Source organism: Lonchura striata, chromosome 2, assembly GCF_050655825.1.
Source record: "Lonchura striata isolate lonStrDom1 chromosome 2, ASM5065582v1, whole genome shotgun sequence".
NCBI lineage: Eukaryota > Metazoa > Chordata > Aves > Passeriformes > Estrildidae > Lonchura > Lonchura striata.
In genome coordinates, this window is record NC_140704.1 from 127,574,298 (window position 1) to 127,862,655 (window position 288,358).

The window sequence follows — 288,358 nt, forward strand, 5'->3', positions numbered from 1 at the left end:
ATTTCTAATGATGTCTGTCAATCAACTTGAACTCCAAATATCTAATTTTGTCCTGACTGCACTAAAGTCAGGAAGAATTACACTTGTACAAGAAAAGACAGGAGGAGGGACCTAACAAAAGTTTCAAAAGATGGTACCTAAAGAATCAACTGAGATCTATGAATGCCTTGAAAACCAGGAGACCTGGATATGTTTAAATGCCACCTACTCACCAACATTTGAAAAACTACAAGCAACCCACAAGCTTCTCTTATTTAGCAAACTAAGATTAGTTACCATCCAAAATGGTTGGGTTTTTTATTTAATTCTGAACTGATTTTTTTTTTTGGCCAAGAATATTTAACAGAAAGGGATAGAGAAAGGAAAATGGGAAGCAAACCTAATACACAGAATGAAAACAGGCATTAAGTTTTAGAAACTGCTTTAGGAAAAGTTTATGTGTGATGAGACATTACTGAGAAATGAGTTGTTCTAGAACTGCTATTAGGAAAATACATCTTTTTTCAGGTCAGATGGACAGGCTTCTCATGTTTCTTGGCTGATTTTTATTGGTTTTGCAGTGAATAATCAAAGATATACAGAAACATTGTGACACATTTTTGCTGTCAAATTTTCTGCATCTGCAAAGGCACTGAGTTTTGGCAGCTCTCATGGTCCTTGTTTCTCTCTTCCTTTTTGTTGCACTGCAAATTTTGGTAGCAATATTTTTCTTATTTTCTTTTCTTTTTTTTTTTTTATTTAATTAAAGATTAAAAAAATCATAGTAAATGAAGAAAAGACAGTATTTTGGACAAATCTCTTTTTAAAGACTTTTACATAACAAGAAGCACCTGGACTCACTAACTCATCTTAAAAGGGTTCCTTCACTAAAACAGGTGGAAGAGAAGAAATCTGAAATCAGGATTAAAACTTTACAGAATTTAAAATTTTTATTAATATCAGAGAAATAGGCTGATACAAGAAACCTGCAGATGGAAATTAGGTTGAAGATCCAGCAAGATGCAAAGACAGAGTTAGAAGAGGGTATGAACAAAAAATGTCAGAATTCTTCCATTTTTGGTTTTGTACTGTTGACAAACAGCAATGGAAGCAAAAGGTAAAGTTCTACACCTTACTTTCATATCATAGAATCATAGAATTTTTTCGGTTGGCATGGACCTTTATAGATCACCTAATCCATACCACTTGCCCGTGGCAGGTCATTAGATATACATTCACTTACATAAACATAGTGAAGACCTATGTAGGTATCAGAATTGCCATGACAGTATTTTTTTCCTTTAAAAAAATAACAGATTTCACATCCTGCTTTGAAAAATGTGAGAAAACAGAAGCTGACTACTCAAGAAACAGAAAACATTGTGGCTAATGCCAGAATTGACATTGCTTAATGTCTTAATTTCTCCCCTTATGGCATATGCATTATAACAACATTATATTGTTAAAATTTATTTTTCCCAATTGGAGGGATGCTTTAGATTACAATTCTAGTAATGTATTTTTAAGCAGTAGAAAATGCTATGATGTGACTACTATTCCTACCAACTTTAGAAAATATATAAGTGGAAAATGAGAAAACCCAAGCAGGTTTCAATTTAGAGCATTAAGAAATTCAGACTCCTTTGTAATAAGACAATGCTGGAAGCCCCAAGAGAAAAGAAAGGAGAACACATCTGTCCTACTGATGTCAAGGAGGTTAAGGGCCAGGCTCTGCCCCAGTGCACACACAACTACCATTACTGTCAGCTGAAGTAACCTGTAACTTAGGGTTCAGCTGAGTCCTGTGCAGTGAAGCCAAATGTTCACGGTCTTGTTAAGTGTCATAAATTATTATTAATGCATTTTACTCATGCCTAACAATGTTGAACAAGCTGAATCTTTGACAGTCCCTGCCTTGAAAATTTAAGACTAAGAAAATAAGCAATGAGCATTAAGAGGAGGGAGGATACACTGGCAGAGACTGTGTGCATTCAGTTTGGTTATTCTCAACTATGTACAAACAGATCATATTACTTGAAATGTCTATTGCTGAAGATTAGAAAATCATATAGTGAATGCTTTTTAATTCATATTCTTTAGTTGTTAAATGATCAACCAGAATTTACTTTAAAAATTATTCCCTTACAAATGGTTTCGAAAATATTGGAGAAATATATCACTACTTTAAAAATGTTTTCTTGATAGCAGTTCAGTTATAAAGAAGTCTATTTGAGTATCACTGATATTGTAGCTCATCTTGCAATATTCTTCATCATAGTACTTTTGATTCACTGGTTTTGGCATATATATATTACACCTCAACCACTTGAACAAAATGTGTTCATTTACCTAATTTGCTTAACAGCTTATAAAGCCATAATGGAAAGAAAGAGTAAAGAAAGAAAAGAAGAGTAAGGAAGTGAAACAATGGTCATGGAAAAACAGCTTAATATACTTGCTTTTAAAAAAATATCTGCAGATACATACTTCAAATAACAAGACTTTTAAATATTGTCTTTTCTCAGTAGAAAGCCTATAGCAATTTTTATTTAGTGTATAATTTTATTTGTGGGATCTCAAATTATTTAAAATAGATGGATCAGCTAAATATTAATTATTAAGGGGTGTAACTAAGGGTTGTTATGGTGCACTCCTACATTGCATTTCAACATGAGTAAGATTGTTTTGATATCCAGTAGGAATATTACTGTACTTTACTATACTCTACTATATTCTCCATGGGAACCATAAAATAATGCTCAGTATCTTAAACTGCACTGCTCTTCACATGTGACAATTGGTTTTTTCAGTCATTTTTTTAATATTTATGTAAAATTTTTGCCCATATCTGTTAAAAAATTGGCAAAAATTCATAAGAACTGTTTATTCATTGTCTCGCTTTCATTTAAATGCAGTCTGAGGATATCCAGAAAAACCCTGTTATTAAAGTGTACATTAGGGTCCTCAGTTTAATATTAAAAGGAAAAAAAAGCTTATGACACACTGACAAATAAAATGGTTATAACAGTTAAAATAACTGTTTATAACAGTTGCAATATAATCTATTGCTCTTCAGGAAGCAGCATACGGGCTTGCACTGCAGAGACTCACAAAGAATCTGAATCTGAATTTTGGAAAGCATGAAAATAACCATAAATAATTGCCACATAAGCAGGTCCATAACAAGTAGGCTATTTAGGCAGAAAAAAAGTGGGTGAGAGATTGGAGTTCTTTTTTATACTCAGTACAACCAATTTGCTCTAGTTTCAGGAATATAAACTTTAAAGAAGCCTGTGTGCAGTGGTCCTTGTCTCTTCTTATGTTCTTGTACTACTGGCTGTGGTGTTGCATGCTATCACCAACTAGGCCATGTAACTGTAAATTCCCAGGTCTCTTTTTATTTCATTAATACTGGTACTACCTGACAATCTCTAAGAATGGGGCAGCACCTCTGACTTCATAAATTTAGATGAAGATTTACTCCTCTGAAAACACTCCTGATTTTAATCTCCCTGCGAAAACAGCAACATCCATTTCTATAGATTCATTTATTCCCCTTCATTATTCTTCTTTTGCTTCACCTTTTACTCCAGTCAGCAATTATCAGGAAAGCCAGTACTCAATTTGAGGAAGAGAGGCTTGATTTTTCACCCCTTCCTCACTAAAAAAAAGAACTCAACTTCTTAATTTCAGGATTTGTTTACATTTTTACAAGTGATGCACCTTTTGCTGCTTATTAATTATTTTAACAATCTAATTTAATTTGAATGTTGGCAAATCTCACCTCATCCTTGCTGTTTCCAACCTCTAAGACACAACTTTCTGCTCCTACTACTTAAGTAATCCTGCTTGAAGTCAGTCACTTTGCAAATAAGCAGTCTTCCTTATACAATATTCTCACTTAAAGACATTTCCAGACTTTCCCTATATTTAGATATTCAATGGATCTATTTCCTTTTATTTTCCCTACAGCATACTTTTTAAAGCTGAAATGCTTAGATTTCAATCAATTTATATTGACATTCATTTTAAACTGATTGAACTCATGATTGCTAAATCAAAGATTATATCCTCCGACTAAAACAGGCTTTTTGAACATTTCAAAATGATTAATATCTATATGTTTTTTCTACTAAAATAAAATCCTATGTGTCTCACTCATTGACTTGTCTTTGCAGTCGTGTATATTGAATAATATTAATTAAAACTCTTGGGCCAAGAGCATTTGCTTCTCTTGACTCTGGAATTTACTGCTACCAAAGCAATAATAAAAATTAAATACTAATAAGTCCTGCTTTTGGACAGATCTAGGATTTCCTAGTATGCTAATCATTTAGTGAATTGTGTTATGAGTTGCTGAACCATATAACCCAATAGAAGAGAGGCTGCCATAGCAACATTTCCCTAGGCCTAGTCAGTAGCAAGCCTGAACACATATTCCTAATAGGCATACACACACAGAAAGTATGTACACACAAATATATATATATATATATATATATATATATATATATGTATATGTATATATATGTATATGTATGTATGTATAAATAAATAAGCACAAGGCCAACCACACAGACAGAAACATTCAATCAAACACAGATGGCATGAATGGTGAAATCCTGTCCTCCTCTCTGGCATGAGTCCCTGTAACCTGAGGTGTGACTTGCTGCTGGCACTTACACCCATGCAGAGGCACACATATAGCACCTCTCACTCAGTAAAGTTTAGAAATAGAGTCCAGTCTAGGAGACTAGTCTAGGAAAGACTGTGCTCATCAGGTGCAGGGCATAACCAGACAAGCAGGCTGACCAGCAGTTTGTTTACATCAGACCAGCCCTATTTACCTCCTCATCCCACTATTTTCTCTCACATGCTCATTCCCATATCACCTTGATTACTTCCTTTCCCCGTCTTTGGTACTTGCCCTAAACACCTCATAAATCTTAATCCCAAAATGCTCCATTATCCATTCCTCAACTCATCGCATAGCCCTAGGCAGTAACACCCACACAGAAATTTGTGGTTAACTGCTGGGTGTGTCCCCACCTCCATGGGATCTGAGGCTTTCCTGGGAGGGGCTGGCTCCCTTTGCAGGACCTGGCTCCTCCACCTGCCCCTGAACTCCTCTGTGCATGTGGAGATGAGTGTTCAATCACCTAACCTAACACACTGACAACTGAGATTAAATAACATTATACATTAACATCTCAGCATTAAATAAATGTTGAGATGCTGCCAGTGCTGCACATTCAGGTCTGCAATGCCAATCAACAGAAGAGGTTCAAGGCAGGGAGTAAACAGGAGCAGCCCAAAATAGAGGAACTGTAGAACTGCACAGGTGAAAAGCCGTACCATAACCACCATAAAAATAAACACAATGAATTTCCAAAAGGGAACTTAGATTCAGAGTTATGTTTTATCTGAGAAACTACGAACTTTTACCCTAATGAGATTTTTCTTTGCTGTTTTCCTTTACCACTGCATACAATCTTCCTACCTATACCCAGGCCACTGAAGCAGCTCTTCATGCTCCTTACCACAATGGCAATTGTCAACATTTCCAGCACGAGTCTACTCAAAAACCTTACTGAGGCACCATTTGACCACCAGGTCAACTGAGAGGGCACAGCACCTGGGAAACTCCCATATGTGTTTTTCCTGGGAGTTCATCCAGCACAGCTTCTCTTGACCACTCACATCCCTGCCTTCCTCGTAACATGTGAAGAGCTTTCAACTACAATGATTTGGCATGCACCAGTGACATGCCTTATCAATTCAAACTAGACTGCTTGGTGTCATTTATGCACCAACATAGCTGTGCTTGATGTATACATCGGATGGATCATGTTTGTAAACTGTGATGGGAATCCGGCCTTCTTTACAAGACTGTTGGTCATTTAGTATGTGCACAGCACTCTGTAAGTAACAAAAATAGACATGCTGCATATTGCTGGGTCTCAGAAATATCAGTTCATGCTTGGTAAGGGGGAAGTTTGCCCAGGTGACCTTGAGCACACAACAGTGCCTGTCCTCTGCTCTCCCCTTCCAGGCACAGAGCAGGAACCACTGCCAGAGGAGCTGTCCTGCATTGCTGCATTTTTTTAGGGGCACAAGCTCAGGAGCCCTTGAGCGTCCTGAGGCCGGGAGGTGAGAGTGGAAACAGGGAGCCCACCCATGAACATGAGGGAATACAGCAAATTTTCCTTCAAACTTCGAGACCCAGGCACACGGCTCTCCCCGGGGCCGCTCTCCCTTGGCTCCGGCCCTGCAGCGCGGCGGGAGCTGCCCTCCCGCGCTCCCCGGGCGGCGCCGGGCACCGGGCCCCGGAGCGGGGCGCGCAGCCCCGCGGGCCCCGGAGCGGGGCGCGCAGCCCCGCGGGCCCCGGAGCGGGGCGCGCAGCCCCGCGGGCCCCGGAGCGGGGCGCGCAGCCCCGCGGGCCCCGGAGCGGGGCGCGCAGCCCCGCGGGCCCCGGAGCGGGGCGCGCAGCCCCGCGGGCCCCGGAGCGGGGCGCGCAGCCCCACCGGCAGCGCGCTGCTGCCCGCGGCCGCGCAGTCCCGGGAGGGCACGGCCGGCGCGGGGCGGAGCGGCCCATCCCGCCGCCGTGCCTGGGGAGGGTCCCCCGGACCGCCACCGCACCCGGGAGGCGGTGCCGCCCCTCGCAGGCTCCCGGGCGATCGGGCACGGGCGTTCTTGCGGGAGCGGCGGCTCCCCCGGGGCGGGCGGAGCGCCGGGGCCCCGCGGGGCTCGGGCCGCCGGGCGGCGGGGCCGTCTCCCCCTCCGCGGCGGGAGCGGAGTGCGGCGGCCCGCGGAGGGGGCGGGGAGGATGACTTCATGCCGCCGGAGCGCCGTGAATTTAGGAGCAGCAGCTGCCGCCGCCGGCGGCGGGATGTGGGGGTGAAGTGACAGCGGGAGCTGCCGCCGGCTGAGGGAGGAACAGCGCCGGGCACCCGCCGCGCCCGCGGGCTCCGGGCCGCCACCAGCAGCCGCTGCGGGAGAGAAGGAAGGAGGGAGGGAAGAAGATGCGCTGAGCCGGTCGCTGAAAGGTGAGCGGGAGCTGCCGGGCGCGGGGGCGGCGAGCGCTGCGGCGCTGCCCGGCCGGAGGAGCGCGGCGCTGCCGCTGCGAGCCCCTCGCTCCGGCTCTGCCGGCTGCCCGGCCCGGGCAGCGTCTGCACCCGTGCTGGGGCTCCCAGCTCCCTTCTGCTTCCCTCTCCTCCCTTCTGCCGCGGTTCCCTCCAAAAGCGGCGAGGCTGCGCTCTCTGAAGCGCCACAGTGTTGCGTTTTATCTTGCATGGCCAGGATGTGCGGTGGCTCGGTGCCAGCTCCCGCTCGGGCTGCTCTGCGTGCCCGTGTCGCGGCACCCTGTCAGTGGCGTAGCACAGGACGGGGGCGAGAGCGGGAGGGCTGCGACAGGTGCGGGACTGCGCCCACGCTGCCCGCGCTCTCCCCAGTCCGATGCGCGTTCCTCAAGTGACGGGGAAGACATCTTAGGGCAGAAGGGCTTCAGGGCAACAGAAGCAAAAAAAGATGTTATCTCATACACATTCCTGGATTTGGAAGTCGCTTTGCAGGAAACCAAATAGTGTAGAAGTTGGGGAACCGGCCCTTACACCAAAATGGATTCTGTCGTCTTCTTCCAAGACTTGTGTGATTTTTTTTCTCTTTATTAATTTTTATAATCTAGCCTAGTTCGCAACAACCAAAATAGCAGCAAAATTCAAATGCATTTGTTTGTTAATGGAAGAATTAGTGAGTTGCTGTTTTATCATATCACCTGTAGAAGCGGAAAAAACAGGAATGTATGTATGTTGTAGCTTAGCTGATAACACTGCACATTATGGTACGTATATAGGTCTTAACATCAAACGAATGATGTTTTGGAATTGAGAAGGGAAAGAAATTTGTCTGACCTATTTCTGTGCCTGATACACTGGTGGTTTTTGTTGGGTTGCTTTGTTTTTGTTTTGGGTTGTTTTTTATTTTTGTTTTGTTTTTTGTTGATTGGTTTGATTTTATTTTTTTTACTTTGTATTGCTTTAAAAAAGAAAACTTGCCTTAAAGCAGGTATACCAATACAGGAGGTTGGCATGGAGAGGCAGCTCATTAGAATAGATGTTATCTGCATACGTAACAGTTAATGGCTCTGTGTGGTTTGGAAATGGAAGAAATTACTATGTCTGGGAAGTAAAGAATTGGAAATTAATCTGTTCTTAATGAAAAAGAAAGCAGGATACTGGAAGCTGGTTATTTTATTAAATGTCTATTTACCTATATGTTCATATTCAAGAATGCTGTTACCCAAGGGTTCACAGGGGCTCACACAGTTGTGGTTGAAACCTCTCGTCATGGTGCTAGAGTGACACAAGTAATCCTTAGGGAGGTAACAGGGAGGAGTTGCTTTATTTGTTGTCATTATTTCTGGGCAGATATTTAAATGCAGTCAGAACTGTTGCTGGGTACGCAGAAGGCAAATGACAGCTACAGAGAGAGAAAATGTGTATAAAAAAGCAATTGAGGCTTCACAAGGCGAAACAAAGAGCGAGTGATGAACTGCAGAGTCAGAAATCAGTCCAAGAGACAAATCTTTTCTCCAAAGTGCAGTCATTACCTGTGATCCTGTACAGGCTTTTTGCTTTAAGTATGTCATGGCACATGCAATGTATGTATTTCAAACTAGGGGAAAAAAAAAGTTTTGTCAAACCTGTGTCTTTTATCTACCATACATTTGTTTTATTCGTGTAAACTTTGAAGCATTGGTTAGGGCATTTCTATAGGTTTTTCCTTTCTAGAATTAAGCATGGCTGACTGTTTCAGAGTTGCAATGTGTGGCTCATTGCTTCTCTAGTTGCATTTGGTTGGAAAAAGAAATCACGTAGGTGAGTTCAGATACTTCACATATTAGCCCATCCATCCTACATAAAGACAATTTCTTCACTGGAGTGAAGAAATCAAGTGATGGTCCCCAGTCAGTTGCTGCAAACACTGGGTAGCATGGCTACTCACTAATGTTGACACAATGTTATCACAGCATATTTAGCTCATCATGCTTCCTGGCAAACTTAATTTTTCAAGACTCTTAATTAATATTTTTTAAAACACTATTGTAGCAGAGATGAAACAGTGGTTGACCAAGAACCCCACTTCAAGCTTGAATTGCTTTTGTTTTTATCTTGTGTACTCTAAAGGCAAGTGGTGCAATGTGCACGTGTCCATAGAAGAAAAAGTATATCTAATTATCAATGTGAGTTTAGTTCAATGGTATAACTGGTGTAAATCCACTTCCTACGGATTTCTTTCCCAGAACTCTTCTTGCTCCTTCTGTTACTGTAACTTCCATACTTCTGCCAGCCAAAGGAAAGCATCTTTATTGTGGTTGATCTGGGGCAACAGCACTGCTGACTGGAAGAACAGCCTAGTTGGCCAGCTGGTTGGTGCCAGACAGACTGGGTAGCAGCTGAGATTTAGTTGTCTTTTCCTTGGAGGTTCTGCTATTTTGGAATACTTCATCTGGGTTTGTTCTGCAGATATGTAAGAGCTTAATTATCTTTGAGGTTTCTAGGCTGCCGTCAGCCTTTGAACCGGCAGGTTCATTTACCCAGTTTTATTAGTGGGGACCAGATGGGGTATGTTTGCAAAAGGCTTGCTTCCTTAGTAGAACAAACTGGAAAACCCAGTGACCTTGAATGCACTTGAACTTACAGAGGTTTGATTTTACTTCTGGTCCTTTCCAAGGGCTGAGATGAAACACTTCAGTTCAATATTTTTTCTATTATTATGAAATAATAATATTTTATGTTGTTACTAGGCTTTCAGTTGGATTATTTTTTCCAATTTAAGAATTCAATTTTAAAAGATTTGAGTAGGGTAAAAGGGGACAGGTATTACACAATGAATTTAAAACTTTAGCATGTGTAAACAAGAGTATTTCAACAGTAGTGATACCATTTTTAATTTGAAGAAGAAATATATTCACACTTTCCAAATACATGTCCTTCATGTGCAAGAGTTTGTGTTTCTGGGAGAGAAAAACAGTGATCTCTGAAAATAAATGCCAGGCAAAAACTGAAACTTTCTCCTACTATGCAAATAGATTCCATGTTGGACTAACTGCCAATAGAGGATCTTTATGTGAGTGCCCAGTAAACTGCAAAGGCAGCAATCATTAAAGAGAACTAAGAGTTTTATCCATTTATAGTTTATTTGTGGTGGCAACAAGACAGGCATTGATAATCTTATTTTGAGTTTTACAGTCAAGTGTGCTTCACAACCTGGATAATGAGCCCCTGAGTTTAATATTAAATGGAGATAGAAATGCAGAGTTCATGTATGCTTCTTGGAAAAGAAAGCTGGTTGAAGCCTCTCCCTTGAAGGGGACTGCATGTAAACAGCAGCAGAAGCATGGATCTATTTATATGTGTTGCTTTCATGATGCGTCGAGAGACTATCTGTGGGAGAACCTATATTGTCTACTCTTAGAAAATTACTTTATTGAGACAACATTATAAAAGAAAGGATCTGATTGTACAAGAACTGTATGTTTCTAGGATTTATCCCAGTCTCGAAATAGAATCATAGCAAAGGAGAGTAACACAAAATGGACTCTTATAGGACAGTTGGTACAAATGTCCCAGCCAAATGCCAGATCAAAAAATTTATTTTATCTTTCCTTTAATTCTTATGGTAGATCCAATAAGATCTGATAGTGGGTTTTGTTTTCCCTAAAATACTGAAGGCACACTGCATTTCTGAGCTGGTCACATTTTTGTGACTGTAAAGTGATTCCAGGGTATCTCTACTCTTCTTTCCTGGTTGAACTAAGTATAAAACATGAACTATGAGGAGCTACAATAGAAGAATTTCCATGTCAGCTGGGGCGTAGTTCTCTCTAGCAGAATTTGGTTTGTTTTCTAACCTATATTAAAATGAAATTTGAAATTGGCTACATTGCTGTTCCTTGGCTTTACAGGACTCATGAGGAATTTAACCTGCCTTTATGGCAACTGTCTGGTCTCTGCACAGTTCTGTATCCCTTTCTGCACTCATGTCCCAATGGTTCATCAGATGTTAGAGGCAACTAGGTCTATGCCAACAGAAAGTCTTGGTTTCTCGTACTCTGACTGCTTCTTTTTGTCACATTTTTGTTCTAGTGACTATTTCAAAAGGTTCAAAGGTATATCGAAGTTATTTTGGCAGCTGTTAGCTAGCCCATGAAATGTGCTGCAGCTTTAATGAGATCATATAGATCTTAATATATCCATATAATTATATATATTATATAATATATATATATTTGCTAACTATTCACTCATTTGCCTTCTACCTCCTACAGTATTTCCATTTACACATATGGTAAGCACATAACTTTGGTGAAACGATCTCACCACCTGTTGTTTTAAAATAGCACAGATGCTTATTAATGGTCCTTCCATGATGCTGTTTATAGTACATGTGGAACCTCACTTAAAATACTGTGGATCATATTGGTAAAGGATATTATTACTTCAGCAGCAGCCTTAAATTGATTCCTGTTCAGCATCTTGATTTAACTTGTCAGTCATTAGTAGGTAGGAGAGAGGTAAACTCCACAGAAGAGTCAAAATTGTGATGCTCATCAAGTGAGCTGTCACTGAATCCTTCACAAGGTGTTCTGAGGAAATGCCTGCTGCCTTTTGGATAACTAGTCAACCCCAAGAGCTGCAAGAATCGTGAGCACGCAGATTATATATACACCTGTAAGTCTTGCACTCAGCTGAAGTGAATTCCTTGAGACCAAGCTCAACAGCACTTTCACCCTTCAAGGCAAGGAAAAATAAATAAGAAGAACTTTGACCTTGACCAAGACTTTTGCCATCGGAAAGTAATCTCTAACTCAGTAAATTAAGTTTAGGTACATAAATGTTTCATCAATTCCTGTTTTCTTTGTTCAATCTCATGAGTCATTTGGATTCTCAGTTTGAATTTCAAAGAATTTATAGAGTTCTGCCTAATCTCATCTGCAGCTCTCTACGTTTCTACGTTTGTGTTGGATTCTTGGATTTTTTTTTTTGTTTGTTTGTTTTGTTTTGTTTTGTCTAACACCATTAAAGTGGGAGTTAAAAATTTATTTCTTCTTTGAAATCATCTATCTTCAGGTAGACCAAGAAAAATTCTTGATGTTAAGAGTCAGTTTGCTGAGGTGTAAATGTGAAAGAGCAGTCAGGCTGAACAGACTCAGCTTCTTTCAAGCTTCCCAAGGTGCCCACTTGAGGCACAGAAAGTTCGTGATATCTGTATGATGCTAGTGAATTCCATGACAACACCATTATACACTGAAAAAAATATATAACAAAAAAGAGAAACAAAAGATATTTCAATCAAGTTTAATGAGAACTCATCATAACTAGGTTTTTTTTGTGGTTTTTTTTCATGAAATGTGAATACTTCTTTCCTGTGGTACATGACAGATTGCATTGATTGTTTTAGTTTAGTGTTGCTAATAAATTAAAGAAATAATTGCTTACACTAAAACGGTGACTGTCAGATGCCAGTTCCATTTGTATAGGATGGGCAAAAAGCTCTTCTTTTTTCAATAAAAAAAAATAAAACTCTATGGCATATTACAATGTAGCTTTTAAGAATATAAGTCTCTTATGCTTAGGGAAGTAATGACTAAATTAGGTGGAGTAATCATCTTTTGATACAGGCTCCCCGTGTTTGGTGCTCTGCATTGATTAGGAGTTCTCTGGGCACAAAGCAATGTTTGCACTATTATGTTTAATTGCAGGAGACATCATGTCCTTGCTGCATATGTTTGGTTGGTTCACAGGCTCCACAGTGTCCTTTGGCATGATTCAGAGCATGTGGAGTGTAAGGAAGAAAGTGTCTTTGTTTTCCCTCAGAATTTGTTGCCTAGTGGTTTAATTGGGCACCTTTTTAATTGACGTGATGTGCGTAATGTTAAACAATTGCTTCCTTTTCAGTTTCTCACAAGTCAAGATTTTCTGTCACATTCTTTTTCCTCAAAAACAGAGTTGTCTTCCTGTATGCACTCTGTCTGTACACATGGACTCTATTTCATATTTGATTTATTCTTTGACACTGCTTTTATACTTCCTGAAAATTTATTTCGAACGTGCAGGATTTAGAAATTCTATTTAATAGTGAAATAATTTCATATTTATGTCCCTTTTCTTTCCCATTTTTTTCACTCTGCATATTTTTTCCAGTTACTCATTGTGCTTCAGTTGGGCTGATCTCTTGTGTCCCTGTGAGGTTCCTTTTTATTGAAGGATCAATACAACAATATGTTTGCATGACATAAGGTGCTGGTGCCATTAGCAGGAGACATAAAACTTGATAGCTGGATATCAAAAATGCATTTTAAATGTAGGAAAGAACAAACTGTAGTGTGTAGTGTTACAGAGAAACTCAGTCATAAACCCTTCCTTTTTTTTTGTGTTACTCCTGTTTTAAAATAGTTGGATGATGGCAGCTTTACTGGATTGGGCTAATGTTCTTGAGTTCAGGCATGGGAAACAGAAAAGTGAATAGGATTTGTTAATGCATATAAGAATTGGAGCATGTGAAAATAATTCAGACTCTAAAAGGCAGGCATAATGTGAAACACTTTATATAAAAAAACTCCAAAAACAAACCACACAAAACCAAAAATAGACTGCTGCATTTTAAGTAACTGTTATTTGTAAGGTCTCGTGGAGTCAAAGCGTGATAAGAGATGTGAATGGAGTCTGCATAAATATAGAAGCTGTATGACTTGAGAAAGAGGCATAACTTATCAAAATGATTACAGTAAGCCTTTAAAGCCTAAGGGAAGTACAGCTTTTTGTCAGTCAAATAAGCCTATTTTATCATATACTTGTTTATATACAAGCTAATAATGTTTACAATCACCAAAACCTTTTCCAAGCAAAGTATTTTGCATGAATAGGGAGTTCTCTTAAATTATTCTGAATAGCTTTAGGCTTTATGGAACACCTTTTTTTTTTTTTTTTTTTTTTCTCACCTTTTCCTATGTGTTTATTTGCCTCAGGGAGTACAGGTGCTGATTTATTAAGTGGCAGCTATAATATTATATGATAGTAAGCATTTTATTGATGCTAGTGTCATTCACTCTAAGTGACAATATGCAAAAATAATGCCACCACTGCTACGTGTCCTTTTAAAGTCTAATTTTTCTGTCTATACCTAATGTGGTACTACTTGACTGGGCCTGACTGGGGAAATGGCAATATTCTCTTCAGTTTTACAAAAGCAAAAAACCCTGCTGCATGGTGAAAAACAGGTGCAAAGCCTTCAGTCATCCCCAACTTGTGCACAAAGCATCCTCACAACAGATAATGTTTGAATGGATATTTATAGAAGATGAATATGATAGCCTGAATATGATAGCCAGAGGAACACGGATACTGTATAAGAAATTTAAGCATGTAATATCACTTCCTCACTGATACTTTAGGATTTGTTACATGTTCATGTAACAGTAGGATTTTCATATTAGCTAATAATGGGGAATGACTTCATTAGCATTTAAGGATGGAATTTAAAGTGCTTTGAATGGTATAATTCATTAGCTAATTGTCACTCTAGAAGATACTTTTCAGCTGTACACTCTGCATACTTAGGGAATTGCTGTACAGACCAAATAGCAAGGAGAAACATATTTTTGTTATCCTCTTTTTCTCAGATACTGGAGAAATGTATTATTTATGTGACCCTTTTCATCATGAACGATCTCAAAATGCTTTTCAGCACTTCCATTTTCATTGACAATATTTGGAAATAAGGGATGAAAGCTGTTACTGCTGTTATTTAAATGCTGTTTTCTCACAGTTGTATAGCCAATAAGGCTGCAGATCAAGGAGTTGCTTATACAAGTCTCCAGAAAAAGGTACTGATTTCTGGTGACTGCTGCAGCACGCTGACCTGTGCTGTTTCCTTCCAGGCAGAAAATTATCTTCCCTTTCACTTTTGTGCCTCATAGAAGCAATTTTCAAAGACCATTCATCCATTACAGACTGCTGCTCTGCTTGTTAAGTGGTGTTTCTAGTGGGATAACACACCATGCAAATATATTTTGTGTAAGTTTTCTAGGTCTTCCAAGTCCACTCTTAATTTGCATTTCTGTTTCTCCATCACCTTCTAGTATTCTTAGATTGCCTAAGGCAGGAACAGGTACTCATTTTGCAAGTATATTTTTCTACTGAATTATTAATGTAAAATTTTTGAGTTTAAAGTTCTGTCCCTCTTGGTAGCACCATATTTCTTAACTACTGTCTTGAACATTTATTTGGAGACTAACAGTTTGCATGCCTTAAATAATTGTATATGATTTCTTAAGACAACTACAAGGCAAAATAGAAAGAAAACTTTAACTTCTGAGGTCAGTGTCCAAACAAATGCCTATCTTCCTGTGGTGGTTTGTTGCTTTAATTTTCTACTGCAATGGGAGAAAAAGAAGTGCCAGAAACATCCTAAATTTCTTCTGCTTTCCAGATTGTGTAATCTGAACGTTGTGTATTTTTTTGAGCCTAAGGCAGCACCTGAGCACTTCATTTTGGTGTCCAAGCATAGTTCTGGCAAGTGAGCTCTTTTATGCAGCTTCTCTTGAGAGAAGCAGTTGCCTGTGTCTGTGCTGGATAGTGATTCATTACACTCTCAGGACTGCTCTTCAGTGTCATATTTCATAATTCTATTCTTGTATGAATTTTGGTGGCAAGTATGGAGTTTCTGAGTTTGGTTGTTTTTTTGAGGTTTTTTTGTATTGCATGGCTATCAGCAAGATCAGAGTGGCACTCTTTGTTCTAAGATAAACAATGTCTCTGAATTCTGCTGAGGACTAGGACAGTTTTGTGACGGTTAAACTGTTGTCAAGGCTTTTTGTGCATTTTTGACTTATGTCAACTTGTTCTTCTGAACAAGGCAAAACTTGTTCTTGGAGTTGTTGTGGGTTAGATGCCATTTCCCAGTAGGTGATTTGAATGTTGTTTAGAAAATAAATTCTCCTTTTAGAAGCCTCTTAATTTACCTGTCTCTCCTTTGATGTGGCTGCTGTTGAAGCAGGCCAGATTTTTAGCTAATTTGTCTGGCTTTTCTCTCTTCAAATTGCTGAAAATGGTAGAAGCTTTCTATGCATCCTGTGATAACTGTCTTTTGGCTAATGTTGTTTCTGTGACATTATTCTTGAACACGTAATCGTATCTGCTGCTTGTTCTGTTGAAGAAATTTCACCTTCCCATCCCCCTTTCTGAAGTATTCCTCCTCTGCTCATGGAGTAGTAATTTCAGTAAAATTTCTACCTTGTCTCTATTTTTGAGCATATTTGAAAGAATTGTTCAGAAAAGATAGTTTGCAGTATCATAGTTTTCATAGTAACAGTAACAGTAGATACTTTCAGTAGTTTTACTTTCTACATGTGGGTTTTTTTGTAAGTGATGTGAAAATCCAAGATAAGTCATAATTTAGCACAAGTTTCTGGATTGTCCCTATCTAGTGGTAATTTATAGTGTAATTACCATTCTGATAACCATGGCCAAAATACTAGACTTTTGTTTTGTCACAAGACTCCATTGTTGTAAAAAATACTTTTCTAAGTAAGAACAAGATGTGGAAATGTTGGAAAATTCCTAAATGTCACCAGAAGACTGGGAGGGTGGATCTAGCGCATGTCCTTCCGGATAAGTCAAAAGCATAAGAGCTAAAAACTTAATTGTATACACATAGTAATGTTGACATGTCAGTTGTTTGTTCAGTGGCTGACTTTTTCTCTCTTCTTCCATATGAAGTCCCATCTCTGTGGAACTGTGAGCTGTGAGCCCAGTATGAGTGAAAAAGGAGTAGTTCCTTTCACAAAGATTATTAATAGCAAAATTTGAATAACCTGAAGTAAAGGTAGCCATGATCTCCACTCTGAACTTTTCCTCTCCTGTTTTTCTTTTCTGTATATATATATGTATTTGGGTATTAGGTACTTCTATCTTACAGTTTGGGCATAAAGTCCTCTTACAAGCTGAGGAACAAAGGTTTGTGTTGGGTTTTCTTACAGGTTTCTACTATTCTTTCCAACTAGCCAGCTCACTGAAAGTCAAAATCTTTTATTTGGCTTGGAGGCTGTTTATATCTAACCCAGCTGATATATCACTAAAGGAAAAAGTATTCAAAGAAGCATGAAAAGATTCAGTAGGATTAAATAGCAAAGCATAAGGATTTATTCCATGCACGAGCAGCCTTTGAAAATGAAAAGCAAGATAAAGAAAGGGGCATTAATTGTGGGAAGTTAATGTAAAATGGGAATCAGAAAAGATGATTTTTCATATCCTTTCAGCTACTGAAAGCATTGAATCAGGGTCTTAAGTTTACAACTGATCAAGTATAAAGAAGGCTATTGGGGATAAAGTAAAATTGTTCAAGTGGCTGTTACATACCTGCTCGCAATCGGCTGAGTGTAAAAAAGAGTCTCTTCTCTCTAACCCTTGAGCTTGGTTTTAGACACATTTGATCAGAATTATTGGTTATTTAAGGTGGCATGAACGACATATGAGAGTGAGCCAGTGTTGAAGTCAGTATCCATGTGGTTCTATAAATAAAGAAGGTTGTATGCAAGGCCTTGCTGAATACTGGCATGTCTGTTAACTGAAAGGGCTAACTCTCCCTGGTTTAATTCAAGTTTTATTCCTTCAAGTGCTTGGATTGTTCAAAACCTAGCCAAAGCAGAACACCTGCTACTTTCTTTTTGTGTTTCTTCTTCTGTATTTACTGATTGCTTACAGAGCTTCGTGTCAAACTTGATGAAAACATAATTCTTCCTTTTGTAGTTATTTGCTTGATGACACTTGGGAAATCTGCACACAACTCTGACAATGACGAGTTACTCCTGAAGGATCCTTTATGGTCCTCTGAAAATTCTTTTGTCTCTGAAAACCAGAGGAATAAATAAAGACTGGAATAAGCTCTAAAAGTGCCAACTGAGTGCCTCACCATGTGCAGCTGGGTAATCCACAGCATACTTACTTGGACTGTGCACACTTGCATGTCCTTTCCATGGAAACTGGAATGAGGGTGCAGAGAATTGGAATGCTTAGGTCTCATCCTGGCATTTAATCATGACAAATCTGCAAAGTAATTGTGAAACATGCAACTTTATTGTTTGGTCTTACTGACTGTCACATTTTGCTGCTTTATCTACAGGCAGACTTTTTTTCTTTGCAATTTCTTATACTTTTTAAAATTACAGGAGCCAGTCTGCTATTTGCACTGTGTAATACTTCAAACCTTTCATTTGCTGGAGCAGATCTAGAAGGATATATCAGAAAGTGTGGTTTAGCCCTGGTTTTCTGCTGAAAATACCTGCTTTGGCAAGTATTTTCTATTTCCACAATTCCTTGGAAAAGGATGTACTTGATGCTTTCCCATCTATCTGAAGCTGAATAAAAAGTACATATTTACAGTTACAAGACTTACCTCAACATGCAAACTTTCTGCCAGGTGCTTTGAGGGAGGTAAAATTGTGTTCCTTCAAGTAACCCATTTTAAAAAGAAAGTAGTTAACCAAATTATTATTTGTAGTTTTCACTACTCAAAGGGTCTTTTTTCAAAGATACTTCAGCTAATAACTGAAATAATTTTGACTCCTTCCTCATGCTTCTTGTGAGAAAACATAGGCAAGAGAGTTTTTGTATTCAAGGGAGATTTTTCTACAAGCCTTTTATGACACCCACTTATTTCTATGGAACTTTTATGGTATTCTTCTCATCTTCAGATGGCATCTGTGACCAATTTTATAGCCTTTTTCTCTTACTGTGTGTATATAAGCTACCAAAAAGAGTGGAATTTATTTGTCCCACATTGTTAGATAAACTTGCTTTAAAAAACCCAACAGTGTCACTCAAATTTAAATTAAACTGTTCACCATTCCTTCTTCCATGCTTATGTACTCTTCACTTATTTTTTTTTTTTTTGAATAGTAGGGAAATTACAGAAGTCAAAAGAAAGCTAATCTAAGATCTTTGACAAAAAAAAAAAGGTGAATATAATGACTTAGTTACCACGGTCTGTTGACCTAATAAATCCCAGGCAAAACAGTAGGAAAAGCAAAGCTGTAAGTGTAAAGTATATTGAAAGACAGGATTATCATTAATACAAATAACTTATGGTTAATGAAAAAAGATTCTGTCAAAGAGACCCTGACATGCTGGCTTTGTGTATTTTGGAGGTTACAAGAAATACACTATTAAACCTATGTTACTTAATGAAAATGGTAGTTGATGTTATTTCCCCTATGCCAGGCAAATACAGTGCTAGTTTCAGCACTGTTCAGCATTCAGATATGTTCAGTTCATACCTATGAATTACCCACTGCAGCTTTTTTTGGACCTGTCCTATATCCTATATGTGTGATAATTTCCCAAAAAGTACTTCGCAGCGCTGTTTAGATTGGTACTGGCCCAGAGGTGTAAGCAGCTCCTTCTGTGTCCACTGTGTAAACATTCTTAAGAGATGGAGTGAAGAGTCTTGCCTACTCAGAAAATACCTGTGACTATCTATTTGAAGGCAGATGCCTGGTTTTCCCTTTTTTGCTCTGTCTCTGCAATGGTTTGCAGTATTTGTGAGTATTCTTTAACCTTTCTGTCTCTTCCCTGACTACTACCCCCTCCCTCACCTGGCCCACCAAGAAACAAAAGCAAGAGGGAAGTTTTTCGTACAGCAGAGAGTAGAAACAGAATTCAGAGCTGTGAATGTCTGGAGAGATGCATGATGTTCATATAGCTTCTGTTTTGTACCAGTTAGAAAGAATTGTTTTCCTACTGGTAACTTACCTTGACACAAATCTTTCTTTTGAAGTAAAACTCTGAAACCAAAGAAATGCATACTAAGTTTACTTGTTTAAAAGTGTCAGTACTCAGAATATGTAAGTATAGCAAATTTCTCAACAGTATCTAAAAAATATCTCTCCCTAAGACTCACTGAGTATGTTTGTTAGATTAATTCAAAGGCATTACAAAGTAGATTAAGAGATCTCCCAGACCATCTAAAAAACCTGCATGACTAGTGCAATTTTGTCTGTTTACATGTAATGCATCTGTGATCTGTTCATTGCAAACTTACATATTAAATCCACTAAAATGGTCCCTTTCTTGCTGTAAAACTGACAAACTATTGAAACACTGAAACTGGACATCTCTGTTTCTTTCCATATGGCTCATCACTTTGTTTGCCTCATTTAAATGTTTTGCACCTCATTAGTTTGTTGTCATTATTTTGTGTGTCTTGGTTCTTTCTACTTGGTTTGTACTGGACAATAAGAACTTTATTTGTCTTTTTACATTTTAAACTTTGGTACAGGCTGTTCTCCATTACAGCTCCTTTTTCCATCTACAACAGGGAAAGATTCTTCCAGACATCAGCATGTTGTCTAAAAATCAAGGGAGTGATTTTAATGTCCCATTATCTTTGCTACTCCTCTTATAGGAGATACAATGAAATCTTGACTGCTGTGAAAACAGGAAGACTGCCAGCTGTGTCTTATGCATGTTATGTAGTAGCATGAAGAGAACCTCTTGTGTCTGCTGCAGTCAGAGCATGTTGACAGGGTCTTTCAAATCAGTTATTGAAATTGGCATATGAAACACAAGATGAAGAAATACAAAGAAAAAGCTCACCAATTACAATGAACAAGATCTTTCAAGATGTCTGATAAGCATCTTAAAAAAAAACCCAACAAAACACTAAAAAATATCCAAACACCAAAGAAAAAGTCCCCAAGCCCTCTCAATTTAGAAAATACGTATTTTGCAGTGCTGTGTCCAGAACACCATATGAGAGTTGCTTTTGTAGAATCCTTTGTTTTCAGCCTCTAGCAGTTCCAGATCACACTGTGTTTGTATTCCTCCCCTTTCTTCTTGTTTTCTCTCGAAGAGCAAATATGAAGGTCATCTCAGCTCAATCCGTATCTCTGAGTGATTGTTTCATACTATATAGCTACTGCTTTTTTTCTGAGCTTCTTTCACAAATTCCTAGTTTTAAAAAAAAGGCTTTGAAAGTTCATAATTGCAATATCCTAATGAGGAAGCCTCTCTACAAAACTGCATAATTAAGTCATTTTTTTTCCAGCTGTTAACAGATACAATTTCTTACTACTTTTTTTAAATTTTACTACTTCAAAAATTATTTTAAAAAGACAACCTTATTTCAGTGCCTGCTTGCCCAGTATGTTCCAAAGGCTTGCTTGTGGGCCAGTTGATAAAGGAGATCATTGTTCTGCCTCTTGTACTATGCTACTGAGCTTGTAGGTATAGTATATATGTAAGACTTTAATAGATAGAATAGTATATGTATTAAAAGAAAAATGCACAACAGCCTTGAAGCTATCATCAAGCTGAAGGTCAGAGAATTTGTATTCTTGCAAGTTGAGGAGTTAAGTATGCAAAAACTCATCTTCTCTTGAGAAATTATATATTTTTGACTGTATTGGTAGAATCTGATGAGAATTCAGCCAGTGAAAATTCTTCAGCAAAGTTAATTAAGGGTGGTATCCTGAGAACGCTTTGCATTAATTTTGTATCAGATTATACTTCTACTTTTTGCAACCTTAATTAATAAATTTTAATGGTTACTCAATCTATGGCACAGTTTGGGGCTTAAAAATATCAAGGGATATGTTCCTAATTGAATACTGTTATGTGGGAGGGGAGGGATAGGTAGATATTGGTTCTCTTTTCTAAAGGGGAAATAGATTCTGAGCAGAAGGCAGAGAAAGACGAAAAGGGCAGCTGGTCCTTCAGGACAAGAAATGGCAGCAGAAGAGAGGCAGCAAAGTAATTAACAGGTCTTTCTCCACATGAGAAGGTGGCCTTTACTGAGCCTAATTACACAGACAGTAATTTAAAGCATGCTGTCTTGCCTCACAGTTGCATCTTTCAGAGCCTGGTTCATGCAGGCAGCCTCCTGGAGTCTCAAGCCTTAAGCAGAAACCCAGGTAGTCTTTGCATGAGACCACAAGCTGAGAGGACAGGTTTCTTGTGTAGAGTTAGAGCTCTCATCCTTTGTGGATTATTGTTGTAGTTTAATCCTTTGTAGATTAATGGCCTGTAATGTTACGGTGTTGCATTGTACCAGGATTCAAACGAGTATCAACTTCAGTGTAAACCTGGGCTCCAGTAAGCAGAAAGCTAAAATCTGATTTTACAAATGCATGCAGTTGTGTGATTAAACAGAAAATAGTTAGTTACTTTTATTGTATGATAGGAACAAGCAAGTCTGGAGCAGGCTGTACTAATGTGAGGGAATCATCTTGCTAAGACACAGTTGTGTGTCTAAGCTGAGGGCTGTATTTCACCTACGACATGGTGATAACTTTTTTAATTCACTAATCATGGATTAACCAATCTACCCGTCACTTCTCTAGTGCTTTTAATGAGACTGGACTCGTGAGCCAAGAAAATATATGGAAGTTGCATAAAGTCTTTAGGAAACTGAATTCAAGACTCTAATCTTTCCTACTTTACTTAAAACCAGTATCTGGAACTGCTGGTCAGACTCTTTGTATTTGCATGCCTTTGTATTTGTGTCACCTAAGATCTGGTAACGAGGACTCTCTGATCTTGAACTTGCTAAGAGTCACCAGTGTGCCATCACAGTCATTTGGACAGCTGCTGCAACATTGACATGCCTACTCAAGTTTAGTAGAGGCTTTAGAAAGCACGAGGCTGGAGCACACGACGTACGAGCAGGGGCTGTGGGAGTTGGGTTTGGCCAACATGAAAAGGACACTACAAGATGTAACAGCACTACCCAAGGAGGCACTGCAGAGATGTTACAGACTTTTCTTGGAGTTCAGCAACAAAAGGGTAAGTGGCAATGGCCACAAGTTGGAATAAGAAATTCCAGCTTCATGGAAGATTTGAAAATATTTCACCTAGAAAATGGCTTAGCACTGGTACAGCTTGGCATAATGCCTGGGGAACCTCCAGCCTTGGAGATACTTGAAATTCTTCTGAGTCCCTGAGCAGCCACACTGAAGTTTGAGGTTAGCCTGCCTAACCTCAAGTGGTTATTGGACTTGATGGCCTCCAGATATCCCTTCCAAGGTTTTCCTGTGACACAAAGAGTGGTGGTTTACTTTGTGTGCCCATACAGACCTATCAATCCTGACTCAGGGCTCAAGTTTATCTCAGAAACCTGTGTGGAGGTGGGGAAGAAGTGAATCTCACTGCTCATCTTCCACATAATATCTTCATTCTATAGAAGGAGAAAACTTGGAATGCAGACTGTCCTCAGTCTCAAGGAACCCATGGACAGAACCATCAGTATAAAAGGTATGTTGAAACTGGTGTATCAGTTAAAAGTTCAATTGTTTTCCTTCAGGTCCTGTGCCTTTTTGCAGATGAGGTTGCTTAACTCTGTAGTCTTATAATTTGTGTGCTGAAGACCAGGAAACCTCCAGTTCTGGATCATGCTCCTTAGATTAAGTGCATTGATTTTAGTGGTCTCTGGGGTAAAATATATGAAACATTCCGGAAGTCTTCTTAGCATTTGTTGTTATGCTTAAGACAAGCTTTTCCATCATGCAGTGGTTATTTGACAGGAATAAGCTGATCAAGGCTCCTGCAAGAGGCAGAGCTTCAGTTACACCTGAGAGTGTCCAAATGCAGCAGGGCAATGCTCAAGTGCTGAGATCAAATGGGTCTCAAACTCCTGTGTGTAGAAGAGAGTAGTGACAAGCAGCTTTTCTCCTGAACCTGCAAGACATGACCACAGTTTTTTGTGAAGGGATGACTTCTGTTTTCCATATGAAGTTCTTACTAAGACAATGGCATATGAACAAAATAAGCAATTCCATATTTAGGTATTAATGACTTTGTCATTGTTTAATGTACCTTACTCTGGTGCAGAAAAACACAGATATGTGACAACAGGCCTTGCAAACTAAATTTATCCTTCTATAAAATCCACCCACATAGAAGATATTCAAGAAAAGCTCCATCACATGCTGCAATCTGTGAAACATAAAAGAACCCTGGGAAGTAAATTAATTTAAATTAATAACAGTATATTGTTCATATTGTACTGGGAGGGAATGACACAAGAAACCACCGAAATACATTAAAGAACATGAAATTTCAAAACTATTTGGTGTTCTTTTTGGTGTTTTGGTTTTTGGTTTGATATTTTAATTGTGAATATTGTCAACATTATTCTAGGACACCCTGTAGCTTCTTCTCCTGAAGTGTATTCAACTGCTGGATTCTTTCTGCACAGATCTGTTAAGAAAAGCTAGTAAGAAATATTAATTCTGTATAAAGAAAATACTTTTTTCCCCTATTCTCAGGAAAAAAAAAAGTATTTGGTAGTAACATTGCTAGTGGTATAATATGAAATAAAACACTTTGTGTAGAGCAATAGGTTGGTTTTTTTTTTATTTATGCATGCTGCACTCCTATAGTTTATACTTTGTTTTTTCTTATTTGTAATTTTTGGTTTCTTATAACAAAACCATCATTGGATTTTATCTTCTAAATTGTGTCCTGATCTATTTGGTTTTAACCACAATCAGCACAGTATTTTTCAGTCTTCTTCAAAGCAAACAGAAATACCCTTGTGATACAGATGTTTCTGGCTGTGTGTGTTTTAAGAAAAAAGATATTCAGCCTCATTATGGCATAATGAGAGTAATTTTCTTAATTAAGCATGTGAGCTGACTTGAAGTACTTATTCTTCTAGATGTATCTCATCATAATTTGTTATTAAGACCCTTCTTACCTAGTATCAGGCATGGTTCTGTCTCTGGACCTCCTCTCCTCTATTACTGTTGTTTTAGAGTTCCCAAGATTAGTAGGAAGAATGAAAAAAGAGAATGTAATATGAAGATGAACAGAGCAAAAATTACCTGAGTCTCATATGGTTTTGCTTTAGAAGGCCTGATTGTTGCTATTGGCTGTTGTAACATCTAAAAGACATGATACTGTGCTGCTTCATTAAAACTTCATGCAGTAACATTAGTGCTCAGTGGAATCTTTGATTACCTGCTTAATATTCAGACTAAACCAGTTTGCCTTTGTTGGCAGTGTAACCATAATATGTGTTTCATGGAATTATAGAGGGTTGGTTTGATTTTTAACAATAAAACATCCCCCCTTCTTTCGGCTCATATTCTTAGAGCGAATATGGTGAATGCCTTTTCCTGTTCTACTGTTTTTATTGAGGCTGGCATAGCAATTTATTTTTGTCTTCATATAATACCCTGTTTTGATTGTAAGATTCAGAGAATCTGTGCATGTTTACATGTTCTCAGCAGTCCAGTTGTATCTTTTTTAAGAAAAGGAAAATAATCCTTCAGTATTTCTTTTTTGTGGGGAAATTTTGATTAAGTTTTATATTACTTTCTGTTGAACCTGTTAACTTTTGAAGTCCCTTAACTGGCATACTGAAGTAGGCCAAACAAGAGGAGAACATATGAAAAATAGCTTTAGTGAACCTAAAAATCAGCATGTTCTGTAGTGTGATAGATGTGGAGTTTCAGCCAATAACCAAATTTGACTTTGCAGATAAGTTTGCTTCATTTGGCATGCAAGTCAATTGGATAAAATACTTGTAGTGATTCCCAAAAAACATCTTGTCACACGTAGATCATTACTGTCTGGTTCCAAACATGTTAATCCTGTAATGGCATCATGAAAAATAGCTCTGTGGAAAGGAGGAGACACATGTCAAGACATGTGGATTCAGCACAGGAATGTAGTGCCCTGAGTTTGCAAGTCTTCGTCCAAAAGTCACCTTGAGGGAAATCGTTTTCTATTGCAGTTAGCCTTCCAGATTCTTGATATATTTTTTTCCCTTTCAGTGCTTTGCATGTTGAAATTTTTATATTTCATAATTCACAACATAAATGTTTTTTTAATTTAATTGATTTTAATATTTGAGTGCTAACATTTGAGTTTGAATAATCCTTACAAGGGATTGAGCAAAGTGGCAAAATACAAATGGGAGAAAATATTGCTTGATTCTGAAAATCCTGTTTAAAGGTACTCCCCACAAAGGGTTAACAAGCAAATTACTTAGGGAGGTTAGAAGCATTTTGTGCAGAAAGTTTTAAAAGACTTTGAGGCTGAGCATGATATAGTTGTGTCTTATCAGAATGTAATTTCATTCAGACTGCTGAAAAGCTTTTCAGAACTGAAGATACATCGCCTTTCCATTTTTAGCTTTGGCTCTGAATTCATTGGAGTCTGATGAAAACAAATATGGAATATTATCTGTTGTGCAAATATCAGTGGTATTTGTTTGGAAATACTGGCAGTGTTTCTACTGGATTATGAAGAGGCTGTAGGTATAAGGTATGTAGTAGCAATGGAAGATTTTGTTAAAGAGGAAGGTAGAAAAGATGATTCCTGGTAGTTGAGATAGCAAATTACAAATGTATTGCACTAAAAGTTAAAATTTGACCTAAAGGATGCCTGTGGAGTACGTATTCAGTGAAGCTTTTAATCCAGTTGTAAATGGGCAGGTTAGAAAATGTGGGCATTAATTGGATAGGAGTAGAAAAAAAAATCTTTGCCTTCTCTCTCCTGCCCCCTCCCCATGTATTTCTTCCCTAAATGTTTTTTTGCAGCCTGGATGAACTTCTGACTGAGCTGAAATCTAAGTGGGGTTTTTCTTCAACATTTGGTCTTGAAATTTGCATTTTATCTTCAAATTTCATTGCTGGTCTTCTGCATTTCAATGTTACATTAAGTCAGAATTTCAGAAGTGATAAAAGGCCTTGCATTTGATAGTTTATTTCACTACTTAACCCTAAATACTTTTACAAAAGTTAGTTCATACTAATTTCTGAAGCATAAGGTTCTTTGTATCCCATGTTGGTCATCTGAAACTGAGAATATGAGTCTCTATATACTCTAATTATTCACACAAACTTGGCATATTGGCAAGTGTTGTCTTTTCACCTATTGCTCTTTTGGAATGTTTACTTTATGAACAAGCTAATCAATGCTTAGAGTAGACCCAAAAACAAACATATTGTCTCTTGCATGTGTATTTGCATTCCTGTCACTTCTGACTCTTTCTGAGAGGCATTAGTTCAATTGAATAATATGGTGTGATTTTGAAAAAAAACTTGTAATTTAGTTTCTGTAGTGAATGCTTTCTTCAAAGTAGCCATTAAGTTTAAAAAGCTGTTACATACTCCTTTTTTGCCTTTCTCGATACAGAAACTTAAAAATGTCAAAGATAATCTTGAATTAATAATATTTAAAATAACCGAAAAATTATTTGTCCTCTCGTGTAAAACAGGGCTACAGTTTTGGGGAAAAACACATTGATTCTGATGCTATAAAAGTCACAGCTACAGCGATCTTGAGCACTGAGATTTTCTTGGTCTGTGATGGTAGAAGCTGGTGAGTAGAGAACGGTGCCTTACTGCCTATCTCTGGTGGTGCTAACATGCTGATCCACATGGCCTTTGCTTGGAATGAGGCTGCCTCCTGTCAGCTGTGAGATACCAAGGATGAGATCCACACATGGTTGTGATTTCTGAGTCTTGAGTGAAGGAAAGTGAAAGAGGAGTTAGTGGAGTTTAAGGAAGACACTGGAAAGTAAAGTAAGTACTTAGGATCATTTATAGCCACTGAATGTCTTCTGACAGAGAGAAATTTTGTTGTTGGGTAGGTGTTGTGGTGAGGTGCCTTAGGGGCAGCCTCTGTGAAGAAAGGCCCGGGCTGCGCCATGCTGGACACAGATCAAGTCAGCTCCATGGATTTACTACAGGATGAAGCTGAGCCCCTCGGCCAGGACAGTGGTGTCTCTGGGAAAACATATTTAAGCAAAGGAATTTAAAAACCCTAAACACACAGGTAGAAGAGAAACAAAGATAGTGAGACACAGCACAGGGAGCACAAAGGTTGAAGGAAAAGGAGGAAGTGGATGTGTTTCTCCAGGCCACTGGAGGAGACTACAGTGTAGCAGTGACACTGTTGAGGCAGGACGGGAATGAAGAGACTCTGCTCTGAAGGCTGCGGAGAGTAAAACTGATTTATTTCAAAATGCATTGCTCTTTATACAGAGCTTCATCCAGGCCAAACCCATTGATCCTGAAGTGAAAACAACCACACCCACACCGTTGGTGCAGAGTGCTTGATGCACAGTGATAGAACTTAACTGTAAACAATGTGAACAATAAGGAGATAAAACCTCTTCTTTACATTCTTTTCTAACAGATTCCCAGGCGTCTGCCTGTGTGCCACACCAGAGCTCCCTTGGTGTTTCCTGAAAGAGCTCCAGCCCACACTGGAGCCTGTGGGAGCAGCCCATGGGAAGAACCATGCTGGAGCAGAGGAAAAGGATGAGGAGGAAGGAGCAGCAGGGCCATCAGCTGTTAGGGAGTGATGTGATTGCACATTCTGTTCCCCATCCCCATGGCTGCTGCTGGGTGCTGGGGAAGGGCTAGAGGAGTAAGAAACTAGACAAGTAAAGCTGAGCCTTGGCAGAGTGGGCATGAGGGAGGGTAGGGGGCTGGTGTGGAGGGAGGGTGTTTGTTTAACTTTGTCTTTGTTTCTCACTACCCAAACCTGTTTTAATTGGCAGTAAGTTAGTTTTCCCCAAGTTCGAGTCTGTTTTGCTAGTGCTCATAATTACTACAATAGCTCCCTGTTTTCATCTCAACCCACTGATTCTTTACTCTTTCATCTTACCATTGTCTCCCTTGTATCCCTGTTGAGGTGGAGTGAGAGAGCAGGGTGAACATCAGCCAAGGTCAACCCACAAGTGGTTCTTTAAAGCTAATTATTTCACAAGCAAATAGACAAAGGTTTGGGATGTAAGGCAGTTCTCTTACAGCTTATGGGAAATCTACTAAGCTTACAGACTCTACTACTAAATATGTCTAGATAAAAGTAGTTATACAGATGGAATGCATATTTAATGATATCCATCTTAGCAGGTATACATACATATATTTATGGGTAGATAAAATCATATTCAAAGTTCTCTAACCCTGAACACTCAAACTGTTGCATAGGAACATTACTGGTTTCTACCAGTTTTCTCAGGTGTTATGGTCCTTCATATTTTTCTAGGTATAAAGGTGGAGAGTTGTACTTGGGATGGGATAGAGGCTTACAGATCGCTGTCAGCATCCCAAGATTTTTGCCAGGAGGAATGACAACTATAAAATAAATAAAAATCAAATAAGTCCCATCTCTGTCAGGAGACACTTCAAGTTGATTTTCTTCCCTCTCAATTTGAGAGTCCATTTGGATTTGTTTTCTTGCACCTTTTTACTGTGCTCTGCCCATATGTCTTTTTACTGTCTCCCAATTACTTAATTATTTTTTTCTCTTCATTGCTAAAGTTTAGGTTTTACTCAAATAAGACACTTCCTTAGTGACTATGAGATGGCCTCAGATATTGAGAAACTTATTTTCTATTTTTACATTCTTCCTCTGGATTTATACCTGCAGCTTGCCTTTTATGGGGAATATGGTATCCAGGAATTGACATCTGTGGGTGCTTCTTGCTCTTGAAAGGTTCTTCCCTGTGCCAGGATTTAAGAATTGGAAGTCTTAAGAAGTATTCTGCCCACATACGCATTCTTACTGTAAGCAGACAGCTGGTACTTCCTTTCATTATCCACAAGCAGGTAGTAGAAAGGAGGAAATCTGCAATTTGTATAGCCCTGAAGCCCAAGTAAGCTGTTCAGATACAGATGGATTTGTGTAGTCTGACAACATTAATTCCTCCCAGGAAGGGTTTCTGTAAGTTCTCCTGTTTCTGCTTATACCTGTGTGTTTATGTTCATAACAAGAAACTATGGCTTGCTCTTTATTTTATTTTATTGAGTTAATGCATATGGCAGGAATTGCATGTTCAGATCCTTCTTAGGCTTTTCTAACATTTTTTAGTGGCCAGCAGCTTCTGTAAAAGGGAGAATTGCAAGGTAGAATTAAGAACTTGAGCCGCAGGAAATAAGTGTTTGTTGGATAACTTTTCTTGGCATGAATATAAAATGTCTACTGTATGTGGTTTTTAATAGGCCATCTTTTAAAGTTATTGAGCAATTTGTTAGGGTTGGCTGAAATCAGTGAGCTTTGTGAGTCCAGAAAATTCTACTTGTTTATATGCTCCCATCAATGGCTTGTAAATTGCCCTAATTGGCATTTTCTTTGTGTAGATGAAGAATTGGGACGTTAAACAAATATAAGTATTTGAGCTTTAATTTCACTTGAAACTGGGGCAAAGAGAAATATTTGACTATCAGGTTCAAAGCTATAACAGTGATTTTAAGTAGCTGTGTTTTGCAGAACTTGTATGTTCCTTGACTGTGGCTGGGTATTGTGTTTGTCAGGGTACCTGGGTTTGCATCAAGAAATGCATCTTTGAGTATCATGGACAGATTGTGTAATGCAGCTCAATTGCTAATTAAATATTAATCTATGCAAGACATTTTTTTTTTTAGTTACTTTCTAGTTCTAGCACATGGAAACTTACCAGAAAAGTACTCTATAGCGCATAGGTTTCAATACAAAGTGAACAAAATGATCCTAGGTGACAAAGGATTATTTAACAAGAGACTTGTAGTTTGTTTCACTTTTTTTCCTCTTTGTTTAATTAAATTCTTTTTTAAACATGGACATGCAAAAAGGTTGTTAAGGTTCCTATCTTCAAGCATTTTGTGGTAAATATAAGGGATTTCTTTTGGCTAGGTTAGAAATTACTTGGCCTGTCATTGAAATGCCCATAAATACTATAAAATACAAAGTATAAAATACAAACTGCACATAATTCACCATTACAGAGTAGTTTATTAATGTTGTCTTCCCTTCCACCTGATTCTGGGTCATTTTTTAAGTTTCAAATTGGTTATTTGCCACAAAGGAGATCCTTCCAAGTGTTGCTGCTCTTCAGGTCTTGATATCTTTGCTTTAAAACAGTATTGTTACAGATTTGAATCTGAGCTGTACTACTTACGTGGATTTAAAGAATAGAGACTTGAAGTCTGGGAGAGTCCCACTCACTAAACCTTGCTGACTCATATTCTTGGATAGCTTGGCTATTATGCATGTATGTGGTTATGCATATGAATATGGAAAATTACCCCTTTACGCCACCTCCTGCATTTGGTTTTGAGAAGCCTAGCACCGTCCACTCTGTTTAAGAAAAAGTCATCTTTAAGACTTAGGATCTTGCAAACACTTTGAAATTGCTGCTCTCTTCCCCCGCTTCCTTTAAAAGACTGCAGGTGGACTTGCCTCTGCAGGGACCTTAATTTAAACCTTGCTCTTATTTTCTCTGACCCTGACAAACATCTTTCTCTTTATCACAATTCTGGACTGACACGCTGCTCTCTGTAGATGCAACTGCTGCTGAACATGCTAAGGTGAACAAGAGAGAAAAAAGAATAAGAGGTAAAATATTTCCTTTCATTAAAATATTCTGTGCTGTTAGACCTCTGTGCTTTGATCCCTCAGCCTGGTGTATTCTAAGATGTTTGGCTCTCTGGAATTAATCATTTTTTTTTTAAGAGACTTGTATTTTTTTTGTTCTATGTATTTTTACAGAGATAAATTAACTTAAGATTCCCAATTACACCAGCTGTAAAAAAACAGAACATATTTTTCCACTCCTGAAGCAGGAGCACTAGAATGTTGTAAAAAGAAAAATTCTGTTTTAGGCTAGAAAAATTGAAGGTTTCATGGGACAGTTTCTCAGGGGCTGCTTGAAGATACCTCAAAAAGCAAATACAGGTCCAGTTTGTGGCATCCATAGTGTGATTTAAAAATTTGGAACCTTTTCATAAAAGAATTCTAACATCAACTTATTTGATAAAGAATTACAATAAAGAATATTTGCATATGTGTTCATTCTGTTGATATTATTAAATTTTTAATAGACTTTATATAAAGAGGGTTAATTTTTCTGAGTGGTGGGTGGCATATTGTAAATAAAGGACTTTTCCCTTGAATGAAATAGTGAAACAAAGAACAATTAATTTTTTCCTCTGATAAATGTGTGGCTCTCATACACAGGAATAACATATGGAAAAAAATATAGAAATATTTGTGATATTTACCTCCATGAGAAAATGCAGCAGGTATGTCCAGAATTTTGCAAGAAGTAACATTCTTTTTTTTTAAATCTTAAGTAGCTACCAATACTTCCCAGGTGACCACTATCTAACATTGTGGTAATATCAGTGGTCCATTATAAAGAATCTGTAAAGTATTCCTGCTGGAAACAAGTCTAAAAAAAGCACATTTGAGACAATTATTTCAGGAAGCCCTAAGTAGGCTATGTGGTTGCATAGCAACAGAGCCAGGCAGTCCTTAGTCTCTAAAGTAGTCAGTGTACACATGGGAACAGAATGCAAAAATGATGGAAACCTTGAAAAATGTAAGGCTGAGAACAGGAGAAACCGAAGTGAAATTATATACAATATAAAATGTGAATCTATTTATTGAGGTATAATAAATTGAACTGCTTTTAAGTTAAAAAAACTGAAATGCTGTTAGCCAAATTGTTCGCTTTTTTTTTTTTTTTTTGCAGCTTCTAGATAGTAATTAAAAGGCAGAACGTCTTGATGCCTGAGAAAATTAATTCAAATGTAAACTAGGTTTTAAATGCCACCCACAGGACAAAAAAAAAAGAAAGGAAAAGGCAATTGGTTATTAACAAATCAAAAAGATGACCAGATAAACCAGGAATGTGAATGTCTTTGTGCCACAATTCATCAATCATTATTTTATAAATTGCCTTTTTTTTTCCTGTGCCTGGAATTGAAAATATATTTTAGATGTCTCATGTTCACAGGTCTTCAGGCTAGCCCAGTGGTATTTATCTTTGCAAATACTGAAAAATGTGATGTCATTAGTTGTATTATTGGAAACTCCAGGCTTGCACATGAAATGTGAGATGTTCACAGAAGCAAATTATCCTATAGCAGTTTTATTTTTTGTGAGGGGTAATTAATTTTATTAAAAGAAAATATAGGAACCAATATTTAGTATTTAGAAATACATGGTTGTGGTTGATCTTGCTATCAAAAAAAAGGCAAATCCTTTCCTTTAAGTACAGTGTTTGCCACTGCCCAAGCTTTTCTGTTCTGGATGCTGCAACACATATTTTCTTGATGAGTCATGACTGCATGATTTTAAAAGGTAATCACATGCAAACAGTTGAGCTATTTCACTAGAAATTGCTGAGAAGATATGTAATACAACAAATGCTACTTCTGTTTAGTAGCTTACATTACCCTAAAGATTTGAGTGAAAGTGTCTTGGAGGGGGGACAGCTGTTTGTTTTAATAATAAGGAAGACTTTAAAGACAACTTAACTGTAGAGCATTTAGATATCTTGAATATTTGGTAGGCAGACTGCACATTATACTGAAACATTGAAGAAGCATAGCAAATAGGTGTGGAAGAAACCTTATTAAAATGCTGGAGCACCCTCCTGTTAGAAATGCTAAGTTATAAATGCTGTCATGACTCTGTTATCTAGACATTTTCTTCTTGCTGTTCTAACTGTATGCTTTCCCTTCCAAAGGCTTTGTTACCTGCAAACAGCTGTTGTAGATGTTGTAAATATATCAGTCAAATTGACAGAATGCTGAACATAACAAAACTCAAACTTCAGCTAAATTGGGAATGGGAGTGACCCACTGCAATGGGGGAGCCAAGCCCTGCATTCAAATCAGTGGCCCTGTGTCAAGTCCTTGAGTCAAGTTATCCCACTGGGAGCTTTTTGGTAGTGCAGCTGGAAGGTTCCACAACAGTCTTCTTTTTTGGTTATAATCTGGTTTCTCTAACTGAACTCTTGAATTATCTAAGGCGATTGCTGCTTCCTCCTCATCTCCATATGCCTTTTTCTTCATTTCTGGCCCTGTTCTGAAGACAGACTACCCTTTCTGGATGCTACCACCCCACCTGAAATCTGATTCTTCACATCTATATTGTGTTTTCACATCCATATTGTGGTTTAAAATGCCATCATATTCCCCTAGCCCATCATATGCATAGATAAGTCCTGGCAATGCTAGTTAATATCTTCTTGCTAGCCATTACCTCTACTGATATTTTAAAACAATAAAGAGCAAGCTCTTACCCTTTGCATAACAAAGCTGTATTGTGCATAACAAAGTATTTCACCAGATTGGGCATAAGTTAATACAGAAAAGATGGGCTACATTTCTTGGCTTGTAACAAAAGAGCATGAATCTTCATGTTAGTTTCATGCTTTGCTGTTAGGAATTGCAACAACTGTAGTGAATTACTTAGGAATGTTTAGCCATTCAAATCTATAGTTCAGCTGAGTATTTGAGCTTTTATAAAGAAATGGAGGATGCCTTGTGCTATGGAGCTATTTTTTGGAAAACGCAGCTGGTTCCCATTTAAATGGAAAAGACCACAATGCACTGCATAGAGCCTTTATGCCATTTATTGTTTGTTGGATTTTTTTGTTGGTATCATTTTCAGTTTGGTTGGGGAGGTTGGTTTTTTTTTATGAGAATGAAGGCATTTTCTTTTGTTTGTTTGGGTTTTGTGTTGTTTGTTTTTTGTTTCTTTTGGTTTTTTTTTTTTGGGGGGGGGCTATTGTTTTGACCTCAAAAGCCATAGTACTAGTAAAATCATACCTAACAAAATGCGTAACTGCAAAGTAAAAAAAAAAAAAAAAAAACAAAAAACAAAAAAAGAGACAGTGAGGGAAATAGATCTTATGAATAAGCATTTTATGGATGCTGACTTAGAAAATTCAATGGACAAAAATCCTTTTAGAGCATCTAGAGTTAGGATTCATAGAATCATATGATACCAGGTTAGAAGGGACTTCAAGGATCTTCTAGTCCAACCTCTCTTGGCAAAAGCATCTCTAGACAAGATGGCCCAGCACCCTATTCAGCTGAATCTTATAGGTGTCCAATACTAGGGAATCCACCACTGCACTGGAGAAATTATTCCAATGGATAAGGGTTCTGACTGTGAATAATATTCCTCTTGTGTCCAACTGGAGTCTCTTCAGTAGTAACTTGTGCTCAATACCCCTCATTTTTTCCATGTGACTTGTAAAAAGGGAGTCTCCATTTTATTTTTAGCTACCCTTTACATACTGACAGATGGTGATAAGGTGTCCCCTAAAACCTTATTTCCTCAAGACTAAACAAATGTAGTTCTCATGGTCTAAAGTTCTCATTCTTAGCCCCTTCCACAACATTAAACTTCTGCCAAAAGTTGGAAATCTGTTTCATAGGAAACCCTTTACTTGAGTGGCTTCTACATCACTGCCTATGTACCTTTCATTGAAAGGCTCATCATACCTGTCTGTGGGTAATTCACAGAACCATCTTGCTATCAGAGCTTCAGTTAAAAGTTTGATAAACCTGTATTTTTAGTTTTTTCAGTAGAAAGTTGTCTGTAAGAAAGACAATGGCTTACAGCAGTCTGGCCCAAAATATTTGCAGGCTACTGATCACGACTGTTCAATATTTTGGAGTTTTTCTCCCCCGTGAAGCCATATACAGTCTGTTGTATGTAGCAGTGACTAAAGGAGACAAAAATAGCCACTACAGTGCTTATATCAAGTTCTGTAAGGAACGGAGTCTCACCTAATAGGACCTGCCTTGATCAATACCTTTAAATCACAGGCTGTGAATGCTGGCACTACTGACAGAAGTATCTGAACAAACTTGATTACAGCATGAATCCTGAATTAAGGGCAAGGTTAGGAGCTTCATGAGCAAAGCCCACGCAAATTTCCCTCCCCCCTAATCCCCATCCCTCTGCTAAACATCCTGATCCTAAGCAGACATCAACTTCACATTTCTACAGCAATTCTTGTCTTTTCTGCACAGAGTGTTTCCAAGCTGCCAATCAGTTATGAATTCTCAACAGACTGGTCTTTTCCAGTAACCCAGCAGTTGAGGAAGAGCCTGTTGTTGTTGTTGAGGGGTGATTTTTGTGTTGTAGTTTTCATGAGCATATTTTATCTCACTGTTCTTTAAGAAGTGCTTCTGAATTGCCGTATAAAGGCCCCAGTAGACAGGCTTTCTGCAAAGACTGAAACCAGTCCTTTTGAGAAAACACTGTATTTATTCAGTGTACTGTTCTGCCTGTGTTCCTTGGTTCAGAGCATCACAGCATTCTAAGGTGCTGCATACCTGGCCTCATCCTCCTAGACCCTTAAAACATGGACCTCCTTTCAGCTAAGATAGATGTGTGAATGCTCAGCAGGGCTGCCAGGTGTGTGTCACATGAGGAGCTAAAATGTTCTCACCTGACTTGAGGCCTTTATCCATCTCTGTGATTATAAGGTGCTTGTAATGGATTTAGTTGTTCATAGAGGGTATCAGAACATCCTGAAAAGTAGTGCTTTAACTTGCTCCTTCCTTTCACAAACCAAGAGGTTCACTCACAAACTGCAAGTAAAAAGTCACACAGCAGTAGATGCTTTTTCTCACAAACACATGTTGCCTTCTATTAGTATTCCTTAGGTTAGGCAGTGAACAGTGATGGTAGATTCTAGGTCACCCTCTCTGCTCCTTAACATAGTGTTCATATGTAGATATTTAAATGTTGTGATTAGTTTCTTCCATAGGGTGTTAATTTCAAAATATCAAAACATTTATTGTAATGTTAAAATTACTCCACAAACCATCAATGATATCTGCTCTGTATTCTTCCAAAGAACCAAGGTCTCTGTAGTATTTCTTCATTGTGTTTTTTGTAGTTTTTTTTTTTTTATTTGTTACTGCTATTTCTCTGCCCAGTTTTATGGAACAGTGGAAGTTAAAGCTAGATTTGTGAACTCAGATTAAGTGGTGAATGAAAGACCAAATTCTTATGGTCATGGGCATAATGAAATTTACCTAAGCAAGGACATGGTAAGAATTGTAACTATTTGGCTTTTAGTTCTGTAGATCTCTTTAGGAAGACTTCAACTTGGTTAACGTAGAAGGAAAACCTATTAACTGTCTTTGTGAATGATCTCCCTGTGTAGGTTGTGAGCTGAAGGATATCTAATTTCTTAGTGCTTTTTTTATTCAGGTTTAAACAAGCTTATTTTTTTTATGAAAAAAAATTCAGGTGATGATTTTCTTTGTTCTGTTTTATTTAACCAGTTGAATTGCCTGTTAATTTCTATTGAGATCTTAGTAGTACTAGGATTGCTATGTATAGAATGTACACCCTAAAAGTATGCTAATTGTCAAATGGAAATGATGTGTTCTGCATTACTATTTCAAGGAGCTGGTCACTTCAGAAACATCAGACAGACACAAACTACATTAATTGGATTTTCAAAATGCAGATTAAAATACTGCCCAGCTTAGTATCTTGCATTGTTATTAATATTTTTCTTAATTTGCTTTCAAGATTTAATGCTATTTTCCTGTTCATCTGTGTCTGTGCAAAAGCACATTGTTGTATAACACAATAAATACAATCTCTGTGGAAGAAAAATGCTTTTGTTAAATTGTTCCTCTGATTTTGCTTTCAGCTTAGTAGACAATGCATAAGGTAGAAATCTAGGTACAGATTGCTGTGGAATTGATCTGTATCCTCACTGGAAAGAGCCCTGTAGCCCTGTCTCTTAGGCTAGATTTGGAACCAAAATTTATTTTAAAAGCATAATTATGCACCTTCTCTAAATCAGACATGCTATTAAATGACAAATTCTCCTTTTTTTTTTTTTTTGTTCCCTTTTGTTCCCCAGAAAGCTGAATATAGATAATCACATTTAAATAATGTGCTGATCGTGATACAACATTTAGCAGCCAAAGCCTGTGAGATTTTTACTTGAAAATCTTTTTTTTTGATGCTGCCCTTAAGCATAGACGGAGAAAGAGCGGGAGCATTCATTGAAGGATTTTACCTCTTAGCCTTACACTGCAGGTTTGCCAAGCAAATGGCAGCTCTCTGGTGCTTGCCCACAGTATGTGCCAAATTCATAGACAAGCTGTATGTATGTCAAGTGCCCGCTCTTGTTCTGTCTTCCTTTTGAAATAATAATAAATATCAATTAGCACAGGTACTTCAGATTCCCTTGGGCTTCTTTTAGTCCCTTAAATAGATTTATTTAAGTTCAACAACCCTAGGCACCTCTAGTCCATAAGCAGTAAAGACACTGATTTTTAATTCATGCTGGTACACCACATAATTAATGTACTTTTCCTCCCAAACCCTTGAGAGCAGTGTCACTGTGTAATACTGGGTTTCACTGAATGATTATGGAACACAGTCAAATTTGGATTACATTTGTGAACTCATCAGTAAATTTTTAGGATTATTTTTGCAACTGCAGAGATTTGAAAGTTTCCTTCAGAGACTTGTGGGATAACATTTGCTATATATAGCGTGGAAAGGAAAATTTAACATAAATTAGATTGTGGAGTTAAAGGAGTATTCTGGTAAATTTCTGAAAACACAAATACTGATTCTTTCTGTACCTTTTAAATTATAGTGTTCTCATCATAGAATCATTAAAGTTGGAACATCAAATCCAAACCATAACCAAACATCACTATAACATGGCCCTAAGTGACACATTGCACATCTTTCAAACATTTCCAGGGATGGTGATTGACCACTTCCCTGACAGCCTGTTCCAATGCCTGACCACCCTTTCAGTGAAAAAACGATTCCCAATATCCTATCTAAACTGTCCCTGGTGCAAGTTGAGACCATTTCCTCTCATCCTGTCACTTGTTCCTTGGGAGAAGAGACCAACCTCTGCCTGGCTACATTCTCCTTTTAGGCAGTTTAGAGCGATAACCCTATCCCTAAACCCTAACCCCTGAGCCTCCTTTTCTCCAGGCTAAACAGCATCAGCTCCCTCAGCCACTCCTCGTAGGACTTGTGCTCCAGACTCTGCCCCAGCCCCACTGCCCTTCTCTGGACACTCTCCAGCACCTCAGTGCCTTGATGTGAGGGGCCCAGAACTGAACACAGGATTCAGGTGCAGCTCCACCAGTGCCAGGTACTGCCCTGGTCCTGCTGGCCACAATATTGCTGATACAGGCGAGGATGCCATTGGCCTTCTTGGCCACCTGGGCACTCTCTGGATCATGTTCAACAGATATTGACCAGCATCTCCTGGTGCTTTTCCACTGAGCAGCTTTCCAGCCACTTTTCCTCCAGCCTGTAGCATTGCATGGAGCTGTTCTGATGCAAACTAAGGACCCAGCACTTGGCCTTGTTGAACCTATCCTTGGCATCCTTCTTTTCTCCTTCTGTATTCCTTGGATACTTACTCTACCCCTTATGTTCAGTACGAAATATTCATTAACAATACAGGCATGTCTTGATAGACTGTCTAAAATCCAAGGTAACAATTTTACCATTCTCATCCTCTGTAATTTCTTAAGTAAATAATTTTCAGCACAACTTTTTGTGAGGAAGGAGTTGGGAAGGAAAAAAGAAGGAAAAAAAACTGAGAGACCCACATTTCTAGATGTTTATGAAATTAAGAATCTGAAAAAATAAAAGATGCTGTATGAAAATCCCCTGAGCTGTGATGCAAACTCTAACCTTAAATTATCAGACATAGTGACTCTACATGGGAGGAAAGGTAAAGCACAGCTGGGGGGGATTTCTGATAGGATAGTATCTTATCAGTTACCAAGGAATCCAGTCTTCCAACAGCAGGTTTCATTAATCCTTACTTTCTCAGAGCCTCTTTCTTCAGTTTGTTGGTTCAGTTGGCAGAAACAGTGAGTTTTGCAACCCTCGTTTCCTTTAATTTCACATAGCAGAGTACTGGTTTTGCAACTTTTTGAAAAATTCAAATTTGTAGAACTGGCAGGACTGCCACAATCTTTAATGCAGGAGTACCTGTTAACGCAATTATTTAGGAAATTCAAATTATATTTCACAGAGTTATTAGCAAATCCACTCCTTCCACAGAGACTGAAGGGGGAAAAAAAGATTTTTTTGAAGTGAATGTTAATTCTTTAACGACTGGTTCAGTGAATAAGTACAAACTGCTGGGCACTGAGCCATTCATTGGAAGGGGAGCTCTTGGGTGATGTCAGTGGAGTTCCATATTTATGCAGTAATGTCTCAAGATAATGCCAATACAAAACAGAATGGTATTTGTTATTTAGGAGGAGACACAGACAGGAAAATTTGGAAGTGTCATAAATGTACGTTTGATAACATTATTTTTGATCAGAATGTTATTAGTAATCCCAAATTGAGCATACAGAAAATGAACATTTAAAAACAAATTCTCTACAAGCATATTTTCCATGGATTTATAGCTTGTTTTGTAGCTGAAACTAAATAAGCTTGAGATTTCCCCTGGTGTTCTCCATTTTTATGGAATGTTTCCAGAGCAGTATAATCTTACAGAAGCATATCCTGTGGAGTGCAGTTTGTACATCCAGGGAATTTCTCATGGTGTACAACCTGGATTATTTTGCAAGTCTTACAGCTCTGCAGCTTGTTCCACCTCAGTCATAGTCTTCTCTAGTTATTCTGGGCCCGATGCACTCATATGCACCTTTCAAAGAAAAAAAGAAAACAACTATTTGGTAGTTTTTTCTATGCTAAAAAATAAATTGATGTCTTCATAGGGGTGGTGATAGCTACGGTGACTTTGGACTGGTCCTACACTAATATGAAATCTAAGCCTGTGATACTGTTGATTGCTTTCATGGTTTGCACTTCCTTTTCTACAAGTCATTTGCAACAGAAAGCATGCACAAATATAAGTGAATTCTGCTTAAAATCTTTTAGTCTCTGATTTGGTGAATGCTATTCAGTGAGTGGGTCAGGTAAGTCTGAAAACTTGTGCTGTTTTCTTATAAAAACTGTCCTCATTGTTTTGCCTCGCCTTTGCAAGTTACATGCTGCATTACTACATGGTTGATATATTTGGCATTGCAGTGTCTGCACCTCGGGCAAAGAACTAATGGTAGACTTCTCACTTGCTTCAGTATTCTTGCAGTGTTTCAATAAGAAAGCAGTTCAGAGGAAGAAATGCATGTGGTTTCGTTCTCTTAAAAGCTTTTGTTATTAAACAGAGGCACTGTGCTATTTTGTGTGTCAGGCAGGCTTTCAGTCAGTGTTGACCCCTTTTCCCTCCCTAGGTAGTGTTGCTATGTTTTGTAGGTTGATTTTTATTTTTTGGTTGTTGGTTTGTTAGAGTTTTTGTTTCTTTGTTGGTTTGATTTTTTAAAGCAGTTTCCTGTATTATAGTGGTTGATCTTAAGAGTAAAATTAGACTGTCAGCCATTTAGTGTTTGGCATGGGACACCAAAGCTTGATAGCAGTGAAGTTCTTTTCAAGTCCGTCAGTCTTGCAATGATACTTGATGTAGTTATATTTAGACTAAATAAAATATGGTGTAGAATCCTTTTCTTGGCTTCTCACACACATATGTACACCCTCATACAGCTGACTGAATTTGGGGAGGTGAGGAATGGAATGAAGATGAGGAGTGAATAGGGTTTGTAAAGTTATTCAGAGGTGAGGGTAGAGAAGGATTGTTTTTGATCTTTTTTTTGTATCTATTTTTAAAATAAAAAGTGTTTATAAAAAATAAGGGGGTTTATTTGAAGAGAAAAAGCTGAACCTTTTGCTGCTGTTAATGTTCGTGATGACTTCCGAAGCTGATTCAACATCCAGCCACTGCAATAGGAACTGATTAAAAAGATTTGTCCATTCTATGCGAATGTGAAATTTTGGCTATTTTGGTAATAACAGCTAAAGCTTCTCACTGTAGGCATCTGTGAGTTGCTGCCTGTATAGCCATGTCCTCTGTCTGCAGTGTGCAAAACCAGAGAAATTCCACTTAGTAATGAAGGAAGCATACAACTGGGGGAGCTGCTTTGGTTTAGTAGTTCTGTAGAGGTTTTTTGTTTTTTTTCTTTAAAGTATTCCTCTTGCAAATAGCTTCTCTGATTCCCCTATGACATGGAAACATAAAACATGAGGAAAGCATGGTTGCCTAGCATCTTGCAGGAAACCTTAGACACATACGCATGAAACTACAGTAAAAGCAATGTGATCAGTGAAAGAAAGTGCTCCTCCCCATAGTCTTTGACATTTTATAAGGAAATAGAATTCTACTAGCTTAGATCTGTAGCATATATTGCAGCAGAGAGGCAATTCTTTCTCTTACCAAGATTGAAGTAGCATATTCTATTAACTGTATCTTTGTCAGATCTTGCATTAATGCACATCATCACATTATTCCATAATGACAGGAAAAATAATTTCTAATGAAAAGAAGTTCTGAGTTTATACCCAGCTCACAGAGCACTGCTTTCAAACCTCTGCATTCTAGTTTAGCTATTCTGCTTGCTCTGGTAGCACATCTCCACTCATTTTAGGCGTATTTTGGTAATGCATTTGCATGAGGGAAATTGCCACACCAAAATACATTAGTTGAGCCTGAAGAGGTCTGTATATCATGCCAAAACTCATACTAACAGGAAAGAAAATATACAAAACATAACTGTGTCTTGTGTATGAGCACAAGCTTCTGCACACAAAAGCATTATCGATTTGTACTTTTTTACTCGTTACACTCTGCTTTTTGTAGAAAAGAACTTTGTTCCACCCCCTGCCTACCTCCTACATCTCAGCTAATATTAAAAGCAGAGACAACTCTGTAAAGAAATTATGTTGCTGAGGTCATTGCTTTTATAAAGTACTCACTATCACTTTATGAAGCATGGAAAATGAAGTTGGTTAAAATACTGTTGAATACAGATGGCCTAAAATACACACAATGTTTTTACTTTCCACTCTGTTTCTTCTCTAATTTCTCTAAATTTTGAGGCTGGCTAACCATTAAAAGAAGATGCATTAATCTACTCTTTAATGGGTACTTCTAGTTCTATTCCTAACCATGAAATCATTTGCTTTTCTGGTGGTCTAAGTGGTGGTTTTTGTTTTTCTTTTTTTCCTCCCATCCAGGTACTGCTATGTGGATATTTGTTAGCAATGACTGATGTGGAATCTACATATGCAGACTTTATTGCTTCAGGAAGAACAGGCAGAAGAAATGCATTACATGACATCCTTGTGTCCTCTCCGGGTGGGAACTCTAGTGAACTAGCCTTAAAGTTATCAGAGCTTGATATAAATAAAACAGGTGAGTATGTTTTGGGATTTTATTATATTTATTTAAAACTAAAATGAAAACTAGTACACAAAGCATGGTTTATGTGCCCACATTATTCCCTTGTTTCTCAGCAGAAGAATTTTTTTTTTCTAATCAACATTGGTTGCTTGCAATAAGAATCACAGATTTCATAAATGGAAAGGGTGGTTATTTGCAAGTACAACACATCCCTGAGCTTTACTCAAAAGTTGTCATTCAGTGAGTGCCTAGGCAGGCTCCAAATCAGGCAAAAATTTTATGAAAATTAGAGTATAAGGAAGAAAATAAGGAAGTCTTTATTAAAACCCAAGTCTGCGTAATACTCTTTAATGGATCTCTCTGATTTGAAGCCTGTAGGAGAAGCCTTGTATCTGCTGAAAGGTTGTTGTGAAATTAATTTTTTTTTTCAGCTGCCAAAGGACAGATCAATAGGAATTCATTATTGCTTTTTTACCTGGAACTTTGTTTCTGAGTAAATTGCCTCTTTCTCTTTTCTGATGGTACTTGTCTTTCTTTTAAGGTGATAAGCAGTGATGAAATCCTAAATCTTTAATATTGCCAACATTTTTAAATATTTCTGCATATTCAGTTAAGAGGAGGTAGGGAGAGTGGACCTTACATGAAATAAAAATAGTAATATGACTGGGTATTTATATTTATGTTAGATGAGTAGCAGCTAATGAACAGATCTTACAGATATTAGAAAACCCTTTTCAGATGTTAGGGAAGGCATGGTTTTACTTATTTTAATAGTTGCAGAAGAAAATAAATGCAGCAAAGATGAAACTCTTGATAAGCAGCTGCCCTGTTAATGTACATACTTTTCTCAGAGATGAAGACAGGAGTTCTGAGATGCTGTCTCTTCACAGGACAGGCACATGTGGGCAGCATGGTGTTGAGTGGTTGTAGTGCTGTTTTGAAGGAGGGCTTCTTCTTTTGGCTTCTGGACTAAAGTACATCCTAAGTCATTCCTTTGCCAGTTTATGACCTAGAGATTCTTCTATATGCATGCAATTCTATCTGGGCAGGGCCTTTATTTTATTTATATTTTTAACAAATGCTTTATAAGTATGTTTGTAGCTATGTTGTTTTATTTTAGTGGAGACAGGTGTAAAATGTTGGAAAAATAAAAAGTAGATACAATTTGAATTACATAATGCCAACGTTCAGTCTCAGATTTACACTTATCAAAATAGTCTTTGATCTTGTCCATTTAGAAGATAAAAACAATCCCTATTTTTAAGTTAAACTGTGGAGTTCTTATAAACCAGAATTGTGTTTCAGGAGTTTCTTTAGTTCTTCTTGGTGATCCTTTTTGAAGCCCAGATAACTTAAACAATGCAGAAAAACATACAGAGCTGTTCATAAAATTACCTTATTTAGTAGAAACAGAGAAATGTCTGCATACTTCTTCAGAGGATTATTCAGTTTCCATTAGATAAAATGAAAATAATTGTAAATTCTATTTTATTAGTACAACTAGGGGACAAGTAAAAGCCTCTGGACAAAAAATACTGGAAAAGGTATTGTCTTACCTAGCATTCATGTGAGGATTAGTGTATTATCATGTCATGTCATTCCAAATCAAGAGAGGCTGAAAAATATTTTGCATGTAAAATCCCAGTTCAGAATATATTAATGGTTGTAGGATGCATATGTGCATCACCTCTGACAGGATTAAGAAGAAAACACATTTGGGGGCTATATCTTATTTCTTTCAAGGTGCATGTCAAACAATTTATGCTGAGGACAAGTTAATTATATAAATATAGACATCAAGTTTTGATTATTTCCTTTTATTCATATTACAGCTGCATTTTCTTGGAAAACTGCAAGTGTGTTTGCTTTCAACTGCATGGAGTAATGGCAGAGTAGGTAAATGCAGATGTTAAAGGAAAAAGAAAAGGTGGTTATAAAACATATGTAAATTGAACTACCCAAGCATATTTAGTACATTCACTTTGAAAAGCCTGAAGATACGTTTCCTGTAAAAAAACAGAAGAGTTTTTAACAGCACTAGAGACTTGTTCAAAGACAATGTATTTTTCTGTTACTCAGTAGCTGATACCTGAAGTGAGAGTTGGTTAATCCCCTCATCAATGAGCCAATGACAGATAATCAAGAGTTTACTGCATAATTATGTATAATAAGCATAATTATTGTATGATACTCTCCCTTCAAAACAACTGTCCCAGTTTTCTTTGTCCATAGCAAGATAACAACCCGTTATTATCTGTGGAGTGGATATTTTTACTAAACACCAAAATACAGGTTCCAAGGACTGTGTCAAGACGTTTTATATAAATTAAGTAAAAGCAACATTATGTACATGTGATAGATAAAAAACTGGAAGAGAAATCATAAGACAGAAGCAAAAGAAAGATTTTTAGCAGGGAAATCAGCAGGTAGTTCTGCTCAACACTCTCAGGGTGACCAGTGCAATCCAAGAAGCTTGATCTTGCAGGTTGTAGCTAAATGAAGTAGTGAGGTAAAAGTACAATGGTGAATGAGGACAAGTCTCTGCAGATCTAATCTCTAAACCAAACTGGTGCTTTTCTAGGTGCTATAGAATACAGAAAAGGACATTTCCTTGTAAGAGTTGTAGTGGTCCAAGCTTGTACAAATAATGGGGGTAATAGAGTGTTAAAGACCTACATAACTGGAATGAATAACTGACTTTAGAAATTATTGAGTGAAAGTAATTGATTTTAGTCCATGTAGAAATGTTTTGGGTGTAAGCAGGGGAAATAGTGATAGACACTGTAGAGTCAGTAATGTTACAGGAAGAAAACTGAGTTAAAAGCTGTACATTATCAGCGCTGGTAACTAGCCAGCTGACCTACTCACAAAACTGTATTGTGGCTTAGAGTATTGTATTATTTAGTTTTGTTTCTAACACTACCTGATGGTTTCAAAATGCTGTGTAAAAAGTACAGTTTTGCTCTTGAGAGTCTCTAACCATCAGGTTTTAAAGGAAGAACAGCAATGTGCTTAGCAGTTTTGGGGTTCTCAGAACTACATCGAAAATCTTGTAGCAGTTTGGCATTCTCAGAATAAAAGCAACTTTATCTCTGTAAGTATATTTTAAAGCATTTAGTAGGAGAGCTCTGCCAGTAGAAAGAAAAAGCTGGTAGGAAGATAGTGTTTCATAGACTAAATGGATTTAGATTAGTGATTTTTTTCAGCAAGTTGAGAAGAATCTTTCAGAAAGTGGTATATTAGAACCATAGTGCTCTTTCCCTGAATCTTTGTGCTCTGTGTTTAACACTAACGTAGTGAAATGTTTAGGCTTTTTGTCTAGGAGTGATTTTTCTTTTAAACACAAATATCTTGCAAGAGTGTTTTTGCTTTTCAGTTTTGGGATTTTTTTTCCTGTTCTTTTTGTTAATAAGATTTCCACCAGGAAAGTTTGGCTTGCCCATATAGTAGTAGTCAGAATAAATGGAGGGCAGAGAAGGCAAAAAAGAAATAAACCCCTGAAATTACACTCATTGCATCTTCTGCAGTATCAGAAAAAATGTAGAAGGTTTGGAGAAAGTGTATGGACAACTGGGGCAAAAGAGATTTCTGTCCAATAGTAGATAATCACATGTAGATCCATCCTGATGAAATCCTTTCTAATTTGAGAAGTGAAAGTGAAGAAGAGTTTTCTGAGAAAGTGCCTTGCAAAACAATTGTGTGTTTACTACTCAACCCATAACGAACAGAACAAACCTCACTGTTTAATAGGTAATTGACTTTTCATGAAACTTTTCATCAGGTTGAATGTGATAATTCACAGTATCCTTTGAGGCATTCTCCTGCCTACTCAGTGCATACACAAAACACATCTGTCATGTCTAAGCTGTTTGCAATGTTCTTTGCAAGGCAAAGAACTTTTTTCCCTACCAATGTGCCCTTTCTTCTACACAGAAAAGAGAAGGCGTTTATGATGCTTACTTCTATAAAAAGAAATAAATCTGCAGATGCACCATGTCATCTGAAATGAGGAAACAATAAATATCTGCATTGAGAACCCTGCCTTCATTCTAAAGATCTATCGATTAAAATTAACAGGCACTGCTGCATCTATCTAAACCTCCTTACAGCCTAGGCATGGAATTTTCTTCCCTTAACTTATCAAGTAAAAATTACATTTCAGTACAAATTACTCAGAATCCTTGCAACATACAAGAGACAATGTATGTCTTAACATTATTTGTTGTTATGTATCTATAGCTGATCAGTCCAATGTTCAGGGACTTGTGTCTCGCTTGCACTCACCTTCCTGTTGCTTGAACCTGTGAGGTCTTTAATTGCTATGTAAAATACAATACTTTGCATATAGATAGTAAAAGCATTTGGCAATGCTTTTCTTAGCCTTCTTTAGACAGTCTGTGAGTTGCCTGCTCACTGTGCCTCTGTAGGATGTGATCTGTTCCTCAGGTGGTTCTGTGGTTTGCAGTGAGACAGCTGGACTGGACACTGTGGACATGATGCTCTAAATGGATACACAGAACTAAAGCAGCTTTAACAAACTATTGTTTTTATTGAAGTTGTATCTCTTTGTAGCAGCTTCTGTTCAGATTGGCACAATGGTGTTTTTTTTCTCCTATACTGTTATAGCATCATAGCGAAGACATTTTCAAAAATATTCTACTGTTTTTAAATTCATTAATGTTTAAATACCTTTGGTATTTATTTAAGGTGATACTTGTGATTGCAGCTAGGAATTTGCATCTCAAGAGACACTTTCTAAAACAAAGTATAGCTATCTTAGTAAAGAGTTTTTTCAGTTTCAGTTTCTTTTTACTTTGTTTTTTTAACTGAAGGATGAACAATCAGGGTTCTCTTTATTTTAGGGTGGATTACTCATCCTTTTTTTCCTATCTTATAGAAGGAGAAGGAGATGCACAACGAAATCCAAGTGAGCAAACCGGGGAGGCCCAAGGGGAGGCAGCAAAGCAAGAAAGCTGACATCCAACTTTGACCGAGTGGAGCAGCTGATGGATGTTTTCAGGCTACAAGAGTGTGCTGGAACAAATTTGTTTCTATGAGCAAGCTGGTAGAAAAGAAAGTGCATGTGTCTTCACTGCTGGAACGCACTCAACACAATGCTAGAAATCTGGGTACAAGCTGTGACAGAAGACAGAATTTTCTCTACCTCTGTCATTAGCAATGGTTGAACGTGTATTGATTTTTTGGGATAGTGTCATCAGATGGATCCCTTCATAATGACTACTCAATGGGAACACTTTTAGAAAGTAGAACAGGTAAATCTTGTAGCAAATGGTCTTTGAAGCATCAGAGGATCTAATTGTGTATCTTAAGCAAAGTCTTGTGTGATCCTCAGAGTTTAAAATTCTCTGGCCAAAGTGTTTGCCCATTATAAGAACTGTAAAGAAAGCACTGTTTTTAGAACTTTGCATCTGTTTTACAGCTCTGTTATTTACAATGGTTTTTGTATTGTACAACTTAGATGCTCCACACTGCCCCTTCTCAACTGCTTATGAAGAATATTTCTGTTACTGTGAATTTTTCTACCACACGTTTTGAAAGGGCTGGTTTTTTGCATAAGGTGGTGATGTGCATATGATAGATCTAAACGTCAACCGCTAAATTGATTATACCTAAACCTAAATGACTCAGCAACAAGCAACACTCTAATTTGTTACTAGATGAGCCTTCAAAACGATTTGTTAATGTGAATACTTGAGCGTGTGTTGTGTCCTTGGTACAGTTCTGCCACTCGCCTGTAGTTAGTTGCATATCAGAGACTCAGATTGGATCTTTTATGTTATTCTTCCCCATTTTTCTAATTTTGGTCCCAATTTCTTAATCTTTCTCTGAGATATTTTTTTAAAATGTTATGCTGAGTATTTTATTGTTACAGTAGTTTTAAGGATACATTTATAACCTTATATGGGTTAAAATTCAAATGAATTCCATGGTGCTAGAGGTTTTCCTGATTCACATTGTAACAGATAGGCCTTGTTTACGCATGGGAGAATAACTGGCATAGGTTATTGCCAATTATGTATTCTGAAATGAGTTTTAGAATGCAGTATAGTCCAATAGGTGGCTCCTGGGCTGGATCCAGCAGGGGGTTGGATTTTTACTATTCCTTGCCTTTGCCTCAGTTGACCAGGCTGTTGAGTTTGCACGGCCACTAGCCTGCTACTGATGCACCAGAACAGCCAAGTGCTAGAATCTTCTACAGTAGCCTTGTGGCTTGGAGTTGGAAAGGGAGGTGAGAGACTTGGCATCTAGCACCCAATGACTAAGATTTTTTCCCACTTCATCTATTCCAAAATGACAGTCCAAACTGGACCTTCATCAAAATACCAGGATAGCTTGTCCATCCAGGACATCACTTAAAATATCTATGACTTAATTACCTGTTCTGCAGTAGCTATTGCTAATTGATTTGTTTTTCCCCCTTGTCCTGCTCCAATACACAAGGCCATACATGAGGCTGAATGCTGCAAAATGGGGCAGCCACACCTCTGTGTGACTAAGGTGAGTGAAGAGAGTGACTGATAGTAAACCATGGCAATCACACAAGCACCAATCACAAGGTCAGAGGATTTGTTTTCTTTTATTAATAGGAGGTGATGTCACTTTATATATAGTATATATATATTATATATATTTTTGTGTTGTTGGTTTCAAATGTTATGCACTTTTTAATGTTTGTAAACTTTTAATAATGAATAGTGTGATTGCTTCCTGAATATATTAATCATCAGTTAACAAAACATCTTTGTGGCCACAGCTGTTTGTTTCTACCATATGTATCATAGTACTTGTCACCTGAAAATTTTTTGTGAGATATATGGAGGAAAAAAACCCACTTCTGATCAGTATTATGAGATCATTTATTAGTGTTAATAAAAAACAAGCCAGCCGTATGCTTGTGGCTCATGTGTGTAATAATAACTCTCACCTTCTAGTGTTTGGAAGCTGAATGCCTTGCTGTCTTATTTGCTGTCAAATGCCCTATCTTCTTGGTAAGAGAAGTAGTCTATTTGCTTTGGAAATAATGTTATCCTTAAACAATTCTTATTAATTTGTTTCACTTGGTGTTCCTTTCAAACTTAACACATTATTATTGACCTTTTTTAAAATTATTTCTCCCCCTTTTGCTCTTGCATTAAATGTTCAAGCTGAACTGGCTGCCCTTTGTCATGGACTAGTTACTGTCAATCTAGCACAAATGCCAGAAGGAAATAGGATTGTAGAGTTTTTTTTATAGTATTACTTTATTGATGAGCCATGAAACATCATCAGTAAAATGTTGCAGAAAAAGGCAATAGTGAAATAAGTATTTGCAGTATATTAAAGTGATGGTTTTCCTTATTTTCCTTCAATGCTTTTCTTTATTTCAGTATACTTTCCTTCTTATTTTGTGTTGTTAAATAAAATTAATTTCAGCCTTTCCTCTCTATTTTGTACCTGTTTTTTTCTGTTTCTCCTCTTTTTTTTTCATGTTTTTCAACAAATTATGGAGGCTTTTTGCTGGTTTTTGAAACCCATTTCTTTGTGATGGAAAATAGCACTGTTAATTTTAGTGGAGTAAAAGGCTATTTATGTTCCTCTTCCCCCAGAAGTGTATAAGTGTTTGATTTATCACTTGAACTGTGCTTGCTGTCCTAATTTTGGATATTTCTGTGTCATCTATAAGCTGGCCTCACTTAATGTAAACATGTGGTTAGTCTGTGCCAAGTCACAGCACAGTATCTTGTGTATTATTGTTACCAAAGCAATTACAGAAGAACTACTTTAAATATATTCACACCTTTACTTCTGTGTAATTGCATCATATAACCGGGACACTGATGGCAGAACCAGACTTTGACTGAGTTATTTTTGCTTTTGTTAGTTTTCTTTTTCAGTTCACCTGATACTCTGGCTTCTCTTCCAGTATCTTCTTTCTATTTTACTGTGTTCATTATAGTTAAATATCTGTTTAATCCATGCTTATCTTAGAAAGATCTTCCCAAAAAGCTATATAGACACAACAAAGCCAGGTCTGGAATATCAGCATAATAGAATACTCCTTATCCTTAAGGTTTGGCTTTGGTGGGATGGTGGTGGGTTTGTTGTTTCATTTTTGGAGGTTTTTTTACCGTCTCTTTAGACAGATGTTTTCAGTGCTTTGGTCACTCTGAAGGACCATCTCTTAAAAAGTCTCTGTATTCATGTTCTTGTTTCCATAATGAAGTCTATGATTATATTCATTGAACTTGTAGGGTTCAGGTTCCCTGTCCACTTGAAACAAACAGAACTTTTACTATAATTGGACAGATACTGGCATTTCTTTCTTCAGCTTACTTCCATTGATGTTGGCTACGTTCTTCAAAAAGCATGTGTTAAAAGACAGCAGCAAGCACACACATTTGTTACTTCATCAAACAATCATTTTAGAGCCAAAAGTTCACCATGACATTTGATTACACAATTGCTGAATGTGAAAAAATGTCAGTATACTTGGTCCTCATCTGTGTAATTTCTCTTGCATTTTTTTCCCAAAATTTTGAAATGGGAAAAGGTTTATTCTCATAGGAGGGCAAATGGATAATTATCTGGTTCCCTGAAGGAGCAACTACTAAAGGGGTTAAGATGGAATTTCTTCAGTATGAATGCCTTTCTCAGCTAAATTGGAGAGTTTTGGATGTTCCTAATGTTTGTATTTTATGTTTCAGAAACATCACTAAGTTTTATTCAGAGGAAAGACTGAGAGCTGCTGTTGAGACTGAGCACAGTGTAGTAACCTCACCTTTAACAGTTTGCCTTACCTCAGTAATGTTCCTATGTTGAATGCTGTGTTTTTGCTGACTTGTTACTTTGTTTTGCTGTGCATCTCTTTCTGGCTGGTTTATTTTCCTGTGGTTCCCCGATGTACAATAATACTCTAAAAATATATGGAGTGCTGTATTACTGTATATTGGCTGACTAAAGTCTTGTAGAAGAAAGACTGTTTCACTTAATCCTTTTGGTCAATGCACAGAGTGGGACCTGTTTCAAAGTTCTTTTCACAAGAGAAGCAACAGAGCCAGGAAGGAAGTATGAATTCAAGAAGATAGGCCAGCAATATAAGGAGGATATCTTTTCTTAATAGTAAGGCAGGTGGGCCCAGTGCACAAAATAGCTTCCTCCCTCATATGATGAACAGTTAGGATGTGCTGATAATAGCTAAAAAAAGACAAATTGTTCAACTTTAGGTGATATTTTGATTTCAGAACCAACTTCAGGTTCTCAACATTACACTATAACAGAAACATCCATAAATCTGTGGCACATACCTTTGAGACCAAGTTCTAATGAATCAAAGATATCTCTTGTTCTCTAACATAGAATACAGAATGCTCTTAAAAAGCAGAAACACTTAACATATAAGAAAATTACAGAAATAAGGGTAATGGCAGGAACATTCTTACTGTTCTCTACATCTTCAGGCTGAACATAGTTTTTCCTGCAAGAGAGTAGGGACAGAAATTATCAATGTGGATGCGTGTTAGCTTACTGTTTAACAGTGAGTTAACAAGATACAAACAAGTTTTTAAGCAGAGAGTAAAGCTAAACAAAAATATAGTACACTCATGCTTAAAAAAAGCATCCCCATCTTCTGAAAGCAGTAGAACTTCATGTTCTATCCTTTTACATTGATTTTTACATTAGGAGCTGCTGATGTTTTAGAATGGAGGACAGGACAGACTTATCAACACATGACATGTTTGCATAAATGATCTCTTGGTATTTTCAGGCAACACATGCTTCAGTACCCTGAAACCAAATGTTTATAAAAAGACCAGTGCTAGTGATGACTTGCTTATGAGTTCATAAGGTAAGCTTTTAGCAAATTGCCCATCAGTATACACTTTCAATTCTATTTGCTGTTAGGAAAGTCTCTGGTGCTGATCCATGAGTGTAGTGTGATAGCAGGTAGCTTTACAAAAGTTCAAACTGAGGCAGACGATCTTAAGTGCTCCCAAAACTTCTGAGACAGAAACATTTATTAAAAAATCCACACCATCTTCGGTAGGAAAGACAGATGATAAGTATTTTGTATTTGCTAAATAATAGACCTGTTTTATCAGTGGTTAATCAGTTAATGCTTAGATCTAGTTTTGTGGGGAAAAAAAAAAAAAAAACAACAAACTTTTGAACCTGAAAAAATTAACCATGTTTTTGCATACAAAAGGATAAGAGAAGAAATTTTAAAAAAAGGTAGCTTGGCAGTAATTTATAGGAAATAGTGACATATCACCTAGAAGAGGTATGGGAGATCTTTGTGGAGAGATCAAATCTTGAGCAGCTCTGAATGTGAATTGATCTAGTCTACATTTGTTTTGTTGCATTGGCATGTAAATTATGTCTCATGGTGTTCATCAAACATGGTTTTTGCAAACAGATACACAAAACACTTTTTAAGTATGCACCCAGAATCAGGATTCCAAGGCAGCAAAGAAAACATTATATTTTTAACCCCACAGCATGCTAACAGATCCATTTCATTACTCATATATTTTTATTTGAAGGTTCTTATTTTCAATAAAAAAAAGGACAACACATGATTATGCAAAGAAATTTATCAGCAAAACTGCATTTTTCTTAAAAGAATTCAGTTATTATTAGGGTTCTTAAATGGCAAGTATCTAGCCAATGTGTATTAGCCATGTCTTTGATATGGGAAGCTTATCATTAAGCCTTAGTGAAATTTCACTGTTTCCCACTACTTCAGTCAACAGTAAAATGTCTTCTGTTACCCACATTCTTTCCAGTTCAGTGAGCAGCTGGCTATTGATTCAGGAACACAGGTACTGTAATGATATGTATCTGCTGCTTTAATATTTCTCTCTATCAATATAACAGAACATAGATGAATCCTTGGGGTCAGGATCTACTTTAAAATGTCATGGAACTGCCATCACTTGTGGGAATCCAATAACTGGTCCTGGAAGAGACTATGCTAGGTTTTTGGTGGAAAATTATAGTTAGAGATGAATATAAAATACCAACACTATGCCCAAATTTGGGAAGGGAGTGGGGCTTGAAGCTTGGGCTGTTACACAGGTAGCCTGAAAACCATATGCTCACAGAAATGTGGCTAGTAAATTAGATCTGGCAAACCTAAGAAGCTTTTAACATTTTAAGTTTTGCCATAACCCATACAACACACCATTGTATTTGGAAATTGTTTTCATGCTAACTATTTCTTCTCAACAAGGATTGTGTGCACTTCCTCAAAATAAATTGGTTGGAAGATGCAATAACAAGTAGAAAAATTCTATCTGACTGTACAGCCATGAAAAAAGTGTCATTCCTGCACATGACCCTCCCTCAGAAACAGCATCTACAGATAATGCTTCTGACTGTTGCAGCACACTGTCTTTTAGGTTGGTTGGAACTGGATTTTCAAGACACCCTGTGGAGTAAAACTGAACCATACCTTCTATCACCAGGCATATTTTATCAATTTTTTCTCCCAAACTGATGTTCAGATGAAAATAGATTTACTATTCACTTTGATGTATACTTCTGAATATCCACGTAGTAATAAAAATGGCTCTCCTTTAGGCTGAAGAGTAATAGAATTTCTTGTAGTTATTTGTAATTTTCTATGGATCTATATATATTCTATGCCTGTATTTGCAATAAAACTACACTATATACTTTCCAATTAAACATCACAGACCAAATGGGAATAGGCAACATAAAAATACTTTGAGATATTTAGCTTTTTGAAGTATACACTCAAGTGCAAATAGGGCACAATTTAAGTGTTTCAGTAAAAATCTTTGTTTCCACAGCCTCATTTTTGATCCTGCAATGCAGTCAAAATGTAGACTATGTAACATCTGATTACAGTCATCATTTCCCTAGCAACAGACTGATATCCTCACTCAATACATTATACAGTATATTTCAGAGAACAGGGCATGCCAGAAGGGAAGAAGATGGATGACTCAACAGGTCTTTTTCATCCGTAATTCTCTCATCTGTGGCAAGAATTAAGAACTCTCTAGACACAAACACAACATCCTTACTTGTTTGGAAGTGTAAACAACAACAGTGTATAATAAATAATATTAATGATTCTACAGAAACTGCTACTCTTACGGCATTATTATGGAGCTCTCCCCCCAGAAATAAAAAAAGGCAAGCACTCCAGAAAGTAATAAAAAAAATGGTACACGGACACCTCCTGGTGGCACTGGGGTGTATTTTTAAATAGAACAACTCAAACCAGCCTATAGAAACAAAAGTCCAAACAGGCACAATAGATCTAGGGTGATTAAGGGGTTGAGAAAAGTCTTTGACAATCATGAGAGCAGATTATTGTAAATATATCTTTTACGTGGTTGAAATTATCATATGGCCTTATCTTTTGTACTTAATCTCTTAAAACACATTATTTTTCAGAACTTCCCCAGGCACTGCACCCGTACCCCATAAATAAGATTTCAATAACTACTGGAAATTAACCAGGAGTTTTAAAATAGGCCTTTAAAGTAGGCTTCAGTAGATGAACTGAAATCAGAAATTCATTATTGGTCGACCTTCATGCAACTCTGATAGATCTGAGGACAGCCAAAAGAATCCCAGCCTGTGTTCACCAGTCTGCAAGCACAAAATACTGTACATTCCTGGTGACATTTATCAACAGGAAATTAACAATCTGAGTATATTGAATAGTCTATAAACTTAAATAGTTATCATAGCCAAACCGAAGAGTAGTCAGCCGAAATTTATGGAAAGCTTGTGCTTAGTGGAATTCCCCCCCCCCAAAAAAAAACCAAAAACAACCTAAGAACAAAACACTGAAAAATGTCATCAAGGCAAATTCAGAAAAAGAGAAATTCCAAAATATTACAGAGTGTTTATGATAGACCTCTTTTTCCTTGTGCTATTCCCATGATCTGGGTCAAACAACTAGGTTTTAAAAAGATATGAAAAAAATAATGATATGAAAAAATAATGAAGGAATTTGGTTGCTGTTACCATAAGTAACCCAAGATGTTTCAAAGAGAAGGGGAAAATAGAAGACACCTCTGGTGAGTAAACCTGTTTTTTACCTTCTTTCCTAATGTCTGAAAGGTGACTTAGTGATGCAGTGGGTTCAATTTAATATCAACAATTTTTTTTCTCTTCACTATCTGGAATATGTTTCTTCTCCAACAAGTCTTGTGACCAATCATTTACTATTAGGAAACAGTTCTGAGTAAGAGAAAGCCACAGAAATTTCATTCTCTTTAAAGTAGCCTAAGTATGCTTTCACAGAGTCCATAGAATATTGTAATACAAATTATGACAGGGATGGTAAGTTGTTTTGCAACGGTACTTCCAAACAGAATCATACAATGGTTTGAACTAGAAGGAACCTTAAAAATCATCCAACTGCCCCTGCCATGGGCATGGACACTTTCCACTAGACCAGGTTGCTCAGAGCCCCATCCCCAATACTCCCAGGAAGGGAGCATCCACAACTACTTTGGGCAACCAGTTCCAGCACCTTGTCACCGTTATAGTAATGAATTTCTTCAATACGTAGCAGAAGTGTTGTACTTGTATCACTCTAAAACCAGAAATTGCTCTTTCAGTATTGCAAACACGGTTCTACTACATGCACAGCTTTCTCCCAAGGAAATGAAAGCAACCTGGATGTACATAGCCACCTACTTGTGAATCATAACAGTTGTGAATTCTGTTGGTTTTGTCTGGGAGCACATTCTTCCCTAAAACTTCCTGGTTTTTCAGAGCTGAAATGATAGATCTGTCTGATGAAAGCTGTTTACTTTTCATATATGTATATGTATGTTTGTGTAAGTATTCAAGGACTGGAGAATTAGACAGATGCCATACCCCTGGGCACATGGTGTGTGTTTTGAAGGTGCTATATAGGACAAGGAGATTTTGTGATCCTTCAGGGTGCCTTCCAACTCAGTTTTTTCAGGGATTCTGTGACTCTTTGTCAAAGAAAAACAAGTTCACATATGAAATATTATAGAAAAATCCACATCCTTTACTAAATAGCATTCTTCTACCAAATTTTGGCCATAAAATATCTGACATTATTGTAAATATCAGCACCTTGTACTGTGCTGTCCTGAACACACTATTCTCAAAAGACAAAGTACCTTATTTATTCTACCATGGTGGTTTAGCAAACCCTAGATCTAATTACAGTAGTTCTGTGGAACTATCAACATAATATTTTTATTGCTGTTTGACCTGCAGGAGACCTGCTTTCATGTCAGCTACATGCAAGGCCAGTGAACATCTTCCCAAGACCTCACAGCCTCTTTATGGTCCTTCTTTACTGTCTTCTATTAGATATTTAGGGGCTGCTTTCTGAAGTGTTATTCTATTTCTCTAAAATACTTCAATGACTGCTGTTGATGTGTTGTGAGGTCACAAAATATTTAGAGATTACTACTTTCACCTGCTGTATTAAAAGTGATTTTTTTCTCTGCTGTTTTTATTTCTTTAGGACATATAAAACTATTCAGTAAATATTCCGGCTTCCTGAATATTTTCTCAATAATAGTGAATGTAAAGAACTGAGCTGTTTATTTCAAGCTAGGAAAAAAACAAGTAACTGCTTTGAGTTTTATGGCACAGTACATATACAGTCATTACTAGACAGTGCTCAGCACTTTCTGCAAAAACACTTTAAAAAAAATGTGGATCTGATTTATACAGGTTAGAGAGAAATCTCATTAAAACTGTCTTCATTAAAGATCACAGACTGGGAGAAGTATAAAACTTATATGGAGGTACACTCTGACTACCAGAAGCAGATTCAGCTGATAAATTTTTAGTGTTCAAGTTTTATTCGCAGGGAGAATTAATGGGATATTTCTTGCCCTGAAGTTTCACCAAATAAATGCCCCAGTTTGAACCCAGAAATTCCTATCCCTCATCTAACCAATTATACTGGTTTGGGCTGAGAGAGAGTCGAGAGAGAGAGAAGCTTCTCCAGGAGATGATTAAGGAGCACAATCTAGTTTAGGTTCTTTGAATTGCACCCTATAAAAAGTGTTTGGTGGGACTTCCTGTTTAGTTACATGGACAATTCCCTTCAGTGGGAAAATATTTCAGCACAAATATTTCTATTTATACCTATGCAATGAAGAATCAGGACTCAAACTTGTCTCTTCACCTTCACTTTCTATTAATTTTTTTCCTTTCTCATGAAATGAGATAGCAAAGGCTTATCTCACAAGTGGAACAGGTATTTTCAAACATGAAGCAGTTTCACTATAGTCATCATTATGTTTTATGAACCACATTAACTGGTTGCAGATTTATTTACAAGATGATTCACAACAAGACTGCAGTTCATAAACACAATGATCAACTGCTCAACGTATGATGATCTACCAACCTGAAAAAACCCAACTTGAATCAAAGCAGTACTTCAAAAGACACTAAATAGACCAGCTGTGCAAGGTTCTAAAGAAAGGGCATCAATAACCCTAGCAACAGGCATCTGGAGTTTGTTCACTTCAGCAACTGCACGGCACATAAAATACATGACTGAGCTGACAATTAAGTGTCTCCAGTGGTAACAGCTGCAAGTCTCCACTTTTCACAGAGTCACAGAATGGGTTAGGTTGGAAGGGACCACAGTGGATCATGTGGTCCAGCTTCCCTGTTCAAGCAGGCTCATCCTAGAGCACCTTCTCTGCTATTTGATGTGAAATCTTGAAAACTTCTTCCTTTATGAAAACACTGTGGATTGAGTTGTGCCAGTGATTTTATTTTAAAGGGACACGATGACACTTATATTGTCTTATTTCTTTGCACTCACCTGTAGAAGAAGGTAGAAGATATATGTCAACTTGGAAGGTATTTCCATCTATATTGCGTTCTTTTCTATTATCTTATATGAACATTTGAGTAGTGCTGCAAAGTGAATGTAGCAGAACTAACAAAGAAATGAAACTAGTGGTAATATCTGAGACCGAATATATTTAATAGAATTCAATGCAATTAAATATAATCTAATACTTTTTTACCTATATATGTTTAATTAATATTAATAAATTTATTTCTTTTTTTACTATTTCTCTACCATTTACTAATATTTCCCTGTCCACTTTCTGAAGACATTGCTTGTTTAAGCCTGGGACATCTACTTTCAATGCTTTAAATATTAGCCCATTTGGCTTAAGTAAAATATAAAATATAAAAACATTTTTACGTAGGAAATATGCAGTTCCAGAGAAGCATGTTCACTCTGTAGATAACAACTTTGAGGTGACTCTGCTTTTTTGCCTACAGCACCAGGAACATTTAGGAAGGGTTTCAGAAGGATACTGATGAGACTTTTTTTCATAATGTGGGGGCATACTGGCTAAGAAAATGAGTCTGTTTCACCACTCAGCCAGGAGCAATAGGTTTTTTTGCCCACTTAACATGTGAATGAGTTCAGAGCACCATGCTGTGCATCAATAAAATATCTGTATCTATTTTTAGACCTACATATCTTTACTTATATCTATATCTCCATCTAATCACATGGATTATAGAGATATAGTAGCCATATGTATACAGATATAAGCATATAGATATATAGGGATATTATAGGTATATATTACATATCTCTGTAATCTATAATCCGACTACAATTTCCCAAGCAGACAAATTGCTTAACTCACCAACCATAATGACATGGCAATTCAGTTATTATTTTTTTCAGTTTCATCAACAGGAAAAGCAGAACATTTTTTTCTTGAATATTATAATACCTAACCAGTTCAGGTAGGATGATTTTTTTTTTCTTTGTTCAAATGTCCTTGTTATTTTTTATATTCCAGTAAAGATAATACACTAAGCTTTTTGAAGACACATTACTGGACAAGGAAGCAATTTTATCTTAAAAGCTTTCAGGGTGCAGTTTGACAGCATGGGCTTTAAAATTTGTGATTTCTATAAACCAGTCTGCCAGGCTGCATCACAAGGAAGTACAAATGTGTTGTACATGAAGTGAAGGTGCCGCATATAACCTTGAAACTTCACACACAGGAAAGGTTAGCCCTCTCTTTCAATTACCATATTTTAGCCATAAGACAATATGTTCACTTGTCCTTGCCAGAAAACTGAAATAAACGTTGGAGGGAAGCATTCTGCACAAGGATTGTTTTTGATTAAGCTCATTTAGTAACTCTGAATATGACAGCCACTGAGTACAGAACTGCTAAGACTCAGAACTGCTCCCTAAACCATTTATTCTTCCAGGAAGTCAAGTTCCTACTCTTTTGGATAGCTATTCGTCACTTTTACTAATGATCTTTTAAAGTCAAAACTCAAAACCTTAAATAAGGGTCCTAAACATAGTTCAAGGTCCAGATGCCATATCCCTTTGTAGCTAAAGGTGAGATCTCTTCCTCTTTCCTGCTGAAAGTCACAGGAATTTTGGAGTATTTTCTTTTAAAAGAAGGTACCTCAAGCATACATGGAAAATAACAAAGGCCAGATGATCACGACAGTATACTGTGTCTCAATCTAACAGTCATTCTTAGCACACCACTTTAATAAAGGATGAAGAAACAGTGCCTGTTTCCACAACAGTTTGAAATATGTATCTTTGATCCATGGCATCAAAGCTTTAACATAATTCCCATGCTTTGTCTGAGGCTTTGAATCTCCACCATATACCTTCTAGACAAGAAAGTATTCTTTACAAGAAAGACTTTCTTCAAAAGAATTTCCCCACTGTGTAAAAATAAATTTAAGTCCTTACTTACCTTCTCCCGGGTGAATGCCATAACCACTAGATTACCTTACAATGGGTCCAAAACTATACTGAGTATTTTCTTTAAGGAAAAAGACTAGGATTGATAATCTCATCTTCAAAGGGAGCTACTCAAAGGAATTTGCATACTTAATAAGAGCAGTCAAGCCAAAGAAGAGAAAGGCATCCCAAGCACAAAAGGAAGCATTTACATCCTTGACAAGCAGGTCTTAGACATCACCTTGTGGTATTCTTTACAGGCTTATGTACAGGCACATGATTTCTGCAGATCCCATTTCTATGCCATAACCCAGGGTCAGTCTAGGCATTGTCAAAGGATAAGGAATTGCAAGAGTTGCATCCTCCTCATGAACACAGTCCAAGATTTATTAACTCTTCTCACAGGAGTGATCAGAAGTCACAACTGATCTGAAATTTAGATATAAACAACATTTTCTGTCCAACAAGAAGAATAATAAAACATCCTTAAACTATAATTATTCAACTAAGCATTGGCATTCAAAAGCAATTTCCTTCCAAATAACCCAGACTAATTCTGGGAGAGGTTAGTGACAAACAGCTGATTTTGAAGCTGTCAGTTACTCACTGCTTCTCCATCCTATGGTCTTTAACTTAATAATACAACCTGCCTTTTTCATGTATGATGCTAATAGTTCATAACAAACCCCAAAACATCCTTTACCAAGAGAAATACGCATCTGGAAGAATGACATCTGGGAATAGAAGAAAATAAAATCTACAAAATCCTTGAAGTTAGTCCTTTTCTGACCTTACAGTTGCTTTTTTAGTTTTCCAAACAAATATTGTGACAACACTTTTAAAAACAAAGACCTATTCTTCAGTAAGAAATGTAAGAAAATACATTAAAGTCTAATAGGAAAAATGTACCTTATACAGTCATGTTTAACAGAAAGGTTTATCTGATGTGCATATAAATAGGTAAATACGTGACAGAAAACTATATCATAAGTATGACTGGAGAAATTGATGAAGTGAGATACTGAAATTAAGTGGTCAGCTGAAAAAAGAAAATTAAAAGTGGGCAATTTCCCTTGACTCCATCTCTCTAAAATGAGACTGCTGAGGCAAATTCAGCTCCTGTGATGTAAATTTAGGGTAATGGTATTGAAGTGAATATTAAATTTATTTATTGCTTTTAGGGCAGGAGTCAACTGTACCCTGTAATTTCTGCATCAAATCCATGCTGTAAAACAGATTCATATTTTTTCAGGATCTAAATCTGTGCACAGATGCATTTATTCTTAGGGCATTTGCTGAAAATTGCTACTACAGGTCCATCAGTGGAGGGGAGGGGGAGGTGTTCATCAGCGTACTAGAGCTCGTTTTAATGCAAAATGTCTGTATTCTAGAAAATCAGAATCCAGTGAAGATATTTCACAGCTCACTTCTTTGTTTGAACATATGTCTACAAATACTGTTACTGTTTACAGCTGTATGGCTGTATTTGAGAACAGCATATTGTTCTGAAAGTTCAGAAGAGCAAACAATACATTTGAAATACAAACAAAATCCCCATTCTTCAAACAAAATCTTGATTATTTTCATTCCCCTCATATTTATTCGACATTCAGCTTTGAGACTTTAAGGAGTCATGTGGTGGGGATAACTATTATTATTATTTTTGTTGTTGCTATTATTTTATTATATAATACTGATCTCATTTTTCTTTTATCATAGATTGATTATGCAAAATTTTCTCACAAAATAGTCACCTAAATAGAACAGTGGTGAAATCCATATAATAGTAAAAAATAAGATCACTTTTATATTTAATACATGACAACTAATTTAATATAATGGTATGCATTAGCAACAGACATCTTCTACATGCCTTCAAGTTTTATCCTTAGGACCACCCTACCCTAACATACTCATGAACCTGAGTAATTATACCATTCTACATCATCATCACCTTTTTTTTACTGGGAAAGGTAAAGAGGAAGGTCTCTTATGCTAAATCCTTCTTACCAGAAACATGAAGCTTTAACTTATTAATGATATTTTCTGAGATCACATGATTTCATCAGTACACTTGACTTTCTCATTGTCCAAATTTCAGACTTTATAGGACAGCAGATATGATTGCCTTCTAAGAGAAACCATTAGATTGAGTGCAAACAGTGAGCTGGTACACACAGAAATTTTACTTCCCTATAGGACCAAGGGCCCAAGGACACAAACCCGAGTCTTACAATTTAGCTGTTCAATGCTGTATTCTAGGAGGGTCCATCCCATGCTGGCTAGACCCTATAGACCAGATCTTTTCTAAGATATGATGTCTGGTAACTGTTCCACATTTTTTGTTCATTCAAAATATGCAAAGAGGAAGGTATCCTCATCAACATCATGAAGTTACACTTCATTACAGTAAATACATGTAAGATCTATTGGAGGAATACTTCATGATTTGAATGCTTTAGGAGAGATGGCAGAGGACATTTGGAAATTAAAACTTTGATAAAGCAGAGAATACAACAGATATACACAGACTGTGCACAGACATTCTGGAAACCTGATAAACATCATGCTTCTGATTCAAGTTTCTGGTTTACAGCAGCATTTTTAAGAAAAGAGAAGAAGAGTTAGATTTCTTTGCAATGGCAGGTCTTATTTGCTGCTTCTGTGAGAACCCTTCCTCTGACTTTCCAAGGTTCATTCTTCTTTTTGAAGTGTGTAATTAGAAACTCTGGTTCCAGAAGTCTTGGCCTTTGTCTTCAGTCCTGCTGGTCACAGAAAATATTACCTTTCTCTTCCAGCTGGGACTAGACCACTCCAACAGCAAGTCAGACATCCCAGACTGGAGCATCTTCCAGGAATTACACAGACAAGTCAGAACTTTGTTTTCCTGAATAATTGTAAGTTAACCTTCCTTCTTTGACACTTCACCTTGTCCCATTTCATCTTCTAAGTCTTCCAAGCCTGAGTTATGGAGTGAGATCCTTTTAAGAGTTTCAGAAAGCCATTTGTAATCACATAGCAGATGAATGCCTGTAAGATCATGACAGTCTCTTCTTCTTCCTCTTTACAAAAAACATTTCTTGTCAAGTTTCTCAAGAATTTTGCTTGACTGTATTGCACTAAGGAAAGAACACCTACAAAGCTTGTCCTGTAAGCCAGTGCTCTATACCAAAACAATGATAACTTAAACTTCTGAGGACCTGAGTAGAAAGGTAGCACAGCCAGTCAGGCAGAACATCCTCTCTGGGCAGAGGCTCAGATACCAAAGGACTACACAGTCACTTTGGCAGCACAAGTTTTACTGTTTAATACTTTTCATAAAGTCTTGTATAGAAGAGGCTACTGCAGACAGCTCTCTTCCCCTCACAGTTCTTGATCAAGTTAACAAACATGGAAGAACTCACTAATGAAAAACCTACAATAGATTACTGCAGTTTTGATTGTTGTAATTGGTGACCTTTGGCTTTTCATAACCTGTTAGTAAGATTTGGATAGAGAATGATAACTCTTACTGACAAACTTGCTGGTTAATTAAGCAATGTAGAAAAGAAGACTATGGAGCAGTCCCTTCATGCCTTACTAAAACACTCTGGGATGGAATTTGCTGTGAGAAGAAAAAGAAGTATTCTTTAAGGGCCTGCCTGGATTTCAGGAGACAAATACCAACATAATTTTTGTAATGGCATTGTCCACATAATTGTTTCACTCTCTACTCCTGCTTACAAGTTTCCTAACTGCACTGAACCTTTACAACTTCAGGAATTCACCTCAAATAATGAACAGGAGCATTTCTGCACAACTCCTTCAAGCAAAATCCTCTTTGAAATTAAGGAAAGGTTTGCATAGGAACGAAAAGAATCCCAAGTAACATAAGAAACTGTAAGAAATGTGAGGTGAGATCTCAGGCTGATGGCTTTGGAAGCACATACTGAACCCACAAAAGGATAAAACAGACCTTTAGTATCTGCTGATAACATTACACCAATTATGTGAGTGTAGCCTTCTTTAGACAAAAAGTCAAGCACCCAGGTCAAGCCTTTTAAGAACAAGTTTTCTAGGTATTAATAAGGGGAAAAAAATTCACATCTTGCAAAATGAAAGGCAGAACCTGAAAAAATAAGATTTCACAGTCTGTTTTTCTACCCCATAGCCGATAGATGAATAATCATAGGCAGCATTATCAAAACACATAAAAATGATATTTCACATCTATTCTCAAGCATAGAGAAGAATTTATACCTTTTTATTATTAATATTTCTGGAATTATGGAGTTGCTGTAAGAAAAAGGCACAATAAGGTTGTTTTATTATTCCAATATTCAACGACAATGAAAATGCATTTCGAGTTACCTGGTTTTCACCTAGTTTTGGTTGGATAGTACTTTTCAGTCTTGCTTATTTAGCATGCAGCTAACTGGACCAAGAAATTTTTTCATACTTTTAAGGATGCCCTTCCACTCACACAAAGGTTTTCCACTGATCATTTGAAATAACTGTAGCTAAAAGTGACTACTGGGAAAGGAAGAATTTTTGCTTCCATAAAAAAAGAAAATCTTGTCTATCTGAAAATTGAGCTAAAATAGTTTCCTTGCCAAGGCCTAGAATCATACTGCACACAGAAAACCTTGTGTCTGTCAATATCACTTCACAAAGAATTACTAAAAGAAGCATAAGGACATAAATCATCTCTACCACTGCAGCACTCACATTTAGCTTCTTTGGTGTTTTCATGCTGGTTTAATGATCCATAGCAGTAATGGGAATATTTCATAAATAAGTAATGCTTTTTGTCAGAATGACATTCCCTCAAACTAGGAATGGCAGGAGTTTTAAAGGTGCAAAGAAAAGCCTTGAAATGGTACTAGGAAAGAAAAAAATTTCTATGCAAAAAAAAGGGGAAAATTTGCCTTAAAGCGTGTGCATATGTTATTTTTATAGCAAGTACAGATTTCTGAATTCACAATGCAAACAGGAACAATGCAGAGCTCCTGTAAATGACTGTATCAAGTAGAATACTGCATGCTGATCCATGTCTCTATAGATATGAAAGAGTGACTTCATCCCTTCTACTAGAACTATGAAATGTGTTATATACAAAAATAGCTATATAGTAATTATAAGCCATTGGCAAAGAAAAACCCAATTACCTCAAAGAATGTCAGTGGCAGCATTTGCTTCTAATCTTTGTTTCTGTTTATGGCAAAAATAATAATCGCTATGTTAGCAAACCAGATGTTTATGCATCAAGCATATTAACTGAACTGGCATGCTTACAACTATAGGAAAACATACACAAAAGATGACTGATTAAGATAATGGATGATTAAACACATCAGCTGATGGAAATTTGAGATTTCTGTGGAGGACTTTGAGGGAAGTACAGAACTGAAAAGAGCTAAAATGACAATTCAAATACAATATCCAAAAAGTTTGAGGTCTGAATGTAAGGCAACAGTGACCTAAGAGATATCTGCTCATTCATATAACACTGTAGTCCTGAGATAGAAATAATAGTACAGGATGTTCAGGTTCTGCCAGGAACTACACTGGACTTTTGTGTTTGAAATTAATTATAGAATCACAGGATGGTTGAGGAGGGAAGGGACCTCTGGAGGTCTTTTTCTCCAACCCCCCTTGTTCAAGCAGGGCCACATACAGCAGGCTGCCCATGCCCATGTTCAGGTGAATTTTGAATATTTCTAAGAACAGAAACTCCACAACCTCCCTGGGTAACCTGTGTTAGTGCTCAGTCACCCTCACAGTAAAAAGCTCTTTCCTGATATTCAGAAGGAACCTCCTGTGTGTTGCTGTGTGCCCACTGCCCCTGGTCCCATCACTGGGCACAGTTGATAAGAGCCTGGCTCTGCACTCTTTGCCCACTCACTTGAGGTATTTCTACACATTGATGAAATCCCTTTGAGCCTTCTCTTCTCCAGGCTAAACAGCACCAGCTCTCTCAGCCTTTCCTCATCAAAGAGATGCTCCAGTCCCTTCAGCATCCCGCTGGCCCTCCACTGGAAGGCCCAGTATGCCCATATTTCTGTTGCACTGGGGTATCCAGAATGGGATGCAGTACTCCAATGCAGAGTGGTACTCACCAATACTGAGTACCAGTGCTGAGCAGAGCAGAAGTCTCCTCCCTTCACCTGCTGGCAATGCTTTGTCAGTGCAGCCCAGAACATCATTCCCTCTCTGCCGTAAGGGCAAAGACACCAAGATTTGAGGTAACGTATCCTGTAGGACTGGTCAGCAGGGAGGGCATGTCTATTTGTAAATATGGGCTAAAGGCTATATTCAGCAGGTATGCAAAGTGCTGACTTGTAAGACATAAATGGGGCTTGCTTTACAGTGACTCAGCCACCACACTCTAAGCAAATCTCCACATTTGTCTGCTTGTACTGCAGACACTTTGAAACCCACTTAGTCACACATTTATCTGAAGTGCAAATAGCCCCTCAAGACATGGATGAACAGTCTCCATCTATCCCAACTGCATATGGTGATTTTATGTAGGGCACTGGACAGGTGAGAGAACTTGAGGTACTTTGAGATGCCCAAGAATCTTCTTTCACAAGGTCAAATCACATTTGTATGCATATGTTTGGTTTCAGGAAAAGGTAGGTACAAGTAGTTGCTACAGACTCTGCTGTCCCAAATTTTGTTTATGGTGCATAAAATGCATACAAGGGATAATATAGACATAGTCATCCAAGCCAAATCAGAAGTGCAAATGAGGAACTGGCCTCAGAAATCAGTGAGGGACAGACACAATGAGAAGGAAGTGAAGAACTTAAGGTTGCAGGAGCAATTCTTGAGAGCCAAATTCTGGAAATAGATGTTTGAATACCTGGAGAGAGTACTTAGGAAATAGTCTAATCTGAAACACTGAGAGAAAATGAAGCCAAGAAAGTAACACAAGAAACTGATTTTAAAGTATTCAGAGGAGTAATAGAATTCAGCGGGGTTTCTCCCTGAACTGCCGGTTGCACAGCATTGCTAAGCCAGCTCTTTCCATTCTATCGTTAATTAATTAAGTCCACAAAAAGCAAGAATTTCACACTGGTGGATTTTGAATTAAGTAGTCCCTAGAATCAGAGTGAGGTAGATATGTAGGTAAGAGGATGCTATATTGCAAAGTTTTCAGGAAGTGTAAGCAGTATCCCGAAGCTGTAAAAGATTTTTCAAAGAATGACAAGGTTGGAAGGGACCTTAAAGATCATTGAGTCCAACCCATGCCCTGACACCTCAACTAAACCATGGCACTGAGTGCCACATCCAATCTTCTTTTAAACACATCCAGGGATGGTGACTCCACCACCTCCCCTGACAGACCATTCCAGAATTTTATCACCCTTCCTGTAAAAAACTTCTTCCTAATATCCAACCTATATTTCTCTTGGTGCAGCTTTAGACTATGTCCTCTAGTTCTGTCAGTTGCTGCCTGAAGAAAGAGACCAACCCCCACAATCACCTTTCAGGCAGTTGTAGAGAGTGATAAAGTCACCTCTGAGTCTCTTTTTCTCCAGGTTAAACACCCCCAGGCCCCTCAGTCATTCCTCACAGGGTTTGTGTTCCAAACCTCTCACCAGTCTTGTTGCCCTCCTCTCAAGCCTCAAGACATACTCAAGTCTCTCAAAATCCTTCCCAGACTGAGGGACCCAGAGCTGGACACAGCACTCAAGGTGTGGCCTCACCAGCTCCAAGTACAGGAGAAGGGTGACCTCCCTGCTCCTGCTGGCCACACCATTCCTGACACAGGCCAGGATGCTGCTGGCTTTCTTGGCCACCAGGGCACACTGCTGGCTCATGTTCAGCCAGCTGTCAACAAGTACAGCCACTTTTTGCAGGCTTAGTTGGAGTTAGATGCACACAAAAAGCAAATGTGAAAATACAAAGTTTGGCTTGAAGGTCAGTTTCAGTTCCTGGTTTTTCCCTTCACTTTTAATTAGACTTTTTATAGAATTAGTTCTCCAAAAGTATTTAAAGAAAAATCAAAGGGAGGAATCAATAAGGAAAGAGATAACCAGCAGTGCCTGCCAGCAAAACACTCTTCTTCTCTCATTACTGCCTATGTTTGATCTCTGACTGACACCTTTGCATTTTAATTGACAATACTTGGAACCACCTGATAAATTTATTATCTAAATGGCCTTCCCAGATAGACACAAAAATCTACTGAACCCTTAAAACATGTTAATGTGCTAAAGACTAAGAAGAAATATTCATGTACAGAGACATAAAATAAAAAAATACTTATTGGAGGAATTTTGCCCAGCCCATTTTATCTTATTTTATATATAATCTGTTGAGAAAATAAAATTGAATCCCACTTAAAATCAACAAAATCCTCACAAATATCATGGAAGTGGCATTAGGAAAATAAACCAAACAAAAATCGCATCTTAAAATTAGAATCAATGTGAAGTACACTGATTCTCAAAATCTCTTTTGTGCCCATTATTAAATGAAAGCCAAAATCACATACTTAAGTTTTTATTTTGTAAATATTTACTTCTCCTCAAGCAAAAGGAAGATGATTGTGAGTGAGAGGCAGAGGGGACAATTTCAGCTCTTCATTCTGTTTGTGGTTTTTCATGCTTTCATTTCCTCTTTCCATGTCTTATTCTGCCAGTGTCAGTAATGGCTTGAGATCAAAAAACTTCCATAGTTTCTGGATATTATTTTCATAAGTAACAGCTTCTATATCCAAATAGGGTTTTTTAACACTCAGTATCTTAGAGCAAATATTAGCTTAATCAGGCTCTGAATTCAAAGTGTGTCTCATGCTTTTGAATAAAAACAGAAACCTTGACTCCATTTCTCAGATCAATGCATGTAAATCTTTTAAATCAATATGAAATTTCACAGTAAGCCAAAGAAGAGAAACAAGGAAAAGCTATGTCTAATCAAATACTATCCAGTGAATCAAATAATCAAATATTTCTTTTGCATCTCTAAATTTTACAGTTTGAGCAAATGGTATGAAATATTTAAAAATATATTGTGAAAATTATTCTGACCTAGCATATGTCCCCTCTATTTCTGATTTCTGTGATTAAAAATAGAACTATGCCAGAGCCCAGCTGCTGACATATTCCACTATGATTCAGTTTGATGGGCCCATTCCCCAAAGTGAAAGTATGGACTAATATTTCTGTGTTTCTTGCTCAAGCCTGTGTATATTTGGTGAATTTATAAAGACATGGAAAACTTTCTGCCAGATGGTAAATTATAAAATAAAATGTAGCATTTTTTTCTTTATATTAAAATCTACAGTAATTATTAAAGTCACTCATGAGCAACCATTCATCACCACAAGTAATGTTTTACAATCTTCTATGTGCCAAATGTGTCAGATTCTTCCATAGTACTCACATGAAAGATCAGTGGAGTTGTATCATATGGTGAAATTATTTTTTTTCATCCAAGCATCTAACTACATAGCAAAGCAAACTTACACAGAGAAAGCCATCTCAGAGTATCTCAGACTGAGGGCCACCACATTTGCCACTATTACTTTCAGTCTGCTGAAAACTTCTAGTGTATTGATCTATACTTAAAAAGAAAATGATTGTGATACCCTGTTGAGCTGGGTGTTAGAGAGGCTGGAGCATCAGTTTTCATCGCACACTCTCAGTAGATGTAATCACTGACATATCTTAATACTAAAAAACAACACAGGGCATGCAGATATCTAGCATCTGGGGGAAACAAAATCACAAATCATTATGAGACAGAGGGAATGCTCACCTTGGCCATGCACAAATGTTACTGGTAAGAGAACAAGAAAGGCAAAAGAAACAGAGGGAGTGGGGCTGTGGCTTTGAAAGGAAAACTAAAAAGAGACAATCACACAGAGATCAGCTACAACTAGAACAGGCCTGGAGAATTTGCTGACTGGGCTCTTCGTTTAACTTAAGGAAAAGTACATCTAATTTAATGATACTTGGATTAGACAAAACTAAATGTTCATCTAAAACTAGATTAAACTTTAGTGTTTTCTTTTTTTGCAACACTATTACATAAAAATGATTTAAGAAGGACTTCTACTGGCATATCCATGGCTATGTATTCTTAAAGAACTGCAAACATGCACATTTAGTCATATCTCAGAACATGATAAGGGATGACGTGCACTGCATAATCTGGTCAGTTTTTTGTTGAAGAATAGATGGATCACAAAATTACATTCTGGGAAAGAAGCTGAGTATCTTAGTTGATAAATAAAAAAGGAAAATTTTCCATCTATCCCTTCAGAATATTTTGTTATAAAACAAAATCTAAGCTCAGCCAGAATTTCTAGACTTACCATGATCTAATATGACCTGTTCCTCTGTGTAGTGAAGAAATACACTATCAAATTACAATATAAATATAGAGTAATTTATAATGCCATTTTAATTTATTAATTAAAAAAATGCATTGAAGGGTGAAATCACCTCATCTCATCAAGAGAATCATGGTACACATGTATAAATTTAATTTTATTTACCATGCAAGGCATTTAGTGGGTTCCCAAAAAGCAGAATGTTTCACCAGCTGGGTGATCAATTTGTTCACACAATACAAAGATTCACTCAAGTTTCACATGTCTACCTAGCAAAGTCCATCTTCTAAGTGAGCATTTAGGAAAGACAAACACATAAAGTGCTTGGTGGAACTCTCTGGCTTTGCAAAATCAGCTTTGCATCATTGTTTTGTTTCTCAGTAATCTCTCACTTTTGGTTTGTGCTGTGCCTTATAAAACAGATTGTGTCCTAAACCAGCAAGCTGAAGCATGGGATTGTGCTAGAAAATAAACACAGTCCAGGGGATTTACCAAAAGTCAATTTGTTTGGCTTACACATTCTGTATTCTGAATTTCCCTCTTATTTTTTAAGAATTAGCCTGCTAGTAGAACTGTAAAAAATTATATCCCAACATATAAAGACAGTTACACAGGTTGCAAAAGCCAATATATGGAAATAAGAAAACAGCAGAGATACTACATAAAGTCACAGTCCCTGGTCTCCTTCTATTACTGGCTACTCAGTTTGAGAAAATCTACCCAACAGCTGGCAAACTAGAATTTAAACTCATATTTTCTTTGTTGTTTGGGCATTATTATAACTCATTTACTCTCATTTTTTCAGTTTAGACTCAGCTTTATAAATTGAGCAATTCATGTTCTGAGAGAGCAAAAACTGTTTACTCCAGTACTGCTTACCAAGTTGTATTGTGGTTTCTGGTCTCGTTCTGTCTAATCTGGGACAACCACAGTAAAAAAAACTATACAACTGTGCTGGAAAAAAAAAAAAAAAAAAAAAAGAGGGTAGATAAAAAGATTAGTATCAAAATCACAATACTCCATTCCTGAATATAAATTGTGACTGTAATCCACAAAAGAACAAAAGGCATTCTTACAGGAATTCAACTGAGGAATTATTTTAGTAGGAGGGTAATCATTCTTGTCTGTAGTCCTCAATTAACATTAACTGTAAGAAAAAGCTTATTAGGAATATTTAAATTTTAAAGTCCCCCTGTGCAAGCATATCTGAATTCCCCAAAGCTAGTTACAGTGCAAAGTGTATTAATTAAAATACCACTTTGGGAGATCCTTCTTTATCCAGTGTTCATTATTAACATGAAAGATAGTGGAAAGGTTTTGATTTTTTATAAAGATTTTAGTCATTGTGACAGGGATTCAAATGGTGAAAAAGAGCATTTGAAATGTTAATGAAATTCTGATCATTTTGCAGGACTTAGTAGTTTTTTGACACTTCTGCCCCAAAGAAATGATTTGCACTGCTTTGGAAAAACAAAGGGCAAGGTATTGTCAAAACTTTGGAGGTTCCCGGAGTCTTTTTCCAAAGTGACTAGAGATTTGGAATAGTATAGTGTAGGGATTTTTTGATATTGATATATACAGGAAGACATAGTTATTTCACAGCTCCTCTTAGCCCATCTAAACTGCTTATAAGATTCATAGCCCATTTCCTACTACAACCCCCCCTTTATCTGGAGTGACTGTTGGACATGTGATTATTTCTAAATGTCAGAGCTTTTTTGCATTGCATTTTACCAAATATATCCTTTACCTTTCCAGGTATCTCTCACACAAGAGTGGTTACATGACAAACAGGGCTTACACATAGGAAGTGAGTCGAGTTTATTGTTGGTAGTCAGGCTATGCCAGCCATAAACATCTGCCAGTCACAAACAAGAAAAAGACAACTTTATATCTCAGTAGTATGCCAGGGACCTATGAGGACAGTCCTCCAGTTCTTCTGCAAGAGGTCTTGACAGATTCTGGCAGAAAGATTTGGTGCCACTGCTTCCCTAAATTTTGAATTTCAGGACAATTTCAAAACTTAGACCACGATTCCATGTCTTTAGGCCCATGAAAATTCTGACTTATGCAACCAACAATCTAGGCTAACCTGTAACTTTTATCTCTGCCCACAAACCATAGAGAAAATGGGTTTTCTAGTATATCACAAACTCTTCATTTATCTTTTGCAACTTATCCCTGTGGGCAGACTCCTTTTTTTACTAACAAAAAATGAAAAACTCTCCCTTTATTGGCCAACAGGACACCTGAGTTTCTTTGGAAACTGTGTCAATGTTAGGTGGCCTCTCTACACACCTGCTTAATGTCTGAGTATACCTCAGATTGACTTTTACCTCTCTTCTTTGGAGCTCTTTCTGGAGTTTGGGCACAGGTAAGCATGGCTGTGCTAGTGTTTGTATTTCAATTCTTTGAAATAAGTTTGAGTAAGGACGATATAGCTTTTGCATTTAGGGCTGTATTTTCCTGATTCTTCTCAGAGACACTCAGTATTCTGAACACTCAGAACAGTAGGTGTTCAGGCTGCATTACTTTTTAGAGGCAAAAATTTCTATCATCACTGATGACTCCACAAAACAACCAATATGGAAGAGGCGCTAAATATATACTGGTGCCTACAGGCTTACCATAGCATAGCAAATGTAACCTAAGATGTATTCATAGAAATATTCCCAGCAGAGGCAAAGAAGTCTTAGTGGTGCAGTAAGATCACTTCTCTGGGACAGTTTAAGATTTTGACCACATATAAAATATGAGCTAACATGGAATTGTCCCAATAAAGGGTACCATGATGGCTACAGAAATGGAAAGCAGAGCTTCTGAAGACAGTACTGAAGATCTCTATTTTGTTTAGGTTAACAAACCAAATACTGAAGCATAACGGATGCTAATTCCCTATAAATGCATAAAAGAGATAAAAAATAAAATACATAAGCCAAAAATAAATGTTGGCACAAGTATACATGATGCTAACTAGCAATTAATAAATTTAGCATATTGTTTGGAAAAAAAAAATCCTAAATTTTATAGGGAATGTCATTGCATCAAAGACTTGAGTTTGGCACAGTAAGTCTACAGAAGGAAAACACGGAGTTGGGGTTTTTTTCAGTATGAAGATAAATTTGTGAAGGCATTCATGTAGCACAGTGGCTATGACCACAGAAGCCTCGTCCCCTGTTCCCCACACAGACACCACAGTTAAAAGACAGCTCTTTTTCAGCACCAGGAGTCCTTTAAAGTGTGCTGTCCACAGTTATAGTTGTACAACACCCTGTGCAGACACCAGCCACAAGAGCCAAAAGAACCTTTTAGTTTTGCAGCAGAATCCTACTCTGAGGCAGGTACTGATGATTCACTTTTCTCTTAGCTTGGAACAGATGATACATTTGGCCAAGCAGCATTGGTCAACAGCAGCCTCTGGTGGAAGACCTCCTCAGGCTCAAGATGCCCATAGACCATATCAAGGACAGAGGCAAATCTATAGACTGTGTTGGAGAAGTTGACACCTCAGATGTGAACACCACACTGTAGATACTTTAAAGGTAGGTGAAGTAGTAATTACACCCCTGTTATATAAATGTCCCTGTTTTTAACAAAAATAACCCAACATTTCAAAGAGAAACAATAAACAAAACCAAACAAAATGCACCTCTAATAGGAAGCCCTTCACTAAACTGAGAACATTTTCTCCTCTAGTTTTGAATTTGCAATCCACACATAGGAATGTTATGAAAGGAAGTGCACTTCTGGTAAACTGTCCTAATGGTAAGTTTATCATTAAATGTTTGCTAGGTATAGGCTTATTTAAGTTCCGTGTCAGAGATTTAAAGGATCATTTGCAAAGTTTAGAACTTTGCAACTTGGTGGCAATCTAGTTACTTCTGGCATGGCCTGTAATTTTATAAGCATAAACTCTAGAGACCAAAGGCAAATCTGAAATGTACTTTTACTAAATTAACTAGAAAAAATTGCAGCAGGAATTATCATATATACGCAAGCTTTTGGTCTCAAATGATGATGTTAATCATATATTAGTCATGATTTATATGCTGGCTGTTTGGTATGCAGCATCTGGGTCTATTTGTTCTGTGTCATGGGGATGCAGAGATGACAACATGACCATAATCTCTAATTTAATGTCGTTTTTATGTATTTGTTTCTTTGTTTTGCATTCACAGATGTGCTGTGATAAGGACAGTAACTGTAATTCTATGGACAAGTGAATCTGTATCAACCAACTTGTCTAGCATAAGAAGACAAATTATTTGCATGTGCCTGTAAAGACAGCTATTATTTCTGTAAGATTTATTGTACTTTAGAAAAACTTTATTAGTTGTTCATGGCATATTGCCACAAGAAAGACAAATAAAAGATCTTAAGAAGTAATTATAAAATAATACCTTGAAGAAAGAAATATTGAAATGCTTTGGTTGCTAAAAATGTGGAGACCTCTTCTGAAAGGATCAGAAGAATTTCTGTATGTATCAAGCATTTTTTATATTCAGTAGCCAACAGCAATTTAATAGCAGTATTTTCTAAAAACATCCATACTCAAATGTTATCCTGTGGCAGGAGATTCCATCAAGATACTAATCTTTTATTAGCAACTCTTTCAGTTAAGAAAATAACGGGGGGGGGGGGGGGGGGGGCAAGGGGTGGGGTGTTGCATTGTCTGCAATTATTTTATTTTCAGGACTTGAACCTGAAAACTTTTTTTTTTTTTTTTGTGTACTTCCTGTAGTCATCCTAGCTTTCTCATCAGCAAAGGGATACCCAATAAGGCCACACATCAACACTGGGTTCAGCTACTGGGTGCTGAGGGTGGAGGGTCCCCGGCACCATCCGAGTTGCTGCCCATATCCATCCAGAAGCGCTGGACGCTTTGTCGGCTGCACGATCATTTCTCCTTATGTGCTTCGCTTTGGTCTTCATATTCAAGGAGGGTCGTGGAGTCTCCCTCTCAGGAGATCTTAAAAACCACCTGGACTCGTTCCTGTATCACCTTCTTTAGGTGATCCTGCTTCGGCAGGGGTTTGGACTGGATGATCCCCAGGGGTTCCTTCCAACCCTAACGATTCTGTGATCCTGTATTTCACGTAAAGGCGCTTCTCTTTGAAGGAGATCCCTGATCTCAGCACAACCTAAACGTATGGGCTTCAGGACCCGTCAGATCGCACCTGAGTCAGAATACGCCAGGTTTTTGCAGGGAGATGCCCAGACCCGGAGCCCTGCTCCCTTGGGAACCCAGGCGCAGCCTAAGGGCGGGGGCACGGCCGGGGCCCGGCACCGCGCTCCGCTCCGGGCGGGGGCACGGCCGGGGCCCGGCGGAGCGCGGTGTAGGCCCGCGGGGGCACGGCCCGGCCCGGCGGAGCGCGGCGTGCGCCCGCTCCGGGCGGGGGCACGGCCCGGCCCGGCGGAGCGCGGTGTGCGCCCGCTCCGGGCGGGCGGGGGCACGGCCCGGCCCGGCGGAGCGCGGTGTGCGCCCGCTCCGGGCGGGCGGGGGCACGGCCCGGCCCGGCGGAGCGCGGTGTGCGCCCGCGGGGGCACGGCCCGGCCCGGCGGAGCGCGGTGTGCGCCCGCTCCGGGCGGGCGGGGGCACGGCCCGGCCCGGCGGAGCGCGGCGTGCGCCCGCTCCGGGCGGGCGGGGCGGCGGTGCCGGGGCAGAGCCCGCCCGGCCAATGGGAGCGGCGGTTGTTGGCGGGCCGGGCGGTGGCGGCGTTGCCACAGCAGCGGCGCTCGGAAGCCGAGCCCAGCTCGGAAGCCGAGCCCAGCCCGAGCCGGCGGTCGGGGCGCGCCATGGAGGGGCTGGAAGGTGAGCGGCAGCGGCGGGGCCGAGGCGGCCGGCGGGCGCCCGGGGCCAGGCGGGTCATTTGTGTTGCGGCTGAGGCGTGTTCGGGCGGCGGGGCGGTGGCAACGGGGCCCGGGCACCGCCTTGCCCGTTCGCGGAGCCCCCGCGGCCGGCGGCGCTGCGGGGCTGGGGTGGGGGCTGCGGACAAAGGCGGCGGCGGCGGGGCCGCGCTCCCCGCGCTCCCCGCGCTCCCCGCGCTCCCCGCGCTCCCCGCGCTCCCCGCGCTCCCCGCGCTCCCCGCGCTCCCCGCGCTTTGTCTCGGGCGCTGCTCCGCTCCCGCGCCCGCCCCGCCGGCCCCTCCCTGCGGCGGCCGCGCTCCGAGCCCGCTGCCGGGCCCTGCGGGCTGGGTGCGGCGCAGTGTGCGGGCATCTCTGCCAGGAGCCCTTCTTCTTTTTTGCTAACAGATGGCCAAGGTGGGTGTTAAGATCCGCTTATCTTGCTAGGGAAATGTTCAGTGCGGTGAAGAAAACTAGGTATGAATTTGCTGACAGGGTATTTTCAACTTTATCCTTTGCGGGTTGAATTAATGGAAACGTTCTTACTCTCTGAAATTATAACATCATCTTTATCAGTGATGTTATCCGTCATAGCATAGATATCAGCTTGGAATTAATGAAATTATAGCTTGCAATCTGAGCATTTTTGTAGGCCTGTCATTACTGCATTTTGCAAGCTGCTTTAACCATACTACTTTAAAAAATACCTGCTTTGAAAAACTATACAACACAGTCATTAATTCTTCCATGCTCTACTTCTCTAGAGGTAACTTAAATAGGAGTAAGCACAAACTAGCCTTTGTTCTTTATCCCTTTTAGAACAGTTGGAGAACTAAAGTAATTTTCACAGAATACCTATGTTCTGTCTTTAGTAGATTTTACAGTAATCAGATCCTGTTCCTCAGCCTAATGACTTCATCAAGACTCTAAATTTGAACATAACTTGGCATTAAAATCCCAAGAGCTTTCTTTGATTCACTTGGCATTCTTTGCTGACTGTTAATGCCTTTGAAATTTGAAACATGGTGTCCAGTGTTTATCAAATAATACCTTATCAGGCATTCCAGCTCTCAGGACAATGGTATGTTACCTCTCCAAAAGGGGAGAGTTTCCCTTAATTTTGACTGTGAATTCGACTGCATTAGAGACTGTAGATCATCTGCAGCACATCTATCAATTGATTTGGCTGTATGCTAATTTACCAAGGCACTCTATACTTGCTTGTCTTATGTAAACTCTAGCACTTTAATTACAGGGGGTAGGAGAAAAGTATCTACAGATAACAGCAGAATTTTGAAAAAACTTGTGATGTTTTCATTAAACTTGTCCAGTTCCTGACTTTGTTGGAAATTATTTATATCTTGTTTGTATTTCAGAAGGTATTGGGAATGGAGGGAACTGCTAGATCACAGGTGAAATCTCATGTTTTACTGAACCTTTTCTTGAAAGTACTTTCAAAAGCTAGAGCTTGTCAAAGCATTTTTTCCATTATGTGAAGTTATTATTCTGCATGCTTGAGATTAATTTCAGAATAGCACAGGAAATAAGTTATGTCTAAAACTCCAGCTGTCCTTGCCTTGTGAACACTCATTATGTCACACTATTATCCACCGTCCTTGAATGCAGAAGTTTTTGAAACTGAAGAACAATTTTCTGCATTTTTATGGGTCATGTTTTTATTTTTTAAAAGCCACCACAATATAAAATACTTTTCTGCTTCAAAACATTTGAAGCAAGTGCATTTGCTTTTATTTACAGTTTTTCAGTTTAGGCTGTCTCTGTTCATGAATATTAGCTTAGGCTCAGATTAAGTTTTTGTAGAAAGGTCACCCTAGGACAGAAAAAAATGTAGGCAAAGCCAATAATAATAATAATAATAAAAAATTATTTGGTATCATGCTTTTATTCATATTATTGCTTCATTGGCAACTCAGAAGAGTGTTGCTGGTTGCCATCTTTGATTAAATTTATGTTTGGATGTGCAATTGCACAGTCATACCCATCTGACATAGAAGTATGGACAGCTTCTGAAATCTGGCTCAGCCTGCTGCCTCATTATATTAGTGCTTAGTAATATAATTTCCCAGAGCTGACTGGTGCAGTAGGTTCTTGGCAGCTGTATGTGTGAGGATCATGGTTATGGGGAAGGGCAGGACTTTCTGTCAACAGCAGCCTCTTGGTGTGTCTGTGATGGTGGAAGACCTCCTCAGGCTCAAGATGCTTATCCAGGACTTTCCAGCCTCAGAAGCTGGTGCTTTTGCTTTGCTGAGGATCAGCATTATACATGAAAGATCTGGTTTGCTTCAGTTTACATAAGCACACTATTAATAAGAAAGAGCTCTACCCAGTTTATAACGATCCTTTCCAAAACATGGAGAGATGAATGTGTAATGCTTGGCATGTGGAACTGCATTAATGACATTTAAAAAGCTAAATAATATTTTCAGTGTCACAGTTGCATTTTCTCACTATGTGCAAGTTTAAATGTTCTGTGAAATGGCAAAGTAGGTTTCTATGTCACTTAAAATTTTCTTGTAAAATTTACTTTTGTTGCCCCTTTGAGGCTGTTGCTCTATTAGGTTATTTTTATCAGTATTATTGTATTACTAGATTGAGTCAAATTTGTACCTTTAAGGTTTGTAAAAGTAATGAGTGTATGCTTGTCATTAGAGGTAGTAAATCTGATACTAAGTCTAAAGTTGCTAGCTCAACATTTTTTACTTTGTAGCTTGCATGCTGTTTGGCTGTTTTTTTTAAATTTTCATTTAATTTACTGACTGTCTCTGTCTGACAGTGTAGTGATCTCTGAGGTGAGCTTAAAAATACATTCGTGAGTAGTTCACCATGTGCTGAATCTCAGGACCGTTTTTAATGGATTAACATGTTCCTGTTGCTTTCACTGCTGGATGTGAAGAAAAATGCTGTCACACTGGCGTGTTTGTTGCTCTGTTTTGCTTGAGCGAGATGGAACCAAGCACTGAATTCCTGACTTCCTGAGCAGTCCAGTCCAGTGGTGGTGTTTGATCGGCTTCTCTCCAGTCTGTTGTTTTTTCTGGGAGGAAGGCGATCAGGAAGAGCTGCTTGAGCCAACTAAGTGCCGCTTCCCACACTTGTTCACATCCCATCCCAGCCTAAGGGGCAGAGGGGCCGCTGTGGCCGAGGGCAGAAGTCCACCTCTCTATGGTAGCTAATGGCAGTGCTTGCCCGGCCCCACGCTGGAGCAGCCAGGGAAGGCTGGTTGTGGTTGGAAGGGGCTGGCTGGCTGCTGGCTCAGGAAATAGCCTGCGGTGTCAAACCCAGAGCTTTCCCTTGCTGCTCTCTGAGCAGTCTGGGTGTGTCCTCGAGTCTCTCTGTACAGCATCTTCTGCTGAGAGCTGAGGTCTGCGCTGTGACAGCAGTTGTCCCTGGAGCCTTCCCTGGCGTGTGTCATGTCTGAGATGTCCTGCTCCACCTCAACAGTGGAGGATGCAAGACCTCTCCTTTGGGGTTTTATGTTAGTAATGTGACTCTTGAGAGCAAGTGTCATTCTTGCTTTGTCAGAATTGCAGAATGCCCAATCTTATTTTTTCCTTAATAGTGTAGAAAATTATTGGATTTTAAAACAAAAATGATATTAATGTGAGTGTTCTTTTCCTTTTAGAGTTGATCTTTGTCCTGCCTCAATGGATCCATGCAGCAGCTTCCTTACTTTGGTGGCCTTTTTCTTTAGCTCCATTTGACTTCAGACTTCAGCTTTCATTTTTTTAATAGGTGTATCTTTTGTCCAACTGAAGAAAGAATTTGTTTTATTGTACACTGTTCTTAAATCAGCAACTTGGAAACTAGTAAAGATTCAAATGCAAAACTAATATTAATGTAAATAATTTTTAATAAGTTATTTTTCTCTGGTAGCCATTAAAAACAAAAATAAATGTGTCTTTGCACTTAAATGATGCTTCACTGAGCATACTTGAACCTCTGTTAAGTGATCTGAATTTGACATTTAGCACTCTATAACTAGTCAATGTAAATACTCTTTTTAAAGCAATCATGTTTCTTTTTTATTAACTAATGGTTATTTTACTTAAGGAAAAATCCCAAAAGCTAGATTTGGCTGATACGATTTGGAGGAGTGCACTACCAGAATATGTTTCACCTGTAAAGGAGAGGAAGTAGACAGGAATGTGTGTAGACAAGAATTTGAATGTTTCAGTTAGTTTCTTTGGTATCTTATAAGCAATTCATTTTATGCCCTTTTCTATAGTTTTTTTTTAGATTTCTTGCATTTTTAGCTTAAATTAAAGAAGCTATATTGATCTAATAATTGACTTCATTTGGTTGAATACAGTGGAAAGATGAACATGTTTTACCTGCACACAACAACAGTGTGGTTGTTATCAAAAGCAGATGTTGCATTTCAGTGAAACCCGTTTTCAGGAGTATGGTAAGCACTTGACTGGAGCAGCTGAGGAGTGGACTTACTTTCTAAAGAAATCCTGAAGCAGGGGCAAACTAGGAATCAATATATTATAAATTAAGTTTATTATCAGTTTTTTTAATACATCATTTTTTCCAATTAAGATTCTGATATGCAGACTTAGGTAGGGATTGCTCTGTCCGTAGAGTGCATAAGCCCAGATTTGCTTTGGGGATCACTATGGCAAAACAGTCTTGGTTTAAGGCTGGTGTGAGAAGGCAAGTCTCTGCCTGACTGCCCTCACAGTGATCACAGTGCCTGTAGCCTAATACAGGAGAGCAGCGTGTTTATGAAGCCAAAGCAGAACTGTGTAACATTTGCATAGGTTTTGCAGATCACATGCTTTCTAGTGCTTCTAGTTGATCTTAAAGCTTGTTAATAGAAAGCCAGATGATGTATCTGGAATTCAGATCTGTCAAATAGTGCTGCTTGTTTACCTTTGTTTTAGTTGCATTTCTGTAGGCTTTTCAGGGGAAGATTTCATAGATTTTTCTGGATGACTGGCATGGCTGAGTGACTCTATAGAATGCTGGCCCATTAACACTCAGTATGGGAACAAATGGGAGGCATTGGAGGTCTGCTCTCTGTTGCAGGGCTAGGATCTAGTTGGGATGATCATGTGTAGGTAGTAGGACAGCTCACAGGACTGCTGTGGTGGAGGAGTACAGGCTTTTCAGGAAGAACCAGCTGGACAGCAAGGGGGGAAGTTGCCCTTTATGTGGGAGAGCAGTGAGAATGCAATGGAGCTTTGCTGTAGAACCACCTGGGGGAGTATGAATCAGGGTTAGGCAGACCAGTGTGGGAACAGCTGGTGTGGCTGTCTGCTAAAAGCCACTTGATCAGGAAAAATATGAGGTCTCCCTCATAACTGGAAGGGTCAATGTATTCACAGGCCTTGCTCCTCATGAGAGACTTTAACTTTTGAAGATACTTTAATCTGCTGGAGGGACAAAGCAGTAAAGGGAGTGCATTGATAACAAACTCCTGACCCAGATGATCAAGGAGCTGGCAAGGGGAGGCAGTCCTGCAGCACTTCATATGTACAGAAGTGTGAGATGTAAAGGTCAGGGGCAGCCTTTCCTCTAGTGAGTGTGGGATAGTTAAATTCAGGATCCTGAAAGGAGGGAGTTGGGTAAATAGATCTTTGCCAAGAGTTCGGGAATGCAGTCTGTGACTTTAGGGATCTGCTTGCAAGAGTCCCATGAGAAATGGCCACAGGGAGAGCTGGTTATTTTTAAGGATGTGTAATGTGACTGGCATGTTTTCACATTAAAAGTTACACTTCATACAAGGAAGGAAGCAAAGAAGAACGGACAGTTATAGTAAAAGGGAGGACACCATGATGTGAGTTGTGTGTGCTGCTGTTACAATCATTCTTGACTGCATGGAATTCATTTCTCAGTCACCAAAAAAACTTGTACAGAATTCTTCTCCAGGCTGTCACTTTGAGGCAATGGGTCTCACCTTGATGTGTTATTTTCAAGAAATGCAAACAAAATTCACCATCATCAGACTCATTCATGTTCAGTGCAATTAACAGGGTTTTTGAAATAGAATGCATTGTCAGAATGAAAAGCTGATACAAAAATGTGCAGAGGTACTATGAAAGTCTTTTCAGTTTGAAGGAATGGATGCTACAGTGCTAAAATGTTATCTTTTGGAAACAGAAATGACAGGTTTATACAAGATTGTCAATACAGGAGTACAGGAGAATTCATGAGGCTTTCCTATAAAATTTGGAATAGATAGATAAAAGTAAATAGATTTGCTATTTGTTAGGCAATTGTCAAAACTTAGCTGCTTAAACATGTCAAAGTACATGAATGGTTGAATACTAAGAGGCAGGGCTTACTATGATTTTCTCATCCTTTGTCTCTTTCCTGCAAACTGCAGAATAGCACAGGTGAGAAGGTGGGGTAAAACATGCACAATATCATTTATCAAGCAGACTTGACTGAAGTATGGCAAGTACTGCCTGTTGTTGAAAATTACAGTCAGTGTATTCGCCTTACTTGCATTTTCATTTCAAAATTCCTTTTGGAAAAATAATGCAAATTTGCAAAACTTCAATCATTGTTAGAATGCTTTTTTCGTACTTTGGTACATTCATATTTTCATTATGTTATTTAATTCTCTTCAAACTTGCTTTTAAAAATGAATGCTCTAAATAGAAAAAATTAATGCTCTAATTTAAAGGAACGTTCAAGGCTCTGTGCAAGACCTGGTCTAGTTGAAGGTGTTCCTACCCACAGGAGGGAGGTTGGAACTAGATGATCTTCAAGGTCCCCTTCCAACCCAAACCATTTGTGAATCTGTGAAGTTCTCTACCTACATCACTATATTGGTATAATTTTTAGGTGGCTCTTGTTTCTAGTATTTGCCATTGGTTAGGCTATGGTTAGTTAGTGTGGTGCTTAAAAAAATATAACCCAGTCGTTATTGATTCTTGGACATATGTTAGAGACTGGGCAGTCCTCAAAGAACCAGATGCTGTGGCTTGATGATACAGATTCTAACTAAAGTGGGGAATGAACAGCATTTTTTTATTGTACCATAAATACATGGAACTCTTAAGTGACAAATACCTTGCTTTTGGAGATGAGAATGGAGTTATGCTAAAAGCAATAAATGCAATTTTGTAGAAGAATTTGGCGAGTATTCTTCAAGTGATGACTTTCAACACTTGCAGATTACTTGCTGGCTTCAAATAGGCGCCTGGTCCCAAGGCAGGGAATTGTACCAGGCTGTTTCTGCATGTTTGAATTCAGAGAGACTTAGTGATTCTGATTATCATAGTTCTGTGGCCTAAATAGTTTAGTACTGTCACTGCTGTCGATAAATAAAAGGTTTTGAAGGGCAGTCAGATTTTGCAACCTGACGAAATACTGTTAACAAAATGCAGTCTTGTTTCTGCAATTTGTATCTAAGTGCACACGTATACTTGGGTATATAGAGGTCTCCAAAAGAGAAAAGTGTAACAAAACTTCAGTTATTCAGCAACACTGGAGGCTTCTGCTCCCAGATGTGAAGTCTATTTACACAACTGCTTTATCTGTAAACATGACAGCAAGAACAAGTGGCTGTGACAGCTATGGCTGTGACTGTTAGGTCAAACTTGTATGTATTGATGGGTCCACACATTGTACTGAGAAAGATAAATAGAACTGATAGCTGGCCCTTTCTGCTGTAAATCAATTGTACTATTTGAATATGAGAGAAGAGAAAGAAAGAAGTTGTTCTCTTGAAATCTAGGTTTCAAGAAAGTCTAAACTTATCTACAATACTGAAAGCGCCATGATACATCTGGAGACTGTATAGCTGTACTGTCAGACTTAGTGATCCATGCAGACTTTACAGCTAAACTCTTTCAGATCAGAAAGAATAGGCAAATAGACTGTAACCATACTCAGAAGGGATGTGTGCAGTAACTTGTGTAGGTAAAAACCCAGAGATTTGGAAGTACAGCTGGAGGAGGAGGAGCCCTGACAGGGGCAGTTTACAAACATGAACTATAAAATTATTGTAATCCTGCTAATAAGCTTCCAGTCTGGTTAAGTCAGATACCCAGAATCATGATAGGTTGTACACTGTGTTTTTGTCTGAGACCTGGTCTCAGGAAAGTGGTAGAATACCATGTAAAGCTCAGTATCTTCTGAGTTTATCTCAATATTCTGTGGTGTTCACATAACAATTTTGATCATATTCATCTTTTCTCTGGATATGTTTTGATTAGATAAGCAGTAATAATTATTTCAGTCCTTCTCCAAGTTAATCATATCCATTCATGTTTAATACAGACATCTAAACTGCTGGTGATTAGCAGTGTTAAAGTTGGTAAAAAGGTAAAGAAGTGTAGCTGCTGTATAACCAAAATTATTTTTAAAAGTTCTGCATTACTGCTAATTTTACAGACTGAAGAAAATTGCTATGACACTATCTTACTACCAATTTCTTTTCTCAGATCAATTTCTTAAGCATATCCTCCTGTTTCTTGATTCGAGTGTTCCTCTTTTTTATTCTTTGATCTGCAGTCCATCCCAGATTAAAAACCACTTTGGTTAACTTTTTTCAGGAAAAAAGTAGATATCACACATTAATGTCTTTTTAAAAAATATACACAACAAAGCCAAAATTAACTCAGTTGCAACTTCCACAGTTTTATTCCCATGTCTTACTTTTAAGTTATTTTTTCTGTAAGGGACTCCTAGAAAGAAATGTTAGGGTTTTGTGGTTTTGGTTTGTTTGGTTTTGTTTTTTTTTTTTTTATTTTAAAAGCAAGGAAAGTCACAGAGAAATTAAGAAGCTAAAGGGGTGAGTGTGCCCCTTTATAAAGGACTCTTGGCTTCCCATTTTCAACAAAACTTTAGGAACTTCCATTTTTTAAAAATAACTTCCTTATGTGCTTTGGGTCAGTAATTCGTGTTACACAGGAGGTGTTGGCAGTAGAAATAGCTCTAAGCAGATGTGATTACCTACCAGCAACAGGGGAGGGTGGGAATGCTGTAAGGAAATCCAGGTCTGTAACTGCAGCTGCTTTAAGTGGTAATTGGCATTCCTTGTGCTTTGGTATGTCATATGTAAATACAGCTTGAGTCCGCTTCTTTTCATGTGGAATTTAAACACCAGCCCAAATTCTAGAACACAGAAGAAAACTGTGGGACATGTAGTTTCTTATACTAAGAAAGGTATTTGAAAGAATTCTCTTCTCAGCCAAATTCTTAATGATATACTGTATACCTTATGTCAAGATCACTAATTCTGATTTATTTCAACTAATTCATTGAAGACATGAACAGTGTTACTTGATACTTTTTGGAAATGCCTCTCTCACTTGTTTCTGCAAAGCTGAGGATTGTATCAGAATGATGTCATAAAAAGAAGTTGATCTCTTAAGCAGAAGTGAGTTTGCAGTGATATAAGTTATATTATTAAGAGTGCTAGGGACTCTGAAGAAGGAAGTAATTAAATAAATCTGTGCATATTTTGTATTTTTGAGTGGACTACTTGAGAAAAGGTTAAAACCATTGCTGCTTACTCTTCAGATCAGTGGTGAGGGCAAGTTCCCAGCCATCTAAGCTTTGTACCAGCATGCATGTGCTCAGGCTTGTAGATTTAAGAAAACAGATCTATAGAAAAGAATTTGGACATGATTTTATTTAAAAAGTTTGAAAAAATACAGTTAAACAACATGTTCCTAGTAAATCTTTATTCAAGTATAATTCAAATGCAAGAATAGAAGATAACCAAAATTCATCTACATGAATCAAGATTCATTTGCATTTTTCCTACTTGCTATACTTGTGTGCATCTAAATGCACAGATATTTAGATAGCACATAAGGAAACTTGATTATGACTTTTCCATTTGTAAAACTTGGTTACTGTCAGTGCAGTCCTGCTGTGGTAAGGAGAAGCGTATTCATATCTACATGGAAAAGGTATATAAATTAATTGAAAGTATGAACTAAATGTTTTAAGCTGCACTTTGCATGTGAGTTATAATTCTTAAAATGCATTGTGCTCCATAGTATATTCATACAACTAATACATTGCAATGCAGTTAGTTACTGGGGGTGAACTTGCTTTAAGTAGTTGAAAAGATCAGAAATAGACAATAATTGCTTATTGGTAATTCAGATTTCACTCAGCTTTAATCTTTGCATTTGGGCAAAAAAGGTTTCCAGTGGGAACTGTGGCTGCTTGAATCTGTTTGTTTGCTGTGAAATATTTAATTAAATTATTCATTTTTTTAGGACTGGTCATACACTTAGTCAGCAAGTGTGTATGCTTAGATGGGAAAGATGTTCCGCTGGGAAGCTGAGAACAAAAGCTGATAAAATTATTGAACATTGCTATGTTGATATCTTTGTTAGTTTAAGATGCTGCTTCATCTAAAATACAAGTCAATTCAAAGTGGTTTTTATTTTAATATGATGTAAATAGAGGCAGTTGTATTGTCTGCAATAGTCATACTGAGTACAGAGAAAGCTACTAGTACATCTCAAACGTAATCCAAATTTACTGCTTCTTTCTTGATGTATATGTATATGAAAATATCCCTGTATTCCTCTGATATAGTACTAGATATAATAGATGCCTTTTATTGAGAACCTTGCAGGTTTTTGTCTCTGCCAAGACTCTGTTGCATAATGCATGCTATATAAATATATTTGCTTGCATAGGCCTTGATACTTTGACTTGCTGGTCATTTGTCTTGATTCTGTGGATCTGCTGTATGTCAAATATTCTATTTACATTTTTGTTACCAATGCTTGATTAGGACATCAGAAATAATTCTGTAACCCATGAGTAAAAAATTTCAATAAAATATATAGTAAAAATAGCATCAAGACTTGTTTTCTTTACAAGAGAAAGTGGAATAGTTTAACTTAGTAGAGCAAAATAAATGATCGAACATGTATTTTCTTTATTTGATATTAAATTTGATGTTTTCCAAAGACACAGAAAATACCCACTAAATAGTTTTATTCTTGGTGTGTATTTGAGCTCTCATTGGGACTTAAAAGAGATTTTTTATTTCCATATTGATATGCATCTTTTTAAGGGAGTGGAGTTATATATTATAAATGAACAGAATTGCTTGGTGCCGTGTTGCTGGGCCTGACAGATTCCAAAAGTACCTGAGGACTTGGTATATCTTTTGCCTTTCTCATCTGCATAGCCTCTGCACAAGTCAAAGGATGTATATTTTTACAGTACCACCTGTTATTATGTCTATGCGTATATGAGGTTAGCATTTTTTAAATAATGTTTTGTCATTAATTTAATCAAATTTTCTTAAATAAGTATGTTGGTTTTTTTAAGGTGAGGTTACAGTACAAACTGGAGATCTGTTGCCATGTAAGATTTGTGGAAGAACTTTCTTTCCAGCAGCACTGGTAAGTGGTGTGAGCCATGTTGGCTTTTAGATTTGATAAGTTGATATGAAAGTTAAGCAGTGCTCACTATAGCTAAATAAAATAGATCTAGGTGCTTTGTTTTGGTAGGGGTTTTGGTTTTATTCCCCCCCCCAGGTAATTACTGATTCCGGTTGTCTCAGGTTTGAAGTTCCTTAGAAGGAGTTTAATTTTAAGTTCCCATCATTTTCTGAAATACAAGCCTCTAAAAGCATCTTTTCTAGGGTTACAGAATCAATCCTTCTGCAGTTTTAAGTCTCAGCTAGTAAATGAAGTGTTTTGTTTGCCATTTCCAAAATTTTCTTCTCCGTTGTTAATAGAAATTGGTCTGTCCTTAAATGTGAATATCAATTTCAGACACCTATGATTTGTTTTGCCACTCAGAGTAAAAGCTGCCTACCTATCCTCAGTTTTTTTACATGCAAGGAGCAAATGTAGATGCCTTCTGCTTTTTTCTCCATTATCATCCATGTTTTTGTGACTCTGTAGATACATCCGTGAATTCCTGTAGTTCTCTTTTAAAGGTAGCGGCTGGCATAAGTGTTTGAGTGAAAGCAGTCTGAGCTTATTCATCAGAATTGGGGGGTTTGTGCTAATTTTTTTATCGAGAAAGAGGGGAAATAATGTGTTAGTGAGTTCTGTTTTCAAAACTAAGTTCTGTATTTCTCCTTTTATTTTGCTTCTGCTTACAGAAAAAGCATGGACCCATTTGCCAAAAAACTTCTGCCAAGAAAAGGAAGACATTCGATTCAAGCCGACAGAGAGCAGAAGGAACTGACATTCCCACAGTAAAACCTCTTAAGCCACGGGTATGTTATAATTCACTCTGAATATGAGCATTTTAGGCATACTATATATGCATTTTAATTAGGTTTGTTTCTGCTGGCAGCTTGTGTTAATTAGATCAACTAAGATTTAGAAGAAATCTTAACTATGATGTTACATATTAAATAAGGTGCATACTTAGCTTCAAGTAAAAACTTCAAATATACAGAGCTTTCTTTTTTTGCCTCTTAGCCAGAACCACCCAAAAAACCTTCTAACTGGAGACGAAAGCATGAGGAATTTATAGCAACTATACGAGCAGCCAAAGGACTTAATCTTAAAGACGGTGGAAAACTCCCTCCACCACCTCCACCATCATATGACCCTGGTATGTAAAACAGTCAATTTCCTTAGATATTTTTCTTTAAGTTAATGTGAAGAAATTTGAATTGAAAAGGAATTTGTTGGAATACACCGTTCACAAGTCCTTGAAGATGACTTACTATCCCACTGCAGATGCTGGATTGCAACTTTGGGTCTGGCTGGCTCACATCCTGTGTAGATTTCAAAGCCCATTACTTTGTTTTTAATGTGTGGAAAGATAGCTGGGGCAAATTTGCAGCTTGCTACTGTCCTATAAACCATAGGCTAGACAAATTGTTTCAATACTATGCTCACAACAGTAGCTGCCTGCCTTTTTGATTAGCTGACACCCACAACATATTTGTGTTGTGGGAATGCACTTTTCTGTTCTTCAAATGTAATCTCTCCCATTTCTTGCTGAATTCACATTTGGTTTCATGTATGCAGTGTATGCCTTAATGCCTCATGTGTTTTGGGTATCTGACATGTGTGGAGTTCGTATTAGCAAGGGCAGGACAGTCCTTGAGTATCTTCGAACTGAGACTGGGTAAAGTGTTCAAGCAGTCTGATGTGAATGAAAAGGAAATACACTTTTCATTTAACTTATGGGATATGATAATAGGTTGAAGAATATATTTCTTCCTCTTGTCCTAAGAGCTAAACCATTTGATTAGCTGAATGGCTATTTTCAGAAAGACTGGTTAAAAACATGTGTTTGCTTCTGCCTGTCTGTGCTCAAGTGAGGATGTGAAGTGTTCCCTATGCTGTTTCTTTGCAGGAGATGTGTTGTTAGTCCCAGTATCAGGATTGTAATGATGCATTCACTCTAAGAGGCTGTATTATTCAGCATTCTGTATTCACGATCTTGAAAAGCCATATTATAAAAGCTAATTTTAAAACGTAAAACCATCTTAAAGCCAATAGCAAATGCTGTGGATAAAAATCACAAGGCTTGATCATAGAAAGGCTCATTAATAATCTATATAGCGTATCTATATCTAGTTGTAGTTGGTTTTAGTCCCCTGGCTTCATCTTACTGCAGTGGGTAAGATTTAGGAAGAGGAAACCAGGAATAAAGAGACCATGCACAAAATGATCAGTGCATATTCTTCTTACAAATACAGGAGGAGTAGCTACTGTTGCTCCTTTTCCACTTGTTATGTAGGAGAGTAAGAAGACTGTGAGCATACCATGAGTGTATCCATCCTCTCCTACTCAGCTCTGTCTTGGGCATGCTTGTTTCTAACAAGCAGAGAGTATTTTTCCTTTTAATGGGGAAGAGTCTCATATTCATATTTTCTATTTAACTGCTCTGAGCTGGCAAATAACCAATATTGCTGCTTCCTTTATCTCCTCTTCCACTTTTTCTGAGGAAGTGCAGAATAGCCTCAGGTTAAGAAGGACCTTAAGTCACTCTGAGCTTGACTGTGTATGTTTACTGCCCTCTTATTTTGATTAATTCTTGTTTTATAGAGCTTACATTGAATCCTAGGGGTTCTTCTAGACATTATGAGCAGTACTTTCAGATAGCCAAGTATCTGACTGGCACTGTGTGTTTTACAAAAGGATGAAGATACAGTTGCTGATTCTTAAGAGTATACTTTTATCCTCTCTAGTCTGATGCATTTGTGGGCTTTGAAACTTTTCTGTGGGAACTGAGCTCTGCACTAGCCAGAAATGGCATATTATCTGGGCGGTTTCACAGCTGCCTTTTTTTTTTTTTTCTTTTTTTTTTTTTTTTAGTTTCTTTGGAATAATTTTGGTTTGACTGCATAACTATTACAGTTCTATTTCTGATTTTTTGTCTCTTAAGGTGTAGTTTATGTTCGAGTGTTCTGAGAGTAGTAGGCCCTATGTAAAATAAATAAATAAAGAATGTTATCACCCCATGAGATTCCCATGCTGTCACTTCTCTGTGTTCTTCCTCTGTCCTTAGCTCACACTTCTTGGGTCACAGTTCATGGTTTGGTGGTCATTACATAATTTAACTTACTCAAAAATGTTTATAAATATTTAAAGGGACAAGTATTTAAGCCAGATCTACTGCATTTAGACTAGTAACATGTAATCCAAATTTTATTTTAGATTTTATAATATTTAATTGTAATTTTGGTAGCAGTGACTGTTGAATTTCATCTCATTTTCTTCAATACATTTGTGAAATGACCTAGAAACACACTAATTTAACCTGCTTTGATGATGTCAAGCTTTTTTTAATTTGATGCTTACATGATTTTGAATGCTCTAATCTAGAGCATACAGCATTAATATCTCTGGACACTGAAATACCCAGTTGTTTGAAATTGTAGTCCAAACATATCATCTTCCAATGGCACTGTATTTTAAGGTATGTATTTTCAGCATACAGATGATGTATCTTTTAATATTTTAAGCATTTATGTAGCCCTTTCTGTTTTTTCCCCAATGAGAGTAATATTTCCTGTATGTAATACTGTTTGCAATGTAACTAAATTAATCTTACAAAAGTAACATGTTACTTTCTTCTGTAGGTCTCTAGAGATAGCTCCTAATTTTGGCTGATTTTCTTCTCATTCTCTTTATTTGTTAAGTTTATTATTTTTTTATAATGATCACTTCCAGTATTGCAGTTAGTATGTCTCAGTTCTTCAAAATTTGTCAGAGAAAACATATTTGCTGTCTTTTGCTGCTTGTGTGTGAGAGGTTTTAATGTATTCCCATATTTTGAACAAAATGAACTGTTTGTGATTTAAAAAAAAAAAATTATTTTGTTTGTGTAGCTGCTTCTCTACGTCCTTCCAGCTGAGCTCTTTACCATGTCCTTGTACCTCTTTGGCTACCTTCTCTGCAGAATAGCATCTCTTAAAGTATTTCTGATTTTGCTTAGGTTATTTCTAATCCTCAGCTACTCTTATCCATCAAATGAGAATATGCTTTTAGCTAGCAATCTGTATTTCATTTTCAGATTCAAAAAGCCATAATTTCCCCTGGAGGAGAAGCTGGTCTGTAAAAGACTTGAAAACACTCCCATTTTAAAAAAGATTATTAATGTTAATTTTTTATGTTTTTAAGATTATATTCAGTGTCCATACTGTCAGAGGAGATTTAATGAAAATGCAGCTGACAGGCACATCAATTTCTGTAAGGAGCAAGCTGCACGTATTACCAATAAAGGGAAATTGGCAGCTGATACCAAAGGGAAGCTTCCTACTCGAACACAGGTGAGCTGTAACACTTTTCTTAACTTGTAACTTGCATTCAACGTCAAATCAAGCTTGTTAAATAGTGTGTTGCTTTTAAAAATAATTAACTATTTTATTCTGTTATTTTATTATTTTTCACTGAAATTAGACACTAAGCATGGATGGGGCTTTTGCTTTCTTAAACTGCAGAGATCCGTAAGTCAGATGGCAGCAGTTGCAAAATGAAAACCAGTCATAAATGTAATTGAGAAATGTGCAAATGACAGGTAAAGATAGCAGGAGGAAATAGAGATGCATTTTTTGTAAAGGAAGTTGAGTTTCTGTTGTGTTAGTTTCTAAATCCAATTGAAGACTTGCTTAAGGGGCAAACAAAGGCACCTGACTACAGAACAACTGACAGCAGTGTTGTGGCTAATTAGAGGCTTTAGAGGGATTCAGGTGTATTACACAGTATTTTGAATCAGTGCAGGGACTGTTCCAGACCACATGGATGAAAGTAAGGTTTGGATTTGAAAGACAAAAGTAATTCTACCTGTGAGTATTCTCTTTTAAATTAATTGGTAATGAGATGATACTTTTAATCTTATGTTTAGCTTAATTCCAGCTATGGAGAAAGTTAATAAAAGCTGTAGAAAATAAAAAAAATGCAAAACAACTTACAGTTGAACAACAAAGCCACTGAGTTAGAGAATGTTTCCTGCTAGTATAATCTCTAAGTATTAGAAAACAGACTATCAGAAACTATTTGCATGTTCCCATACCAGAAACAGATTACCTAGTAGGAAATCATCATCTGTTCTCCCACAGTACCTGAAAATACCTGTTGTGTTATATAGATAGCTTGATTTAATTGCTTAAATTTCTAGGTTGTATTTTGTTACAGTACAAACCTGCTCCAGTTAAGAAGATGCCTTCTGTAGGATCAACACCATCACCATCATCACGCTTACCACAGCCAAGTGGTGTTAGCAAAACTGTTGTAGGTATGAAATGAATGTTATGAATTGCTCCGTGACCTTTCTAAATAATAGTTCTCAAACTGTGCAGGAAAAATTGTTGATTTGATATAGTGATTTGTAAAATCTCACTTAAAATAAATTTGGAAGGGACACTGCTGTCTATCTAAAAAGACTCTTGAGCACTTAGGATTCTGGTTTATATATATCAGGTCAAATTAATTTTTTTCTGAATTGAATATGAAAAATCATTCAGTGTAGTAATGCATGATTGATCAAATACTGATCTCTCATGCTTAGTTCTGTAACTAATTTGTCTGCTGAATGTGATCATAAATTGGTGAAAATACATAGTCAAGGCATGTAAATAGGAATTATGCAAACAGCCGTCTAATTTGGGTTTCAGATGTCATCAAATATCAAATATGTTCTGTTTGTACATACCTTTGACTTTTCTTTTCCTCTTTTTCTGAGAAAAGTAATTGAGATACAGTAGGTTTTCTTAGAATAAAATCCTATTTCTCAATTATATATTTTTGAGACATTTTCTTTTTGTGTTATCTTGATACTGACTCATATCTCTGTGTTTCTAAAACTCTTGTTTTGAATTCTGCAGTTAAAATGTTTTTAATAAGTTGTATCATTTCAGCAGCAAAATCTTAAATTTTCTTGTATTTTAATGCTTGCTTTTCAACTGCAAGGTGTCTCTTCAAATAAAGCACTGTCTTCGTCTGGATCCAGTGGGAGCAAAATTCAGACTTTATCACCAGCTCATAAAAACTCACTCGGAGCGGTGAACACACAAGCAGGGTAAGTTGCATCTTATGTTGTCATTTGTGCTTTATTTCATATTTTTGTTGTTCTTGTTCTAGAAGTCTCTGGTTTGTTTCACTCGCTTTTTATTTTTTCCTATGAGCTTCAGAAGTACAGTGTTTCACATTCATCCTTTATCTATAAATATAGCTAATGTTTAAAGAACATTGGAGAAGGAAAAGGTTTTATCAATTTGATTTAACAACAAAGGAGATCAAGAGATAAAAATAAAATATATTAAAAATTACAGAATAGGTAGAAGTGATTAGAGTATTGAATCTTTTTTGGATAAAAGAAGGGTCTTAAAAAAGCAGAAAACATTAGGCATAATTTCCTACACTGTGTGGAAATAGAAGAAAGATGCTTCTGCGTTAGACTACAAGGCAATTGTGACAGGATCTTCTCTTTTAGTGCAAAAGGATGGAGGCTTTCTCTCTTCCCTTCCCTAAGAGGCAACAAATGAATGAGCACAAATAAGATGAAAGTGCACTTACAACAGCAAGGAGTGCTACATGAAGACTGTTAGAGTTCAGTGTAAGTGCTGGTGTGGACAAGGCTGTGACTCATGCTTTGCTGGAGGGGAAGACATTTCACAGAATCTCATAGAGAAATCTGTGGAGGAGATTGAAGAAAAATAGTGCAATTCTACAGAAGTTTGAGGAGGACCAAGGAGCACTGAGAACACAAAACATAAAAGGAAGTGATTACAGTTATATCATTGGTGATTGAAAAAGATTTATTTCTATAAAAATGAGTATCCAATTGATGAAGACTGTATAATGTGAAAAAAAGCCAATGGCTTAAGTTCATGAGGAAGAAAAACAATCTGAAAACTCATGTGGTTGGACAGCAATTACACAGAACTAGAGTTTTTTAGTTTATCACTCTTAAATTTTACAGTTTATGCATGAATATGAATTACATCTCTGTCATGCTTCCCTTCTAATGTCCTGTAGCATCGGGATTCAGTTTTGTCCTTCCTTGCTCTGTCTACTCATGATAACTGTTTCAGACACAGGTCACATGCAGAGTCCATGAGGTTGACAGATGTCTTTTTTGTTTTTTTATTTCCCCCCCTTTCCTGGTGTCTCATCAGTCTTTGGTCAGATTCACTACCCTTTGTAGGCATCTACGCTGTCTGTGACTGTCAGAAAATCCCAGCCCCTTATTCACTAACTTTCTTTACTTCTTCAGTTTTAGAAGTTGAATTAACACCTACTGATGAGTGGCAAACAAGCAGGTCTGCAAAGCACAGGAAAAAGTCAGCTGAGATAATTGAAGGCATATTTCTGAGTCCAGTAGTGTAACCTAGCTGTCTGGGAAAGGTTTTTTCCCATTGAAAGTTCCTAATTGAAGTCTCTATTTGTCAGTGAGGCTGCAGCAATTTTGGTCTTCACTTATTAACAATGAAGTTCTATGTAACTTTACCAGTCAGTTGTTGTTGCAATAAGCATATGAAATTTGGTAGAAAATAAACGCCCTTGTGTTCCAGCTATTCCTCAGAGATCAGAGGGGCTGAGTGCAGCTTGGCTTAATTTCTGATTATAACCAGTTAGGCACTATGGCTGGTTATGTTCAATAAGAACTTTTACAATTCTATATTCACAAATGTGGTTTACTGAAGCAGCAGATCATTGACTTATTAGATTGCTGGTGATAAATGCAGTAGATCTACAAAATGTTGTATAACTGTTTCCAGCTATACTCTTGATGCAGCCAGAGGCACAAATCTTACCAGAAAGTCATCCCTGCTTTGGGGAAGGGAGATAGGAGCAAGGCTGTTGTCTATGAAGTAAGGTCATGTTCTCATACTTTGAAAATGAAGGATTTCAAATATCAATTTTAGATTTTTTTGAAAAGTGGGGGTATGACTATTGCCAAATATAATTGGTTACCACTTGCTGTGGTCCTAGTTGGTGGCGAAGCAGGTTTTTTCTCATTTTCATTTTGTTAGGTACATTTTTCAATATATTAATTATCTTTGGATGCCTTTGGCTGAATTGGTTGTAACAAAGGCAGCATAGATCACTAATAATTCAGTATCATCCTCCACCCAGGTGAGGGAGCAGTGAAGGCTACCTGACATTACTCCTGTCAGCATGTTACCACCTCACATTACCGTCCCAAAAGACCAGATTTGTAACAGAGGCTAGTTGTGCATGGATAAGGGGGAGTGAGGCTGATACTGAGGTCTGGGTGCACTCCTCTGCTTCACTGAGACACCATTGAGCTGTGAGACCTCTGCCTCACCCCAGGCATCATTCAGTTGTTAAGCCTTGCTCCAGCCTACTGCAAGATAAGCAAGTGGCTTAGCTCACATTTTTTCCTCAAACAGCCTCATGAATTCTCCACAAACTCACAGCATCTCTGTATCTTGACATAATAAGTCTGGCAATTTCCCGCAGTTGCTTACTGGACTTTGTTTTCAGTAGTCTCCCATTTTCTCCTCTGTTGCTTGGAGAAAGAACTGTGACATGATGAAACCAAATAGCAGCTGGGTAGATGTTTGCCCAGGTGCTCTCTGTTCATGCATTCTGCTAAGCACAAATAGATGGCTTCTGGCTGGCACAGCATTCAAATAATGGTCTCTGCTGAAAGACAGTAGATGTTAGCTTGGCTTGTAACCTCAATTGCCTACACAATTTCCAGATTTTAAGAGTATGGGTGTGATGAGTGTGTTTCTGCCTGCAGTCCTTATTGCTATAAAAATCTTGTCTTCTGTTTTCCAATTTGCCCTTATGGTATTTGCTGCTCATACTAACTGATCTTCACAGGTGTCTGTTACATGTGTCTCATTCTTCATAGTATCTGTGACCTGGCATTTATTTTTTTAGCTTCATTGTATTCACTTCTGGGGACAAATTTGTCAGAAGTTCTATTGAAGCAAAGAGGTGCAGGAGCCAGTTATATCATAGAAAAGTTAGGTTTGTCAGATTGGTCACTGGTGACAATTTTGGCCTTAATCATCTCAACTTCTGCCTTAGTATTGGGGCATGAGGGGGAAATATATTGGGTTCTGTTGAAATACCTACAAAATTATACCAAAGCAGGGACTGAGACACTAACAGTCAATGTCCTACATGAGAGTGAAAATAATTAATGCTGCAGTAACAGATTTTAAGCATTAAACATCTTATCATTTAGGGTATAGATATATGCAACTAGAATTACTTTCTAAAACAGAAGAACTTATGAACATTACTGCTCAGTAGGATTAAACAAGATTTACTTTTTTTTACTACATTTATGATTTAACCAGTAGAATGAAGCCTTAGTGTGAGATCTGGGATTCTGTCACAATGAAGTTAGGCAGAGCTTGTACTGGAAGATAAGATGTTATGCTCTTCTGAATTGTTAGTGAAACAATTTGGTGAGCAGGGTTGTGTGGGGGTATTTTAAAGGCAATCTTTTAAATTGAATGTTAAGCAATCACGTTTTCTTTTCTTCTCGACAAATATCAAAGAGCCTGGAAAAATTATTTTTACTAGGTTAAATTCCAGGTTTTGCTGTAAGAAACAAGTTGCTGCAGTTTGCACTAAGGGAAGCTGTAACTTCGGTGGTTTTTTAGGTATTACTTCAGTGTGTGACCTTCCATCTTTGCCTAGATTGTTCTAATTCTGGATTTTCCAGAGACTTAGTAGCAGAAGGACTTATTAATAGAATTACAGTATTATTGTACAGTATCAAGGATGAAATCTGCGTTCCAAGTGCTGGGACACCGCTGCCTTCCTTCCGTGGAGCCGGGGTCGCGGTGCGCGCAGGGACGGGAGGGGGCGCTGTGCTGGCGCGCAGTGCCGCCCGCGCCCGGCAGGTGGCGCTGGCGCAGCGCGGGCCGGGCCGCGCCGGGGCAGTCCGTACAGGAGGAGCTCGGAAACCATCGCCGGTCAAACTCGTCCGCAGCAGCGCGCACTTTGACTTTGTGCGCGCAGAAGTGGAACCCCATTTTATGGCCTCAATTATCGCAAGTTACTTTTATTGTGCAATGTCTTTTATTAAAATTTTAATTCTCCTGTTCTGCTCCCCAAGTAAAGGGCTACTGAGAAAACACAGCACAGTATCATCAACATAAGCTGTGTTAGTGCCAGTGAGGCTTACTTTCTACGTGTAGATCAGGATGTGTCTGCTGAGTTCTGCTGTGAGTTTTCTTTTTCTGCCTGGACAGATTAAAGACACAGACAGTCCTTCCAGTATGAATGAAAGTGTTTCATAAGGGCATAATTTCTGGGTCATACAGAAGCAAGTGAGGAGTAGCATGTGACTGTTGTAGTCAGTAGAAAAATATTCATTCATTTGGGTGAAAACAGGTTTTTTTATCTTTCTGATACTGAAGAACTGAGAAAAGGAAAATTAATTCTATATAAGTTATCTGTCATTAGACTTATAATTTGATATCATGTTATAAACCCAAGTTTGATATGTATTTTAATACAGTATATGGGCTAGAGGTGTCTTATATTTCTTGAGGTGTATGGCAGTTGTAGTAAAAGGTAGATTCTTCCTAATCTAAGGGTAAGCAAACAGGTGAACTCCACACCCACATGCAAACTGTTTTGCCCATCAGAACCTGACACCACTGTTTGTGGCCAGAAAGGGATCTTTTGAGTATACAGATTGTCTGTACATGTTTCATTTGTGAACAGTTATGTTTGTTTTGGTTTTTTTAATGGGATTTGGAAATTATATTTTTTAATATTGCAAATGAACTCTTAGAAAGTAATTTTTAATTTATGCTTTATTTTGAGGATAAAACATACACTTTAATGTTAATGTTTCCCTTCTGGGAATCATGTCTGCTAGTGACACATCCACTGCTGTCTTACAGCTGAAATGCAATATGAACAGTACATCAAATCAATAACAGTAAATTTTAAATTCCACTTATATTTTTGCCATAAAGCATTTGTAACCTTTAAAACATTATCTTTTTAAAGCAGTTTGTTCTTTTTATGAAGACTGTAACTTACAGGGCTTTGTGAAATCAAGATATGTAAGCAGTTGTCTTAAAGATTGTTGAATTTCAAAAGATTCTTGGGATCATGTTTTTTTTTCATCAGAACATGGAAGGGCTGTCAGCTTTGGTTTTTTTGTTAAGTTATGAAAGAATACTGTAGTGCTTTGTTTGGACAGTATTACGACAGCTTCTAGGATATTTCTTTGGTGTTCTACTTGGTTTGTGCCTGGAGTTCATAGATTATGCTGATAATTTGTTGAAATTGAAAAATAGCTAAGAAAATCCTGTTAGGTTGGAGTATGTGTCTTACAGTGTCAAAGACCTCAGTCTTGCTTCTCCGTTTCTTGGGAGTATGTAAAGAGTATATATTGGGTCAAAAAGGAGTTAATTAGTTTGAGCTAGAACATCTGTTTGGGAGGCCATTTGTAGGTTTTACTTTATGATTATAAGATGATAAAAATGCAGAACATAACTTGAAGATCTGATTTTCTAATCTAATTTGTGATTTCTGAAAAGCTACATTTTTCCTTATGATGATGTGTGGGATTTTTTTATTTAATATTTTGTTGCTTGTCTTTTTAAAAATGTTTTTAAAATTTGATTTTTCATTTATCTTTTTGGTTTGGAAATGTTATCCATAATACTAAAAAAAAAACTTTTAAAGTATTGGCTGTGTATATAGTACTATCTATTTTGAACAGGGTTTTTGTTGTTAAAACAAAGCTGGGTTTCTTTCAGGCTGTCCTCTGTTCTGCTTTCACAAATTAAAAAAAAAAAGAAAAAGGAAATTTTTTTCATCTTTCTAATTCCAGAGTTGCACATATATACCTGTTAAACATTTCTAATGTTTGAATTTATTATGACTCTTAATTATGAGCCCCCTTTTCTAGATGTGTTGTATGAAGGCTATTCTTAAAAGAGACCAAATGTGAATATATTGTGCAGAGTTTGAGGATAACTGACATTAGTGTTTTGTTTGAAAAAGAATTTTAAAAAACATACTGGAAACCTAATCCAATGTCTATGGAAATCCACTCCTCATCAAAGCAAGAAGAAACCCTTTTGTTTGCTGGATAATTAAAGTCTGATTTGTACTTTTTTTTATTTTTTAAGTCAATGGGATTTCTTTGGTAATATAAGTATTGAATTGTGTGTATTTTTTTTTTTTTTTGCATAACTTGAATAACAAATGTCACTGTCCTTATGAGCACCCCTTTATATATTTTAATAGTAAGATGGACAAGTTAGGCCCACCACTGCAAACTGGAAGAGATGTGAAAGGTTTTGTGAACTGATACAAAAACAGACAGTACCATCAAAAGGCCAGATGAGCTGTTGGCTGTAAAGAAGTAACTATTACAAATCAGTGTGGTTTATCTATTTTGCAAAACTGTTTCTCCTAAGCCGAAAAGTGTGTCCTTGACAAACATCAGCTGCCCAGTATGCCTTCCATATCAGTGCTGTGGGAGAAGAGTAGATTATATAATTAGTATCAGACTGAGTAAAACAGCTTCATAGGACAGGGAAGATAAAGGTTTTCCTCAGATTTGATTTCTTCTGTCAGTTCTTGATTACAGATTAAAAGTAACGAATTTGCATCTTGATTACAGATTAAAAGTAATGAACTGGTGTCTTTCTAAATCCAAGATAAAACTGATTTGCATGATGCAAAGCTGAAGTAAGCATTTAAGACTGATAAATGTACAGGTTTTTTACAACGTAAAATTGTAATTTTATTATCTTAAGGTCAAATATTTCTCTAACTCCTACATCTGTAAGGTAGCTGTGATGGTCCAAAAATGAGGAAGGCAGACTTTGTAATGAAAGGTAAAGTCTTTGGTTTAGTCTAACTGACCTCATATAAAGATTTCTGGATATTCAGAAGTCTTTATAAGATCAAAGTTTGGAAGGAAAGTTATTCCAATTATTCTAATCTTTTAAAGAGGAAATAGATACTAGATTGTAGTTAAGCCTTTGTTATATTTTGGAAGATGTCAAATTAAAATAGGCTGCTTTTTCACATTATAAAAGAGAAATAACTAATGAATTATGTGGTACACACATGGAATGTATTGCTTTACGTAGTAGAAATGTGTCGGAATCTCTTAATGCTGCAACCAAATCTGTGGTATCTTTGAGATAGGGACAGAATATTTGACTTTGCTTTTGAAGAAGCAAAAGCAATTAAAGGAACACAAACTCTTTTTAGACAAACAGAATTTCTTCATTTTTATTTGATCCTTTGCATATTTGGTTATCCTGTGAATCATCAGAAATTGGCTCAGTTTTTCATTTTGTAATATCTTACTAAGATGTTGAAAATTTAGCTTGTTAAGTTACTCCAACTCAAAAATTTAAGCAACTTGGTGAGTTGCTTAACATAGGCCTATCCAGAGAGCAGTAATTTGATTTTTCTTCTTGAGAAAAATTCTTTAAAAGTTATGGGCACTTCTGCTCTTTATACGATCACTGTTGTTCTTAGTCAAATATATGCTGAGTTCAAGAATTAAATGTGCCTTACTTGCTGTAGTTATTCAGTATATTGCATGCCAACAGCATTCAGCAAGTATGAATAGTTCCCAACCATTTTTAAATTCAGCATAGCAGTATGGATTGTTGCAGTTTATGGCAAAAGTTTCTGGACTTTGGGACGCATACCATTAGTCAGCAGAAAGATATTTATTACTTTGCACGGAACTATGATCTGTTGTGGGTAACAGTGACAGCTGTCAAGGATATCTGAAAACCCTCTGTCTAAGAAGCAAGATTTATATATCAGTGTTTTATGATATAATTCAGCCAAATCATGCATGCATTGAAAAAGACAAGCTTTAAAAAAAAAAAAATCAAATTACTTTGATTTTTATTTTGCTAGCAGTGGTAATTCTACTAGATGTACAACATGAGCTACTTTAGGAAGGGAAGTAATTTTAATCTTACTTCTTTTAAAGTAGAGAGTAGATAATAAATGTCTTTAGAGTATGTCTAGGTTTTAAGAGTTCCAGCTGGTGTTGGTACACAGCCTCATCTGCTGTCAGGCTCTATTCACATTTCCTGTGATACAATGTAGAGCAGGGACTTATATAGCTTTTCAAAAATGAAACACAAAATACAACCAAACAGGAAAAACAACAAAAGTGGAAAGTATATAGAGAAGGCAGAGATGGGGCGGATCAGAAAAAAACAAGCTGTGGTGGGACAAGTTGAAATAACCAAAAATATCTGATGTTTTTGGAAGGCATCTATCTCTAGAGATCAGATTACTACTTAAGGATGCAATTTCAAGATTTGTCACCAAACATACATGAAACCTGATGCTAATTGTGTGTCTAGATTTAGGCTGAATAAAGTTGCAGACAGTGGCAGCCTATTCCTTGTCTTCATTTACTCATCAAAAATGTTAGAGATCACAGAAGAGTTGGAAGGGAAGGTTTCTGGTCTGAAAACATATTTGAGGTTTCTTCTATATTGTAGAAAGCTAGTTGTGGAAAAAGACTGGGGAAATGTGCAGAAAGCTGTTTTTAAACATCTTGGACTGAAGATGTCCTGTTCAACCTTTAATGAGTCATGTTTCTTCTGTTTGTGAGACTTTGCCTCCTTTATACGGGGTGGACTGTGCACTTTGAATGTGGCTTTTCAGTATTTAGATTTCCTCCCCTCCCCAGCTCAGTCAATGGCCTGAATGCTTTATTAAGACACCAATTTCTCTGAAATTTCTTTAGTATGTGCCTAGTACAAAAGCAGCACATGAATTTTCAGAGTACTTAATGAGATAAGGGTGTATGATACAATTGAAATACTGGGAAGAATGGTGGACTTCACATCAGTTTATTTCAAATATCCAGGACTCCTAACATGATGTTTAAAACTGATTTAAAGTACACTCTGAAGAGACTTCAATTTAAGAAATTAATGCTGGTAGTTTTGAAAAAGTAGTATGTTGGTCCCAAGGTGAAAATGCAGAGAAAACTTAGTCAGTAATAATTTTGAATTTTTGTTTTTTAATTACTTGGAGCTATCTAAACAGGAATTGAGACAATTCTGTTCTTAGCTTCATTGTCTGATCATCCCTGATCCATGATGATCCCATAATGTTTCTCTGTGTGCAGCTGATTTTTTGTTTATATGCTTTTCTGTCTTCTATAACAGATAAAGTAACAGTTATGTTCTTTCTACTATAGAGCTCAAATGAGTTTTACTAAATTATAAGCAAAGGGCTCTCTTCATTGTATAATGAGATGGGGAAAATAGCACAAAATGAGTATTTAGCATCTGTAGATGTTAAATTCTGTAACTTCTAGAATTCTGTGACTTCTGAAAGGCTGACATAACTTCTAATAAGTTTTAGTTCTGATATAACTGATGTAGTGCTTTTCAGTCTGCACAGTATTTTTTTTTTCAATTAAATCCATCTTTAGAATCTCCTTGAAAAATAAGGGGGCAGAAAGGAAAACTAATGGAGAAGGTTAGTGTTCTGCAGAGTGATCCATAATCTTTGATCATTCCACTCTACCTGTTGCAAGTAGAAGCCATTCTTGTTAAACTTGAATGCTTTAATTAGATATAATTTCAGTTTAAATAATCTTGCATTTAGTTGTTGATTTCCACCTTTGTGCTAATTATTTTATCACTTCTCCACTGGTTGAAGTAATAGAAGGAGCTGAAAAGCCATCTTTATTCCATGTGCATGACATGAAGGGAGAAATGTTTTATATGCAACATGTCTATAATTCAGGAGTTATTACATGTTCCTCAGTTGTGTCAGTGTTGCATTTGAAGTTACTGGAGTTGAAGGCATTTCCTTATATGTGGTTTGAAAACCACATATGAATGTTTGTTCATGTGTGTTCAAGAATGTGAACAGAAAAACTTGGTCATGCACAAGATATTATAGTCTGAAAATCTGCTAAAGAAGAAGAAATCCCAGTTATGGTAATTTTTTTGAGCAATGATGAAAACTTCTGTCCTTGATCCCTAATGACCCCTTCCAATTTATTGTCTTAGGTCTCCTCAGATTTTTTTCAGGGTATTCTGATGTTTCTCTACTCATCAAAGCCAGCAGCAAGATGTTCTTAATGTTTGGGATGTGCTAATCATTGTATACTGACTTCTCATAATACTCATGAGTCCTGAGGGGAGCAGTTTCCATATCTGTGTCGTCACACACTATTGACCCCAACTTCAGGAACACAGTGACAGTTTAGAAAAAATTGAGTCTGTAATGCCCACCTGGATGCACTTTCTTTCTTCAATTTATATTTGTAAATATAATTGTGCTTTGAAGAAAAAGTATTTACAGCATTATCTAAATTCTTGTTCACACTTCATATTGGTCACAAAGTATTGAAAATATGGTATCCTTTCTACAGATCTTAAACTAAATATGGTATCCTTTCTACATATCTTAAACTATTAAAACCTGCAGTCATCTGCTCTCTATTTTCCTAAAAGACCTACCAGTCCTAAAAAGTGACATATAATTTGTCAAGGTAGACATTAGAATGTACTAAGTAATCAGTAATGCAGGACTTACCTGTTAGGAAGTGAGACACATAAAGAGGAAAGGACTGGCTATTTAATATTAACTTGTCATTGTAAGGTTCAAGTCATAACAGTTCAAACCATGCAAGTTCATGCTAAAGCTCCTGTCTGCTGTTGGTAGGAAATGAGTTATTTTTCATACAGGTAACTAATGTGTAGATTGATGCACTTTTATATGTGTGTGTATATCTACATATATATTTAAAAATGCATATTCTTGTATTTATTTCTCTCTGTGTGTATAAATCATCAGATATTTCTTCTGTTTTAGAGGTGCAACAAAAACCCGGACATCAACCCCTCCTAGTGTGGCAAGAACCATGAGCACGGGTGCTTTGACAAACAGAAGAAAAACTAGCAATTCAGACATTTCCTTAAGGTAGCTTTTAACTTTGTGGATTTTGTCATTAATACAGCCTTTATTAAAGGGGATTGCTTACTACAAGAGAAGTTGGGGAATGTGTTGTTCTCTGCATTTAATATATAATCAATATTATTTGGCTTGTATAAGGTGCTCAATATATTTTGCATGTTTATCATCTGACAGCACACTTTTGTCATCAGCTGTCTCAGATGTGCACAGAAGATCCTGTTGGAAATGTCAAAAACTGCTTGGGAGCGGAAAAAGATAACCAAATATTCTTTCAGTAGAAACCTAATTAAATCTGCATGCTAAGCACATAAATTGACTTGTCCTTTTAAAGGGTAGGATGAAAATTGTATTGCTAGTTTAGCCTTCTTTTTTGACAAGCTAGTTTTTAACTTTTCAAACACTCCAGTTAATGTAAGCAGTCAGTGAAATATTTGATCCTGCTCTTCAAACTCCGATGTTTTTTGTTTTCTTGCAGGGAAGGTGGGTATCTGGAGATATGTATGGGAGCCTTGGTAGTGTTGTTTATAAAATATGCCACTGTAAATGGGAAGTGAAGGAATGAAAATGACAGTAACAATAACTATATTCATTGTATGAATTAGACTTAATTTTACATTAAGTTATACTGAACTGACTTACAGAGGATGTTCTTCATCTGGGAATTTTCAGGTCTAATGGGAAAACTGGATATGACAATGGAGACTGCTCATCCTCAGTGAATGGAGGAAGTGCAAAAAGCAGTGAAGGAATTTCACCTGTACAGTTATCCAAGTTCTGCCATGAATGTGGAACAAAGTATCCAGTAGAATGGGCAAAGTTCTGCTGTGAGTGTGGAATTCGAAGAATGGTTGTGTGAACACATTCTTTAAAGCAGAAAGAAAACAAGAAACTGGATCATCTGCTATGTACTGTTGCATGGAAAGCTTGAGTGCTCTATCCAGTTAGACTTCATGCTGCAAAAGTCAAAACATCACTTTGTAATTTTCTGAGTGCAATCTTCCAGTTACATAGTTATTTATAAACAATGATGTATACTGTATATAAAAATAGCAGCTACCTAAAACTGTGCCATTCAAGGAAATTCTCTTTACTCTTTATTGAAAATATTTAAAATTAAGGTTAAGATGTATTAAGTAACCTAGGTAGCAGAAAGGTTCAATGTTATTTTTCTTTGCAAATCCTACGAAGCAAAGGATTTTTAAAATCTCTTATGTAGGGTAATACTTACCTATAGGGAACTAGCCATGAACAACTTGGGCTTCAGAAGTTTCTCTATGGAGACATTTCTTTCATCTATGGCAGTAACTTAGATGTTTCATTCTAAGTGAAAACAACATGAGGAATGCCTTATAAATTCCTAGACAAAAGTGTAAAAAGCTTAGATCTTTAAACTCTTTAACCGTAATATGCTAATTGGACTTTCCAGTTGCTTTCTAGGATTTTTTAAAGAATCAAAGTGGAAAGACTACCTGAGAATTCTCTTTGTATCTAATAAGAAAGGCAAGATTTTCTTTTTGTGGCTTTCCATGTTCTGTTTTTCAGTAAAAACATGTTAATATTTTATGTATTTATAAGCAAAAATATGGTATTAATTTTATTATTATTCATTTTAAGTTCCTTTTGTTTCAAAATATTGTCTTGCTCCTCCTGTGTTCCACCATGACTAGCATATGTAAAGGTGTTGTGCTTTGTCCTGTTTCCAAAGGTCCTGCTCATTTTTTTCTTTTCACTCATTTCCTCAAGCAAAGTTGAAGTCTATGCTTATCCTACCTAAATGTTGAACTCTTATTTTGAAAACAGCCTTCTTGATGTATCCAATACCAAAAAAAAAAAATAGTTCTATAAAAACGAATGCTAGTAGAGCAGTAGATCTTGATATAAGTAGCGAGTATTTTTTATTCTTATTCCTGTGAATATAGCACAGCTTTCATATATGAATGCATAGGGGAGTAACTGCTTCACTGCTATATGTGTCAATACCCGAATTTTTTTTTTTTCAGTTTTGTGTATTTCTGATGTTAAAAACAGAAGTTTTTTCAAGTTAGTAATTGACTTCACATTAATCCATTGGGAAGAAGGGAGAGACTCAAAGTTGTTGGGTTTTTTACTAATTACACAGTAAATTAGTAAATTACACATTTACTAATAAAACCATTCACAAGCCAAATCACTTAACTTGTATCTTAATATTGTAATTTATTTTGTGAATTTTTGCTTTGAAGTCCTTGCACCATCTTCATTATGTGTGACAGAACGATCTGAAATAACTTAACTGTGCCTTTCCCACAGTAAATAATTTTTTGTCAGAAACTGGTACTTTCAGCTCACAAACAGCATTAGTCTCAATTCATTTAATTTCTTTACAACTAAAATATAATGTAGTGTTCCATGGTACTATTATGTTTGCTGCTTACAATCTCAAAAATTGTGATTATCAATGGGGCCAATTTAGAAGAAAGCATGATTGAAGAAAACCATCTTCCAAGCAGATACCAGTCTAAGGGTGAGTGATTTCAGAGACTTGATATAGTTATGTTGCAGGCCACAGGCTATTGATGTTTTAAAATTAGTTCAGTGAATTTATCCTTCATTCAGTGTAGTCTTTTCACAATTGGTGTAAACTGGCTATTGAGTATTATAGAACGGATGACTGGTAATGATACTTAGAGCTGATAAATCCTAGCCAGTTTATTTTCTAGGAGTTTAGATTCTAGGATCCATATTATGACACATTCATGTCTGTATTTAGAAAAACTGGAATTGTGCATTCTTTCCATAGCCTGCTTTGGAAAACTTTCCCTGGACTTAGGCCGTGGAGATCTGTAGACATGTTTTGTGAGCTGAGAGTCCAACAGCAAAGATACCAGTCCAGAACAGATTTGATTAGATAGTGAATCTACTCCTACCTAATAAATTTGCAGTTGTTTCTGCTGGAAAATGCATTTTTTCCATTTATTAAAAATGCTTTCTACAAAGGGAATGTTTAGTATGGTACTCAATACCTTTCAGATTTTCCAGGATTATTGTAACTGTAGGAAAAAACATATTGATTTCAAATCAATACTCATACAGTTAATGTATTTTCTGCTTTGTGAGATGTTTGTGAGATTCTTTGCTTTCAATGCAGCATTTAGTAAATTACTTGAGTAGCACATAATTTGATTCTCTTAAACGTGATTTTTCATGAGGGTTAGATAGGGAATTAACCTGAATGTAATAAAAAAGGTTTTTAAAACTGATCTTTTAATTTGGCCCTATAAAGAAGGTCTATGAAACGTAATTGACTATTTATAGTAACACTGGATAATGTGTATGTGTTGTAATCCACAGTAAATATAAGCAGACAATTAAATTCTTTTTGACTGTGTAGTTTGGTGCTGTATGGTAAGACTTACGAGGCCCAGTATGTTTTGTGTTTGTCAACTGGTTTTGTTTCTGAAGGCTGTGATGTTACAGACCCTAGCCAGAATTACTGAAGGTATCAACACAGATCACTGCAATTCCATCTCAGTGGTTGACTGTACAAAACAATGGATTGGTTTTCATAATGCCCTCAAAGAACTGAATGTGGCAAACAAATTTGTTAATATTTAAAGAAAAAAACCCAAATTTGTTATATTTAAAGAAAAAAAAACTTTCAGAGAGTTGGACTGAATTTTCAATCTTTAGTGTATTACATGTGTCAAGAAGTTTGCAGAGTTAATTTATTGGTCATTTACATCCAAACCCTCTTGCCCTAGTCTTCTCTGCACACTTATGCCTTGGATTTCATGTGAGGAAAAAACATTAACTATGCACTGTCTGTTTATACTGAACTTTAGTGATGCAATCGTTGTGATGATTCCTATACCAATGTCTAACCCTATGACAGATTTACTGTCAGCCATTTTATCTTCCTAATGTTCTTACTAAGGTTCTTCCATTCATTAAAGAAGTGAGGAGTGGGGGGCAACGGTGAAAAGTCAACGGCAAAATTCCATTTAAAGAAACAGGAAGAGGCTGGTTTTGATGTTTGGCCTGAGGGAGTTTGCATTCCCATTCTACTTTTGTGATTTTCTCTTATACAAAGGACCTCTCTGTGCCAGGAAGTAGTGCAAGATCATTGGAACTATGCTGATAGAAGTGCAATGGAGTTATAAAAATGCTAGCTTCAATAGTAAAAACAGCATAGCATAAAGCTTAATCTCTATATAATGTACTTTACACAGGTTTATATTTATGCATGGTGTCCACACTCTAGGTAGTTTCAGAACTGGAATCTCCAAATATACAGCAATTAAAATATGTGTTTATATGAATAATTAGTCTTACACACCACTGCAAGGAGGTGGGCACAGGGAGATGCTTCACCCCCATTTCAGGTTGTAACTATGAAATGAGCATCTAGGTAGAATTTTTCAGATTTGCCAAAGAGACTCGAAGAGACCTTAAACTCCCTGGAAGGAGGGAAAAAGCTCCACCTGAGAGTTCCCTGGCTGGAAGGGCATCAGGCAGGGGGAGCTTTCCACGTGCTCTGGCGCTGAGCCTCTCCCGCAGTGCTGGGGCAGCAGCTGCTCCAGTGCAGCCACACATCCTGTGCCTCCACAGGATGGGAACTCCAGATTGTATTGTAACACCTGACCCAGTCTTTATGCATCATGGAAGTGCTCTGTCATCTGCAAGGGACTAGCTTCGAATTCACCATCGCAGCGGAGAGCTGGGGCCTGAAATGCAGGGAGAGCGTTTTTGAGATGCCTGCTTAACTGAGTCAGTGGAAGGAGATATGACTGCAGTACTTTAAATAAACAAGATAGGTGCACACTGATGTAGACTATGTAAATAGTCTGCATATGAAATTGAATGGTATTGTCTATGTATTACAAAGGTCACAAGAACTGCTAATTTCCATCACATAGGCTTTGTATATCTGCAAAGAACAAACCTGTAATGAGTGTTTTCAATTTTGGCTGAAAAAATTGTGCTTAGTAAGAGCACTTTTTAAAATTTTTTTTTTCTATCCAGTTTGACTAAGCTATGAATAGTTATATGGGTTGTATGAGAAGGTAGAATTTTCATCTTTGGTAAAATTTGTTCTAGTGAATCTGGTGAAAATAGTTTGATTGCCTTTCAAGTACAGCTTATTCCACCTTCTGATTGTTTTGTTGCTGGTTGGTTTGGTTGTTTTTTTCCCATCTTGCTAAGTAAGATTTGAGTGACCTAATTGTGTTGTTTGAAGAAGTGTTAGGTAAAAGACTTCATTAGCTGAGTTCAGTAGTTACTTGGTTGATATTTTTGTTCCAGTAGTCACAGTATAAGACATTAATTACTCTTGCATACTAGTTCATTTTTTGGTTTGTTTTGGGTGAGTTTTTTTGGTGTTATGTCAGTCCAGAATAATATACACTTCTGGAGGATCCTATTTAGCCCCATTCTACTTCATCTTGCCAGAAAACAGCTTCTCTTAATAAGTGTTCATTCTTTACAAAAGTAATCGATAGGGAAATTATATTTTCCCAATTGGAACATTTGGGTCAGCAAATCAAATACTCAGTTTAATACAGCTGAATATTGAACCCACGTTCTAAACAGAAGTGCATGGTTTACCATAGTTTTATATTTCAGTTTGGCTTTCTGGCAGAACCATGAATTTGGGTGGGATATGTGAAGTGCTGAGTACAGTACAACTGTTACAAAATCTACTTTATGTGATTGCTCTAACTCTTGGTGTTCATCCTTCATATGACACTTAATATGTTTCTCTTTGTAAGTTGATTTATTAATGTTCTGTGTTTTTAAATGGTGTGTTCATTCATGTGTTGGAGGTGGTTAATTTTTTCAGCATTGCATTTATTATGTTTGTCTTGCCCCTCAGTACATGGAATATTTGTTTGTGACCATCCAGTGAGGGTTTCTTTGGCCAGAATTCCTTTGTTTGTTTGCCTCTTATTTCTTATTTTTATTTTAAAGTGTCAATTCAGTTTTAATTAATAAATGTAAATCACCACCTAATGCTAATTTGCCACTTGTTAACAAAGCAAATATGCCAATAAAACTTCTTGTGATGTGCAATTTTTTGTAGTCAAGTGTAAAATTATCTTCTATAACATAGCATACAGGTAGGTAATATAATTTCAGTCTTATTAATATTGTGATATCTGATCTCAGGTACACAAAGAATAGGGTTTTTAAGTTGTGTGAGATGATACTTGGATTCCTAAGTCACCTTGAAAAACATAGCAGATAGTTAAATCAGTGTGATCTGCTTATATAAAGTTAACCCTGTATCTCCTCTATTTCCCCAACTATAACTGAGAATTTAGTTTATGTAGAACCCATCACTGTGGCATCTGTAGTATTTTTTTTTCTTAATAATAAAACTGTAAAGGATAGTAAACTTAAGCTTGATCTGGGTTTGTTATCCTTCATGACATTAGAGGACTGTTTTGTTGATGAAATTATGAAGAAAAAAAAGTTGTCTATGTTTTTCTTCAGAAGTTAATTTAAGTGAGCAGAAATTATAATGAAGGTTTGGATTGCTGATTTTTTTTTTTTTTGCTAAATATAGATTAATAGAGATCAATGAATCTTTTAATTTCTTTTTATAGGGGAAACTTCCTTCTACTGAACTCTTTAGTTTACTTGGAGAGATATAGATTTCAGAGATAGACTGTTGAGTGGAAATGGAATTGACTGGATAGATGCAGCTGGAACGTTGTGGACAGTGTATCTATGTCCAGGTGGAGGCTGGTATCAAGTGCTGCCCATCAGGACTCCTGTTTTGTGACTCTTGTTTTGGTGTTGTTTTAGTATCTTCATCAATGACACAGTCAGCTTGAGTGCACCCTGGGCAAGTTGAAGGACAGGGACTGGACTGCCATGACTTCTCAACTATCATGAGACACTTCCTCTGCCGGTTCCCTCACAATTTGCAGATGTATTGCATCAGGTCCAGGGACTTGTGCACCTTCAGGTTTTTTAGATGGTCTCAAACCTGAGCCTTTTGCAACAACATTGTGAAAATCCTTTTATTTTAAATACCTATTTTTTTATCCTTGACACCTTCCCATAAATTCCATGTACTTCTAAATCATGGTTTTGACCTACTCATAGTATTTCTTTTCTGTGGCCAGATAAATAAATAAATGCAAAAGTGAAAGTGACAGGGAGGTAGGCATGATGGTGATAATACCATGCACAGTTTTCATCCCTTTGCCAATTCCTGAAAAGCACTTGAGTACCACATTTGTAAGTTCAGGAAACCTGAGGAAGTTCTCAAATGGAAGAAACAAATCAAAGAGCACATGTCACTGCATTTAGCAGTTAGTGCTTGCATGTAAGCAGTGACTCAGGAAATTTGGCAACAAGAATCAGATAGGCAGGTTATTTATTAAAAGAAGTAATCAGAAGAAATCACAATTTCATAATCACTTCATTTAAATTTCTGCTCTGGATCTACCCTTGGTTTTTCGCCCAGGGTAGTCCTGGAATTGCTTCATTTCTCTCAGGACTTAAGTTGTGGACTGTTGCTTAAGTAACTTAAACTGACTGACCTTTCGATTTTGTAGTAGCTAATAACTACATCTGTGTATTTTTGCTTTAATTCACACTGCCCTTTGTTTGCCAAGTGGTTATTAGGAAATAAGTGTTGGCTTTTAACTGTTCTTGAAATTCCAAAGAATATCAAAACAACTGTTCTTCAGTCTCGGAGACCAACTGAATTTGCAGTCTCCTGGGTCATCTTTCAGAAAAAAGAAATTCCAGTGAAGTCCTTACAATTGTGGTTACATTCTCTTCATCTGCAGTATGATACTGGGAAATGTTTCCTTTCCCTGTTCCATGAAGAATTTATGGGTTGGGGTTGGTTTCAGTTTTTTGAAGTTTTTAGAGTTAAAGCTGTAATCTCCTACATGAAGAGCTAAAGAGAATATGTGGAAGTCTCAGTCACAGTTTACAAAGTTACCAGTCCTGCCTCATCATCGCCATAAATGCACAGGGGATTGGAGAGTGTGTATTTCAGGAAAGCATGACATGCTTTGCTCTTCACCTCTTCCCTCTTAGAATCAGTACAGCAATCTTATTCCAGTCAAATACATAAAATTAGTGCTGTTTACTATCAACTGAGCAAACAGCGCTTTGAAGCACATCCTGCTGCTTTTTCAGGTGTTTGTTCTGAATACCAAGATTTTTACAGAGTAGTTTTACAGAAAAATTCACACAGATAAAACAATTTGTTAGTTTACTTTGAATCAGGGAACAACTGGCTGACTTAACTAAAGCTTTCCTGAAGTATTTAGTCCAAGGCAGATGGCTGGTATGGAAATGTTTACCTAAATTGGGCAGGTTACAAGCAGCTAAGAAATGGGTATTTTAAGACAGGGATTCCCCAGCTGGGGTTTGAATGACTGATTATCTCTGAAAAAATTTCAAACTAAAAAAGGAGTCACAGTAGTCAAACAGTGAACAGCCCAATTTCATAGAAGACAAATATTTTATTACCAAAGGAGTTATATCAAAGTAAGAAACTGCAAAAGAGTAATAACTATAAAAATACTTATATTTATTCAAAATAAAATATGAGCACTTTATTAGTTAAATGCCAATATATTATTCTCTGACAATATTCACATATTTTAAGTCATGTTTGCCTAACATCTTAAAACATGTTACATAAAAAATTGCATATGAGAAATCACAATCTGAAGCTAAGGAATTCTAGCTCCTCCTGCAGCTAACTCTGAGTTGATCAAATGAATGAGTGTAGTGCTGTTTCCTGTGGGAATCCAGGGCATCTGATATTTTCCAGTCAACTGAACAACTTACATTCAGGCACCTTTTTCTTCTTCCACAGGATTCAGTCTTGCCTGTGCTTCAGCCAGCAGAAGCATGCTGCATCTCTCAAAAATCAGTACCCTTCCTAAGTTTTTCAAAAAGCTAAGTTTTTCCCTGTTTTTCCAAACCCAAATCAGTTAGCAGATCCATCAGACCTACACCAAAAACACTTCTGTGTCAGGAGAACATATCCAAAATAAGCTGCTGCTTTGGTAAATTGTTACTTTTAGTCCTTGGTGTGTTTTGCATAGACATAAAGAAACCAGCTACTTTTTCATACTCTTTTGCTTCACCTGCAGATTCCAAGATGTTTTTTAGAAATTCCAGTAGACATGCAAGTGGATGCTTTCATATAACAATATTATAAAGTTACTTGAAAAATCATAAAATTCAGAGTAGTTTCCAGAGCACAAAGGTTGGACACAGACATTTGCAGAGTTCTTTGTTTCACATGCTGGTCTTCTAGTTCCACTTCTTGGACTTCAGCAGCTTGGTTCAGCCATTTCTGCTTCTGTCATCTCCAGGAACAAGGTACAGTTACAGTAGCCTTCCATCAGAATTCTGGCATAAAGTGTTCATATAAGCGAGCAAGGTTACTTGAAGAATGCATGTAAAATGCAAAGATACCAAGTAATGCCACTTTGAAAGAAAAGAGCAGGATTCACCTGGAATCACCTGGAAATTAATTTTTCAAATTTATTCCAGCAGGATCGAAGGCTAGATATATTTTCTTTCAGTTCACAAACTTCTTGGTTACATTTCTTTTTGGACTGTTCACTTGTCTCTGTATCTTCTATTCTAAATACATGTGGGCAAACCTGAAACAGAACAGATTGTATTGTTATCTGAAAAGAGACCCTGCCCATGGGACTGTGAGAATGTGGCTTTAACTCAGAGCAAATAAGGACACCTGAAACCAGTGTGTCCAACTAAGAACATGTCCTTTCTCCATCACAGATTAAAATTTATCATCCATTGTCTGAAGGACTGAGAAAATAAAGCCAATTAATTTGTGAGCCAAACTTTGACCATATGTGTTAAGACTAGTGGAACAAGACAGACCAGTTCCAGGGGCTGGTGCTGTGCCCTAGTGTTCAAGATCTCAGCCAGACAAAGCTCCTGTGGTTCTTGTTCATTTTCAATGACTGCTCATAATTTTTTGCTAAATTAATTTAATTGGGCTTTAAATAAAAGCAGGAATCCATAAGGTTAGGCAGGAGTTGCAAGGGTGACACTGACTTCTGTGTCTTCACTGGGATACCTTTAAAGTAAGGTAAATGTTGGATTCACCAGAGGTGACAAAGCAAAATATAGACACTAACTTACTTTAAAGATCTCATCCCAGACTGTCTCTCCACTTCAAGGAGAAAAATAAAGAGATAATGAAGTCTTCAATCCATCTTTTTAAGCATTTTATTTTTGGTGCCTATGTGGAGACTTTTTGACATTGGTTAATATTTTTGTGTTCAATAGGTAATGCTGAGCCACACTTAAAAGAACACTCTTCCTTTGCTACAGTAGTCAGTAGATCACTGTGCTGCATTTAAGTGGCGCCTCAAAAAGAAGATTCTGCCAAATACTAAAAAAACAAATATTATCATACCTAATTGTTCTTGTTGAATTTGAGAGATTGTGGTTAAAATAAACACCAGAGAGAATCTCACCCTAATTATGGAGACAAACCAAATTAAACATTACTCTTAGGGTTAGTGAGAGTTACGACTCTGACTATACTCCAGAGAAGTTTAAATGCCTTCTTTGCACAAGTCTGATACTTGTTTCTCACTGGAGAATTAATTAAGTGAAATTCAATTCACTACTGAACCAGAGCAGGTATCTTCACCATAGACTTCCAGATGATTTTCTTAGTCTTTGCACTGGGCTTAATGTCTATTACAAGACAAATGCTATACAGAGGAAACTTCCTCTGGCATAGAACATATGTCATGTACAAGATATTTGTATCATTTAGAGGCAGATGTGATAATCTGTGTTGAAGAGCTCTAGAAAATAAGGCAAATATTTAAACTTACACACTAAAGTTGAGTACAACTCACCTTTTCTTTTTTTGGTCTTTCACATTTACACTGTAGAACTTGTAATGTCCCACATGAGACGAATGCTGCTTTCTGTCTAAAGGCTTTGCTGATTTTCTGCTTATTAAAGAATCTGAGCATGTTGCACGCCATGCTCTGTAGTGATTCTATTTCCTGTCAAGAGAGCAAGGAAAATGTCCTGAAAAGTTTGTGCACCATTAATTATTTGTAATGTTTGTTTATATTTTAAAAACTACAAACCCTCCTTTAATTACTATTGGTTTCTCTTGCTTTCATAGTGCAAATCTTTTTCAATAAAACACATAACTAATCTGACTGACTTGCCATCTTTTTGAGATATTAAAAGCAACCATTTTTAGTAGTAATAGTAGCATAAGTATGTTAGGGAGAAATAACAGCTGTAATCAAATCAATCGATGCAGTTAGGAAAACAAATTATTTAATGATTTATGCTACCAGTCCTTTTATCAAGTCATGATAAAATCTGTGGCAACAGCTGACAATTGTACTTTCTGGCATTTGAGATCTGCCCAAACTACTATTTTATATCTTCCAGGTCTGAAGTAAAAAGCTTAGCTAATACAACTTTATATATTAAAATTAAAAAAAAGAGATTGGGAAATTGTAATATTTACTTCCATTGGCAAAAATAAAAGTTTCTGTTTTGTTTAAAAAATGAAAAATGAAGAAGCTTCATAGGAGGGAAACAAACCACACATTTTGTGGACATGGAATTGCTTAATATTTAAATGTTTAAAATATCAATTTACTCACACATCATATAATTCCAGATTCAAAAAACAAACCATCCTAAATACTGTGATTTTACTTTTAAAACAAAATACTACCCTATCATGCTATTTTATCCTGGACTGTACAGAGAACTCATTTGGCTTTGCATTCTCTACATTCTGAAAAGTTAAATTTTACCTCAGTATCATTGCAGAAAAACACTTTGATATTTTCATGTCTTTTATTCGTGCAGCACCTGTCACGATTCTCTGCAGACATATTTACCTGTAAAATATCATAGATGTTTAGACATGGCAGTACTGTGTCAGTGCTCAGTCACCCTCACAGTAAAAAGCTCTTTCCTGATGTTCAGAAGGAACCTCCTGTGTGTTGCTGTGTGCCCACTGCCCCTGGTCCCATCACTGGGCACTGTTGATAAAAGCCTGGCTCTGCACTCTTTGCCCACTCACTTGAGGTATTTCTACACATTGATGAAATCCCTTTGAGCCTTCTCCATGCTGAACAGCCCCAGCTCTCCCAGCCTTTCCTCATCAAAGAGATGCTCCAGTCCCTTCAGCATCTTAGGGGCCCTTTGCTGGACTCTTTTCAGTAGCTCCATATTTCTCTCATACTGGGGAGCCCAGAAATGGACACAAATCTGTTCAATTTAAATCTTCGTATTCTATCGAATTTCTTTGTTCTTTGGAAATTCTGAGACATAAAGCAATGTTTAAATCTTACATCTGAATTGTAGCATTGAATACATTGAATACAATGTTTGTCAATGTTTGTCACAATAAATAAATGTCTCAGCTCTAAACAGATGGTAACACTCACTTTGCATATGTAATAACAGAAGATGGCCTAAGCAACATCACATGGTCTTTTGCCTGATTATATTTTATCAATACTTTATCCTCTCTTGTAGTTTTTTCTTCCACTTTCACACTTGTCATCAAGATGACAACGGAAGCCAAATCAACAGAAGTTATGTGTTCTTCAGCCTGTATCCAGACATTCCAGTTAAGCCAAAGGGCTTTAAAAAAGTCAGCTCATGAAAGTATTGTTTTAGCTCTCTGCAATTAGCCGTGTGTATGAACACATCAGACAGTTAATTCCTAAAGGTTTTCTGCAGAAATTGTCTGTATTTCAGAAGTTCACCCAAGATAAACAGAACTTTTTCCAGAAAGTGTTTTCAAAACCAAGAATTTAGTCTGTCAAATATGCACTGACAAAGGAAAAACAAACACAAAACAACAAAACCAAATTAAAAAACACAAACCACCAACATCAGGAAGCTAATGCAAATGCACATCTTTTCTTGCACCACAACAGATATTGGTGCAGTCACACAGCACCAAAATTTATAATTATATATGTGTGTATATATATATATATATATTTATATAATCACCCTAAAAATGATGTATCTGTCACTTAATTTGTAAACTGCCATGAAATATTCCCATCCTCTCTAGTTTGCTCAGATCACCTTTAGTATAATGGTCAGTAACAACATCTGAAGGCAGTTTATTGGCTGTATCTAAACCAACCTAAGGGAAATCATGACCTCAGAAAAGGCATTAGTGAAAATTTATTTACCTTGCAGAGACCTAGTATATGACTCACTATCCTGCTGCGCAGCAAACCCCTAGCTGCTCCAAACATCTGGCTGAGGAGCTGAAAGCTATTGACTTTGGCTCTGCAGTTGCAGGAAAGTGCCTACTGGGTGGTTGCTATCACACAGCACACATAATATTTGCTGTTAACTTATTGTGACAGTACACTGATTATAAATAGAAGACAAATTTCTCTTAAATGAGGAAAAGACAAGACAGAAAAAATGAAGAAACTTGTATAGTAGTTGCTTGTGCATGTCTTCTAGGAAGTAGAAGCTTCAGAGCTCAGTATATTCCCATTAGTTTTCACAAACATTAATTCATGAAGGTTTTATTTATGTATTTATTTTGATAACTCTTTTAGTTTTCATATAGTCTTTTATAAAACCCCCATGTCTTAAAATATTGCAATAATATTTATTGTAACTAAAAAAGAAAAAAAAACTTTTAAAATCTATCTGGAATAATGGCATTGCTCCATTCCAATCCTTGATGGCACCATGGGGCACTGACTACATCAAGCTCCATCCTACAACAGGACAGTGGCAAGGCATTGCCCTACCCAGGCCGGGCCAGTCCCCCAGCCTCCCTGACCCTGCATCCTGAGCAGGGCTGGGAGGCAACTCATGGATCTCCACCAGCAGAAGGCAGCAGGATCTGCCTCCCAGAGGGTGTTATTCCTTTGTATCATTTTCTCCTGTGGGTCAGCTGTCTTCTAACTGCTCACCAAGAGAGTTTGTTTTTGTTCTCTAGGGAATACTTGTCTTTGTCAGAAATGAGACAGCAAACTAAAGGGAGTACATATGTATTCTAATATGGCCATTAATATTCTCCCCAGATTTGATGCCTCATTCAGGATAAAGTCATTTATCTGCAGAGAAATACCTTTCTCTCTTCAGAATCTCAACCAACATAACATGATCAAAATGTTAAAAGATCATTCCCTGACCATAAAGGTATTTTGCTTCCAGATGAGGGTTGATGTGTCTTGGGTTGGAGACCACTGCCATAATGTTTTGAAGGATGGTGATAGTTTCACAAGTGTCAAGAAATCAAATGACTCCTGATTTTTCCCGTGGAAAAAGGCTGTGTATTATTTGTATTTCATGCAAATAGATCTTGATTTAAGACTGCAACAGTATGGTGAATTCTCATTTAGTGACAATCTGTCAGGAAAATCACATTTTTTTGTGGGAATGCCTCTACTAATACAACTGTTTTAAGTGTTTCCCCATGGAAGTATTCTTGACAGATGAATTTAATTGCTAATAATTCATGAGGAAGAACTGGAAGGTAAATTTTGGGCATGGATTGGTAAACTGTTAAGAAACTACTTTGCAAACCTAGAATAAATGTGGCTGATAAAGACATAAAGGAGGAGATTTACACATGAGAATATTAAATTCTTCTCTGCTGCCATCTAGAAAAGATAATTTTTGTTGGCTAAATAGGATATATTAATAGGTACAAAGAAACCTATTAAGATACAAACTTTTATTGTCATATGAATGTTGTGCCTCTGTGTATTTGTACTCAATGGACAACATAAAACTTCAGTCAAGAACTCTAATTAGTAGAACAAATTACAGGTGTGATGCTTTCTTCTCTTGATGAAAGCATACAAACAGAAGTAGAAACAGTTTAGAAAAAAGTACTTTCTAATCAAATATATGATGTATGGCCAAATAGTACATGTGTCTAACAACATAATGCACAGGCACAAAAAACTGTATCACAGTATTTGTACATGCAAATAGGCACTATCCACGGATTTCAGAAATTGTAAAGAGTGTGAATTGTTGCACCTCCTCAAATAAAACCACAATTCCAGCATAATATGTGACTTTAAATAGGTCTTTTATCATGTTTTAACATTAGAGCTTTTATTATTAATTGTTAGCATCTAAAAATAATCAACATGTTTTGGAAGCCCAAGAGCTGCTACCTACCAGCTCATTGATGTCGTGACTTAGTATATTTTCATACTTCACACGGATTTCAGTTGTTTTATTTCCCATTGCACAGCTAGATGCTTTCACTGGAGACAGAACAAGGAGCAGTGGCAGAACTGGTAAGGTAGATCTGAAAAAGGCTGGATTGCAAGAACAGTTAGGTACATGTTAGTTAACGTCACAGATTGTGTGCTGTATTAACAAATACATTCTGTAATCTGTTAAAATAGTTTAAAAGGGATCTTCATACAGCTAAATGACTTGTGCCTTGCTAGAGGGAAGGATTCACCTCCAGATTATGACACTCTTTAGGTGTCTAAACTCCCTCATACCCCAAGATGATTTGGCCAGTGTGGATAAGAGCCTACAACTCTTGAGCTGACCAGCTACTTGGTGAGTGCTTGGGCTGAATTCATCCTCAGGGTTCACTGCAAGCATTGAGTTTTATTGGACCATAACCGCATCAGACACATGTAGAGGAGTGTTTTAATCATATATATTTAGACATTCAAGTGTTTTAACCTGCAGCTGAATCTCATCCCAGCTGCCCATTTTTCCTTTGATAACTTCTACAAATACCCCTGAACACACCTCTACAACAGAAGTGTGTTTAAACATATTTTCAGGCTGACCAAATGTACAAATCCATGCCACTGGCTGTAACATGAGATGCAACACAACCTTCTCCGCAAGGTTTTTGCAATATTTGTGAGCAAACTTCACTGCCCATCACTTTGTTTATCCCTTTAGTGGACTGCCTTCCTTTGCTCTGACCCCTGGTCTTTTGTCATGACATCCAGGAAAACATGAGTTCTGTGAGGATGGGAAGAGAGAAAACACCAAAACATCAAAAGAGCCTGAAGAGAGTGACAGGAGGCTGCAGGTGACTCACGTGGTACTGGGAATGAAGGAGTCCAAATACATGATAATATGTGATTAGGAATAATTGGACTCTGGCATATTGCTAGTCTGGCTAAGATAATGCTTAAATTGAAGATTTTGGGAAAAAAAAATCCCACAAAAACAAAGGTATAAATTTATGATGGAGGACTAGCAAAGATCACAGCAAGTTCCTGGAGGAGTACGTAGTGTTTCTGCCCATCTTCATCACTGAGTAAGAACAACTGCATATGGAGCAGCTGAGGGATAGCAGCCAGGAAAGGAAGAGGGGATGCCCTGGCCCCAGCTGCTACTTTCCTTCCTCTCTGGCAAGGATGAGGTGTTGGGTACAGCCAGTCCAGCACCCAAGAGATGGGCACCTCTTGGGCATCACTAGTAAATCACAGCCTCAGAGAGGAATTTTGAACAACTAAGAAAACTGCAATAAAACTTGACCATAATTGGACCATAATTTGACCATAACTTGACCCACTTTCTTCTGCAATGCAAGAACTAAGGCACACCACATGCTCACTGCCATTAAAAGAAGCACAGTCCCTTACAGCCCATCACAGCCAACTCCCACCACACACAGCAGACTGAATCCTCAAAGAAGAATGCATGCTTTTCCTGACTAGGGAAGCATTCTCTTTCTGATAGATTGCATGTGAACATGTGGTTATGTACACCTCTGTCCTGGAAACAGGACTGGAAAAATTTTACCTGTACAAGCTAAATCACAGAATTATGGAGAAAGCTGCCTGACAAACTCTAATTGGAAATTTCATGGGTTGAAAACCAGATTTTTTGGCCTTTTCATATACTGATCAATTGAGGTCTATTAATGTCTCGAGAAATCTAGCCTGATGAGCTAAGTGAATCTAAATGGATCCTACATGTAGTAAATTTAAAAACTCTGTAAGGTGACTCTATTATGATTTTCAAGCTCCAAGTGGACACACCTGACATCCACAGAGCTTTATTTATGTAAATCTCTATGCTAACTATATCTCTGTAGAATAATTTATCAGTTTGAAGGACAAAGATTTAGTATTTTGAAAGACACTTACAAAAAACATTCAAGAACGCAATTATAGGGCAACATTTTTCCAATCTCCCATTGCAGCTCTTGATTCCAGTGCCAAAGATGAACTGCAATGCTTGTTCACAAATAGGGTAATACCAACAACTTGGATATGCTGCTTCACAAATACTTGAAGGGAGGAAAATAGCAATCCTATACATTAAAACAATCTGTCTCCATCACTTTAAACTTGGCTTGTCTAGCTACAAGTAGAGATAAGATATTGTACAGATTGCCAGTCTTTTTTAAATGAGGAAATTACAGATTAAAAGTAGGTCATGTGATACACACTCATGAAGTCCCTTGAGCCACTGAAGGAAGGTTATCAATTTTTTTCAGATATTCCTAAACGAGTTCTCTGGAAAAAATATTAGACAAGTGTCGTAAAAAGTTTGAGGAGATGTAGACTGAAAATTGAAAGGAATTTTCTTTAAGTTAGGTAACTTTGAAAGAATGGGAGTTTGGGGCACTTCCTATGGCCAGCAATTCAAAAGAAAAAGAGCATTTCTGGTAATAACCCATCTTTCCAGTAAACTCCCAGAAACTCTAAGTCATATCCGGAAAGCCCCAAAGATTCTCCTAGAAAAGTCAGGAAGAGCTAGTATTCCAGTATTTCACCATATTAAAAAAAAAAAAAAAAAAAAAAAAAAAAAAAAAAAAAAAAACCAAAAAAACAACAAAAAAAAAACACCCCAAAAACCCCCACCAACCCATACCTCTTGGCTTTTTAACATTAAGATATTCTCCTGTGCATACAGTATGTCCTCGGCGGCACCCAGCGGGATCCTTGCAGCACAACCAAAATTGGAGTGGGTGCCGCACAACCCACTCCAATCTCGGCGGGCCGGTTCCTTTGCCCCCTTCCCCTCTCCGCATCCCGCAATTCCAGCGGGGAACGGGTCGCTGCCATTCTTTTCCCTCCGTCCCGCTGGACCCGTGCGGAGGGGCGGGCGGGCGAGCGCTCCCGCCCGGGGGCGAGGCACCCCCGCCGCTGCACCGCACCTGCTCCGGGTACGGGGCAGCAGGGACCCACGGGAAGCAGATACCCACGGGAGGCAGATACCCACGGGAGGCAGACACCCACGGGAGGCAGACACCCACGGGAGGCAGATACCCACGGGAGGCAGACACCCACGGGAGGCAGGTGCCCACGGAAGGGAGTGCCCACGGAAGGCAGGTGCCCACGGGAGGCAGACACCCACGGGAAGGCAGGTGCCCACGGGAGGCAGACACCCACGGGAAGGCAGACACCCACGGGAAGGCAGGTGCCCACGGAAGGCAGGTGCCCACGGAAGGCAGACGCCCACGGAAGGCAGGTGCCCACGGAAGGCAGACGCCCACGGGAGGCAGGTACCCACGGGAAGCTAGGCGCCACGGGCGGTGGGAGCAGCGCGGACCGGCGCGGAGCAATGCCTCCCGCAGCTCCCCCGCCCCGCGCTGTCCCGCTGCCCTGCCCGAGCTGCCCTTCCCGGCAGCAGGCGTGATGGGAACCGGACTCTTTTACTTTCATTCTACGGGAAAAAGAGAAAAAAGAAAAGCAAAACTGGGAATTTCCCTGGCCGTCACCAAGGATTTAAACGGCACCGGGAAGCACCGCGCCGGCAGAGCAGGCGGGACGGCGGGGCCGACGGCTGGGAGACAGCGGAGCAGGTGAGGAGCCAGCGCGGCCGCGGGTGCGGAGCAGCGCGGCGGAGCCGGGGGCAGGTGAGGCGGGCGCCTTCCGTTCCGCGGAGCGGTGCGGTGCGGGGCGCGCTCCTTACCATGGAACATGGTCCGTGCGGAGGCTGTCGGGGAGCTGCGCCGACGGGTCCGCGGTCATGGTGGTGGCGCCGCCTCGGCCATGACGCCCGCAGCCCGCGGAGCGCCGCGCAGGGGCCGAGAGGGGCCGGGGGCCGGGCCGGGCTCAGCAGCCCCCCGGCGCCCGCCCGCCCGGGGGGGCCGCGGCGCGGTCCGAAGCGGCGGCGGGCCGGCCGGGCTTTGCCTTTCCCATGGGGCTCCGCCGGCCGCGGTACTTTCACTTTCTGCTCCGCCGCGGCGGTGCTGCCCGCGGGCCGGCGGCGGGCGCGGGCGGCTGCGCGGCCCCCGGGACCGGCGGCATCCCCGCTCCGCCGCGGCGGGGTCGGGAGCGCCTCGGGAGCGGCAGTGGCGGGGCCGGGCTGTGCCGGCGGGGATTACATAGAGCCCCGGCTACACGCCCAGTGCCGTCTGTGCGGCCAGGGAGGGAAGGATGGGTCTTGGCACTACGCGTGGAAAGAGCCGCTCATCCGCGGGGAGGATATCCTTTAAAAGAAAAAAAAAAAAAAAAAAAAAGTCACTGCGTGTTGTGGAGTCGCTTTTTCAGAGGAGAGCTGTTTAGCTTGAACGCTTATGCGCTGCCCTTTCGCTCCCTCAGCTGCCCTTGGATGGGTTGCGGAAGGCGGGACTGCCAAGAAGGCTCTGTCTCCGGTCAAGGGTTATCCCAGGCGGTTGGCATGGGCTCAGAAGCAAAAGGTGGATGGTTTCTGCGGAGTTCATTGTCTACACCCTTTCCCCCCACCACCTCCTTGCTCTCTTTCCCCCACCAAATGATTTTGTGGAATTTGAAAGGATTAAAAAAGAATGGTGGATGGCTCAGGAAGGTGTTTCAGCCTGGAAGACACCCAAATTCTAAAAGACAAGCCTGTAGAAAGGTGTATTTTTCTTGGTAAATTCAAAATGCAAACATTTTCATGTGCAGTTCAAAAGGCTTGGAATAAAACAGGGTATGAAATGTCTTAGTAGGGTCCCCTCCACATCTCCTGCACCGAAACTTCCTGAATTTTGAGTTCTACATCACTCTTCCTGCTCTGCATGGGCACAGAGAGCTGATTCTGTAACCTCTCTTTCTTCTCACAAGAGTGATTTTTTTTAAGGGGCGATAGATATTGAGGTGTGAATATTAAGGAGCAAATATGTGGAATGTTCAGGATAGTTTCCTCCCATTCTCTTGAAATGAAATTGTGCTGCTTCCTTCCTGTGTGAGGAGGTCCTTAGTCCTCTTTATTGTCCGTGAATTAGACTCTGCTTTAGATTGGCTATACATTTCTCATTTCTTTTTCTCAGAAAAATAATTTAGTTAATTCTTCTTCAGAAGTATTCTGTCAAGATTCAAGAGAGAGGAAATTTTCCACCCCTTCAGCTTTGAGCTGCTTGATTGTACAAATGATTACCCATGACTGTGATTTGGGCAAAGAACAGGGATCAGTATCAACACAGTTCCACACAAGGACCACCTGTACTCCTTAAATGAGGGCCAGGTTGGATGTGATTTATTACTCAGTTGTTGAATTTGAACAAGGATTTTGCCTCTTTCATGACTAAATTGTCTAGTTCTTATAGTGTCTTAGGTTGTCACTTTTTTGCTTGTTTTCATTTACTGTTTTCTTTTTTCTCTTCTGTCAAATATTGTCTGAAAACAACTCTGTGCTTTTCAATTTGCCGGCATGTGCTTTTGGGAGGAGATTAGTACCTGTTGTAATACAAGCATATTTGTGACTATCTGTTCTATGATCTGGCACTTAGAGACTTGCACTTTCAATAATTAAATGTTTTGCAAAAGCTGCACTGTGAAGCTTCAGTCATGCAAAACTGTCACCAAAATCAACTTTCCTTCTAGGCAAGTGGATCTTCCAATTTCTTACAATAGTACATGTGTGTTCACAAAATGAGATAGTTTATGCAGAGTGTCATGGTGCAAAATATAAAGGAGAAACTTCTTTACCTTCTTTATTTATGTTAGTTTTCTGGCTGAAACATCAAGAAAACTGATTATTGCTTCGATTTAATTTTTTTCTTTAAATAATGTAATTGATAGAAGAAGTCAGTATAGCAGCTTAATGCATTAATGGAAACATGACGGAAAGGTGATGCTGGAATCTTTTACAGGAGTTTTGCTCCTTTCTTCAGTAGGATTTATTTTTTTTTTTTTTTAAGATGAAGTCTGGTAAATGTATGGGAAACTTTTTATTCAGTCAAAGTGACAAATAGATGATGTGATCTGTTACTTTGCCCCATGTCATGTGTTTAGATCCCAGACAATCCCTCTTATATGACCTAACACTGGACCATGGCATAAACTTGTGATAAAGATGTTATTTGATGTATTTGCATGTTAAATATTCAAACTTTGTCTGTAATTTTTATGTGTTTTTAAAAATATCTTTAATCACTATATGCATTTTGTTTTCAAAGTGTTTCTTTTACTGATTTAGCAATATTTGGGTTTCTATTTTCTGAAAAGATTACCTGCCAAAAGATCAAATTCAAGTGTTCTGAAGAATTCTGTAATTTTTTTTAAGGAAAAAAAAACACCAATCAGTTGAAAAATTAAAAGGAGGATTTTAAGATCGATTATGTGAATATTGGCTTAACGACACATTTTAATCAAGAAATCATGAAAAGAGTCCTGAACGTATAAAAGTTTATCCTAGCTGAGTCCTACCTTGTTTAAATGACTGGTATCAGTTTACCTGTTTTGCATAACACAGTTGATGCTGAGCTGTAATAGAGGCTTCTCCCCTGGAGTGGAATTAAGCTGCAGCTTGTCTGGGGCTGTGGGTAAAACCTTTGGTGGTAGAATAAAATTAAAATATTTCTGTAGAATTTCCGAGCAATTAGGTATCCCACTTCACTTTCATTCCTTGAGAATTTACAGAGTTGACTGTTTTAATAGGAGAAATATTACTTTTGTTATGTAGATAATTTGACTAAGTAAGATTCCAAATAAGCAGTCTCTGGAAAGATGCCATCCAATGCAGGGCATTACTGCATATGTGTGTTGTTTTCTCCTTAGCAGTATTTTTGGAAATAACTTTTTAAACCATAAAAGAAGGTACTGCAAATTGTGTATCTAACAACTGAAAGGCACCAGTAATTTTAGCTGTTCGTGTATGAACATATGTCATGTTCAATGCATTTCCCGAGGACAGTTTCTCTAAGCAAGTTTAAATTTAGAGATCCAACAGTCTCCTGACATGGTCAAATTTATTCTTAGAAATGAAGGCATTACATATTAACCTCCACCAGAATACTAATATTGCTACATGAGAGCTACATGATTGCAAAGCACATGATTTCTTGGTACAAATCAGTTCTCCAAAGACTAAGTACTTCTGGGATTGTTGCTGTCTTTCTCCAGATGTTGCTCGTCAGCTTGAGAAGCTCTTTCGATCATGACTGTAGATTTGACTTTAGGCTGCTTGCAAATTTACAGTACCATTAGTGAATTATTTTATTATTGAATAACTAGTTAAAAAGTGATAAATATTTTTTATGTCATTTTGGAATAAAGAGTATATGCTCCAATTGTCACAAGCTGGTGGAACTCAGGAAAGTGTGACCATTGTTATGCTCTTATTTTTAAGAATAAATATGTCTGATAGTTAAATTTTTTGCAATTATTTGGGGGGGGGGGGGGTATGTGGAGGGGAGAAAAAGAGACATATTTGCCCCTACTCCTTCCACTAAATAAATTTGAACCCATAAGAGAATCCCTAATTAGCTGGGATTCAGAGTTATGTTTGTTGTGCACCCAAAGCTCTCATTGATACTTAAGTCTGGAAAATTCTAATCTTCTGCTGTATTTAGGCAAGACCAAGGGACCTAATTATTACCATTGCACTAGAACAGCCATTTTTATTAATTATTGTTGCTACTTTTTGTATAAAAATCACTTGTCCTGTCACTGAGGTGAGCATTGAAACAAACACATGAACTGACTGATAAACAGGTTTTAGTGTGGTATTATATATTACATTCATTCAAATGTAGTGTATGAATCTCTTTTCTTTGGTGAGAATTAAAGAAAAAATACATTTCTGGAAAACCATTAGGATAAGATGTGTGGACATGTGGGAAGCTCACAGGAATATTTTGTTATCAAGCTGCAGAATAGAAGTGGTAATTACTTTCTCTTCCTGTGTTGCTGTGCAGGAAAATGCCAATAAAAATGTATCAAGAGCAATATGGCAAATAAGCATATTTTGGAGCAATCACCACTAGGAAGGGGAGGTGTCCCAGGAGCAGCACTAGCAGTGTGAGGAGATGGTGGCAGTCAGGCTCCTCACTCCTGCCCGCTGGGCCACTGCCCCAGGGCCCGGTGCCTGAGCCAGGCTCTGCCCCAGCTCCCCCAGCACGGTGTCTGCTGGTGCCTGGGGTGTGCCCAAATGCCAGCTGGGGCTCTGCCCCGGGTCACACCATCGGCTGGCGTCAGCTCCTCACCACCCGAGGTTTTGGGCTCATTCTTGTTTGTTTCATAGCCGCAGATGAGGCTGAAATAGTAATTTCTCCCACATCCAAAAAGTATGAACATCCTGTTCCTGCTTTAGTGAGGCACAGAAGAAGGGGTTGGGTGTTGGTTTCTGACAATGCATATTCTTTTACTTTTCCTACATTGACAAGTGCCTTTTTAGGGAGGAGAGGTGCCAACAGCAAATGTGATAGAGGGGACAGAAAAAGGAAATAAAGAATAGAGAGAAAGGAGGGAAAAGCGAATATAGCTACCACCGTCCGAGATGTGATCCTCGATGGTCCAGCCACGTAGATTTGTCATCACCCGTGGGAGTGCACCGACGTCTTCCCAAAAGGATGCAGTTTATACAGTCCTTAGCCAAAGCAATGGCATCTGGCCAGAAGGTGGGCAAGAGTGATGGGCCACTGTGTAGAGCCCGTTGCTCTGTGAGGCAGGTGCGGGCACGCAGGGACAGGGACAAGCCACCGCCTGTCACAGCCTGTTGGAATGCAGCGTCTGCAGAAGCGCAGTGACCTGCTCACAGTCACTTGGCAAGTGTCGGCTCCACCTCAGCCAGGCCACAGCTCCCTGCAGAGCCTGCAGCTCAGGGTCTGCAGGGCCCCTGCGACGGCCCTGAGGCAAGTGCAGGAATCTTCAGACCGTCTCTCACGGTCTTAAATCTTGGAAACGTAATACAGGCGCTAAAGGTTTAATGGATTAATAAATGTCTGTGTTCGATTACAGTTCTGATGAAGACTTTAGGTCAGTTCTTAAATTAAATAAAAGACAATTTTTCTCCACCTGAAACAGGTGTGTGGGGGGGCATTGTTAGTTTTTCTTTGGTTTTCCTTGTAAAGTCCCTTTTCTGATAAAATGTTTATTTTAGTAAGAGATGTTCTGTGTCCTTCATACAAAACATAAAGCTGACTCCTTTCTCACAGTGTGAAAACTTACTTAAGCATGATGAATTCTGTGGACTTCAGGACTTTTTTATTTTGCTAATCAATCCTTTCCAGCCATGGTATGGTTTTACTTGCTCAACTTTTACTTTATTTAAATCCATCCAATTAAAAAACCTTATGAGATGTATCTTTACTATCAAGAAGCTGCATTTATTGCATGATGGCAAACTAGCCTGAAGAGGAACCCTATTCTTAAAACTAATTTAATATATTAAAAAAATCTATACAAATGCTTTGAATAAAATGTAATGTTTTTAAATAGAGAACTCTTATTGTAAGTGTGGATTTTGTGAGCCTAATCCTGCAACCTGTGCCTGTTTTTCCCAAATTTAACATACCTAGCTTAATTGCTTATTTGTAAGCAAAAGATTAATTTGCAGATTTGAAACTTGAACTTTGAAATTTCCCCTTTGAAGATTTAAATTACTTCTTACATTTCTTTTGCTACTGTCTGGAGTTGCCCTGAAATAATTCCAAATACATCTCTATCTTTGAAGATTACAAATTATGTTGTAATAGTAGTGGAAACTATTACAAATGTACCTTTCTTCCTTGTCTGTGTGATCTGTGTGTGGTTAGAGTGGGGGGGGGGGAGGGAGGGGGGTTGTTAAGAAAGAGAAAAACTACAATTAAAATATGATCTATAACTGCGGTTTGCCCAATAAGCATCACCTGGCAAATTCAAACAGTCAGTGCACGCTGAGACTTGAATTTCTTTTTTTAACAATGTATGCTTATGAAGACCTAGCCACAGTATTTCGTAAGACAGTAACACAGTGCAGGTACTGTGTTTTTTGTTTTATGTATCCATTTTAAAGGGCTGAATTTGAAACAGTGAATGGGTATGCGTGTGCTTGTTCTGAGATATTTGGGCCTTTTATTGCCTTGGCTTTTGTTGTTTCCCTCAGCAGAGATAACACCACTACTAAAAAAATGACCTGAAATTATTCTAACCTACAGAAAATGGATGAAATAATGATGTGAGCTATGAAACAAAAGGGAAGAAAGGAGTGAATGCCTGTAGTATATAGTTTTTTATTCTTTTAAATTACATTCCCAAATTGTTCCCAAAATATTCAACAATGACATTTTTCAGAATGATGACGAAGACTCAAGCTAAACATGAAAGCTGAGACCCTCCATGCCTTGCATCCACAAGTACTACTGTCTAATCAATCAGTCTTTAACAGGCTGTTGTGATTTCAGAAACATATTCTTGAATGTCCCACCTTGCATTGAAGATTTGGGTCTCTTTCAAGGTATTAAAAAGGCATGCAATTATCAAGAAACAACAGTAATAGGAGATGCAGCTAATAAAGGTTGTTATATTAATAGTGAAGGCTTCCTGACTCTGCAGTTCTTAACCCCTTCCTCTCTACAAGTATTAAAGACAAATGCTACAAGTATATACTATATAGAAGAAGAAGAAATATACTACAAGTATTAAAGAAATATACTACATCTCAGTTCTTAGCCCTGGTTTATTTGTTAGAATTCTGGGCCATACAGTTTTGGAATGAAAAATAACTGGTCAGTAATTCACAAGTTATTTCACATTTTGCCACATGTTTTATTTGATGTATTTTTATAGGGGCACTGAGAAGCTGTGGCCTTTTCTCTGTGTGTCACACCCAGTGTTATCTGTTATCTTTCCTGACCCAGATGATACAATTTAGTGCCTTTTGTCTGTGTATGGCTAAGATTAGGAAAGGGCTATGAACGAGGATGTGAGCAAGGCAGTTGAAGATGTGTTTATGTAAGACTGTGTGACTGGGACATCTAAGGAGGTGAATGGGGGTTTCAGCAAGGAGTTATGGATCTCTTTGGAAATGCTAGTCCACCATTGGTGACCTGAGCCCCTAGATCAGGAGGGCTTGTGGTGGAATTGTCATATCTTCCACAGAGGCAGAGCCTTGCAGATATTGTTGCATTATACACACTGCCTTGAGCTGCTTCTGAAGAACACCCTGCAAGAGATCCCTGTGCCACAGTGTTTGCACATTTGTGTTGTGATCCCTTAAGGGACTTCTGGTACAGCAAATGCAGTCTCACTTGGGGCACTCCTGGGAAAAATACCAGTCTCAAAGCCATGGGACATTCTTCTTGCACTTATCCTGCCCCAACTTAATATTCTTGTGTCATGCTCTGATTATAAGGGATTTTTTTGAATGCAAATACTTTACCCAGTGGTGGTCATAACATAGCTTGTGAACCTGGACAAGAGTCCTCCCCAGTGCTAATTGGTGAATATACTAGCACTTTTGTTTCCATGGGTTTGGACTGAAGGGTTCAGGAGATGTAAGGACTGCTTCCACTAGCTGCAGATCCTGGGACACAAGCTCAAATTGCTATCTCCTCCATTTCCCTGGCATGTAAGCCTCTCCTCAGTGGGAATCAGAGCTCACTGTTACTGTTTGGCAGGTAGAAGAATGCAAACTTCCTTGGTTTGTCTTTTTAGGAAAAGAGTTTCTATGTGAGTCTAGGAGGCAGATGCAAATAAAGTACCAAATTTTCTGACTCTTGTAAAGGAATAAAATAAATCTTTATCGCTGTATAAACCTTGGCATCTTGTATAAAACTTGGAGATGCTAAATAGAGAATGGACCCACAAGAAATTGCACACAGGGTCTCAGTATGGAGATAGCAAGGTGAGGTCATCTGAGGCATTGACCAACTTCCTCTAGTGGAAGGTGTCTCTGCCCACAGCAGGGAGGTTGATAAAAGAGGCTATTTAAGGTGCCTTCCCAACCCAAAGTATTGCATGAACTCTGTTGGTCCCCCAGCAGCCAACGACCTTGAAGCCCTGTTCAGCTGCCTCACCATAGCTGAGTAAAATAGCAGAAACAAACCAGTGCTATCCAAATGGGTTACAAAATTGTTTAAAAGCCAAGTTTGTCTCACAATAAGTGTTTTAGTTTATACAGTGGAACATATGAAACTGTGAAGACAACATTATACGAGAGTTTGGACTGGAAGTATGTTCCTTTGGTGCTGGATTGCATGAAGAACAACATGAGGACATAATGGTGCATGGGCACCACTCTCATCACCCCCAGTAAGGCTCCATATCCCAAGGACTGACTTCTCTTGGGCTGGGTTCTCAGTGCACTTTGGCATGTGGCTATTAGCGTGTATACAGCTTACCAAGAGTTGCTTAGTGCACGGGAAATGCTAGGGATTACCAGTTTTTCCATTTATCTCCTTCAAAGATTATCAGTCTCTTCCTAGTCTATCTTTCCTATTCACACTGTTTGGAGTCAATGTGTGGCACAAGGCTGTAACGAATCAAGTCACAAGTGTCTCCTGGTCATCTAGAAGCCACCTGAGGAAGGATTCTAGAATAACTTTTAACCAGGTTAAAAGTTAACCAGAAGCTTAAGCTCCTGGAAGACTGTGTCTCCCTGACTCTGACAAAAAATCTTTTTGGTCATTGACCTGTAAAGAAGCCCTCCATTGTCAATAACTTCTGTCTTGGCAAATTACCTACGAGCCTGTCAAGAAAACTTACATCCTATAGTGACCTTTCAAACTTGTCTATATCCCAGATGGAGATCTACCCAGGCATTGACCAGAAATTGCTGTGATCAGGACAAGACAGGACAGCCCCATTAGGGAGAGGGAACCAGAGGACATCCTTCTGCTCCTTGTCTAGGGAGGTGTTTCCAACATAACCTTCAGAAAGTGATCAAGACATTTTCCACAAGGCACATCTATAGAAAATTCAGTGGGATGCCAGCTTCTCTCCCTTGGATGTCTTGATTTAGTGGGATACCTGCCTCCCAGATCTTTCTGGTGACAATTAAGTCTATTCTTTGCCCTTTTCTAGAAGTATTTTAAAGAGATGCGAGGTCTAGAAATTTAAGAAGAGCTCAGGATTATTGAGACTGGAGTTACCACTACTAAGCCCTGGAGCACAACTTGGGTTAGTGGCTGAGGTAGAACCAGGAGGATTATCCAAAGGCAAGGCAGTGCCAGGGCAGCTGGTAAGAAAGTTATCAAATGCTCAGGGATTCTTTCCCTCCCTTTTCATTCCTGTGCCCAGGGTGTGCACCAGGGATGGCTGGCCTAATGTGCCAGGGCTGAAAGGGAACTGACTCCATGGGAATGATGATGTTCACAGGGATCTGGGGTGTGACAATGCCCCCCTTCCCAGATCTCCTGCACAATTTGTGGGCACAAGGAGGCAGAAGGCTGGAGCATTTTGCTTTTTGTTCCAAAAACACTTTGTGAGAATACTTTTTGGTTATCTTGCCTCACCCAAGACATGAATTGAAGATCATAAATAAGGCAGATTCATATTTATTTTAAAATAATGTTTAAAAGAATAGCAAGAAGGTAAAGTGTACATGAGTTTTCTGGTGCAACACTAAATATTAAAATATTGGAGATCCTCTTTGGAGAAGCTTAAGGGCTTGCTTGTTTCTTTCCCTTAGCAGTTCTCCTCACTCCTCACTCACTGCCTGCCAGAATGAAATCAGTCTGGTGATAAACTCCTCCAGAGGTAGCCTGAAACACAGATGTGAGTCTGGTTATCATGGCAGGAGATGGGCTGATGCCTGGGTGGGATGGAGTTGGTTGGTTCATGACTTTCATGTGCTGACTGCCTCAGGGGTAAGGGATGAAGCTCTGCTGGCCTGGGCCATGTGTGCCTGTCAGGGACTGAGGCACTGCTCAGCACCTGACCTCTTACAGTGCGTTGGCATCACTGCACTCAAGGAAAACAAAGAAAGAAGTTGTTTAAGAATAAAATGACAAAGCCATGAATAAGTGTGCAGCCACAAACAGCTCCCACCTAGGTTTTTCCTTGTTAAATTACATCTCCACAATTGGCTGTTTCTGTCTGAACATTTGGGGCGCCAAATAAATGGGAGGAGAAGGGGAAGAAGTGGGTAGTCTGGAACTGGCTTTCATCTTTCAGCCAGGCAGCTCTCTGCATGTTGCTCTGGGTGTGGGACAGGCTGTGACTGTGCCACATGTGAAACACTGCCACGTGCCGTGTGGCAATCAGACAGCCAGCAGCTAAAAAACCAGTGAGTCAGGTGAGAAATGTGCCCAAAACAGGGCAGGCTGAAAGGGTTTGGCAGCGTGAATGAAGGCGCAGTTGCTGCTGCACAGGTTTCCATGCCTCGCAGTGATTTCTGGAGCAAGGCTGTAAGCTAAACAGTCTGAAAAAGCTTAAGGTGCAATCAAGAATGCAGGATGCTTTAGCCCCAGGAGAATTAAGTTGCTAATATGTTGCCTCACTTCCGAGGAGAGATCTGCCTGTTGGTGCTCTCTGCAGTGCTTGTGCTTTTAAAAATCAAACTGTCCATTTCTTACAATTTGAAAATACTTTTAGAAGTGACAATTGAGATTGACATATAGGTTTTAGTTTTCAATATCTCTGTAATAAATTCTGAAGAATTAGGAGTTTAAAAAATTTGCACAAGTGCAATAAAGTGAATAAAGCATGTTTCTCTAAGTCCTATGTCTTTATCTTCTATTATTATCAGGATATCTCAAGTGTCATCCTTTATCAGTATCTTCACCAAAAAAGGTTGAACATCTTTTTTTTTTTCCAAGGCTACTTTGAGGGGAGGAATTGGACTAGAACAGAGTATTAAAGCTGCAACACCCCCCACACCCCCTTCCCCCTGCTATTTTTAGCATTAGTTATATGTAAAATTGCTGATCCAAGATCTTCTTGGTTTCTGCTTTCTTCTTATGTCCCTTTACCTTTAAGCTGAATAAAAATGTCTATTCCCTGTCTGCTAATACTATTGATAGATTATTTTAAGAAAATTTAAGTAAAAACAGGCTGGTTGACTTCCAAAAGAAGGAGAAGCTGTGAACAAAAATAATTGCTAGGATGGAACTTGTTCACTCTAGCTGCCTACAAGAGGGAGAAAATTGGCATAGCTCACACAAAATATTTTTAATGTTCCAGTTAAAACTTGAAATGATCTGTCAGCGGTAGCAAATATTTGTTCTGGCTTTTACAGGTATCTGTCAGTGCTGGCTGAGTCTGCCTGTGTGCCAGTGTTAAAGGATGGCCTTCCCTTGCTGTTTCAGGGTGCTTACAGTAGGGTAGGAAAGAAGAACCTGCTTTGGAGCAGCATGGAAATAAGTGGCAAAAGCTTTATGGTAAGTGTTTCATTGTTCAAGAGAGTTAGGACCAAAATAAAAGGTGTTGCATATAGTGGAAAAATTTGCATGCTGTTTCTTATGCAATTTATTATTTGTTTTGTCCTTTATCAACAAGTCATTTGAATCCCTATCTTCCTTTTCAATAACCAATGAAGATTTTGTTTGCTTTTCCCTTTCTGTGCCACTTATGAGACAATCCGCTTTTTTGCCATTGAATATAGATTGCCCATCAATAGATTTGCCCATGAATACAGATTGATTTCAGACATACATGTTTCTCAATAAGATATGCAAAAAATGTAATATCAGTAGAAGGGCCAAGGCTGAAAGATGTATTTTTGATTTATAAATTGATCAACTGGTAGGTGTATTGCTAACTGAATCCAGTGGCATTAGCCACAGTGATTATTATGCAGTTTACTGCTTCATCCAAGTGCTGCAGTCAGTCAGTACCATCATTAAAAATTAACATGGTGGCGACACACTCAGAGCTGCCACTGCTAAGTGTCCTCCTGATTGACATGGAAAAAGAATCATACAGATAAAATTGTCTTTTATCTAATAGGTCATTTGCCTCTTGCTCTGAAGAAAATGACCCATTAGGTACCAATAGTGCTCTATATTTTCACAAATTAGAAGATAATTTTGGGATACTAATATACTTCCATATGGAATATGGAAAGCTAGTTAGAAACCAGAAGAATTATTTCTGTTACATGTTTATTATCTCTGGTGGAACTTCAAGTCAAACAGTTCAGAAATTCAAAAACTTTTGGATTCTGCCACTTAGGCAATGAGTAAAACTCATGGTCATTAAGCATCCAATATTTTTTCATTAAAGTGAATAATTGTACACTTCAAGATGCTTTATTATTTCAGATGCATTTGTAGAACAAAAAACAACTGAGCTCAGAATAAGGAAGATTTATTGAATAAAAATGCCATTTTTTTAATCTTATCTGAAATCATATTGGAGAATTCTGAGTAGGTCTTATACAAAGAAAGTTACCTAAATTCAGCAACTTGCAAAAAATGAGAATATATATTCAGTCTCATCTCCAAAACCACAAAGGCCCAGCAGTCATTTTGAGTTCCTGTTTTCTGCCTCCTGATTTAGGTGACTGGAGCACAGCTCAGAGGTTGGGAGAGACATGCTCTGCAATCCTTGTTTAGCATGACACATTTGGGCCAACACATGCAGCTGAAACTTGGCAGTCTAGGTACCCTGCAAAGTTTAATTCTGCATAGACATGTTTACCTTTTTGTTAGCTACAAAACACATTTGAAGGGTTATGCCAAGTACTGTGGTCTGATAACTGGATCTGTAGCCTTGCCAATTTGGAAACTTAAATGGCTGATGGTTTACACATCAAATTTGTACCGCAGTACAAAACTGAAGTGGGTATGAAGCTTTCCCTGTTGCTCATCTCTGGCCTAGGCCACGTCAATAAAACTCCCAAGAGACAGTAAATTAAACTGTCAATAGATACCAGTTTAATAAGGTCAGATATGTTGTGTACTTCTAGAAGTTTTAGTAAGCATTCCTATAGCTGCTGGTTAATTTGAGTTTATAACACTCTGGTACACTAATACATACACCCTATTGTATGTATTTATCTTAAATTGTATGTGCTTCAAAAATGGATTAGGTGACTTTTCATAGTAGTTTAACTTCTAGTAATTCCTTCCAAAAGCACCAAACTTTCCTAATGTGCCATCTTTGTACAGATGTCCCTTTCTGGATCCATACTCTTTATTCTTGGTAAGACAGAGTTGGAAAACATAAAAAAAAACCAAAAAAACAAACCTGTGCAGAAGTGGATTGGTTTCTGGAATACCTATTGTCTTCCTAATTAATCTAAATGTTTTGGACTATAAATCTATACCAGCTACTACTCTGAGAAAGGGTGGCATAATGATTTGATATGTGAGGGTGTAAACTGCTGACAGTGAAAGAAATTAATTCTTCTTTTATAAACTTCAGCGATTCACTTATTAAATAATTTACTTCATTGTAGCACTAAGTCACACTATAATGCAGTGGTTGCACACAAGGCAGCTGCTGGACATAGACCTGTAGAACTTCTTTCATAGTTAAACCATAACCAATGCTTACTGTCTGAATATTGCAAAAGCAGTGTTTTTGAAAAAGCAGAGATTTTACTTTCTCATTTGATAGAATACTTTTATGTGTAATATATTCCAAGTTATTATATAGTTGATTTTTAACCAATTATCAGCGTGCAAAACACATTGTCATAGTACTGGTAACACTTTGTATGTAGTTGCAGACTTTAAAACATTTATAATCTCTTTTTTTTCCATTAGATCTTATTGCTTTCTAGTGAAAGGATTATATAGGAATTAGACAACTCTCATTTCAACCCTTTTTTGTGCAAAAAAGAAAAGATTTTTGTGGTCAAGAGGAAAAAATTTTAAAGGCTCAAGAGAATAAATAAGATTGTTAAAACCAAGGCTTCCAAACCTTAGAAGTAGAATCAACTTAAGTCAGTTTTGGAAATGTTTAATTGCTGTCAGTACTTTACTGAAGAGAATTTATTTAGAGCCAGCTAACACTGTATCATCACTGCAGCCTCCTGCTCTCAGCCTAATGCTATCTTTTAAGCATTGCTGCCAAAGGATTTGTATCTTGTTATCTCATAATGCTGGTTTCATTGGTTGATATGAACAACAAGCTGACTCACATGAAGATACACAGCTCCTCCTAGTTGGGCAAAAGACACTCAATGCCTCGACAGGAGGAGTGGTTTTAATATGAACCTGGGCTTTGTTGTAAATCAGATAATCAATATGAGAGAGGGAATTATGAATCCTTGCAGTTCACAGCCAACCTGATAGGCAAAGCTAGGTTCACTTCCTGTTTATTTTGTTGGTTTTTTTCAGTGTCTGGTGCAGAACTACCATCACTCTGTGCAAGAGCAGGGCTTAGGGTTGTGTCTGAAATGTCCTAACACAGCCCTTCATTCTTCATGATGGCTTTTCCTAACACAGCAGAACCAAAAATTGCTTGCCCTTTTCTAAATAGCAAAGGTCAAAAGTAAGTGACACTATAGTGTGACACTTATATTTTTATCCTCAGATTTGTATTGCCCTGAAAAATTATGATTTTTATTGCCATGACAAATTATATTGCATTTATGATCATGTGTGATTTTGTATGAGTCATCATGTCTGAGTTTTGCAGTTTAAAAGAAGCACAGATGTTGGAATGGTGTTTTCTGGCAACATTTCACTGCCTTTATGTCTCTGAACATTATTCTCTGGGTTTGAAAAATGTATCAAGAAAACATTTTTGTAGACATGGATGCTCTAAATATTTGTTTCTTGAAGAGTTTTGGAATTTCTGATCTGCAGAACATTTGTTGGTGGCCTTCAGACAGCTGGCTGATCATGTTGAGCAGGCACTGCTCCGGACACTTTGTGCTTACAGGATGGTATCTCATCCAGTTCTGCAGAGTAGACACAATGTGTGGCTGCAAATGGAGGTAGGGAGTTTTGTATATTCACTGTGATACAACCATATTATAAAAGCACTTGAGAACTTCCATTATATTATTAAACATGGCTAATGCTCCCTGTAATGAAATTATAACCACCCAGGCCTTCTCTCTCAATTAAAAAAAAAAAAAAAGTGAATAAACAAACCACTACTTTTATATGGTTTTATTTGCTCCTTTGCATATCCACTCTACTCTCAGGATTTTCAGGGTGTTTTGTGTGTTTGTTAGGTTTCATCTTCTTCAGTTGTATGAGATGGCATTGTGGTGGTCTAATACATGAGATGTATTTTAATAGATATTTCCCTAGCCTAATTATTGAGGATTTGATGATATAATAACAATTTAATTTGTCTTTAATGTTGTGACTTTGGGTAAATTCACATCTGAATGATATGGACTTTAAAAATAACTTTTCAGGCTTGAAAATTGGTGACAGTATAACCCAAGAATTTCTGTAGGCTAGCCCTTCATTTCTGAATCCTTCTCTGCAGAAAGAACAAGAAACTGGGAACAACAAAATTACTCCAGGAGGCCTAGTCCTGAGAAGAGGTCGAACACTGCTGTTACAAGGAACTAGAAGTGTTTTGCACCAGTTTTGTAAAACAGGGTTCCAGGTAGGGATGCTTGCTCTGGGGGAAAATGGGTCTATGTCCTTCTGACCCTGAGCTGTAATTTAGCTAATTAAGTGAAAACCAAAAGCAAATTCTTTCATTGTTGGATACACCTCAAGAATAGCATCCCTCAGTATGAATTCTTGGGAGAAAGATGACAAACTGTCAGCACTAGGTAAAAATTATGGGTTTTTTTCAAAGGATACATAAGTGAAGGGTGTGACTAAGTAGTTGAGACTTCCAGGAAAGAGAGAGTCAAGAGATGAATCAGCAAACATGAAGGAAGAATAGCTAAGAGGCCAAAAATCAGACATCTGTTATGAGATATTGTTTTCTTGTCTTCCATTTCCACCAATACTCTCCTTTCTCAGGCTACTTTGTGTTCTTCTTTTGGGAATGTAGTGATTAGAAATATTTGACTATTCAAAGACATTGATTCAGAAATGAGGAGAGAAAACAAAAATATGCCATTAAATAAATTATTATGCTTATTAGTGTAAACATAATACTATACTATATTTATAATTTTCACTCTTTGTTTCCAGTCTTCTTCTATTTTTTTTCCTTTCTTTAAATAGGTTATCTAATGCATCCTGATGTAAAAGATTAACAGAATTTTTACTGGTTACTTGAACATATTAACACATTCCTATTCTTTTTTCTTTTTTCTTTTTTTTTTTTCTTTATGTGAAGTGTAAATTTTTATAAATAATCTTTGTAGGGAGCCATGTCTGTAACTTTTACTACTGAGAGCGACTCAGTAGTAGTCCTTCTCAAATAAGGGAATTTAGAGTAGCAATTAAGAGGCAGGACGTTGTGTCAGCCAACCTTAAATTAAAATTGTTTGAAATAGTTTGAAAATTAGAGCTGCATGCCCTCTCTGAAGACTTGAAAGACAGGAAAAGTGCTGAGAAAACAGATGTGGTAGGGAAGAGGAAGAAGGGAAAGAGAAAAAGTAGGGATAGGTGGGTGGTTGTAGACCAGTCAACTATCACCAATTTCCAGATAAAATCTGGAATAAGGATTCTAAATACATATAAGTACTTGAAAGATCAAAATGAGATTAATTATAATCAGCAAGTTGTGTTGAGCCAATACTATTTCTTTCTTTGTTAGGACAATGTCATTTGAACAGAGAGGAAGTGTAAATTTAATCTGCCTTGGCATTATTAGGGCTTTTGATATTGTTATTTATGACAGGCTTGTACAGTAAGGGAAATAGGGCCAAGATAAGATATAAATAGCTGTGTGAGTGACCTAGAATTAAGATTTCAAACAAACGTCTCACTAAGAACACTGTCAAAAAAGTAGAAAATATATTTTGGAAGGGTGTGTTTTGTGTCCCCTGCAAACCCATGTACTGCCTATGTAATGAAGAGTGTGCCATGGCACTGTGAGGGGTGTAGTGCATGCTGGAGGACAAATACTGCAAAAAGCCTCAATGAGCTAAGGTAGTTCTGGGAGCAGTATAAGGAAAATAAGCATTTCAATAAGAAGATGTGAAAGATCTGCACCTGGTAGCAGTGAGCCAATACAAAGCAAAATACAGAGTTGTGTGTGTGACTGAAAAGCAAACATTGAATAAACATTGACCTTTCCTGTGCCATTTCTTTCTGTGCTTTTCCCATTACAATATGTATGGACACTGTATTTTCTTTTGTCCTTTATGAGCTTTGAATGATGGGTCTGCCTTTGTACATTCTGACAGCCTCATTCTGCCCTTCATGCTTCAAAAAGATTTTTGCCCCTCAATCATTTCCTGTCATATACTTTCTTCTTGAGTTCAGATGATTGAGGACCCACAAGTGATCTCTTTTTAAGTTTCATCTTCTTTTTCACTTTTTTTAAGATGATTCATTTGCTTAATTTTTTTGGAGGTGTACTTCTTTTCTGCAGTGAAATATAATTGGTTCCTTTGAAGTGGTGTCTTCTGTCTTGGTGTCCCTTGCTCCTCTTCCTCTTTTTTTTTTTTTTTTTTTTCTTTCCCAGAAATGCCAAGCTAGCCTATGATTGTTCTGCTACTTGACCCACCTGTGTATGCACAGGTGATTCTCCTGGCAGTGCTGCTGACCATTGGAAGTCTCCTCTCAGAGTGTGCTCTCCTGGCACAGGTAACAGGACCATTTCCCACCCACCATGCTTGCTCTGCCACACATTCAGCCTTCATCAATTATCCAATACATTCTCAGCTATCCAGGCAACCACACTTAGTATGTCCTACATTTAGGGGCTTCCATTCATATCCCTGCATCTCTTTCACTGGTACAGATGCCTGAAGTGTTTTGTAAAAGGACTGTTTGTTTTCATTCCCTTGCCAGCTTGTATTTTAAGGAATTTTATTTTAGGAATAATTGTGCCAGATCACTTTCTCATTTCTAGGCAGAGAGAATTGGCAGTTCATCAGTAAAGACACTACCTGTGGAGAGAGGAGATATTAGTGTTAAGGTACTGTTGAAATACAGACCTGGAGGGAGAGGACTTGGGCATACTCAAGAAAATAAAAGTTGACAAGAACTGATGCATAGAGTTGACATCAAGAGAACAGAGATCATTCGGAGCAAAAGGAAGTGAAGTGGCTGATTATTGCCTACCAAAGAGGAAGAATAGGATTTACTCATAAGTAAATCTAGCGACTGAGCACAGTGGGAAAGAGCTAGATAAACCAATGGGTGACTGATGTTTGTAATTACTTTGCAAGTAACTTCAGGCTAGATTTTTGAAGATGGCTTCTAACCAAGGGGAAAAAAACTCCATATTTCTGTGTATTAGACTTTAGCCTATGTTGTGGCAGAGATAAAAAAATATTAAAAAGAAAAAAAGGTGTGGTAACAATATGAAAATACTGTTGCTAGGAGGCTATTGGAGACAAAATAAAATGTACTTTTCAGTCCTGAACTACAGGAAAGATTTTCAACACACTACAGTCTGTCTCTCATACTCACTATTTTCTTTTTGTTTTTTGATACAAACACTTTTATATCTCCTACATAATTAAAAGCAAGGACAGATTTAATGAAGCCACACTAATGTGTTTGCTGATTCTTTGGAGTTAAAAGAGTAGATTTCTGAGGAGAGAAAAGATCATTTATTTGATGCTAATGATTATTTAAAGAATTAACTAGTAGTTCCTAGTTATATTTAGTTTTGTCCCCAAGAACTGATAATTCATCTTAAAATCAATGGTTGCCTAGTGATAAGCAATTACTATATAATTTTATTACTTGCAGACAAATATTGTCTTGGCCTGTAATGATGGGCAGAAGTTTAAAGTTGTGATTTTATCAGAGTTTTGGAGGTTTCAGCAAGACATATGCATTGCTTTTGACATTCCTGTCAGCCTCTCACAAATTTCTTGTTAGGCACGGAACAATTTCCATTATGTAATTTGTGTTCTTATTTAAGGGTGAAATAAGGATGCAGACATGGATTTTCATTTTGTTTTGGCTTTCCTTTTTTAATTATCTCATATTTTAAAAATATTTTTGTAAGAAAAATATAGTTCTGTGCAAGTCATCTTTGCTGAGAGCTTTGGATGGCTGAGAACCAGCAATTCTTCCAGAATCAGTGTTTACCACTTAATTCTTCCAGTTCATCTGAGAAAGAGGGTAAGTCCCTGTGTAGATATGAATTTGCTGAATGTGAGCTGCCTCTAAATACTGAAAGAAAATATTGCAAAGGCCAGTCACAAGAACTATAATGAAATGAGTTCTTATTGAAACCAATGAGTTCTTATTGACTGAGCATCTTTTGTGCTTTCACAGATTTGACTTATTGCAAGCAGCACTTGTTTTTCTGAAAATTGAAAGTGAAAATAAAGCACATAATGAATGTAAGAAAAAAAGTGCAACCAACATAGCAGCCTCAGTTTATGAGAAGCAGCAATTTTCAATATATGTTTTTTTTCTCTGCCAGCTTTCACTACTACAGAAGTTTCAAAGCCAAATTATTACATTCTCTTAAGGAACACTACTTAGCACTGTTATTACTATTTACTTTATTGCTGGCATGAGTGCTTACACAGTAAGAAGGATTAGGCTAACCAAACAGTTCAACCTGGGATAATCAAGTAGCCTGCTGTGGATTGGATTTGGATTAAATAGACATTTGCAGGACTAGAATACATGTGGGAGGTGTTGGAGGTGTCCAGTCTCTCTCCAGGAGCATTCATTTTACTTATTTTGGCTGAACTTTTCTAGGAAGCAGCTGATGTATTTGCTCTTTTTGCTGTCATGGAGGGAAAAACAACATTTTACTGTGCTGGAAACATTTCACCAGCTCAGTAGAGGCCTGCAGAAGCTGGGAAAAATGCATGCTCCTGTGTAAAGTCATACACCTCTCTTACTGTCAGTCAAATAGATTTTTCTTTTTTAACTTTTAAGTTGCAATACCTATTGCCACTTATAGACAAAAATTAAACACATAATATAAAACTTGCTTTAGTTTATTAATGAAGAGTAAGACATTAATGAGTGGCATTTTAAGTGCTGCAGCACAACGCTGTATTATATCTGTAATGCCATCTCTTTCCTTTTTGTATATATAAGGCTGCACAACTTGCTTTTTTAGAAACAGTTTTTGTATAAAAAATTGACTTCTATTGTGGGCTTTACTTTGAGTGCAGTGAGGAACATGGCATATGGTAGAATCCTAGCCTTAAAAAAATGTTGCTTGTTTTGACATGCCATACCAATTAATACCTCATATAAAAATCATATAGAAAACTTCATCTCATAGTGAAACAGCAATTTTCTCACCAGTCAAGCACAATGGGGGAATCCTCTTGTAAGGATTTAAGTCTAAATAATGCCTTTTCCTCCCCCTGGTTCTTGTTTTACTTTGCATTTTTTTCTGCTTAATAAAGGAAATAAAGGAGTTCAGATCATGAAGGACATAAAATAAACATGAGCATTTAGTAAGATGATGTCATCTTCATATTTTATGGATCCATGGAGATAGCTGAATCGAAACACAAAGGAAGAAAAGGAAAATACTTATTATTTCTGTATCTGACATTAGCTATTCTTACCCCATTGCAGCGTCACTTTTTATTTCACTCATGAAAGAGATACTTTAAAAAACATTTTGAAACCACAAGAATGAAATATAACTATTATCTTTGGAATTGGTTCTGCTTATCCTAGAGGTAGACCTTTGTGTGATGCTGTGTGCGGATGGAGAACTCTGTCAAGAGCATCTTCCTTCTTCAGGTGTGGTGCATGCAGGAGCTAGAGGTGGAAGGTGAGTGTCCCATAGGCAGAGCAGGGCAGTGCTGAGGGAGGAAAGGAACCTTCTGGAGCTTTGCTGAAGGCTCATGAAGAACTGGAGCATTATGTTGGTGAGTGTGGTGGTTCAGTGTAGGAAGACAGTGCAGATAAAGGAACTATCTTTATTTTTAGAAATCAGTGTGAGGTTTTTTAATCTGCTTAATGAAAGATTTTTATCTTATTGATCTATAAAGTTCAGGGCTGGGAATATGTAAACGTGTAACCAGTGCGTGGTAAAACCTTGCCTATGGTCATGCTCCACGAGATGGAGCCAGAACTGTCTTTAACACGGGGAAAGCCGCAGCCGGGGTCTCTGCCCGCGGCGCTGCCCTCGCCTTGCGCTTTACCCACGGAGCTGCTGCTCGCCCTGCCCCTCACACCAGGGCAGCCCGGCTCCACGGAACGAGGGACACGCTCTGATCCACCCCGGCTGCCATCGCCTCCTCCTCCTCCTCCTCATCCTCCTCCTCATCCTCCTTCCTCTGCGCTCCCGTGCTGAGGAGATGCCGGCAGCGCAAAGAAACCCTGCAAAGACACCAGCGCCTCGCTGCTGGCAGCCCTGGGCAAAGGATGCCGTCCCCTGTCTGCATCTGCAGTTTATTGTTCGGCTTAGCTGAGGCAATAACGCATGAGAAAAACTGGGGGTGAAACTGGAAGTAAAATATGCAACACCTGGCAGTGCAACAGAAAGTAAGAATACTTTTTGGGTCATTGAGTTGCATGTGGAAAGATACACTTCCTACTGACTTTAACAGAAACAACAAAGCCTCTAATTGGAATCCTTCTAGGAATACATGTGCTACATGGAAAAAACCCAGACCCATAAAATCACATAGTGGGTGATAATGGATTTCAGAACAACTTGGAGTTTTGAAATTGACTGCAATGAAAATTAACTGATCTGAAGTAAGAGTCAGTGATACAAAAAAATATTACTGCTAAAAAAAACATCCTTTGGCAAGTAAGTGTCCCTTAAGGAGGTCAGCTGGAACTGCTGGTTGAACACATGAAGCTTAAACTGAATCCCATGCTAGAAATGTGGAGCTGAGCAAGGCTGTACACTGAGGGGTGTCTGTGAAGATGCCTTTCCAGGAAGGTTTCTGAGTCAACAAGTGTCCAAAATCTGAGACAGCTCTGCAAGCAGGAAAGCCTGAATGAAACATTTTTGAAAACTTTTAAATGAACAAAATATAAAAATGCCATTGTTTTAAAGTCAATTGTTTCAAGCAACAACAGTCTAATTTTTGCAGGGAAAAAGATTATTTATTGCATCACTGTATTTTACAAATCAAAAAACCCTATTCTTCAGGATCTGACAGTCACATGTGTGAAAGAGAGCCAAAACCCCTCAGTTACAGAATCACAGGATGGGTCAGGTTGGAAGGGACCACAGTGGTCATCTGGTCCAGCCTCCCTGGTCAAGCAGGGTCAACCCAGAGCACATGACACAGGATTGTGTCCAGATGTTTTTTTAATATCTCCAGTGAGGGAGACTCCACAACCTCTCTAGGTAAGGTGTTCCAGTGCTCAGTCACCCGCACAGTAAAGAAGTTCTTCCTCACATTCAGGTGGAATTTTCTGTGCATCAGTTTCTGCCCATTGCCTCTTGTCCTGTTGCTTGGCACCACTGAGAAGAGCCTGGATCCATGCTCTTGCCACCCCTCCCTTCAGTCACTTACAGACATGGAGGAGTCCCCTCACTCAGCTGCTCTGCCACTGCATCGACTGTGAATGTCCAGTCAGACTTGTTGGCCTGAGCCTGGTCTGATGGACGTGACTGCCAGAGCTGAGGGGCATTAATAGCTAATTAAAAGAGTGAATGAAAAATTTTGTCTTAAGGCAGGGGATATGTTCTGGATTGTAGAGTATGGTTTTCATTTATTTGTAGAGGGATGTGAAGGTATGTAGATGTACAAACACTTGCTGCATCACACTCCAGGGTGGAGTTGTTATTGTGTCTTCCTTGTGCTGTGGTGGGAGAAGGGTGAAGCACTGGCAGTATCTTCTTTGTTTGTCTCCTAAAAACATCACTTGACATATGTAAAACTAACCTAGTCATCACCAGAAACTGAATTTGGTGACTTTTGCCAAGACAAAAAAGCTTTTTTGTTTGTATGCCTCTCATGATGTATGCTACTGCTGATATCTCCACCACTTTGCCCTTTGGTCCGCTAGAAGCAGCCAAATACTGAAACATTATACCCATGAGGATTATGCAAACAAAGGGAATATTTACATGTAGAGAATAATATTGACATTTGGATCTGCCTTACAGTGTTCCCTCAAATTACACTGAGCAAGAATATATTCAGGCTTCTTTGTTAGATTTGCATGCTGTATGAATTATGACTGATTCTTAAAAATATGAGGTGCATTACTAGTAAGCTCAGACACCAAGTAATGTGTGGCTAAAATTTGTAGTCAACTTATGGTTGACAGCTAATGCAAACAGCTGGAATACTGTATAGAACCAAAATACATTGAAAGTGTCTCATGCCCAGCACTCAGAAAGTGCACTCAGATTTTTCTTCAGCCAGCTTATTTCATTGAAAACAACCCTTAAGCATAATTTATCCTCTTTTTAATGTTAGCAATCCTATGACAAATGAGAGAGCAAATGCCTTAATTGTTAGGTAAAAATAACATTTTGTCTGACAAGGAAAGAAATATTTGCAAAATACCGATATGGGTGGGTTGTGTTTTTTTTTTTAAGATTGCTGTTATATAAATATTACAAAATCGTAAAGCAAACACTTTCAATGAGAAATAGCTTTCATTTGTTCTTCTTTCTTTTTTTTAGTTCATTAAAAAAAGGAAAAAAACCCATAGGAAGTCAAGGGTTAGCAAATATACTGGTACACTTACTGACCTCTTTTTTTTTAAGTGACAAAGGCATAAGAGACTATACTGACTTTTATGAAAGAAGAGATCCATGGGGAAAGGTTTCTTTCTCATAGACAGGAAACTATCCAATTCAACCATTAAAGGTAGTGAAGGAGGATGTTTAGCACATGTTATCCCAAGGAGTCAAAAGCAACCTCAGGCTGTTACTTCTCTAAGGCTAAAAGTGTACTTACACAGAATATCTCATTTACAGAAACTATAAAACATTTCAATGCACTCAGTTTAATCAAATAAGCTAGGTACTTATTAGTGTTTCAAGGTAATATTTTTGAAATATTTATTGTTTTGCTTTCAGTATTTATTTTTCTCACTATGCACATAATCCCAAATTTCACATTCTGATTACTATGCTACATAACTCTCCATGACTTCTCTATAGTACAAGGCTGTCTGTTAATCAGTTTCTTATGCAAAATGCATAAGTTCCCAAGGCATACCTGGATATAAAAAATAATTATAGATAATCAATATTTACTAAAGCAAATAGTAAAAATTAGAGGTCTCTAAGAATTATAGGTCTAATGATAGTACAGAAAATACTACTAAAGCTCATTATGTAAACACAAATGATTGTACTCTAGGATAGATAGATGGTTAACCTGTGAAATTAAGGAACCTAAGACTCAGCATGCTACACATTCCTTTAGAGAAGAAGAAAGTACATATTATTTAAAAAAAAACAACCCTGACTTTAGTGAGCAGAGGCGACATCCAGAGTAGTAGGTACCTGTTAGAAGCTTGTCTTTATTTTGTAATAGAGCCTTACAATAGGTTGAATGGCTACACATGTTCTCTTTTGTTTGTTAAAACTTCTCTTAAAAAGGCAGCCAAATCAGTTGTCAAAAAAGTTTTTATTAAAAAAAGTATTGTAGCTTCATTTGGGCAGTGGTCTCATTTAGTGGAATTCTAATGAAGCTCACTGTCATGGTTTGACACTGGCACAATGCCAGTGCCCCCATGAAAATGTAATCTCTCAATTGAATGCTGTGAAATGGAGTTGAGAACAGAGCAAAGCAGGCCCAAACTTAATAACAAGGGAAAAAAAAAAAAACATTTATTAAGCTATTACTACAAAAGAAAGAAAGGAAGGAAAAAGGAAAAAAAAACACACAAATATCAAAATGAAAATCTTGCAAAGCATTCCTCCTCCCACCACCCAACTCCAACAAACCACAGTGAGACAAAATCTGGACCCCAATCATGTTTCCACTCCCCAGACAATCGATATTCACTCTATTGTGGGAACAGAGTCTCTCCTGTGCCACAGACCCCCAAGAATACACAGCTCCACATCCTATGTTTCCATGTCACGCATGGCACCGCCCAGAGAAAAGTTTGCTATGGTGACCCTTCTCCTTTCCATGCACAGTGCTCTCACCACCAGTGCATGGATGGACAGACTGCTTTTAGGATTTTTTCCTTTCAAGGATGCCCTGCCAAGAGGGGAGAAAACAACAGTTCAGTTTTTCATTTTTTGGGACCACAGTCCCCCCCATTTTTCCCATTTCCCCTGGGGCCGAGGGTCCAAGAACAGAGATCTTCTTCTCTTCTCCTTCTTTTGAGGACAGGGGGCACCACCACAAACCCCCTAACTTTTCCTCTGTTCGCTCCACTTCTGTCTTTTCCCAGCTGAAGCAGGTCTCTTGACTTTGCTCTGGCATCCTCCCAAAACACAGTCTCTCTTGAAGGAGAAGATTGGTTCAGGTTGTGGCTAACACGGAAAAGTCCAGCCAAAAGCCACTACTTGTCCCCATCCCATCTAGAATTCCTCCTTCTAACATCCCAGGGTCCAAGTTGTCCCTCTTCCTCTCTTTCAAACCGAGGAGGGGGAAAAGAATTCACAAAGCTTTAATTTCCCAAGGAAGGGTTAAAAGTCCGAACTCCCCGGATGGCTCGATGCCCAGGCTCCGGTGGCTCCCACGCACTGGGCACCTTGCACCCCCCCCCAGCTCCTCCTTCCCCGCCGTGAAACTGCTGACAAAAACTACCGCTGTCTCTCTCTCTCTCCCTCTTGGGAGAGAAACTCTGCGGGGGGAACAGAGACATCCCAGATTTCTCCACCCTTCCATCTGCAGGGGGTTCCAGTCCCTCCACCCTTGTCCCACCTCATTCAGGCCATGGGGCTTCCCCTCCCCACCCAGCCACGGCTGGGCAGGAGAGGCTGCACTGCGCGCTGACCGGAACCAAAGAGTGAGTTCTCCTGGGAATTCTGCTTTTAACCCCTCTGTGCTCTCAGAGGTGTGTCCACCTTCAATTGGTCAATATCCAAATTGACCTCTTCCTTCTGGAAAAATTCTTTTTCCATGTCAAACCATGACACTCACTTCACTGGAACAGGACAAGCTAATAATGATCATGGTTATAACAAATGGGACTTCAATATGTGCTGGTGGTGTTGATAAAACTGGAAGCTTTCCAGAATTATTGTGGTTTATCTTCATGGCATGAAAACTAAATACAGGTAATAATGCTGAACACAAGTCAACTGTACATTTTAAATGAACAATTAGATAATCTTTAAATTTTGAAAGATCTCCATGGAATATAAAACGAGTAAAGGCAAAACACTTTTACCTAAAAGGACATAAGAAAATACAAGCTGTTCTGGAATTTATAAACATATAAAGAGGACTAATAGGCAAAAAATGAAAAAAAACCACAATGAAAAATGATTCACTGATGTACATATAATATGTTTTATAAAAAAGCATGATTTTAAATACATTTCCCAGTAAATTTCCCTAGAAAATTCTAAAATACACATTGTTGAACAACATGTCAGGTAGGATGACATTTGTTAATGACTAGTGAAAACAATCTTAAGCTAAAAAGTCATCTTTACCAATGTATATAAAAAAAAGAGATAGCCAGTAAAGATGTATAAAATTACTTCTTTCTTTGGAAATATGTTTCTATGTTTTACATGCTTACTGCAAATGAAGAAAAATATTCTAATGAAGTGAAAGTACATGATAGGTAAACTGAATCCCTGATATAAAGCTCTTCTTTGAGTTCTTGACTGTGGGGCTGATCTTTGCAGGCTGAAATTATTCTTGCAGACATTTGAAATTTAGGAGGATCCCAATTTTCATGCAGAAGTCAGCTCAGTTATAATTACATCAAATTGCACATATTGTATATACATGCATTTCTACATGCTTATTAAAAATAATGTAGCATATACTTTGTTTCAAGTGAACATTTACTTAAGAATTCGTAGTAATATGAGCATGACACACTGATTTATGTGGGAGCATGAAATTAGTTTTATGTTACAGTATTTTATGTCTGCCGAATCAGAGAAAGTTATAAAAGCTCAAGGGATTTTCATCTGACAGGGGTATTTTCCTGTTTATTTTCTTAAATAGTAACATTATAATTTACTTTTATGTTGTGTGAGATTTTTTTTACTCATTTTGAGAGTAGTAGAAACATGAAAGCTGAAACATGAAAGGTAGTTTCATGTTACTTTAGAGTATTTATTACTTTTGAAGTATTTTGTTTTTAAAAAGGAAATTATAAAAGTTAATTTGAATTAAAAACATTGAAAGAGAAAAGGAGAACTGTGTATTCTCTGTTTGTATTTTCTGCTTCTGTCGAGGTCAAGAGTGAAGGCACTTGAGGTATTTCATATTCAGACTCAGGTGTTTATTATTTCTTATCAGTGAAACAGCTTCATGACTGAATTCTACAGCCTTTTATTAGTAAGGTATAAAATGGCTAACTATCTCTTGTTACAAGAGATCTTTTAAGACTAAATTATCTAATTAAGAAGTGGCACCTAGGTTATTTTCCTTTGTAACCCAATAACTCTAAGCCTGCAATGTGGACTTTTCAATTGCAAAACATTCTCTAAACCCATGAAGAAGAAGGTATAAGATGAAGAAGACCAACTTGCCTCCTCCTTAAAACTTTTATCTTGCTTCATATTTATTTCTATATTGTAAAACTCCAAACTCTAAGTTTTCTATCCTGTGATATTAGACACTTCTAACTAACTAACTACCCATAATCCCAGTGTTATTAATCAATTTTGGAAACTTTCTCCACAGCCTCAGGTCAAATGTAGTGCTCCCTTGTGAGTCTGTGCCTTTCAACACAGAAAGTTTAACATTATCAGCATCCAGGATTCCAACAGAAAACAGTATACACACAGCATTTGCAGTAATAATTTGTTCAGAACGTGTTGTGCTTGCCTGAGAAAGGATTTGTCTAATTACTGAAAAATAACCTTCCAAATATGTGATTTTAACCTTTGCATAATGAAAGGTAGCAGACCATGTAAAGATCTACTATAGCAGTTTTCACGTTCATTTTTCACAATTACATTTTGCATTTTGGTTATTAGTGAGTGGCTCAGGAACAAAGGCTTCTTTCACATTTCAGAGGTGCATGTCCACAGCTGTATGCACTTATGCATTTGGCATAAGTTTTAGCACTTCTAGAACTTGCTAGAAAGTTACTGAATTAAAAAAAAAAGAAGAAAAAAAATGTGGAAGTATGTAGTTGCATCCCCAGATTAAAACTATGCTTCAGTGCATTCTCCTTTCTGGAGCTTTTGTCCTGAAAGACAAAACACCAATTATTGGCAACGCTAAATACTGACATCTACACATCTCTGTAACACAGAGGATGTGATTGTGTATGCACACACACAATCTTTCACACTGGATCACAACTTCTGGCAGCAGCAAGGAAATTAAATGTAATGTCTTTCGGTTTCAATTTGGTGTTATCTGTTATGCATTGGGAAAGACTTTGGGTGCCTGTCCCAATGGACTGCCCCAGTCCCTATCTCACAGGGAGACAGGAAGCAATTGCACGGGATAAGCCAGACTGTTTACTCACAGCACAGAGAGCTCTACCTGGAATTATGCCTTATGCAAGTGGAATAACTTTTTCCCCTAGCTCACCTCCTGAAGGTGATACTTTGCCAGCTGCCCACATCAAAGCATTCCAGAGTCTTACAGCAGCAGTGGGAAATGATGTGGAAGCACAGTGGGACCCTTGAGAGGGAAGCCAGCTGGGAAGGGCATCCCTGGGGAGATGGGGGTTTCCCAGCCCTGCTGCCTCTTGGACTGTGCTACCTTCTCCCTGTGTGACTGTCCCCCTTGCCAGGGAGTGGAGGGCAAGGCAAGGGCTCGCTGTGTCAGCATCCCTTGCAAAGCTGGAAAAGCCATGACTGGTACATAAACCTAGGCACCAGGAATCAGCCCACTGGGGTAGGGAAGAGCTTGTTTTCACATTTCTCCATATCTCTCCACAATAGAACATTCCATCAGCTTTCTTTGCTGTGATTTCCTTTTCCTTTTTATCTTATTTTTTTATTTGTCCAGCTGTTCCATTTTTTGAATCCATGATGTTTCTGAAGTCAAAATAACAAGTGCAAGATGAAAAAAGGTTTGTCTATTCTAGAATATATTCAAGGTGATGAAAAGTTTAGGATTTGTTTTCAAGATGTTCATGGTAGAAATTGGCTCTTGTGTTAGGAAACCATGTCATTTCAGTGGTTTCAACCTCTAGAGCTAGAGAAAAACATCTTGTTTTTCTTCTCTGCAAGGGCAGTGGAACTCAATCACATCCTCCAAAATTGCGGATAACAGAAGGTGGTATTTGGCAATGGAGTACTCAAGTAAAAGACATGTTCTAAAAATCTTTCAGCCCTTAGGAAAATTAATGTGTCATGTGAGGAGAATTTTTCAAATTTTAGGTTGTTGTTGTGAAGTATTTGCCATAGAGGACCAGAAGGGCACATATTTTTTTAAAAACAAAATATAAACGTGTTTTTAAAAGTGGCCTGTCTGCACTTCAGTGAACTGGAAGGTAAAAAATTAACACCTTTTACTGTGACTATGGAAGATGCTTCTAGGTTCTGAAAGGGAGAAAAAGCAAGTACGTGTCCCCTCTGAGCCTTTCAAAATATATTAAAATTCCTGGACTTGTCTAGACTTTTGCTCTGCAAACCCCATGATTCATGCATTTTCATAGATCTGCTTGCAAGGAACAAGCCTTATTTAGGGCACTCCTCTCTCCATACAGTTAAAAACGAGTCCCTGGGCAGAGGAATGTTCAGCACAGGTCACTTGCACAAAACCCAAGGTGCCCACAGGTTGCTCATAGCCCTTTGTTTTGGTTCTGTAAAAAGGGTCCCATCAGCAGCCCTGTTTAGCTGCACAGCTACATCCTAAAGCACCGCTCCATGCTCTATAGCAGTTGTTTTGCACAATTTGGCTTCCAGTACATTTTCAGATTCACAGGGTTGGGGATGAATACTTAACTGCGGCACACTCCAGAAAATGACACAGATTTTTTGCATGTTAATTTCTACAGTGTTGGTCTTTAATTCATACCACAGTCTTTGCCTGAACATTCTCACCCTAATTCTAGCTCTCAGGAAACAAAGGGCAGTTTCAGCACCAGATACACAAGGGTTAAAGACCATGGCTGGCTGTGCAGCCATTTCAGGATGGTAACCACAGTTGTGAATATATTACCTTTTATACTTCCCAGCAGCAAATTCACTGATTGTTCTCAGAGACCTCCTGAGAAACAAGGAGGTGACTTGTCATTTAGCTCCAATATGCAGAAAAGCAACTTTCAACTTCTTTGTTTTTTTCTGCTTTTGTGCTTTTTAAATCTTTAACTGGAGGTGTTTCAGAAGTTGTCCTATATGGCATTCCTCTGACATTGTCTTATGTGCTGTTTTTCCTCCAGTGGAAATAAGGAGCCATGGTTTCCAACCTTACTACACCTGTAGCTCTCTGAGGACTGGGCAGTTTTGTCGTGGTAGTTGACCATGTAATTGTGCCTCTCATCAGCTCAGCTTTACCCATGTTAGCAGGTTGCTAGTGTCCTGGCTGAGCAAGGGGGGATTTCTTTCCCCCCAGAGCTCCCTCTTGGAGGGGTGTGGCTGGACCCTGGGGTCAGGCCAGACAGCCTCATGCTCCTGAAGCTGGAGTCCCTCCTGTGTCTGGCCACAGGGGTTTGCTGTGCAAAGTGGGCTGTCAGATTGTAATTTCATACAGTCATACCATGGTTCAGGCTGGAAGAGACCTTAAAGTTCATCTGGTTCCAACCCTCCTGCCATGGGCATGGAACCCATGGAACACATTTCCCAGATGAAGATAGGTTTGTTCTCATGTGATCAGTTTTTTTCTGCTAACTGCTGCTAAAGACTCTGTGATCTCATTTCTCTCAATCCATTTTCAGTAAAAGAAAAAACAAACAGGATGGGAAATATATGCTGGCAAGGTTTATGGCATATCTAGTTCCATGATTCAGCATTTCATAAATAAGTGGTTATTTAAGTCTGTTTTTTCCTTTATAAACAATACTGATGTTTTATTAGCAAATGGCGAACTGTCTTTTTTTCTGTTGACTTTCAGCTGGGGCCAAGGAATTTGCATGAATGTTACTATTTCTGGCATGCCTAGAGACTTTTCTGGTATTGTCAAGAACAAAGTGCTCTTTAAAGAAATGCACAGCCAAAGATGTTTGAAGATCAGTGCACACAACGTGTCATAAATTTTTCAGCAATTAATTTATTAATGAAAGTCACAATAAACAGAGGAAGCCTTTTAGGATATACTACTGGAAATCCCATAGCTATTTCAATTTCATGAACACTTTGCTATGTGAGCAGAATTTTCATCAAAATGCATACATTTTTGTGCTGGTAATTCAGTCTGAAAAGCAAGCTGCTGGGTTTTTAGCTCTATTCATGCATGCCCTTGAAGTATTTTTGGCAGCAATACCAGGAAGACAGTCACTTCACCAGGATCTGATTCTCATATTCTCTGCTGCATGGCAGAGAATGGAGGTGTTTATGGTCCTTAATGGCAGCATTGGAGCAGATGCTGTCACATTCCCAGCTAAGGGAGCAAGTAATTCCTGTGGCTCACATGGTCCCTCTGATTAAGTGCTTCTTGCTGCTTTCAGGAAGCCATTTGCTGCCCTGCAGTGTTCTCTAATTCGCACACACTTATGTGCATCTCCATTTAATTTGTCTCTCCCCCACTCAGCCTGCTGTGCACCATAATATGGAAGAGCAGACTTAACCTCACAGTGATCTTTTATGGCCCAGTATTTCACAGACAGAGGCCAAGACTGTCGCTTACTCTGATAATTTTAAGACAGAAATGTTATCTAGTTTTTCAGCTTTAGATTCATCTTGATTAGGGACAAAAACACCACATGTTGTGATTAGAGTAGTTTTTAACCTCTTTTAGGTTAAATACAGGGTTAAATATTGAAGTGAAGGAACATACTTTTCATTTTCTATCATGGAAGTACAAGTGGTAACAGTGATGACTGTGTAACTCAAGAGGTGAAAAATGACCAACCAGTGATGAGCAAACACAGGCAGAAAACATAAAAGCAGACACATAATTCACAGGCCAGACAGCAAGAGATAAGACACTGCATACGAATAAGAATATGTGGGTCTGAGAGCAAACAAGTGCTGAAGAAGAGGATCTGACTGCTTCACTGCCTGTGCAGTTACACAGAAAGATCTTCTGCCTGCATTTCATCAGTAAATACTACCAAGTGGCATGAAACTGGTAAAATAACCCCAAAGGGCTGTATGAAAATGGCAGGCTGGTTTCCAGGCAAAATAAATTACAATGAGTTAAAGATACCAGTATACAACGTCTGCCTTACAAATAACTAGCTTTGTTCCTGTTTCTTTCAAAGTATGTTTAATTTGGCTCAGACTTAGATGTTTTTTTCTGGTTTCAGCAAACCATTTGAACAAGACTGTGCATTCTCGATAATCACCTAGGTGCCGCGCCACAACATAACGCATGCCGCGCCACAACACCTAGGTATGTTGGCTGACTAAATGTACTATAAATCAAGTAAAAATTGTGCTTCTTCCATTAATTAATACATTTATTTTATTAATATCTGTTAAAAAAAGTCACTGAAAACCAGAATGCTGATACTTCTTGATTTTCATTAACACTCTATGCTGTAATGAAATATAAGACTTAGTCTTATACTTAGTGATTTGGTTTTACCAAATCCTTATGGGCTGTCACTGCAGATATGACCTAAAATAAGAGCAGTATCCCAGGTTCTCAGGACTTTTTTAGTTGGCTGCAAAGAAGAAAATGAGATACTCCTTCCAAAGCTGTGTGAGAAAGAGGATGAGACACAAAATGAAGAGAAATTGTTTCACCAAGAAGGAGCTTCAAAATTTTAAATTAAATGAAACTTATTTTTTTAAAGCTTTTCTCCTTTATTTTCACCAAGCTCTTAATGCCAGGTTTTGAGGTTGATCTCTGTGGTTCTATGGCTTGGGGCCAGCTTGTGAAAGTTGTTGTGAACCTCAGCTCTCCTAAGATGCCTTTTCCTACAGGATCAGCACTTAAGCCTAAAAGAGCCTCTGACTGTCAGGGGACCTGGACATGGGGAGAACCTGTTCCCAATTGTGTCAGGTTCAAGCTGACTGGATTTTCAGAAGTAACAAACTCACACTTGATCCTCTTAAAAGAATTTTAGATCCAGAACATCAAGGGTTCATTTTTCACCTCAGTCAGGACTTTTACCATTGGTTTTGGTATTCCATGTCTATACTGCCCTATTTGTTTCAGTATTGGCTGCTATTTCCTTGCTAATGTATTAAATTTTTTAAAGAACAGATTTAAAAATATATCTTTATTATGGATTAAGCATACTTATTCTCCCAAAGTCACAAACGGACAAGCAAAGCATTTTATTTGCATACCTCAAGCATTCAGTGAAAGACAATTTATGAGTAAAATGCATAAACATTTTCCATTGCTCCAGTTGCTGAGCTCTGGGTCACTTCACTAAGTTTGTGGAAGTAGCTGATTGGGCTCTAGATTCTTAAAGCCAGACTGGATTTCCTGCCTATCTGTTTACTTTGACTGTCTTTAATGATGCAGCACATATGGCCTGGTGCAGTAATACTGGGTTACAAGCCATCTTGTGTTTTATGTTAGAGAAAGATTCAGTTACTGTGACTGTTTCACTCAGCCCTTATAAAACTTGGCTGGAGTTTTCTACTGTCTTTCAGAAGAAGCTGAACTCTTTCATTGGAGGCTTTTCCACACTTTTGCAAGTTTCAGGATGACCCCATATGAATATTTAGTTTCATGGGTTTAATTTGTGCATTTAAGTACCAATACAAATCAGTGCATGCTCAAATGCACTTCTCTGAAGGTTTTAAAATTTTGTTGCTATTATTATTGTGGCTGTTGTTGTTATTGTTCTTCCCAGCTGGTGATACTTACATTGTCTGGATCTGGTTTAGCCAAATGACAAAAAACCCACATTCTTAAGCGACAAGCTCTCCATCCAGAAGTCTCATGGCTCAGTTTTCCAAATTATGTTCCTCAACTATTCAATTTTTAGTAGTGTGTCTAACATTAGATTTTAAAAATTAATTGTAAATTAAGGAAAAATGGCTGAATTAAATATAAATACAATTTATAAAAATAGGAGTCTCCATCAGGATCCACTGTTCTGGCATAAAACAATAATAATCAAGCTCCTAACCTAATTTATTCTGCTCAGCTGGATTAAATAATTGTACAGCCTGAAATATCTGTCAATTTTTCACTTAGATTTTGTAATCTGTACAATTTCCATTATGTTTTGAGGATGAGGCTTCATTAAATATCTTGAATATTTTACTTTTGCATGATATCTGTGCAAAACCTAGATTGTCTCTTAATGTGGCCAAGTTGTAGTTTATATTCAAGTGGAAAACAGTGGGGCATTTAAATGGGAAGTGCATATTATGTGGCCAAACTACTGGGGTAAATGACATTTATAGCTTCATTTTCCCATGCTTGCATAGGCAATGTGAGAAGGTGGGTAATTTTCTAAGTAGCCTTAGACTGATGTGATTAGGTGTGAGATACTGCAGATGTATGTAGGAAGTGGGCTTGTTAGTGGGACTGGTTATCCAGTTAATTTCTCTTTCTGCATATGGAATATCCAGGCTGTAGGTGAGCAGGCATGTTTTGCACCTGCAGAAGGCTGTTTGAGAATCCAGGTCAGAATATGTGAGTGAAGTCCATAAAAACACCAAAATATCAAGTAAGTGATATTGTATTTTCCTTTTCCTCCAGAACACTTGGTTAAGTCTAACCCAAATAATTAAACACTCTCTTGGAAAGCATTATTAGTGTTGTAATCATAATTCTATCATGAAATTATAGTATTCAGATTAGGAAACCTAAACATTTTTTTAATTAAGAGGAAACTAGATATGATGGAATAAACAAAAGCTATTAAACTAATTGCAAACTGGAATATATGTTTGACAGTATGAAAATTACAAGTGAAATACAATAAGTGACTGGAATAGTAACAATCTGATTTTACTCACTATGCAAAGTTTAATTTCCTATCTTGTAAATAACAAACTTCATAAACAAGCCAGCAGCTAGATTGATATAATTAATCAGTTTTTACTAATATGCTGGTGGTGGGTGATAAGTTTTAAACAATGTACATAAAAAATGAGTAGAATTGGAAATGAAAAGGATCCATGTTATTCTATATAAACAAAGAGTAATTTTTTTCCCTTAGCATGCTGAAAAAGCCTTGTGGAGGTCACTGGAGAGGAACTGCATTTCAGTCAGCTCTGGCAATACTCCTGTGGCCAGTGCCATGGTCTCTGCTAGTCCATCTGTAAAGCCTCTGATGCTGCTTCTTCAGCTGTGCACATGTCATCAGGGAGCTCCAGAGTGTCTCAGCAGAGCTGCTGTGCACTGTGCTGAGAGTGCCCCTCTGCTGCCCTTGCAAAAATTGTTCCACAAGGAACAAATCCTAAGGGAAGAATGTTTGAGGTTTTTGGTTGATTTGGGCTTCTTTTTACCCAAGTCAAATGGTCCCAACTGTGAACTCTGGTCAGAATGAAATTCCAGAAAGGAGCATTTGGAATTGTTGCCTTTACAAAGCCATTATGGCAGGGGGACCATAGAACCATTAGATTAAGAAAGAACCTTAAGATCTCCAAATCCAACCATTAATCCAGCACTGCCAAGTCCAACACTAAATGTCCCTAAGTGCCACGTCTACACGTCTTTTTAAATATCTCCGGGGTAGTTAATGTCATTGCATGGCCAATTGAAGCATCACCTGAAATATTACTTCACTACTTGTTAACTCTACTAATCATTGATGTGTACTATAAAGAATATTGGTTTATTTGATTATGATTGTCATAGTTTCTGAAATCTCATATTTATTTATAATTATGTGTTTGATAAAGTGGTGGGGTTTTTCCTCTGCTTTGGACTTTTGTCATGTTTTAAGAAGAAATGCATCACCAAGATTTACTATGCTGGAGCCTTGAAGGACCCTATACTATCTGTGGGATGCACAATTATGGTATTACCAGAAGAGATACCATTTATATTTTCCACATACTATTAAAAATCTTTTCAACAAAACATTGTCATTGGGCAAGCAAGTAGTCTTAGCTTTTATGACAGCTCTCCTTCTAGAATGCCATTATAAATTAAAGATATTGTAGTAAAAGTATTTAACCTAAGATCAACAAGAGGTTGCAAGAAAAAGGCTGCAAGCCCACCCAAAAAAAAAAAAAAAAAAATCTCCATAGACTGATTCCTTTCATTATCAGGAAAAGCTGACTTTAGTGTGAATTCTTTATTAATACTTCTAGTCATCCTGGAGCATTTCACAGTGTTTCACCCATTTTGTTTGGGACCCCTAATCCTGATCAGTCAATATATATGAATTTCAGTCCAAGCCATCTTCACCAAAAGGCCATTTAATATTTTACTCTATTAAATATAATTATTAGAAAGTGATACCCTCCCTATAGCATACTTCCATGTAAACAAAGCCCTAATAAAGTAGAGAGAGGAAGAACAAAGGCAGCTGGGGAGGTTCAGGATGCAGAGTTGATCTGTTTTCTGGTGCCTAAGGTGACTGCTCTCTTGTATAACTGACTGTTATGAACTAATATGAATTCCTGAGCTAAATGTAGGGCCTGACTACACTTAATGAACCTTAGAGTGAAATCAAAAAGACAAATATGGTATGTCTGAATATATGAGGAATTTTTCTTCTTTGAAGACCTTTGGGGACTCTTGCAGTCATTGGAGTTCTCTTCTTCATCTTGATAAAAGCACTATTATATCCAGCAGTGTTTGGCTCTGAAACTGTGTTCCAACCTAATATTGAAACCACAAAAGTCTGAGTAATCACTCTGTTTTATTCTTTACATTGACCAGTGTCTCTAATATGGCATCACTGAGGGAAAAGGAAACAGTACTCTAAAGACACTAACATAGGTTTGTTTAACTTAATCTCTGGCTTCAGCCTACAGTACCTGTCAGAAAAATATATTAATATGGGACTTTATTGTTCTCAGAGTAGCCTTTGTCAGGAGTTTGAAATGCCTGAAACAAGATAAACAAGATAGTTTTAATCCTTAAAAGTGTATTTCAGTGTTCTGATCTTCATTTTTGAGAGATTTTCTGAAAAAAAATTCAGCATCCCCTTCTGCAGAAGAGCTGAGAAACCATTCACATTGAACCATATTTCTTCTCTTGTAAACTACCCCTGGCTGTAGCTGGCACTATACTCTGTTGGATTTTGCAATTTTGGCTCTGAAACAGTTATCAGTGTCTATGGACCTATTTTACAAAATTAATTTCAGCAAGGAAAAGAACAGCATATTTGGATTGAAAAAGACCTATTACACTCTTCCCTCTTCTACCTCCTATAAACACAAGTTCATTTCTACAGTACATTGTCTGCTTGCTCCATAAATCTTTGTTTTAAAATCTATGGCTTTACATCACTGTGAAAACTGCAGCAGAGCAACACTTTTTCCTCACACATTTTCCTGAGTCAAAAATTCTTCCTAATCAGCTATGCACATTGATATACTGTTCTACTCTACTATCTTCTGTTTCTGTTCTTTGCAAGGAGCAAGAAGTTTTTACAAAACTTTTCCTGTTAGTAACTATTTTCAGCTCTTACCTGTGTGGTCCACAAAGACAGTGATAATATGCTCAATTTTTATCTACTTTTCATATATTTTTTCTAAGAAACAGCACAACTATGCTTTCATATTCACAAAAATGTGTGTAATATGACACAAATATTATGACCACAACTTTTTAAGCAATTCACACATACATATTCCAGTTTCTGCTGAATGCAGAAATACTTGTTTCTGCCAAACCACACTTTCTTTGTGAAATGTGGCACTGATGCTTTCATAGAGTAATTTACCCCACTTTCTCTGATCATTGTCACATGTTCCTACATACATACTTGCCACAAATGCTGTTCCTGGGATTCATCATGTTGGCAATAAAATACAATTTTACTTCTTCTGGAGACTTAGATCAGTTTTTTGAGTAATTTGCTATGATCTTCCCCCTATGGACATATAGAAGCGCTGTGAAAATGGGTCTACAAATGCATTTTTAAATCAAATGGATTGATGGTAAATCAATCTGAAATTATAGATAAGTGTAAGTATGCTAATATAAGAACAACAATAAAAATTGTGAAAAAATGTGAGTATTTTAGAACAGTAATTTTTGTTAGACATGTCTTTATTTAAAAATAAAAAAACAGTCTTTAAATCTTAAGGGATTAAACACTCCAAGTTTCTGCCTTTAATGATTTCATCTCTAGCCTTCTGTCATATGCTTTGCAATACTGCCCTGCAGCATTTGCAGAGTAACTGTGTCCCAGAAACAGCACTCACTGAGCCTGGTTTCCCAGGATGGTTGTAGACAAAAGTCTTTCTTATTTGCACAAATAGATTTCATGACTGTGTGCACAAACTGTATCCTAATGTGGCCACGGAGGCAGCATTCACAGTGCCAATCAGTGCAGCACTACAGAAGCATTTGGAGAGCAAAAGAATGTGTACTAATGTCTGACACTAACAGCAGGTGGACTTCAGGGGAAGTTTACTTTACAGCTCTACAGGCTGTGGACCAAATATTTTTGGGCTTTGAAAGAGAATGTTTTGGGGCCCCACTCCAGGTTTGGTTTCATCTGAAAGAAATTTTGTGTGAGTATTTCAGAGCCTGGTCCCTGTGTGAATGTAACTGGTAAGTGAGGATGATCAAAATTCATCTCAGAGGTACACTCCTGAATTGAAGTAAGACTGAAATTCAGGACATCCAGAGCTAGTCAAGCATTCAATTGTTCTTTTCAGCATACTTGTGATACCTTGTTCAGGAACATAATGAGTCACAAAAGCAAAATATTCCAATGCCTGTTTGCTTTACTCTGCCATATGTGGAGGTTTGTTGTTTTGGTGTTTTTGGTTTTGTTTTTCTCTTTTTTTTTGTAAATTGGATGGCTTTCTTTTTTTTTTTTTTTAATTACATATTCTCCAGTGTCTTGTCTTACATGGAAGAAAAGAGAAATGCCCTGAGGGACCTAGATTGCTATTGTGATCAGCCAAATTTCTGGATGAGTGCTTTGAAAAATAGCTCTTCCATTGCTAAAACAATGTGTATACTCCTCAGCAATATTGTGCAATCCATCAATTCTGCATAGGTTTTATAGGTTGAAAAGAAGTCTAGAGAGAAGAAGCAAACAGAAGAAGAGGACTCTAACTAGGAAATAAAAGTTATTAAGTCCCTTTAGTTCTCACAATTTGAAATGTGCAGTGTGAGATGTGTCATTCAGTCACACATGCACTGTCAGAGCACCCTCAGGGAGCTTTAGGCTGGCACTGAAAGTTACCTTAGCTATTCTGCTCTGAGAGAGGAAGAAAAGGCTGAGCCAGATGGGCAACTTAAAACTTTTGCCAAATCATCACCACCTTCAGAGGATTTTTTTTGCTGGAAAAAGAAGAGGAAAACAAGGGAGAACAGGATGCTCACAGAGGTTCTTTGCATATTTCAGAATCAATTTCGTAGTGTTAATTAAGCTTGTATTTTCATTCATGGTTTATATGAACTAGGAGAATACTAACTCTTACTTGGTTTCCTTTCCTTTTAGCTGAAGGAAAAGAAAGCAATTTTCATGCCACAGTTCTTGAATTTGAAAAAGAAAACCAGAGTGTTTTTTTGTCAAATTTAATGAAGTGCTAATCAACAAATCATTCAAGCTTTGTCCTAGTGAGTATATACTTCAGTCTTATCCTAAATCATGGCAAATAAGTTGTGGTGCTCAAAATGCACCATATCATTACATGTGCTTTTTTATGGTAATAATAGATCTTCTCAATGAGACAGCACCTTTTCTATTTCGGCACTGAATATTATGTGTGACGTTCATAAAATTATAATTTGATTTTAATATTAACAGCACAATACATTTTAAATTCACTAGAATCTTTTTAAAACCAGACAAATATCCTTTGCATACAGTTATTATTTTTTATGATCTTCAGGACTTCCTAGAAGTATAAGAAAATCCAACCAAAAAAGCCCTAAAAAAAATAGTCTTGCTGTTGACACAATGAATTTGGGCTCAGTCATGAGATATCTTTTTGAGTGCTCACCTTTGCAAAGAAGGCACAGTGTGCAAGGTAATCAGTGCTGAGTTTCTCAGCTATTCTGTAATTGGCCCCATAGGAGAAATAGAAGTTCTGAAAATGTCCTGATTTTTCCATATAAATACCAGAGCATATGGAGACATGTATCTGAGCCTGTGCATTCCGACTCTTTGGCAGACAATACTTAAACTTCAAAGTCTACAGTGACTCATAAAAATTATTTCTAAAAAGGAGGAATCTTTCTTAATTGAAACAAATGTGATCAAAAATTGGAAAGCCTCACTGCCTTTAATAGAATGTGTTGATCAGGAATTACTAAGTTAAGAAATAAAGATAATATTCTGCTTTTCCTATGGCCTGTCTCCCCTGGAGGACCATGGCTAATTTTTGTATTGTATCTGTTTTGCTAGCATTTAGTCCAATTATAACACCTTTACTCAGTTCTCCAAACACCACGAAGCAATGGCAGAAAAAAGAATGCAGATTATAGAAGACTGATAGAATTGTTGCTGGAGATGCATTTACAGAGGCTTTGAGGTTTCATCTCAAATCCCTCTAGGTACTGTTTGATCTTGATCCAGTTCTGCCACATCTTGACCATAGCCTCATTGCGTCTTTCTCATTAAATTTTCAGCATTAAATTTTAAAGCAAACAAACAAACATACACCCAAAGCATCTCCACTGTCTCATCTTTCCAGAATGACAGACCATGTACACTAGATGGTTCATATTTTACATTAATTTAATTATTTCTAAAAACCTATTATCTGGAACTCTGATAATATTTGTCATTCATAATTTAGAAAGTAGTACAGAATTCAGATTTCATTGTGTATATTCTGCCCTTCTTCTTGAGATTATGATTTTACTTCTTCCATACCCCCACTAACATGTCTAGAAATGGTTTTATATAAATTTTAGAAATTATAATCTTAATGTTTAATGTCATTGCAATGCACAAACCTGCATGTTCAGTAAGACCAGAATCAGGACCTTTATTTTTCCAAAGGAAGTGAAATCTTGGTGCAAATAACACAAAGGTACAAAAATAAAAAATATATATAAACATATGTATACTTTGTCCTACTGTGTATATAATGCCATTGTGTCTTTCTTTTCTCAGTCCAGTCCAGCATGCAGGCTTCTCACTTTCAAGCTCAGCTACAGTCAGGAGTAAAGTCAGTTTCTGTGGCAACTTTATCATACTGGTGACAAAATTTAGGAGGGAAGATGTGCACAGGAAAGAGAACTGAATTTATAGTATGGGGCTACCTCTATTATCAGCACACAGCCTGGCCCAGTGTCCAGGGCATATGGACTACCCAGTGTCATTTAAGGTGTTAAATTGGTAACATTTTAGACCCTATCCATGTCAAAAACTCTCTGATCAGATACAGAAAGTATCTGAACACAGCACAGGGTATGGGAAGGAAAATGTGTTCAGTAGTTTGGATGTAAAGTGTGGTGTTGCTTGAATTTCATTTACTGTAGTAGGTGCAGACCCAGTCTTTATATTTAACCCTCTGAGTATTGGGTACCACTGAGGAGGAAACAGATATGATGAGATGTTAACAGATGTGGTTGGTTTTAGTCATAGATTTGATTGAGAAGAAGCTGCAAGAAGCAAGATATTGAAGTTCATAAACAGCAATTTATAAAGTCCATTAACTGTTGCTTTTTTACTACAGAAATAGTAGAGCTCTCCTGGAGACTGGAAACACCTTCTATTTTGAACATGAGACCAGAGGACAACAAGTATATTGATTTTTTTTCATAATTGTAGTATACTTTCAGATTACCCACATCCATCAGGTTGGAGCTCAACTACCTTTCTCTTAAGACAAATGCCCACATTTTTCAATAAGTTTATGAATACGAAATAACTTCTATGAAAAAGAAAAAATGAAAGACAATTAATTTTGTATTATAAGACTGTAGGTTAGCTTGATCTTGTTGACATACACTGTACTCATAGAATCATATAATTTTTTGGGTAGGATGGGACCTTTAAAGGTCAGCTAATGTAAACCCCCTGCAGTGAGCAGTACAATGTAACATGCCGACACTAGCAACATGCTTTGGATCCTCCTAATTTTTGATGATTGGCAAGGGGTGTATACCTTTGTCAATAATCAAAAGATTAATTACTCATTTTCCCTGGTTAAATTCTCTAACAGTAATAATATATATTGAACAAACACATTCAAGGAATATTCACCGTGCACATAGGTTTAATCAAAATTTCTCTAAATATTTCCTAGCGGAACTCTTTGTTTTGTGTTCTTGATCAAGATAAAAAGTGCAATGTCTCCTTTTGATTTTTAAAACTCTGAATACTATTAAAGTATGTTCATATGAGATCAAACAGGGTTTTCTTCTCCCAGTCTCGTTCTCAGAAATGGTTGAAATACTCAGACTGAAATATTAGGGGCGAGAAAAGGTACAATTCATGTAATAAGTGGAATAGGGAACTTTCATTTAAAAGTGCTGCAATTAGAAAAGTTCTAAGGAATTGGAAGTAAAGACTTTGCACATGAAGCAGAGTTCTCTTCAAGTTTGTCACGGACAGCTTTGCCTATAAATAGTGATGCATGAGACATTTTTATTTTTGTCAAGTATCTAATACTGAATACTTGCTAAATTGTTGGTATAATTCCCATCAGCAAGTTGGTTAGAAACTGACTAGTGCTATTTGTTTCCTTGGGTTATGTGACTAATTGTATTATTCATTACTTAAAAACAATTACGGTCCAAGCCAGGGTTCTGTAGGTATGGCCAAGTACTCACACACTTTGCTCATAGCAATTTGCAGTCTAATATGAAACAGGTCCCCACAAGCCATGGCAATAGCAGATAGTGATCAAACTGCACATGTCAGTGAACACAACAGCACTAAGAATATGCTTTCATGGTGTCCTGGCTCTGTTTCTCTGCCAGTAGTTGATCTCAGTGACACAAGTTCAGGCTTAGACCGTAACTTGGGAGTACTAAATCACTGAAGATTGTTTTAGAGACAAATAAATCCAATGTGTGCATGTTCATCAATAGATACATGGGCAGACCATGTCTCAGGTGGTTTCTGAGCTCCCCTTTGGCGTTGCAGTGCTGGCAGGAGGCACTGCAGCAGCCCCAGCTCCTCGGCTGCAAGCACAGGAGGGTGAGGCTGTAAATGCTCTGCCATCAGCAGTTCCCAGGGTTTGGACGTAACTCAATAACAGAGACTTGTTTATAGCTCAGACTTAAAAGCATTTATACAGGCTGTCTGAAGTTGCTGAGGATTCACAAATTTTCCTGCAATAGCTGTTGTCACAGTGACTGCAAGTAAAATTGTCCCATGGGTAATAGCAAGACCCTCATTCCTGAAAATATTTGTATCTATGTATTCAGCTACCTTAAAATAACCTGTGCAATGAGTAAACTATAAACTTTTATATGGAGAAATTAATGAGCCATGTGTTTTAGTGATGTTGCAATCTACTTGCCCTGTAATTAAGATTCAGTGGGAATTACTATTAAGAGAAATCAGTTTCCTGAGGAGTAAAGAAAAAATTGTTCTTTTGGCTTGTGGTCCTGATGTTACATATGAACTTTGTCCTCGTAGAAGGCTCATACTCTTCCTGGCAATACCCATGCCGCTTGATCAAAGGTGACTTTCAAATTCAGTGAATAACATCTGCTATGCAGGCTCATGATCTCACAGAATCACAGATTAATGAGGTTGGAAGAGACCTCTAAGATCATCAAGTCCAACCTATGCCTTAACACCTCAACCAGACTATAGGACCAGGTGCCATGTCCAGTCTTTTTTTAAACACATCCAGAGATGGTGATTCTACCACCTCCTTGGGAAGACAATTCCAGTACTTTATTATTCTTTCAGTGAAAATTTTTTTCCTAATATCCAATGTATATCTTCCCTGACATGGCTTGAGGCTGTGTCCTCTTGTTCTGTCAGTTGCTGCCCGGTGGAAGAGGTCGACCCCCACCTGTCTACCACCTCCCTTCAGGAAGCTGTAAGAACAATAAGGTCACCTTTAAGCCTCCTCCACTCCAGGGTAAACAACCCCAGCTCCTTCAAACGTTCCTCACAGGGCTTGTGCTCCAAGTCCTTCACCAGCATTGGGGCCCTCCTCTGGATGCGTTCAAGCATCTCAATATCCTTCTTAAGCTGAGGGGCCCAGAGCTGGACACAGCACTCAAGATGTGGCCTCACCAGCACCGAGTGCAGGGGAAGGGTGACCTCCCTGCTCCTGCTGGCCACACAATTCCTCATGCAGGCCAGTATGCCATTGGCCTTCTTGGCCACCGAGGCACTGAGGCACATTGCTGGCTTATATTCAACCAGCTGTCAACCAGCACCCCCAGGTCCCTTTCCACCTGAACACTGTCCAGCCACACTGTCCCCAGTTTGTAACATTGTAGGGGATTTTTGTGGCCAAAATTTAGAACTCAGCACTTAGACTTATTAAACTTCATGCTGTTGGACTCTGCCCATCCATCCAACCAATCTAAGTCTCTCTGCAGAGCCCTCCTTCCTTCCAATAGATCAACACAAGCCCCCAGCTTAGTGTCAAATTTACTAATGAAGGACTTGATGCCCTCATCCGTGTTGTCTATAAAAATATTGAATAGAACTGGTCCCAGCACAGACCCCTGAGGGACACCACTGGTGGCTGGCCCCATCTGGATGCAGCACCGTTCACCACCATTCTCTGGGCCCAGCCAACCAGCCAGTTCTGAACCCAGCGAAGAGTGCTCCTGTCCAAGCCATGGGCTGCAGCTTCTCCAGGAGTGTGCTGTGGGAGACAGTGTCAAAGGCCTTGCTGAAGTCTAAATAGACACATCCACAGCCTTTCCTGCATCCACCAGATGGGTCACCTGGTCATAGAAGAAGATGAGGTTGGTCAGACACGACCTATCCTTCGTAAACCCATGCTGGCTGGGTCTGATGCCCTGGCCATCCTGTAAGTGCTGTGTGATAGCACTCAGTATGAGCAGCTTCATTATCTTACCTGGTACTGAGGTCAGACTAACTGGCCTGTAATTACCAGGATCCTCCTTCCTACCTTTTGGCCAGTTTCCAATCATCTGGAACTTCCCCAGTGAGCCATGAGTCTTGATAAATGATGGAGAGCAGCTTTGCAAGCTCCCTCATCACCCTGGGGTGGATCCCATCCTGGTCCCATTGATTTTTAAATATCCAAGTGTCCCAGCAGTTCTCTGACTGCCTCTTCTTGGATAACAAGAGGACCATTCTGTTCCCTGGCACCACCTACCAGCCCCTGAGGACCGTTGTGTTGAGGATAATCTGTCTTACCACTAAAGACTGAGGCAAAGAAGGCATTAAGCATTTCTGCCTTTTCCTCCTCTTTAGTTACTAGGTTGCCTGCCTCATTTAATAAGGAACAGAGGTCAGTTATACCCTTTCTTTTACCATTAATATATTTGTAAAAAATTTTTTTATAATTTTTAACAGAAGTTGCCAGGTTAAGTTCAAACTGAGCTTTGGCCTCCCTAATTTTTTTTCTACATGCCCTAGTAGCTCCCTTAAATACTTCCTGAGAAATCTGTCCCTCCTTAAAAAGATGATACATCTTTTTTTTATTTCTAAGTTCTTTCAAAACCTCATTGCTCATCCAGACTGGACGTTTGCCTCATCGACTCATCTTTCAGCACACAGGGACAGTCTGTTCTTGAGCCCTCAGGATCTCAGCTTTGAAGCACACCCATTTCTCATGGACTCCTTTGTTTTCAAGGGCTTTTTCCCAAGGAACTCTCTGAATAAGTCCCTTAAATAGGCCAAAGTCTGCCCTCTGGAAATCCAACATAGAGATCTTATTGATGTTCCTCCTGATTTCACCAATTATCGAGAATTCTATAATTTCATGATCACTGTGCTCCAAGTGGCCTCCAACCTCCACCCACCAGTCCATCGCTATTTGTTTACAACAGGCCTAACATAGTCCCTCCCCTGGTGGGCTGATCCACCAGTTGTGTCAAAAAGTTACCCTCCACACACTCTAAAGACTTTCTAGACTGCTGTTTTTCTGCTGTATTAAGTTCCCAGCAGATGTCTGGTAGGTTGAAGTCGCCTACAAGAACAAGGGCTGATGATCCTGAAACATTGTTCAGTTGCTTATAGAATAAGTTGTCCACCTCTTCATCCTGGCTGGGTGGAAAATAGCAGACTCCCAGTAGGATGTCAGCCTGGTTGGCCTTCCCTTTAATTCTTACCCACAGGGACTCCATCATCATTAGTTTCAATACCTATGACATCCAAAACCTCCCTAATATAAAGGGCCACCCCTCCACCTCTTCTCCCTTTTCTGTCCCTTCTGAAGAGCTTGTAGCCATCCAGTGCAGTGCTCCAGCTATGTGAGTCATCCCACCATGTTTCTGTGAGGGCGACTACATCATAGCTCTGCTGCTGCACCATGGCCTCCAGCTCTTCCTGTTTGCACCCATGCAATGTGCATTTCTATACATGCACCTCAGCTGGGCTACTGATTTCTCCCCTAACACAGTCTTACCATCCTTGGGCCTGCTTCCAGACAGCCCAGCTGCATCCCCTTCCCCCTTCAGACCTAGTTTAAAGCCCTCTCAACAAGGTCTGCCAGTTCATGAGCTAAAAACCTCCTGCCCTTAACAGAGAGATGTATCCCATCTGATTCCAGTAGAGCAGGTGCCGTAAAAGTTGCCCCATGACCCAATAATCTGAAATTTTGCCAATGACACCAGCCTTTGAGCCACTTGTTAATGATGTGAGTTCTATTTCTTTCATTATTTTTTTCTGCCACCAAAGGGATTGAGCAGAACACTACCTGTGCACCTGTCCTATCAACCACTTGACCCAGTGCCCTGAACATCCTTTTAATCACCTTGACACTCCTTTTTTCAACCTCATCACTGCCAGCCTGGAGTATCAGCAGTGGGTAATAATCAGAGGACTGAACCAGCTTAGGAAGTCTCTCAGTGATATTTCATATCCGGGCACCAAGGAGGCAGCAGACTTCCCTGTGGGATGGGTCTGGTCGACATACGGGGCCCCCCGTTCCCCTCAGAAGGGAATCACCCACTATAATTACCCCTCTTTCTTCTTGACGTTAGAGGTGGTGATCCATTTTTTAGATGAATCATAATTGGGAGGCTCATTGGGCAGATAATTTTCTTCTACATCATCTGGCTGGCTCTCTAGATCCAGGGCCTCATACCTATTCTGAAGTGTCACCTGGCTAGGGGATGGGGGGCAGGAAGGATTTTTGTTATTACCTCCCCGAGCAGGGACACATTTCCACTCCCCTTCATCTACTAGGTGCCCCTCTATTGCCCGAGAGTGAGAGGCATATGAGTCCTCTGACTCTTGGCGAGCCTTCCTTAAAGGTATAAGGGCTGAACTCCACCAGTCTATTTCCCTTTCACTATCCCTGATATTCCTTAATCTTTCAACTTCCTCCCTAAGCTTGGCCACCAGCGAAAGGAGGTCGTTCACCTGTTCACACCGTAGGCAGGCCTCCTCCACAGCACCCCCTGAAACCACAGATAAGCTCAAACACTCCCCACAGGAATGGGTCTGTACAGACACATCCTTTTTGAAGGGCTCCACTTGGTCACATATACTTGTACCAACCACAGATTTCACCTGGGTTAAAACCATTACTAGGAGAAAACCCAAAATCAAGCAACCAATAAAAACACCTCACCTAACTAGCAAGAACCTGCAATCCTGCCAGTTGCCCTGCTTACCTGAACTGCTACACAAACTGCTGTGACCCTGTTTGCCTGCTCCAGGTCACTGCTCTCCCCAGAGGCCTCTTATAACGAGTCATTCAGGAACAAGGAAGCTCCACCTCCTGCTCCTGAACAGCTCACAATTTGTCACGTTGGGCATGGTCTTGCTCAGATAAGATCAGAATTCTTTGAAGAAATAGCAGCAATAGAATTTTGAAATAACATTTGTCATATTCTCCAAATGAAGCAAGCTTGGGGTGGACCAGAATACCGACTAGGATATCTTTAAAGCTTACTTAAGTGATACCTGCATTGAAAAGCAGGAGTCATTCATGTGTGGTCTTGTTTACTGTAATTCCTAGAAAATTGTGATTGCATGCAGTCATGGTGACTGACCTAAGTTCTTTTGGTATCAAAACTGAAGTTAGTGTAGATCTTTAGATCAGCACAATGCTAAGGGAAATGCTGCCAGAGATTCTTTACTCAATAAGAATTAAACAGGGCCACTTTTGTTCATTGCCACAATTGTAACCCAGAGTGCCCCAAATTACAGGTTCTGAAACTGTCTTATTTCCCTTTCTGCAGATATATTTTCTTCCTCAGGTCTATAAGAAAATATAAGTAGTGGGTTGCTTATTTGTTTTAATTGCCTGTGGACCAGAAAGTTTGGGGAAAACCCTCAGAGAAACAGAGTATGTTTTAGGGACAGTTACAGATAAAGAATACTTTTATGGGGGCAGGCATGCTAAACACAAGTGGTTGCCAAATACTAGATCAGGCAATAACATGATTATTCACAGAATCACAGAATGGGTAAGGTTGGAAGGGACCTGGGTCATGTGATCCAACCTTCCTGTTCAAGCAAGGTCTTCCTAGAGTGAGTTGTACAGGATTATGTTCACACTGCTCTTGGATATCTCCAGGGAGGAAGACTCCACAACCTCTCTGGTCAATCTGCTCCAGTGTGTGGTAGCTGCACAGTAAAGAAGTTCCTTCCTCATGTTCAGGTGGAACTTTCTGCGCCTCAGTTTCTGCTCATTATCTCTTGTCCTATTGCTTGGCACCACTGAGCAGAGCCTGGCTCCATCCTCCTGACAGCCTCCCTGCAGATACTGATAGACATTGATGAGTTTACCTCTCAGTTGCTTCTTCTCAAGGCTGAACAGGCTTAACTCTCTCAAACTATTTTCTCATAAGAGAGATGCTCCAGTCCCCCAGTCATCCCTCAGTAGCCCTCTGCTGGACCTGCTCCAGGACCTCCATGTCTCTCTTGTTCTGGGGAGCCTAGAACTGCACACAGGGCTGAGCAGAGGGGCAGGATTGCCTCCCTCAACCTGCTGGCATTGCTCTTCTTAATGCACTCCAGGATACACAAATTCAAGTCACTTTGAATTTGTGGCCTCCTTGGCCACAAGTGCACTGCTGGCTCTTGGACAGCTTATTGTCTGCCAAAACCTCCAGGCCCTTTTCAGCAGAGTTGCTTCCCAGCAGGTCAACCCCCAGCCTCTACTGATGCATGGGATTATTCCTGCCCTGGGAAAGAACTCTACATTTGCCTTTGTTGAACTTTGTTATGTTCTTCTCTGACCATCTCTTCAGCTTGTTGTCCAGGTCTTGCTGCATGACTGCACAGCACTCGGGTATTTGTCTCTCCTCCCAGCTTTGTATCATCAGCAAACTTATTGAGGAGGCACTCCATCCCATTGTTCAAGTCACTGGTGAACAAGTTAAAATATTTTGCCTGCTTTCTGTGTGATGCCTGAATCGTTTACCACATTCCTTATCTTCAAGCCCAAAACATCATGAATTATCATTATATGGAAATTATTGTATCCATACATCACCATTTATATATATAGAATTCACATATAATATATATGATTTGCATATTACTTTGAGTTTGTGAAGCATGGAAGGTTTTACAAAGTATTAATTGTTATTGTGGCAGATGGCCTTGGGTCTGTCAGCCATGTTGAAACTTGATTTGGTGAAAAACTAGGAATGCTAACTGAGGCACAGAAGGAGATGAGAGGGCAATGATATTTATAAGACCAGCTGATTTTTATTGATCTGTGAATAAATTGCTCTCTGTTTTGGCCCTGGTTTAAAGATGTAATAGATTACTATGAAAGTGAACAAGAAAATACTATTTTTTTCTAAATAAAAGCCACACTACTTTATATAGTACTCTTAAAAGGAGCAAACTGCAATTTCCCATCCAATTTTTTTGATTTTTTGTTTTGTTTTACTTCTTTTTTTTTTTTTTTTTAATACAAAAAGCCCCTTGTGATTATTTGATGAACATATAATGCACCCATTTTTATGCTGCCCTATGTTAACAGAACCACTTACCGTGTATCTTGACAGTTTGTCAATCTGGAACATGCTGTTTGCTGTGATCTCAGAGGCATATGCTGCATGAAGTTATCACTGTCCTGCCACTTTGTAAGGAATGTGGTTTGTGTCTTTTGGCAGCATCCTCTTCTCTGTCTGATTTACTGGGAAATAGTCTCACATTAAAAAAAAAAAAAAATTGAGGTGATAGCATTTCTTCCCTCTCATATTATTTTTTTCTCTCCATCTCCCTTTGCTATATTAGTTCACTGGAGAGAACAAGCAGATAAGCATGTCTTGTCCATGACAGAATTTCTGTGACTCATGCTGCAAGGTAACCCTTCATCAGCATTTGCATCCAGGGAATCAAACAGCAGTGCATGACTTCACTTCAAAAAGAAATAGAGGTTTGAGTGTCATGAGCAGTTCACACCACCATCTCAGTATATACCAGTGCTATTAGAAGAAAACAATACTCAGATTTAAGTGTCCTATTGACTTAAAGAGGCTTACACTTGTGTGAAAGACCCTCAGGAACAGGCAGGTAGAGGCTGGCTGTAGCAGCCAGGCATGGGTTCCTTTCCTTTTCTCCTGACCTTTTCTAGCTGTTGCTTTGCTCTTCATCACAGTTCCCAGTTATGACTCAAATATCTTGTTGAAATACATCAAAGAATATTTTATCCCAGCCATGAACACATCTCATTTTTGTAATGTGTTTTAAACTATTCCACAAGCTCTTTCTATGGAGGGCTTTGTTCCTTTGTCAGAGAAATTGTTTATTTCCCTAGTTCTCAGGACAGTAAAAAGCCACCTTAAAAATTGACTTATTTGTTTCCAGCCCCAGATCTGGCTGGCTTGGATATAACCGTTTTCTACTTAAAGGACTATGACATTTTTGGAAGGAATTCATTCTCAGTTAAATGAGAATGGCTTGAAAATGGGACAGACTTGTATCTTTCATCTTGTTCCCACAGTGTGTGGTGGAAAAAGGCTTTTGCAGTCTGTGCAGGTGTCTTGCATAGTTTGGCTGTCCAGTATTGCTGGACATATCTGTTAGCCAAAAAAAGGGCAAAACAAGTATAATTTGGTTTTGCAAAAGTCTATGAAAAGCTTTACAAATATTTAATAAACAAATTCATAGGAGTGCTAGAAGGAATTAGTACTACTGTATCTAGATAAGAAAGTCTGGAATATCTCTATGCAAATGAATGCTATTGGCACTTGGTAAAAATTACCAAGAAAGAGTGATGAAAGTACAATCATAACATAGGCAGGTTTGGGGTTTATTTCAAGTGCAAATTTCTAGTTTTCTGTGACTTTTTTCTTCTTACTAAAGTAAAGCAAACAAAAAATCCAGCAACTAATGGAATTTTTTTCCCCCATGCTTTTCTTGTGAATTTTTTTATGATTTAAAATGTGCCTTGTAACCATTAATGGTCTCTGCATTGATCTGGCTTCTAATCACAAATACTGGGTATCAATTATCTCAATAATTCCTCTTTCTTCATTTAAAAAGAAGTCTCCTGTTGATAATAGCCTAGATTAACAATAGAGGAATTACACATATCTGTAGTGGAAAATTATATTACAATTAGAAACTGAAAATAAATTTCCAATATTGTGCAGCCTGAAGCATAGAAGAATTTGGGAGCACTTGCCTGAGGTACTGCAAGTGATGAAAGTCTTAGAGAAATTATTTTCTTTACATTTCACTATATTTTAGTGAAACTCGGTAATATATTAAGTTAAAGGGCACTAAATTGAAGATCAATAAAAAGAATTGTATAAACCATGCATGACTGTGGCTGTGGTTGGGTTTTTGTGTGCATGGGGAGAGAGGGAGAGAGAAACCTAATTCCTGCCATATTTTCTACAAAAGAAAGAAATAAATAAGCTGATTGTGAGTGGATTAAGAACCACATATATTTGAGTGTGTACTTTGTTCTGATGTGTTTTCTCCTTTTCATCGGCATTTAGTTTCTATAAATCTTAGTATATCAAATGACATGGTGCTACAGCAGCCCTTCTTGCCTTGTAGTACAGAAATGTGGGATAACTACAGATCTCCTCAGAAAACACTGCTGAATTGTATTCCCAGCAGACATCTGATAAGCCAAACTCCTCCAAAGAACAAGGGCTAGTGATTCTGAGACTTGTCCCACCAGAAAATAGAAATATTAATTGTTAGTTTGTAATTTAAGACATGTGAATTCACCATACCACAGATGAAGGGGGAGCAGGAGGCTTCACTTTAATGCACATTACTAATGTATCTCATGACAGCTATAAATCATGTAACTACTAATTTGGCATCTAGACAAATAGAAGAGAAAACTTTCATAGCCAAATATTTTTCATTTCTTTCCTAAACATAAGATGAAAAGAAACACTTGGACTCTTAAGAAAAACTACTCTTTTTTGAGCTATTCATTACTTAAGAATTTGGGTTCAGATCTTGAAACAAATCCATCATTTCGGGTTTTGTTGCAATATCTGTCTCTTAAAATGGTTTTAGTAATTTTTTAAACCACTAAAGTGTTCCTGCTTGTGAAAATCACTTAAATATTGCCACAAAGGTACTTTGATCTGGAAAATATGATGTTTCAATCACTGTTAGGTAGCAGCTGCCTTAAAGTTTCTAATTTTTTTTATTTACACCAAAAGCATAGGATACTTTAACCATTTTATCTGTCTTAAATAAAAAGTCTGCAATATCTTTAGGTGTGTAATAGGGATAAGAGAAGCATGCTTTCAAGCAATGGAAAAATAATAGGAAAAGCCAAAATGAATGTGCAGAACTCTATAAAAAATCTCTTTTTACCCAGTATGATTTGGAAGTTAATTTCAGAGGGAGAGCTGAAGCTGATTTCTTTCATTTCCCAGCATCACAAGAGCATGCTTACATTGCTGGAAACTGCCAAGTAAAGGGGAAGTTTCAGTTCATTCTTCTCAAGGGTGAGAATTCAGAGCAGGCATAAGCTCTGGGGCAGCATGAGCAGCTCTCTCAGTTTGGCACTGCTGACAAAAGAAGGGCAATTGTAAGAGCATCAGTAATGTTCACATCATGACAATAACTAAGGACTTTTCATAGAATCATAGAATTGTTTAGGTTGAAAAGGATCCTTAAAATCATTGAGTCCAGCTGTTAACTCAGCACTGTTATCTTCACCACTAAGGCATGCAGTAGCCGCTATATACCTTTTGAACACTTTCAGGAATGGTGACTCAACCATTTCCAATAACCCATCCTTTATAACTCTTTTAATGAAGATTTTTTTCCTACCACCAAATCTAAACCTCCCCTGGCATAACTTGAAGCCATTTTCTCTCATCCTGTCACTTGTGACTTGGGAGAAGACATTAACACTAACCTCACTATAACATCCTTTCAGGTGGTCATAGAGAGTGATAAGGTCTCCCCTGAGCCTCCTTCCCTCCAGGAAAAACAACCCTAGGTCTTTCAGCCACTCCTCATATGACTTGTGCTCCAGACTCTTCCCCAGTTACACTGCCCTTCTCTGGACATGCTCCAGCACCCCAGTCTTTATTGTAGTGATGGGTCCAGAACTGAACAAAGGCTTTGAGGTGCAACCTCACCAGTGATCAAGCAGGACCTGTCTTTCCCAAACCCAGGCTCTCTGGGCCAGTTCCTCTGGCTGTCCTGCATGTGTCATGGAATGGAACTCAGGATGATCTGCTTCACAACCTTCCCTGGCCCCAAGGGCAACTGACAGGCCTGGAGATCCTCAGACCCTTCTTGCAGCCCTTCTTTAGATGGGCATTACATTTGCCAATTCCTTGTCAGCTGAGACCTCCCCAGTTAACCAGAACTGCTGGTAAATGACTGAAGGTGCTTCAGTGAACACTTTCACCAGCTATATCAGTACCCTTGGGTGGATCCCATCCATCCCCATAGACTTGCAATTGTCTAAGTGGTGTAGCAGGTATCTGATAATTTCTTCTTGGATTATGGGAACTTCATTCCGCTCTCCATTTCTGTTTTCCAGCTCAGGAGGCTGGGACCACAGAGTCTTGCTATTAAAAGATTGAGGCAAAGAAGGCATTGAGTGCCTCAGCCTTCTCCTCATCCTTCATCACTACCTCTCCGTTTCCAATAACAGATGGAGATTCTGCCTTTTCTTGCTGATTTATTTATACCACAATTTTTTGTTGATTTTTACAGCAGTAGCCAGGTTAAATTCTAGCTGGGTTTTGGCCCTTGTTTTCTCCCTGCCTACCTTCACAACAGTCTTGTAGTCTTCCCACATTGTCTGCTCCTTCTTCTAAGTTTCATTTTAAGACATCATCTCACATGAATTCTTCAGCCAGACCTATCTTCTTCCTCACTGGCTCATTTTTTGGTACATGGGAACATCCTGCTCCTGGACCATAAGGATTTCCTTCTTGAAGAAGGCCCAGACTTCCTGGACTCCTCCGCCCTTCAGGAATGCTTCTCAAGGAGCTCTGTTAAACAGCCACCTAAACAGGCCATACTCTGCCCTCTGGAAGTCCAAGGTGGCAATTTTGCTGACCAGAAAAGAAAACTCTATAACTTGGTGACCACTGGCCATCACATCATCCACCAGCCCTTCTCTGTTCACAAGAAATAAGTCCAGCAGGTGCCTCCCTTGGTAGGTTCCCTCACTGCCTGCATCAGGAGGTTACCTTTCACACACTCCTAGATTGGGACCTCCTAGATTGTTTCTTCTCTGCCGAATTTTATTCCCAGCAGACATATGGTAAGCCAAACTCCTCCAAAGAACAAGGACTAGTGATTTTGAGACTTCTCCTAGCAGGAAATAGAAATATTAATTTCTAATAGAAATAGAGTATCTCCTCTGCCTCTTCACCCTGTTTAGGTGGTCTATAACAGCCTCCCACCATGACATCTGCCTTGTTAGTCTTTCCCCTGGTTTTTATGCATAAAAATTCAACACTGCTGTTGCCATTACTAAGCTCTAGGCAATTGAAACACTCCCTAAAATACACGGACGCTCCACTGCCTCTCCTTCCTTCCTTGCACTCCAGATGTGTCAGTCATCTCACCATGCCTCTGTGACGGCAACTATGTCATGGATTTCCCACAGCACAAAAAAAAAGCTCTTACCTTTCCTAGGAGTAGAGTATATTCTCTAAAATATCCCTAATTCTCTAATTAGGTCTGCTATGTTGCTGTTTTCCTCCTTCTGTTGTTTTTGCTGGTCTCACTCTGGGCATTTGGTATTCATTGGCTAAGAATGTGCTGAGGACCTAAATGACATGTTGAGTCAATAAACTGGCACAGCAGTTCGATGATTCAGCTAAAAATCTTGTGTTGAAATCTAAGGCCAAAAGGTCATGCTAACCTACTCAATAATTTCAAACATGTCTCATAGAAACTGCTATTCAGGGAACATTTACAGCTACAGATGGCTTGCAATCAGGAATAGTTTTCCTCTGAATTTTGTTATCCGTAGGGATTTATTTCATCTTGTCCTGTGCCAGCTGGGTGCAGCAAAGAGCAGTTAGTTAGTCACTGCTCTTTATCATTCTAACCACCAAGTGTGGGACTCTCCTGCTTTTATTAGCAATGATGGAGAGTAAACAGTATTCCTTTGGACCCCATCTCCATGTCCATATTTTTATACTGGATAATGGATTTGGCTTGTGCCTGTTTGTTTGCTAATATAGCTCTTTGCACTAACTCTCACTCTGCCAGTTTTGTAGTGCCTGTAGCCAAACAGTTATGACTCCACATTATACAAGAGAGCTCTAGCTTGCACTGGCTATAAATTCCACTACTATGGCAGTTTGCAAAATTGGGCAATTCCAGAAAAGCTTACAGGACCAAATGGCTGTTCATCAGCAGCAGCACAACAAGGGCAGAAGAGACAGATAATGCCAATCTCCCCCCTCAACTATATATACATGAATGTATTGGGTAGCGAGCCCACATTTTCTCCTTAGTTATCTCCAATTATCAGCTAAAGTGTCCATCAGGGAGTATGAAAGACACGTTTGGCTTCAAGAACAGGATGATGATTGCTTAAATCACAGCCTAAATGTACTTGCTTGAGAGTTTTACCTTACTTTCTGCCATTGTCTCTGTCCAGTAATGAATTGCCGTGCTACACAAGTACACCTGCCTACCTTATCTGGTGCAGGATATCCTCCTAATCAATGTGTCTAGTGCAGTCCATGTGCACTCTCCTGTCTTTGGTTCTTATTCTGTGTCCTGCAAACAGGTTGGAAACACAGCTTTAAAGTTGAAGGTGTACAAAAATGCATTGGCTGTATTTCTGATGTTTAATGTGGGATAAAGTAACATATTTCTAAATTTAATATGAAAGTTTTCGGGTTTTTTTTAAAGTTACACTTCGTGCAATGTTGGGTGCTGAGCTGGGTACTGTTGATGACGATGACATTTTATGCAACCCCCACTGGGATTTACAGTGGAAGGAAGAAAAACAGTCCAAGACTCTCCATCTCAGTTCTAACTCAGATATTTTCATAGATTAGAAAGGACTTGTCAAGAGAGAGGTCTTGTCAAGAACAAGCAATGGGCCTGTAATGTATGAAGGGAATTTTTAGGCGCTCTTTATCCCTTTTTCTTCCCTGAATAGCACATCATAAAAACTGAAATTGAGAGAACCTTGTCAAAAGTAAACTATTCTTGAATACTTTTCTGAACCTGGGCTTGAGCAGTCTTTCTATTGTATAGCAAAGGTGCCAGTTTTTCTTTTATTTCACACCTTTAAATATTGTAAATATATTTTTGTGAGAGCTCTTGTTTTGCTGTGAAATGTGCAGTGCAGAATTCTTTATTGCACTTGTAATGTTCTTCTGTTTTGGACTACCTGTAAAGTCCCCTGACAACTAAAGATCAGAAGGATGTTAATAACATTCTACCCCAGCAGGTGGATGAATCTGTCCTCCCAAATTTGGCAAAAGTTTTCCTTCACCTTAGCACAGAAACAGAATATTTTTTTCACCCCTCTTCACAAGGGTGATTTTTCATGTGGATCTACTATGTGTAATTCTCACTGAGACAGCTAGGATATTTTGATCCCTAAGTAACTTTTTACTTCCCAGTTTTGCCAATATGATTTTCTTTGCTTATTCATAGTCTTTGAAAGGGCTCATTCCATTACTGATGGATAAGTGTGCATTCCAGCTCAATATTGAAATAGCTGGGTGGAGAGAACAGCTGTTGATAATTCCATAATAATTTAGAAAGTCAGTGGGTTGTAGCTACAAAACAAATGAGCCAGATTGTTCACCTTAACCACATTGAGTTTGAATTTACATTTAACCAGTTTTGTTTCCTTGCACAAAGAACATAACTGCATGAATAGTCCCATGGAAGACCCACAGATCAAGGGAAGTACTTATAGAATACAGTGCTACCAATAGGAAGCTGGCAGAACCTCATTGTTTTCTCTGAAATTTCCACCTACCTCTGCTGAGCTAGTTTTTCTCCCTTCAGGAAAGCTACTCAACTATTGGAGCTGTGCTTCAGTTCAGCTATAACAGTAGGCATTTTTTTGCAAGTGATGTGTTATATGGCAGAGATTACCATCCTTGGTCTGTAGGCAGCTATGTTAGTTCATAGTTTAGAACTACACACAATCTCCTTCTCCTTCTCCACTGTCAGTACTAAATACAGCAGAGAATTCCTGGTGCCCTAAGGCCATGATCAGCAAGCATGTGTGTCTTTTGTGTCTAGGTTTGATTTTTTCCCCTGTTAAAGGTGACTGCATTTCTCCCTGAACTCTAAGAAACATAACTTATGCTTTGAAGAGCTTATCACTGGTCTTCCCCAGATTTGCTGATCCATGGAAACAGAAGACAAGAGCAGAGAGGAAGCATTATGGAGTCACTTTTTTTTGTTTGTTTGTTTGTTTCCGTATAGGAAGAAACATCTTGAGGGATGCTAATTAGTTCTTGGGTCGAGCAGCCCACAATGCAACAGTCCTTAGTGTTCATGACAAATGGCCTTCATTGCCACACAGAATTTAATGTCATTGGTGAACCTGTCTGCAGCTCATTTGATTGCTATTCAGTTTTCATTTCCTACCTTTCTATGCATTCTGATATGTCTAAAGAGTGTGACAGAAGGAAATGAAATAAAGCAAAGGAAATAAATAGTTGTGACAGAAACACAAGATTTACATTGATAATCTAAATTGATTGTTTTATTGTTTTTATAGAAACAGGTCTACTGAAACAGGGATTCATGGCATTTAAGGAATATTTCCTAAACTGGAAGGTACTGGAGTAGCAGAACTTTTTAGAATTGTGTGTATTTACAGGTCCAATTGCCTGAGAACAAGAGTGGTCTTATGATGAAATGTCATGACCTTTCCACATCAATTTATCATTGTTGACTTCCTGGTACACTGAAACTAACCTTTAGGAACAACAGGTGACAGTGCCTTGTAGTTCTAAAACATTTAGTCTTACCTACAAAAGCTCAAGTGGTCAAAAGGATACTTTGATTACAAATATTAGGAAAAAAGTCCTTAATTCTCAATTGCTACTCTGTAATTACAAGTCATTGTCTATAAAGAACTAGAAAATACCAATATTAAAACTTACAGAAATTTTATTTAACTACGTTCAACTCTTGGTAACTATTTTATCTGGAGTTACCTCTGTCAAAAATTCCTTTTTTGACAGATCTTGCTGTCTAGCCTGAGATATTTATGATACTATTCAACTTGACACCTGAATGGTTGTTGTAATGATAATACGCTAACTTAATTCCATTACTTTCATTGATATTGATTCAGTTAGTTTTTCTTCTGAATTGGCATAAAGATGGTCTATTTCAATATGTGAAAACCATGTACCCATAGGAACTCATTTCATGCTTTTTTTTTTTATGAAAGCTTTGTAACATTTTCAGAAGCAATATCCTTTAATAAAATCAAAGCTTCCAAACTAGTTGTACATGGAAATACAATTCAGTCTAGTTTAATCTTTTATGAGCTAGTATATGGCCACTTTTTAAATGTAAGTTTCTGCAGTTTTTATCATGTTTGATGCATAAATTTATTACTTCATGTTAGACTACAGTGAATTACCATCAGCACATTTTACTTGTCTAGACTATAACGTCTTAAATATAATTTATGTCCTGATAAAGAAGGTAGGGATTTATAGAACCCTGAAGCACTACCCCTTAATGCATCTTTCTTTTGTTTTTGTTTAATCTTTCCCTCTATGCATATCTGTACCTCTCTTCTGTCTTATTTGTCACCTTGGTAGACCCACCATTTGGCAGGCCAGAGTTCTACAAAGGCAAATGTAGGATCCTGCCCCTGGGGAAGCATAACCAATACAGGCTGGGGGCTGGCTTGCTGGAAAACAGCTCATTGGAGAAGTACCTGGGGATCCTGGTGGACAACACGCTGTCCATGAGCCAGCAGTGTGTCCTTGTGGCCAAGAAGGCCAGGGGTATCCCAGGGTGTTTTAGGAAAAGCATTCCCAGCAGGTTGAGGGAGGTGATCCTGCCCCTCTGCTCAGTCCTGATGAGGCCTCACCTGGAGTGCTGTGTCCAGTTCTGGGCTCCCCAGTTCAAGAAAGATGAGGAATTGCTGGAGAGGATCGAGTGGAGGGGTACAAAGATTATTGGAAACACCTCTCTGATGAAAAAAAGCTGAGTGAGCTGGAACTGTTTAGCCTGTAAAAGACAGAGGGCAATCAATTTATCAATACATCATTTATCAATACATGCACATATCTTAAGGGTGGATATGAAAAGGATGATGCCAAAATCTTTCCATTGCACATGGACACAAATTGAAACACAGAAAATGCTTTCTGAATATGAGAAAAATCTTCTTTACTGTGAGGGTGACAGAGCACTGAACAGGCTGCCCAGAGAGGTTCTAGTCTCCTTCTCTGAAGAATTAAAAACCTGCCTGGATGTGATCCTGTGCAGCCTGCTCCCATGCTTGAATAGTGACATAGAACTAGATGATCTCTAGAGGTCCCTTCCAAGCCCAAAGCTTTTGCTATTCGGTGATTCTGCAAATCTTTTCAGAAGTTGAAATTGATCAAACACATGTTGATTGTCACTAAAATAGTTCTAAAAGTTGTTTAACCACAGTAGTTGTCGCAACAGGGGATTAACTTTTCACCCCAATGCACTATGTATTGACAGCAATGGTGGTATGGAGATACTTCTGTATGGAGATATCTTTGTTTCCTTAGAAATCAGGGTGTTGGAGATGAATACAAATTAAAACACTTCCTAATATATGCTATCAAGAACAAAAAAAGTAGAAGATGAACAGAGAGGCAAACTCTTCCATTAGCAGGAGGATATGAGGATATCTAGGCATGTTTTCATGATGACATCGTCTGTTTCATGGTGTGGGAATGGCCAGGAGTAATTCTCTGCTTGGGAGCACTGGCATGGAGGTGTGACTTCCACAGGATGACAGGAGCTTTGCTCTGTAAGGATGTCAGGGACTCTTGTGCATAGCAATAAGTGCTTATGGAAAGAAATGTTATTAGCAAATGTTAAAACACATCAAGACTTGCAGGAAGATTACAAAAGATGACAAAACAAAACAGGAACAAAGGAATTACCTGCTTTGCAAAATTTTGTGTCTTTCCAATAAAATATTTTTTAAAATTTAAATCCTTTAGGAGTATAGCAATGAAAGGTGCCATCTGAATCTTTGCATTCAATTCACCCACAGTCACATGCACTGTAAAAACAGAAGGCATATGAGAAGCCACCAAACGCTCTTCTGGGTATCTCCTAGGAAATATCTGATCTTCAGCATACAAGGCTTCAAAATGTTGCATTATGACTCAACTCTGCTCTATAGATACAAATAATTTCCTCTTAGTCCTCTTAGAACTTAGGGCTCTGTTCCACAAGACTGTTGTATTAATTTTTCTTATGTCAGATGGAAACTATAGGGAAAATAGTACTTTTAATGGTTATTTTTATTTTAAGGTTGCAATAGTGGTGGTAAGCATTGTAGAAAGTAATGGGATCCTTATTATGGAGCTGTGGGAAGCTGTGTCCTTTAGTTTTTGTGTTTTAATGCAGCAGCATGTATCAAAAAATACTGACCCAAAAAGGCTAAGAATTTTGCAGCCTGACACCTAGCCTTGTCCTAATGTAATACTGACCCAGTAAATAAATTAACTTTAAGAAGAGTAACTGAATATGGTTAAGAACGAGACACTCTGATAACCCAGAGCTTAGCATTTTTCTCTGACAGGTAGGAGATTTTAGCTTTGTTTGCTGCTATTTTAGCAAAAGTAGGAGAAAAGTTGCGCATCTACTTATGGATGAACATTTGGGTTGCTGAACTGCTGGTGTAAAGACTGACATGCTTCTTTCTTCGGAGCTGTAGTCAAAAAAAGGAGGAACTGATTATCTCAGTGAAGAGGTCCACACCTTCAAATCCTCAGCAGGGGAAGATGACTCCTTCTTGTACAGAGATTTGTATTCAAAACCTGTAGAAAAGCAAGGGTCTCCAGATGCCCATCTCCTGCAATGAACATCTATGTACTGGGTGCTCGCCTTTGTGAATGCCGTGCTAAGACTCCAGTTCGATGTTAACATTTTCCAAGTGTTAATGCCATCTCTGCTTACTCCCAGCTAGTCATTCTTTTCACTTTACTCATTCATGTTTCATCCCTCTTCAGCTATATTTATGTCAGTGTCTGTATGAAAGAGTAAGTGGTTAAATGAATGGGGACTTCTTAGATGAGTTTTGCCTCTAAAAAAATTACCATGAACAGGAGCCATAGGCACCTTCTTCTTCTGTAACAGAGTGAAGGAAGGTGAGGAGATGGAGCTAGCACTGTGAAGCTGAGCCTGATTCCTGCATGAAGAACGAGAACTATCAGTAACAATAATCATACTGGGAAAGGGAATTTTTGCCTCGCTACTCACTTTTGCAGCAGTGGCATTTTGAAGTGAATATGTAAAGAAGCCTGGAATATCTTCTGTTGTACAAAACTAAAACATTTCAATATGAAGAACTTGTGTCTGCATGCAGTTTCATGCAAATTGAGATCCCTGCTGCCTCCCATTGTCTTGATATGATGTGAATCATGTACGTAGGACTTTCATGAGTCTAAGTGCATGTTGGCATGTAAGTCTTATTCTATATCATTACATTAATTTACACAGGAGAAAAGAATGCTGTTGCTCAAGCTAAATAAGAAAACTTGCTTTTTAATTTTCATAGAACTATAAATAAGATTAATGAAGTTACATCTCTTCTGTGGTATCTTTTTGATGTAGGATCCATGTATTTTTAATGAATGTGACTAAAGCAAAAGCATGCTGTTGCACATCTTACGAGTCATAATTTAAACAGTTATAATTTCTAACTTATTTTGAAACTTGACATCTAAACGCTGGATTTAGCAATCCAAATTCAGTCATCCTGTCTTTTAAATTCTTACTATCTGGAGCAAGGAAAGACATTTATTTTATCTTGCTTTTAAGTTTATTTCCTTTACAGATTATTTGCTTTACAGACTACATTTTCTAAAGTTTCAGTTATTTTATAATTTTTATATTTCAATTTCTAACTGCTGATATGAATAAGATAATTATACCAGAGCCTGACTGTAAGGAAAAATATGTAAGGAAAAATACCCTCACGTGATAAATGAATATTTTGGTTTCAGTTTTAGTTCTCAGTAAAGAAAAGGTCCCGCATTATGTCCGTTGCTCTGAAGGCCGGTCTGGAGATTTCATATGCATGTCAAATTATGCTGCATGGATGAACTCTGGGGATTAGGGACACAGAAGAGCTTTTTTACAGAATCTCTTTCACAATCCCTAATGTAGACCATTCGATCTCCTCTCTTTCAGTTGTTGCTCATCTTTATAACTATTAGAATATGTATTTAAATATCCTTTTCTTGGAAAAATTACCTGCAATAGGTAAGGGAAGCATTTTTCCTTTGTGAGTGGAATAATGCTTTCACATGCATTATATGGTCATTAGTAAGTTTAACAATATTCCATACTAATAAAGAGTTAAATTGAGCCTTGAAAAACTGGATTATGTTTTATGCAAGCCTTATGTTTACACTTTCAGTCAGCATAATTAATTTCCTTCTTTAATGACATCTTTATCTCTTATTTATTATGTGTTTTACATTTATTTTGGAAAAAGAAGGGTCAGGAGTGAAAGAGACTACATCTGTTTTTCTATGTTCATAACAGAGTGAGGCCTCGGTTACATCAGAGTAATGCATCATTGTGGGAACAAATGCTAAACTAGTTGAACAGTGAGGTGAAAATCAAAGTTTACAATTACAAAAGCCTTCAGGCTTTTTTTCTTAATTTCTAAAATGAAGGCAATAAAAATACTACAAAAATGACCTTCCATGCCACTGTTGTTATGTCAGGTCTTGATGGCTAAGTTTAAAAAGATATCAAAGACCAGAATGCCTTGCCACAAGACTCTGCTTAGTGAAATTCATGGCAGACTTCTGGCATGGGATCTAGGTTGAATCCATTTGTAAAAAGCAGGAACATGTGATTCTGCAGCTTCACAGTGTCTGGGCAGCAGAGTGTTGTGAAGACTCTGACTATCTATGGGCAAAGAAAAAAAGATAACCCTGTGTCCAGAAACTTTGTCCTCTATAAGTTGTAGGATGAGGTGTGTCCTCACAGTACCCACTTCCACTCTCACAAAAGGGTGAGAGAATTCTTCTAACAAGCAGTCGGCACCAGCCCATTGTTCAGCTGCACAGGCTTGGAGCAGAATTTGTGTAACTGGATTTCCATGTGTTCAATGACCACTGACCAACATTTTTTGGTTTGTTTTCTTTTTTAAAGGGACATTCAAAAATCTCCAGAGAGAAATGCTGCTGTCATTCAGGAAGCATGGAAAAAAAATTTGGAACAGGATATAAAATTCTGACTTGACTCTGAGAAAATATGCATATAAAGGGAATGCATTCTTGAAGATATATTTACTTTTAAAGAGTTTTTATTAGGAAAACCATAAACTTAAAATAAAGCAGAGAAAGATTAGAATTGCAGCTGAGGATAATTCAGTTAAAACTGTATAAAAAAAACCTAATCCTTGACAGTCTTGTTATTTGACATTATTTTCTTCCCTCCCGTTTTCTCTTCCAAGAAAACCCTCAAAAAATTAGAAAAAATAATGGGATGAGGTAACAGCAGCCAACAATGTCCTCAGTGGAAATCTTTCCTTCATTGTCAGCTTGATGTGAGAAAATTATTCTTCTTTTATGATTGTACTATTTGCCTTCTGTTGTTTGCAATCATTCATTATTCCTCATGGTAGAGACAGATGAGTAGCTGATGTTTTTTTTCCTTTGACATTATGCTATTCCAAATGTTCATCACAACATTTTCTGATATCCATGGGCTTTTTTTAATGTGAAATTACAAACACTGAATATTATCCCTCCATCTAGTTTGTGTGGAGTAAGGCTACTCGCTTGGAAGCATAAACTCTACCTAGAGTTTAACCACACAAATTTGGATGGAGAAATGGCCACTCTGAGGCCAGGATGAAATACAGGTTGCACAGAAGTATCAAATATATTTCCTAATTCTTATTCATAAGCTTCTACAAAAATGGTACCAGAAATGTAAAGGTTTTGTGAAAGAGCTTGGCCTCTGCCCCTTGCCCTGAAAGTTCTTGTGTTAGTGGAATGAGTGCAACAGAAACAAATATCAGAATCTTCATCCAAAAGTCTGCACATGTAACATGGAAATTTGAGTTCTTTTGAGAGGAAGAATAATGATCTCCATTGTTATTTGTAAAAATGAGTGGAATTTTAGTCTGATAAAGACAGATCATATTTTTTAAAACATATATGTTGGGAATTGTTGTATGAAAAAAAATGCCTACTTATGACAAGGATTTATATTTCTAAGGGAAAAAACTCTGACTCTGAAAGGATCCAGAAAATAGGGCATATGTACCCAGATAAGCTTTATTTCAAACAAAACCAAGAACTATTGACCAAAGCAAACTGTTAATATGAAGGTCCTAGAACTGCTTTGAGAATGCTCCAAGATGCTGCCAGAAGAGACCCAGTACATGCACTATTATTAGAGTCACCTTTACAACAAAAAGAAATGCACACACCAAGAGTATATTGGCGTAAACAAGTCAGTGCAGGACTAGGATGTTAAGAAGTCATAGCTGTTTACAGAGAAAATAGTGCATAGGCCAACATACAATCCCAATTGAGAAAGGGCAATAAAACCAGTATTACTAAAAGTTACATTTGTTTAGCAAAGAACAAAATGTGTCTCTCAAAATACTTAGGACCTGCTTTCACAAAAACTTTACTTTCTCTCAGAAACTGCATAATTTAGGTCCTTCAGAAATAAGCCTCTGAGTTATCAATTTAAAACAAAAAAGAGAAATGGATTAAACATCTGGAGAAACATCCTGCCAGATGTTTTTATGTTTGTGATAATTCCTCATCCTCACACTCTTGAGACATAGCATGTTCTGAAACCAAAACCTCTATGAAAACAGAATTCTTCTCTGATAGAACTGAAACAGATAAAGTGAATTTGGTATACTCATAAAGAGTGTGAAAAGGGAATTAAGAGGAAATTTTAAGGAAAGAATCTGTCACTACACCAGCATGATTCACTTTGTTGCTATTCTGTGCCAATTTTTAGTCAAAAGTGCATGATTAGAACATAATCTGTAGGAATGAAATTACTAATATTCATTTGCTGCTTCTACCAACAAAAGTTCCAACACTTATCTAGCTCAATAGGTCAAAATCTGGAGAACCCAAGATATTTGTAAGCTGTCTTCAATGTTAATATGAATAAAAATTGAGCATGTTTATCATAAATATCTCTTGCTATGATACAAAGCATGAAAGAATAGATAAACTGTTGTTAGTGATGGCAACTTTGAACTATTATTTATAGCAAATTCATTTGTTGGTTTACCTAGTCTGTCCATATACAGGAAAAAATACCTGAAGAAATGCTGCTTGGTTTCTTCTTCTAAGGCTTGAAGGAAACAAACAAGAAGCAATTTTGGCTTCTAGTTTTATTAGTAGTTGAACATATGAGAAGTATAACTCTAGATGAGGGAATATATTTAGCTGTTCCAAAAAGACAATATAGTCAAATTAATGAGTTGAAATAACATGTGAAAAGAGTCAGGTGAATAAATACAGACTGTATTTAAACAAAGATAAATATTCCATCCATGAAACTGTCATAGAGAAAAGGAAAAAAAATAAAAGAGAGACAATGCTAGTTTCAATAGCTGTGAGTCCTGATCTGCAAAGGCTTTCTGACTCTGAAGTCAAGGCAAGTGCTTGTTTTTAGGCAATGCAATTAAGCCACTATTTGCTCCAGGACAACTTTCTGACCATGTGGGAAGCATCCATCTTCCACTGATGGACTTCCAAGAATTGAAGGACAATAAATATTCTTCAGGAGAACAAGCACTATTGCTGGTCACAGCCGAACAGAATTTGGTGAGGACTCTGGCTGTGTATAAAAAAATCTTCTACTTCTCATTGCACTTGATGCAATTGGAACCACAAGCTTCCGTTGTCAAAGATGGCTCATGGTTTGAATTAGTGAGTGTTTCACTGGATAAAAAACTGGCTTGATGGCCCAGGCCAGAGAGTCAATGAGGTTACATCCAGCTGGCAGCCAGTCACCAGTGGTGTTCTCCGGGCCTCAGTACTGGGGCCAGTTCTATTTAATGTATTTATCAGTGATTTGGATGAGGGGATTGAGAGCATCCTCAGTCAGCTGGCAGATGAAGCCAAGTCTGCTAAAGAGCAGGAAGACTCTGCAGAGTGATCTGGACAGGCTGGATCGATCGGCTGAGGACAATGGTATGAGGTTCAAAAACACTAAGTGTTGGATTCTGCACAAGGTTTACAATAACTCCATGCAGTACTACAGGCTTGGGAAAAGTGTCAGGGAAGCTGCCCAGTGGAAAAGAACCTGGGGGTGCTGATTGACAGCAGCTGAACATGATCCAGCTATGCCCTGGTGGCCAAGAAAGCTAATGGCATCCTGGCCTGTATCTGCAATTGTGTGGGCTTCATGATCTCAGAGGTCTTTTCCAGCATAATTGATTCTGTGATTCTGTGGCCAGCAAGAAGAAATGGCTTCAAGTTCCACAAGAAGATGTTTAGATTGGATATTAGGAAAAATTCTTTCACTGACAGGATTGCTGAGCATTGTAATAGGCTGCCCAGGCAAGTGGCTGGGTCTATGTCTCTGGAGCTGGTTAAAATATGCACATATGTGGCACTTAGACACATGGTTTAATGGTGGACTTGCAGTGTTAGGTTAATTGTTTTATTCAGTACAACTGGTATTAGAGGTTTATTCCAACCTAAATGCAGCTGTGATTCTGTATGATGATTGTTATTGCAATCCAGCACCTCTGCATGAGGCAGACAGGTTCATGAGCTCAAATGTGTGAACTTTTGCAGTTGCTTTGGAAACAGCAGCAAAAGTGACTATTCCCCTTAAATGTTTATTTTACACTAGTGCAGGTATAATTTACATGCATGTTTAAACAAATATACCTATGGGCACATATAGGTATACTTGCACCTATCTAAGTGTGTAACAGGAAGACAACCAAAAAATAATGTCCTTATTGCAAAAGATATAAGTAACACATCAGCGAGCTGCTTAATGAACCCTAGAATTACTTGCTAGACTGCTCTGGTTACATTTAGCAACTCCTAAGTGATTATGAATAGAGCAGTTCAAAAATAAAATAAAAATAATATGTCCTTAGATTCATTAATAGTTGTACTATTATTGTGAATATTTAATAGAAGGAGAAATAAATTCCAAAACATCTCAAAACCTGAAGTGCAATTAAGAGATATGGATTACTATTTCTTTTTGTGAATGAATATGGATAAAAATTAGGCAAATTAACTGGATATTCCGTTGAGTATAAACTGATATATTTATTATCAGCTGGAGATATTTTAGGGAACAAAGAGGATTTCAAAACTAAGTTTTCATTTGTATGTACATATTGTTATTCGTGTAACTAAAAGCCTAATCACGTTGCTAGCAATTCATTTGCTGGAACACAGGATGTGTTGTACTCATACGGAACATGCATGGTTTTGAAGTCTTCTGCTGGATTCCATAACTTCAAAATTTTATTGGTCTTGTGCCAATATTAGAAAAATGTCTTGAAATGCTCTTCTCCACTCCCCATCTCTCTTACTTAAATCAGTAACAGATTTTAATTTTTTTATTTCTAGAAAGCAAATGTTATGAAGTCTTCCCACATTTACTATCTCATGCCATTTAAGACTGGAATCCCTTAAAAGAATTCTGCCTCTATTGGTATTATCAATATTTGTAACAGATGCACCCTGGCTTGTCTGGCCCCTGCTGCTGAACCAAATGGCAGCAACTGTGGTGTTTCACCCCAGAGACACCTTTGGCTGGCTGGATGTTGCAGCTGGGAGAATGAGGACAAGTCCAGGCCAGACGGAGCTCACGTGGCGGTGGAATGGAGCTTCCCTCGCAGAGGTCCCGCTCCTCAGGTTTGCTAGAGAAGACTTTAAGGCTACGGTGAAGGAAAGGAGTTGGTTCTGATGGAGGGTTTAATCCAGAGCTTTATTCTGGCCCACAGGCCTCTGAGTGTAGTAGCAGCTCCAAGCAGAACTCTGAATCCCATCACTGCTCCATCAGAACTGCCCTGACCGCGTGGTTCCCCTCTCTTTTACCTGGGGGAGGGGATGGGGGAAGGGACAGGGAGCCACCAACCAGGTATGGGAGAGGAGATCTCAGGAGACAAAGGACAAAGGATGGCCCAGTGCCCACGGGGGTGGAGGGCATCTTTTGAACCTGCCCAATCACTTGACTGCACTTCTGGAATGCCAGGAGTGACAGACAGTGCTGGCAGGGGTCAGGGTGGGGAAAGGAGGAGTGATTGACACACCTGGTAGGACAACTACAGGGGAGAAACTCGGGAAACCATGAAATCACACTGCAACATGCCTCTACTAAATCAAAATGTTTATAATTGACTCAATAGCTGAGCCAGGTAATTTGCTCCATGCTCACCATTTTCCACATAACCAAGTTAATAAACCCAGAAAAAATAATGAAATAGTGTATTTGCACATTTTGTTAGAAAGCTATAAAGTCAAGAATCCTAAATTGCTTTAATTTTTGTAATTCAGGAAACCATTCTTCCTTATATTCTATCACACTTAACTGAGGAATATAAAACACTGGCCAGGCTTTCTTACAATGAAGAATTTCATATAGTGAAAAGCAAGCAGCATTTAAATTGCACTGTGGATTTGAGAGAAGAATTTAGAAATTAGCATACTGCATCAGCTTTTAAGGCTTGGGTAACCTTATTTTAACATTTATTTGTATTAAGATTCTTAACTATTTATTCTCTCATTGGCTCTGAAAATGGAAGCCCAGTGCTAACAGATTATTAAAATACTGTGACAGAGATGCTGGAAACTTAAATTATGTATAGGGACTGGGAATAGAAAGATATTTTTCATAATTTACTTTTGTAAATCACATTGGTCCGAATTCTTAAAACAAAATATACAAATATTTGACAGTGCCCAAAAGCTACCTTAGTTAAAAGAAAGCTGTTCTTAGGGTAGGCTGCAATGCAGTTATATTTTTCTGCTTCAAAAACTTGAACTGCTCTCTTAGTAACCTTTTTGTTGCTGTGCCACTAGACCGTAAAAAAGAAAGATAGTTTTATATAGAAAGGTTCTTGCTCAACTTCTGAGACAATAAAAAAGGAGGTCATAGGTGATACTTCTATTAATGTTGCCTTGTTTATGTCATGAATCAATTTTTTTTGTAAAATTTCATATAAACTCACTGATTAAAAACATCAAACCCACGCAATTTAGGTTGCTTTCAATTGATTGTAATAAAATTCAGTCTTCTGCTTTCTCTAGGATTGTTCAGCTCTAACCTGAGCAAAACTTTTAAATACTTATATCTTACAAAGTCTATTTATTTCAAAGAACTCTATAAAGTGCACATTTGCGTAGTTCTTTTGATCTTCATTGCACATATGGAAACAAACCCAGCTATGTATGTAGGAACATGTGCAAGCTGTTCTACTGGAGAAGGTTTTGTGTGCCTTGGAGTCCTCAAGAGCCCTTTGTCCTGTTCTCAAGGAAACAGCTGTAATACCTGGCACAGCACTCTCACTGTACTTGAATTCACCAGTCTGGCTTTTTACTTCAGAAGGAGAGCAAGAGAAAATACTGAATACTGATTGTTAAAGCAATGCTCTATTCTATCTTTCAATTCCAGGATAAGGGGACAATGGGGTATATATGAGATTGTTTCTTAACTGATACAATAGCAAAAATGCCTTCTCTGTTGTGAAAGTTTCAGCACTCTGATCTAAAAAATCAAATACATCAGAGACTAAAATGCCTGCTTGTTTTTTAATTTTACATGGAAATGGCTCTCTCTTTCTTTAATAAAAATTGATACATGTTTGTAGCTCTTTTGCCCATAAATAAAAATTCTATAAGATACAATAGGAGTTTTGATGACAATCATGGTTAGATTTAGGCAGTTCTTAAATGTAATTTTTTAGTCTGCATATCCAGGACAAGACAGATATTTTCAAACAATATCTGGATGACTGCCACATCCAGAGGAAATATACTATTATCTGCAATCTTGAGACATCACCCCATGAATTATTACTTATTTTATCAGAAGCTGTTCCCTCATACTCAGATAAAATATAAATAAAAACTTTAATAAGGCCAATGGAACAATCAGAGACTGCTGATTGTTGCTGATGACAATATTCTTCTGTAGCACTTCCATGACCTACCTCTTTTGCTATGATCTCCTGGTACAAGAGTAAAGCTCACATTGTGGTCAAATGCCACACTCAGCTTCTAAAAAGTAAGAAGACACCTCTTCCTGTCAACAAAGTAAAAATGCCAGGTGATGTAGAACTAGAGAGAAAGGTGATTTTATTTTCAAAAAGTGATATTTCTGACACTTTTTACACTATGTGCCTGCTCTACTCTTTTAAATAGCATTCACATTTGACAAAATCCCCAACTTAAATGAAGGAGGCAATGAAGCAGAAAAATGAGGTAACCCAAAACCCCGTGGAAGTAATCCCTTCCTTGGCCCAAACTGATTATGCTGGAGGCACCTGGTCTTTCGCTGTGGACTGATGAGACCTCTGTAACATGATAGAAAATGCAGCATAGCATCACAGTCACAAATTTGGCATAACAGGATATAAACTGAGGGGTTATGGGGAAACTTGACACCTCAAAACAAAACTGCTGCAGAGATGTACTTCTCTTTACAGTGAGTCTTGTGTCAGAGCTTAAAGAAGTGAAAAGGAGTCTTAGGGGGAGAGAAAGAGAAATAGATCGGTGGAGTTACTCCCTTCCAACCCTGAGAGAATCTCAGCAGGAGTCAAAGGAGCCCCATTCCTCTTGCCATGAGGTAGAAGGGGGACACCTACTAGATAGGGGAAATATAAATGGGTCCCTACTAGGGGAAGTAAAATACTCCCCTCCTAACACTCATCACCTTCCTGGGTATGTTTACAGAATAGGTACAAGGCCCTGTGTCCAGAGGGTCAGGCAGATGACACTAGAGAAAAAAATCTGGAGGTGTCCCAGTTGCACTTACTCTGTCAGATGGATCACAGGCTGGGGTATTAGGAAGGAAAGAAGGGCAGCTGTAGTAGGTGACTCCCTTCTGGGGGGACCTGAGGACCCTGTATGTGGACTGGACCCTTCCCACAGAGAAATCTGCTGCCTCCCTGAGGCCTGGGTATGGGATATTACCAGGACACTCCCTGAACTAATTCAGCTTTCTAATTATTACCCAGAATCTGATTTGGAGAATACCTCAAAACAAAGGGGTACAGAAAGGATGGTCATACTTAAAGAAGGAAATCCTGAAGGCACAGGACCAGGCTGTCCCTATGGGGCAAAAGAGGAGCCAGTGATGAGTTCAAACATAAGGGAAACCAACTCCTCCTTCACCTTTGCTGTAGGCAGCTAGAGCTGCCACAGATCTGGTACCTTCTCATTACACTGAAGTCCAAAGTGGGAAGTGGAAAGGCAGAGGAGGATTTTTAAAAATGTTTTTTGTGTTAGAATATCACAAAATCAAGGCCTGGACCACAGATGGGAATTTCCAGTCTGGGAGCAGTGAAAAGCCCTATGGATACTGTACAGACTTGATTGGCCATCTTCCTGGTTTTGATACTGTGCTACAAGGTTTTTGGATGCTATTCTACACAGCAATAACAATAATAAAACCAGAACCCAAAATTCATAAACTACAGAGTCTCCTGTATAAGAAGAAGGACAAAGTCACCTTAGACGACACTCAAGGTGTTGACAGTCAATCAGGGGGATTTTATTTTTTTTTTAAATTTAGATTGAAAATAATGCAAACCAGACAACAAATATAATATATTACAGTCATTTTTCTGTTCTAAAGTGACCCTCCTTCATGGTACCTCAAATGGCTCAGGGAAAAATTCAAAGGTAAACTAATTAACTAAGTAAATAAATAATTTTGTTCTAGCGGAGACTTCTGGAGAACAAGATTTTCCCTGTAAAATAGTGATCCTGGGAGTGGTACAAATTCTTGTTACCCAGCTGCTTTTGGCAAACAGAAAATAATCCTCCCTTGCAGCACTCAGAAGGACACTGAGCTTTTCCCTGTCCAGGCCACTCTTGCAGCTTCCAGTTACTGGAAATCTTTGGAATAGATTAATGTTTCTGAAACTCCCTGGAATACTGTCACTTTCATGACAGGAAATGGTCTATGTGAATGAGCGCAGTCTTAAAAATTTTCTGCCTTTGGGAAACACTCTTCTACTGTGCAAATAAAATTGATGCCTTAAGATATAAGGTCTAATTTGGTGTTATTTTGTGAGGGTATGGCTCATCCTATATCTGTTTGCCTGGAATGAATGACATATCTGACCTTTTTGCTTTCAACTGCAAACCAAAATCCATTTGCTGTGTTCCCATTTGCATTTGATTTGTAATTTCTGATGAAATTTTGGTAGGCCCTGTTCTGGAGAAATCAGGACGTGGGTCACTGAGCCATAACACTGAAGTGTTATCAGCCATGGTGAGGATTATCAAAATCAAAACATCTTCTTTCTGCCCATTTCCCACAACTACAGCCCCTCTGGAGTAACAAGGATAATGAAAAGGACTTGGAAATGTTGGTGGGTGGGAAACTGGACATGACCCAACAATGACCACTCACAGTCCAGAAAGCCCAAATTTGTCCTGGCTGCATCCAAAGCAGTGAAGCCAGCAGGGTGAGAGAAGGGATTCTGTCTTTTTGCTCTGCTCTGGTGAGATTCCAGCTACTGTGCTGCATCAGCTCTGGTGTTCTCAACATAAGAAAGACATGGACCTGTTGGAGAGAGTCCAGAGGAGGGGCACCAAGATGATTAGAGAGATGGAGACCCTCTCCTATAAGGAAAGGATTGTTCAGCCTGAAGAAGAGGTTTCAGGATGACCTAACTGAGACCTTTTAGTACTTGAAGGGAGCCTGCAAGAAAGCTGAAGAGAGACGTTTTACAGGACCTATAGTGACAGGACAAGAGTGAAAAGACTTACAATGAGAGTAGGTTTAGATTAATTTCTAGGAAGAACCTCTTTTCCATGAGAGTGATGAAGCACCAGAACAGGTTGCCCAGAGAAATTAAGCATGCCCCAACTCTGTGAGAGTTTAAGGTCAGGCTGGATGGGGCTTTGAGCAACCTGTTCTAGTGGAAGGTGTCCCTGCTTATGGTTGGAGGTTGGAACTAAGTGAGCTTTAATGACTTTTCCAACCAAAGTCATTCTATGATTCTATGATTCAATTCTATGATTGTATGACAAGGTAACCAACAGAAATTACTTCAACTAAAGTTATAGAGATTGAAAGGCAGATTAGATTTTTGTGCAAAATATCTGGGGAGATGTTTTGTGCAAAATATCTATTTTTTTTCTGTTTTGTTCAACAAAAGAATATGAATAGGCCCCAAAATGGAGGAAAAATCAATTAATTTATACTTAAATTTGCTATATATTGCAGAAGAGGGATGAAAAGGTTTCATATAGAAAAGAATGTGACCTACCTAATAATACTCTATTACAAGAAGACACATGTCCTTTGAAGTCACTGATGTTGCATCCACTTGCCTTGTGACTAAGCTTGCAAAATTCACTTTTACAGCTAAATGTGGTAAATGTGTCCAGACTGTAAACATGTTGTGTTGACAAGGATAACAGAAATTTGCATCAAAGCGGCTAAGTCATGAGCTGTGTGCAAAACCAGATAATCTAAAGCCAAGCATTTTCCAAATTTTTATTGTCTGGCCAACGCGTGCGGCTTTCAACAGCTAGTCTTTGATCTTTTAAAATTTTGAAGTATACCATAGCACATGGGGTAAAACATTATAATGACACTTTTATCAGAGTTTTCTCATAGGTTGCCTTCAGCTGCTTCTATAAATTAACAGTGTTTCTCAAATCTTGTTCCTCTAGACAATCTCATTCTATACATGTGTTTAGGAATACATTTATGTCTTGGAAAGATGTGTGTTATAACCACAATTGTGCACCATCTTGGAAGTATACATCCTGGGTAAACCAGCAGCATATTTTTTCTGCTTGCATCTGCACAACCCTGTGAAATTTAGGTTTCTTCCTTGAAACCCAGCTCCTCCCAGTGTTTGCCAGAGACTGGACATCCTCAAATAGGACAAAAGAAGGTCAAGGGAAGGCAATCTACCTGCAGGCATGTGGGCATATCCAACTTCTTTCAGAAAGCCTCAAGATCATCTAATTATGTCTCACTTCTGTCGAAATAAAAGATTGTAATACTTGCACTTACAGTGATCCTAACCAGATCTTGGAGAACAAAACTAACAGTCTGTTTGCATTGCCTGCATGCAAATTGTTGGGCAAACAGTTTTCTTGTCAGTAGCAAACCTCATCACTAGTAATGTGGAAAAAAGACAATTCTTGCATCAGTCAGCTATTCCAACTGCCCTGGGAAAAGTTAGCTGGAATTTGCATTTCCTAGAAACCAAAATTATATAATGTGCTCTGGAGCCAGAGTTTGTAAGCAACCTTGCAAGACATCTGAGACACAGGGTGTGTCTCTTCCCCTGTCCCGGCAACATCTTTGGATGGAGGGCATTGCTACAGGAGGCAGAGCTGTAGCCTGTGAACCTTGATCTTCAACTTCAGGACTTACAAACCAATAGCTCATGAGGGTGCAGAGATTCCTTTTAATAAAAATAACCACCCAAGGAGTTGAGAAAAACAGAAAATATTTAATCAATGAAACCAGCTGCCTGTTACTTGTTGTGTGGTCAGGGACAAGGTGGAAGGTGCTTATTTTTCCTCTTGGGCTGCTCCAAGGAGTACCTTCAGAGTTTCTGACTCTTTATTCACTGCAAATCTTACTAAGTGAAGCATTGGCGCCTTTCAGCTGTGAAGGGCTGGACATCATTCAGTGAATTCTGACAATAGCCCTGATGTTTTTATGTCTATCTCTTTCCAAGAGCAGCCTGCCTGTCCATGATGTGTGGTGCTACAGAACTTTTCACAGTATTAAAAACAGCACACATGCCACTGGTCAGCTGAGGAATCAACCCAGCTGTACGGGATTAGAGACCTTCTTGAAGACATTTCGTTAGGGTCTCAGTTTCTCCTTTCACCCCTCCCCCATGAGACCCTTTTTATCCCCACACTTTGAGCAGCTATGCCCTGCTCCAGCACTTCAGAGAGGAGAGCAGGCAGAACTACCACTGGCTGCAGTGGAGAAGGAAGGGTTTGTAGCCCACTTCCAGCTTTTCTGTGTCAGCACTGCTGGGACAGGGCCAAGAAAGCAGCAAAGACTAGGAGATCACAGTTGGTAATGTTGTTATCAGCGGGTGTTGCAGACAATTTACTGCTGATATTTTTGGTACAAGATACTGTGGGAGTAAAAATATGTTGCCCATCTCTACTTAAACTTGAACAAGTGATGGATTCCAGGAATGAAGGAGGAAACAAGTGACTGTGGACAGTGCTGTTAATGCTTTGTCTGAAGTGGGAACCATTTTCCTTTAGAGTAACACTGCACACACATGGCTCTTGAAAATAGTATGAGAGAATATCCTAAACAGTGTTATTCACTTAATAATTTTTCATTAAGATAGACAATACTGTTGATTTATAATTTACTTATCTGATTTTGGCCTCACCTGTGTCACTCTAGAACCCAGATCACTGAAGAAAAAAAGTTTGAACTCCCATCCTCTGGTCATGACTTTCTCTAGAGGCGCTAGTTCCTGTGGAAATAATTCAGTTACTTTGTTGTATTTGACAGTTTTACAGCCAACATAAACAGCATGAAATGACCTTGCTTTGAAACGCTGGGGCCCCTTGTCCTCTACTGCCTTAGGCCAGACTGAAGACAGGACAGAGCTTGGCACAGCTGAAGAAAACACTCATGTGAACATGCTCATAGTTTAAAAGCAATGAGGATTAAGGACCATTTGTTTGTTGTGGATTCTTTAAAACTGCATTTTCCAGGAAAAAAAAAAAGTCACTCCAGTCCAAGCCCTTTGCTCAAAGCAGGTTCAATTCAAGAAAGACCACTGTGATATTTTTCCTTATCTAGGGTGAATAACTTGGTTTTGATTAGAGCATCTCCCATGTATATATATATATATATATATATATATATATATATATATATATATACACACACACACACTTGTGTGTATATATATATGTATATAGGTACTTGAGGGAAAAAATATAGCCAGAGTAGATTCACATAACAGTGAAGTAGAAAGCCAGTCAATAGTCAATATTCACCTTTCTTGCATCTTTTTCCTTCAAGCAAAAGTAAGAGAAGGTGGCATTTTGCCTGGTACAGCACTGTTATAGTTGCAGACAGACCTCATTTTTTTGGACTGAAGACTGAAATATCCAATAAAAACAGCATTCACTGGTCAGCATGGTGTTGCTTGTGTTGCATAAAAAGTGATACTAGGCCAAGCACTGTATACGTACTGCATGTTAAAGGGCTGGCTCCAGTCAGATATCCATGGAACCAAAGACTGTGCATTTCCACAACCTCTCTGGGCAATACAGCATTCTACAGCCCCTCCTTAGTGACTTCATACAATCTCTGTGACCTGGGACAGCCCAGATACTGAAGAACATGCCAAAAGTGGGGACTAGAAAGGCAATGAAGTCTTAAGTTTGATTTTAAGTTCTGTGGTGTAACCTAGAACCAGAAGTTTCAAAGGTGCTGAATTTAAATAAATCTGCTGCAAGCTGCTGTACTTATGTTCCATTTCAATATTTCCTGAAAACACTGAAATTCTGCCACCAACTCCACTAGGTACAGAAAATGTCACTATTAGAGCATCTTTTTCTCTCTAATGCCACTATGAATATTTGGAGGGGGGTCATTTCTATAAAATCAATTGAAAATTTCATTACAGGAGAGGGAGGGATTGTTTGGATATCTGTGAAGATTTTAATTTGTCCAAATTGTAATGCAGGGGGAATCCAACATTTCAGCTTGCAGTGCTTCAAATCTGTCCTTGAAATCCCAGTCTCTGAGGTCATATTTGCAATTCTCTTTATTAGGGCAACTCTTCATTATAAAATAGCATTCATTCATTGCTAATGGCAAAACTCTTGAGATTCTTGAACTTCCTTCATTTATGTCAGAGATGTTCCAAAAATACTGAACTAATACAAACTAAAAGATGTCCCAATGTTATTCACCTTCAAATTATCTATTTTATTATTTACTCTAATACCATTATTTTAACATAGCACACTTTATAATAAAATGTTTTAAGAACAGTTGACATTTTAAAATTTTTTTCAAAATATTTGTCTGTGGAAATACATGGAAAGAAGTTGTAATTGTGAAGTTTTTCCTTTCTTCTATCATATAGACTTTGCCATCTATATCACTGGTTTTGTGAATTTTTTCATAGTATATCTTCTTTCAGGAAGGCAAGAAACATGTTTCTGACATAATCATAATGTGGCAACAGAGAACAGGGGCATATTGAAACAGAACATTGTAAATGTAAAATAAATACATTTCCCATGCTCAGAACATAGGAACAAAGACAGAATAATAAATCTTCAGAAGTTAGAAGTTTTCTTCCAGTAAGTATTTTAGAGTGATGGGTTTGGCAGTACCTGAGTTCCTGAATAAAAGGGACAACCTGAGTTTCTCTCACTTTGTCCCAAATCTGCCTTCAGCCCACAGAAGTGAGAACCTGACCCTACCTGAAGTAGTGCCCTTGAAATCCACTAGGACTGTAGGTCTGAAGGATCACCTCTGGGAAGAAGCTGTATCCTTGCTGTCAAATAAAAGATGCTCATACCAAAGGGCAATCAATCAGGCATAAAACACACAGGGGAAAATTATGAAGGTGAGGTGACAGGTGAGGAAACCTTTGGGATCCAGGCCACTGGTAAAAAGCCTAGAGGAAAAAGCTATACATAGTTAAGAGAGGGAAAGAACACTCTTCTTGTGAGTGAGATCAGTGAACAAATTGTGTACCATCTGCAATGCAGAGATACAAATAACTCACAGAAAATATCTTGCTCTAAGGAATAAGCTTCTGAACAGATTCTGGAAGCACAGTTTTATCACTTGTAAACAGGAATTTGCAAGGCTGAAATAGTCATCTTCTGTTTAGTATAAAGGGGAATAACAGCTAAGAAGGGTGGCAGTGCTGGTGCTGTCTGTGGTCTGGCTGGCTACAGGAACGCTGCTGGACAATGTTGAACAGACAGCCACATCTGCCCTCCTCAGCAGGAGGAAAGCCATGACCATGTGGTTCCCTGCAGCATTTAGTTAGCAGTGGCAAAATGAAAAGCTTCAGGCTGCATCTCTGAAACATTACAGGAAAGTCACTGTGTACTATAGTTCAGGACCAAATAGAAAGTCACAAAGGCAAGGGAAGAAAATGTTCTATTGAAGCAAATGTTAAAACACAGAAATACTTTTCACCCAACAGCTTGTCACATTCCACTGAAGTAATTGAGTGGGCAAGTGAGTTCACAGCACAAGCTGAAGGGATGCCTACCTTGATATCTGACTTGATGGCAAATGTAGAGGCTGGATAAGGTTGCAGATCCTTTCAGAGAGACTGTAGGCACACATTCCTCACCTTTTCATCCTAGAGAGAAAAAGAAAAGCAAACGTTCAGGAAACTGAGTGACAGATGAAAGAAATGGAAGTTAAAGCCTTGAAGTAGCAGATGAACCTCTGAACAAGCATTGAACCACTGCAGATATGCTTCACACAGAGCCAAGTCTAGAGTGAAGAAGAAAATTAGGGGAAATGACCCATATTTTTTTTAGTGGAAGTTTGTTGGACTGCAAATAGCATTTGAGTATAATGCATAACAGATGGCAACTTAATGGAAGGGAAACAGAAAGCAATTTACAGTATATAAACTCTTCTGTGAAATAGCAGGTCAAAAGGAAGTGCTGCAGGGATACAGGGTAACTAGTGAATGGTATAGAAAGTGAAGGAGCTCTGGCCTGCTTGAGATAAATGAGAACCTGCATCTGTTGGCTACGTTTTGTGCAAAAGATAAAGAGACATAGATATCCACTGAAAATAACAAGAAAAGGGTCAAAAGGGCCAGAGAACATTAGCACAAGTGCAAAGTTAATGTACAGAACACCAGTAAAACCTTACCTGAAGGAGTGTTTGTAGGAGTGCTCCACTGTCCTGTATCTAAACTCCAGCAAAGGGAAGACTGGAAATCAGAAGAACTATATAGGACACACCGAGGAGTTAAAGAAAAGGAATTAAATCTTCTGTTCCTTTCAAATAGTCAGTGTAGAGGAGGTAATAAGAAAAAGATAGTACTACATTTTATTCTGTAGCTCTCTTTCATCTGCCCCTTGATACTACAGTCTTTTAACTGTTGGGCATATGCAGAACCTGAACACCACATTTCTGTGGTGCTTGGAGCATTAGGCCATACTTTACTCTTGATAGGATCATCAGACTAGGACCTCCATTAACCTTACTTGTAGATCCTGTGTCTTGACAGAAAGGGAAAAAGACCTCAAATCATGGTCTCCAGTTTCCCAACAAGGTGCTCTTAGCACACAGGGATAAGTTTGGCTCAGGCAGGGACTCTTTCTATTAGAGCTTCTCTGTCTGTATGAATACTTGAATTTATACTTACCTGGACTAGAGAGAGTAACCATTTGTTAAGTCATTAAGTTAGGAGTGAGCATTAGCAAGTGAACATTTGAATATTAAAAACCCCAGAAATACTTAATTAAATACTCCAGAAATGGGGTAACCTTGCTGAAGAATTGAGCTCTAATAAGTGAAAGTGTTAGAGTTCTGCGGTGAAGTGAGCAGTGCTGTAATGCTAATGCCTGAAAACTGCAAAGGAAACCTAAGTAGCACTAAGCTAGAGTGACAGTGTCCAACCATGACAGTCTCTATCTCCAAAATCCATAACTGAGCAACATCTAGGCTCTACATGCAACACATGAGGAGAATGTGTTGGGACACAAAGCTGGGAGGAGTGGCCGATACCCGGGTGCTGTGCTGTCCTTCAGAAGGACCTCAACGAATTGGAGAGATGGGCAGAGATGAACCATCTGAAATTCATCAAAGACAAATCCATGGTCCTGCACCTGGGGAGAGAAACCCCCAAGAACCAATATAGAATGGGAGTTGACCTGCTGTAAAAACTCCATGGAGAAAGACCTGAGGATCCTGGTGGACAGCAAGCTGTCCATGAACTGCCAGTGGTATCCTGGGGTGCATTAGGAAAAGCATTGCCAGCAGGTCACAAGAGGTGATCCTGCCCCTCTACTCAGCTCTAGTGAGGCCACATCTGGAGTGCTGTGTCCAGTTCTGTGCTCCTCAGGGCAGGAGAGACATGGAGCTTCTGGGGCAGGTCCAGCAAAGGGCTACAAAGATGAATAAGGGACTGGAGCATCTTTTGTGTGAGGTTGAGTGAGCTGTGCTTGCTCAGTCTTGAGAGGAGATGACTGAGAACGGACCTCATCAAAGTCTGTCAGTATCTGGAGGGAGGGTGCCAAGAGAATGGAGCCAGGCTCTGCTCAGTGGTGCTGAGCAATAGGACAAGAGGCAAGAAAAAAAAAACTGAGGCACATAAATTGCACCTGACTGTGGGAAGATCTTTACTGTGCAGATGACTGAGCATTGGAACAGATTGTCCAGAAAGGTTGTGGAGTCTCCCTCACAGGAGGTATCCAACAAATATCTGGATGCAATCCTGTGCTGTGTGCTCTAGGATGACACTGCTTGTGCACACAGGTTGGACCTGTGTGGTCCCTTCTGACCTGACCCATTCTGTAATTCTGTGAATTATGTAGCATCTACAGAACCCAGCCTGTGGAGACAATAGACAGTGTAGCTGATAGACTATACCAAAAGAAGTACAAGTTTTAAGTATTGGATCTTGGTGCGTTTCTTGCCCAGGCTGAGATAGCAGCAACTTGAATTGAGAGCTTATATCTCTGATTCTTCTCTGAAGTACTGGGGTTTTTTTCAGGCTGCAGAGGAAGGAGAACAAGAAACCCACTTTATAATTCAGAGTCTAGAGATTAGGAATGTTAATTATGATGTGGTAGCCATGCTCACCTTCCTTTCTGCAAGACAGCATTTCAAAAGTCTGCAGAAGTATGGATACTATGAAAAAGGAAATGCATAAACCACAAAATTCTTGTGGAAAAGAGGCCAGTTTTATTTAACATTTAAAAATGGAAATAAATATCTGAGAAGCTATTTATCAAATTAAAACATGACAATTAAAATTACTTTAAAAGCAGCAAGGATCATGAAGCTGTAGTCAAGCTGAAAGCACAAAAAAATGGAAAAAAAGCATTTCATAAAATTAATTCTTTATGTCTGTAATTAAGAATATCATCCTGCATCTGTTGTATTCTATTCAGCAGATATTTAGCTGAACGTAGAAGGAAACTAGTAAGCCCCAGCATGTGTTAATGTGTAACTCATATATTTTAATGGTTCTGAATTCACTTCACTGCGTCTACAAAACTCCTGTTAATAGCAAGTAATATTGGGTTAATGAGGTAGTGCAAACACATTAAAGGCCATATATATCTGTAACAACAAAGCCTCGAGAATTACACAATTGAGATTAACAGTGTCCTGTGAATTCTCTTAACATCTAGATCTAGCTTGTCCCTATTAAAGCACTAAATACTATTACTACAGTAGTTTGAGTTACAGTGACAGTCAAAAATAACCAAAAAGTGTTTTTTATTAAAAGATCTAATTCTCAATAATGACTTATGAATATTCACATGGGTACTGAAAACTTTTTACTAAAATTTTTTCTCCTTTGACCCAGCAATTGACAGTGAAACAGATTAAGATGATCCCACTTTGTAACAGAATCACAGAATCAGAGAATCACAGAATATGCTGAGTTGGAAGGGACCCTGAAGGGTCATCAAGCCCAGCTCTTGGCCCTGCACAGAACATCTCCAAGAGTCACAACATCTACCTGATAGAAGTCCAAACACTTCTTGAACTCTGTCAGGCTTGGTACTGTGACCACTTCCCTGGGGAACCTGTTCTGGTGCCCAGCCAACCTCTGGGGGAAAAATTTTTTTCTAATATCCAACCTAAACCTCCTCTGATACAACTTCAGGCCATTCCCTCGGGTCCTGTCACTGGTCACTAGAGAGAAGAGATCAGTGCCTGCCCCTCCTCCTTATGAACATCTTCAGTAGAATTGTGGTGAGCCACGGATGCACAGTTGCCAGTAATGTTCTAATCCAGCCTGCTGAAACTGCAAATAATGGAGATGAGCTGGAACAATGCACGAAAATAAAGTACAGTTTATAACTGACAAAAAAAATAAAAAAAATAATAATTCAGTTTGCTTCTATATGTCAACAGTAAAAGTAGCTCAGCTGCTAAAATGCAATGCTCCCAAAGAGAGGTTAGGCTTCACGATGAGAATTGCAATTTCTCTCAATCTCTCAATTTACTAACGAAAGTAAAGGCTTATTATTAAAGGTCATAATTTACATGATGTAATTTGTTAACCTGAAGCGGGCTTCCAATTCTGTAGCATGGCAATTTGGCTATAGGATTGTGGACCCATTGTAGAAAAGTCTTGTTGCTTTATGTAGATATAAATAGATTTATAATAGAAAAGAAGGTTCTACCAAATTATGATCAAAGTTTACAGAGTCTCCAAGGTATGTTAGGAAATTTATGTAGCAAAACTGAAATTTTCCCAAAATGGTTAAATGGATAAACAAGATAAAGGCTTACAGACTCTTTTATCTGGTGATATTTCAAGTTAACTGAAAGTTGACTTCTAATAACAAATGAAAACTTATACCTTATTTGAAAATAAATATGTGCCTACTGTTCATCTCCCTACAAGATGTAGAAGAACAGAAGTACTGGTGGAAGCTGTATTTACCACAGGCCAGCTGGAGGCTGGACAGCCTGACATAAACAAGCTGAGGAAGGGCCCCTTCTCTGGGAGAGGGGCCTCCTCTTGTCTTTGCTTATTGTGTCATGCAAACCTGAGGACTCAGAGACTAACATCTAACCCCATTAGATGTTTCTCTTTGAGGTAATTATTCCCATTTTTCTTCAATCACTATATTATGTTTTGCTGTATTTTGTTTTACTCAATGTCAAATAATGTTTTAGGCTTTTGGACCTAAAATTCTTTGCATCGAAAGAAGGGATCATGGTTGCCTTGCATAGTCTTCTTGGACAAATAATTAGCTGGCCTACTTTACCTTTCTGGATAGCAGAGTACTTGAGAAAAAAATGACTGTGACACAAAAATTGAATAATTAAGTATTTATATATATATATATCTTCTTTTATGTTTTGCAGAGGCAAATAAATCAATAACTTATAGACTTGCATAAAAATGAGCAAATAAAACTCACAGATAGTGATGCAGAAAGATTTCCCATTCATGCCATAAGTGGTTTATGACAGTAATATATTATTGATGGTATGTCTACCTGTAAGGTTCAGATACTCTAAAAAAGAGCTGAGTGCAAATGTCCCATAAAAGTAATTTTCTTACTGTACACAGTGTCCTTGTCAGCCTTTCTGAAATACTGTCTGACCAGTAAAAAGGTAAAATAAATGTATGCAGAGTGTAAATCAATCACATTCCTCCCCAGTTTCACAATAGAGTTAAAATTTTAAATTTCTTAGCTATGCCACTTTCTCCAGCCTGACTGTACCTTCTTCTGAGGTTTTCTGGAATTTGTCCTATTGCTTAGATGTCCCCATATGTTGCAAAGAACCTCCACGCATTTAGTATTCTCTCTGCTTCTTTCCTTCCCTTCCACCAAGCCTCATAATAGCCATTTCTAATTTGTTGCCTTGGGCTGATGACATTACCACTTAAGAAATGATGTCCTGGTGATCGCATTTCTGAGCAGAGCAGATTGCTGAAGCACTGGTGTGTGGCTGCTGCTCTGAATTCCCCAATGTTCAAGCACACCCGCTGTCCTGCGTGCTGCAGGCAGACCCGCTGGGCACGGGGGGCACACGGTGTGCAGGAGAGGGATGGGAGCGCTGGCAGCAGGTAGGAAGAGGAGTCTCTCTCTGCCCCTGTTCCTCTGCCTGATCCACAGGGCACAGCTGCTGCCCCAGCCCTGCTGATTCAGCTGCACTGCAGCAGCAGCCTGCTCCTGGATGAAGAGCAGGCACTCTGCACACTGTCTCAGCTGGCCACACAGAAATCAGCAGTAAGAAATGGGGAATACTTCAGGGAAGTACTTCCCATCTCAGCATCCAAGGCATCACAGGTGAAATTTTCCAAAGAGGATATCTGAGGTCTCAGATACAATCTATATTGTTTGGTCTTTGTTCCTGCATTAAAAGGCTTTCACAACCTTAAACTGTAACTTTAAGATACGAGTCACACAAGAGTTGTATTTTTTAGCATGCAAAGTCTTCAGTTTGAAGTTACGTAACCAGAAACAGGTTATACAAGTTATAAATTGTTGATTGCATGCATTTCAGTGGGCTTGGGAAAGATGATTATGTTGCATTATACTAAAAAAAAATTCTGATAGTGTATTCTTCATCAGCTAAAAATAACTACTTTGAATACAATCTGATTCAATGCAAAAAATCAATAAGAAACTGGGGAGTATTATAAGAGCCAAGGCCCACTGCCACCAAGATATCTAACATAAGCTCAGCCCATGCTGGATATTTTAAGGAGGGTGAATGTGTACCTTTATTATGGGAATAAAGTATGAACAAGGTAGTGGTGAAGAACAATAACTATTAGAAAGACATGATAGATGACTGCATTGGTGTTAGCAGCAAACAGAAACAAACTACAAAAAAACCTACCAAAAAACCCCTAAGAAGCAACCAAGCAAATCTGGTTTGACTTAGGTCTGGTTTAACACAGCTTAAATATACTTAAAAGTAACAAATAGGCATTCCTAATTAAAGGGTGATGAATCTAATGACTTTCTCAAGTAGCCAGAACATCATCCATAGTATTCAACAGGTGCTTGCCTGGGTTAAGTGGACAGCTGGTCCTGCACTAATCAAGGAAAACATAACTGTTTTACAGGATTCTCTTGTGATCTTGAAAGCTTCTAGTGTTCAATAGGATCTTGAGATGCATACATACCTGAAACCCCAGGCTGATACTTCCCAATAACACAACTTCCAAAATAATCAGTAATAAATTATTTCTCAAGAGAAATTTTTTATTTTGCTGTGCTTACATTTATTTTTCACATGATTTTGAGCTTTAAAAATTATTCTTCTAAAAAAATCAGTCTTGAAATTAATTTGTCATGACTGAATTCAGAAATCAAAATTGAATAAATAAATTTGAACCCTTCCCTGTCTGTCAGTGAGATTATTTTCTTTGAAGACCTTCTCAATGCTTATATATTCCACTTGAGATTTGTTTGAAGAAAAACTCCTATAATGTTTTTTCTCTTTCTATATGAAATTATTGTGAGAACTTATACTGGATATAAATCAGAATTGGTATTAATTGTTTTACTGGTTTCAACCAAAATAAAAGTTTTTGTGTATGAATTTCTTTTGTTGTTCTTTGGCAATATTTTTAAGAAAATTCTGTGAAAGGATTGCCTAAGGACTTTTCCCATAGTTAGCATGAAAGGAAATTAAAAAGTTATTACATAAATGCAAAAACTATAAAACTGTAAACATTTTATTGCCTGTAGCATTGAACATAAAATGATATGGTTCACCATGTAAGAAGTAAGAAATAAATTCTGTGTAAGTAAGAATTTATGGCATTCTGTGGATGAATTTACAGAAGTATTTTAGGTTCAACTGGTGCATTTTTAAGCAAATTGGCTTATAGTACACAACAGTACTTGATGGAAAAAGCCATATTTCTCTTGGCAAAAAATTAATTCAAAAAATGTACCACTGGTACCTAATTGACTCCAGGTGCTAATTTAGTCCCTCTAAAATAAAACCCCTAAAACATATTTTAAGTGTATATATGCAGTAAACAAAATTTTCACATTACAGAACTACTCCTATGGTCATGGACTAATAAATAATGAAGCCATAGCAAAAGCAGGAGCCATTTGTTTTGGCAACTTAAAAGAAAATGTTGTCCTTCATTATCTGAAAATCAAATTATTTCTGAGTTGTTTTTTTTGTTTGTTTTTTTTAATTTGGCAGTTGCTATAGTGTCCCACACTCCTGCCCCACTTCTCTCTTTCCAGACTGGCAGGTTTCAGTTTTTCACTGGAGAGCTGTGTGCTGGTGAAGCCTGGCAGCCAGGCCATGGAGGGAGCACCTGGGGCAGCAGGACATGCAGCCTGCAGATTGCTCTCTGCTGCTGGGGCTGTCTGTGCTCTCAGGCAGCCTTTTCCATGGCCTTGGGAATTTGGTCTTCAAGGGACATGGAAGGTCTGCAATGGAGAAACGCGGTGAAGCTGGTGCAGAAGCAGTGCAATGATTCTTGCTAACCCTATGTTAGTTTCCAAAAGGAATTTCTCTCCTTAAGGGGAGAAACGGGATGAGTGTGCCTGCATGAGAGGTTCCTGTGCTCTCACAAGAGATCTGGGAAAAAAAAAATCTCATCTGAAGTACATATAAATTAATGTGATTCCTGGCAAAGAGAGAGGGAGGGTGATAAATTATTGTGTGAAACAGAGAATGAGACAATTAGGGTTATGAAGATAGGGTAGGTAGCTCACAACTCAACCACTGCAATAGATAAACAGAAGCTCTTTGAGAAACACAGGTTGTGAAGATGAGACCGGTGGGATTGCTACAGATTGCACAAGTTATAAGGGAAGAAGGTGGAAAAACCTTTAATAGCTTGAAGGATCCCCTCAGCTGAAAGCTGTGTTTATCATGGGGGACTCTAATCACTCCAAATATGTTAGGAGAACAACAAAGCAGGGCATAAATGATGATTATTTTGTGTAGCTGTGAGACAGACAGAGAAGTTCTGCTGATCCTGTTACTCATAAACAATGAAAAACTCATTCTTCAACAAATGACAGTCATTGAGAGCTCTGACTGCAGTGACCATAAGCTGAATTTAAGAAACTAGGAAAAAAAAGAAGACAAGCAGCAAAGACATCAGGTTTCAGGGTGAAAATCTTTGACTTTCCAGACTTTGGTAGGCAAGATCCTTTAAGATGCTCTCTGAAAGGGCAAAGGAAGCAAGAGATAGATGGTCAAGGACAATCTCCTCAAGCTGTAATAGTCTGATTAAATGGATAAGAAGATAGGCCATTTTTGCAGGAGCCAATGTGGCTCAACAGATTACTCTCGAGCCCAGTAGCACAAAGAAAGCTTATGGAAATGGAACAGACAACCAAGGGCGAATATAAAAATAATTATCTGGGCATGGATGGGAGGAACAAAGAACACAGAAGAGGCTCAGGTGCTAGTGTCTCCTTTGCCCTAATCCTTACTGGCATAATATGTTCTTCCTGGAGAAAGAAGTACTATCCACTTCAGGGGGCAATCAGATTGGTGACTACCTTTTTCAGCTGAATACACGCAAGTGTATGGGATCAAATGCTGAGGAATCTCAGAGATGACACAGCAAAGCTGAGGTCTGTTAGACTTAGACATGGTGTGATGACTTGGTAGGTTTCCAGTAACTGGGAAAACAAAACAAACACGATTCCCATTTTTGAAAAATGCAAGGAAAATCTGGGAAAATACAGGCAGCCAGCCTCACCTCTATCCCTAGAAAGACTATGGATGATATTTGTGTGCCCCGAGACACAAAAATAAAACCAAAAAATGTGAATCAGAGGGCAAATCATGACTGAATGCCCTGATTGACTTCTGTCATAGCTGACTCACACTGCAAGAGAGGAAAGGAACAGGTTTTGTGGTACCTCAAAAATGGCTGGGTTTTAAGTACAAACACTCCTGCTAACAATCAGTGTGAGGTATGAAGGCCTAATTGGGTAGTTTATAAGATGTATGGAGGACATGGGTGGACTGCTGGACTCAGAGAGCCATGGCTGATGGCAGTCAGTTACAAGTGCCTGTCTTCATGTATCAGTACCTTCAGGAGCAATCCTGCTCAATATCTTTGTCATGTCCCCTGTACATTCCCCAGGCTTATAGATGTCACAGAACTGAGATGGATGAGAAAATTGTTGTTATTGATATATTTGAAGAGAAAGGGTGTCATTCACAAGGAGCTTGACAGGAGCATCCTGAACTTCAACAAAGATGAACACAAAGTCTTGCATTGTTAACAAACAGCCTCAGATGCCATGGGACAGTGATGCAAATCCTGATGGGCAACAAATTGAACATGTTCCAGTGTACCCCTTTGGCATCAATGCCTACTTACACATTTGCATAGTAAAAGCATATCTGAGAGTTTGTGGGATGGGTTTATTTCCATCTGTTCAGCACTGGAGAGATCCCACCTGAAATGTCATGTCCAGGTTTGAGCTACTCCAGACAGACAAGACAACATGGTCAACAGGCTGGAGGAGTCCAGCAGAAGACCAGGAGGATGGGTAGAGGTTGGAGAGCACAAAATGCAAGGAGAGGCTGAGGGAACAGACATTGTTCAGTCAAGAGCAGATAAGTCTTCCTCTTGCAGCAGGCTTATTCTGTGATGTGAGAGCCCCAGGATAAATTACCAAAGAGGTTTATGAACCTCCATCCTTGCAAATTTCAAAATGTGACTCAGCCCCTGAACCAACCCTGAAGTTTTCCTTGCATTGAGTGGGGAGTTGGAGTGGATGAGCCCCAGAGGTCTCTTCCAACAAGCATTTCTAATCATTCTGTGCTTCTTCTGAATCAGTCCAGTCCTGTTTTCTAGCTGATTGTCATAACATTGTGAAAGTGTGGGGTATTTTGACTGTGGAGGGTAGGAAGGTTGTTCTTACATTTTTTAAATAGATACTGGATTATTATTATGTGAAGTAAGAACATTTTTCTGCATGTAGAACTTAATGTAATGTAGACCATAAAATTGCTTAATCTCCACATCTTTAAAATATAGGCAACATGTTATGCATCTCCAGCAAACCATGTGATCATTATGACAAAAAATTTCCCTAGTGAACCTGACCTATGTTGTAAATAATTGGAGTTTCTAAGCATCTTTTTCTTGAAACCAGATTTTTTTTTACTTCCTAAATAACTTAGAAATTATTTTCCTGAGTAGATAGAAAAATCGATGTTACTTTCTCTCTCTAATATTCTAAAATTAAAAATCTTCCTCTTTATATAAGAAAATGACATTGTAAATAGGTACTGTCTGAAGCTGGATACATTCATATTTACCAAGAACCTTTTTGTTCACTGGCTACTCTGTATCTAAAAGCTGTAACACATGAAATTTAGCTTCCAGCTTTGACCTTGAGAAATGTTTGCCTTGGTTTTAAATTTGTGCAATCTCTACTTCTATTGAATTTGTATGAAGACACTTCTGGGCTTGTAGAAGGATTTTTTTGTAAACCTATTAAATATTCTATTTCACATGTCTGGGAAACATCCCTGATTTTTAAGTTCAGGCAGCCTCTTTTGTACTTGAGACATCATTCTTTGCTACAACCAAAAGGTAGAAGAGTTGCAGCTTCCTTCACATTACTGAAAGCTTGTATGATTTTAAATGAATGCTCACTTTTCTTACAGTCACAGAAAGTGGCCTTGTGAAACAGTCACATGTTCTTTCCTGCCTGTGTTTCATTTCATTAATGTTTGGCAAAGGATATTATACTTGTGTAGTGTGGATTTAAAGCGTGTTTTTATAACTGTAGTGTTATTACCTTGTACCCTCTATGGTGAACATTTACGATAAAACCCCACTTCAGCAGGAACTTCTGAGAGCTGATGAGTAAATAGAGGTATTTCCAGGAGAGCACTGGGAACTACCCAGGGCTTATGGTTAACCACCATCCTGTGGGATGCAATGATGCTGCTACCTTTGTATATTGCCATGTATGCCCCCTATATGCACGGCAATTTCTCACAGATTCTAAAAGATTTTTATGGACTATAAATCCACTAATGAAATATTTAGACTTCAAGGGTAATTCTATAGTCAGTTTGGGGACAGGCATGCGATTGATGGGGTGAAGAGAATAACTAATGGGGTTCTGAATCTTTCATATGCTGAGATAGGATATTTGCCAGGAGTTCCTTGGCCACATGACAAGCTGACAATAATTTTCAATATCCTGCTAACAGCTCTTTTCCATCTGATGCCAACAGATGCCCTGGGTAACTTTCTACTATCTGAAGATTAATCTTGGGAAAAGTTCTTGTTAAAAAAAGTCCAAGCATGTAAAGCATGTCAGAAAAGAAGGTGGAGGAAGCAAAGAGAAGTTGAGTACCAGAGGCCAAAGCTGAGTGGCAGCTGTTGTATGGAGGAAGCTCAGTAATGGATCCCTGCACCAGGAGTCGATGTTGAGATTGCTCAGATTTCAACAGTGCCAATGAAGTGTGCTGGCAGCATCACTGGAAGCATTTGCTGTAGAATAGAGGAACTTCTTCACAAAAAGGATGTCAAACATTGGAATGGGTTTCCCAGGAAGGTGGTGGGGTCACCATGCCTGGAGGTGTTTAACAAAAGACTGGATGTGGCACTCAGTGCCATGGTCTAATTGACAAGGTGGTGTTTGGCCATAAGTTGGACTCAATGATCTCAGAGGACTTTTTCAACCTGATCGATTTTGTGATTTTGTGAAAGGCTTTACATTGCTCACTGCACAAGGAAAACACAGAAAAAGCTTACAGCCCTACATGGAAATGCATTTTTCACTACAGTTAGACTCCTCTTCTTATCCAGAGGTAGACCATTTCTTCTCTTTGTGGCACTGAAAATTTACAGTGATTTACTCATTATTTCTGTGAGTAAGATGTTTCTTATGTTTAAAGAGTGTTTTCCTTTCAATAAAATCTGAATTTTGTTGTCAAAAAAAATACCTTTAATAGGCATTAAATGCTAAACTCAGTGGAATTAAGACCTTGCAGGCATTCCAGTGGATATTTTATCCATTTTATATTTCAAGCAAAGAGAAGAAACCTACATAGTTTGAGAAATCATTCCTCTTGCTTGATCAATAGCCTATGTATGAAACTTTCCAACAAGCAGAAAATTCTTGAAGTATAATTCTTCAACACGGTTAATCTCCCAAATTAAACTCCACCTATGCGCAGATGTATCATCCTCTGGAGCACTATTTATCACAATAAAACTTAAATAGAGGCTTGGCTTACAACAGGCCCATAAATTGAACTGTCTGTTAGATACTTTATGTCCCATTGGTTATGAATCTGTTCACTAAAATGTATTGCTTGCAATTTTTGCTGAAATTTTGTATTTAAAATATTAAGTGCTCTATGCACATGTAACTTGGAGAAGAATTTAAATGCATCTTGAGAGAATCTTTCATAAATTGTTTCTATTTATTTTAAACAAAATCAGAATGTCTTCTGCTCCATAACATCTGATCAAAATACCTGTTGATCGCTATTATGAAAGACTGGAATTTCCACCAGTCAATTTGTCCAGTCTTGTATATTTTGAGTTCTATCTCATGTCTCCATTAGATATATTCTCTGAAAATAATATGAGGGTAACAGGCTTTCAGAAGCCTTGGGCTGAAATTAAATGTTCTGGCTGATATATTTGTACTGTCATATTAGCTTGGGTTTGAGCTCACCCTTGAAAATGAACTCTCTAAATAATCCCCCTTCAGATTTTAACCATGCAGCCACTTGACTGGAATTCCATATGGGGAGAGGCAAATGCACGATGAGTGCTGGCTGCAGCCTCACTCCTGTCCATACAGGCACGGGCAGCAAGCAGTTCGGGGCATGGTGAATAGGATCCCACACTCACACATCTAAAATAATCCATATTAAAATAAACCCATTGAGACCTGTTGCTGTTGGGTAACAGTGATCCCATGCCTCTCTTTGTAAGGATCTTGCTAGACTGCCTGTTATGTGAAATACCATAATGACAAATGTCAGCCCACAAGTGTCCAGGAATACTGCATTGATGTGAATATTTATTGTGATCTTGCTACTTTACAGATGAAAATATTACTTAAATTTAAAATAGAATTTAAATTTGTGAGGAAGGTGTCACTTTCCATTATGAAAATAATAATAATATCCATACACTGTAATTTTTTTCTTTTTATTGAACCATGTGGACCATGGCTTTTTAGCTCTCCAAAGAAGCTTTGGAGAATACAGCCTAATGTGTAAAGCAAGCTAGATGCCCCAAGATGCATAGCCCCAGGCTCCTTTATTTTTTGAGTGAACCTCACAGCATTCCTATCCAGCCATCTAAATATCTCTAAGTCAGAAATCCATTATGAGTCTATCTCTGAGTCTCTGAAATTCAATGACATCTGGAAATTTGATTGCAGTGCAATCTAGTGGATAAAACCCAGAGCCAGGAGTTTTGGATAAAACCCAGAGCCAGGAGTTTCTGACTCCTCAATGCTTATCTGATTTTGCTGCAAACATATTGCCTATCATTAGGCAAGCTATTTAAATGCCATGCCCTGGTTTGTCATGCTGCACTAATGGGAGCAATAAATACCATGAAACCCTGCTAATTAGAGCACCACGCACTCCTGCTGCTGGTCAGACTGGTGAAAAATTGCTGTACTATAGCTAGAAGCAAATACATATTCAACTGTGCTACAGATATTTCCAATCAACAGTAGCTTTTCCATGTAAGATGAAAGAAAATAAGCCATTGTTTTCAAGTTCTTGTAATAAATATATTTCTCAGGATAATCAGTGCAGATAATACAGAAGTTAATGTTGGGAGAAGTCAATTATGTGTGTAAGTAAATAACCAGAACAGTAAGGTTTCTCTGTGCCTGTATTGCTGGGAGTTTTGAAATTTAGCATGTGAATGCATTCTGCAAAAGCAAATTGCATATAATTTTTTATCTAGTATCTATTTTTATGCAAATACCACAGTAAGTAGTATGTCCAGTGAACATGAACACTTCTAATTTCTTTCATGTTGTCATGTGTTTTAAAATTAAATCTTCTGCTTAGTACTAAAGCATTTTTCAAATTATAGCATGGACTGTTTAGCTGTTTTGGCAGCTTTAATATGGTTTCCAAACAGAAGTTCCTGGAAACTGGAATTATAAAGGTGACATATGCTGGATAGTTGTAACCTAATTGCAAGTGTCAGGAAAGACTCTGCTTAGGACATATATCCCTCACTCTCATCTTCAGCATTACAATTTCAGCCCTTTTTCTCTAGCAAGGTAAAGGTCCTGCAGATTTAAGACTACTGCTGCTTACAGTAATGAGCTCCCCTTTACCCTTTATTGTTTCATCTTTGCATCAGGTGTTTTACCTTTTTCTACTTAGTTTATTAGTTTTGTAAGGCAGGGACCATTTCTTACATTTTGCATTCTCTAAGTCCAGTGAAGGCTGATATATTTTATGTTCAGTCATCACTCAAACATCATTTATATGTTGCTTCTTAGCATTCATATGTCATAAAATTCCATATTGGTCAAGTATGAAATTAATCAGAGCATACTAATGTAGATTAAATCACAGCTAAGGAGAAGGCTGTTACATGCTAATGTTACAATTTTCTGTATGAATACGAAACCTCTCATGATTTTTGTGCACAAGAAGAGACAAAAACATGTTTTGCAGCCAGGACCCCCAGTGTGTATAAGCAAGTAATGACAGCAAGGGACAAAGACAGACTGCTCTGTCCCATTCCTCCTGCTGGGAGGTTGCAGAGTGATACTGGGTGGTATGAGTGGGATGCAGAGAGCAAGAACAGCTGTCAGGAGCTGCACCATCCCTCATCTTTCTCAAGAGTGTTGTCAGTGGACCTCCAGATGATGAAGTTTATCCCCACAGATCTTTTTCAGAGTGGGAGGTAGGCCCTAAGTCTCATATGTCACTTATGATTAATAGATTTTATGATTAATAGATTTTAAAAAATAAGACAAAAGTTACTTTTCTCTACAAAGCAATGGTCAAGATATTTTCTAGAGTGTCAGAGTGCTATTATCATGTAGAATCTCTTTTCCAGCCATCCTAAAGCGTGGGCATTCTCACTGCAATTCCCTGTGGTCACACAATGGAAACAATTCAGAAGTTGGCAACAGGCTGTCAGCACATTAGGAGAAGGACAGGGGCTTCCAGCCATCTCAGAAGGCCAACTGTCCATTGAAGCCCATTTGTGTCTCCTTTAGTGGCACTGCACTATTCTCAGCTGCACTGGTGCCTGTACATGGATATGGGATCACTGTCTCTGGCTCCATCACTCTGGCACCTCCTGTCACACCACCATGGAGAGAGGGTGTCGGGATCAGTGTATCTTTTACAAAGAGCTCAGCTAGAAAGAAGATTGCAGGTTGAGGCTGGTTTAAAGCTGATGACAAGATGTCTTAGTTAAATATATTCCATGGCTTCTGCTGGAGACTCCATCTGCATCACAGCCTGATGTCCAACATCTCCTCTTAATCCACTCCCACCCCACTACAGAACACAGACATGCCACAAAGGTAAGGCACTCTGAAATCAACATTCCTGTGAAATTCTGGGTGCAAATTTGTATCCTGTTGAATTTATGACATTTGAACCTCTGCATGCAAAAACAATCTAATTTAAAATAAATCAAATTAATTAGTCAAGGTAGTATAGTATTATTATGCTAATAATTTAACGTGAATATTTTAATGCTTTTGTACTGATATAATTTATCTTATGCATCACTTTAGATAAATTTTTTTGATTAATTGTAATATGGCTAATAGTCACTGTAAGAATAAGGAAATGCAACTAATGAAAAAGTAGATGAAATTACTATGTAGGGTTATGTGGGCTATATTTTGAGGCAATATAACTTTCATACATTAATGTATTATCTATGTAAAATACAAACATTCCTTCATTTGTCCTAAGTTTTTAAATCAGAGATTTGAATACAGAGGACTGGAATTAACTGGAATTATTATTGTGTCATTACAAGACATTTGAATACATAAAAATAATTTACAGAGGCTTTATACTGGATCAACTTTCAGGTGGTGAAATTTTCAAAAACTCTTACCTCTGGGCAAGTTAGATTGTGATTGCAATAAAACTGAGTTAAATTCACAATAATACTACACAGAAATTGCATGCAGTAGGTCCTAAATGTGCTCTACAAGCTATCAGTATATATTTTGTTCTTTTATAGCTAATAAGGAGATTTTTATGTTCTTCGGACTGTAGAATGTATGACTAACAAAACAATATATACAGACATTCGGCCACTCACTGTTTTCAGTGATACAATAATACAAACAGGTATGAATCAAAAAAGTTCTGCCAGGGAAGGATATCCACTGTCAGCTTGGTGAAATTGGAGGAATGGTTTCTGGCATAGGTTTCACCCAAACCACCAGTGGTTCCCAACAATCCCAAGCACAGCTTGGGAAATAAAACCAGTCAATCCCAACAGGGAATTTGGCTATGGCCATGTTTTTTTAGATGACTCTACAGTATGTGCATAGCCCTTCCCTTGACAGCTGTCCTCCACTCTAAGCAATGGCATGATTGCATACTAACATTGATGGAGCCACATGGTTCATGGTGAAACACAGGGGAAAATTATCTCATAAACAGAAATTTCAGAAAAAAATCCTATTCTGTCAACTCTGATTTTATTGTAAGCACCTATTTCATCTAGAACTTTAATTTCTGGAAATAAGTGATTTCATTACTACTTTCCTATTAAGAAGCATCTTCTTGATGTGGTTGAAGAGCGCTGTTCTTTTTAGTTTTCTCTTTCATTTTAATTTTTAATTCATTTTAATTTTTAATTGTATTTTTATTACACTAGAAGGGAGGGGCTACAGAGAGTAGCCTCATACTGCAACCTGAAGTAACTGTAACATCACTTGTTTTGGAAGTCAGTGCCATGCTAAGATGAGTAATAGCTCTTCACATTGCAAACACTGCACTTTAACCCATGGAAGAGGTTTCATGTCATGGGGATAAATTTCTGCTTTTAGATTCATATTCTACCAAGTCTCTCCAGCCAAAAACCACTGTAACTCCTCAGAAAAGCTTGTATTAGATGACAGACATGGAGAAAGGTGCTGAAATGAAGACCAAAGACCTGTCTAGCCTTTGAAAGATCTTTCATCTCTTTAAAAGCCAGATCCCGATTTGTCATTTCTTCTGGGCTCTTAAAAAGAAACCTCCCTTGAATCCAGTTTTTTACCTTAAGGGAATGATGATTTTGCAGCAAAAACTGCTAGTGAGCTTCTATGTTCTGACTGATAAACAACAGGATACACAAATGACCAATGTACGAGCTTTTGAGCTTTTACACCCACTGCCAGGAAATTATTTTCCTGAAGTATTGTATAGTAAAAGCTCAAAGGCAAAAAGTGAGCTATCAGTAAGAGCAAGATGTTTCTTATGGAGACATATGAATAAGCTTTAAAATGGCATATTTCAAATGTTGATGCTTTATGATATGAGAAGTGTGTGAAAAATAAGATTACTGTTTTAATAATATTTTATTGGCTTTTCCTGAAATTATAATAGCAATAAAGATGGATGTTGAAAAGAATCAATTTTAGCCCTGTGTTTTATGCTGAACCTTCCTGACATCTGAGCTTTTGCAACATTGGAAACTGACATTATTACTTGTTCAGCGCTATCAAACTGAAAATTTCACCTTATTAAAATGCAGTTGCTATGGAAACACCATAGTTCTGTGATTTTTGCTTGCAGGCGGTATAGAAAAAAATCTTAGTATCAATATACAAGTCAATGCATGTCATTTTAAAATACCTTCTTGGTTCTCTGATGTTTTTATATACCAGTAGGAAATGTAAGATGTAGCACTTTATCTTAATGCGCTGGAAGAGTGAAAGACACTTTTCAACAACAATCTTGGATATAGGCCATAGAGACATGATACTTAGATGGCTACACCTTCTAAAATTGCTTTATGTTTTTTAAAGCTAACACTTCTAAAGGCCCAGTCTTTTATTTGTACTTACTTATGTCATTTGAATATTTTCATTTTAATCACTTTGTCCTTGGGGTTTAAAGGCCTCTTTTCTTTCCTTAAAATCCTGAAAAACCTTTCAAATATATACCATGCTATCATCCTTTATGACAAAGAAATACAGAACCTGATAAGATTTGTGTCTAGGATGCACAAAGAAGCACTGAGTAGAGCAGGAAGAAAACTTCATGCAACAGTGCAGACTGACCTTTATTCACTTCACCATGTTGGCATCACATTTTAAATTGGCCTTTTTTGACAGTTGAATTTTCTTATTCTACCTTCTGTCATTTAGGTCAGGAATATATATTCAGCTTATCAAATTCTGGACAGCTAAGGATTCATTCACAGCTCTGGCACAGATTCTCTAGATGTGTAGTAAAGTCATGGGATATGAATTGGGTCAGAGCAAAAGTTTGGTGTGAATAAAGGTTTTATTCACAATCTGGTCAAAAGTGAATGCCTAACAGCAAAGATCTTTTCTGTTGTTATCTTGTAGCCTCCAGCAATGAAGTTCAGAATCCTCCAGGATATATTTTTCCATTCCATAGTTTTTTCTAATGCATGGTTTGGTCAGGTAAGTTTTATGCCAACCAAAAATCCCTACTGTGCTGCCCAAATTTTGCCTGGGGACTGGGTGAAGAACCTCACTGGTTTTGAGTTTGCCATCTGATTATCTCACTTGATACTCTCCAGTTCCTGAATGACAGGATTCAGTAAGAAATCATGAATTAGGCATGTAACCCACTTTCTCCACAAATTCATGACTTCATAAATCATTATTGCATCATTCACAGGCTGTTGGTTACAGGCCAGCCACTGCAAGTCCACTCTCCTGTGTCTCACCTTGAAACAGAAATAATGAGAGGTCTCATTTTCAGCGAATACTCATCACTGCATACTAAAGAAACCACTGTATTAGTAATATATAATAATATATTACTAATATATTAGTAATATATACTGATATATACTATTATGTATGTAATAAAATAATATAAAACCTAAGATTATGGCAATGGATTGGTACTAAATATAACTGAGTGAAAGGAGAAGCAACTCAGACCCTACTGCACCTGTACTGGGAGTGACAGACCAGGTTGGGCTCTTCTGTATCGACCATTTATATTTCTGCTGCTTTGGCCAGGTATTGTCAGGTGGGAAAGGGAAGGGGCTTTTTACAGCAATTCAATTGCTGTGCTTTGGAGTGGTATTGATCCCTGTATTTGGATTGCTGAGGTACTAACCATTCTGAAATGGGAAGCTTTGTCAAAAAACCAAGCCTGTACTTGGGACTGGTATGGCTGCACCTCAAATCCTGTGCTCAGCTGTGGGCCCCTCTACAGGAGGGACATTGAGGTGCTGAAGCCTGTCCAGAGAAGGACAATGAAAGGGTCTGGATATGAATCTTACAAGGAGTTACTGAGGGAGCTGGGGTGGTTCACCCTGGAGAAAAGGAGGCTCAGGGAGGACTGTATCATTCTCTACAACTGCCTGAAAGGAGGCTGTAACCAGGTGGGGGTTACTTCTCCCAAAGAACAAGCGACAGGATGAGAGGAAATGGCCTCATGTTGTGCAAGGTAAGGCTTCAATCAGATATTAGAAAAGATTTATCCATTAAAAGGATGATTCGGAATAGACTTCCCAGAAAAGTAGTGAAATCTCCTGGAAGTATTTGAAAAATATGTGGATGATGACACTTAGGGACATGGTCTAGTGGTGAACATGTCAGTGCTGTGTTAATAGTTAGACTCTATCTTAAAAACTTTTCCAACCTAAACAATTCTATGATTCTGTGACAGTATGTTTGTCCTGCAAACACATCTTTGAGTGTTTATAGTCAAAACAAAGGGCACTGTGATTGTAAAGGTGAGGTTTATAAAACACACTGAGCACCATACTGACAATTTTTGTGTTGAGTAAGTGTAGTTTGGAGGTCATCACTTCTTCCAGACATTGCCACCTCCTCCTTCTCTTATTGAGTTTTCCCACCTCTATTCATTTGAAACCAGATGGTGACTGAGTGTATTTCAGTCACCCATAAGCACAACTCTGCCTGCATGGTAGCGAGGGCTGGGTGGCTGATTGATGCCTGGAACTGCAGGAGTCCACTAAGGGAGACATTTCAATGCAGCAATTTGAACATGTACAAATTTTGATCTGAAGAGAGGATGCACTGAGATATGTGTGGGTAAGCTAAGGCTAGGACAAAAAGGATTTAGTTGAGCAGATTTCTGACCCATGCAAAGACCTTAAAGTGCATAATCAAATGAAAATCCTTGTAGTAAAATTAAATTAATTGCCTTTGTGAGAGTTCATTTCTTGCTTAAACTCTCCTTCACCTCTGCATAATTATGTAAGTAAATATCAGTAAGTTCACAATTTTCAAATGTCTTGAAAACACTGCTTTTAATGTGATGGTACTATTGGTAATTCTATCCTGATATAACACTACTAGAAATACTTTTTCCTCCTTGGTAAAGAGAAACTATCAGGAGGCTTGTTCTCATTTAACTCCTGTATAGAACTCAAGGAATTTCAATAAACTATATTAGTTCTTGGAATGACTACATTTTCTTCATTATTTAATCTTGAGGGGAACAAAAAGGAGGTCACAGTACGTTATCTGAGGCTCACTAGCACTCAGGAAGTAAAACACTATTATGGCTTCAGCACAGAACTATTATGTGCCCCAGGTCGTTATTATGAGGGAATGTATTTTTCATTTCCAAGAAGTCTGAGTCTGTTAGCTATTCAGTATAGTTGTAGGTAAATATCACCTTGTTTGGTACAAATGGCAGGTGTCCAGATGCTTGGTAAGAACAGTGCTGAAACCAAAAACTTAGAAAAATCAGGCTGTTGCTTCTGCACAGTTTAGGAAAAACAATGCAGGAAATGGAAGGTGTTTGCTTTCTCCACGTTTCACAAGAACACCGAATCTTTTCAGCCCATTTCTGCATTGCAGTCCACCCTTGAACTATGCATTTGTTCAAGTTTTTAGGAGATCAGAAGAAAGAATTCTGAAGGGACCAGCCCTCTGTTAAAGCCAATCCCATGTCACCATGTTATCAGGTCTTGTTTACATAGGCTAGACAGTGGGGGTGGCAGTTTGCGTTGATCTGTGTGATTGAAACCTTCCTGGAATATTCACACATTTATTCATGAGTTGTTTGCACCCAGTTGCTTTTGTGCCAGCCTCTTGCACAGCCAGCTGTATTCTATTTTGAGTATTATTTTTTGACATACACACATTAAGTACTCAATGGCACCTGGGTAATCTAAGAGGACAAGGACCATTGAATTGCACTCCCATGTCAATAATTTGCAAATTCCTGTTCAGAATTCTTCACATTCTTACAGTGTAAACAAGGGTCAAATACAGAAAAAAATAAAATTCTACTTGAATGAGTTGCACTTCAGGCTACTCTCTAGAGAGTGAAGAGAAAGGAGAAAAAAGAGTCCATTATTTAAACAGCAGGCAAGTACATAATGTGATAGAAATTATGATAGTTTTAGGGAGATATTAAAACAGTAACTTTGTGCTGCCACATGATAGGGCTCTAATTGCTAAATTAAGTAACACAAATTAAAAATACTTAGTCGTTATCATAACTCCAGAAAAGTTCTTCAAGATTTCAGAAATAGAAATACTTCATGAATAATAAAAAAAACAGCAAAAAATGGGAAAGAAAAAGTTTGATATACAGCATAAACTGAGTTGTTTAAATACATTAAATAAAAAGTAAGTTTCAACATTTTATTGCAAAAAAAATTTTGTCATTAACTAATGGTAACTCTGTACTATGGTGCACAAATGAACCAAATTCAGAAGCACTGCAACTCTTGCTACAATGTTTTATTTTGCTGAGGGTGTTCCAAACTGCCATGGTTGCATTCATGTAATTTTTACAAGGCATGTTATACCAGATATGAGCAGTATAATATTTGGAAATGTGTTTTCATATGCTTAATTTATTATGCACTAAGGACTTTGTGTCACAAAGAATTCCATTCTGGTTGAGTAGGCTGCTGTAATAGCAATTTGGCATTCTTTTGCTGTCACTCATAACAGCAGCTCAGATAGTGTTCCTATCTTAGAGCTGCTGTCTTTGATAAAAAGAATGAAAAATATTACTTCTTTTTCTGAAGCACCTCAGGGTATTTGTCCAGGTATACATCAAGTCAACTGCATATGGCTGATTTACTGAACCTTAAATTTACTGAAGTTTGTTAAAAGTTGATTTCTGATAAATTCTTAAACTTTCAATACTTGTGACCCTTTCAGTGCTGTAAAAAAGGTTCCCCTTAAATACAGTACTTAACTAGCACCTCTGAATTTCTAGAAGCATTAAAGAAGCCTAATTTTCAGATCATGAATATCAGTGGTAATTTCTGACCACTGAAGAAAAAAAATCTAATGAAAATTGAAGTCAACATCCTGTTACAATACAAAATAAACAACATGTAGTAATTATTTTCTTAATATTCTTTGCTTTCTGTTGCAATCAAAATTCTGTTGCCCCACTTGTACAAACTGGTGATTTCAGCTTCTTTGCTTTACCATAGTAGGTATAGTTTCTACCTGCTTATTTGAGTTCTGAATGGGGTAACTGTAGCAACATTACAAAGAAGTGGCATTTTCTATGATCAGACAGCCATTATTTTGGGTAATCAGAGAGCAACACAGCAAGAAAATCACTGGTGAAATAACATCTACCTTCAACTCCCTGCCTTGACCTAATTTGCTGTGAAACTGGAAATAGAAATTGCATCATCACTAAGTCTTGGCGATTTTGGAAATTGTAAAGCAGAAAGCACAGTTTACTCTAAAAGCAAACAGTGATGACCACATTTACAATGTTAAAGAGAAATTCATCAGCTGTCCTACCCAGGCATGCTTTGTTAAAACTTCACAAGTATCTATTTTCACTTAGTAGCCATAGTCCCCTTACTCCAGCCTCACAATCACTTCTAACAGTTGTTTTTTGACTTTAGAAAACGAATGCCTTTGGAATGGGATATTGAATCTGTAGTAAGAAAAATTGCACCAGCTGGACAGGTTATAGAATGTGATAGAGACAGCATAATAATCAAGTTGAAATAATGTTAAAATATCACACTCTCAAATTTAAAAGTTTGGATATCTTAGAATGACTTTTAAATTTCACAGCAAACATCTGCCCATTGTTACTTCTGCCTGTATGCTATGTGCACTTGTTAAAAGGGTACATTAGAAAAATCTACATTCACTGTACAAAAAATCTAAGACAATATATCTGGAGCTCAGAGCAAGGTTTGCCTTACTCCAAAAGCCTGGCTGGTCAGCTGAATTCTTTCTTGTGCTCCACTGAGCTGATGAGGGGCTTAGAATGCACCTGTGACACTGTACAGCTCTCCAGGACATCCATATGGCAGATGTGGCAAAAGATTTGGGCACACTTGTCTCCTGCAGGGTAGATGACTGCAGGCCAAATGTGATATCTGACATTTCTTTCAGAGGTCTTAACAGAGGCATCTAATGTCCTCTGATGTGAACAAGCTCAGGGTGTCTGAGACATCCAGATGGGATTGGCAGGTATGGTACTTGTGAGGGACCTTGTGCTTCTGCACTGGTGTGTGGAGACAGGATCCCCAACAGCACCTAAAATGTCACTGACCATTCAGGTCACAGCCCATACTGTAATACTTTTTCAGAGCAATCTAAAGGCTGATGTGTAATTTATAATAAATAATTAACATGGATAGTTTAGGCATATTTTTCTCACAGAAAGCTTATGAGCAAATTTGAATTTATTTGAAGCTATCCATTATTTAAAATTGTTAACACTTTTTATTGTCACCATTTTTATACTCTATAGATCGACTGCACTTAATTCTCTAAACATTATTAATATTTGATGTTCCAGTTCTACTGTTTGTTGGGGAAAGATGGCACAAGGCAGGAATGTATATATCTTAGGTTAAAGTGGAGTCTTGTGTTCGCATGTCCCTGGCACTTCTCACTGTTTTTCCTGAGAATAGTGTCATATTTAGGTGAAAGGAGGTTTATAAATTCTGTAATTGGGATAGTGAAAAATTACTCTAAATGGTTGTTTATTGGATTTAAGGGTATTTGCTTTACTCTTGCAACCCCCAGTCAGTTGCAGTTTATCCACTGCTGAGGGCAGGTGAAGGTTTAGCTCAGCAATGAAGACTGCCCCTCTCCATCTGGAAGCTTGCCTTTAGATGACCACCCTCTGCAACCTGGTGGTGCCTTATGCCATGGTAAAAGCTGCAGGAAATCATCCACATTTGAGTCACACATAGAAAAGGAGATGAAAATACATAGAAAGGGAGATGAAAATACATAGAGAGATGAAAATGAGCAGCGATGTTTTATATTCCAAAATGCAGAAGGATGATAGTCCTTAACTAACCATTTCAGTAGGAGGAAATTAATCCACTTGCTAAACACAGCCAACAAACTGAAAAAACAGGTCTGCCCCCAAGCCTCTTTGCTTTACTTAATGGCTTAATATAAAAAAATCAAAAAATAGCAAAAATCTCCAATATGAACACTGTCCTCTTACATTTGTGAGGTTAACTGGGCATCTTAGGGAATTTTTGAAGCTTTTGGTCTTTGCTAACATCTCTATATCTTAAGCAAGTTAAGAATATATCTGATTAAATTACACCTTCTATCCAAATAATCACTGAGACCTGCGGACTGTTTAGTGGTGAAGTACTGGCACCATTATGGATAAATATACTTTTGAGCTGAAGAAGGAATGATACTTTCTTCTGGAACTGATTTCTTAATGATGTTTATATTACCAAGTTGCACTTGGTAAGAAAGAATTTGGTTGGGCCTTGGCTAGGAACACTGTAATTCAGTCCATGACTACCACTGCAGAGGTTTAATTAAGTGCTTATGAAGTTCACTATAAAAAAGGAGAGATTACAAGACTCACCATGGGTTTGATCAGGAGAATAACCCAGCATGATGTATGGCACGTTGGATTTTCTTCCCTAATTAGTGTGGTAAGGTAGCAAATATATTGAATTGCAGTGTTCACCAGCTTAATCAGACTTTAAGATTAATTGCTATGCAATCAATGTGCCAGTGAGCAGAGGTGCCAGGTATCAAGGGCTGATTCTCAAGGGGGAGTCAATGCTTGGGTCTTCTTCCCATTTATACTAACAGCTGCTAACTCACAAGGTTGTAGGACACATAACTGAGCAGTTTAAAGGACAGAACAACTGTGATGAAAGAAGAGCTACCTGAGTAATGAAAGCTGTCAGCTACTGTCTTAAAAGGATAACATACCTGCCTTTGAAGAGTGCTGCTTGAAATGTCAGTAACTAGATGTCTGCTTCCTCCCTGGTGTACTGCTACAGAATGTGTCTTCCTCAAACTGCAAAACACAACTTATTACAAAAACAGGATTGTAATGCACCTGAAAGACAAAAAATCATTAAGCACTTACTGAACAAGGATACATATTTAAAACTATTGTAGAAAAGTGCTGCTCGTGAAGAACAGCTTAATTGTTTTCAGTGTGAGACTGACAAACAAGAAAATTTAGCAGGCAGAGCACTGAAATGGATGACAGTTTATAAAGAGAGAAACCAAAAATTATCATAATGGGAATAGCTATAAAACAGAAAAATCTCAAAAGGTTTACATGAAAGCACAAATAGCAATCTATGACAGAAAACAGAGCTGCCCAGAGACAGAACTTTTCAGATATAGATGAGAACAGGAGTAACTAAAATATTATTTTGAACTCAAATAAGTATTCTAAACTAAACAACTTAGGGTTGTTTTGGGTTTTTAGTTTTATCCAGTTTCTAATGATGGGAAATTTTATGGACTGGAACTATTGAAATAAAAAAATGCTTAGAGGAAACATTGTAAAGTTTAACAATAACCAATGAAATGACATATTTAGACAACTTCAAAGAATCCTAGAAAACAATAGGTTGGGCAGACTATTGGGATTTGGAAGACTGGGCAGAGTTTTGTCTTGCTTTGCCAGAGCTTGGAATTAAGCAACAGATATGGAAAAACATTTCTTCCACAAAACAAGGAGATGGAAGACAGTTTTCATGTTATCAGGTCTTGTTTACATAGGCTAGACAGATGAAATTGCAAGCCCTTTCCTTTGAGGAAACAAGCCTTGAGAAAAATGGTGTTTTAATTCCCTCTTTATATTACCAGCTACAGACTTGCAAAAAAAAAAAAAAAAAAAAAAAAAAAAAAAAGTCTTCTTAGTAGGACAAATAATGGAGGTGTGGTATTGTCTGCATTGAGGATGACTTTGATTTCAAAATCTTGTCATATTACATTTATTTTTAATTTCTTTCAAAGATAACAGCTACTACCCCCACACCATAAGGAAATAGAGATACACTTCTTAGTGCACTTTGTTTTCTCCTGTTGCCCTGTAACAAACCAGGTCTTTCCATTCCTTTGTGAACCTGAAAACTTTATACATCATGGGGATTTATTGTCAGACAGTGTTAGCAGAGGGAAGCTGAGGGAAAAAGACATTCTATTCCTAATAGACATTCTATTCCTTTCTCTCACTAACCCACTCAATCAGTTTAGAAATGCTAGAAGGAGTTCATTTCAACTTCAGTTCAACATGCCCATTTTCACTACAGCCTTGGACCAGAGACTATTATAACAATCCTTTTCTCTCTATTTATAACACCAGCCTTGCAGACATCATCCCTGGCTTCTGAAGTGACAGGTCTAGTGGCATAATGAAATGGAGTGGATTCAAATCTAGCTGGGAGTTTTGGTCTGAAAATACTTTCCAAACTAAATCAGCATTACCCTGACAGGTCGAGCCTAGTAATAAAATATTGCTTCATCTTCTCAGTAGTAGTGGTAAACTGAGAGCACAAATGTGAAAAAATGGACTCTTAGAGTCAAAAACATTTCCCAGTTGCAATTTTTATCACCTGTTAGATGAATCATGCTAACATTAATGAGGCAGGAAAGATTCAAGCTCCTATTAGATACAATGAACTTTATCTGTACAGTTCAAAAAAGAATGTGCAAGTCTTGTCTTAGAAACACAAAGTTGTGCTAAATTGCCTTATTTTTTTTTTAGCCAAATCTAAATAGAGAAAAAATCAACAGTCTACAGTCAACAGCTGGGCCAGCAAATTTTCAGTTGAATATTATATGCCTTTCATCTACCAAAGAAAAAAAATTCTTGGACTTGGGAATTTTGTAATATTTCATGATGTTTCATGCTAATTAAATAAAATGTATGTCTTTAATTTTGAAAATACAAAAATGCTAAATTTAATGTTCTTTGGAAATAAATTATTTTGTCATTTTAAAATGAGTGCTTGGTCTAAAAGGTTTATGGCAATTTTGCTCTTAAAAAGAGAAAAAAAATTTCACATCTTTGAAATTAGAATGAAATAAAATATTGCACACAGAACCAAAATTAATTCAACATTTTGTTTCCAAAAACAAAGCCATTCAGCTTTGATTTAAAGAAAAATTCTTTTTCCTGGTGACAGTAGGCAAATAGGTACTGAATACATTTTATTTCCTGTCAGCATGCTTTCATTTGAGAATGAATAAATTATGCAATTTCTTGGCTTATATTTAAAATTGTTGGGGATTTTCTCCTTTGTTTTTCTATTATTCTACTAGGAGAGAGAGCACAACTTGAGATACAGTCCCTTGCATTAGATTTTGAAATATAGGAACCATCCTACTGGGATTCTGTCTTGTTTGATTACACCAGAGATTACAGGAGCACTTCCTGTTTGAGTATATAAATAGTTAATGAAAAGCCAGTAGATGGCACTCCAGAATTTGTAGCATTGATCATACCTAAGAATTAGAAACCTTGTTGTGTTCTGCAAATGGCTTCCTCAGCCTTCTCTGCACAGGAGACCTTTAACACCCAGGATCCAAAGGAAGCCGAAGGAAACACAGCACTTTGTATCTGACTGTTTGGCCTGTTCTTCTCCATGAACTTTGCTAGTCTGCATTTTTTTACGTCTAATAAAAATAATTGCAATTAGCTTCTAAATGCAGTAAAAATAAATGAGAAATATGTAAGGAATATTTTGGTTCCTTTTTGGCTATATATAAGACTGGATTTCAGTTGACTAATGCAAATTACTACATTTTCTTCAAACAGAGTTTCATTAGTTTGTTCTGATTCTGTTTGACATTTTTCCCAAGTCAGGATTTTTTCTTTTAAAATAGGCCTTGAAGCATCCCCCTTTAACCCAATATAAATTACTTGTGCAAACAGAAAACAATCTAGTGAAGGGGGCTTCTTGTTTTTCTTGGAAATATCCTCATCACCACATTGGAGTTTGGGAAGATCTGGCCTCAGCTGGAAATGTGGGAATGTAGAAACCTCCCTTCCAAGTGACCACTGCCATGTTAATGATGCCTTGTGAAGGCTGACCTAGAATGGACTTATAAAGTAAATATTTATTAAAAGGCCTAATGGATCCACCTTGGGCAGTACAAGAGCCCAGCTAGGGCTACACCCATGATGAACCCAAAATGGACACAAAATTGACAACCAGCCACAGGGTTTCATACTTTTATAAATTCTGGTCCATTTGCATATTGGAGTTAGTTATCCAGTTATAGCTTTAGCTTAGGAAGTCACATCCTTCTTGGTTTTCTCTATTCAGTCCATCATTGTTTATGCTCTTGGGCCTGCAATTTGAATCATTTGTCCTTGGTCCCAGATAGAGAAGGAATTGTTTTGTCTGCCTACCCTGTAAAGAGAGCTTACTATCCCTTAATATGAAGCTCAGAACTACACACTAAAGCAGTACAGAATCTGAAAAATATAAAAGCAAAAACCTAAGGCATCAGTAACAGGGGAGAAATTGTACAGGTCAGTGATCTGTGATCTGAATGGCTTCCAGATATGGCTCTGCTGCTCAAAACTGGCACAAAGACCTGTCTGATATGGGGATATTTATAAAGATGGACATATTTGAGTCCAGATGGGGACAACAAATATGAGCAGAGGTGCTGGAACACCTCTCCTGTGAATACAGGCTGAGAGTTGGCATTTTTCAGCCTGAAGAGGAAAAGGCTCTGGGGAGACCTTATAGCACCTTCTAGTACTAAAGGTGCGTACAAGAAAGACGGAGGAGGACTTTTTACAAGGGCTTGTAGTGATAGGACAAGGTGAAATGGCCTTAAGCTGAAGGAGTGTAGGTTTAAATTAGACATTAGGGAGCAATTGTTTACTGTGCAGCTGTCAAGACATTGGAAGGCTGCTCTGGGAAGCTGTGGATTCCTGGAGCTATTTCTGGCCAGTTGAACAGGACCCTGAGAAAACTGGCTCCTGTCCATGTTAGGAGGATTGGAATTAGAAGATCTTTGAGATCCCTTCCAACCCAAACCATTTTATGATTATATGAAGTTCCTTGAACATTTATTTAAAATTTATTTTTCAGCTCTCCGTATTGCTCTGCAGGAAAGATCTTTTGGTGTGGGGTCTTGTGAAACCAGTGAGCAAATTTAACAGACTTGGCTGAAAGCTGAATGATTTTGGCCAACCTAGCTGCTTGTTTGAAACATTTATTTTACTCTTGTGTGAGGCATAGTAAAGTTGTATTCTGCCAGCTAATATGAATGAAATTAAGAGAGGAGAGTCAACAAATGTGGCTAAGTTAAAATTATCAGGAGGAACAAAATCCAGATTGGAGAAGCAAAGGGAAAATCAGTCCTAAATTTCTATTTGTGCAACTAACATAAACTGTCCAGCCAGATATGAGGGGTATTGACTCCTCTGCTGTGGTAAAGGGAAGGAGAAGAGTGGAGGAAGCAGGATGGGGGAGAGAAAAGAAGCGATACAGAGAGAGAAGAAAGCAAAACCCTGGGAAGTTCTGCTCCCCACAGGGAAATGGGAGAGTTGTAATCCCTGCTGGTGGCCAAGGCAGCCTGCTTTTCCATCCCCACCAGCCACTGCTCCCTGTCACAGCTCAGCCACCCATGGTGCTCCCCTGCTTGTGCTGGCCCTCGAAAAGCAGCAGGCTTTTCACTGGCTGACAGAAAGCAAAACTGAGGCGTGACAATGGGGTGTGGCATCCTTGTCACTCAGGTCTGACAGCCTGCATGACCTCTGTAGCCATACGGTCATGGCTGGACTTATGGGGAGATTTTGTAAGAGAAAAAGAAAAGTGAATTTCTGCTGTAGGATACAAAGACACTGAGCAATACTTATGCCATTCTGATGGAACTGAGAGATGAGAAACCTCATCTGACACTAGTGTAACATAAGACCTAAGTTACAGGAAGTAGTTTTGAAACATGGTATTTTTTAGTTTATGCCTTGGAAAGAATAATCCTTCTTTAGCTTCCAGTTTTGTTAAATCCTTTTCCTAATCATAATATGCTAGGTTCCTCTATCTCCTGCAAGCTAAACAGGCTTCAAGGATCCATCCAGTTCTTATGACAGCTGTTGCCTTGATCTTCAGCTCTTACTGTTTTGATAAGTCAGTGTATTTCCTACCTGGGTGCTGCTCATGCTCCTCTGCATCTTTTTCCTAAGCTGCTTCATGCTTCCCTCGCCTGTCTCACTGACGTCAGCCTTTCCCCATTTCCATCATATTTCCTCACTCCCTAGCCTGCCCCAGCACCTCCTCTGTTGGCAACCAACCTCCTAATTGTATTTTTGAGAATAAAACCCTACAGGCAAGGAGTAAAAAAAGGCAGGTTATGAAGGATTACAACTAAATAGGCTCATAAGGTGCTAAATAACCCCTCTCAGTAGCTAGGAGTTTGAAAGTCTGATAAATGGACCCTTGCAGATGTTTCTAATCGAGCAGTTTTGCCTGGTAGGGAACATGCACTGAGGGGTGATTTGGCAATTCTTATATTAAAGAGAGAAGAATGAATGAAAACCAAGTATTAATGATTTAACAAGTAGTTTTAATGATTTACCAAGAAGTTTTATTCTTAGCAATGAAACAGAAACAGAAGGGACTTATTGTATTTATATAAGAAAAAAACCATATATCCTGGAACAGTTTCAGCTGAAGGGGACCCCAAGAGTTCCTCTGTTTGGCCCTCCAAAACCACCACCATCATTAAGAATATTTTCTTCTCTCTTGTCAGAGCTGCCCTTGCTACAGGAGCCTCCTGGCAAGTTTCTGCAGTAAGAGCAAGTTTTGGTAAACATTAGTTTTTTTGCAGCATGCCTTGCTGAATGGAGCAGAGGTGGTATTTTAAAGGCCTCTCAGCATATTGATAAAAGCAGTTTTATGTGCTCATATGAATTAACAAAAGGATGTGAGATCATGTCAGAGATTTTTATGGAACAGTGCAAGTTCATGATGCCTCCTGTACATCTTTTTTCTACCTTTCTTAGGGTGCATTAAAAATACAGAATGAGGAAGATTTCTTCAAACCTATCTGATATCAGAGTGATGTACTAACATTAGGATCCTCCATGCCTGCAGGAGCTTATCACCCTGGTCCTATCCTGTTCCAGATTTTCTAGTTCCTCACAGAGCTAAGAAGGTTGACATAAAACATGAGTTGAAGACATTAACTCCTTGCCAACTGGACTAATATTTAGAAAGAGTACAGTTATTTAAAAGGTTAAACACTGTAACTATAACCATATCACATAGATTACCTTAATTTAAAAAAAAAAAGTGAGAACTGCAAAATAAACACTACAATATAATATAAAACAGTATTGGGCACTATTTAACAGTAAAAACTTTTGGAAAGTGTCAAATCTAAGATGAACTGCCTGCAGAATAAAATGCTGAAAGAAGCAGAAAATTCAATTTTGTTTTTTACTTAAATAGATCTCAACCCCTTGCATAAAACAGCCAGATTTTTTTTCTATAATGATATACAATTTTTACAATTTTTTTCTAATTTGTTAGAGAAAACAGTTTTTAGTGTACCATTAATGACCTAGGGTTTCATTTTTTCCAGTGACACACAAAGTAAATCACACATGGGCTACTATTAAGAGTACACCTTAGGCAAATATAAAGGGTCTCCAAAGAAATGCAACTGTTGGAAGCAAATAGAAAATCTGATAGAATGAGTGCAGTCAAAAGGACTGAAAAATATCACAAAGATTTTTCTTACATCTACAAAATTATTTTCAAATTAAGTTTTCTCTTTTTAAAAAGAGGATGCAGATTATAACAGAGAGGCTGTAGATCTTACTGCCTTAGGCCAATTTAGCACCCAGCACCCAGCATCCTACTTCTAGTGGAACACTTTTTGCAAAAGTACAAATCATTCAGACATCTAAATTTAATTAGAAATCAAATATTTCCCCATAACTTATATTTTTCTTAACCTGAAAAGTAAACACATTAAAAGGAAAAGTTTTCCAAATGAAAAAATACGTAAAATTAATTGTGTTAAGGCCAATCAAAAGGCAAACCTAGAAAAAGTCAGCACAGAGAAACATGTACATATATTAAATTACACATATTTCATCATCTCCTGCCTCCTGTCACTTGACAATCCATTGAAACACTTCAGTAAATTAGCAGGTTTCTTCACATGAACATTTCTCCTCAGATGAGACGCAGTGATTCCATTTTCCTGTGTTTTATAAACCTTTCAGAAAAAAACCCCAAACATACCAAAACAACTGAAATTGGAGGGAATAAGAAACCCAAACAATTTGATCTGCTTGATATTGAGGTCAGATATAGTTCCATACAAAGACTCACCAGGGAACAGAACACAAAGCTGCTGTACATAAAACCTTCTCAAAGAGCAAGAACTACATATTAAAGATTTTTATTAGATGGTGTTTTAAAGTGTCCCTAGGCATAATACAAGCTTTTCTTTTTTTATGTGTTCAAACAGCACAGTTGTAAGAGAATGGAACTGTAATATGCAATGTGTCAGTAATTCAAAAAGGAAAGCTTGTAAAAATTAACAGTCAGGAAATAATAAGAAGCTGTATATCAAGAGAAGCATTATTAAAACAACAAGGGTCTGAACTGTGAATACCACAAAATAAGAAGGCAAGAGGCCTTAAGTCATTCGAGGAGCTTACACTCATATGCACCCCTTTGGCCTCAAAATATCAGTGGAGGCAATGCTTAGTCCCCAAGAACAATGAGAGTACCACAGTTACTCCTCCCAAACTCTTGTTTGGTGTCCTTTGCTTTTGGCATATTCTGAAGTGTATTCTTAAGTGTTGCAAGGCAGAATAAAGTCATTGACTACAACTCAGTGTTTTGCAGACACAAGAGATCCTACAGCGCAAGATTAGGCACAATGCATGTACACTACATTTGTTAATCCCTCTTCCCAAAGCCATGATTTAAGAAAGTATAATAAAACACAGAAGATGTTGCAGTGTGTTGCAACATGGGTTCCTCGAGTCCAGGGAGGGTCCAGCTGCCGGCACCGGGCATGGGAATAAACGAGAAAGATCCTCGTTTCAGAAAGCTGGATAATCCATTCATTTCCCTGGGGAGGAGGGGCAGGATGGAGAGGAAAGACAGGGCAAAGGCAGGGTCATGGGGTTTTTATAGGGCATCGCAGGGATGGAGTTAGGGTTTGGGGTCAAGGAAGGAGTTATTAGCAACACAAAATGGGTAAGATCAAATTCCTGTCTCTTAGGAACAGGGGCATTCTATACACTCACAGAAAGTCAATGTGATTTTCTGGTTGTTTTTTCCTGCTGCTCATTCTATACAGGCAGAATCTGATCACAAGATGCTTAGATTTCCAATTTGTTTCCCTAGCTATGACCTCAAAGAAATATCAAACATGAAGCCATAAGTTAATGCGTTATTTTTTTCTTATACTAATGGCACCGCAGGTGCTGCAAAGCTGTTCATAACTTGGTGTTCAGGTTTGATCAGGAGTATGAAGGCTCATGCAGCAAACACTCTTGTTTGCCTGTTTCTTAAGGGAAGGATTCCATGGTAGCAAGGTCAAATGTGAGCCCTGAAGGTTGCCATGGCAACTGTATATTGATTCATTACCTATCAGAGTTTGTTCTGAAGCACTCCAAGGCAGGATATTGTCCTGCCATAATTGCATTTCTCTGCTCTTCATCTTTAGTGTTTTGTGCCATGGACAACTGATTCTGAATGCAAAGAAAACTGATGCACACTCATGTGTCTGTTACACAAGGATAAAAGGAAATAGAGAGAGAAAGGAAGACCAGAGAAAGAACAAAAAATGTCCCCTAAATAAGGCTTAAGGGTACACAGTGCACACATCAGGAAGAAGAAAATAAAAAGGGGTAAAAAGATGTTCTGATGTTTTCTGTGTTGCACTGAGTTAATAAATTCACTTTAGAGAGTCTTGAGATTAAATGTGCCTCTTCCTGATATGAATTAAAATAAATGTTGTTATGACATGGTGAATCCATAAACCCCAAAGCTGGCTGTGGAAAACATGAGTGAAATATATGTTCCTTTAAGTTCTTCTGGCAGCAGAAAAGTAGAAAATCTGCAGGCTAAGGTACAGAATTGTAGAATAATGGAATATAGAATCACAGAATTGTTGGAGTTGGAAGGAACCTTAAAAATATTTTTGTTTCAATCCCCTGACTATTGACAGGGACACTTTCCACTAGACCAGGTTGCTCAAAGCCTTCTCCAACCTGGTCATGAACACTTCCAGAGTTGGGGTGTCCATAACATCTCTGGGTACCCTGTTCCCATGTCTCAGTGCCTTTATAGTAAAAAATGTCCTTCTAATGACTAATCTAAATCCAAATCTTTCTGCTTAATAGCACTTCACCTTGTTCTGTGGGAACTGTATGCCCTTGTAAAAAGTCCCTCTCTGTCTTTCTTGTAGGCTCCTTTTGGTTCTGTAAGGCTGCCGTAAGGTCTCTCTGGAGCTTTCTCTTCTTCAGGCTGAACAATGCCAACTCTCTCAGCATCCTCATCCTGACATCTCTCTGTTGATGCAGTATTTAAGGAATTATGGAATAAGCATTGATCATAGCCACAGATCACCAGCTGCATTTCCATTTCAAATTCACATTTACCTTGCTAGTGAAAGGGGCTTCCCCACTCACTGAGGTCTTGTGCTGTTCAGTGAGTGTTACAGGTTTTTTCTGCTTTTCTGATAAGCTTTCAGTCCTGCCTTTCATGCCAGAAATTACTAAATGTCCATTACAGACTATATAACCAAGAAAAGCCAGCCACTACCTCTGAACTTTGATGATTTCCAAAAGTACTATTTTTTTATATGGAGAAATTAAATTACCTTCAGGAGGCTGCACCCAAACCAGACTTTGCATTGTCTCTTCAGCAGACACATCATCCAAACAAACCTGATCCTTCAATCACTCATGAAAATCAATCAGCAGACTACTGCCCATCAACAGAGCAGTAGATTTCAGTTTTAACAAACATTATGACAGATTTACCCTTGCATTGACAGTAATAGATACACATATATATATATATATATAAACTCTGTTCTTACTTCAGTGCAGAGATTACAAAACTGACATAAAAGCTGAACCATGCAAGTTGTTGACAAACACTAAACACTGTACTTTACTGAACCTCATGTAAAAATTGATGTGTCAAAAAGTAGTTAAACAAATAAATATTAAAATCATTGATACATTAAAGATTAAGCTGGTTTTCTGCTAGTGATAGTCAACAACTTAGTGTTTTATTTCTTCTTCATAGATACACAATAGCAGATAGATATGCAAAGTTTTCATAAATGTTATAATTTATTATCAAAAAATCTTCTCTTGACATCTACATGATCAGTGAAGCATAGTGCCATGTAACAGAACAAAATTATGACCAGCTACTACATCTATGCTTTAATCTTATCTACTTATAAGCCTTTTCACTAAATTTATGGGGGAGTTTTCATCTCTTCTACTGTCATTAGGTTTGCTGTATATGTTCTGCTTTTTACCATTAGTAAAGGGCAATAGAATCACCATCACCTCTGTGTAATTTCCCTATGAAATATTTATACTTATATGCAGTATTATATGAGTATAGAGTTAAAATAACCAGGTTTCCAACACTTTTGATTTTATTTTGGCAGAGGAGTTATATGGTTTCTCTGAGAAAAACAGACATCACTTTTTATGTTTCCCTCTTATGTCTACCAAATAAACTCAACTCCACACCCAAAGATGTTGCTTTACAACATTTTGTCACCTCTCAGAAGCAAAGTAGGATCAGTCTTGGTCTTGGAAGTGAAAAATATTAGGAATATTTCAAAATATTGTATGGGAAAGGGATCCCCTGACAAACACACAACGATATTTGGATATTTATCTAATTTTTAACAGACTTTGCACATACTTTTAATTCCTAGACATCCAACACTGCTGGGTTTAAGCCTCTCTTTTGTGCCTTTGCTTAACACAGACAAGTGCATGTTTGTCCACTACGTTCTGCCAGTAGTGCAGTGCAGGAGTTCATCCCTGCGGAGGTGTGGTGAATGCCCTGCCTCTCCACACAGGAGGAAGAGCACCAGGCCCATGCTGGACTGGCCAAGAGGGGTCTGTGCCTGCCAAGGCACAGCTCCCATTTCTCAAGCTGGTGAATAATGTGAACAGTATTGGTTGTTGAAGGGAACTGTATGAGCTGTTACTCTTTCTGTGAGAGCAAGCACCATGAGGTCTTGTGTTTGCTCTGCTTGCCCTCTGTCCTCTTCATGTCGCGGTGGTGTGACCTTTTCAAACACAAAGAGGAATGTTAATCCAGGATTCCCCTGGTTTATTGATACTGCCACTCAAATGTCTTCCCCTCATATTCCCTGTGATGCTTGATCTTTACAGCTGAACGGGCTGGGTAGGGTACCCAGGTACCCAGGGTGCACCTCAACCAAAGGCCATTGTCTAAACTCCCCTATTTAAAGTACATCAGACTGAGTTTCCAAGAGGCACTGGGTGGGATGACAGCTTGTAAAAAGTGTCCAGGGATGGCACCCACATCACATCTTTCACATCCCACAGCTCCTGGGAAAAATGGAACATATGCTCTTGCCTAGAGTCCTCCCTGGTGTCTTGTGTGGGTGATGGAGGCTCTAGGGGTGCATGTGGAGCCATGGTAATTTGACACCAGTAATGTCACACTGAAGGACCACATGCTTTGTCAATGTGGCAAAGATTTTCACAACCACAACCACTTCTTCACAGCCCTCAGCAAGACGGGTGCTATAGGATCAGCCAGCAACCTAAAGAGTGATTTTTGGATCACAGCACCATTTGCATGTCCCTTTCAATGACAACATTGCTTTGCATGTCAAGGTCTTTGCATTGCTTGGATAGCTTACCTTTTATGGAAACTTTCCCATTTAAAACAAGACCTTTACATTTTATGGAGTTAGTCCTATGAGAAGTATCAGGTATCTGTGGAACTGCATTTTTGCAGTGATGAATGAATACAAAATCTTCTGAGAAAGCCCAACCCAGACCCTTCTTAATGATGAAGAGGGCAGAGGGGAAAGATCAGTGATGAAAGTGTGAATACCAGCCTACTTTAGCATGCATCAACAGCTTATAGCTATTTTAAAACTTGTGAGAAAATGCTGAAGAGGCAAAACAGTACAAATCCTTATGTGTTTCTGAGCTTGCAAATATAGAGTGAATTAATTTTTTCCTGTGTTGGTAAATAATAGATCATTTTCAAGTCCTGATCCTGCCATCCTCCTGCTGCTCCTACATTTCATGTGGACTCACTGGAAGAAGTCTTTCAGTAACACAGGAGAAGTAAGGAATTTACATTCATAGTTTAAGGAATCTTTGAAGATGTGATATCACTGTATCATATCATTGAAGATGTGATCTGTGTACTTCAGCCCAGAGGTAGCACAGCTGAGGGTCAAGGGCTGAAATATGGGGATCATTTTATGCAGAAGCTGGGTGGCACGGAAAGATATAGAAGGTATGACTCTTTCTCTCCTGGCAAAAAACGTGCTCTGAGACATCAGGGATGAAGCAGAAGTGCAATTAAGCCTTGCTTAATAACGAATTGTATTTCTTAAAGATCAGGGTTTTTTTACTAATCTGATCCATAGTATTGACCACAATTTAGGCCAGCTCTCCCTATAGACAGTCCTCACTCTGGTCTGGTATTTTAAGCACTCTGCTGCACAAAATAGCCTGTAATGTTATTGCCAATCACACATTGTTACTGAAAGGACCAAAGAATATGTGCATGTGAAAGAGGGTGGAAATGACATTTAGGGGTTATAGTCACTGGTCTGAGAGTGCCAGCATTCAGGGTTGTGTATGAAACCACTTCAGCATTATTTTAAATATGGGTTTTATTGTTACTTTTTTTCTCCCAGAATATTGACCTAGCAATTAGCACAGTTTAGGAAGGGGTCAAAGGAATTGCAGAAAGAACTTTTGTCTCAATTGGCCTAATTCCAGGATGCAATCCAAGCAACACCTGTTCCATTCTGGGAGGCAATATAGCTGAATAACTTTTAGGAATGATAGACAATTAGTAATGAATGACAGCTGCAAGTATCAAAAGGTTGTTTCAATCACTCTTTTTCTTGTCCATTTGTTTTAAATATGTTTCTGGAATTATCTTTAAACAAATGATGAGAAAACAGGCTAGTCTTCAATATAAAAAATAATAAAAATGTAAGATTGTCCCTGCAATGTCCAAAATATACATTCCTGCTTTGGCGGCCAGATGTCTTCCTCAGTATTGTGATTACCATTTATTACCTTTGAATAATCTAGGTCCAGTCCACTCAATACAAACATTTCAGAACACAAAATGCCATCTCTTTTCTTATAAAGCATCTTCAGAAAGAATTATTTTCCACTGTGATTATTTTGACAGCAGTAGAATAAAATGATGAGATGGAATTAATATCTACTGCTGACTGTTTGAGCAAGAGAAGCTACAAAATCATTCCTGCAGGATCAAATAGTCATGAAAGTTTAGCCTTTCTGCTATCACCACCAGGAGTAATATGTGCTTTGAAAATATTCTATCACATCATGGCACACAGTGTTATAGCAGTAAAACTCATTTATCTGTGAAGTTATTGGTCAAATTTGATGAAAAAACCTTCTCCTACTAAAAAATAATTTAAACTTAGAAACCAATTTCCTCAATATTCTCTTTCATTGACTCACCAAATCACAAATGTACATTGGAAAGACAGACTACGGGATTCTTTCATTAGAGGAACAAAGATAATGAATGAAAGTTGTTGCTGTGCTTAATGAAATTTGTTGACATTTTAACCTGTGCATGAATAAAGCTTAGGCAGCTATTACCAAAAATACTTTGGTTTTTCAAATGTGAAAGTCAAAAGCATAATTCATCTTTTCACTTAGGTTGTACTTTGAATAAAAAGACTATTTACCACATTTCAAAATTAGGTCTTTGTAGAAATTATAGGAAAAGTGCATAAAAATGTAAATAATATTGTTTTCTAATTGTAACTCTAATATGCAAGCTGAAGGTGAGGTAATACAAAGAGGAGAAAAAAAAGAGAGCTGAGATGAGACCATATTAAATGAAACAAGGGGTTATTGAAGTGAATAGAGAAATAAGGAGTCTTAAACATGAAATGTTGCATTTGATTAATTAAACTACATCCTGAATTTGCTAATTGGATGCTTACATGTTGTTGTGGGACAATGACAGATGGCATTGCACTGATGGCAATTAATCCTAGTAGCACTTTTAAAATAAGGCATTAAACTATCTGGTTATCCCTATTTCTACAGTCATTCCTCTCAAAAACTGGGATGGAAATAGCTATGAGCTTCATTATGAGGAAGAAAAAAGTGATGAGTATCCAAGTAGTTCTAAATAGCATTTACTTGCAATTTGGAATATAATACCTTTCAAATAAAGGTATTTTGTGAAATTAACAGTGACAGTGTCTCCCGTTTAATTAACACCTATAGTAGGGGTGGAAATACACTCCTAAGCTTACATCCAATCATTGTATCCTGTACAAGGGAACAACATGAAATATAAATAGTTGAAATTGCAAAATCAATAGGGAAACCACATTTCTACTGGGTTTTGTTGAGTTTTTTTAGTATCACTTAATATCTATTTTTAATATCATCTGCTCAGGAGCAGATGTCCTTTCGGACTGACAGTGATGTTAAGCACTAAACTTTGCTACTCTGAGTTCCCAGGGAATTTTCATGAATACTGAAGCACAAAATGTATGCTCGTTTATCCTACTGAAAAAATCTTTGTGAGAACGTTGCTAAAGCCTCATTGATTGACACAGCAAATATTTCACATTTCCTTTATTCTATCCATCATTGCTAAACAATTAACTAGGTATTTAAGGAGCATGGATTTTTATTAATACCACAAAGACAAAAAAAATTTACTTTTCAATTGAAAGAATAGCCTTTATTTCTCTCAACCAGCCACCAAGGTGGGAGAAAAATGGTAAAATTAGGACTACCATATCATTAGAATCCTTGAGACCTAGTAAATTACATGAGAAAGAAATCAATACTCGCTGTGATTCAGGTCACTTAAAGATAGACACAAGGAAGGTCAAAGTTCAGGGCTATACAGCTGACTCACCTTTTTTTTCTCACTTTGTAGTTTAAACTGTTGTAAAATTCCATGTGGTTGACTTCCATCACTGCAAGTTACATATGAAAACAAATCTACACATTGTCCTCACCCGTAAAATAATTTTGCTAAGGTTACTTTACATGTTTGTGTATCTTCCCTCTCCTATTTTTTTTTTTTTTTTTTGAGGCAACTCAATTTTCAGTCAAAAGCTATAAAAGAAATTATGAAAATTAATCTGCTCAATCTATAGGTTTGGCTCTGCCACAGACTTCCTTGAGGTTTGGGAAAACCCAGGAAGCACTTTGCAAAATAGAGACAATAATAATTAAAATAACCCTCTCCTTTGTATGTTTTAGCCTGTGATGTAACCCTGCAGCAAGGAGTACTGAGGCAAAGAGTAACTAGGCTGTATAAGATCTTATATAGGAGGTCTTTAAGAATGCTGGGATATGTCTCTTAGAAGAAAAATGTCCAATAGCTAAAATTACCACACCTCAGTTAATGCCTCTAGAAGTCACTGGAATTAAAATAACAAATTTATTTAAGTTTTGTGATGTGAAATCTCTAAGTCAGTCCATGTAATTGTATGAGGAATGCATGTTAGCTAATTGCAAAATAGATGAGAGGAAAAAAAAAAAAATTCCTAACAGATCAAGATTTCTTAAAATAAGAAGCTTCAGGATTCCTTGCTCTTTGATACTTTTTCCAGCCCCACTGAAGTCTCACATTGCAGGAATCCACACATTTGAATTGGACTTTAGCCATAGAGTCAAGAGTACAGATGAATATAGGATGACAGACATGAGAAAAAACATTAACTGCACTCAGAGCATAAAAAAAGAGAATGGAAGGACATTTTCTTCCTGTATTTTAAGTACCACAGCCATAAGATTCCAACACTATTCCAACCATATAATTTATTGATTAGTGACAAATGCCAAAAGGTCTGAATTATCACTTCCAGAGCAAAGGTGTGAAATAATTCTTATAGATAGTGAAAGGGGAGGATTGTTTATAACATGACTATGAAAAGTACTGGCCTCAATCTCTGTTTTCATTTACACTTCTTTCTTTGAAATGCCAAATACTTAAAAGGTAATACCGGATCACATATGAAATCAGTGATGTCCTTTAACTCTTTTTCTGTCTTATCAGCACTGCTTCTTCTAGATGATGGCAGGATTACAACAGATCAGCAGGACATTAATCGTGTTTTGGTGTCCTGCATTTTAAATTCAGGTCATCAGTAGGGGTTTGCACTAGAAGCTTCTTATTACCATATTGATTAGTTAAATTTTATAGTCTTCAACACTGTTCTATGCAGAACAATGAAAACAATAAGAATCTCTGAAAACAATTGCTGTTCTACAACTCTGTATATATAACACATATGATGATAATAATAAATAAATATATGCAAGTGGAATAAGTCTGACTGAGAAGCCTGGAATGTCAGTATTGACACTTAGAGAGAAAGATACTGATGACTCAGACTGAACTGAGATCTTACAGTGCTTACTTAATCTTTGCCACTCTTGCTGGTCCCTTTCTGACCACTACAATGTGCTGTAGAAAGTATACACTTAGGTCAAAAGAAACTTAGAAAGTAAAGTAGTTGCTTCTGTTGTCATTACTATTATTATTATTATTATTATTATTATTATTATTATTATTATTATTACTAAAAAACACCTTTCTAAACAAAACCATTGCCAGCAGTTTGTTATTCTGTGCATAGCAAAAAATGTTAGACTCATGAACCATGGAATATTCTGAATTGAAAAGGACCCATCAGCATCATCCAATCCAATCAAGGTGTCACTTTGGATAAACCTGTGAAGCATTTTTTCCCAACAGTCTTTTTCATAGCCCAAAAAATTTAATTTATTTCTTTGCCCATGTTTAATTAATGTTGTGTTACAGACAATTTATTGCCCTGAGCTGCAATACATTTGGAAGTACCTCAGTTCCACATTTACAACATGGTTTTGGACAAAGTGACTATACAGTATCTTATAAACTCTTTGGTGACAAATCAGAAAAAGTCAACAAACACCTTCATAAAACACAGCTCATATCCCAGAGTTAAATCATTCTCATTATCTATCTAAACATATTTGACCCCAGTGTAATACACTAACATATTCCATGCTGTGCTACTTAACAATCCCGAATATTTTTTGAAACACAGCAAATATTTCACATTTCCTTTATTCTATCCATCATTGCTAAACAATTAACTAGGTATTTAAGGAGCATGGATTTTTATTAATACCACAAAGACAAAATAATTTACTTTTCAATTGAAAGAATAGCCTTTATTTCTCTCAACCAGCCACCAAGGTGGGAGAAAAATGGTAAAATTAGGACTACCATATCATTAGACTCCTTGAGACCTAGTAAATTACATCCAGAACTGCTGCCACTACTCATGAATGTGCCCAAGGTTTTGCTATTGACTGTTTGCTATCTTTAAGCAAATCTGTATTTTGATTGCATATAGCACCCAGGAAGAGTTTCACACCCCAAAACACAACCCAGGTCTAGGGGGTGGCCTTCTGTGAGCACCAACATTGCATTTTGCTAGACTGTTTAGTTTCTCACTGAGAAAAGACAATTGATTAAGGTCCTGGGGCTATCCCAAGTGTTACAGAGAATCCTGATTAATGAGCAGCTCACTAAAAAATAGACTCTTCCGAAGGAGCTGTCAAGCCCTGAAGAATTGTGCCAGCATTTCTTAGCTGTGCCCTCCACACCTCAGTGAGCCCAAATTGTTCAATTACTCTTGTATATTTTTGGAGACATGGGAGGTTTTCCATCTTTCACAATGGATCAGTCAAGACATTTGCTTGTCAAAAAGAGACTTGCCCTATCCCAGGGTATTTCTATTTTTCAGATAAAGTTATATAAAAATGGCCTTCCTTTCCATTTTGGGTCATAGCTGCTGCCTGTGTATTGAGCAGAGGCTTTGGTAAGGAGCCAGCACCCAGAGTTGAGTACAGGAGTCCAGCTAAGACTGGCTGGGGCAGGACTGCAGTGGAGGAAAGGGTTGGTTTTGTTTCCCTTGTTTCACCAGTCTGATAGAAGGTGGAGGGACAGGCATTTTCCCCTTACCACAGGCTGTAACAATGCCAAGCATGCTCTTGTCTCTGTTAGGTGGCAGAACTTCTTTGGGGTGATTATATAAAAACTGGTGAGCTCTGATAAAATCTATTGCTTCTGGCAGGCCCCTTTGCTAAGGTATAGAGTTGACCAAAGCCTAGAGCTGACCAAAATTTTCCTCAGGCCAAAGAAAAACCTAGAAACTTTTAGGATATTGTTAAGTCTCATTGTGGAGTAATTTTCTGCACAGGTGATGGAGACAGGTCAGAGCTTTATATCAGCAGCAGTCAGCTAGTATGACCATATTTGTCCTCTGTCAAAAATCTTCCTGTAGGCAAAATCCAAATTGTAAAACCCTTCTCCTCAGATAACAGAGAGGAATTGCTGTGGAATGATGTTCATCCAGGGATGCACAGTAATGTAACCCTGCCATGTCCTGAAGTGCTTAATGGAAACAGGAAGGTTATTGAGAAATACTGCTTTGGCCTTCATCTCTCTCAGAATAGGAGGGCTGGCCTGCTAACACAGTGAAGTGATAAATGTGAAGTGCATGCACCCTAAACTACTCAGATGGAGTTTGGATATTGACTACTAGTCAATAAAAATTAAAAAAAAATTAAAGAGGAGGTAGTACAACTACTCCAGCTATATTTAATTTTTTTTTAATTGAATTTTCATCTTTGTTTCAACTTCTGTTTGCCCTCATTTACACTCTTGACAGGGTTGGTGGCCTGAGGCTTCCTTTTGAAATTAATGGCCTATGGCCGTATCCTTCAGAAAATGAAAGATTTTTCTTTGGAACTGAGCGCTCAATTCAACTCTGTGTTACATTTGTACAAGTCAATTAGCCAAGATATAATAGAGAAAAAAATCATCAACAATGCTTCTAAAACCTTCAGTCTATTTGCTTTTAAAATAGTGCATTGAATTTATTTCAATATAGGAGAAACTAGAGACCCATGTAATTATTAGTTATCTGTTCTGAGGTAGACAATAGTCAATTCTTGCTATATCTAGAGCAGATGGTACATGTTCCTCCAGATTCTTAAAAACCTTTAATCTATATGTATGGTTTTAATTACAACTACATTGTGAAGGCAACTAAAATCAATTGGCTTAAGATGATCTTTAACCACTCAGAAGAAACAGTAAATTATTCCAGTGTCCTCTTGCATTTTCAATGTATTTTGTAACAAAGACAAATCTAAGACAAGGACAAGAATGAATCTCAGCTTATAAAGAGCCCATAGTATTTCGAAATAGAGGTTTAGTGGCAAGAAGCCTTGCTGCTGAAATTGGCTCTTTTTGCAATCCAGTACCTGTCTCTGGTGGGCCCAGCTGTGTCATGCTCAGACAGACCATCCACATGTCACACAACACTGGAAGACTTGGGGGTTTCTTTAAAGAGAAGAAGAAAATGAGAGAGAAATTATACAGGACATATGCTCATAATATTATATTTATAGAAAAATTTTATTAAAATTTGTCAATAAATCACATTAAATCTGTCAGCAGCATCAAGGTTGATACATAACACATGCTCCTATAACTGTAGTAAATGTGCTTCTTATCCTAATACAAAATGTTTTCTATTTTGTTCTGCCACTGACAGTTTAAAAAATTGTCTTAGTAAACCTTTAGATTTAATCTTAATTTACTTTTATCTGTCTGCTTCTCCTGTCCTGTTGCATTTTTTGGTTAGACAATCAAATTTGAAACCAAACCAGATTTGTTTGGAGCCATATTGGCTCTGAGTGGCACAGGGAGAAAAAAAGCACATGCATACTGAGTCAGTGCTTTCTCATATAGAATGGAAGAATATTAAAAATGCTTTTCCATAATGGCAAACTGAATTATTTTCGCGCTGCCACCCACAATTAACTTACAAAGTTCAACAGTGTTAAAAGAATGGCAAAACAAAGAAGCCATGTATGCTTTTCACTGCCTGCTTTTCCCATAGCAATTATGCAGCCCTGTGAACACAGTTAATATCACCTCTGCTCAGAAGCTACACTCCATGGCTACAGACTGAGATTGCTCTATAATAAAACATCAGGTCCATTACTTGACATTCGAAAGCAATAATTATATCAGCGCATTTGAGGTTCCTTCCCCCTCATAAAGCTACCTTTCTTTATCCTGACAGAAACACAGCTGCCTTTTTAAAGGGGCAATAGAATTATCTTCCTCCCACCCCACTGCTACTTGTTTCTCTTATCTCTGGGTTGATCTGAGAAATAAGAGCTGTGCAAATGTTTGTTCCAAGAAAGCACGATGGCAGCAGAGGCAAAACTGCTGCCTTGATTTAGTGGGTCAGGAGGGTCCCTGCGGATGCAGGAACCCCAGACACAGAGCCCTGTTGCTAGGGAACTACATCGATCTGTGCCAGCATCTTCACTGACACCCTCTCTGCTCCGCTGTGATTGAACACCATCCTTTACAGGAGTGGAAGAGTTAGAAGCTTTGGCTTGGCTTTAATATTTATGAAGTAAACGTTTTAACCATTGAAGCTTTAAATGCCTAATGCTGTTTTCTTTTTCCCGAGCAGCAGTTTCCTTTGGGAATATTTCCATCACTCTAGTATGGCAAATTACTTGACGTTGGAGGCAGAGAGCTTATTTTCTCCGAGCTTAATGCAATCGCAGGAGATTTAAGATGTCCACAAAAATAATTGAAGTATACTTTTCCTCATTCATTTTAATTCTCCCATTATTTCAAAATAATTTGCACTTAAAATGCATCATGCTACAGGCTTAACACAAAATCATCAAAATCAGATTGAAAGGTAGACCAGTATATTCTGAATATTTTTGTATGGGTTAAAAACATAAAGTATATGTATAAAAATATTTGTCTGTACATACAGAGAATGCTGTTACAAAAAAAGTGTTAACTTAGCTCAGTGGGGTGCTGTGGGAAATGCCCAGCCACGGTCCAAGAGGAACAAGGAGAGCAGGATATAAGTCCTGAGCTGGCTGATTTGATGTTCATCTCTTTGCATACACAGTGGGAGGTTTTTAACATCCAGTTCTTCAAGAAAGTTCTACAGTGGGTGTGCTCAGGTGGTGCTGCAGCCCCAGCACACTGGTAAGCACTTGCACTAGAGGACATGTAGCTGTGCTCCCCACATCAGCCCATGTGCCTGGAGGCAGCATCCTCAGCATCTCAGCTGTCTCGGGGGAAGGTGGGCCTGCAGACACCTCAGCTGCTGCAGGCAGAGAGCAAACATGCTCTATCAAATGATATAATTGAAGGAGATGGAGCACCTGAGTCCTGTCCCAACAGATTCCCAGGGAATATGTATTTAGAGAAAGGTGATGCCATGAAGCTTCACAGATTGGAAGAGTTATCAGATGGTATGAAAGCTTTCCAACCCACTTCTCTGACAATAGTGGGAAGAAAGTGAAGAGATGATAGTTTTCCAGATTAAATATAGAAAATTCTCTGTCTGAATTTTAAAAGTCACCATTAGAAGTGAACAAAACCCACACACCTAAATAAACCCCTGTTGATTTTACATCTATCTAAAAATCAGTAATTTAAAACATATGTGAGATAATTAAGCTCTTGGCATCTTTCCTATACATACTCAACATTGGCAGAAACTGTCTAGCAGTAGCCTTAGAAATTGAAATAATTGCTGTAGTCAGACACCAGATGCCTGATACCGAGCTGCACAACAGATAGCACAGTGACCTGAGGGAAGGAAATGTAGCATAAGGACAAGGTACTTATGTGAGCAGGAACAAATTTATCAGAAGAGCAATGGGGACAGTAGCTCCCTCCCTGTCAGCATCAACCTGTGGGTCACATACTCTAGTCTCATGATAGGAAATGCTGCTTTCTGCTGTCTTGTTGTTCTAACCATTGTGAGGGAACCACACCTGGCCCTGCATCCAGTCCTTTCTATTAGGAAGCCCATACCAACAACATCCCCCACTGAAATCCCCGGACACTAATACAGAAAGGTTTGTAAAAGCTGTAGTGGCTCCCTGCAAGGCAGCCAGCAGCTCACACTGTTTCTGTGCACACAAAAGTTCTTTGATGTTGACATCATGAGAGTGTGCCCAATAGGATCTGGCTCTAAGCACAAATCTGTATCTTTAGTCCAAATCGTGCTGGATATCCTATGGTTAACTAGATTCTTCTGATTGAAATACAAAGCTAATAAAGAAAAGAGCCAATTTTGTTTAAAAAATAAAAGTATTCAAACTTGTATGTTTTAAAAGATGTCAGCAAGTTCTAGAGGACCTGCCTTCAGTCTTGCTATAGCATTTCTTCTTAATCTAAAATAAATTCTCATTCTTTCTCATTTCAAAGCAAATCTTCTCCCACTGACTATAATATTTCATGTTAGTATGTAATAGACTATGAATTAGGAAATGGCTGTTAAGAGAGCACCAAAGTTCTTTTTTCTTATGCCCTTATAAGTAACAATGTTACATAATTTTCTACAGCATATGACATGATTGTCTTCTAACCAAGGTGCTGCTAGTATTCAAACTAACATTCTTTCTTCAAACAGCATTGACGTGATAATAGCATAATACTTCAGGCCATTAAGTTTATTGAAAGAAAATTATTGTCATCAAATGTGATAAAACCTAGTTGGATGCATTAGCAATCTTACATTCTGGCTCGATAACACTAATAAAATAGTGATTTTCTCTGCTTGGCCTCACATTGACAGTTTTTTGTCTCTTTCTTCTTGAAATGTGTTGGTCAAATGTCCTGCCTGAATCACTGCTCAGAAAACATTTATGGAAAAGGGCAGCAGTGCAAGACTTTGGATCCTAACCTAAAGTCTGGCAAACTCAAGGAGGACCCTGCTATTAGCTACCAGGTCTTCAGCTTTCTGTGGCTATCTCATGTAATTAATAACAGAAATATTAAAAATTCTACTTCCCCTGAAACTTGCTGACTTCTGCATAGTTGTTATATATAGATCCATGTGTATACATGTGTGCCTGTATTATACACATTCATGTATTACATTACTTATTATCCCATTAATATACTGAATTCCCATTAATCCCTTCTGGCATCTAAGAGGTGTTTACACACTATTGGTTTTGTTTTAATTTTTCTAGGGACTTATTTATGTTATAAAAAAGGTTGTTACAAATATCTGGGAAACATGTACAAGTTTTAAAGACTGCCAATAGGATGTGTCTCTTATTGCTGAGAATTTTTCCATTTTACTTTTCTTTTTTTAACTTGGGGTTAGTGTAGGTGAGAAAAGTGGTTCATTTTCCAAAGTGGTTCTTATGTATTTTTTATTATATATTTTTATAGCAAGATGTGCCTGTTATCTGACAAATATCTAAGTAGTATTATTTACTTGTAGAAGTATAAAAATCCATCATAACTTTGGAGTATACTAGGTTTTTCTCTAAGACAGGGGAACAAGAAATGGCAGGCTTGTCTCTGATGTGTAATCTAGGCACCACTGCAAATATGATAGACATGTAACACCAAGTAAGATTAATTTTAGTAGCTGTGGACCCTGTTTCTAGACACAATCAATTAAGCAAATAGTAACAGGGTAGCTTGTGGACATTTACACACCTGTAGGTTTGGCAAGACACACAGCTGCTTGTGCAGGTAGACAAATCCATTGTAGCAAAGAAGTCTAGGTTTCATGTAGGTCTGACTCCTACAAAAACTTCAGTCACAGACACCTGCCACCCTGCCAGAGTCAAGCACTGTTAGTGTGTCTCTATTAAAATAAAGACAGTTTCCCACCTCCACTACTGTGTCAGACTCTAGCTGTCCCTGCAAGTGAACAGATTGTTTCTTGATCACAGCAATTAGCTAAGCTGCTCTCCACATCCCTGTCTACTACTCTGTTCTTACTCCAAGCTGCACAGTTTCATGGGGAATGGTGTCAAATGGACTTGGAGTGGTGATGCTCACTGTTTAGCATTCAGCTCCAAAGTCTCTCAGAGAGGAAGCGTGAACTTATCTGGCTGCCTGTCAAAAATGCTGGCCTGGATGGACAGCAACTGCCTGGAACCGTATGGTAAATAAGACCTAAAGCTTCTACCAAGGGTTTACAGGCTCTAGGCAAACATGTTCACTCACAGTTGTTACATTTGACAGCTTGTAGCCCTCAAGTGATCCCTGTGATTTTTTATCAAAGCTTCATCTTATTTCCACTCCAAGAGTTTAGAGATGTTAATTTTTTCTCAGGAAGATGGGGTTTCTTATTCAAGAAGACTTCTTCCTCATGCATGAAATGGGAGAAGGTAGTGACAAGCAATACAACCTCTCATATGAGGTTTCCCTTAAGCATGTAACTAACACTTATTTGCTCCCTTTTCCTCTCAAATTCTGCCATGTATTAGCGAGACAGAGAAACAGAAGTAATACAGCCCCTGCAGCTTCTTGCAGCCCTAATGCTGGGTAGAAGTTCAAGTCAACCGGTGTAGGGGTAGAAGGAGCAGAACACACAAGCCTTATCCTCTGCCTGGGGCCCTCAGGAGTAAGGTGTTGGTTATGCTTTAAATATCTATCTTCTTTTATCCCATTTTACTCATTTTCAGAGACATCTGATTTTGAGTATTTGAAGCTGCCTTCTACTGGATGTCATTAACATAATTACTAATTTTATAATTTGCTCACTGGATAGGTTCAACAAATTCTTGTTCTTTTGTGTATGGAATGAGTTGTGTGTTGTATATCACAAATAAACTTCAGGAGTGAGGGATTTAGTATACAATAGAAAAGAGGACTATTTAAATATATTTCTTTATTCAACTCATGACTGAGTGCATAGGGAGATTAATAGTACTGGGATATCAAAAGCTGAAGATTAGCATCTTCTAAGAATGCCCTGTGTGTCCACACAATCACTGGTAAAAGCTTTTGAAAGCCATTTAAGATGACATCGACCTCCATTTTCTGACAAACTGGAAGCATTACATACAACTTAATAAGAGAAAAAGGGGGAAAACTAATTGACATAGAAAGGTCAAAGCAATGTAAATGTGATGTTTTCATGATGGGAAATATCTTCATGGTTGAAAAATAAATGAGGCAGGTTATTGCAGATATTAATATTAAAAAAAGCCTGCTGTTAACATTAACATCTGATTTGCCTAATATAGTTCATTACTGTTCAGCATTTCATCTAAATCATTTTCTTATTAATGCTTAACCAATACCAAATACCTCCCTGGCAATAGTCTTAGATATTTCTATAAATTTTAGTAAATTTATTATACTTGGTCCTGTTGTAATGAAGATTCAGTAGATTTATAATGTCAGATACTTAGAATAAGCAGTGAGCATTAAGAAGATTCTTGATTCTGCTTGGGTGAGAACAGTAAAATACCAGAGGTTCACTAGAGACATCCTCAAAACTGGACAGATAGTAAGGCTGCGGTGAAAATATATCCTTTTTCTAATTGTGAAGGGGTACAATTGTGAACATCTGCAAAACCACTAACTTGAATTCCTCTTGCTAATCCTGAGGATTGTGTCAGGACTGATGAGGTGCACCAACTATTCTGACAGCATTTAGTTGAGGAGAAGGCAGCCTGTTGTCCATTTAACTTGCTGGACTGCATCCTTCAGCAGGAAAATTTCAGGAACTGCCTTCCTCACTTTAATTTCAAAATATTAGCCAATGGGAAAAAAAAATGTTTAAGGCTTCTAAAATTTTGGACTTTAAGAAATAAAGATATTGTATCTCACCTTATATCTTATATACCTTATATCTTATACCTTATATCTTATATAAAGATATAAGTGTCTCACCAAGAGAAGAGGTGAATTATGGCAAAATCTGGCAAATTATGGCAAATTATGGCAAAATATGTAGGTACTGACAGCAGTCCTTAGAATATATTATTCTTCACAGAACTTTGTGGAAAAAGATCACTGGGATTGATTCAACCACTATGATCAGAATGTTTGCATTTTAATTAACACATGAGAGAATATGTGTTTTAACTTTGTAAGAAAACTGTACTACAGCACCTTTCTCTGAGCACAGATCATAGTAGTCAGCTGTATCTTTAGAAAACAGTATGTTATCTATTCTGAGAAGAAAGGCAGGAGCAAATGTGGATTTTTCTTCTAACTTCAGCATTCAGCTGACTGCACTGCATTGCAAGTAAAATATTATTTTGACTTAATATTCAATATTTTGTGCCAGAAAATATCAATGTCACAATCAGTAGCTGAAACCGCTTCTATAATGTGACACACGATATTTCACAGGTGTGAATCTGTGTACTCAGGACTCACCCTGGACCATTTAAAATGCTGGTCACAATGAATACTGATGTACAGTAGATAGTAGCCATGGAAACCAGTCAGAGCTCACCTTAATAATATTTTTTTTAAGAAAACTAGATTTCAGAAGGTGATTTTTCTCCTTCTTTGGGGGCACAGTGCATTATAGCATCTAGAAAATTATCCATTAGAGGTTTTCCAAAGCAATTCTATCTTAAATCCCTTGCAGAGGTTGCACAGTGCTCATTTCTGCACACTGAAGACCAGGTGTGTTATTAAAGCATGATAAATGCACCAAAACTTCCCTGAGGAATACAATAAGTGAGGAGCAGAATCAGACCACACCCAGGCTGCACTGAGAGGAGGCAGGTCCGCTGCTGAAAATTTATTTCCAGCCACTCCTGGAGGGACCAAACAATTGGGGGGCGATGTGCCAGGGAAGCCAGGCAGCCAGAAACCTGGAGAATACATGCAGGGCAGGAGAGGAGGGGTGTAGTCTCGGCTCTTGTGAAGACTGGATGCATGGTGGGATTTAATGCTTGAAGCCTGAGAATAGGGCAGATGGAAGCTCTTGGTAAATACAGGCTTTGCTGTGAAATTTGCAGAGCAGAAAGTGAAGTTTTCTGGGAGGAAATAGTAATTTAGAATATATTTTTCACAGGAAGCAAAATTACCTCAAAAAGCTTTTTTGACAGAATACTGAAATCAGATACTGAAAAATGCATTCACAACATATTCTGCATTGCAAGGGACCCATAAGGACCATCAAGTCCAATGTTAAGTAAATGGGCATTGAATCCACAAACCTTGAGTGCTATTAGCTCTACCCCACTGAGCTAATCTCATCTCCCTGCAGGGAGGAAAGCTGTCTGGTCAGTAGTGATTCCTGGGGAGGGGTGCTGCTCAGCAGGAGTTCTCTGACAACAAAAACTTGCAGTTCTCTCAGCTGCAAAAATGAGAATGCAGACCTGACTGAAGACATGTTTGCAGGTAAATATAAGCTCTATGGCTGTGAAAAACATAGGGAGGGAAAGAAAATGGGAGAGAAACCTCCCCTTCCTTCAGCAGGAAGCCTTTCCTGCCTCTACCCCAGCCTGTGAGGCAGCAGACCTCCACTTTGGCTACTCTGGTGAGAAGTTCTGAAACAGATCCAGAGGTGGAAGAAAAAGGAATGGAAAGGGTATCAAATGAAGAAAGTGGAAAAATAAATGATGAACAGAAGCAGAGCTCAAGACATTTTCCATTGCTTTGAAAGGATAAGACACCTACAAAAGCAGGAAGACAGTACATAGTTGTAAGATTGATTTTTTTTTTTTTCATTCCTTAAAATTTACATATATTCAAGTTTGTCATGCATGTTCACTTTGACATGGTTTTTCTGTCCCATTGACTGTGCTTTGGTAAGAGCATAGAACCTCTGCAACAGATCCTACTGGGCTTCCTTGGGCAAATTAACAAAAAATAATATCCAAGTGAGACCTGAAGTCACCCTTGTCACATTTTTCATTACTTCCTATGCTAGGGAAAAAAAAGCCAAAACCCAACCAATCTTATGGGTGCTAGATACTTGCCACATTAGTTAGAATGTAAAACCACTAGGAAAAAATGTTTTTTTGTGGCACATATGGTATTCACAGTATTAATTTCAATTCGCCACAAATTGCTTAGCAGGATGCCAAGCAACATCCTTAAAAGTTTGTGAAACTCTGTAGCAGAAACTGGATCGAGGTCCAGATTTCATAGTATGGTAAAAAATATTTAACTGCAAAGAGTTGGCAGATTACTATGCAGTCTTCCCCAAAACCCAAATATAAAGCTGATTTACTACAAGATTATTTCCTGTCAAATTAAGGAAGATTTTTTTCTATCCTGGTTGGCAATTTTACAACACTTAGATGACAAGCTAACTGTCTGATCTCAAATTAAATCAGCAGACTTGTGACATTATAACTGTTCTCTTAAAAAGAATTGTGCATGGCGAAGAAAGGAAAAACAACAGCAAGGATTTTATTGAGATTTCCATTTAGACTCTGGAAGTATTCCCTGGTAAGATACTAGTTTACCCTTTCCTGAATAAAATGAAACACTAATAGATGTCCAGGATGCCTGAGACAGTGCTATAGAAATACAAAAGCTTGATAGCATATTCCTCAAAGAAATAACTTACCGTTGAAAATATGACTCATAATAACCAAAAGCTTAGATGACTAACTTACAGTTTCAAGAACATGTCCTCTGCTGTTAAATATCAATCACAAACTGCAGTGTAGCCATTAATATTTAAGACCTTCACCACTGGGAAATAGAGCGCCACTCAGATACTCTTCCTCAGAATTTATTACCACATTCCAAAATGATAGATGAGATGTTTTCCAAAGCTTTGTTCCATAGAATTGTTTTGATTGTCTTCTGAAGTACATGAAGCTATGCTCTCTAAGATAGAAACTTTCTGATGATAACGAAAAAGAAAAGGGATCTACATTTATGAAACAGCTTTTTTTGCCCCGTCAGTGCCAGTGTTCTGGAATCAAATTCATGAGGCTCTTGAATCCAGCACAGGAAGAAACATCTCAAAGGGTCACTGTTGTCACCTTTCCCATGTGCCCAGTTTCACTTGTCCCCATGAATAAGTATTATCTCTATTGCTCCCTGAAATTGTCTTAAGGGATTATCCCAGCTTCTGGCTTTTCCTGTGTTCTGCCTTACTCAACATGAGCTTCCTCCCATTGCATGTGCACTGCAATTGAAAGCAAAATGTAGGTTAACCACAAAAACTGTGTTGTTTTGATTTTTGTGCTGATAATTTGGTGATACTTTCACAAAGATGCCATTTTCCTTTCTGCATCTCTCATCCAATAAACTTATTTAATGCAGGAAGCTTTTCATTACTTTCTGTGCCAAATGTTAACCATATTTATTGAGAAATTATAGAATTCCTTCTATCATTTTTTACAAACTGTGAACTTTATCTATTTAATTTAAATATCATCATCTTAATCATTTACAAGAACTGTCAGAATGAAGGTTTATAATGAAGATACCATCCCTTCTCTCTGCTCCCCTTCTTCCCATTCAAGGAATTAAGAACAAGAAATCTAGTAGGAAGTTCAAAACTTTCTAAAGAGTAAACAGATACAAAGACCCTATGGCTTGGTAAAAGTAAAATAGCAAACACTTGAAAGGTCGCAGTTCAGCAACATTATACTGTACTTAAAAAGGAATGATCTGTATTCATTTGAGATCCCCCAAAAAATTCAACACAGATCCTTCCTTAATAGAAGTGTGATATTTTTCTTAAAAATGCAGTTAAAACTGCATTCTATATTTGAAAATTTGCATTGAATATTAAAGTGCACAGCCCTTTTTTAACAGGAATCTGACTCTCATTTCAGAAGATTGGGAAAAGCTGTTAAAGGTTGATAAGTGAAATGGCTGAGTAAGGAAGAAGGTTTATCCAGAAGAAAACCATATGCTTCAGTGACTATAAATCTCATTAAAGAGGTTACAACAACTGTCTTCTTTTAATCTAGTTTAGCACAGAGGTGGGAGTAACCAAATACTGAATAAAAGGAAAAGCAAATTTTTCTCTTCTTTATGTGAACCCTGGGAGCTCAAGTGATGTTACAAGCACATTACAATAAAATTAAAATACCACCAGCACATAACATAAACCCAGACTGAATAATATATTGACTAAACAAAGCATTTAAAATTAACTTGTTGGCATCTTCTGTTAAATGCAAATAAATAATGTATAAAAATGCCAATTTTTCTTTTTCACAGAACGTACAGAAAATGTACTTTTTCCTTTAGCTTGGACCAACTCGTGTGTAACTTTTGCTTTTTTCATCTCCTGTAATTTGTTGCAGAATGTTTCAAAACATTGATTTTTATGCCTTTCCTCCACCTCCCTGGTTTAACTTTCATTTTTTTATTAGCAGGAATAGCACAGCTTATTGCATATTCAATCAATCAATCAATCAATCTCATTGGAATTCCCATCCTTTCACCAAGATCTTTTTTACACCTGCTCCTGCAGTCTAGTCTATGAAATTTCAGCAAATGTCACTGTCAAACACCCTAATAAAATGCTCATGGCAGGAGATGTGTGCACTGGTATTAATTAGTCAATACCATTCTGTTTCTTTGTCAGATGAGCTGTGTTGCTTCTTCCCTTTTTTCTTGTATCTGAATCAGTAGTTGCAAACCTGTCATGCTGTGGCTGGTGCTTTCTGCAGAGCATCATCAAGACACCATGTCTAATGACATGTCTCCATCTTTTTTTGGCAGAGAAGACTTGGTTTTATGCTTGCTATGCTCTAACGTGCTGGCCAATGAAGTCAGCCAATCCATGCTGCAGATCTGACAGTGTTCTGAGTACAAGCAACCAGAAATTTCAAATCTTCTTAAGCAAGAAGGAAAGCTCCCTATAATTATGTAAACATGTCTGCTGTGCTGTGCTAGTCACAGCTGCACACCACCGCATTTTGCAGAATGGTTTGTTAGACTCACTTTATTCCCAGCTAGAGGATACTGCTGAAACAGCAGACAAAAACTTCATGCATAATTCTCACATTAACACATATTATGTGAGGAATTCATGTGCACAGATAAATTTGGGATCAGAAGAAGGAAAGGTTTATGTGCTGTATTTCAGTGACAGAAACAGGCATATTCAGTCTGTATGAGGAACCTCTTCTAGAATAAACAAAAGGGTAATTCACACCATTACTGAGCATATTATCTATGAACCTGAGAAACTAAATTTGAACCTTTCTAAACAGTTTGTTTCTCACTTACAATCAGCAGCCCTTGAGAAACTGAAAAACCTGAGCAACTATATCTGAAGAGAAAGCGACTCAAAAGTCTGCTCCTAGGTCAAGTTAAATTCACAAAGTCATCCTTTTCTGACTCATGTGTGTTCAAGTCTAGAGAATTCCGTGTTGAGGAGTCAAGTTTGAATGTGCACTTTACCCACCATCCAGTCCAAGGTTCAGCATCATGAAAGCTATAAATCACAACAATCTTTGGTACAAAATCTGTTCTGTTCTACTTATTGCAGATGTGACATCATTGCCTATCTGCCCTGGATACAAATGTCATCAGCATCAGGCTGCCACTTATCCCATCCAATTTGAATCGTAAAATTACTGCATATAGAACTCAGACTTTTCAGGCATAGAATAAACAAAAAAAAAAATCTGCTATTTTACACAAGTCTATTTCTCAGAGAATTCTGCATTTGCTACTGCTCTTGACCTATGCAATGCAAACTTAAACCGGCCTATCTTTCACCTAAATTCTAGGATTGGTGATGCTTTCAAGTATCAGTATGATCATATATTTGAAATTTTGTCTCTCATAATACTTCTATATTTTTAATAGAGTTGTATTAAGAATTTCTCCCTCATGTAAATATAAACAAAGTATTATTGAAAACAAATAATAATTTAAGTAAGACAAAAATTTTGTGTCCTAATTTATGACCATGATAAAAGTATTTTATTTTTTTAGCTTCTAGTGATTTTCCAGCCCAAGATTTGGGCTTGAAGCTTGTGATCCTTGCTCAGAACCTAATCTGAACTTTAGGCAACCATAGAAATGAATATATTTATTATCCATTCTTCCACACCATCTTGTTAAGTTTGTTCTTATGAAGCCCTGACATTAAATAGTGGCTTTTTGCATTTCTTAATTCTCCTGACCAACAGATGAAAAGGTTTGTCCAAAGATGAAAAGGTCTGTCATATAAAGATTCTTTTGCCTTTTGATAATTTTATTAATGATAAATTTAAGTGTTTTAGATGGAATACACTACTAAAGCATAATTCTGTTACAAATATTCATTACCAGACATACTTGGTCTTCAATTTCCTTTTACTTGCCCCTTTGCAAGAATTTGCAATCAAGAGTATCTGGAATCTTCTTTCTCATGAGAATATAATCTGGACATTTTCCAGGTACATCAAAACTGAGTGTGCAAAGTCCATTGCCAATATCTTGGAACAGCAGAAGCAGATAACACTAAGGCAGAAGTACACCATCCTGGTGGCAGGTAAAGCATGAACAATGTTGGCAACTAATTGCCATCACCGAGGGAACATTGCAGTATGTTAATTCTCCAATCTGTCACTAGTTACTGAATAGTAGCTGAGGGAGTGTAATTCAGGTAATGCGGACATATAAAGCAGCAGTACACAGAAGACACCAAAAGTTACGTATCCATGCTAATCCTTGGAAGTGATACAAAAGAAGTGGCAGGAGGACATCTTCAGCATGGGAACACGACTTTGGATTGGTTCTAACCATGATCAGAGTATGTCATTTATATCAGTCATGCCTCCAGATGTACATTATCCTTTTCCTATTGTGATGTCCTGTGTAACTACAACTCACTCCTGCAATTTGCTCCAGAACCATCTCCAAAGCTTCTTGTGCCTTCTGGCAGCAGCAAATGAAGGTATATGAACTCCCAGCTTCTCTGAGAGAAGAGGCAACTCAAAGACTGAGGAAGAATCAGGGCCATCATCTCACCCTCCAGAAAAACTCAGCATGTTATAACTGGAGTACTGCTCAACAAAAATCATTTCCCTCAGTTTCAAGAAGGAACTGACAAACTGCTACACAGGGACAGCATAGAATTTTCTGTGTAGTGAATTATGAAACACAGGTGGATTTTTATCCATTGTCAGTCTTGCACTAGACAAAGGCAGGACATGACAGGATCAAGTGGCAATGGTTTTAAGCTGAGAGTAGAGTTTAGGTGAGATATTGGGAAGAAATTCTTTACTCAGAGGGTGGTGAGGCACTGGAACAGGTCGGCTGGATAAGTTTTGGACTCTCCATCCCTGGAAATGTTCAAGACCAGGCTGGATAGGTCTCTAGAGACAACCTGGTCTAGTGGAAAGCATCCCTGCCCAAGGCTGTGGGGTTGGAACTAGATGATATTTATGGTCCCTTCCAACACAAACCACTCAGTGATCTATATTTCTGTGCTTGGTCATTAAGACAGTGCAGTAACACAGGTTGGTAGGCTGCCTTGCACTGGTAAACATGTAAGTATCTGCTTTAAAGATATCACACACTAAAAAAAATACCCAAAAGCTTAAAGTCTTGAACATATAGTAAAAATTGGACTCTTACAGAACTGAAAGCTTTGAAGATTAGATAGAACAGATGTAGAGGAAAGAAAGAAGAAAGCAGTGGTATTTTAGAATCATGAATTGAGATATAGAATTATTAAATGGAAAAAGAGGAATGGACATAGTAAAAATAATAAGGAATCAACGGGGAAATAAATATTTAGAATAGGGGTGGGTTAGCAGATATTTGCCCTGGACTTTGGAGGAATCTTTTCATATTAATCAAATTAAATGGTTCAAAAATTTCTCACATTTTAGCACCACAGTTTCACGAACTTCCTTACTCTCTCAATTTTTTTCTGTACTTCTGCTCTGTAGAAATATGCTGCAAAGATATGAAAATGTTTAGGTCTGAAATTTATCCTATTTGTCAAATTAATTTTTTATTAATAAATGCCTTCTTTTGAAAACCCTTATGAGCCTTTTCAGTTCCTTGCTTCATTTCAGCAATTGGAAATTAATTTCTACATCTCTCTCAGATATTCCTCATGATAATGTATAATTTTATAAATAACTTATCCACTTTACTATGACAAGAACTATATGTCTGAGAGCTGTTTATCCAGAAGGTTGAGAATTTCCTTACCTTGATGCAACATGTGCTTTACCAGATGTTTTGTGGGGCAGATGACAACCATGCTGATACAAACAAATTGCACTATAAGCAAACTTTTAGTGAACTGATTTGGATTTCACATTAACCTTAGGATGGACTGATTCTATCACTCTCTGGTTGTGAGTATCTGAAATTATTTCTCATGATCATGCTTGCAATGAGCTGTGCAATAAATTGTCTACCCTCTGCCCCTTCAGCTGTCAAGAACAGTAAATGCTTTTGAGTGAAGCATGTTTTAGGCAAAAATGCACACACTGGTGTCTTTATGGAAGGGAAAATATATCCCAATTGCAATTGTTTTTTAAGCCATCCTATTACCTTCAGTTCATGTTAATTAGATCAACAATAAAATTTTCACTGTGTTGATGCTCATAAAACTTGGAGATTTATTTCTGTTTGCTCAGTGCCATTGGACTGTGTGGCAAATGGGCGTAAGTTCTTACAAATATTCCCTGAGAAAATAATAAGGTTAATTTGATTACTATTTTCAGATTTCTTCTTTTCCTATATACAGTGGGCAGTAGCTGTCATCTTTATTAACAGTCTAGCTTTTGATACTATTGATCAGTAATTTGCTGTTGTAAGTCCCTTCACTAAACTTGCTTTATCAGTAATTGTTTTTGTTAGCTATTTAACAATTATTATAACTTTGATATCATATTATAAAAATTATTGATAAGAAATTTGTATTTTATGTCAATATTTCAATAAAAAGGAATTAATAAACAGGAGAACCTTTATACTACACTATTATGAAGGGATGGAATAATCATTATGGAGTATGATTGCTATAATAATACTTAACCAGTTCTTCTTTATAAATTGTGGTAGAAGTGGAAGCAATGGTGTATGTTTTATCTTTTTCAACAGTAACAGAGCTGGGAGAGCAAATTGGACATTGTTGATGGAAGAGAATTTATATGCAAATGTACTGGAATTTTCCAAGCTATGTGATAAAAAATGTTATAGTAGGATAACCTGTGCAAAAGAGGAACCATGTGTTTTGAGTGGTATTGATTTTTCTTCTTTAGATTGGGTATTGATTGTTCCTGTCTGTCCACTGATTAGTGAAAAAAATCTATTTTTCACTTTCAAGAGAATAATTTTCATTGCTTTGCTGCCCTTTATTCCTAGGCAAAATCCCTATGGATGCTACACTTCAGGAATTTCTAGGCATACGTGACCTTTTAATTATTGCATATCTATCAGCTGAAATCTCATGGCAGGAAATGAGATTAAATTGCTCTGAAAGACGAATCAGGTTCTCCAAGTTGTAGGTCTGAAGCCTGGCATCCAAAAGACAGCCTATTGTTCTGTATAGATATTGCTGTGGCATACTAAAATAAACTGAAGATTACTTGCACAAAATTCTACAGTATTTTTCTTCATTACTCAAAAGACAGGAAATGCTTAAAAAGACAGGAAATGCTTAAATCTTATTTAAGAAGAAAAATAAGGGCTGCTCATCAGGGTTTGGTCTTCTTTCTCACGAGGGAGCCCTGCTGGCAGCCTGCCTTGGTCTTCCCCAAAGGAATTCATCTGTTTCCCCACCCTGCACAAGAAATTGCCCAACCTCCTCCTGCAGACACAGCCCCACAGCCCCCCCAGAGCAGAGATGGGCAAGAACGTGCTCTGGATTCCATACAGGAATTTTTCTGCTGTGTGTGCACCGTTACTTGATTTCAATATAAAAGATAGAAAACAAACATTGACGGCTGTTTGGGAGTTTTTAATTGTGGCTAGCACTTGGGGCTAGATATCCTTCGTACTTTGTTTATTTGCATTGTGTTGCTACAGCAAATACAAAACCCAGCTAAGCCTACAATGTACTCACACTCTAGAGAGTCACAAAGACTAGTCTGACAAAAATGAGGACTGTCGAGTGGGAAGAGTGTTCTTGGTTTTCTTGTTGGGGTTTTTCAATTCCTCTGTAAGAGCTTTATTGCTTTATCTTCAGTCCTACACATTCAGTATTTATTTTCTAGAAGAAATGAAAGAAAATTTAACATTGCTAATGTGTTTTTGACTTCACAAATGTATTTGAAACATGACAAAAACCCTTGCTTTCAAATATGCTTTCTCCAAAGCCAGTAATAGGTTTTAATGGCTCAGAAAGAATATCATAAATACAGCATCATCAAACTTAATCTACCATGAGAACAATAGCAGTATCAAATGGCCTCTCCTACAGAAATGTATTTTAATTAATTACCTAATTTGTTGGAGCATTTGTAATATATATTTAATGACGCTACAGTCTGGCACAGCCTTCCAGACAGTGTTCTGAGGAAACATGATCTAAGCATAGCCTCAAGCTGATATTATCAAATAACCCACCATGCTGTGTAAAAAAATCCAGCTAAAACAAGCAGCTAATGTTTCAGCTTGCAGGACCTCAGGAAAGCCTGTTTTCATCCTAGCATTTTTCTCTGGCACCTCTATCCCCTCTGCCTTTATATCTGGAATGTGCAGTAAATAAATATTCAGCACTGGCCTGAATCTAGGTAGCAACAAGCGAACAATAGCCCATTTCTATATATCACACTCCAATTACTAAAGATCTTGCCATGTGTCTAATAGTCTGATATAAACAGTCCATTAGGCTTTCTAATGGTGGTGTTAAATAAAGGGTGAACAAATAGTACTAGAACAGTTAGAAGCCCCTGGGCAGCTTTGCATCTTCCCATGCCACTCCTTTTAATGAGACTATGCTATTGCTTTGGTCGATAGAAACTCATTTGAAGGTTTCCAGTTCTCCTGCCCTTTTGTGTTGAGCTGACAAGGCAGATGTATCTAGATGTTTACCCTTTTGTCTATTTTCTTCAACTGAGTAAAGTTCTTGCCCTTTATTCCCACTTACATCACTGCCTCTTTTTGCCAGATGGAACAATGCATCTCTTCTAATCAAGTAGGGAATCTCTGGTACAGCCCCTCCCTGGAATCTAATGCAGCCTATGAATCTCTCAGCATCTTTGAGAGAAAGCATCAGTCATGTAAATGACCCCCGCATCAGTGTTCTGGCAAGGCATTGTAAGAGTTTATTCAATTATGATACAATATTTTCTCCAATTAGGGGAATGCCCATAATTTTTCTTTATTTTGATTAAAAATAGTAGAGCCTTTCAAACTAAGAATAACTACAAAGAAAAAAAAAACCACCTAAGACCTGGAAATGTAAATTCAAAAGCCAATATATCAAAAATAATAAGTAAAATAATTTAATAACAATTTACTATTTTAATAACTGGTAAAATAATTGAAGAAGTGTTGTTTTAGAATAAAAGTGTTTACAGAACTGTAAAACTAAGTTTCCTTTAGAAAGGCTATAGCACAGTTATAGCCTTTCTAGTTATAGTTATAGCCATAGGTGTGTGTTATACAGAGAATTGTCAATGAAACACCAGAGAATAACATTCAGTAATGATCTCTATCACAGGCTGAAACTGCCTTAACTGCTGAGCTACAGTATAAACAAGTAAACTGAAGAAAATTACAAAACTGACTTTAAATGCCTGGATCTCACAGACTGATTATTGTTTAGTTTAAGCTTTAATGAACAGTAAACTATGGACATGCTGTTTACTTTTAGAGATGTTAGTATGCCAGAAAACAGAAATTAAGCATCTCTTTAGCTTAGATCTATGTGACAAAACGTGTTAAATTGTTGTAAAAATTAAACTTTGATATTATACCCTAACCAAGTCCAGAATGATAGTGCATTTTGAATGTAAAACACAATAAAAAGTTACATGTAACATTTTGGCATGATAAAAACCAGCATTGTAGCACTGGACTGATGCATAGTGAAACAAGGGTACCTTCTTTCAAGATTAGAAAATAACCTGGCATCTTGCTTGCTGTAATTTTGGGGAACCTGCCTGATATAACACCTTGGGTGTCATCTAGGGATGACTGTGACTATGGTTTGCATTGTATTTTACTGTACAGACAATACAGTAAAATATTATTCCAAATAATCTCACAGTTGTCACTGAACAGGCTTTGCAATAATATCAACAAAAAATTGTGTGAAAATTTCTGCTCTGCATTTGTTCCGTTTGGTAGGGATTTCCCTAATGGCTCAATGGTAATCAAGGATACAAAAAGGTTCTATCAGGTCTTTGTGACACAGCCTCAAATAGAAAATAATTTTTAAATAAGTGGGTGGTGCTCCAGAGCTTCCTGGTGAGGAAAGGGGATCTCTTGGAAGCTGTCATGAGCCACGGTTAAGCAAATGGGAGCAGAGACTGCACTTTCCTCCAGTATATCAGCTGTTAGCTCTCAGTCTGTAGGAGATTTCTTTGTTCTTCTAAGAAGGAAGCAATTAAAAATCTGAAAAGGACAAAATGAAAAGTGTTCACAGAAGTCACAGAATGAGGAGAAAACTCTGTTCCTTGAATAAGCTGAGGCCTGAAGTCATTTGGTGGTAAGCAAAAAACCAAAAGCTATTGGAAATGAGACTGCACACACAGATGGAAGCCAGATACAGGGATGTCACAAGTTTCTGATGGAATTGACAAATATTAAGGCAACCTACATATTAAACTTCACAAATTCATATTATATGTGGTATAGTCTGACCTCATTTAGATACCTAAACTGTAGATTTCTATCTCTGACCTCATTGCCAGAGGTTCTTCTTGTAATTGACAATATGAAGGAGGTATATAGGTATGTTTAGGGCATGTTTCATCTTAGCTGCTCTTGCCTTAGATGAATTTTATTTTACAAATGCATATTTCATTTCACTCATGAAAAATTAATTTTAGCCCACCAGTTCAGTCACAAAGCCAGATCCGCATTATAGTCAGTCACATCAGATCAAATGTGAACCTGGGAATGCCAATGTCCCAAACCACAAATATATTAGAACAAAGAATCTGAAAAGCTTCTAGCTCATGGGGTAAAAGGAAAGCAGAAGAACTTCCAACAGCTAAAAATCATCAGCCACTTAGTATGCTATGAGGAAGCCAATAGATATTGAATTTGGACTTGTTGTTACTATGACTTCATGCAACATCAAGCAATGATTAAGGCAGGGTATGAGGGAGCTGTTATGCTTTATTACCCTGGCATAGCATTTCAATGAAAAAGAGATGGTAAATCACAAGTCACTGACTGGTCTACTTGAACAACCTTCACCACTTCAGACATTGTAAGAAAGCCAAATGGTGATATAAGGCTGTACATTGATGTTAAGAAATAGCCCATAAATAATCTCTCTCATATTTACATTAGTAAAAGACAGGAAGAAAAACTGTAGCAGTTTAAACTTGTCATACATTAGCATTTTCAACATACCTGAGCATGAAATGAAATGCTTCCTGGTTGTCTCAGTTCCGCAAGAGCTTCTTAGATTCATCGAAGTGTTGAAGACATTTCAGACTTAATAAATGGCCCTCATTTAAGACCTGAGAATTAAAGACAAGCAGTCAGGTAACTGTCAGGGTAAACAGCAGCTGCATAACCAAACTAGACTGGAAAAAACAATCTGGCTCACCACATCCAGTCTCATTCTAAAATCTACTGAACTTACAAATCTCCATCTCAAGAAAATTTCTTTTTTGTCCTAACCCCTTACCTAAAGTCTATTGCAGAATCATTACAAACCTTTAAACCAAAGTTTTGTGGGGTTTTTTTTGGTTTTTCTTTGGGGTTTTTTTGTTTTTTTTTTTTGTTCATAATTAACACAGGAATTTCTGCAGTTTATTTGCAGTTGAGGCTAATTGAGGAGAAAAATGCTGCCTTTTTCATAATCTCTGACCACCTTGATTTCCATATCAGCTCATATGTCTCAGCAAAACTTTTACTCAGTGCAGCTTCCTCTTCAGAATGGTTCTTTGAAGCATTATTTCTTTCACTGAAAGAGAATATCTATGTGCTGGTTTTGGCTGAGGTAGAGTTAATTTTCTCCACAGTAACTAGTATGGGGCTACATTTTGGGTTTGTGTTGGAAACAGAGAGATCTGTGCTTGATAACATGGGGATGTTTTAGCTATAACTGAGCAGTGCTTACACAGTGTCACAGCCTTTTCTTCTTCCCATCTTCACACCAAAGGAATATGTGATAAGAAATATAACTAGGAATAATTTGTACTGCTTTTTAAAATTCTAACTAAGATATATAACTTATCAGAAATGACAAATGATTGGCCGTCAATGTTTTGCAATTTCCCATAGCAGTGTTCTATTTTCTTTTGAATAGCTGGAGTCATACCATGCAAAATCTCCCTCACTGCCAGAATTCTGCCAAGAGTTAACTTTATTGTCTCTGAATGCTCAGTCCCATATAAATATCTATATTCTCATTATATTCCCAGAAATGTTTACTGTTCATTATTTGCTGTAGTTCCATTGAAAATCCTTTGGTTAACCACTAGGGAAAAAAAATGACACTGTAAGAGTTAGATGTACAATAAGGCTTTACAGAGACAGATTAAAAGTCAGCAGATAGATGAGGAGTTAGGTCTTGAAATGAAAAAGTTGAGAGTTGGAGGTGTGAGGGTATAAAGGCTCAATATCAGGAGATGGAAAACCACATTAAAAAAAGATTTGTTGGCAGTACCTCACTGAAGAAATTTGTTAGCATAGCAGTGGAGGAAAATTGCAAATTCAGTGAGTAATAAACACTGATGCATGAACACAAAAGGCAAATTCACAATCAATATTTTTTACAAACACATATAGGTAGAAGCAATTGTTACCCCTTAGTGTCACGTTAAGTTTAAAAGGATCTTGCAATAATTGATTTTTGCCATTGTTCTGGTAAAACTATGCAAATTCTGGAAAGCAGCGGAACTTAAATATGTGTGACTGCAGTGAAGTCATTTTCCAAACCTGGAGAAAAAGCCTTCAGGAAGCTGTGTTTGTGCTATAACCAAATCACCACAAGGAAATTACACCCTTAAGCTACACTTAGGCAAAACCTGACTAAACAAAAGAAGCATTCAAAAAGAGGCATTCATTTAATGCTCTGACATTTCAGCTTGCTCCAGTGTAGACTTGGACTTTATTTTTTGTTTGAAAGTCCTATTTGCAAGGCCCATTTGGTCTATGCGAGTTCAAAAAGAGAAGAACTTTTTCTGAGACACCCACACAGGCCTTCTTCACATAAAATGTACAATCCCAAAAAGATTAAGTGGCTGCTGCTACTGAGCATTTCATAAAGTTTAATCTGTTGACCATCTTATTTATTTCCTTCTGTATGACTTACTTCATAAAAGAAATTGCTAAAAGCCTTTACGTGGTGAAAGTCCACCTGTCGATATAAAAAGCCTCCAGAGAAAAATGTGAAAGTAGAAAATACAGAAGCAATTATTTTAGTAATGACAAAAGCAAATTTTACTTACTACTTTTTCCTCCTCTAAATAATTCAGCAACTGGGAGATTTCATGTCAGCAATTTCATTATAGGAATGAAATTATTTCACAACCCCCTTTCCTTTCACAATTGACACAGGTTCAGCTCCTCAGAGAGACTCTTGAATTCTTAAATGTCAACACTAGTGCCAATAACCATCAGGCCTTTCACTTTCTTGCTTAAATTTCCCTAGCACATGAAAGAATAGATCCTTTAGTATCTGGATTACTACATTTCTAAAGAGAATGAAAAGTGTAACTAACTGGGCATAATGAGCTTTTACTGGGATTTAGAAGCAGTTAATAACCATAGTCTGTTTCCATAAATTAAAAATAATACCTGGCCTCTTATAGTTTTCCCTCACTTGCTATCTGTCTTGTTCATACTTTATTGTGGCTGTCAGTGCATTTATTGTACTAGAAGTTAAGATTTCCCACATGGAAGATGTATTTCTAGGAAAAACTGCCACCACTGTACAGGTAGAAGAAAACTGTCCTTAAATAAATATGAGCAAGAATTTTGAGCGAATGTTTTAATCTTTGCACAAAATATTGAAAATTGTCTTCCTGTAGCATGGAGGAAATATTAAACCAGCAGGTCAGTTAATGAATTTCCTGGGACTAATATAAAAAATAATTATATAAAATCAGACAAATTATGTTAAAGACAGGATATGAAAATGCAGGCATAACAGAACACCTGCAGTACCTAACAGCAGGGAAGCAAAAGTAAATGGTGCTCTGTAGCACAGCCCATTGGCAGCAGCTTGCTGAGGGCACGTCTTCACCATGTTCATCTTTTCCAACCTGGCTTTTGAAAGTATATCTATTTTTCCCTGAAAAATCCATTTCTGTATTCTGGGACACTTGTATTTCCTCTGAGTGCTGCAGGAGCTTTCCTACTTGTTCTCTCTGTGTTTCTGTATAGCAGTAGCCTGTACTCCCTTCCCCTCTCAGTCCACCATGCACAGCAGTGGGCTCCAGAAACACAGACATTTTCTCTGTTCCTCTCTCGATTGGTGGTAGGACATTGTAGAAATCCTGTTCATATTGCTAATAAGGGAATCTATCATTAAAATAGGCACATTTCTAAGAGTAAAAACAAAAAAATCTATTTTGTAAATAATATCACTGCCTCTACAGATATCTTGAAGATACTAATGTCTTGGAAATACAGTATTTTCTTGAACCTGTAACTTACCTGTGATTATGATGCTTGAATGTGACTCAGTGATTTACACATGATCAGCCATTGTTCTCTTTCTATTGTCTCTTTTTCTTACTGGCAATTAATGTCTTAAATGATGCATTCACTGGATTATAGAAAAAACTCTGTTTGACCATTTCAGCTTTTTTAGCTTTTTCAGATTCTTTCCCAGAACTCACTTCTGACAAGTATGTTTCTTCCAACTAATTGTTACTTTTTAGAATAGTTCCTCCCTTTCTTGCCTTCTTGCAAACACATATACACATATTTTTCCCCAGGATGTAAGGAAAGGCAGCACAAGTCCAGTTTTCATGAAGAAGAACACCTTCTTTAAGCAGAGTTCCAGCATCATGACTAATAGTGGGGTGATTCTCCCTCTTACTGGCATTGCACACACCACAGTACCTTCCAGGAGACCAAGTCCAACACCAGGAAAAGCTGTCCATTGTCCTATTTGTCTGCTTAAACTTATGCTTTCTGAAAGTGAGAAACTTCTGTCAACAAATTATACTTAGAAAAACATTACTTCATGTTAAAACATCTATAAAGGAGGAAGTTAGTGATCCCTAGTAATGGTTTCTTGAAAGTGTTTTGTCCTTCATGAATTTCAGAAGCCTGAACATTCATGGAACAAGATAAAATATATTTATTTTTTGTCTCTTAATATACAACATTTATTGCTTCCCCCATAATGTAGATCAGGGGAAAATAATGCAGTTGATATTATATGGAAAGATGAAATTTATTCTTTAATATCTTTTAGCAATTTTTGCAATCTTTGGAGTTCTTCTGATAGCCTGTTCTCTGAGAGATATATGGGTCACTTCAGAAAGACTAAATCCAAGCTCTAAGAGCTATATGTACTAATTAGATTTTTCAATAAATAATTTAGCAAGCCTGTTACAGTTGAGAGGTTTCATTAAATACTTGAAAATTTAAAAATTTGTATCTTTTTACATCTGACACAGGTTTGTCTCCCCAGAGATGTCTCTAGATTTTTAAATGCAATTGCACTGTTATTCCAATAAACCTTTTGCAGCTATTCTGCATACATTTGCTTTGTCATATTGATTATTTTAATTCTTCTTTTTAAAATTTTTTTCTAGAGTTCATTGGTTTTTACTCTTTAAAGAGGGAAACTTTAACCTGAGGCTTACAGAGGTCTGTCTTGCCTCTGGAAATTTTTCTGCCATGGGATTAATGAATGTTGCATATAAAATATAAGAAGAACACAGTATTTTACTATTCCACCCTCTTTCACAAATGTTATTTCCTCTCTTAATTTGAAATCACTTTTGCTTCATAATTAAGCAGATTTTGTGTTCAATATTTTTCTTTCTTACCACAAACGAGTCTGTGAAATCTGCACGAGAGTATAAGAATGTTCCTGTTTTGTGGGTGGTATTTGATGTCATCACAGTGTCTTATTAATGGTTCCATTGTACTTCTCTGAATAATTAAATTCTGCTAATGGCTGTAGTATTTTCTTGAGCAACATTATCCTTTTTTTTACTATTATTAATGCCAATGAAGGATAGGAATATGCCAACCACTGAAATGCAGCTCTTGTGGAACCCAAGGACATATATTTAGCATAAATCAATCCCATCAGAATGAACTACAGAACAAGGCAAAGAGGTTTTTCTGGAAGACTTTCAAAACACCATCAATAAAGTGATGCTACAATTGATTACTTCTCAGCACACATTCCAAGATAAATGAATTGTGATTCCATTTCAAAGTTAATGCTGAAAAATCTTCAAATGCTAATAGCAAAGAGAAATACATAAACATTATTAAAAGAACCAAGGAGATATTAGAGGCAAAAAAATATAGGCATGCAGATAAACTACAAAAATACACACAAAGGCCTTTTTCAATACCCAAAGATGTTTGTTTCACAGGAATTTACAAAGTAAAAGACAATTACTAGACAAAGATATAAAACAATGAAACTTTGAACTTAATCAACAAGTTAAAACTCTTTCAGCAAGATAAAACTTGTTTCTAAATTTTACTGAGTTTAAACTCCTAAATGTCTCTCTTAACAAATCCTGAAGGGCTAAATCACGCCATTAAAGCAATAGCATGCAGTAGGGTTGTTTGCTCAGAGCTCCTTTGTCTTGGAGGCAGCCTGTGGCAGTCCACTCAGCAGTCCATTCCACAATAAAAATGGAAAATACATAGACTTGTGTTCTCCAGTTCTGTAGATGTGCACAGCTGTCAGACAAACAAATAGTATGAGAGAGACGAACAAATAAATAGACTGTCCAAACCTCTTTTGGCCTTTGCAGTGTGGAAAGGCACTTTGTTCATGATGCTGTGTCACTACTGCCAGCCCAGCCAGACACACACAACACAGCCAGGATCATTTAGGAGCCAAAACCAGCTTGTCCTGATGGAGCCATTTCTGGGAAATCAATAACATGTGTGCAATGCATTTAGACCAGCAGAGAGAGAAGGATTTCTGTGCCTTGTAGAAGGGAGGTACTAAAATGTATTCCACACAGAAACATTAGATGGTAACAAACAATGATTTTAATATAGAGGTCTATGGAACATTTATAGGGAGGGGCATTGTAGAAAGGCATATAATATTGTCACCTCAAATAACCAGAAACTGAACGTCATAACCCATTTTGCTCCTTCCAGTCTGTCACCCAACTTCTGTTTATTTGCAAACTGGCTTCGGTCCACATTTACCAGGACAACCTAGTTACAAGGGAAATGTTTCTATTCAGAATAGATCCACAGAATAATTTTTTTTCCTCAAAGATTATATGTTAATCTGAAGACTTAAGAAAAGCCACTTTTCATTTTCGACATTCTTATTAAAAGGTTGTCTCATTTAAAATTCTGGCTCATTCAACACTAAACACTGGTGTGTTTAGTTTGGATTACTAAGCAATATACACTTGCAAATATGTCTGGTGACTTACATAAAAACAGAAATTATTTAGCTTGCATAAAATTTTCCTACTTCACTGCAGAAATTCCTCCATTGTCAAAGATACCCATTACCAAGAGCTACATTCACTTCTTACACACACAGTGGTTACAATCACCTGCATAACTATCAGACAGACTTGGTGGCTAATTGTATTTCTGAAGTGCATTATATGTGTTCTGCTAATAGAAATAATGAAAGTTTAATGTTCACACTGCTTTTAGAGCAGAATGATGATGAGTGTGCAATTTTTAAAAAGAGATTAATTTACTGAAACAAATGTCTTTTTTGTAAGAAAATGAGCATGTCAATCTTTATAGTAGAGAGGAAAGAGAAAAAACACTGCCATGTCCTTTCTGACCACAACAAAAATGCATTGGAAATTTTCTTTTTTTAAAAAAAGCTCCTTTTTCTTCCCTCTCTAAGAAAGCTGAATAATATAGACCTATAATTTCCTTGAAATTGCTGTGTTGAACCAAGAGTGATGACAGGATCTGAGGGTGTCTTAAGCAGCAAAAACAAATAAGCTTTTTCAACAGAAAGACTTTAGAACTGACTACCCTACCTTAGTTGGAATATTCAGAATTAAAAGATAGCAATATTAGAAAATGCCCAGCTTGAAAACAGAGGGATTAATTTCTTGTGGTCAAGTAAGATTTGATGGTGATTTATCATTTTAGACCAGTAAAAAATCCAACTCCTCCATTACAAAATTAACATTAGACATAGTATCAAGAAAATGTATCCACCTCTACAATATTTTGATCAATCTCTTTAATTTCTTGATACAATGATAAACATAAGGAAAAGTGAAAGCTTTGACCCTCATTCAGATCCATGCTGTACCTTGGGATAATCATCCTCCAGAGATAAGAATAATTGTTTCAATGACTGTACTGTGCTGAGGCACTGCCCACAGGTATTCAGATACCCTATGTTGCCTTTAAGAACATGGCAACCACTAGGAAATTAAATCACCTAACAATGCTAAACTCTATATTGATATTGTAATCACAGGATGATTCTTGCATATTAATTAAATACTTTTCAATTTGAATAATACTACTTATCAATTAATTTCTTATTCACATCTCTAACTCAAATTACTAAAGTACATCAAATATTCACAACTATCATCAATATCTACCTGCCTGAGAAGAAATCCCTAATGATAACATGAATAAAGCAAAATATGTTGAATGTGATCATCAAATAATTTATTTTGTACCTTACATTATAGCAAGAACTGTTTGATGAATATTATAACAAATGCCTTCTTCTAGCTGTAAAACTTTAGAGTGTTGTGAAAAAATAAAGTGCAGGATTACTTTTTTAAATTAATACTTCAGATTTAAATCTTCTCACCAGCACATGCACTTACTGTGCCTTCAAAATGTCCTTTGTATGTCTGCTTAAACAAAGGTTTCATAATAATTCAACCTGATTTCCTTCCTCCCACCACCCCTCAGGGGGCTCACTGAACTATCTGACATGCATAGAACATTATCTTTCATAAAGGATGATGAATACTTATAAATCCCCACTTCTGTGGAAATCAGGACCTTTCTGGAGAAGTCCTGGAGTCAGTGCTAATCCTGTTGAGCCATGAGCAGACAATGAGAGTCCACCTCAAAAAGCCCAAGCTCTCCCCAGTGGGTTATTTGAAGTAAATCCATATGAAAACGATAGAGAAGGCCATGCTTAACATTTCCCAAACTAAATTGGGGTGTCATTTGAAAGATTAAAATTACTGTGTTTGTTTGCTTTTGGGCAGTAAAACTGAGAGAAGATATAAAAAGAGCTTCAAAAAAAAAAAAAAAGGAGTTTTGGGGAGTTTTTATGCAGTAAGGAAAGAAAAAGGATATGTGTATATGTATGATAGAAAGTAAAACTTTATATAAATATTGAGGAAAAGTTGCATAAAAGGTTTCACCTCTGAGTGTGTGTCCTAGAATGTGTGCACACTTATAAAGACCCAGGGAGAGATGAAACTGCACAAGCTGTGTATTTTTGTAACAAGCATTGCCTTCCTTCTCAATGCGTTCAATATTATTTGCAATCACACTCAAAAGTTTAAATTCAATTTCTGGTCAGGTAGGAGCCCAGCTTATGCCAATGGGAGTGTTACTCATTTCAAGGATGAAAAAAAATAGGCCCTCTAGTAATAAAATATTTTACCAAAGGGACATTTTATTATAAGGATCCTATAATGGTCTCCTCCAAAACTTTATGAAGCAGAAGACAGAACCTCAGCTGCAAGCAAAGGTCCTGCCAGGTGAATGGTTCAATGTACAAACCTTTTTTTGAGCAAAAAAAAAAAGTTTCTGACTTGAGAGGAAACATAGAAAACTGCCTCAACTTGCAATTAAGTTCTGATCTTAAAGGTTTTTTATGGAATTCTGTGGACAAAAGGACAGGCATCCTGTCTGTTCTTACTCTTTTGGCATCCAAGCTCTCCATTCTCAAACCACAGATAACCTGAAATTGCAGATACTTGTCACAAGAGGGTTATTTTTCCATCATCAGTTTTCAAAGCTGTCAGTGAAGCATCTTCTAGGAAACCCCATGGGCTCAATTTCTGCTTGACTGAGGTTAAATTTCTCTGCCAACCCCCCTCCAAGGAAGGCAGAATACATCTCTGCACTAAGACAGCAAAAAGTGCAATGAAGCCCTCCTCATGTGTGAATGAAATGCAAGGGGTAGCTTCATGGGTAGCTGGAGGTCACAGAGGAGCTTTTCTCATTGCTGGTGTTTTACCTCAGAAAGGGCAATTAGACACCTGCCATCCTAATAGATGTGAATCTAAATTATCTACTTAAGGCTCTCAGAATCCTTGTAAATCCTACCAGAGTTTTCAAAACTGACTTGAAATTCATGTTAGTATAAACTTGCTGGTGATTTTTTTAGGATGTGTATGAGCCATTAGATGCATAATAGCATTATTAAATGCCCTGCAGTTAAGGAATCCTTCCAGTATAGAAGAGCTGTTGCCTACATTTCTCTGACATCTATTTGTGCTTAGATTTATGGTGCCTGCCACTGTCCTTTATTAAATGCTTCTATTAACTTTTCTGTTACATTTTTTCACAGCTTACAGCTCTATAAAATTGAGTTACTATCTACGCAAATTCACATCATTTGCATTTGTAGAAGTCCTGGTCCAAATAAATGTGTTATCTCTCTACATATTTGGTATATGTAGGATCAAAACTTTGCCTAGTTTTTCAAGATAACTTTTCTTATTTCCCAAATCTGATTAAAACAAGTTTCTGTGATGATGTGGGGGCAAGGTACAGGGTTAGAGTCAGATCTGACCAGTACGTAGTGGAGACAATAATTCTTTGAGTCATGATCTTCCTTAGTCAACAGCTTCCAAATTTGTTTCTATTTTCTGTCTATGGGCTAATTATACAAAAATATTGCATAGCAATTATTTAAGGATGTATTTTGCTTGGTTACCCTTACCACAAATGCAAATTTCCAAGTTTCAGTAGTGCTGTGCCAGATGCCTGAAATACCACTGTATTCAAAGATTTATGACTTACCTTTTTCATTTGTCTTTCCTACTGAACAGTTTAGGCAACTGGCTCCCCAGCCCAGCACTCTTTGTGGATAACATTTCCAAGTCCCTTTTGCCCTGCAAACACAGCTTGGAGGCCACACTGAAGGCTGTAGAAAGTTCCTCTAGGTCTCAAGGAAACAATAAATGGGTAGTTCACAATCAAGGGATATCAGTTAACTTCTTCCTTATGCGCTCTGTCACAGAGCACATTCATGATCCCTTCAACCTCTCACTGAAAAGGAATGGAATTAAAATTCCTATCTTTATTGTCCATTGCTAAATTTCTTTCAATGTAATAATTTAGAAAATATTTCAATACCAACTTTCTTTTTTTAACTTTTTTTTTTTAATTTTTGTGTTCCTGCTACTCAGATATATACACACAGTTCTGCTATGCTGCTCAAGCTACTGTTATTAGTCCCTGATGTATTAAAAGCACTTTTTTGGAAATCGTGTCCTTTACCTCTTTGTATTGTAACAAACAAAAACAAGTTCAAAACAAACAAACAAACAAACAAACAAACAAATAACATTTTAAAAAACTAGAAAATCTGTGGTATACCTTAAGAATGATCCAGGTCACTGTGTGAATGAGTGCAAGACTTCGCAATTTTAAGTTATTATTTTTAATCTCCTCCAATATTCTTCAGAAAGAAAAGAACTTTGCCCAGTATGAAAAATAAAATAAGTGAATTCTGAATCTGCCGTATAGTTACAAAAAATTCATATGGAGAGTTGCTTTTTTGTTGTTACTCTTTTATGAATAAATACCATCAGAGAATCAAAGAGCTTAGTGCAACCATGTTGCTTCATGTCAGTCAGTGAAATATCACTGAGGGCTTAGAGTACAGAGATAAGGGACTATTTTGCTACCATGGAAAAAATGTAGAAAATTTACAAGAAAAAAATTAAAATAATTTAAAAATTACAGCATTTTGAGACAGGAACAAACACTTATTTTCCAGAGAAAATTTCTGTAGAAATCCTCAACTTGCCAAAAAATCTTTGCAAAGGGAAGAGAGAGGTACTTCTATTCTTAAATTCTTTCTATTCTTAAATTCTATTCTGTGAGTGATATGTATTTATACTATCTTTTGGTGACACAAAGAAACTCAAAGGGGAAAGAGTAGTGAGTATCATTAATAAAGATGTTAAAATATATCACCTTGTGATAAATGTTCTCAGGATTTAGGGGTTTATTCAAGTTGGCAGTGTAGAATAGTCAGATCCACACCTTATTTTACTCCTCATCTAAGTCTAACTAGTTTTGGTATATTGATTTCTCAATTGATCATACTCAAGTTCTACAGACTCCCTGAGTCTCACAGGCCTTTAGGTCTGTGTTATTTCACCTACATCTTTTTTGTATCTTTTCAAGCAATAGTTCTTGATGCAACTATGAAGAATATTTTCTACACATTTTTATTTTCCTCTGCTCAATTTCAAGACCGAGCAACACCTTGTAGAATCTGATTATGAAACTACATTTGCTATACATCAGAGAGCAATAGTCATGATTCCCCTCCCCTTGAAGAGTCATGACTCCTCAAGTCAGAGGACCTTGAGTGTTCTCAAGGTGATCTGAGATTGAATAGAAATAAAGATGCAACTACTCTTGAAAACATTTTCCCACAGCAGATATTTTCTGAGCCTGGCTTACTCTTTCAGTTGCTTCAGTTTTATGTTCATAGTTTCTAAATCCTAAAAACTATAGCAACAGAATATATAAAGGATACTTCTTAATGGAGGGATTGATGTGCTGCCACTGTATGCTTTGAGACAAAACATAAATGACACAAAAAGCAAGACAGAAATCAAATGAAAGCCTGAAGGTGAGATTAGCTCTCCTTACAAAACCTCATTGACTTTTATGGTAGAGGGGTTTGTCCTAAGTTTGAATTGATTAAAGGGAAATCATGAAAGGAGGGATGCAGAGAGCATTGGAAAACGGCTTATGGACCTATCACACATTGGAGTGACCTAAAATTAATGTTCTCTTGTCTGGTACACTTCCTATCTGCTCAGGCTATGATGTCATGGTTCAATCTGTGGAGAGCTGAATCTGCAGAATTTTAGAATCTTCCTAACTTTGCCACTAGGTCAGTTTTGTGATTAGGAGACTAGCTTTTCTGAGATAGTATCCTGGACCTCTGTTACTATGAGTTTTGGGTTTTTTTTCCTTAAAAGTCCTTCCTTTATTGATAGATGCTGGGACTCATGGATACAGTTTCTCTCAAGAGTCTTTCTTGAATAGACTCAAGTGCTAAATCTGTGGAATTAGTGTGGCTCTGAATACAAAAGAACTTTTACCTGCTTCTGACAAAACTACTCGATGTAAAAGTGAATTTATGGAGATGAAAATTTTATGGACAAGCACAGGCTTGTACTGGCCCCTGTGCAGGACACTTCAGGGTCAGAACCCTTCAGCTTCCCACTCTTGTATATCTGAGTGGAGATTTGGATCTGCTGACATTCCCCATGTGGCTTTCACCCTGCTCCAGCTGCTGCAGGCTGTGTGTAGGCTGGGAGGAGGAGAGGGTAAGGCTGCACCAAGAAGGGTTCATGTCTGAAATGTCTGAAACAAGGCAAGAAGTACGGTCATTCATCTGTGGTTAGTTTTTCAAATTATTTTTAAATAATAATTTCATTTGGCTTAACTTGAGATTCAAGGTTCCCTTTAATTAACACAAAAAAAAAAAATCAAAAATGGCTCAGAACATCAGTGGCCAGAGTTTAAAGCAGTAAAAGTCAGTCTTCCCTAAGCAGAGGAAAAAACGGAATTAAAAACAGACTCCAGGAACCTTCTCAAAAGTTAAATCCAAAAAGGAGGAAAAGAAATATTGATGTAATCTCAAACTCTAAGCAAACACAGATTTTTACTATATATCTCTTAATCATCACCTGTCAGTCACAGATTTCTGAAGCAATCATAGATATTAGTGGTTTCATCTGAGCTCCTTTCCCTTGAAGTGTACTTTATATTTTTTTTTATTCTATTCCCTGTTGAGCAGGCCCATCTTGTTTCTCACTTGAATGTAATCACTTGTTCTTAAGCACTCCAGGGTAAGCTTCTCTCTTTCCCAAACATGTTTCTTTCCCTAGATCTCAGATCAGTTCTGAAGTTCAGATTCTTAGCAGTGCAGAGTAATTAAAATTCCATTTAATCAGTTCATTGTAACTTTTTGCAGGCATCTTTTATCCATACAACTCTATCTTTGAATGCACTTTCTCTCCTTAGAAGCCAGAGACTGATGCTAGCAAACATTGGTTTTACAGCTATCATACCCTTTGCTCCAGTTACCCAGTTGCTAAAGATTTCTCTTCTCTTCTCTTTCTCTTCTCTTCTCTTCTCTTCTCTTCTCTTCTCTTCTCTTCTCTTCTCTTCTCTTCTCTTCTCTTCTCTTCTCTTCTCTTCTCTTCTCTTCTTTTCCTCCCTCCTTTCTTCCCCCTTCCCTTCCCTTCCCTTCCCTTCCCTTCCCTTCCCTTCCCTTCCCTTCCCTTCCCTTCCCTTCCCTTCCCTTCCCTTCCCTTCCCTTCCCTTCCCTTCCCTTCCCTTCCCTTCCCTTCCCTTCCCTTCCCTTCCCTTCCCTTCCCTTCCCTTCCCTTCCCTTCCCTTCCCTTCCCTTCCCTTCCCTTCCCTTCCTGGAAAAGCTATGTTTTTATATAACCCAAGCCTATTGACCACATTTTTCAAATCAGTCTTTGTTTGCACTGAGGATCCCAGAACTTTTTGGATTAAGTGCCAGCTCCCTCGCTGACATTGCTTTGTTTATGGGAGAGATCTTCCCAGGCATGTTGATGATTCAGTCATGCCTAGATACAAATCATCTTCTGTTTTGTATCCAAATCCATCAAACATCACACAGATCTACCCAGTATCTGCTGCAACTGCCTGTATTTAAAAACAAGGTTTGTGCTCTGAGGGGCATCTCAGTCAAAACCAAGGGTAAAGAAAGTATTTAGGCAATGTGGAGAAAAGTAAGAGGAAGAACTGAGAAAAAAAGGAGGTAAAACAGAAGAAATACAGTAAACATGTTTTTTTCTTGGCCAGTTTTGTTTGAATTGCCTTTTTTGAATTGTTTTTTTTCGTGACCAAAGCACAAACATTCCCTCCTCTGGGTTTTATTCACTAGAAAATTATCTGGACTTCATCTTTCACAGAGACATTCACAAAGTCCTTCCTCTACAGGACATGTTTTAAGGAATAAGTAAGTGATAATCTATATCTTCTTCTAGCAGTGTTCTGAAAACTTGAATTGTTTTCAGATGCTCCTTACAAGTAGTAACCAATTGAAAGTAAAAAACTGTATTTACTAAATAGATGTTGTTCACACTGATCCTCTTAAGTTTTGTCACATTTGGCTTTAAATATTAAGTGTGAATTCAAACAGGACTGAATTAATAGAAAAGAGATATCTAACAGCTACATCAGCATTCTGCAACTGCTACATAAGTAAAAGCCTTAATGTTATAATCATGGTTACTGTATCAGAACAAAATCATGTTCTTGTCTACTAAGCCAGAAAATTCCACCCAAAAAAAAAAGACTTCCAAAATTAGCTCAACATCTAAGACGGGACATTACAATATGTATGCAGCTTTGTAAATTATGACACAACTATGGCAAGCTAACAAACAAAAAAATGTTCCTCTGTTTTTCATATCAAAGATTTTGAATAAAACCACACAAAGTCTCCTCAAATTCATTTAGTATTCATAGTACACTTTTCAGAGATTCTTCACCTTTAGATGACTCACCTTTAGAACATCTAGCACCATTCTTTGCAGATGATTTCATAACCTGATGTGATACTCTGTGAAGCTGTTCCTTGAAGTTCTTCATAGAAAGGAATAAACACTCAGGAATTTTCAAATGCTATAAGCACAATGGATTTGAGGAAATATCTTTCTCATTTCCATAGAGATGAAAAAAACATTGCTTTCATTTTCCACCTTGAAAGAGTCCCGTACCAAAGTCAAAAGCATCTCATTCATTTGCATCTCTTCTTCAGTCTGTCTTCCTTAAAATTGAAACATTTCTCGTCCACTCTTTCTGCCTCATTCCATTTACAGTTGGGCAGACATAGTCTCCAGTCTAAAGCACAGAGCACTCTCCAGAAAGGTGGAGGGTGTGATCTGAATCCACTCAGGCTAAGGGACGGGGAAATGTAGGGAAGGAAGAGAACAGCAGAACCATGACAACAGTCTTAAAGGAAAGTTATGTGGAAGTACCTTTGAAAGAGGGTATGAATTTAGGACCTGCAGTAGAAAGAGCCTGCTAAAGTCTCAAACCACAGAAAGGACAAAATGCGGGTGACAAGCCAAGCAGAGAATTTTTCTGCCTAGAAGTCTAGCCTAGATGGCTCCCAGCCAAACAGGCTATTTCCCTGCATCACAGGGAGCACGGATCTATTTGGTTTATATCTAGAATGGACATTGAAAAGAACCTACAAACACTGGAACACTGCATGCTGTGGTGATCATATAATGATGTTAAACATCTCCTAAATTTTTATTTAGACACTGATTTACAAGGTTTTGTATACTCCAGCTCCATCTCATTTGCTCCCTTGGAGACATAAGCCTTCAGCAATTATTTTGTAAGTCAAGCCCCAGAGGTGCTGAAGAAGGGTACCTTGATTGCATTCATGGTATTGTGAAACCTACTAAATTCCCCTAAATCCACAAAGCAGACATTTTTTCCCTCCTAGCTTTCCCTTATGTCCTAATCCATAGGTATTTTTGAAATATAGTACTAAAGGAAATACTGTCTTATCAAGTGCTTCTTTAGAGTTCACTTGTGGGATACAGAAATACTGTTTTCCTCTCCTGTTTTGTGCCTATTTCTGCCATTTGGCTTCATACCTGGAAAATGGTTTTCACTCTAAATTGAGCCAAAAATAAAGCAAGAATCAGTAGTGCAGAAGTTGGGCTTTATTGTGATGCTATTGGTTCCCATTATCTTTTCAGTACATTGCATGAGAAGTCTGGTCATTGTGTGGAGCAGAAGTGAGACCTAACAATGCAACTGAGAGCTAGCTATGACCCTGCCTTCCAGTGGCCTTCCATTTCTGGTTTAAAACACATAAATACCCCATAGACGTACCTTGGATAGATAGAAAGGTATCATCAACTGCAATCTGAGAAACTACCAACCGTTTGTACTAACACTGTAGTAATCTGGAAACTACTTTATCCATTTGTCCTTGGCTGGAAAACTGACCGTGAATCCAGGCATAGCAGTAAAAAATTTCTCCTGCGGTAAGAATTAAGGATTTAAATTGTTTTAATTCCAGCTTACTTTCTAGAAAAATACTTGAAAAAATAACTGTTTGAATGAACATCTTTAGTTTACTCTATGGAAAAATTTCCATTGTCCATAGGGCATCTCTCATATCAAATTTCTCATACAAATCACTATTTAATAGATAAAAAATAGCTTGATGTTGGAACTGATGCAAGAATTACTCTAATCTCAGTATTATTTGCTCTGATAATTATGTTTGCCACATCATTCTTCCTATTATCTCTCTACTCCTCACACTGAGGAGAACAGACCTGATTTTTCCAATCAAATCCATATTACCATGTGTATTTCAGAAATTCATATTGGGACTACTTGCAAAAATCTTGTGGTAAAATCACAAAGCCTATAGAACACTAAAGAACAAATGGAAGCATTATTCCTAAAGCAGAAGACAACATCCCTGATGCAGAACTGGCTTCCCACATTGCCAAGGGAAAAAGAAAGTGACTGTTTCTCTTAAAAATCACCCCTAGAGGAGAGGATTGTCTGTTTGTCTGTTTGCAACTCCGGTGCAGTTGTATGCATTTTAAAATAAATTGTAGAAGAAACTTGAATACACTAAAGAAATATTTAAATAGGAGCTAAATAAAACAGCACCACTTTTAACTGGGCTATGGTACACATTGATTATTTTGGGCAGCTGAATTTCCTTTTGGGATCACTTGCAGCCAAAACTTCAGTTCTAGGAACAGTCTGTGGGCTATCTCAAGTTCAAAGGACAAAGTTGGCATAAAGTTTGTTCTTGGCCCACTACCAAGGTGTTTTCAGGAAAGGGAGGATTAGCCAAATAATCCTTGTCAAATATTCAGTGATGCTTAGCAACATGCTGCACTCTTTGCAATGCTCCTGTACCTCTTCCAACACGGCATAGTTCTCATACTCTCAACAGAGACCCATAAAATCCTATCCCAGCATGGGCTGAATAATTCTGCTGAATTGGAGGGCAAACAATGATAAGAAAATAATTAAGAAATTATTTTCAGGAGAGCTAAATGCAGATGGCACCTGCTGTCATGTAATATCTTTGTCATGTGGGCCTGTGTCTGGATATCGCACTGGAGGTTGTCCCATTCTCCATGTTAGTCCTATAGCAGTACACAGTGTGTGTCAGCCTTATAGTCTTCTCATGAATATCTCCTACTTTTTAAGCATATTCTGTAAGAGCAAAACCTTAGGGTAAATATTGAACCAATAATTGTGAAGTAAAAAAACCCAGAACTGCTAAATGCAAAGGAACTGATACAGAGATTTTTATGTAAAATGTACTATTTTTAAACATGATTGAGGTGGTCATATTTGTTGGATATACTTCCACTCAAAACCAAAACCTGCATCTATCTGACTGGATCTTAATGCCGATCACTTGATGCCGAAATCACTGCTCCATTGAGAAGTTTGCTAAAGATGGCTTCGTTTGGGTGTTAACATGCCTTGAGTTGCAGGATAATTCACACAGAGATGTCTACATTTTATATGGAGAGTCCATATTGATCTTATTCCTAAAGACACCACAGGGTGAAATAAGTCATCTTATGGTTTAATGATAAAATTTGAAGTTCTATCATCAGGGTAGTTTGTTTATCAAAATATAGTAGCCCAGCAAACATTATGAAAATGCATTTCAGTTCCCTGAGCCTTTAATCATTAACCTGGCAATGGTATTAGTCTTAGTTGTGTTTGCAGGAATAAGACAGATCCCACATGCTCCCTGGCTTCGTTCACACTCAATTTCTGTTACTCTTCTCCCTCACAGAGATAGCAAATAAGATCTACAAAGGTTGCATAATGGATAAAAATATTTTTTAACAAATAATAGAAATTTTTAAGAACAGAATGGCAAAATAAAAAGGTTAAAGAGGAAGTGATCACAAAAAGAACAAAGCTAAACCTAATCAGACTAAGCACATCCATGAAAATACACTCCCATAATAAAAATTTTTATATTGAACATTTTTAAATCTGTTGTATTTCACATTGAGAATTCATTCCTTCAATCCTAACACATTTATAAAATGAAAAGTTATCCAATCCTGTAGTAATGGTTATCCTTCATGCCAATCCTCTAGGATACCATGGTCTCTGAAATGAATGGTCATTAGATCTTCCCTCAGAAATCTCCATTTATCATAAGAGTTATTCAAGTAATATGAATAATTTTAGAATACCAGCTATAAGATCTGCTGCTGAAAAGAGGATTCATGTTCCAGAAAATAAAACGTGTGGGGAAGAGATAGAAGAGCGCAACAGTTTCTTTGAGATTAGGTCACAAGCTCAAAATTTCTCAAGTGCAATAAAAAAATTTTTACAAAGTGAATATTGTTTGTGCAGAGATGTTCTGTAGTTCATTTATGTGTTTTTCCTACAATACCTAAGGAATAATTGCTTTTAGAAGGTCTGCAAATTGCTCTGTGTGTCCCATATCCTTGAGGACAAACATGCACTCAAGGTAGAACTCTGTCAGTCAGGGTCCACCCCGGGACATGCACAGGCATGTTTCCACAGGGATCCTTAGGGATGTTTCCAGGTTTTAGGATCCAGGTTATATGATGGCACAGACCTCACTCAGAGCTTCTCAGAGGCAAAACCATCAACTGCTGTCTCAAGAACAAAATAATTTTTACCTGTAATAACAAAAAAAAACTCTGCAGTACTGAGAGATGCAGCCCCCTGGTACAATCCCTGAGAAGTATTCAGAAAGGTTTAATGACAAGTTGCAAACAGAGCACTAGCACAAGAGACTCAGAGAGCTGTGGTGGGTCTGGGGAAACTCCAAGCGAATTTCATGTAGGTGTGAGGTACAAAGTAAAGGAGATGTTTCCATGATTTTTCATCTGCTTCCTGCCTTCAGGAGCCAATCTGATTTCCTAAGTTCAGCAGCCACCTCAAGAGGATTTTGTCCTGGCTGGTGACTGCAGTGCTGGGGAAGGTTTCCCGGATGCATCTGGTGGTAAAGCAGAAGCAGTGATGTTGGGCTGGGATGTGCAGATACTCAAGGAGCAGACTTCACCGAAATGCTGCTGCTTGCAGAGGAGCACAGTAAGGGAGAAAGAGCAGCCACAACATTCATTGGTGAGTCAGGGAAAGCCAGTGCTGCACAGGGAAGGGGAAAGGCAGTGTGATGCACCCTCTAACATGGATCTGATTGCTCAGCCTGGCAGCTGTTCCGTGGCTGGCACGTGATACAAACTTGTCTCCCACAAACCCAGGAACCAGAGTT

At 38.0% G+C, this 288,358-nt stretch overlaps 4 protein-coding genes and 2 long non-coding RNA genes across 24 annotated transcripts in view; 3 read left to right on the forward strand and 3 right to left on the reverse strand.

Annotated features, from left to right (window-relative positions):
- The first annotated feature begins 6,814 nt into the window (after positions 1 to 6,814).
- PKIA (cAMP-dependent protein kinase inhibitor alpha) lies at positions 6,815 to 50,491 on the forward strand. 2 transcript variants are annotated; one of them, XM_021550569.3, is made up of 3 exons: positions 6,815 to 7,025; positions 42,879 to 43,056; positions 47,942 to 50,491. In XM_021550569.3, exons 2-3 carry the CDS (start codon positions 42,906 to 42,908, stop codon positions 48,019 to 48,021), a joined length of 231 nt encoding a protein of 76 aa, XP_021406244.2. In that variant the 5' UTR covers positions 6,815 to 7,025; positions 42,879 to 42,905; the 3' UTR covers positions 48,022 to 50,491. The 2 variants fall into 2 exon arrangements, with proteins under 2 accessions (XP_021406244.2, XP_021406245.2); XM_021550570.4 differs by lacking the exon at positions 6,815 to 7,025 and adding an exon at positions 30,323 to 31,370.
- Positions 50,492 to 76,859: 26,368 nt separating this feature from the next.
- On the forward strand, positions 76,860 to 111,322 carry ZC2HC1A (zinc finger C2HC-type containing 1A). Its single transcript, XM_021550534.3, has 9 exons — positions 76,860 to 76,926; positions 88,239 to 88,312; positions 89,023 to 89,139; positions 89,348 to 89,483; positions 92,510 to 92,658; positions 93,524 to 93,623; positions 94,298 to 94,406; positions 105,173 to 105,280; positions 105,944 to 111,322. Exons 1-9 carry the CDS (start codon positions 76,911 to 76,913, stop codon positions 106,128 to 106,130), a joined length of 996 nt encoding a protein of 331 aa, XP_021406209.1. The 5' UTR covers positions 76,860 to 76,910; the 3' UTR covers positions 106,131 to 111,322.
- Positions 111,323 to 113,722: 2,400 nt separating this feature from the next.
- Positions 113,723 to 124,324, reverse strand: IL7 (interleukin 7). The gene is made up of 5 exons (XM_085572273.1): positions 124,166 to 124,324; positions 120,440 to 120,582; positions 117,070 to 117,156; positions 116,140 to 116,292; positions 113,723 to 114,900 (listed from the first exon to the last, which is right to left on the reverse strand). The coding sequence occupies exons 1-5, from the start codon at positions 124,173 to 124,175 to the stop codon at positions 114,754 to 114,756; spliced, it is 540 nt and encodes a 179-aa protein (XP_085428399.1). The 5' UTR covers positions 124,176 to 124,324; the 3' UTR covers positions 113,723 to 114,753.
- Positions 123,402 to 230,382, forward strand: LOC144247111 (uncharacterized). Of its 18 annotated transcripts, none has more exons than XR_014952942.1 (7): positions 123,402 to 123,416; positions 123,930 to 124,055; positions 135,596 to 135,737; positions 139,116 to 139,246; positions 139,753 to 139,875; positions 141,862 to 159,110; positions 164,025 to 179,718. XR_014952942.1 is itself a non-coding variant. In XM_085572274.1 (7 exons), exons 2-5 carry the CDS (start codon positions 129,160 to 129,162, stop codon positions 139,796 to 139,798), a joined length of 450 nt encoding a protein of 149 aa, XP_085428400.1. In that variant the 5' UTR covers positions 123,447 to 124,055; positions 124,798 to 129,159; the 3' UTR covers positions 139,799 to 139,875; positions 141,862 to 159,110; positions 164,025 to 179,718. The 18 variants fall into 18 exon arrangements, 1 of the variants encoding a protein (XP_085428400.1); XR_014952941.1 differs by lacking the exon at positions 123,402 to 123,416 and adding an exon at positions 215,349 to 230,382 and having other exon boundaries at positions 123,436 to 124,055; positions 164,025 to 193,120; XR_014952946.1 differs by lacking the exon at positions 123,402 to 123,416 and adding an exon at positions 124,798 to 129,462 and having other exon boundaries at positions 123,445 to 124,109.
- LOC146768414 (uncharacterized) lies at positions 184,520 to 205,928 on the reverse strand. Its single transcript, XR_014952959.1, has 2 exons — positions 203,695 to 205,928; positions 184,520 to 200,913 (listed from the first exon to the last, which is right to left on the reverse strand). It is a non-coding gene; the product is annotated as an uncharacterized LOC146768414 (long non-coding RNA).
- Positions 230,383 to 265,473: 35,091 nt separating the features above from the next.
- Positions 265,474 to 288,358, reverse strand: part of LOC110481780 (uncharacterized) — a 109,351-nt gene continuing 86,466 nt past the window's right edge. The window contains exons 10-11 of the long non-coding RNA XR_014952958.1: positions 269,062 to 269,171; positions 265,474 to 268,092 (exon numbers count right to left, since the gene is read on the reverse strand). This is a non-coding gene — a long non-coding RNA (uncharacterized LOC110481780). The remainder of the gene's footprint in view (positions 268,093 to 269,061; positions 269,172 to 288,358) is intronic.

Excerpts from the sequence above, each read along its gene's own strand:
- LOC144247111 (XM_085572274.1), top strand. The coding sequence starts at position 129,160 with ATGCAGCGTCTGCAGAAGCGCAGTGACCTGCTCACAGTCACTTGGCAA. Across the intron at positions 135,738-139,115 it reads TAAGTGGCAAAAGCTTTATG|AACATTTGTTGGTGGCCTTC; the intron begins GTAAGTGTTTCA and ends TCTGATCTGCAG. Across the intron at positions 139,247-139,752 it reads ATGTGTGGCTGCAAATGGAG|AAAGAACAAGAAACTGGGAA; the intron begins GTAGGGAGTTTT and ends CCTTCTCTGCAG.
- PKIA (XM_021550569.3), top strand. The coding sequence starts at position 42,906 with ATGACTGATGTGGAATCTACATATGCAGACTTTATTGCTTCAGGAAGA. Across the intron at positions 43,057-47,941 it reads GCTTGATATAAATAAAACAG|AAGGAGAAGGAGATGCACAA; the intron begins GTGAGTATGTTT and ends CCTATCTTATAG.
- ZC2HC1A (XM_021550534.3), top strand. Across the intron at positions 92,659-93,523 it reads AGCTTCCTACTCGAACACAG|TACAAACCTGCTCCAGTTAA; the intron begins GTGAGCTGTAAC and ends ATTTTGTTACAG. Across the intron at positions 94,407-105,172 it reads GCGGTGAACACACAAGCAGG|AGGTGCAACAAAAACCCGGA; the intron begins GTAAGTTGCATC and ends CTTCTGTTTTAG.
- IL7 (XM_085572273.1), bottom strand. Across the intron at positions 117,157-120,439 it reads GTCACGACATCAATGAGCTG|GTAAATATGTCTGCAGAGAA; the intron begins GTAGGTAGCAGC and ends GATATTTTACAG. Across the intron at positions 114,901-116,139 it reads AAAGACCAAAAAAAGAAAAG|GTTTGCCCACATGTATTTAG; the intron begins GTGAGTTGTACT and ends GTTCTGTTTCAG.